The sequence below is a fragment of the Chamaea fasciata genome, unplaced genomic scaffold (assembly GCF_029207755.1).
Source record: "Chamaea fasciata isolate MVZ Bird 193981 ecotype frontalis unplaced genomic scaffold, bChaFas1.0.hap1 SCAF_5, whole genome shotgun sequence".
Lineage (NCBI taxonomy): Eukaryota > Metazoa > Chordata > Aves > Passeriformes > Sylviidae > Chamaea > Chamaea fasciata.
The window spans coordinates 15,139,421-15,427,778 of record NW_027094090.1 but is presented as its reverse complement, the minus strand read 5'-3'; the positions used below and the strand labels follow the sequence as shown (position 1 = coordinate 15,427,778).

Here is a 288,358-nt window from a genome sequence, read left to right as displayed (position 1 = left end):
TACAGATGAGCTTTACTTCCTTTCATTACACTCCAAAGGAACTTCAGTGCAAGACCCAAACAGTAATGACCATAGTTATTCAGTCCTCGGAGGCTGGGAGGTGAGAAAATTTAAAAAAACAACCACTCATCCATAAAAATTTGAAACCAAGGCTTAATTTTCAGTTTTCCTTTTTGTTGCTGTCATTTCAAGAAAGCTACACATTCAGCTTGCTTTAAAAAAATCCCAAACTAAGAATATTTGTCAAATAGCTGCAGATCACATTTTTCAAAGTACACTTAAGTTTTAGGTTTCTTTTCTAGTATCTATACAGTTAGTATGTTATCCACATCAAAGACTGCAGCTACTAGCAACTGTCTATCTAGAGCTACTTTGCAATCCTATGCAAGCCTTTCCAAGGCAAATCTCATCTGTTAAGTGTAGCCATACACCAGGTTCAGCTCTCCCTCTCCTATGATGCCTTCTTGAGGTTGCACAGCACCCTGAAATGGCACTTTTGTTTCAAAACACTATTAAAGGATCCTTTTTAGATTAAAATGCTTTAATGTCTTGAATTTCCTTCCTAAGAAATGTGTGGAGTGCAATGACTCACTTTTCTGTGACATAGAGAACTCCATTCCTGATGTAGTCTGTCGGCATCTTCCGATCTCTGTTAATCAAGCAACAGCGCCAGCCATTTTCACACACTGAAAAGGTCAAAACAAGAATTCTTACTTTAAGAAAAAGAGAGACTGGCACTAGCCCCAGCAGTCTCCTTATACAATCTAAATACTGAATATTAAACTTGAGATACCTAAAACGGAAAGTGCTTAGAAAGAAAAGCCTAAATCAGATGTTCCAGACAACATAACATCTGTTTTAACACTAATTTTGAAAAAAATAAAAAAATAAAAAATAAAAATAAAAATTACCCACACAATTATTTCCTGTAGCTTGACTATTGGATTTGAATAACCATGAAAGGCACACCTGGTTGTGCACTCTTTCAAAGAGCTGCAAGGATATGGAATGAAAGAGACCATCTCCATTCGACCTAATTAAAGGCAAAACTTAAATCAAGAGCTTACAACTGTACAATGCACAGAAAAGGAATTCTACTTTAAACTATCCTTGGCTTTTTACAAAATATTCTACTGATGTAGCCTTCCTGTGGCATCGTACCTGGCAAAGGACGTTCATTCTCTGACAGGTTAAAAATTTCATGGAAATTTCCTCTCTTGGTGGTATGAAAACGACTTGTGTCTTCATCTTTGCTTATTCCAGTTGGGGCACTCGAGCCCACGTAACTCCTGGAGGCTGCTGTTTGAAGCTGCACAAAAAGATACATGATTCCAAAATGTGAGCAGCAACGTTTAAGCTACACTCTCAAAAATAATTTAGCTAACTACTCCTTCTAAAAAAAAATAAAATCTATACTGCAACGATTTTCATTAACTACTTCCATAAATTAACTTTGGACTACTGCACTATGCTGCTGCTAGAGCACAAGCCTCTAATATGGTACCTGAACATATCCTTTCAATGTACTGCCCCTTGATGGACACACTTTGCTGGGGTGAAGCACATGGTGCTAAATGCACCTATCTTTAAAATACCATATTTCTACAGTAAAGGCTATGTCACATTAGATACAGCTAAGTCACTGCAAACAGCACCAATGACTATAACTAGTGGGACCACTAATAGACAATATATTATCAGTATTGGGCTTGTCTTCAAGAGATAAACAAAGTATTACTGCACAAAAGAAGTTTAGAAAGAAAAAAGAGGGAAAAAAAGCCACACCAGAACTGCATAAGCTCATTATGAATACAAATGCTGAAAATGAAAGGAAGTTTTCCACACTGATCCATACCTTTTCATGCCCTGACAGCTAGCAGGAAAAGAAACAAACAACACAAATGTGACAATGACAAAAGAAAAAAAGTGAAATCTATTTAATAGTATAATACACAGAATAAAACATGAACTGAGTGGCACTGCAAGATCTTGCTCACAAACCAAGAGACTACACACAATGAATGCAATTAAAAAAGAGTTATGTGTGGTTAGAGCACATCAGTTCAATTTATTCAGGTGGCATTAGAACCATTGATCTTTCCTGCGCTTTGAAGTTGCACTGGATTTTGAGAGTGTTGACACATAAAACAAAATCTGAATGGTTGTCAGAAACCTTGAGAGGGAAAAAAGGTAGTATGGAGTTGCTGAAACCAAAGTAATTGAGTAAAATCTACTTTTAAACAGAGTTCCTTAACCACTGGAGACTGCCCTGGCAACAAGCCTTGCTTCTGGAAGGACAGCAGACAGTTTCTTCTGGAAAGCTCACCTGCACTTTTATTTTCATCTTGGTGGGGCACCACATGATTCCAAAAGCTGGCACCAACAGCTCTGCTCTTAGCCCTGCCATGTACATGCAGTTAAACAACTGGCAAACTGACAACATGGAAGTTCCAGAATAAGCTCTTCTCCTGTAAGGCCCAACGCTGCTGAGGGCCAACCAGCCTTCAGCTGCTTTTTTTGTTACTTTGCACTAAATTGACAGCACTCAACACTTCACAGGATTTACACACTAAGAAAAGAAAAAGGAGACACGTGAACTGCACTGCTAACTAGAAACCAGACTGACAAAACAGGCACAGCAGAGGGCATTTGCCATCTGCCTTTTTAGGGTACCTGTAAGACAATGATGCCTTGGGAAAAAAATAAAGTTAACATGGAAAGCAAATGGCTGATGGTAACCAATACTGCCTCACTTCTGCCATGCTGAGTCCCTGGAACCAAGGATAAATAACAGCTTATTCTGTGTGCAATAGAGGATAAAAAGAATTTTCTGAAGGTCTTCTTAGACAAGCTATTTGGCTGGACATGAAGACAACCAGGTGAAGCCCCTTGGCCCAAAACAAAGAAATGATCAGAGCCAGAGGTCTAATGCTTTTCATGCTGGAATAAGGAGTATTCTTCCTACCTACTTGTTATATAAAGAGATTTTAAAAATGGAGTTTAAACTTCAGTACCATTACCCCTCTGTGGCTGAAAATGTGAGTAATTCTGCCCTTACTTCTAGTCCTACCTAACACATGTAAATGTTTCCCCTTACCACTCAGGCTTGAGACAACCAATGGTCAATTACTAAGAGACGAACATTTTGATAAGCCTTAAATTAAATCAAACTGGAAGTGACTGTATTTGTAATGCTGGAAGAGTCCTGATTGTCTAAAAACATCACCAACAACCTGGAGGTATTCCTTTCCACTCGATCTGTCATCAGCTTTTGACATACAACCTTTACCCCTCAGATACTGCTGTCAGGACTGTTCTCTAAGGACACAAGGTCAGAGTGGTGGTACAGGCAATTAATATTGCATTGTGTCTAAGTTTACTCTGTCTTGTATGCTGTTTAATGATAAGAAGCTGAAACAAACGCACACATGCTGGCACCTACATGCTTTTGGGTTCTGCCTTTCCTATGAAAAAATGAAAAACCCTCTTTGGTTTTTACCTTTTAGTACAAAAATCTATGTTTCATACTATGAGGTTTGCAGAAATCTCTCAAGGGGTAAGAAAGTTTCTCGAAAATTACTGAGATCAAGTTAATGTTTTCAAAGACATTTGGAAGCAGGTAATGCAGTCCTGCACATCCTTTCCAGCAAGACAAGCCAAGGCCACCGAGCCAGACCTGGTAGTACAAAAACCCTGTCTCTACTTGCAAAACTAAAGCCATGAAGAAAAGCCAAAAGGAATAATTACTCTCTAAGTTTATGGACGCAGGTTCAGCAATTCAGAATCTTTCCACCTCTAAGGCAGATTAGAGAGACCCGGTAAGATGATGTCACAACTACCACAGTGTGTGAATGTCTTGAGTTTTGTAACCAAAAAAATGTTTATTCTATTCGATCTGTTGAAACCTGGTTGGGGAGATTTTCTTTATCTGTTGTACTCCAGAAGGGAGGAGGTAACTGCCTTCTCTGATAACAAGCCCGCTGTTTAAACCGGGTGGGGCACGTTTCTTATCTCTGCTCAGTCTTCCACTACCTCCATGGGGATATCTTTTGTTAATGGGCCATTAAAGCTCACCAACGACATGACACATTACATCATCCCACTGTGAGATGCTCTACCCAGGGAGGAGCAGCCAAACCATTTCCATCTAGACAAAAAGGAGCCACAAGTGTCACCAGACAGCCAGTGTTCCCACGGGACTCCCAAAAGAAGACTGGACCCATCTCTGGACCCTTGGCTCCACAGGGACCATCTCTGATTCCAACAGGACCACATCTGCCACTCCAAGAGGGCTTACTTTTGGACTGTTTCCAACACCCTGACCAACAGGGTGTCAGGTTGTATTCTGACTCTGTCAGGGTTTTCTGGGATTTCTTGTTTGTTTGTTTGCTTATTCTTTTGTACTACAACGTTTGTATTTTTTTTAATATCCCTAGTAAAGAACTGCTATACCTATTCCCAAAATCTTTGCCTGACAGCCTTTTAATTGCAAATTTGTATTAATTTGGAAAGGGGGAGTGGGGGGCTTACATTCCAAGGGAGAGTCCAGTCTTTCCTGGCAGATATCTGTCTATCTAAACCAGGACAGTTAAAGATAACCTGTAAGTGTGAGAATCACAGAAGCTTTTATGATCATTTTCTGCAAACAGGAGAAATACAGGCCATGGATGGCTTCATCCAAATGCTGATTTACTCATCTCATTCCTTGGAAAACAGGAACAGAAGACTCACTTTCTGTAATAGACTCTCCTTGTCCACTTCCTTCTGAAATATTCAATTGTGCTGCAGTTATTTTACCACCCTCTGCTCCACCATTCCCCAAGCCTATGATTTCTTCTTAACAATGAGGGTTCATGTGCTTATCCCTTTTGCTCTCCAGTTGCATACCCAGGCTGAATTACTGCTCAGTACTGTGCATTTCTGACAGTACTCAGAAACTCCATGAATGCAATTAGATATTGTGCTAAGAGCCATTAAGCAAATGCTAAAATGGGATTAGACTCAAGATTTACTAGAACTATTTTAATTTTTAAACTAATAAATATTGACAAATCCAGGGACATGGAAAACCCTGACTCAGTTACCAAGCCAGGTCCCAAAACAACTTACCAAGGTGCACAAAACATAATACTTAGTGATTTAACTATGACATTTGAACAAGAAGAAAGTGTACTGTTAGAGTATGAACATGGTGCAGTCATTTATCACCACTATGCTAAAAGGTCACCCAATACAAATAACCATGAGAAATAATGTCTAAATATGTAAACTAACTTACCACCTTTGTTGATGATTATCCCATTAGTAAGCTGCATACTATACTCAAGTCTTTATCTATTTTTTAACTAACTGTACTTCAATTTACCTAAGTATGTGAATTTCCACTGAAAAAGAATGTCTAGAGAACAACAAAAAGAGAGAAAAGTGGATACAAAAAGACTGTATTTGACAACAGAATTACACATAATGTATATTAAAGAAATAGGTATGAATATGGATGGTGTTATATTTGTGTGTTTACCTTCATGATTCACAATATATCTATACATGCATACACATTTTTGATAACTGATTCCTTTCATACAATAAAAAGAATCAATAGAAGAACCGTGAATCTTGAAAATAATAAAAAATGGATATTACAATCAACTAACATTGATTGTAAGGATTTAATTAACCTTCTCTTTAATGTGCTCTAGTCACTGGAGAAAAGGAAAAGGGAGAAAGGGATCTGATTTTCAGAGGCTGAGAACACAGGGACAAAAAGATTCATTACCCTTACCCGTCTCGACACTGTAGCATTAGATCTTTCTTTGAGCTGAGGATCTGTCAGGAGATTTATCCAGATGATATAAGGAGTATCATACTTAGCTCTTAGTCTGGGGCATCGTTTGAAGATAAAATCAATGAGGAAAAACTTGACTCCAGCATAGAGTCCTGAAAAAAGGTCACTTCAGTTTGAATGCTGAAGAGGCATTAAGAACATCACTGTTTTCATCATATTTTCAAAAGTTCACAAATGAAACCAAATGTATATTTAGTCACAGTGTTAAAACCATTTTCCTGGGTTTACTATTTTGATTCTTCTTCTAACACCAGAAAATATTTTTTCTTTCCTTCCCATCCCCACTTCTTTTAAACATTTACATAGTCACTATTATGCAGAAGAACATTTGAATAATTCAAACATATGTTCCTTATTACCAGAAGCATTCTGAAAACATGATATGCTAGCAAAACAAAAAATGCACTAGAGCATTCAACTGTGCAGCTCCTGCAAGAATTTTAATGGCAACAGAGGGCTCTCACGTACTACATAAAACTCTATCTTCCAGTCCCAACTCTTATCTTATACAAGTTATTTCCTTGCACTCTGCCATTCAAAATGGGCTTAAAATACTCTCTTCAAAACTTTACTGAGTGCAATTCCAATCTCCTAAGAGTCAGAGTAAAACAATTATTCCTCACACATCTAAATTCAATTGCTGTATCAAGCAAATCTACATTTATTTACAAAATTTACAAAATTTGAAGTTCAGTGCCACTAAAAGTAATACCCATTTGATTATACCATTACTTTATTGGAAAAAAAAGAGTTCTCGATTCACAGTACAGGACTTCATACCTTAGCAAAAAGAGTCTCATGATGTAGTGAGACCCTTTTCTTAATTCCCAGTTGAGACTGAGTATCTGTAGCAGACCCACAGTAATCTGTTCTTTTTATCCAGCCCATCCTCCAAGTATTACCAGGAATCCCACTAATTCTTTTATTTTTTCCTACATTGTCATTTTCATGCCTCCTGTGTCATGCCACATATTTCATTTACACGGATGTATGAGCTAAAAACATGTAGGATTTTCTGGAAGCCTTGTGGCTGACAGTCTGAGAAGTTCTGCTAACAGCTCATCATAGACTTCTCCTCCTCAAGAAGCAAAAGCATTATCCAGTCTTTTTCTATTATACACTGAGACGGTTTTCAAAATGGTCATGACAAATGATGCCAAGCACAATGAAAATACTTTAAAACACTGCATGATTAATTAATGCAGGTTTTCTCTCTTAAACCCTAAAATTCTCTCTCTAAAGACCATGTAAGTTTTAACCATCAAGTCTAGACTGTAACAAGTGAATTATTTATTGTGTTTACCCAATGCAAGCCCAAGAATCCTGTAGGGCAAAAAGCAGGATGCAATAAAAGCTGCCCATAGAGCAATGTAGAGCTTCTGTGTTATTTCTGGCTGGACCCACATGAATAAGCTGAAAACAAAAAAGAAACAAAATTTGATTACCAGTGTTACAGATATTGGTCAAGTCTTGTTTTAAAAGAAAAAAAATCTCACATCAGATAACTTACTTTTTGAATTTTTCCAATATGTCTGCCATCTTGCCAAACAGGTTCTACAAAAGAAGCAAGAGAATTAAAACCAAGTCCTGCATTGCTCTGGGGATTTTTGCCCACATAATGAAAACAAATAGCTTTCTGACTTTGTTGGTAAGCAATTCCCGGAAGTATTTTTTTAAAACTAATTTTTGACCATTAATATACTTCACAACTGAATAAATACAGAACAGAATAGCAACACTTGATGACTTCCATCTCATTTAACCTTGCTCTGTAACTTGTGATTGATGAAGAAACTATTTAATCCCACTGCCATGACTGGAAAGCATTTACATTACTGCAAATATTTTAAATTAAGCTGTCAATCTAAGAGTAAAGAGTTTCTGTTAGAAGGTAACAAAATGGAAAGTTTCTTTACATATTTTTTGAGCGCTGAAATTTCAGGAAGTGGTAACTGAGTCAAAAGGACTATTAGCTTCTTGGAAACAGACCATTATCAAGTTTTATAACAAACCACTGGAGACAGCAGACTGCAAGTAATTCCAACAAATGGTGATGCAACTGACCCCTGCTCAGGACTCAGGCCATATTCTCTGACCAATCCTTACTGTTAGAGCACATGAAAATTTCACCTTCCCAACAGATTTCCAAACGTGTTCATATAAACATATGCACCACCCCCAGCAGAAGGAAGGAGCTGAGCATTCACAGCTAGCAAGGGAAGGTTAAAACCCCTTTGACAGCAGCACATCATCAGGCATGGCAAAAGGCTGCAGTTCAACTGGATGATGCAGTCACTCAGCTGCTACCTCATCCAACTCATAGAGCTGGGAGAAAACCTTCCTTCAGCCTCTCCAACACCATTAGATTTCAAGGCTTGGAGGGGGTGGAGTTTTTTAAAACATGCTATTTTAGAGATGCAGTGCAAACTGTTGAATTGACACAGCTAAACAGACCACAGCCTTCAGCTAAATCTTAAAGGAACAGAATCTCCTACATCAGTTTTATGACTAGCAGATTTGGGATATGGATCCATACTCCAGTACATTTTTAAGATTAATCACACAATATACATTATCAGAAGCTTATATGCATATATCAGGTAAAAAACTGAGAAACTGCTTCTGTTCCCCTCTAGAGCTTGCTCAGAGCTGCAGTCAGAGAATCTCAACCCGTTCTCTGAAGCATACCGCCATTTTCAGGAATATTACTGAGATCTCCACTGCTCACAGGTAAAGCTCCCTTTGCAAGAAAAGTATTTCCTCTTTAAGCACGTTTTCACATGCTGCATAACAGCCTCCTGTGACCACTTGGACCATGAACCTCCTTGTTCCTAAGAGGCAGGCGAGAGCAGCACAGTACCTGCGCCTTCTGAGCCACGTCTAGAACAAGCTGGAACTTCTCAGACACGGTCAGGTCCTCTTTTGGGTTCTCCTTAGGAAAGAAAGGGACAATCCATTGATGTGCAGCTCAGACAAAATGTATTTTACAAAACTTGTCAGAACACGGTGACCCCTCAACACTCTTGGCAACACTCATCTCACTTTTAATAGTCTCTACATTTACCATTTTCCTCCCTTGTTTCAGATCTACTTTTTATGTCTTTCATAGCTGGTTATTTTTAGTTTTCAATGCTTTGGGGGGCCCAGGGGAGACTTCACCATTCTCTACAACTGTCTGAAAGGAGGTTGTAATGAGGTGGGGATCAATCTTCTTCCCAGGTAACAAGTGACAGATCAAGAGGAAATGGCCTCAAACTTTGCCAGGGGAGATGTAGATTGGCTATTCAGAAAAATTTGTTCATTAAAAGGGTTGTCAAGCCTCGAAACAGGCTGTCCAAGGAAGTAGAATCAGTAACCCTGGAAGTATTTAAATGACACTTAAATCTGTCACTTAGGGACATGTATCTGGACCTAGTGATGGGGCTGGCAATGCTAAAGTAACAGATGGACTAAGATGATGCTCTTAAAGAAAATGAGGATGCAAGACTTCTTGAAGATCCCACAGGACCTAACTTGTCCCAAGCTGATACATTAAAATTCATTTCAGGAATGTGTTTTAAGTTTGGAATATTTTAGGGTGAAGCATCTCAACCTAAGAGTGGTGTTAGTAAAGACATTTAAATTACAAGATAAAGAAAAAAATGTAGCATCTTCACTTGCAGTTTGCTCTTCCTTCCTTTCCAACTACCCACACAAACACAGAGGAAGGTTTAAAGGTGCAATTTTTTTTGCAGGCATACAGGTGAAGCTGATTAAAGACATACCATCTGTTCAGAAACTTCAGGCACAATGCTCCACTGTATTCTCCAACCCCTAGAAATGACAGACATAGTTAGAGAGAGCAAGAACTCCATCCATCCATCAACATGAATTATTTGTAAAAGGTAAAAAAGCAGTCTTCTACAATAAGCACTTATGGTTTAAAAGTAAATAAAATAATCCCCAAATTAACAAGGACCCCACAACATACCAGAAGCACAAGTGGCCAAAAACAGCCAGCACTAAAAATATTAGTTAAGTAGATACTAAACAGAATCACCCACTTGTGGATTTTACAGAAAATGCTAATGGTGTGCATGTAGTAAAAGATTAGTAATATTTTTCTCTTATTTTTCTCATGTGAAGAAAGTTACATCAACTTATTCACAAAAGCCTATTTGCTACCAGCAATTTCCAGGGAATATAATGTCAAACAGAAAGTATCAATTAAGAAGTCAGAACATTATTTTTCAATATGCACGTTAAGGTCCTGTATACTACTTTAAGGTACATTAAAAAAACCCAAAACAACCCAGATTTAATTTTTAGAAGAGACTGAATTTACAAATGGAAGATACTTTGGATAAAGTATGTTAAGAGCCATGCAAAAAGGCAAAACTGCCATTTTAGGCCTAGGTGAACATTCTCTGCTGGGAAATCAGCAAGCTTCAATATTGAAGGTGATGTTCTTCAGGTACTCTAAATATTGCAGAATTAGAAATATTAGAATTTTAGTGTACTGAGGAACTTGTCTGAGAGCATGCAATGTTGTTTATGATAACCCAAGCCACAAAATGCAAAAATAATTCCCAATAATCATAAAAGATTATAGAAACTGAGCAATGACACTAAGAATATTTGAGTTTGAATTTCACTGTGCTAAATGTAACTCACAATATTAGAAAAGGCAGCAGTTTATTTACAACTCAGTGCAAGAATAACAAAACATCTTTCAAACAAAGCATTACTTAAGAGAGTAATCTAGTATTTATGCAAATACCTGGCTATGAGGTAATTTAGGGATAACCTCAAAATTGCTAAAAATAAGAACATAGGAATGGCCCAGCCATGCCATACAGCATTGATGTAAATCTGCAGATTAAGAAGACAAAACAAACAGAGATGTGGATTACAAACTGGGGTACAGTGAATTATATGAAGCACCACTTCCCACTCTGCTTTTGGGCTCAGAATCATGCAATTAATATTAAAAATAATTAATAAATTTTAGCCACTCCATGACTGACAATGGCCCTGCACTCAGGAATGCAAAAACTAAGAATTCAAAACTAAGAATGAACCAAATATCCAGAGATGACACATAACCAGTTCTCAGCTGCCTCAGAGAGAGTATTGAGTATTTCCAACACTACAATTACTTGAAGGGGTAGGAGGGAAAAAAAAAAGAGGCAAACCCCCAAGTCTGTGAATCTGCTACGTGACCACAATATGGTCAGCAAAGGCACAGAAGCCATGGCATGGAAGAGTTATAGCAATTAGCCCTATACTGGGCAACAGGATAAACTCTTACACTATTATTTCAGGTCAATTAAATCCCAAGTCTTTACCAAGACTAAAAAGATTGCAGGAAAACAGGTTTTATTTTATGTCAAAAGTACAAACACAAAGAGCTTCAAAAGGTATTCTGTTCCCAGCTCCTGAAAACAGAGACTACAGTCTCTGTGAGAGACACTAGGGTTTTCAGTGATAACCCCAAAGTGAAACATTGTTCTGGCTCCCAGGTCCCAGAGCTTTCAAAAAAAAAAACAGCTCAAGTTTCTTATTTCAGCTTTTATCTCAAAAATGGGCTTACCAGGTGAGGCAAGAGAAAAATCAGCAGATATGGAGAAGGGACAGACAGAGGGCACTGGAAGGGGAGTCTCCTCAATATTCCTTCAACTGTGCCATGCAAAATAGCGTAAGGTCTGTAACTTACAGGGAGGTATTATTTAACAAAAAGGTGTGTGACATTTTCACCACACAGCTATTGATAATCCCTTGGACAGAAATTCATTTCATATACACTACGACCAAAAGAATTTAAATAATTTCATTAACAAAAGCAGAAAGGAAAACAAATCAAAACACCACTAGATACTTAGGACTCTTTGCAGCATCCAAACCTCATTAAGATAGCATAGAAATGCTTGAACTTAGCTCACAGACCTGATGTTGGCACATTGAATCCTACTGAAATCAAGGCATTTTGCCTCTCATCAATATGATCCTAACAAATGGCAAAAAGCCCTGACGGGGAAAATAGCTTCTCATCAAATGTAACCACTATCAGCATTTCAGCCCCAGTCAAGAAAATTCCCAGAGGCTGAAGTAACCATTGAATTACTAGGACTGGGAAATGAAAAACAAGAAAGGAGTGAACAATATCCAGATAGTTCTAAGTTATTTTAACAACTACAAAACTACACTACAAGAGACCCAGGATTCACAATTAAACTGGTTTTATATGTAATGGAAGTGACCACTACTTGTATCCTGTGTCAAATGAAGTTACACTATTTGATTTCACTTAAACTGTAGCACAACCCCTACTCAGATATGGCAGTTGCAACGAATTTCAGCAAGCAGTCTATTTTTCCAAGTTCTTACTACCCCCGGAGGAGTAGGATAACTTACAATAAAGGCAATAGCAGAAGTGTAGATAGAATACCAGTCTAATAAGGCAGAAAGATTCTTCAGAAAATTTGTAACAGGTTTGGCACCTCTCTCTAAATGGAAGTTGAGAAAAAACACAATGTTAGAATTAGCTGGCAGTGGTTAAATCACTTGTAAATTGCAAAGTATCAAATTAGAAAACTATAGGAATATTCATAACATGTAATGATAAAAAAGTTTATCCAAAATTTAAAAAAAATTAAACCCACCAATGTACCTAAACAGTTAAAGAATAAATAAGAATGTGTTTCCAAAAACTAAAGTGTTACCCAAGACAAAGATTATGTCTAAACTCTTAAGTATAGACAAAGGAACAAAAATCAATATCCTTTATAAAGGTACCCTGGATGTTAAAAGCAGCTTGTTCTCAGCTATGTTCATTTCACCCCAAAGATCACTGTACAGGTCAGACTGTCTCATTGTAAAACAATGTACATTAACCTGACTGAATTACAAGCCACCAAGGAACAACTTAGAATCACAGAATTATTTAGGTTGGAAAAGACCTTTAGGATCATCACTGCATTCAACCAATTCAGCATTGCTGAATCCACCACCAAACCATGTCCCTAAAGTATTTTCTCTGCAGAGCCTTCCTACCCACAATCAGATCAACACTCCTATCCAAGTTGGTGTCATCTGCAAACTGACAGGGAGCACTCCATCCTGCTGTCCAGATCATTGTTAAAGATATTAAACAGGACAGACCCCAGCCCTGAGGAACACCACTTGTGACCAGGTGGATGTAGCTCCACCCCCAGCACTCTCTGGGCCTGGCCATCAGCCAGTTTTCTACCCAGCAAAGCATACACCTGTCTAAGCCACTTCCTTCAGAAGAATGCTGTGGGAACAGCATCAAAGGCTTTGCTACAGTCTAGGTGGACAACATCCAGAGCCTTTCACTCCCTTGCTGCAGCTTCACCAGCTAGATTAAAGCCAGGGTAGACCTCTTGGCTGTATCTCTGCAAGACTCTACCCACACTTTGCTGCTTACTCTTCCTAAGCCAAGCAACCCAGCAGATGACTCCCTGAAGAAGTCTGTCTCCCACCTCTGCAGACCTCTGGCCTGTGCTGGGAGAGGCCCACACACCCACACACCCCCCAGCCAGCAAGAGGAGCTCTTCCTCAGCTCCCCAGAACTCTCTTATCCTTTCCCCTCTTCTTCTACACTGTTTCACTATTTGGGCAAACTAGCTAGGAAACACAAGGAAACAGGAGAGGGCTGCTGCAAGGCCACCTTGGCTTTTGCTGTTGGACCACACTAGTTTTGCCTTTCCTGATGAGAAGAATGATGGTACCTCCTGCACAGAGAGTCTCAGAAGCTCTCACTCTCTTTTGCAGTAGAACTCACAGCTTTTCAAGTCTTTCTTCAAGGGAGCCTCTGACTTGCTGTCCTAGTTTATTTGGCTTAGGACTCAGCTGTCCTAAACACAATTCCTAAGTGAAGTAATTAAGCAACTAGCACTAGATTTCCTCAAGCATCAGCAGCACAACCAAAGCAGCAGATGAAGTAGAGGAAGGGCACACCCAAGGCACGGGAAGAGCTCATGGATTCAAGTGCTGCTTCCATCTGCTCTGCTCCAGCAGCCTATACCAAGCCCACAGATAAGATTAAGACTTGGAAACCACTGGTGACAGCAACGTTCTGGAGAGCTCCGAGTCAGGCTCCTCAGACAACAGGGATCTAGATTTTGTGGCTAACCTAGTGAAAGTTAAGAACCACCCAAAGCTTAAGTTTAATACTGTTCTTTAAAAGGTATTCTGAAGGCAATACATATACACCACTGACAAGAAGTCACAAGTATTCTCCCAAATGAAACCAGATCAAATACAATGAATAAAATACTGCTAAGTACTTACTTAATCTTCTCATATTTTCAGTCAACCTGAAAAAGAATAGATAAAAGCAACCTGTTAAATAGATTACTAAATGCACATTTGTGTACATTATTTGATCCCTGAAATACTCTTCACAGTTATAAACTATACATGCATAAAGCCTGTTACAAAATGTGTTTCTAGTCACTAATACAGTCTACCTAGCATCAGACTGAAAACGGAAGTTAAAAAGCTCTCCAGCCTAATTAAGACTTTGTTCAGTTTCTGGGAGGCATATGACAAAACCTGGTAAACAATACAAAAAATCTTGTTTTATTTCAGACAGCAGATAAACTTAAAATCTCACGTTTTGTCCAAAGCAGTCACAAAACTTTTGAGGTAGTTCTGTACTTTTGGTGTTCTTACTTGCAATTGAAACACTTGCTCAAACCATACAAAAGGTTAGTTAAAAAGAAGAAAAAAAAAAGTGAGAAAAAAAAGCAACTTGTAAAGGCATCAACAATTTCTCACAATGACATTAGGGATTTACCTTCTAGCACTAAGTGGCTCTTCTGCTTCCACCGTATTCTCTTCTGGCTGAAATCTGAAGTCCTCAACATACTCCCCAAATTTGTCAAAAAACCACTTCTGGAGTCTTGAAGAGACTGTGTGACTACTCTTATCTATAAAAGAAAAGCACTAAGTATCAGGATAACATCTTTATCCAATGCCAGCCCCTGTTCCCATACACCATGCTTCATTGGGAAGCACACTTTGTACAGCTTCCCCGTCCTTCAGCAACACTCTCTGTGGAAACTTGCAATTTACTTCTGCCATTGCACAGGACCTCCAACTGCATTTAATTGGTAAAACAAGACTAAATCTGGCTTCTGCACTGCTCTTAGGACAGTACATGAAAGCGTCTTATCACCCAAAGCACAAAGAGTAAAACATCCTAACAAACAGTAATTTTTAGCAGAGTAAAAACAGAGTAAAAACATTTTCTGGTTAAGAGACTTCTGTAAACAAAAGACTGACGTGATCTCAGTGCTCCCTGTTGTGCTGAAGGGTCACCTTGAGAAAAGCAAGTGCAAACCAAAACACTCCTGAGCAGAAAGCAGGAAAACCACCTTGCAGCCACAGGGACTTGACAGGAAAGGGTGGTGGAAACATAACTAAGATTCTGCATTTTTACTTCCACTTTCCAACCACTGAGAGTTTATAAAGACTCTGTGTGTGTGTGTCTTTATAGAGCTATACAAAAAAAAAATGCAGTTTCTTTTTTTCCTTAAGTCAGCCTTCAAAAATTATGCTGCATAAGCCACTTGCTATATATGGAATGTACAGTCATAATACTACCTGGGAAGTCTTATGCAGCAAAATATCGAAGTAATGCACACTTTCTGAGTGCCAGTTTCAGAGGAAAAATATAACATAATATAGGGGTATATGGAAATAATATCAGGGTAAAAGCCTTAAGGTATGGCAAGTGAGATCAAACCAATCATCTGTAACTCACAGAATTGTGGTCTAGAAGGAACAGACAGACTATTTGGAAACATAGCTCAATAAAGCAATGTCACAAAGAGGATACTGATCATAATTACTCCAGGACCCAATTTAGTACAGAACTCCATGAAATTAATGTATGATGAAACAGAGGCATGGAATATTAATCAGCCAATTACAGCAGCCAAAATTATGCATTTAAGCTCATGAGAAAAAGCCACTGGCGCTCAGAAAATAGAATCAAACTATTATTAATGATTTACAATGAAATCTAGAAAAACAAGGAATCTAGTAACTGTTTACAGCTGAGACAACACTTCCATTTCAAAATAAAAATATGAAGTAGCTTCCCACACACTAATACTCCAGAAAGTACTGAGAAAGAAATTTTGACAAGAGAAAAAAACGTCAGGCTGTAGTTCACGTAACAGAAAGCATTGACACTACGGAAGGACAGGAGGGGAAATTTCAGATTTAGTCCACAGATTTAAAAGCCTAAATCTCAATCACAAGCTGTAGGAAGGAAAGTAAAAGTGGACTGAAAGACTAAGAGTTTGATTGTTGCCTTAGTTCTTTCAGACATCAGTACATTATTGAATTCGTAATACTCATCAGCTTGAGAGATGACAGTGTAGGTGTCCAAAAAAATAACAACTCTTAAGCTTACTCCTTCTCCAGAATGTCTCTTCTTTTAGAGGAAGGAAGTAGTAATATGGTAAGTGGCATAACAGAACTTCTGCAACTGAGAACGAAACAGAACATTTTTTCTACGTATTACACCTATTTTCTGGTAAGTCAAGGATCAGCAAGGCATGCAAGAATGATGAAGTGAGCCAACAGGTTTCATTACATACCTAAAGGCCTTACAATACACAATAAATTCCTTGCTCAGGTATGCAAAGTCAACTACAAAAAGTAAATGCAGAATCATGTAGAGAGAGAAGTTGCTTGAATTGTCATTCATATTCAGCTTCTTCAGAAGCAAGATTTGATCTTCTAAGGGCCAAAAAAAAAAAAAAAAAAAAAAAAATCCAGCTGAACTGAAGTGCTGTTAGAGATCTGACCAAGCTCACCTGTTCCATTGGTTTGTGCCTGTGGCTTTGCAGGTTGCTGAGCTGCAGGCACCTCTTCTGCCCTACAAAGAAAACAGAAACAATGTGAAATGTTACACAGGAAGAATTTATTCCCTTTTAGGTAAAGGAAGCACCAGAACCTCCATGGTTTCCACAGCTGAGATTATGCAATCATGACCAGAGAAAACCCAGCTTATGCCCTTTCACAAGACTCAAAACATTCATTGCACTTAGGATCCTGGGAAATACCATCCACTGCGAGGAGAGGCGGGGTTTAGCCATCCCTGCCACCAGCAGCTCAATTTCATCTTACAACTGCTCAACAATGTAGTATCAAATTCCCTGCATTATTTATGCCTTTGTGTGGTATATTCATTGCAATGCCTGTCAGGAAAACTCTTCAGAGCCATGACTTTTCCCACAGCAATAAACTAAAAGGGATTCTATAGCACAAGTTGATAACCACCACAGTAGAGCAAAACCACAATTTAACGCACAAATCTTGAATTCTGCCATCACTACCAGGGTCAAACACCACTCAACTTCACAAGAGGAACAGGTGTTACAAATGATTTAAAATGTTATGTTGTATGCTCCCAAAATACACAGGTCACAACAATTTGAAAAATATCTCGAAAATTTGAAATAGTCTGAAAAACTGCAACAAAAATGTTCTAAAATATATGTCAAGTAGTAGGCATCATTGGTCTCACCTTTCAAAATGAGTCAAGAATATTGTCATCCATTCAAAGTGAACAGATTTTTTAAAACACCAATGCTTTTGGCATTCTGTACATGTGCAAGGCTTCAAATTACATTTGTACACAGCCTCCAACTGCCAACCTGTCTTGAGAATACTTCAGGCTTCAGTCCCAAAGTCTTCAGTCATCTATGCAGATATCATTCAGAAAGATTTTTCTAATGAAGCAGGAGCTTTGACAACATAAAACCAGCCACAGCAAGCTTTACTTGACAGGGAGTTGTATGATTGAAAAGATTACTTCTTGAAACAAAAAAGTGTCAGTTATGCAATTTCATGATCACTCATTTATCAGGCAATATAAGTAGTTTCAAGTTTTCCTTTCATTTTTTACTCCTTCAGGAAGGGAATGGTCAGCAAATGAAGAGCAAGAAGAGGAATCCCACTGCACTGGGCAGATTACAGCAATACAGACATACAGTCTTCTCTCCTGCTGTACCTCTAGAAAGGATGTTAGGAAAACATGTACTATCTGCACATAGAAAAGGTCATTACTAATGTGTGCTGTCTCAACATTACCATACATCACTGACCATGATGGAGAAACCATAGAACTTGTTACCTCCCTTCCTTCCTAAGCATTCCCCATTTTTAACGAGCTTTCCACATCCTTGTTCATTTCTAAAAAGAACACTTAGAAGTAATTTACTGATTCACAGATTAAAGTTCAACATTTATTGGTGTTGATGAGCTGAATTCAATGTTCTTTTGCTTTCAAAGTCACTTTCATGCTTTCATGACTCGTCAGAACTTTTTCCCATGGCTTTTGTATTTGCACCAACTCTTCCTTTCAAAAGCCACCTGAAATGTCTTCAGTTTATTTTCTTTAGCTAAACTTTAACTTTGGTTCCTATGCCATTTTCTCCCAGTTTCTACACAAGCCACGGGCTCCTCACTGAAAAACTCCTCCTATCTCTGCTTCTTCTCCCACACCCTTGCACCTCCTCCATTTCCAGCTCGCAAACGACAGACAGCAATAAACATGATCAAATTTGCACCAACTATTATACAGTGGTGTCTTGTTTTATCAGCCACACATCAGATGGTTACACCATACAGTTGAGCATTTTCATCTGAAATATGTCATTGGAACTGTGTTTCACTGAGGCTGAAGAAATATCTAGGTGGAAAGGAGGTGGTCATCCACAAACAGGCAGAAGCCAGTTACTGAACCCATTCCAGCTGCGTGGGGGCACTGACTGAGGTGATGCCAAGCCAGAACAACTCCTGTGACAAAGCCAAGACAAGATTCCACCACTGGGAGTCTGCAGGCTGGGTCTTCCTTTGACATGCTGGGATATATTTTCAGAAACAGCACAGCGTCATTACTCCCCATGTTTCTTAGGCAAAAAATCAAGAAATTCTCATCAAGAAATTCTGTACAGCAGCCGTACTGGGCTCCATAAGGTGCACATGACAGTTGGCTTTGGCCCTTCTTGGTGCTTTTGTTTCATTTTTTTGGCAAGGTCTTACTTGCCATCTGCCTGTTACTTCTTCCCCATGAAGAACCTGACCTTTACGAATCATCAGGTTAATGACAGCTCATTACTGCACCTGTGAATCAGGTTATAATTAGTCACCTCAGACAGATCCAGGACAGGAAGCTCAGAATTCATTGTTTGGGCTTGCACACCTACTGGGAACTTCAACTTCAAAACCAGGTCATGTTGAACCATTCAGTTCATCAAGACCACTGACAGAGGGAAGAAATTATCTTTCCAAGTTTCTGAACCACTCTTCATGCCAGAGATGATTTAAAAGGCTGAAAAACATAAACAGTCCCCAGAACAACACTGAGTTTCTATATGGACTTCCTAACTGCAGCCTGAACCTAAGAAAACAAGCTGCATTAATTCCTCTTGGACCACACTTTCCTCCCAGAAAAAGGGTATAACTGGTAACACCAACACATCTCCACACATGAAGCTAGGTCATCTTTATGCAACTAGAGATTGCAGCCATTTAAAGCACAGGCTGCTTGAAACAGGTAAGAGCAACCTCAGACAGTTGAGGAGGCAAACACAAACTGCCTTTTTTTGTTTCTCTCTTTTTTTTAATATACTGAGGTCAGAGAAGCATCAATATTAATGCATATTAGAGTTGTTCATGACCAGGACACATGTTCCACTCAAAAGCAACTAGCACAGTGATGCAGTGTCCATTCAGTGCTGCTCCATGGAATAGCACCCAAGTGTTATTTATTTAATTGCAAGTATAACACAAAAGTTAAGGGAACCTTGACACTTAAGGCCATTTCCTTTAAATAATTTTTTTAGTTTGTGTGCATTGGGCCCTGAATACAGCTTCAAGCTGAGATGTGTGTGAATCAACAGACTCCCCCAAAAAACTGGATGCAGACCAGAGTTGCTGGACACAACAGGTGCAGTCACTGCTGTGATGTTCTCAGACATATCCAAAGCAATTTTCCCACAGATCAACTCCAAGTTCACCACCACTTTTTCAGCCACTGTTGCAGAAGGTATTCAAGGCTGTTAACACCTTTCCTACGGCTCAAATATACTGCTGAATATGTGTGCACTTCCATCAAAAGCACATTCCAACCTCATACATGCAAAAATAAGCAGGTATTTTCCTAGCCTAATTTAAAAACATATCTTTCTGGTATGCATGGCTTCTTATCCTGAAGAGTTGTTCAAAAAAAAAAGGTTAAACAATTTTCACGTTTTCCATTTCCTTCCCATTAAAATACACCAAACATTTCAGAAGCCCTTGCTATTCTCATCCACAATGAAGGAACAGTGACTTATGCAGAAGCATTGTCTATTTGGTCCTTGTAAAAATAGTTCACAATGATACTAATAACAAGGCGTGCTGCATAAATCACAGGCTGCTGGTAAGTGTTGTTGCACAACTTTTTGTTATTTTTCTTTTCTGCATCATTGTAGCTCACAATTTGCAAAATATGGCACTAACAGCTCACACAAACTATTCCAGATTATTTATGCATCATTCTGCTCGCAAAATGTCATAAGCTTCAGCTGTCATTCCAAATGCTGGGATGTTCTGAACTGTATCTGTGGAAAACTTCAGCTGAGGCCACTATATTTCTGAATTATCAGATATACAAACAATAAACAGCATGACAAACAAAAGCACCAAAAATCCTCTTCTTCCACTCCACCCTCTTCCCTGTGCACAACTGTCACATCAATGAAGGAAGACCATGTTATTCACTAGAAAAAAAAAAATTTAGATTGTGATCTTGTTTTCTCCTTGCCAAATGTTTTTCAACATGTTTTACGTTGTTATATGTACTGATCTGTCTCACAAATACTTTTGAATACTGCAACTTTTAAAATAATTTCTTTTTAATACCGCAGCATAGTTTGGTTTTCATTAGCAGTTTACTTCTGCAAGCAAAAAGAACCCTTGCCTTCAACTAAGTACCACAAAGCTGCTCCTACTGCAACCAGGGGACATATGAATACCTGTTTTAAAACTGCAATTACCTTAGAAGCAGGGTGAATTTGACACAAGCAGACAGAACTTTCTGCAGTTACTCTGCTTAATAAAATTAAATTTACATCAGGCATATTACATATTTGACTGTGTAAGCCAACATTTCACCTATAACCCTAATGAAAGTATTTTTAGATGTCCACAATGAAGTGCAAAATATAGTAAGCAGTGAAGAATTTCACACAATGAAGCACAAGTTAAGGAAAAATCATTGACAAACGAATTTTTCTCCTCCTGAGTAGAAACTGAAAAATTTTCCAAGCCTTATTTTGTTGTCACCTTATGCATCCTGCCTGTCACAAAAAGGTTGAAATAGCAGTAAGACTAGTTAGTGAAACACTTGGGTAGAGAGGATAATTGGCTGAATGTAATCCCCAAGTGCAATACCCAAACTGACAGGACTAACATAATCCTTAGGGTATCTATATGGCACTCAGGGAGCCATGTCATCCTACTTTAATTTAGCAATGTCACTCCTGCTAGATATTTGCTGTTGCCCACAATCCGACAAGGCACAGATACTGACACAAATATTGATAAACAAAGACCTTCCATCTATTTTCTCTGTGAAACCTGTACTCATAAGCTGCAGTGGGCCAGATGAGACTCTGAGTCAGCCTTATTATTCTGAACCAGAGCAGGATGAGTACCTTCCTGCAGAAGACGACAGCTCCTCATCCTCCTCCAGGACTCACAGCAATGAGATCTCTTTCCCCTTCTCTGTGCATGGCCTGGAGCCCAGGCACAGCTGCCCTCAGGACAAAGCCGAAGGCCTGTGGCAGCACTGAAGACAAGCATGGGGAATTTGCATCTCAAGCAACTTCTTCAAGGCAGCAAGTCACAGGCGAGAAAGTATCCTTTCCTTAGGCATCAGTTTCATCTACCAACAGCAGGAAACAAGCTCACAACTTTGTACAGCTGATAGTGCTAACAGATACTTTCAGCACGCAACATGCCCAAGTTTCTCCTCTTCAACTGTCCTCTCTTAACACGTAATACCAGTCTAGATACACAGCCAGACCAACCAGCACAGGCAATAAAAAGGCATTCTCACATCCCAGCTCTAAGAGCAACTTTAAAATGTCACTCAAAAGAAGTCCAGATCAGAGCAGTCTGGGCCACCTTCCCACTGCACAGTTGTGCTGGCTTGGGAACCAGACTCTTCCACAAGGACCTTTGAGAGCTCCTTCTAAGCTGACTTGACAGCACAGGTCAAGACTCCATATAGACCAATCTTGCACAGAACCAGTGACTTTGGAAAACCATCACTGTGAAATATCACCTAAAAAAATCCCACTGCAGTGGGTACTGAGAATAAGAGGGAAGGCCTAATCTATCTTTTATCTAAAGCCTTGGTGCACCAACAGTCTGAATACTGTTCAAACTCTTAAAACAGTTGAATGGCAACTGAATTGATGAAAGGGATGGAGTACTCTTAAAGAGATAGTGGAAAAGCTGGAACTCTGGAGAGAATGTTAGAGAAGAAAGGACTCATTAAGGATGGCAAAAAAAAACAAATGCTGAACACTTGTTCACCAAATCCTACAATTCTGTAACTACGGGGCACTTCTTCAAACCACTATTAAATCTGTTTAAAAAGGAAAGCAAATAAAATGCTTCTTTTAGAGTTGAGGGGACTTCTGTAATGTACTGCCTCCATAGTTTCCAGTGGAAGACAGCTCCAGCACTTCATAGCGTTAAATAAATTCATGGATAACAGGTCTTCAAACAGACTGAAGTGACAGCAATGTACCTTCTGACACCAGCAAATAAAGTATCTGTGGATGCTTACAACAAGTGCTTGAGGGAACAGGGGTTGTTTAGGCTGGAGAAAAGGAGGCTCAGGGGAGATCACATTATTGTCTACAACTGCCTGGAAGGAGGTTGTAGACAGGTGGGGGTCAGCCTCTTCTCCCAAGTAACAAGCTATAGGACAAGAAGAAATTACCTCAACTTGCACTGGGGAGTTTTGTATTTGGTATTAGGAAAAATTCCTTCACCAAAAGGGTTCTCAAGCACTGGAACAGGCTACCAAGGGAAGTAGTTGAGTCACCAAGCCTGGAGATATTTAAGAGACATGCAGATGTGACTCTGGACTGCATGGTTTAGTGGTGGCCTTGGCAGTGCTGGGTTAATGACTGGACTTGATGATCTTGAAGGTCTTTTCCAAACTTTATTTCCATAAATAACTATATGAGTCCATATGAGCAGGGGGTAGACAGACCCACCCAAAGCAACTAGGCCCACATGTTTCCTATAAATAGCTCCTGCTTCCATTGCCACCAGTGGAGGTGGACTGGCCTGAGCAGGAAGGTATTTTTACAGAATGAGTACAGAACAAAGCAAGAGGCTGGGAAGAGCTCACATGGCATTGGGAAACCACATTTCCAAGCAAAATGTTTTCCCTGTTTGCTCTTGCTTGTCACCTCTAAGTGGCAGCGCTCAGCATGAGATCACCAACTCAGCCTGCACTATCTCCTGATGACAGCACTTGGTGGTGAGCCACAGAAGCTGCTGCTCAGCCTAGTAATCTCAGCTGCTGCTGGGGAAGATTAAACAGGCAGCCACGTACAAAAGTGGTCTAGAACAACCAGGCCCACAAGCAACTGCTATCGGCTTAGGATCTACATAGCTAAGCAGAGTAAGGAGAGACAACATCAAATGTGATGCTTTGCATCATCAAGATGGATGTCCTCAAGGCTGAAAGGACTTAGGGACACGGGAAGGTGTTTCCATCTGTCATTGCAGTGACAAGGAAGGTTCAAATTCCAGTTACTCCCACGCACTTAGGGCTTTTCTGTGGCACTGGGACATCCTTGCTGTTGCTGGAATACGAGTAACAAGGATTGAGCAGTCTAGAGAAGACACAAGTTTTGAGAAGGATAAGCATATCAATGGCATGGCAAAGGCTCTGGCATTCAGTAGCTCCAGGCAGGAAAGACCCCAGAGGGAGGGCATCAGAAGAGGTGAACCAAAGAACATCTCAACTAGAAAAGTGTCATGGCACTTCTGTAGCTACAGTAGTATGTATGGCCAAGTAACTTATATATCCGTGGATGTTAATTAGGTAGTTTTACAGGACAACATAGACAGCTGCTTGCTCTGTGAACTACTAATTTATTTTAAGAGCACCTAGGCTGGAAACATATGCTTTTAGCAGCACTTCTCAGAGACAGTCAGAGATCTCAAGTGGCTTTCAGCTTTACAGTGAAGATGTTTCTCTTACCTTGCTTTAAGTACTTCATTGACTCTTTGTTCTAGTTCTAACCTCCTCTGCCGTTCCTTTTCTAGCTCCTGCCTTAACGTTTCAGCGTTTGTTTCTTCTCTCAGCTTCCTGAGCTCCTCCTCTGTTAATTAAAGAAGAAGATAAGGATTTAGTTACCCTGAAATATTTCTGTAAGAAATTTAAAGTCTAATTATGACAGATTAGGTGTGGGGGATATTTTTAGCTGGACTATACCAAATACGTTCACCAGAAAAAAACCAAAAAAAACCAAAAAAACAAACAAGTATTCAAGGGCCAGACAGACTTCATAAAAAGCACACAGCTGTATCAAGTACAAAATGTTTCATTACAATTGTTAAGCAAGAAGGAAAACAACTCTAAAGCTTTCTTTTCAAGATGCAAAATAGTACAAGCTATCTTTACTTGAACACAACATACTCTTCATTCCTCAAAGAAATAATCAGCAGGAAAGGCTGTCTATTGCTAAATCCAGTGGTCATAACAACAAAAAAAAGAGTATGTTTTCTCTCCTCATGTCTGTGGGTAGGAAAACAGAAAACCGTGAACTCAAAAGAAGTTATATGATGCCATAAAAACCCATGTCCAACAATTTCTGGCACCAAGTCAGATGGTCTCTGTATGAGCCTCAGCACCTTACAATTTTAAGAAAGGGCTGTGAAACAAGAAACTAAGTTAAAATTTTTACCCTTTTCCAGGGTTTTTGTGCACCCTAACAACTTCCATGTAATAATTATATATAAAAATATACTCACATATTTACTTATACAAACACATACACACTCTCACAATGTCTTTCACAAGAAGTTACTATCAAGAATGCATAAGGCTTTTCTGTGGCTAATTAGCCTTGCTTTTTGTCACTGGCAGTGTCCTTGCTCATGACCTTATTTTACTCTAGAGCTAAAATGGGGTCACTAGTACTGACAACTTTTCCCAGACAGGCATACTTGAGACATGGGAAAAATAAGATTGGGAATCTCTCTCTTTTTTTTTTTTTTAAACCAAAATTTACATTTTGTTCTCTGGGATGGTTTTTAAGCTAAATCACAAAAACCAATAGTAGAACATCAGGTGTCTTTCAAGTACACAACAAACCCAAGCAAACTACTTGCTACTTCCACTATCAGGAGAAACACAGGGGGTTCAGGCTTTTTACACTGTTTTACAAGGCTGGTGTACTACGTTATACACTCCAGAGGGTTGTTACACAACCTCTTTTGTTTCTTTACACATCCTGTCTACTAAATCTTTGATAATGAGAGAATTTTGATATCTGAGCTTCTCTGACTCCAACCACTATGCTTCTTGAGAAGGTGTGAAGTTGTAGTGCAAATGTCCAGAGGAACTGATGCACTCTCCCTGCCCTGCAGGAAGCCCTGGTGCAGTGTCCCATCACTTCATCTGCTGGTGGGAGATGATTGTCCATACTCCTGCAGCAGTAAGAGCTTTAGAGCACAGAATCAGGAGAGCTGGGAAGGAGATACATGAATCAAGGGGACAACACGATGGCTTCCACTGTGAGGCTTCAGAATGAACTCCACCAAAGAGAACGGAGTGCTGTTATCCTTCTCCCCACTGAGAGATAGTGACCCTGGGAAGAAGAGCTGGAGCACAGAAACCACGTTATCCTCCAGCAACTAAAACTGAGAATCCCCTAGGGCAGGGCAGGGAAATGCCACTGTTGCAGCAGGTATTGATTGTCTCTCCTGTAAATAAATGGAAAGATATGGATATAAGGGCAGACTTCTACATGAAGCTGTTCCTAAATCCACAAGGAATTTTAAATCCAACAAGAAAACTACATTTATAATTAGTTTACCCTACTTTCAAGGGCTTGCCCTGTTCCAGAACAAGAGCCTGCACACAGCTGAGGGGAAACATCTGTTGCACTTCAAATGCACTGGAGCTTGTGCAATATCATGAAGATATCACAGAAAGTTCCAAAGCTTGATAAAGATGTTATCTTCTCAAGACCATTAAAGGGAAAAAATTCTTCACTACGCATTTTTTGTTTTATTAAAGAGGAAGTGACTATGCATTTTGTGTACATAAGAAAACCACACACATTGTAAATTAACCTCAATGTCCTTGAAAGTCAGATCTTCCAGCTTCCTTAATTCCAGTTGTTCTGACTGCACTACATCTTGGACTACTAAAACCAAAACAAAACCTCCAGAAATTTTATCTCTTGTCCTCCAAAGAGGACAAGCAGTGCCAAATATTCTTTATGGAAAGAGACAGAGTTAAAGGGTACAGAGTGAAAGAGACAGAACTCCTACAGACAAGCCAAAAAACAAAAGACAACGTCCAATCCTTAAGAACTGTCATAGCTTCACATTTCACTTTCCCATACATGACTGCAATTCAAATCCACCCCATCAAGTCCTTAAAGCAGTATTTGTTGCTACTTTGGCAGCAATGTGGTCTGGCACTGTAAAACCTTCGTGTTCAGTTAGTTAAATACTCTTAAGTCTGCTAAGCAACAGAAGCCACAGAGAGGGGAAGGGGGGGAAGTTCTTCCTTGCTCTGTCCCCTGAAATAATCTACCATTCGGCCAAGTTGAACTACACTTATAAAGCAAATTTCCTGCAGAATAAGTGAAGCTGGCTACAAAGAGTAGAGGTCACAGACCCCTGAGAAGAATCCATAAGAACATTTCACCACAGTATCTATCTACTGAGCTTTACAGATGAGTACCCTCGTTGATGATGAAAATGGAGGGCTCCTTGGATTTCACCTTCAGTCAGTCAAAATTCAAACATCCTCCCCACTGCACACACAAAAAAGAGTAAAACATAAAAGGTCAAGCTTCAAGCTTCTAGATTAATCAGTTTCCATAATCTCCTTCCCAGCCATATCCATCACGGCTCACCATCTTCTCTTCTAAGAAACACTACAATATTGCTGGAGGCTCAGCACATGTCTTAGCTGGACATTCAGGTGAAGTCAGCAGCCATAAAGGTGACCTGGTTAGAGGGGGAAAATTACTAAAAGAAGTGTCTGCTGAACTACTGACAGAGAAAATGCTGGCAAGCCTGGGAACTAGGCCTGGGAACCAGCATTGTGGAGAAGTGCAGCTGGCCTCACTGAAATGCATGGCCTGGTACGTAGAAACCTGAGACACTGAGACACCATTGATAAGCACAAAAACAAGGAACCACAACAGCTACTCATCATCTGAAAAGTGAAAAATAGTCTGAAAACAGGGAAAACATCCGAGAAAGTAAGACTTGGTAACTGCCATTGGCTGTTATGTCTGCAAGAAAAAGAAAACAGTGTAGAAAAATAATAATTGGCCTGAGAGAAAAGAAAACAACATCTGTTGGCTACTCTGGGTGAAATAGAGAAATTAGCAGCATCTGCTGGCCTCTGAAGCAGTAGTGTCCTACACTTCCTTATTTCTCTCTGATATTACTTAATTTTTATCCAAAACAAAACTTGTCACTCCAAGAACTTTGCATGCTGCACATACTTTTCCTTTCCTAAACAGGATGAACTCTTCACACAAACTTTCTAAGAGATCTTGGACCCTCACCCAGGACAGTTTGGTTTGTCCTCCACATCTGGCACGTTTTGGCCCATTCCAACATCTGTCCAATAAGCCTGATACTGGTATTAATGTAAACATTTGTATATGTGCATATAAATAATCCATCATAATTACATTTTCTGTGGTTTAACTGGAAAGTTTGCTTCATTAGTGAAAAATTTGTAGTAGCCTGTAACAGTATACACCTACTTGGTTGCTGCCATACTACTGACTGCTCCCATGAATTTGTAACAGCTCAATATATATTTTTATATATATACACACACATATATATATATTTGAATTATAAATCACAGGCATAGTTGCTAGCCATGATTTTTGTCACAATCTGTAATAAAGTAGAAAATTTAGAGTAAAAAATCTCCATGCCCTTCAGTCTTACAGAAGCCTATGAACTCAGTTACAACCTCTAAATACCTACACATTGGGTAACCCTTTAGGTTGTGACAGCAGGTGTGACCCTGAAAAAATGCTTTAGAAGCTCTCCAGCAAAGTCAACTTGTGTGAAAAAGCAGGACAAAATCTCAATGCTATTGCACTTTTAAAATGAGCTATAAAAATCTGTAACACAAGGCAACAGTGGTGTATCAATGACAGTAATTATTACACTTATTATTGTACTGTAAACCCTAGGAGAATTGGCCGTATAGAAAGGCCATCATTAGTGATGTACCTCTGATGTTACTAAAAAACTTACCCATTTCAGTTTTTCTACAGAGCATTTTATCCACTATGAAGTGGGTTAATGGAACTGTCACACCTGAACTCTTAAGGATTTGACAACTGAAACTGAAAAGACTTAACATTTCAAAAAGCTTATCTGATACCATATAACTGCTAAAAGACAGCAGCAGCCAGTGTTTTGTTGCATCATCTTACAGCAATCGGCCACTACAGCAAATAAAAAATTGCAGTTTACTCCTCAGAATATTCACCTGTAAGAAATGTTCTGATAAAAAGCAATTAAACACCCAAGTCTTTAGTTCCGGTGAGATTAAACAGAATGTGAGTAGTGTTTAGAAAAGAAGGATGATACACCAGGCTACAAAGGCGTGGCAGAATGTTGGATTTCTAATTCAAAACTGCTTGTGCAGTAAAGCGGATGTTTCCCTTAATCCCAGGATTGGAGGTAGATTAGGGAGCCTCCTCGTAGCTGTTTATATAATACCATTTCTCCCTAGACCAACAGGTATGTTGCAAAATCCCCCTCTGGGACAAAGTGACCAAAAATTTCTTTCAGAACAGTGCTAGAGACCACCAGCCACTGTTTCTAGCTACCTGAATTCAGTTTAGTTAAATCCAAGGAAACTGAGTTAAAAACCAGAAATGGCAAAAAGCATGTGTGCAACCCCATCATATTTACATGGGGAAACACCAGTACTTAACAGGACAAAAATAACCTCTCAACATCTATTTTAACCAAGATAAATCTCCTTACAACCGTTTGAACATTACTGGAGTTTAAGTATGTTAATTAATTGTTACTAAACACACTAAATGCCAACCACACACTTTCAATCTGGATCTCACCAGTCGTGCTGATGGAGCCAGACACTGGGAGTTGTCTCCAGGGCAGACAGTTTCCACCCTTACCAGACTTCCAATTCCTACAGAAAGCTAGTCTGTTAACTTTGTCCCAAGTAAACTAACTATATGGCACTGCTGACAAAATGTCAGGAGTGTGAAAACAGATCTATTTTTATCATCATAGACACTGAAGAACTTCTAGTCTTCACCCTAAAAACCAGCAGCAAATGGCAGTGCTGTGAAAGACATGGAACAGTTCCATCACTTATGATAAAGCAAAGACAAACAAAAAATATTGTCTGACTAAGAAGCAGTGATGGAGGAAGAACCTGCAATGAAATTCCCTAATCTGTTTTTTTCCTGCTTACAGTTACTCTGCAATTTACATACTCCTCTGAAGACATGTTCATAATTCATAGCTATAACTAGACACAGCTCAATTGTGCATTATTTGTTACCTGTTCTTCTTCTAATCCATGATTCTCCCTCTCCGGGGCATACGTTTTCTCCATCAGTGAAGTGAGAACCACAGAGATTGCCAAAGAACTTATCATAAATCTACCTAAAAGATTTCAGATAAAACATTAACTTTTGATCCCAGACATTGTGAGATATTCTACTTCTTCGCCTGCCAGATGCTTGGCAAAGTGCTTATTTAAGCCATCACTCTAGCAGCTCCGCTTTATTAACTGTACCTTCTTCTTTAAGTCACCTTTTAAGGTCATGTCATCTTTCATGCTTGGACTTCCACACTTCACTCAGGAATCCCAAAGCTCACTGCTTAGGAGGATTACTCTTAGGATTTTATGAAACAAGAACCTAAAAATGTCCTTTGTCAAAATGGATACCAGCATACTCGTTCTCCATAGCTCTTCCAGAGCTGGACAACAACTGCTCTGGAAGAACTTTTTTTTTTTTTCCCCCCACTTGTGAACAACTTGATTTGTCAATTTAATGGCTTTCCCTTGTGGTCAGGCCTCTTGCTTGTTTGCATGAATCTTTCATACAGAAAGCATAATAAAAAATATTTTCTAATAGGAATATTGGCGCCATAAAAAGCCATAAGGCAGATTGAATCATTAAAGTTTAAGTATCTTTACTGACTGCATATCCTTTCCTCTGCCCTGTTTTACACAGGCATTTTGGCAGAGTGGAGAAGTGAAACAGATAAATATAAACTCCACATTTTCAATATCACCTTTCTCCAGCTAAGTCTGCACACATCAAAACAAAGAAGTGACCTGTTATATTCAGAACCAGTCATGCCAATTTCCCTTTAAAAACTTTAGCACAGGTTTGGCAGTTAAACAATTGCTTTTTGCTTTGTTTCCATCATTCCTTTGTGCTTCTCTTTGCTCTTCCAAAGACAGAGCTCCTGCCTCAGCACTTACACTAAGCAGAGCTTTAGAGTACCAGGTTTTGAGCCTCTTTGCATACGCCTACAGGGCGGGGAGCAGCGTGGGCTCCAGCTCTGCTGATAGGAAATAAGCCAACTCTGATCCAGAGAGAGTGAAGGAAAGGCTGTGTCTGAGCCATCATCCTCTCTGTCAGTTAATTTTCACTGGTACTCTTCTCCTTACCTGAACAGCAAGAGTTTCGTATAAAGTGTTCCCTTTCATATGGTGAGGAAGACTGATTTACAAAACACATCATATTTGACAAAGTCTTCTTCCTCTGTGCAAACTGTTCCAGCCTCCTCTCTCACCATTCCTGTTATGTCCTACTTGGAGTGGGTGAGGTTAGAAAGAGCTAAGATGACATTGCTAAGGTTTGTACAAAATAGTTATGCAAACTATCAATTAGTAACTACATTTACATTTAGCGCTTTCAGTGGAGCTTTATCATGTTATAATAGACATAGACCTGGATAATTTCCCCTTCATTAGGGAAGGATTTTAGATTATACTTCCTGAAAATATAGCTTACTGAGACAGATCCTCTTCTCAAAACATTGAGTGGAATGTTTTGTATTGGTGGATACACTTAAAAGGTCAGCTAAAAGTAATGAAAAATACTGCTGCTCTATGAATTTTCAGAAATTTCAGAGAATAAAAATGCCAGAAGTGTTGCAAAAGCCACCTAAAATAAACAGAGCTGCAAAAATGTTGTCATTATAGCGGGAATGGTTTTCTCTCTCGTTTTGGCGAAGTGAAACAGTCTATAAATGTTGAAATAACGTCTGGCTTAGGAATAGCAGCAGGCTCTTCAAGGCTTTTGTGTTACTAAGCTGAGCAGGGAAATGCAGGTTCCACATGCAGCTCCCAAAACCTCTGCCCCAGTTACACAAAAGGGAGAGGCACAACAGTGCTGACCATTGCCCTGCCTGGGTTTTCACACCCTCTCTGCATTTCATGAAGCCAAGCTGGGCACACAAGAAAGGGGCAGAAACAAGCACAACCCACGTACATAACACAGTGTGTAGGTGGTATCTGTTCAAGGCTCTGGAGGAGCTCAAACAATACATCCCTCTGAGCACCGTGCTGCATTTTGGTTCATCAGTCTCACAAAAAGGCAGTGTGACAATACAAGATCCTCCAGCATTTGGGCATCTTCATGTACACCATCATCACCTACATCATCAAGTACATGCTTTGTCCAATGACAAGGGCAGATTGCACAAGCCAGGCTCAGATCAAGGATCAGCCCAGGACTGCACTGGGATGGAATCACATCCTTTTCCTCCCCCCTGGTCTCAGGAACCTCATGCTTTTGGAAGCCAAGTTGAGAGTGAGCAAAAGCCCAACCTATCTCCTCCACCAGTCAGAGCAGAGTCCTTGAAGATAAGAAATGGAGATCTGACTGCTCATGAGCCTGTATTGAGGCCTCTTGACCCCCAAACAAATGCTCTACACTGCTCACAACTGCTCCTTCCAACAATGTTTCCAGAAAAATGAAGCCAGAGTTTTGGAGGGTTTCTTTTTTGCCCAAAAAAGCTATATACTGTCTACGTAGAGTTAATTTATAAGTATAATAAATCTTTGGGTATAAGCAAAACCTTTCCTACACCTCTTAAGAAAATTCCTGTAGTATTTGAGAAGCTTCCCAGTCAGAAGTCAGACCTAAATAATTTTAATATTTGTTCCTATGCAAATGAGAGCAGCCCTGGTGAAGAGATAGCTCTATAGCAAAGCCTGGACTCACGTATTTTTACTGCTTCATCTCTGGGTGCCCAGGATAAACATGCAAAATTTCCCACCAGTCACCATAGGCAAACCAGTCTTCATCAGAGGAACTCTACAATCTCAAAACATGCAAACTTCCCAGGGACACATTTTTAGTGGTAGGGTGTCCAGGATTTTAAAGTGGAAGAAAGGAAGTTTAGAGGAAGGAGTAAAGGATGTGAGAAACCCAGGGTAAGCTCCAGTGCCACAGCACCCCCAGCACTCACCAGCATCTGCACACTTTATTTCAGAGCCCACAGTGCAGCACTGGGATCCCTCGGCCAAGGGTAGACCATGTAGCAAGGAATGGGTATTATGGCCCACAGCTGGTATTTGGATATCTCAGATAAACACAGCAGCTGCTTATGCTCTTGCCAGGGCCTTCACCTGTTATGTAAATCAGCTCAAATCACCTCTAGGTTCTGCTTCAAGATTTCTGAACCTACGGTTCAGACTACAGGCTGCTAGGTCAGTAAGGAACAGCAAAACCAATGCAGTGAATCTATTCTTCTGCTCTTCTCTAGCTCTGCTACTGCAGCTGGCGTGATCCTCACATCAGGAGAAATTAAACTAAAAGTATTCAGACACAGTTGGTAATCAGACTCTGGAGCAGCTTCACTGTCTATTTGTTGCGTACAATTACATGGATTGTTTGAGGAGGTATAAGCATTTCTATACAGAACCGGACTTCTCAGCATAGGTCTTTTGCTGGTCAGCACATGCTTGACTTCTGAGGTTTAACACTTTTTAACATGCCAGTTCTGCCAGAGAATCACGTATGGTTTTCTAGAGCTCTACTTTCATAAAGTCAGTATTCTGCTAGGCTGTTCCTAAAAAGAATCATCAGGTCATTTATATCAGAAAGTGGGAGCCAGAAAAAATACTATGGAGTTAGTCACATAAATGGTTCAAAAAGGCACAAGGACGAACAGTGTGCCAGAGCAGAAATTTCAATGGAAAAGCAGCATAATCCCAACTTCTTTTGTCATGTGCTATAAACATCATGACTGAAATCACTGATTTGGTAATACCTTAAAGACTCCTGCCACAGACTACTGCATGGAGGGGAATGCAAAAACCCTTGTGGGAGACGATTATACTTTCTTCTACTACTCCTCATCCTCATGTGAGGTTCCTTTGATTTACCAGTTCATGACTAACCCTCTTCTCTAACAGTCACCTGGTTTATTCACTCTCAGCTGGTGCAACCAACTCCTCTTTCCTGAGCTGCTTAATTCTGCATTGCAAAAGGCTCGAACGCCCTTGAATTAGAATTAGCTAATATTTCATGTAAACCACAGGATGCATATGTGCTTACAAAGCACCGTGTGGCACCAGGACAAGAGTGCTGATATTTCCAAAACTGCCCCCTGTTAGCAGGCATAGGAAGTAACAGGAAGCAAGGTGTTTACCTCAAACAAAAATAGTGCAAAAGCAGAAGGTTTGTTTTGTTGGTTGTTTTGTCTTTCAAATGCAAGAGCAGCAAGCACAATTTTATTTTTTGTTAAGGTATAACTACGTTTTGAAGTGGAAACACTAAAACCACTACTAATCTTAGTTTATCAATCTAACTGCCCTGGGCCAGTAGTCACCTTCCCAAACTGAGCCCTCAACTAGCCCAAGGCAGTGTTCACTTGTATTAAAAACTAGGTTATAATAACATAAAATCCTTTAGAAATAAATCTTTCTGATTGTCCCAGCTCCAAGACAAAGCTTTTTCCAACCACATGCACTGGAAACTCCAGCAGGCTAAGTAAGCCCTCTGCACTTTTCATTCAGTGGGTGTTCCAAAACTCTTTCTGAAAGAACCCACACCAATACCACAAACCCAACAGGCATATTTTCAGCATTCCTATAATAAGGCTAAGAATGAGCCATTAGATCAAAGAGATTAAGACCATTCCCACACAGACAGGAAAAGCAACTTTAGCCCCTTTGGCTGGGAGAATCAGATGATCCCTCCCCCTTGCTTAAGACATTATCCAAGATCCCTTTCCCCGAGTGCCACATCCTCCTGTCAGTCTGCAGCTTAAATCCCTAGCATTTCCAGCCAAGTTGTATTTGCATTTACAGCTCTGCACACGCTGCACAAAAAATTCCTCTCCATCTTCACATCTCTGGGTTAGATGATCTCTTGGCTAAAGAAGACAGGCATCTCAGATGAAGATATTTCCTCCTTAGAGACAACAGCTTGTCTCCATACCTATTTGCTCCAGATTTCCCCTGCAGTTTGTAGAGGCTGCAGTTAGGTTTGGGATCTGTTTCACTAAATGTACTACTCAGCCAAACTGCACCCACTGCTTGTGCCTACTAACAGCTGAATGAAGTTTAGAGAAAAACTTTAGCCAGGCACCTCAAATTACAGACCCACAGTGACCTGCAGCTGTATAATGTATGTGTACATTACACATGATGTACAGCTGAGAGGAAATCTCTCCCCCTTAAACGTCTTGGCTAATGACACCAATACAAACATAAGTATAGAAGAGGCCAAAAAAAAGTCAGAATCAAGCTGGTAAGAAGCAGAACCACAGCACATTAAAAAGCAAATGCATGAAACTTTAGATATTTCCCTCATTAACTAGCAACTGCTTTGATTTTTGCATGCCCAGCTGTAGGAAATGGAGTATGTGGACATGGCAAACAGATTATGCAAAACCACAATCATAGCAAGGTGTCCTTAAAGAATTACATAGTTAAAAATAGTATGGAAATACTGCAGAGCAACTAGCCTTCCTGAAAAACACCTATTGCAGTGATAGGGTTTTAAAAAAATACTGACCAGGCTTTCTTCCAAGGGCAAACTGAAGTGAACAAACTGCACATTTCAAGAATGTTTTTCTGCGCACCATTAGTTCACTTTTGGGAAAAAAACAATAATGAAGCATTTCTAGTATCAAAAAATTCCAAAATAACTCAAAAGAGAAGGAAAAAGGAAAGGTAAGAACTAAGGAGCCATATGCAAAAGCTGAACTCCTACTTCACTACGACTGACAAACATGGTGATCTATTTCATCCCAAAATTTTGAATGGAAAGTGGCCAAATAAGGGATAAGTTTTATCTCATTTATTTCTCAACCAGTTTATGATTCTTACTCTTCTTTTTAGGTACAGAGTTACAACCAATTTGTCAGGACAACTCTGTAATTTCAGCTACAGCGAACGTCTGGCATTCGTGAAGAGGTGAGGGCTGGAGACATCCCTGTCTGACTCAAGCCACCCAGCTGAACCACCCACCCAAACATCTGCTCAAAGTTCATAGAAAAGGGCAAACTTCTTTACCCTTCACCTTGGAGTTTACTACAAAGCTCTGCACAAAGGAAAAATTATTCAGCTCAGTAACAGTTGATCAGAAGGTTATCAAATTACAGCAGGAACCTGAAGACTACAAATTTTCAAAAACCTGTGTGCCCCATTGTGCTACTGTAAGAACATGCTAAGAAGGAGAATGAATTCACCAGCCATGGAAGTGCCTGGGAGCCCTATTATGTTTTTACATCAAAAAGCACATCCTACTTCAAATCAGAAATCAGTTCTGCTAAATCCTAGTGTTTCTGTTGCACATTAGATTGCATTGAGAAATCACATGTGTCCCATCTAGTTTAAAAAAAAAAAATATAACAGAGCTTAAGCAATGTATCTTTTGGGATGGAAAGAGTACGTGGTAACTGTACTGAATAGTTAAATAAAAATCAAGTAAATAACTGAAACTAACAAGGCAAGTCAAACAGATCTTTCAGTTTTTGCTTGACATTCCAACCATGATACCTCTTCCAGGTATTGGTGGAAGTTGACAGCAGCTTGTTATAAATTCCTGCCCAGTCTCCTTTATCAGACCTCCCTCTTATACACATCAAGGGGGGAAAACATATCAAAGAAATATTGCCAAGTAAAAAACAAGTCACAGAAAATTAATGACACATCCTTGAGAACATGCTGAAGATAAAAACCTAAGTCTTGTCATTGGATTATAGTCTAGAAATTGAACAGAATCTACAGTCTTGTTATTTCTACCCCTTAGAAAATATCTGACAAGCTTTGAACACACAAAAACAGCCCTCCTGCTCTGAAGTTCAAAATTAAAATATTAAAATGGCCATTTTGGGAAGCAACTGAGCAAAAATTCTCATTGGTTTATTACAGAGAGCTCTACTTCTATCAAGTTATTTTGTTTTCCACGTTTGTGTTTTTAACTATCCTGTCTTAAAAATCAACAGTTCAAACCTGCTGAGATAAAACCCCCAAAATCTTGCAGCTGCCTCTAGCCATGAATGACAACTTTTTCCTCGTTATACACACATACATGTATACATATAATAAGCATAAACCCAAACAACTAACGCTTGAAATCTACACTCTTCTCTGTATTTCTTACACTACTCACCAATAATACATATAATGTTAAGAGATATGTGCTTTAAGATGTATTATTTGTTGAAAGAGCTGCCACGAAAATGAACTGGTCTCCCCTTCATAGATCTCTTCTTAGCAATTACTACTAGAAAGAAAAATACCTATTGCAGGCACATTAAGGCTGACTTAGTTCTAGGACAACCTGCAGACGTCAACATCAAGACTTAACTACGCAGCTTTTGTCACATAGTGAGTTTGTTGTGAGGAATGCAATGAGGAAAAAAATACCCAAGTGACCCAGAAACCCTGGGAATGCTTTTAAGTTCTTCTTAGGGAAGCATAAACCCACATACTATCTGCATGTCAGCACACCTCAAAATTCTGATGCCAACTTCTACAGTTAGAGAAACATTATTTCAGAAGGCCTAAATCATTCCTCTCTACAGAGCATTTTATACTTACGTAAGAAGTGTTTTTCCAGTAAGGCTATTTCCAGGTGACCTTTGATCTCATTCAGTCTGTCAGACTCTGTTCTGCTAAAATCCTGGACTCCCGAAGCCATGATGATGGTCCCTGGACCAGCCTGCAAGAAAGCCAGAACATACTGAAAGTTCAGAAGGACTCTGTTTGTTTGTTTGTTTTGGAGTTGGTTTTTTTTGTGTGTCATTTAAATACATCAACTGATTTCTGGGGCAATAAAGAAACAAGCATGTGAGAAATAAGCAAGATGCATGTATCAACAATTCTGCATGCCTCTTTCAGCATCAGATTACCAAAAGAAGTGAATGAAAGCTAATCAAATGTGAGTTTACAGAACACACTTCCACAAACCTTGGGAAACAACAGAAAAAAATATTTCATACCACCACCCTTACCAGTTCTACTGCATCATCACTTAGGCCCTTCTTCTGCTGACTGAAAATCCATATTTATACTACCCTTCTCCTCTTCCCACAGCATGAATGGCCAATGCTACACACTTTAAACATAAATTTGGGAAGCCAGCAAAAGTAAAATTTCTGTAGATAATTATTCCCAGCAAGGAAGGGGTTCCCCACTCCCCCACAACCCAGTCACTGCAGCAGGATGTTGCTGGATGTCCAGAAGCTCATCCTGGCAGGCTAGGAGAGTGGGAAATCAGAAGACTGAATGCCTCAACAGATTTACCAGCACCCCTGAATTAACTCAGCAGAATACTGAAAATACTGCAGAAAGCAGGAACTAAAAAGCAATTTGATTAGTTAGGGAGACCATCCTCAACCACCACCTCCATGAAGTAAATGCAGAAAAAACCCAAGCCCACACAGTAGAAGGCAGGTGATGCCTTCTTTCTCTCACAAAGTGCGCATTTTCAGACAGCAGGGAAAAGGGTGGGAGAGGGCATCTCCGGGATAATGTTTGCTCAGCACTCATGTATAGTCCCCACCAGGTACAAAAAATCTGTCAATGAGAACTACAGGAGCTTCTCTAGCAGCTTATACTCAAAACCTAAGTGACAGAATACAGAAGCCTACATCTCAGAAATTATCTCAAGACAAAAAGGAATTTATTTACCTATTCTGACTATCCCCCACTTCTTGTTTGAACTCCAAAACCATACAGGAACTGTATTCCTTTCATACACCAGCTTGCACACATTTAATGACGACAGCTTAAATTACATACATATATAAATTCAAGGAATCTACAGGAGACATTAAACTAAGGCATTTTCTATGTTTTAGGGAAGATGTGCAGAAAGCTTACTGATAGCAAAGCACTTTCACAGTTGGTACTGATTTGCACTTTCAAGATAAAACAGTGTGGAAATACCTACTAAACATCTGTTTTCTTGTTTGAACTGAACAGATGCTGAGTTTAAACCTCAGAATTTGTCTATACAGGCATATTAGCACTCTGTAGGCAGTTACTGCCCAGCATTTACCTAGCACCAACTCCCCACCTGGGCTTGCTCAATACAGTGCCAAGCAGAGACGCTATTTCCAGTCCCCTAAGCAGCACCCACCCACACAGCACTCTGTCAACGCTGCTGGCCCTGATGAGGAGGAGAAGCTGTTAGCTCAGCAGCAGCCTTGGGCTACTTCCCATTTTGGAGCCGGCACAAATCACGCCACAGCAGTGAGGGACAGAGCCCAGGGCAGTCCTCACACAGGGAGCTGCAGCATAGCATCCTCCTCACCATGCCCCACATTTCCCCATCACTCCTGCCTTTAGCCAGGGAGGTGCAGGGAGAGATGCCACTGCAGAAGATTATCAGACACTGTTTTCAGATGAGCACAGGATGCGACCTAACCTCTGTGTTGATCTCTTATCTACAGAGCTGGGTTGTATTTATTTACACTGCCAGATTTAGTGCTATCACTTGCCAGACACTTGGAGAGCCCCAAGAACAATGGTGTGGCTGAAGCCAAAAAGCAGCACCCTTAGAACACACTCCATGGGCAGGCACAAGAGAAGCGTTATTAAAATACAGACTGCTGCCCAGGTGTTACTGCACGGCTTTCTGTATTGTATGCCCACATCTAGCACATAGAGACAACCTCTGCTCCCAGCATGCAGGAGTTCACAGGGAGCTGTCTGAAAAAACAGGGCCACTGCTTAAATATTTTATTGATAAATAAAACCACATACAGGAGAAAGAGCAAGGTGCTGTACTCAAAAGGAATGTGCCTGGACTCTGGGCATCAGCCCCATGCTTAGACAGCAGCTGCTTCCCACCCCAGGTGAGGGAGGACAGGAAAAATAAAGGGGCTAGCAAGTACCTAAGCATATTCAAGTTTTCATCTTCATTGAAGATACTCAAGATATTTTACCCAAAGATGTGCTACTGATGCCTTAAACTTCACTACATTTCAGAAATCCATCTAGAGATCAGCTCTGCTTTTGCTTCTCAGAGATGTTGAGTCAGTAATTAAAGCCCAGGGTTTAGCTGTGCCTCTAAGGAAGAAGGAAAGAGCAAGCGGTGCATAGCACTGGGGAGAATGATACCAGTTAACATGATTCATTATCGTAGAGTTTCCAAATACGTTTATCTGCTAAAGCACTGGATCCAAACAGCCTGACATCTACTGAGGGGTTAAAAATCAGAAGGTATACATCTTTAAATTAGCTACAAATGGTTACAATGAACTTCTAACTTAGAGAGAAGAAAAAAGAGGAAAAAAATCCCGTGAGTTAAAACACAAGGCTGTTCAGTAGAATACTAGGAGCAAGATCATGTAATTAACATGTAACAATAAAATGGTTTATTAAGATACACAGTGACACAAGTTTGATGGTGCATCCAATTTCCAAAATTAGCATCACCACAACATTTTATGACTACCATTTAGAAATATTCAGAAAAACTGAGGACACCCAGGACAGCGATAGGGGAAACATTTAAGCAAGTATCTCTGTCACAGAACTCTTTTCCCCACACCAAAACAAGTAAGAAAACAAGAAATAATGTCTCTACATTTGCTGAAGGTCAACTACCTGCTTCTGAATTCAAAAACGTCCCTCTGTCCAAAGCTAGCATATCTGGCTCAATTCACAAGTTAATAAAATCCTTGTATTAATTCCAGTTTTATCTGGGTAAAGGTTTCTCCTCTCTGCCACCTCTGTAGGACAGCACTGGGACTCAGGCTGGATTAACTACACTGCACTGTACAGATGTCCTTTCTGGTTTCTGACTCACAGTAAAAGCCTTGAAGGCTTCCACAGATTTCTGCTTTTCCTTCTGCCTCTCTAGTTTTGACAGTATTTGACACAGGAGCCCTCTTAAAATGTTGGCAATTGTTATTATTTAGCCAAGGCCATGAGCAAAGCCTGGCAGTGCCTAGGAAGACAGAGAAACGCCTGAGGTGAACGTAGGCACAGAGGGGTTAAAGGAACATTTCTGATGATGACAGACTGCCTGCAACCTATTAGCAGAGTCCAAGCCACATCCAGCTCCAGATCTAAAACCCACATCTCCCCACAAAAGCATTTTTCAAGCCATCTGCACTTCGGGCTTTTCACAAGAGCACATCCCAGCCCGAGACTCCTCTGCCCTCCCTCTCCAAAACCCCTTCATCCTGCGACCCCTGGGATTTTGTTCTGTGTGTTCCCACTGCCACTGTACAGCCACAGAAAGCATCCAAGTCACTTCCCAACTAACAGATGCGGATCTGTGCTCTCCATCTGCAGCGCAGCACAGCACATCTTCAGTATCACACAGAAACACAACTGCCCAACTCTATGCTTCTAATTTTCTTCCACAACATCATATGTATGTGGATGATTTTTCTCTAGGAATATCTAACAAAATGGTGGTTTGATTTCCAAGTTTATCATTAACTTGGAAAGGAGCAGTTCTCAAACATGAAGGATAGGGAGCAGTGAGGACACAACATTCCAACCCCAGGGGGGTTGCCAGAGGCAAAACCATCCACTCAAGTCACTCCTCAGAGCCCATGAAGTGGCTGGGACTCAACACATGGTAAAGGTAGTTTAAAAGAGAAAAATTTAACTTGCGTTCATTTGAGGGAAGAAGAGGAGGGGGGGAAGTCTTCAGCAATACAACAAACTACACAGCTCGTCTCACAAAGTTCTAGCCTCCTGAGTTTTTCATCTGACACTTCATGCACATTTTCTTACTTCAAATTATTAAAGGGCTCCCCATGAATGCTGCAATTACCCTCTGAAAGAAAAGGAAACACTCAACAACACTGCTTAAAAATGAAAGCATCTGCATGAATAGTTAATCCTTACTAGCTATTCTTGGAAGCATACCCATAACTGGCACACTCCTAAAACACATCTATATTCTACATAAATTTTAAAAAATCTAGTGCTAGCCAGGTTTAGAGACTTTAACTTCTTCACTGTAATCTTTGCATCATGCTTTATACCTTCCAGTCACTGTAAATGAGATGACCAATAGAACAGCATTTAAGGTTTTAATTGACATGTGTCAGGAAAAACCAAGCTGCAAAAGCAATTAAAGTAATGTTTTCTGTACCACAATAACTCAGATTTAATCCTAGCACACTGGCAGGGAACTTGCACAAGTAGATTAGGCTGCTTTCAGTACAATATGCCAGACACAAGAGAGTTTTACTAGTAATTCTCACTGCCAGGTTAGCGCCAGCCCCTACAGTTAAAACAGAGTTTGCTCTTTCTCCACTCTGAAGGGGATGTGATCTGTCTGCACCACGTTCATTCACCTACCTGCATGTAGAACTGGATCCTGTCTCCCCTTCTGTACAAATCAGAAGGGTAGCACTGAATAAAACGGACTTCAATTACTGAGCAAACAACATTATCTCAATTTCTAATGTCACAACAAATCAAATGCTAATTGATTTGGAATGGACCAGGTTACTCCCTCTACTGTTGTGCAACTGTGGTGTTTTTACAAAACAATGCAGAAATAGCAGTGCTGCATGCAGTGTCTAATGTCCTTGCCTTTAAAAAAAACCCGAAAAAGACCAACCAAACAAACAGCTATGGTAAAGGGAGAAAAAAGGAAGAAATGTTGGAAGCCATTCAGGAACTGAAAGAGATATTTAGCAGAGAGTTAAATTTGTTTAACTAGCACTGCTGTCTTGGCAATGATCTGATCACAGTGCCCGAACACCCACAGGGACCTAAGAAAGTATCTCCTATTCAAGGCATATCTGGTAGCTGGGGCACTTAAATGAGAGGGGGAAACCCACACAAGCAAGCAGCCAGCCTGTAAGTTAAATCAAAACTAGTTCAAATTAAGACACCTTTTGAACAAACAACTCTAAGAAACTACTGAGAATTCAAAAGAAAATATAAATCCTTCCATCTCCAGAGTCCTCTGACCAGGAGCTAGCTGTCTGCTTTACCTGAACACACGTCAGGAACGTTTATTATTGAACTATATAGGTAAAGCTCAGTTTAAAGATAAATACTAAATGACCTCATCTGGCCATCCTTTCTGTCTTTTTACATGTACGACTTCAGTAAGGGATGTGAAGCGTTGGGACTGAGTGCCACTGCACAATCTGTGGCCTGGGACTGAGCATTCCCTTCATTTGCTGGAGTGCAACTGAGGATGATGCTCTCCCTGGCAGATGGTCAAGGCTCTGCAATCACAAGCTTTTATGACAAGGCTTTTTACTCTGCAACCTCCATTTGTATCAGGTTATTGCACACGCCTGTCAAGTTCAGATACATACCTAAAGAAGAGGCACATTTTTAAGTGCACTGTAAACCCGTGAGGCACATAAGGGTCCTTCATTCATATGACTGCACTGTGCTGTTCCAATAGACAGAGATCTTTCCTTAATGCCTCCATAATGATTAATACACCAGGCAGGGGGAGGGAAGTAGAGAGGGGTAGAGATGAAGTCCTTTGTCGAGGGAATGGCTGACAGTGAAGATGCAGATAAGGGGACTAGGACTCTAATTTTGTGCGCTATGTTCAGTTCCAAGCCACCAATCTTGCTCTTTCAAGACCATGAGTCCTGTACCCAGATTTCAATAGAAACAATGAAGGAACAGAAGTGGAAGCACAGTACAGCTCACATCTATCTGAAAAGACATGGAGCTTAAGTTCCATTTACACAGAAGACTTGCATTGGTTTTTGTGTGCTTTCAACACCTTCCCAAAGGTTTTAAACAGGAAGAAACCAGTAAGATTTGGTCTTCCTATGATCAGTGTAATACAAGAGTAATGCTAAGTTGCTAACAGAGCCTATAAAAGAAAAACACCCTGTACATGCAATTTAAGTGAGGCGTTTTAGACACTGAATTAAAACCAATTCAGGCACAACTCGACTATATAATCTCAGTAAGAAAGACAATTCAGAATTGCACTGTTCACACAACCTCAGACACCACTACTTTAATATTGATTTAAATATTTAAGCATTACTTTCTTTACTCTTGGCACCTCTGCAGCACATGGGATTATTTCTTCTCCCTCCATTTTACAGATGGGCAGCAGCGCTTAGTATGCAGATGCCTGTGAGGGCCAACTGTTAATCCCTCAAAATACCCATCTGAAATTTATCCCTCACACATCAGACCTTTTTCCTCACACCAGCCTGCTTATTTTGCTCATATCTGTAACACAGCTGCTACTCTTAAGCTGTTCCAGCATCACACTGGGTTTGGAGCCCCCAAACATCAAGAGTGGGGCAAGAAAAGTTTGATGCCATTTCTCCTTTCCTCTCTCTCCTTCTCCCTGATTTTAAAGAACTGCCCTCAACTGTATCCCAAGGACTTAGACCACAACACCCTAGTGCAGTATGTAATCAGCCAGAAAGTAAAGTGTTTCTCCAAGTTCCCTTTTCAGCACACAGAACTCAACGTTTTGAGAAAACAGAGACCACTGCTGCAGACGTGTAGCTGTTAAGGCTTTATAACTATTCAAAACTACAAGTTTACCTTGCTGTGCCCTCAGCTACCCTCCATACCACCCAGGGGCTGCTTTTGCCCTGAAGACATACAGAAAATAGTACCTGGAGTTTAAAACAGATCTTTCTGCAGCCTCTAGCTCTGCCACAAAATACAAAAGGCATCTAATATGTACCCACACAAAACATAAAGCCTTAAGTTTAATGAAACTAAGCCAGTATTTACCTACACAAAAACCTCACAAAATACCACGCTGGAAGGGCAGCAGCACAGATCAGCCCCAGTATACACAATACTTACATCTTAACAAATGACAGATGTCTTCAGCAGAATGAGAGCAAAGGAATAGCTTTTGACAGACCTCCTTGTCTGAGAAGCTTGAGGATTTACATATAACAGACATTTTGTGACCAAAACATGCTCTGTCATTACCACCTGTTTGTTCCATGATCATAGGAAAAACATTCTGGCAAAGAAGCTCTCTATAAGCAGGACGGTAGTACCATGAAGGCTCACTTAAATTTAAAAAAGCTAATAGCTACAGAACTGGATACAAGCTGCCAACCACAAAGGAGATGCATAAGCACATACAGTTTAAGATCTTTTCATTTACACCTTGCTGTGAGCAAGCCCCACGCTTCTAGACATGAGCCTTCAGACAACAGTCTGATCACATTTTGGGGATAAAACTGCACAGAAAGTTTTCATCGGGTGATATAAATTCTGAATTCCAAGTCACTTCTACAATACAATTATACAGACAAATCTAAATTAATACTGTACCACTCCAAGCTCATGGATCCACAGCAACTTTTTAACAGTTCAAGAAGGATTTTATTTCATTTTTTTAACCAATATTTAACTTTTCCCGAAGCACTGTCTTGGAAAAAGGTAGGTCTGCTTCAGTGCTTCTGCTTACAAGCACCAAAATGTTTTAACACTGCCTTCACAGGTTTAAACCAGCTCTAATTGCATGGAAGCACCACTGAATACAACACTACAGTGCAGAAGGAGATGCTGTGACCCTCTGACACTAATGAAGCACCCAGAAGTCTTATCCTTAAAGTCCTGAACAGTGTCATTTGAGCAAATCTAACATCCTCAGACAGAAAAGTTATCTTTTCTTTTTCACATGTTCATTAGTAATTCAACAAAACAAACAAAAAGCGCATTCAGAAGCATATCCAAAGTTAACAAACCTGTCAACCCACAGTATCTAAAATTAGAGCTCTAATATTGAGAGATTAATTGATCTTTCCACAAAATATAGGCCTATTACTGGAAAGTTACTTCCTAGCCCACAAATCTTCAAGTGTTACAACCATGATATAAGGATAAAGAATCAGTAATTTCTGTTATTTTTCTGTCCAAAAACCATAAAACATAATATGATGAATGATACCTGAATTGAGTACTTACAGGGTCTCTCAACTCTTCATTGTCTCGAGCTGACGTTCGAGGTATCTTCACTGGGATTTCATCTCCACATTCAGTGTCTGAAGCATTTGGAGACTCTGCTAAATCAAGGAACTCATCTCTCTTGTGACCTCTGAACCTTATTTTGTCCAACTTCTTTAGCATGTTCAGCACTGCACTTTTCTGCTTTACCTTAACATGACGGTTGGAGTCTCTGCAAGATCAAGAAATCAAGAGTATTTTAGAAAGCCTGCAGTAAATCTAAATACACACGTTCTTATCACTAACTACTCCCAACCATCTTTCAAGTGCCTTCCTACCACTGGAGGAAAAGCACGCTTAGCTTTTTAACAGGCATTTTTTCCACACTGTAACAGATGCATGGTTTGGTTGGCAGTAGTTGATCATTTACCTTCATCCCAGACTACCATGGCCTCTCTCTCCTGGCAGTTTTTAAAGAAAGCCAGAATAGGCAGAAAGTAACAACCTGCTCTCCAAAGAAAGATTAGGAAGTCAGTTCCTAATAGGTTACTTGAAACAAAAAAAAGTTTAGCTGACAAGTCAACATTCTTCAATTTGTGTTGCTTCTAATCAAAGACAGGAAAATCCACCAAGCTTCACAACCAACTTTTAAACTCCCAGACAAACTAGAGCAAAAGAGTATGGATGCTATCGCATCTCACCATGACCTCAGGCTAACAAAACAGAAAGTACCAAGGGTTTACTGAAAAAAGTCAAAGACAGATCCATGCAGAAGGTTTCACGAAAAATCAAGACATCTGAAGCAGACCATAAATCATATTCAAACACACTGCCAAAATCCTTAAAATTACCACAACTGACAATTTTGCATACCCCTGAAATTATACTAGGAGGAGCATTTTGCTTTTTAAAAGACAACAGAAGAAAGCTTAATTTATGTGCATAAACTCATTGTAATGACAGCTTTTCAGGATACTGCACTGTATAATTTCTCATTTAAACCAGACTTGTCAAACTGGTCCCATTCAATGAATCACACTGCACCAAAGGTCCTAAGCTCCATCTTTAAAAAAAAAGCCAAACCCAACAGTTAGTTCCTCGATCACTACAACAACAGTTAGTTCCTTGTCATTCCAGCAAGCTCCTGCCCTGTCAGTTTATAACAAAGCAGACACAATTATATCAGCACACAGAAATTTATCTGGAGGATGATGCCATGCTCTAGCAAATGGATTTTTAAAAATTTATTTTGAAGTATTTGTTCCTGGTACTACCCTTGTCCTCAGTGTTCAGCACTACCATCCTCTTTGTTAGAAGTCATGCTTAGCTTCATGGCACATCATCCCAGACACTGGAGTGAGAGGAAAGAGCAAAGGGAAATTCAGACACATGTCACTTCAGGAGTAAAAAGAAAGCAAAATAGGAAAACTTTTTGCTACCACAGCCTTTGCACCTAAGGCAATTCCCCCTTCCCAGGTCAAACCTCTTTTCAACAGAGCTCTTCACCTTTCCTTATGGATTCTCCACTTACCCTAACACTTTGGCAGTGACTATTAACACCAAGTTCAAACCAAATCATTCCCTTCAAACAGGCCTTAATTTGCACCTCTTCCAAGGTTTTATTAGCACCTTTCAAATAAACACAGATGTTTTAAACTAATACAAACCCCTTGCAGTACAGCTGGCAAAAAAAAAACAAACACAAAATTCTTCCTTTATCAGAGATGCTTGAAGTTGCAACCCTGTATTTAATCTATCACTTAAAGAGAAACACTTGTGGTAACTCACACCAAGGTTATTTTCTAAGAACAGCTTTTCTTTGAAGTTCTTTAACTTGTCAGAGCTATGCTTAAAATAGAAACACTTCTTGCTCGTTCATTGACTATTTGATGAAGAAACTTGTCAGCTATCACATCCAGAAATATCTCTAGGCCCTACTATTAATAGCTACTAGGGAACAAATGGTATGAGGGAAGTTAAACCTCCGATAAGCACCAGCACAATTGTATCGCTCTCGATCCCATCACAATGATCTCCATCCATGTTCAACCAGATTTACATACCATGGAAGAGACCTTCAGCAAAGCAGCTGTAAACCAAATCCTGTCTGTTCACCATCCCCACTGCTAATGACACAGCAATACAGGGCAATAATAAAGCATATTAGTGTTATTCCTTTTCTGGAGTGGTTGGCAGCCATCAGCCCACAACGATGGAGGACAAGCATGCAGCCCGTGCCTTCTCTATCCCTCTTAGAGATGGAGCAGTTACTGCAGATGAGCATTGCTGTCCTGGACAGAAACAAGAGACCTTAACATTTTCCTGCTAAAACCACATTTATCCATTGCTGCTCAACGGCCAGGGCTAGATCTGCACGTCTTTTACAGCCTGGTATATCCAGCACTTCCACAGAAGGTTCAAGATCAGAACTCAGCTTTCTTTCCCCTTAGCATAAATTCACATTCACTTACCACACCTAAGAAATAAGAAGCATCAAAAACATCTCGAGACAAAGCAATCTCTAACCCTTACCATCAAGCTTTGAATGAAGACTGAAAAAGCCACAAGGACAGTGAAAAGGCCAACTGGCATGACTGCCAGGAATGGGCATCATTTTGGGAAATTGAGCTCCATTCTCATCCTAGGATGGTTCATGCATTTCAGCCTTAGGTCACAGAATAACCTGGCCAACAGATTACCTATGAACCCATTTACACTGTTTTTTACTGACAAAACTGATGACTGACCCCTATGTATGTTACCACCTAGCCTTTTAAAAATGCAACCATTTCTTTAAATCACTCCACTGAATGAAGTCAGCATACATTCTGATTTGACAGATATGTCACGAGGGTTAATATTTTTAAAGGATTATTCAGTAGGTTAACCATTAAAAGAGGACATAGTAAAGAACCACATTCCAAGGCATTTCTAAAATGCTTGAAGTACAAGAAGCTGGTTTATAAAAATATCTTCTCAGTTAAAATTAAAAAATAATAAGATCATTTTGTCTAAAAATTGTTTTGCATATACCAGGTTCCCAAATTACTTACAGTTACATTACATTAACCTAAGCAGAAATGTAAGCTTGCCAACAAGCTCCTATGAAAACTCATTATCTGGCCTCCAGCCAAATGCTGGATCTAAGACAGGCTTTTTATGTCAGCAGCCTGTTCCTGCAACCAGCAACTTTTTTTATGTACCTTTTTTTATGGTGACATTTCAGCAGGAAAAAAGATTCTTGGAGATTCTGTATTCCAACTGACTTGAGTCAAATTTAGATAAACTTGAGGAAGCTCTTGTAAAATGAAAGACCAGAATCTGATCTAGAATTAGATTTATTGTAAAATGCAATAACTAAATAACTAAATATCAAAACACTTGTTTCACCATCATAGCTATTCAACCCTCACCTTCTCCCTGGTGAGATATCTATCTATCCTGGACCCATCCTACCCAAACACTCATTCTGAGCTCAGCTGGTTCAGCTGTGATTTTCAGGCTGTTTCTAGTAACTCCCCATACCAACTACATCAAAACCACCATGCAGCTCTGCACATGAGGAGCTCAGAGTGCAAAGGCAGACCCACATCTCACTCTGCTTTCAAACTAACCATTAACAAATACTATAACACTCTAATAAAAATACAAGTATTTTAACTCCATGCATTTTAAACACTGCCATTTCCCAACACTGTCATACATGTGGCAATAATAAAGTGAAAAAGGTCTGTGTTGTCCAAGCTTAAAAAATCTTCTAGCTAAAATAATCTTTAAAAGATTTTCTTTTTAATTGCCATTAATATCTACCAGCCAACGCAAATCGTCCAAGCCTGAAGTTTTATTCCTTTTACAGAGGGCCAGGGAAGAGATGCCTTTATTTTGACCCAATACGTAAACCCTTCAAACAACTGAGAGATCTTTATTTTAAATGAATATATCAAGACCCAACAACCAAAACCAACACACATTCACATTCCAAATCTATACTATAAACAGGAAAATCAAGTTTTCCCAAACTTTCACATAAAGAAAAAGGAGATCTACAAGAAATTTTTCAGCCTACATTTATAGAGAGGTTTCAGTAAGCAGACAACCAGCTTCCAGGGAACATTGAAAGTCACCCCTGCCATCTGGAGGGATTTGTTTATGACACATGTTCCTATGGACAACCCTCCCACCCCTATGTGCACTGCTACCCCATTTCTACTCCTGCACAAACGTGGAAGAGCTTGGGATGCAGAGGGAACTCAGGGACACACAGTACCCAAACTACCACTGCTGTCTGAAACTTGCCTTTACTCACCACACAGTCTCCTACAAGTAGTTTACAGGTTTTGGTTTTCTGTTGTTGCATTTAGTTTTTACACGAGTACAGGCTGTGGCCTGGTAGACCTGGCAGGGATTCAACAGCTAAATCTTCATGTGCACTTTTCAGAGAAAGGGCTCTGCTTCGCAGCAGAGGGTTCAGTCAGTTTTCCTTAGCTGTTAACAAAACACAAACCTGCTACACAAAAGTCAAACAGCATTGCCTCAGCAAGTGTTAGTCTGGAGCCAGAGGGAAAACAAACAAAGAAACCACTTAAAATATCATGGATGGATTTCATCCCAGGTCAAAAAGGCCCTACACACTACAGTAACCTTCGAAGCACCCATGTTCATTTTGCTAGAAAAAATTCCTTTTGCTTTTCAGAAAGCTGAAGATGACCTGCAAATCTAGTATACCCCTAGTTCTCGTCTTTACATTCCATCTCCTTCTTATTCTCCTTTCATTCTCAAAATACATTTCTGCAGAAGTTCAATGTAAGAGCCCTGGTATTCAAGAAATGCCAGGCTGTGTGTGGATGAACAAATACAGACATTGTTGTCAATGCCAGTTTTCCTGGTGTTAGCATTTTGGTCTTATCCTGAGGAAGGGATGTGCAAACTGAGGGAGTGGAAAGTACCAGGATTGTGTTTGGTATTCATTACTTCTACACTGAAATGCTCCTGAAAAATATCCTGAGAGTTGACAGGAGAGCAGTAACACAAGACAAACTGAATCCATACACATACACTGAAAATTAAGCTTGGTCTTGTCTTTTCTAGACATGTCTAACTAAAACTGGAAGTTACAGTGGGTATATCCAAGCCTAATACAGATTCAGAGTCCTCTGTATAATGTTCTGTGCAAAAAGTTCACTCTTGCTACATGATTTTTTCCCCCCAGTTTCTCATTTTAATGAATGGAATCTCATTTCAAGTCACTTTCTGAACATTTTGTACTTATTAATATTTAAGAAACTAACCAGACAAAGATTAACTAGAGAGCATCTAGTCTGTTCAGTTTTTCACAGAATCACCAAATGGGTCAGGGTGGAAGGGGCCACAGTGGGTCATCTGGTCCAACCTCTCCACTCAAGCAGGGTCATCCTAGAGCACAGGATAAAAGAAAAGGATACTTTTCTTCCCCCTGTGCACAGACTTCTCCCAAACTACTCTCCAGAAGGCTCACATCTGTGAAGAAAGTCAAACTTTACTCACAGCACCTCTTTGTGATCAACAGGGAGTGGTTTTGCAAAGGTGAACTTGGCACCTTTCAAGAAGACTTTATATTAAGCTCGACCTAATAAAGACATTTAGCACACAAAAGGGGCACAACTCACAGTCAGTGCAGCCCTTTCATGAACAGCCCCAACATGAGATTGAGCTCATCCAGGACAATACAACAGTTCAGTTTCTCAGTATAGAATGATGTCATCGCTTGTCATTGGAAAACAAGACTGCAATACTTTGGGCCAAACATTCAGTTGGATTGGCCAAGAGCAGCTTACAAATGCTCTCTGAAAATTACAAGCATTGTGCAAGTGCCCTCAACTTCTGACATCAACAAACATGCCAACTCATCACAACAGGTTCATCCTGAAATAATATTCATGGCCTCAGTGTCATAGTCTGGTCAAGTCTTCTTGCAATTACATCACCCTTGGCTTCAGGGTCATGACATACCCAGAACAAACTCTTTTCTGGTTTTGAGTAACATCGACTAAAAGCTCCTTTCAGGGTCAGGAGTTCTTAAAACTCTAGGAATGGACTAGACTATACAGGGACAGACTAGGAGGATGAACTCTGGTGGGTTGTTTTTTTCATGATAGATTAAGTTATCAGGCTGCCTTTGAACAAACATCATGCTCAGTAACTCAGGATTATTTTGCATTTAAGTTTAAAGAGAGACGAACAAAAAAAATCCCATCAGAATCACTTCCACTGTGTTACAGACTCCCAGCAGAACACTCAGTTAACACAGTTTGGAAACCAACGGGAAGCTGTGCTTTGGTGTTGCAGACTTAACCAGATCCATCTATTAATTAAGCATCAAACAAATTGTCTACTGACTGGGAAGAGGAGGGGAGATAGAGAAAAGTGGAAAGCTGTGTAACATGTTCTGTGGTTCAATATGGGGACTGGAGACGGAAGTTCAACATACAGACCTCGACTGCCACTGGTGAGGTTGTCACAGCAACCATAATGCAGCTTCATGAATATGCATTACGCTAAAATCTATCTCTTTTTCCCCAAAAGAGAGTAACGTGTCATTCAGCTCACATTAAGCTCCCTGGGAGACAAATCAGGACTGCACAGCAAAAGTGACTTGCCTTCAAAACCTTCAGCTTGGCTGCTGCAAAACAAAAGGGTTGGGAGAAGAGAGAAAACACTGAACACGGTGGCTTGGGGCTGTAGGGCTCTCTTCTGTACCTTCCTCAGACCGTACTTCACACATATTTGGCAAAAATGTTAAGGCAGACATTCCCAAAATGAGCTGCTCAGCTCCTGCAGAGTTGCAGACCTTAATCCCTCAAGCACCTGGGGCCCAGCCCTTCAGACAGCCAGAGGCAGCAGCACCAGTGACCCTCCACAGAAGGATGGAGAAAGGGGAGCTGCGGTTCACTGTCCAAGACAGCTGAAACTGGGGGCCTTGACTTGACCACCACTGGAAAATTGTGGGTGGACTGGTTCACAAAAAAAAAAAGCCAAACCACACACATGCACCTATCCAGGTCGCACCCCATTGTGTCAAGAAACAAAAGGCAGTAATTGTTTCCACTGAGTATCTGTGGGAGTTTTACTTGGTCCTTAACTCCTCACTTACCTTAACACCCGTTCCGCTATCATAGAGCCATCATGTACAGTTCTGTCATCCTGAAACCTCTGTCTCTCATTGTGAAACCTAAAATTAGCAAGCTTTGTTACATTAATTTGTCTGTAAATTGAGAATTTTAACTCCTGAACAGGGAGATAAAACTCATTTTTTCTCAGGACACCTGTGTGGGAGAAAATAAAAGTGAGACACTGATTATGCCACCAGTAGAGCTGCACGAAAAACCTTGCATGAAGATTTTGCCTGCAGAGAGGATCCCCAGCAGCATGCATGGAGTGGAGGAGCCACCAGTTCAAGCCATGGCAGATATCCTGTGAAAGGGTTAGCATGACTTGATAAAGGCTATTGCTGACATAAACTTCTCCATTCCTGGTGACCCACTGAGTCCCCCTTTCTCGTCTGCTGCGTTCCCATCCCAAACCCAGAGGAGCCCAGCCAAGCCTGAAGGCCACTAGATCACAGGCTGACACCAAAGGGAGCAACCCCGTTCATTTCTGCCACAGCCTTTATGTCACTTCATCACTCATGCAGTTTATCAGTTCATTGCCGAGCAACTAATTTTTGTGTTTGTTTTCTGGCAAGGTCAGTCTAATCAGAGCAGACAGGGATGCAGGCTCAGTCGGGGAAGCACGGATTATTAGAGGTTTTGCTACTCCCAGACGGAAAATGTTTGTGGTGGGCAGAGGGAGAAAGCATCCTTTTACAGCAGCCACCTGCACTTAAATGGGGTTAAACTGCAAAGCTTCACCCTAAAGACAGTGTTTATGAAGCTGCCACAAGGCACATTTCAGAAATTGGACGCCAGAGCTTCAGTCCCTGCTCTGAAGGACAGGGAAGAGTGTGTCACAGCTTGGCATTGACAAAAGGCTTTTTTCTGCTTCCTTGCTCTGAATTCTGTCTATTAGTCAGGGTAGAGCTGAGGGTGAAGACAGGAAGATGAGCATCACCAGCTTAGCAAGAGCCTCTGAGTACAAGAAGGTTCAGGCAGCTCAGAACTGGATGGACTTCCAACAGGTAAGAAGCTGGGGCTTCGACAAGTGCTGCTCTAAGCAAGCACAACTTCTGCCCACAAAAACAGAGACATGGGGGGGTGACAAATGGGGGAGAAGGACAGGACCCAACTAACACAGGGTAAGATAAAGCTGTCACTGCATTTATCTCCTCTTCCACTGCTCAAATGGAAACTGTGAGAAGTCTAACTCCACACAACACTCAGAATAATGCTGGTCTTTCACAATCTACTTTAAAATAAATATTTAAAGTCAGAAGTACATATACTGGCAGGAGCATCTTATGCAGACTAATAAGTTTATTAAGAAGGTAATCACTGACTGCTTAGAAAAAGTGTGAGCCCTGCCAGTCCTGAAGAATTTTGGTTCTATCCCTTCAAGTTAAAAAAGGACAAATTATTGAGACCTCTTTGATGCCAAGTTTTTCATCATCTCAACTACATGCTCGTCATCTTCGAAGGAATAACTACAGATAAATCAGAGAATGAAGGTACCGCTAAGAAAAAAAGTCACTAGAAATGAGCTGCAATCCAAGCTTAAAAAAAGGTTCTTTGAGAACAGCCTTCCAAGATCTACACAGACTGGCTTGGTCCTAGCAGGTGTTTCTTTGAGAGAACTCTTAGAAGCAAGGACCTCATCAGCTCAGAGAGTCCGATCACAGTTCGCTCAGCAACCCATGAAAACAGAGCAAAGGTACATAGCATGGTCTAGTTTTGAAGAATGTCTATGCATTCCATTTTGTTTGTTGTGTCTATAAACAAAGATGTACCCACGTGAAGCAGGACACAGCTCACAGCTAAGGACTGCAGCCTGACTGATCTCCACTGCGCACACCCAACGAGCACAGCTGAGAGCGCAAGCCAGGGCTGCAGAGAAGCCTGCCCCAGCCCTCACCAACCTCTGCACCTCACACATGGAAGCAACACCTCCCCTGAGCCACAGTGCCACACCTCCCGTGCATTACAGTTTCACATACGGCAAGGCCATACAAAAGGAATTAATTACTCAAGCCAACAGGCAAAAGACTAGACCTACAACGGCTGTGTTAAACATGCAGTCACAAAATGAATCCCCCTATCCCTCTGACACTAAGAAACCACAGGGCCAGGCCCATACTTCCAAATTCACACACCTATCAGGGTACCTCACTGGGAACAAGACTATGGGCCAGAGTACAGCAAGGTGTTCTATTTTGAGGGTCTTCCCTCAATTTAGGGAGACAATCCAGCAGAAGCCAACACTAGAACTTTGTGAGTATCCAGTTAACATGAAACCATCTGGATGCAAGTGATCATTGAAAGATTTCCAAGATGCAGTAATTTTGTGTACAAGACTTTGTAACTTGTTCCTCCAAGTTTTAGGTATCCTACTGCTGATCTGGGAATTCATTAACCTTCTGAAATGTGAATGTTGAAAAAACATCAACTGTTTCAGTTATGCTGACTACAAAAATCAAAAGACAGACAAGGCTGAGGAAAAGAACTCAGCATTTTACCAAACACCAACAGCTCTACAACTGCCACGTAGTTATAAAAATAATGTTTAATGCATTAAAGATTTTTAATTTCTCCCCTTGTGGTTAAATGCAACATTGCTGTCCCATGAAGAACTACAAAGACATAGCTAGCATGTGCCGATTACAACCACCAAAATTCAGAATCTTTTATTTCCTTCCTATATACTGGCCCTGAGCTTACAAAGAATGTGTATAATCCCCAAAACACAGACATTTCCTTGCAAGAAGCAGAGCTGCTGCTCATTCTATTCCTTGTTCCTCTCTCCCAACAAAAACCTGAAAATGCTTTTGAAGTTGGTGCGACAAAAAGTTAAAACACGGCATGGATTACACAAGAATGCAGTGTTATAATTACTCATCATGTAAACCTCTAAATTCTAAACATATTGTATAAAAACTTGCACAAATAATGTGTAAAAGGACAGGCACAACACACAAAGATGGGATTTATCAGACTAAGTTAAATGAAGGAGTAACACTGAAAGATCAAGTCTTTTACAGTAAGTCTGGCTTCAGGCATCAGCTTAATTTCTGGCACTGTCTGTACTACACAGCCACTTGTAAAAGCCATGTAAACTACTCTTTGAATCTTACCACAGAGTAAAAAAGTCAAGGTCAAGTTCCCACCAGACAGACAGCAGCTCTGTTAGAAAGCAGCACTCTGGAAAAGAGCCTCCTTCATTCCACCTACACAGCTTGTCAAAAGATGAGAGATATTTTACTCCACGTAGAAGAGTTAGGAAATAGCAGAGGAAGTTGTGACACAGGAAAGTACCTAACTTGGTCTCTAGTTATCACAGACCCCTCCTGCATGGCTTCTGACTGTAACCCTTTATCTAAGTCCAACCGCACTGCTGTTATATCTGCTGTAAAAAGAAAGAAATCACCATACCTGAGACACAGTTTTGATATCTGAACTGCAATTACTTGTTTAAATAATTAACCTAGGAAAATGGCAGGCTCCAGATTGAAAGGCCCTGCTGCTCAAGGTAATCTTCCTTGCAGGAGCAAACCTCTATTCTCTCACATCATTCTGTATCATTCCCACAGTAGCCAGAGTATCTACTCTTTGTCCCCATGCTTACAATAGAAACCCTAAATTTTTAAAAAAACAGAACCCAAACCGAACTCCCAGCTAGAATAGCCACACCAGGGAGCAGAAAATACAGTCCTGGGAGAAACTAGATCCCTAAGGAACAGAACCACAATTCTGCAAGTTAACTCTTCTGTTCAGTAAACTGCTTGGGTCTTCTGCCACAACTGCACACCTTTCATTTCACGTGTTGATTTTAACATGCTTTGGACAGCAAAACTCAGTAGAAATCTTTGCTATCAAATCTGATTCTTCCAAGAAGCAATTGTTGTCTGGGTATCTCCTCCATGCTCTTTCCCAACAACCTCTGCCTGCAGTATCAACTGCTGCCTAAAAAGCCACTTTGGGTGATACCATTAACTGCTCTAAGAAGCAGATTGAAGATGGACACCAGCCCAGTCCAGGAAAAGGCTGCCACACATGCTTAGCAGTAGTGAGAGTTAAACACTCAACTGATGGAGAAGTTTGAAGGCGAGGCTGAGCAAAGTCCATTCCCTCACCCCACCAACAGTTACAGATGGGGACCACAGCCTATGAGGAAGTAGAATAACCTCGGAAAGAATGATGGAGAAGGGAGAGAGGGGGAAAAAAAAAGACATTACTCAAGTTTCCCATGTATTCTTGCATTTTCTCTCAAACCCAAAGTTGACAAAACCTCTTTCATTTTGCAAACAAAACCAAAATAACTCATCACTCAAGACACTTAATGCAGCTGGAAATGAGCTCCAGCCATCAACCATAACCCACTCACCTTCACACACACACACACACACACACACACACACACACACACACACACACACACACACAGAACTCAGCTCCCCACCTTCAGCAGCCTGGTGCACACACACAGCTGCACAGGAACAGGGACAAAAGATGGAGATGTGCGGTCACTTTCTATGAGCAATTTTGAGGCTTCCTTAAAGTAAGAATAGAGACAAGAAAAACTAAAGAAAAAAATCCATAATTTCAAGGAAATACAGAAATTATGCTTTACATAAGTCTGTAAGGAAGATACAAAGCCTCTTCCTAACAATAAACCAAAGAGCTGAGGTTATTGCCATAAGCTTACCCAGTTCATACTAATTTGGTCATATTTATAAAAAATTAACGTTTTAATGGTGCTTTTTATATTCTATGCCTCCTAACTGCAGATGACAAAAAGTTACGCACACAAGTTAACAACTACATTTCTGAAGCTGCTTGAAACAACTGGAACAAAATTATCTTAGAGCAAGTCTTTAAATAAAGCAGGGCATATCAACAAACCCAGCTGCACTTCTCTGCAAAGGGGGAACCTGCTTTTGGCATCACCACCAAAGTACACACATTTGCTAAGCGGCATTTCTCCCAAGAGAAGCCAGCTCCTCTCTTGAAACAGCCATACGAGCAAGTTTTCCACCAGGTTTGAATATGAGAGGTACTGAACACACGGAAAGGGGAAAAAAAATGTTTGCCAGACTGGTCCATTTGATCCCAAACATGGGGTAACACATGAATCCAATGGTGCCTGCACTTCACGGATCAGCTTTTTGGTTTATTAACCAAGCCGGTAAAAGCACTCTAAATTACCATACTTTTTCTATGCTCTAGGACAAAAAAACCCCCAGTACTTTCTTATCTCAAAATGTCACAGATACAACGCAAAGCCTGTCAGGCTGCTGAGATAATCCAAACTCAATGACAGCAAATAGCAACCTGGCACATGTTGAGCCTTCAGACTCAAAATAGATCTAAATTAAGGCAAAGATAGCAGGAGAGAGTTTGGTAACAAAGTGAAGAAACCAAGGGAGAAGAAATAAGATTACATCAGTCATCATTTCAATCAGACCAAACAAGTTAAAAGCCAGCCAGAGGATGGCATTTACGTCTGCCTCTAAGGCTGGGATGAGGGCCAGAATTACACTCCTTGATCTGACTTATTTATGCCATGCTGACACTTCAGCTGGCAATGATAAAGGTCCAAAGGTCAAAGCACTCTGAGGCAGAGAGCCATGTACACACAGGGTATCTTTCCAGGCAATCGTGTCTGGGGCGGGGAAGCAAGGAGCAGGGAGCCATAGTCCTTGCACCCATCCACCACCTGCCACCATAAAACCACTTCAGCTGTGCCCATTTCAAAGCTTCCTCAGTCCACAAAGGAGATTTCTGGAGAGATCCCCCCATTCTTCATCCAACCACTCCTACAAAATGGTGTGTTTTTCCAAGTCAAAGCCAGAGAGAAGCCAGTGGTGCCTCATGTTAAAACTGAGAGGCCACCTCACCAGCAAAAGCCCAGGGACCACACACAGACCTCCAAAGACCTCATGAAAACTCCCTAAAGAATGTGGAAATGGAGTATAAATGAACGCAGAGAGTGACATTTTTGGCACTTCTGACAGTTTCTTAACTGGGATTTCTTCCAGCTCTAACTAAATCCCAATTACTTAAATAATATTCACATATTTAAATCTTGGAATTTTAAAACCTAAACCATAGATTTCAGTTTTCAAGAAGGATCCCAGAAGTTGAATTACAAGTCAGACTCAAATTCCAGTGTAGGGATATCAAGCCTTTTGTTTATATGACACAAATGTTTTAACAGATACAGTCTCTCAAAGTCATGGAAACTTGGAATTCTGAGACTTTCTACATTAATGTTAAAAGTATACTCTAGACTGCAGAATATGACGGAACCACCAGCTAGCATTGAACTCCCACAAACCTGTGATCTGCTTACATGATTGGCATAAAAGTTTAAAAAAAAGAAAAAGAAAAAAGAAAAAGTTACACCACATTATTCTTGAATATTTTTGAATATTTTAGGGATCTCCACAGCAAAATATGCCCAGAAGCAAATTACAAAACATCAAATTTGGTGAAGGGAAAGAAAAAGGAAAAGAAAGATAGTATCTTTGGATTTTTCTGTTGCAGACATCTGGAGCCTCCATCCAGCTGCAGGATCTAGGCAGATGGACTAAACTTGAGCAGGGACTTGGATGGCTGGAAATTGGAGTCTGCTCTAAACAACACCTTGGCCTTGGAAGAAGAATTGACAAGTAACAGGGACCAGCTGTCCTCAGGGTGAAAAGAAAAGCTGTAAATACACAATGAAGGGATAATTCATCTCCTGTGGATACCCCTGCCAAACCACTCCATTTATTGGATAGTAATAAAGCTTCAAAAACTAAACAGCAGTTTTAATCAGGGACTGTTCTTAGCTTTTAAATGCTGCACTCAACTTTGATGCCCCACAGCATACCAAGGGCATCAGGATTTTCAAAAGATGTATTGCAATAAGCAAAATAAAAACCTCTCCTTACTAAAACCATTCCTTCAGAAGAGCCAGGCACACAATCCAGAGCCTTGAAAGCAAGTTTTTCCAAATTCAAAGACTGTTTTCTAGTAAGTGCAAAGGTTTCTGAATGCCCAAGAATCACAACTGACACTGGGATCGCAAAGCTGGGTCTGATTTGTATATAACGAGAACTAAGAACTTTGACCAAGAGCTCACATATGGATTTGGCATTTAGTTAACATGTCTACCGAAGAGGTCAGACCACTTCATACTGCCATTCTTACACAAGGGTGCACACTGGATTATAATCACATTGCTAGTCATGACTGCAGTTTTCAAAACAACTTTTACTTTAAAATATTAATCTTTAAGTCCTTATTTAAACATAAAAATAAGCTATTTCAATTACCAACTTGTAAGAAAGAAAACCTGCATGCTTGCAGCTAATCTACCTCAAGAGTTCGTGTCTGGTGCTTCTTCTGTGGTTCAGAAACATCAGCAATGCATCCGTTTCCTAAACACAGTTTCCCATGTCCCACTTCAGATAATGAGCAATCTGTAGTCGTTCAGTCATCTTCACGGTCAAAACCCTTCACAGTGTTTCCAGTAAGTATATGTGCCTTTAACCGAGTTTTCTTCTGACTTTTACAAGAATGCAGTATTAACACATCAACTTAAACATTGATTTAAAAAGTTCTAGAAAACATCACTCTGTGTAACCACCAACACTTAGTTCTGCAGGAGCTTTTGAAGTGAGAAGAGGAAGTAAAAAAACCAAGGAAACGGACACTGGGTTTTGTGTCAGTCTATGTAGTGTGTTCAAAACCCATCTAACACAATTGTTCAACAGTTAAATACACAGACAAAATAGTCTGTTCAATGAATGAGGTCTGCTGTACTTTCATATTAGCTCTCAGATGTTAATATGAACTTTAAGCCAGATGAGAAGAAAGCCTCCTTCAGGGTAAAACAAACAGCTGTAGTTTGCTTCAGACAATAAGGAATATAAACTGCATGGAAGGATTTTCCGTGAATTAACTGTCACCAACAACAGACTAATGAGTCACAGACAACAGCTTAATACTTAGAGCTTATTGCTAAAGAAAAAAATATTCATGCAATTTCGAAGTATTAACAACAAAATGCAAAATGAGTTTTGAATAGACCTTTGTAGTGTCTCAAACCAGGTTAGCTGTACGCATCCAAATGAAACTCAAAGCAGACACAGGACACAGCCAGGCTTGCACTACACCAGGAAAACCGGACTGAAAATGTCGGCCATTGTTTCATGCTCAAAAAGCATATACTGTCCCTGCTCACCTTTAACAGAGGACTTCAAGGGCCAGAGAGCTTCACCAAGCAAATTCAAACTGCTAAACAAAGTAGATTTCCACATTCCTCTTGCAAAATATTTCAAGAAATGGTATTTGTGCTTCATTTATTTTCAAGAGGGATAAGTGATCCAGCATTAGACAGAACCTTTGTTGGCAGAGCCCTCAAAGTGGGGAAAGATTACTACTGGAAGAAACAGGAAAGAAGCAGAAATAGCTTTACAAAAATCGTATTTACTGTAAAAATATTGCCTAATATAGTTTTCTGGGGAAGTCAAAACTATCCCACTTTGGCTGGTTATTCCCATGACTGAAAGTAAAAAGAGCTGTTGAATGCATGGACAATCATCAGCCCCATAAGCAACTCTGCCAGGGAGGGAAGACAAAGTTTTTCAAAATAAGCTGAAACCCTTCTTAAGTATCAAAAGCTTTTGTACTTAGAACATTTCTTCCAAATAGAAAAGGGCTTGCTCCAGATAATCTGGAAGAGAAGCAAGTTCGCATTCCTGCAGTGTTTTGAAAACTCTTGACATTAGTTTCACTTACTGCAAGTTTCCAGGAAGCTCTTACATCTGAAGAAAATCTTGCAAGCACAGCACCTTGCAGCAGCTGGCAGTTCTCTTCAAGGATAAAGTGCCCAGCCACACTGTTCACAGCTTGTTGGGAAGGGCATTCCCCACTGCACAACCACAGGTGATCCCACATGGCTGCTGAGACCATGCGGGGTTTTACACAAAACCAAGCCACACTACATTCACACTACATTTTTCTACAAGAAGTGATCTCGGACACTTGGAGCTATCTTCTGGGTTACTCTGTATATCAGCTTTTAAAGGAGCGTGAGATATAGGATAAAAGTATTGCAGAAGTGCAAAGAATTATAAACTTAATCTAACGGTAATAACACCTGCAAGTGGTTTAATGCTTTGAAAAGTCAGACTACGTAAAGAATATATTCAGACAGATTGCCCTTTTTTCCTACTCCTTCCAATGACATCATCCTTGCAGGGTGATGCAAGACTTAGTAGTCGACAGAGATGATTTTTACTATTATCTGATGATCCCATCAGTCCAAAGACACCCTAGTGTAAGTCCCATGAGGATGCTTTGGATGTTTTGATGTTCCCAAGCTCCACACTTGATAGCTATCTTTGCTCCACACAAAACAGGATGGCAGCTGCTGGGAATCAAACATCTCAGCTAAAGACAGCAAGGTACATGCAGTCAACTCCTTCAGCACTACTCCCTGTCTCACAAGGGAAAAGGTAAGAGAGAAGATAAAGAAAGCCCCTAACATAAAAATTAGTTCAGGGATAGGACTGTGGATTACAGATCATCTTGCACTTGATTTGAATCAGTAAAGGTTGTGTTCATCAGGGGCCATGTAACTGCAAGGAATATCACATTGAAGGTACACAGCATTTCACCTTTGGGTGCTTAAAATGCTATTTTTTTACCTGTTCCAACCTAGCATCTGGTTGCAATAGTTGTGCATTTCACAAAATGCTCAGGAGCCCAGGATATTGTTCCCTGCACTACCTGAATGGAGTTATAGGTATTTTCAGACTGGTCTCTGCTGCTAAGATCTGTAAGGCTCAAACTGGACATCCCATCTTCTCCAGACAATGCAGAAAGCATGAACTCACCCGCTTTCTGGGTTATCCCTGGAACAAAATCTGACACTGGTAGTGGTCCCACTACTGCAGAAGTGTCACAGGAAGCAGCTTTACCTAAAGCACACAACCATACAGTTCCCTGGATTCTGAAGTGGAGCAAATTACAGTAAATTACAGGGTTTAGACACCTTCACCAGTCCTAACATAACCAGGTGGGTCCCTGAAGCTGTACAGCTACGGATATCACTGGGCTCTAAAAACAACATGAAAAAAAAAAGATATCTTCATCAGGCTTGTAACACAGCAGCAAGAACTACTCAAGGTGAAGTCCAAAAAATGCCTACATTTTAAGAGATCCTTTTCCAGACACCTCATGTTTCCCCACCCCTATGGCTATGACACTCCTGAAAAACTGCTGACAGCCAGAAATCTGCACACCTCTCTGTAGCCCTGTGACACTTCCCCAGGAATTACAACACGCTTTTAACCTTGAGAAGTGCAGCAAGGTATTTTAAAGCAGTTATTGTGCACACCTGGGAATGCAGAGAAGAGATCCAGAGAGAAAGAAGAAAAACATGCAAACCATTTTCCGAATGTAGAAGGAATGTGGAGCCTCAGGTAGTAAAATACATAGTGCGAGGCTGGAGGACTTTTTTCTGAAGGTACCTCTAAAGCTAAAATTCTCTTAAGAAGTCAGCTTTTTCATATGCATTTTGAACTTAATGAGTCAGTTTTCAAAATTTAAACGAATGTTAAATTTTAGTTTATTAATCAAACCCTGCCTTGAGAGCATCTTAAGATGCTTGTGTATCCTTCACTAAAAAACCTGGTACTAATTTTCAACCTCTGAAAATTGGTCGGTTTCTAAACCAGTGAATTTGATGTGTTCTGTATGTCAGTAACCCTGACACCTGACATGAATATTGAAGGAACAAGTGGCTTTTAAACATGGTAAAATGCCAATCATTAGTAATGCTAGATACCAACACAAACTGTGGATATTCCTGTCAAGAAATCTGGTAAGACAGCTGGAAACTAATTGCACTCAGTAATTAACTGCATGCATCAGGCCTGCATGAAGAGTATGGTTTTGTTCTTTCCAATTAAGGTAAGTACAGACCTCCCATGTTTTGAAGTTACTTTTGGGGGAATACTAAGAAAATTTCAAAGGTGTCTATTAACCATTGCATTTGGACATGGAGAAGGCAAGCAACTACCAGCTGCTTTTTTTGACATGATTTTGCTATATTCTTTAAGAACCTTCAAAAAATCTCATCTTAACCAACCACACATATCTACATTAACAGGAGGGGACACTTAATGGTAAAGAAATGAGCATCCCCTCTCAAGGACTCTGATATAAAACCCAAGGATAGAGTGATATTTTGTGCTTTATGCCTTTTTCTTGTTCTCTCTCCCTCCTGTCCATGACCAGTGCTAGCAGCATTACACCAAAATCTTTATTCTCCACCTAGAAGTGTTCACCTAAAAATAAAAACCCTGTTGACCTAAAAATAAAGCCCCTGTTTAGAAATTCCATATTTAACATCAACTACAGAATTACCCATATACACACACAGCATCCAAACTTCCCTCGGTTCAGCCTACAGACAGCTGCTCACCTCCAGGCCCATCTCTGGGGAAATGCAGTTATGCAGAAGGTGCCCACAGACCAGGCAGGTCAGCCCCAACAGAGTACAAGGGTGGCTGCTGGAGAACCAAACCAGCCCCCAGCAGGAATGTGCCCTCACAAATGTAAGCACATATTCATTATAAGCTGCAATGAGCTCTGTTTCAGACAGGAGTCTGTATCAACACATCCCAAAAACACATCCCCATGTGACTCAGCATCCAATGTTAGGCATATTAGGCATGTGTAGCCAGTAAACCTAGTCATAAATCCCTTAATCACAGGTCAAAAGAGTTGTCAAAGCCTGCACTGATGGGATCAGGAAAATGCTGAAGTGTTTTAAACAAGGAACATTAGCTGCTATGGAAGAGCAAAAGTACTCAGAAGCTGCATCAGTGATTTACAGCACCAAAGTGATCTCTTGGACCTGCATCCAAAACAAACATACGCACAATTGACTTTAGAAGTTTCTTATTTTTAAAACATACTGGGAAACATGAGGCCATAACTGTAGTATTGTGCCCAGTTCTGAGGGCCCCAGCACAAGAGATACATGGACATACTGGAGATAGTCCAGCAAAGGGACTGGAGCATCTCTCCTGTGAGGAGAGGCTGGGAGAGCTGGGACTGTTCAGCCTGGAGAAGAGAAGGCTCAAGGGGAGGATTTTATAAATGTATATAAAAAGCTGAAGGCAGGGTGTAGAGAGGACAGAGCTGGGCTCTGCTCAGAGATGCCCAGTGACAAAAGCAGAGGTAATGGGCATAAACTGAAACACAGGAAGTTCTCTCTGAACATCAGGAAACACTTTTTTTACTGTGGAGGTGACTGAGAATTTGCACAGGCTGCCCAGGAAGGCTGTAGAGTCTCCATCCTTGGAGATACTCAAAAGCCATCTGGACTTGTCCCTGAGCAACCTGCTTTAGCTGTCTCTGCTTGAGCCAAGGGTTGGATCAGGTATCTCCAGAGGTCCCTTCTAACCTCAGTCACTCCATGATTCTGTGAAATAAAAAGACAAGTTCTCTTCATTACTGATGAGACACCTGGAACAAGTTTTAAAAGAATACATCAAACTTCATCTAACCTGTATCTACAGGTGAAGTGTTCCTTATGGGCCATCACAGAATACTTTCTGCATTAACCTGGGATTTATAGGAAGCTGCAACTAAGCAGAATTTCAGATTTTATTAAAAATGCAACTTAGTTTTTAACCTTAAAGAGAATTTTAAGTATTCTCAAGGCATATCTAGAGAATACTACTTGTGGGGTTCTTTTCCTCATCAACACAGGCAAATATTAAAAATACATAGCGACCCAAGATGCAAATAGAAAGGATTTTTCAATGCAAGTGAACAAGTTGTGAATCTTTACCTTCCAGTATTCTCAGAAGCAAAATACTCTTCATTTTCAATCATTTTCAATCATTAAAGATTGCTGAAGATCTGGTCTTGTAAACCATGGAATTAAATTTACTGCTCCCAGAGCACGCACCAGGAGAAAGGATTGGGTGTTCAAGACAGAAGGGAAAACACAGCAAGAGTGCTCCCACCCACAAATACAGTATTTCTGATTTCCATCTGATAACTGCTCTTTCAGTTTAGTCAAGACAAGATGATTTACTGTGCAAATGAAACCGTACTATTAAGGTGAAGAAAAACATCCAGAACCTACTCTCTCTGAAGACTGCAGAGCCTGTTAATATTTATGAAGTCTGAAGTAGCTTCAAAGACTCTTTACTTCATTTTCTTATGTCATAACAAAAAGCAGCACTAAGTCATTAAATTTTAAGGGGTGTTCACAACTGAACTATAAGTTTTTTAGTAAATTCTGACCTCTAGGAAAAGGCCTAATTTTTTTGGTCTGTGAGTGTGTGTCCTATAGCAACAGCAATGAACACAAGGAGCAAAGAGGAAACTTGCACGTTCAAAAACTTCAAAGACCCAAACACACAAAAACCTCAAAGCACCCAACATCATGACTACACTACATTTTTTGTCTGTATTATGAAGCACTGCATTTCTTGTCTGTATTTCTGTGGACAGATTACTTCATGGATCACCCTGCCAGGTTAAGGGCAGTGGGCAGAGAGAAAATCTGTTTTGAAAAACCCTGAATAAGCACTTGCTGTCCAAAGCTTTCCCTCTGATCAAACCCTTTGTCACAAAAACAACACATTAGAGACAGTGATCTCTCCTCCTAGCATGGATGCTGCCATGCAGATAATCTTTAGTGCAAAAATCTATGAAGGAAAGGAACAGAACCAGTGCTACAGGATAAAGCTAGAAAATTGCGTACTTCATTTGGGCCTGACACAGGTTTGGACAAGAGAGTCTCCAATTCAAGACGACAGAATTCTCTGAATATAATTCTGGAGTATTTTGGTTATAGCCAGGGCTTTCAGGACTTTGAAGTTAGAGAGTATCACTGCTAAGCCTGATAAATACTGGGGGTAACGAGAGGAAGGAAGAGACCACAACAAACCATTTAATACCTACACAACTTTAACCCAAAAAAATCAGTGAGGTATATGTTGCCCTTGACTCAAGACTTCCTGAACAGTATTTATTACCCAGACTTATTAAAAAAAAATCAGGAAATGTGATCTACTACTCCTTAAATAAAAAATTATTCACTGTAAAATTGTTAATGGGACCATATGTTATGCAAAACAAAGACTGGTGTTCAAGAGTCCCTATAGATTTGGTGATGATACAGTCAAAAAATAAAATGTGAATTTTCAGCAGACAGAATAAGGAGAAATGAGATCCTTGTTATTCTTCCAACAGATCTGTCACCATTTGGGGGGTTAAACATTTAATGCCTCTCCCTAGCTTTGAAGTCTCTGTATTAAGGATTGAATACTCAAGTACCAGAATGATGCTGAAGACACACCACATACACATAGTATCACACGTATGTACTTTGTATGGATCCACAGACAATGTTTCATAACCAGGACTTATACCTGACCTTTAACAGCAGCACTAACCACTTCTCAGACACTGCAAGGGTTCCCTTGCCAAAATAAAGCTGGTTTTTGGGGTTTTTTCCCAGGTCTCAAACAACACTGAATCTCTTTAGCATATAATACTGCTCCAGCCATTCGTTCTTATAATGAAATTCTATTCCTATAACCTTTCAGTATCACTCACGGGGAGAGAAGGGGTAGGGGCTGTTTTACAGTTTCTGCTGTAAAACGGGAGTTTCCAGCTGGAAAGACAGCAGGGCTGCCAGTCAGCCCCCTAATTTTGCCTCCTCATTTGGGATCTCCTTTCTCCCAGTCTCTTCGAAACCGAAAGAGCAGAGCCAGGACAGGTTTTTCCCAGCTGCCGCCTTTAATTCCTCACCCCCCACAGGTACTGATGCCAGGTTACCAGGACACAGCAATGCTGGCAAGGCATCAGGCAGGAGGTCAAGCCCTGGGTGATGCCTTCACCCAGAGCAGAAGCTGTACCATGCCAAGCAGTGGCACACATACATCCAAACAGCAGCAGCCAACCCCAGGCTGCTTGAGAGTCACCTCCTGACCAAGGATATGCTGAGCAGGTCACGTCACAGTAGCGTCACAGTTAAATGAGGAAAAGAAACCAAAACCAAAACCATCAGTCTGATACCTGAACTCAGGTTAGTCCCACCTACCACCATCCAAAACCAGCTCCAAGAGCTTACCTGCAGAGCAGGATGCACGACATGGCTCATTTCAGTTCAGTCTGACATCTCAGCCCAAAACCACCTTTATTAGGGCAGAGGGATGAGCCAGACATTCTTGTGGCCACCATATGAAAAATAGTGAAACATAACTCAGGCTTTCATAGAATTTTGCACAATTCAGTGCCAAAACAACTCCAATTTTGTATTTCATCAGTTTCAGTGCTAGTAGCTTAACTGTCAGCTTACTAAGAAGACAGACTGGGACTAAAAAAAACTCCTCCCTTTCTGAATAACTAGATGTGACATTTGATAACTAAATATGGCATTTGAAAAAGTAGTTAAGCTAACATTTCTAATTCTGTGGAATGAAACTATATCACATGTTAAAAGCAAAGGCAGGATACTGCCAGATAATGCAAAGCATAGGGACCTGAGAGCCCTACTTTATTAAATATTTCCTCTCCTCCCGCACATCTCAACTACCACTGGAAATGTGATCCCAAGAACTTGTCCATCATTCATTCCATAATCACACAAACTTAACAGTACCACATCTACTCATCGAAAACTCCCGAGCTGCATCAAGAAGGAAAGACACAAAAACATGACAAAAAGCTGTCATTTCCCATTTGCCCCACTGGCGCACATAAGCTCAGCAATGACCCACAGGAGCACGCGGAAAGCCACAAAATCCACGCATACCTATTGACCTGTCTGGAGGAGTCCAGGCTCACAGCCTGAATTGCAAAACAGCCATTTACCATGCCATCCTCTCTGTCTCCTTGCGAGTAAGCTCTCCAGCAGCATTCCTCTGCTTCCACTGCTCCAACACTCCCGTGCCTCACTGCTCCACACCAAGATGCATCCAGACACTGCATGCTCTGAGGAATCAGTACGTTGCTGGCTGCTATTTAACATGAACATGTGGCTAGCCCTGAACTCGGCTAGGCACAGCCACCGCTAAGGAATCAGACCTCACAGCAGAACCTGCATTCCCAGCTCTGATTGCTAAATCGGATGCCACCCAGCTGCCACCCCGGCCGGGGGCGGGAGGAGGTAGAGGAGGGTGTGACGCAGCTCTCGCTGCTCTCCCTCGCCAAGGGAGATCCCTGCACGCAGCCGGGGAACACCGCCGAGCAGAGCCAACGCCAGGAGCGCGGCTCTGCCAGCGACAGGCAACGGCAGCCACCACACCGTCCCCAAGACGACAGCTGCGCAGCCCAGATAGGTCCGGGCTGCGTGTGCAGACAAGGATGTGACCTTTACCGGGTTCCCCGCCGCCCCATGCGCTGTGTTTACTACAGCCGGTGCCTTCTGGCCGGCGGCGGCGATGCCACCGCCTGTCCCCGCAGCCCAGGGCGGCTCCTCCGTGCCGGAGGGGCGCGGGGAGGAGAAAAGGGTTACTGCTCCTCCCGGGAAGCAGGGAGGGGACAGCCGGACACCCCCTGCGCGCACGGGGACAGCGTCCCGCCTGCCGCAGCCGCCCGAACAGCTGGGCCACCGGCCGAGACCTCCGCTGGCTCCCCCGCAACCTCCCGGTCCGCCCCTTCCCCCCAGCCCCGGGAGAGCCGAACAAAAGGGAACGGAGGGACCAAAACACAGCCACCCCCTCCCGAGGGTGGCGAGAGACACCGCGCCCCGCACGCAACCCTGCCCCAGGGAGGTGGCGCCGGAGTAGTATGTAAAGGTACAGACACACACGCAAAAAAAAAAAAAAAAAAATTATTATTATTCCCCCGAGACGGCCGGCGCGGCACTCACCCTGCTCGGAAATCAGAGCAAACTCTCATTCACGCTCCCCGCCGTGCCCAGGCCGCCGGAGCCAGGCGACGCCCCGAGAGCCGCCGGCCGCTGTGCTGAGCCGGGCCGGGCGCCGCCGGGGCCGGGCGCGCCCGCTCAGCCCGGACAAAGCGCGGCGCCGCTGCGGGCGAGGCGGCAGCAGGTGCCCGTCCGCCGCCGCGGCCGTGCCCAGCGCCCCGCGCAGCCGCCGCCGCCGCAGCGCCCGAGCCGCTCGCCGGGGCCGCGCTGCGCGCCCGCCCCGCCCCCGGCGGCCCCGCGGCGGGAGCCCGCAGAGGCGGGGGCGGGCGGAGCCGGCGGGCGGGCTATGGGCGGTGCGGCACGGCCCGGGCCGCAGCGGCGGCGGCGCGCAGCGAGGCGCCCCGCCGGTCGCAGCCTGGTCGGGACCGGAGGTGGGTGCCGGTACCGCGGCCCACCCGGCGCGGCGCCCACCGGATCCGCGCGGAGCGGCAGCGAGCGGCCCCCCAGCCCCGCCGTGCGCACCTGCCCCGCGCCACGCCGGCGCTTGGAGCTCGCCTGCGGAGGAGTCCAGACGCCCAGCAGGCAAGACCCTCCCCTGCGCTGGCTGCCTGCGGTGCGGCAGCGGTGGGCACCGCACGCCGCAGTGTCCGCAGCGGGGCTGCGCTGCCCGAGCATGCGAGCTGCCGCACCGCTGTACCGCGATGCGGTGTGCGGGCGGCCCTGCCCTGCCTTGTGCTGGACCATGAGCCCCGCAGAGTCGGGGCTTCGTCGTTCTCCGGGCTTGGCGAATGCACCGAAACGGTGCCAGCCTTGCCAGTGCTTTGCTGCGATCGTAGGAATGGTATCGCCGGAGCTCAGTGAGCTCCGGTTAACCGGGGGCTGAAGGCGAAGCCTGGGCCGGGGCTCGGCCGCGGAAGGGCCAGCAGTGGGCCAGCGGTGCCCGCGGGCCGGGCTGGCCGTCTGCAGCCTGGCCGCACACATGCTGAGGGGCCCGGGCCCGCAGGGAAAGAAGGGATTATTATCCTCTATACAGACCCCCACTGTGTCAACACTCTGTGAGGTTGTTAATTATTTAGTACGTGTATAGGGCTGTAAACCATTGCTCATGCACTGTTTATTGTGATTTTTGTTGCTTGTGGTTAACCCTGATCTTTTTTTCCGTAGCTTAAAAAATACAGGGAGTATATACCATAAGAAACCCTTTTATTTCTCATTCCTCTCACCTCCAGTCTCACGGGTTTGGCGGTGCAGGGGCTGCCTAACCGAGCGGCTGCTGTGCAGCATAAGCAATATTATACAATTTTGTAATAGATTTGTCTACTTCAGCATGCGCCTCTACCGCAGTGGAGATGACCTGTGGTTTGCTGCTCGGCGTCCTCCAGCGAGCCCCTGGAGAGGGTGGCCCTGTCTCCACTGCTTATCTCCAGCAGATTTGTCCATTTTGTAGGGCGGTGATTGATGGCACGTCTTGTGCTCACCAGCTTCCTTGTATTTCACGTCATCTCATGCCCTTTGCATGCTGGCTTTGTAACTCTTTTATTTTTTGATATCAAGAATTTATGAATCAAAAGATGGGGGAGTGTGGAGGCTGAGTCAGATCGTGAAAAAGGAGAGCCAAGTGAGAGTGTGCAATTGCATATCACATTTACAAACATGGTTTCATTCATCTCCATATGTTGCTCCTGTTACTACTAATAAAGCTCTGGTTTCTCAGATTGGCACTACCCTGGGAACACTGATCTTCCTGGGGATTTTTCTCTATAGCCTCCATAGTATTTGTGTTACAATATGTTATTTTCCTGATTATGTTTTCATTATATTGAACACGTTAATATCAGAAAGAATTTGATAATATGAGTGTACTTCCCACACACTCCTTCTTGTTCCTGTTATTTGATGTGCAAAGGAGTGACAGTTTATTTACAGACAGCAATTTCTTTCCCTCTGTACTGGTTGAATTTCCTAATTATAATAACAAAAAAGGCTTTTTTTTCCTGAGTGCTTACCCCTCTTTCCTTCCTGTTTCTTTCCTCATTTTACTAATGATAGCCAAATCCATCATGGTGATTTTGGAGCTGCAGGAATTTTACCTTTGTCTACTGAAAGACTTCTACAGAAGCCTCCATAGGCAAAGGGAGCCAGAGACGAAGGTCTGCTTTGAGCAGAATGGTGTTTGGGGTTTTCTTCCCCAGCAGGGAGGTACAACTGTTGAGTGTACAGTAATTAATTTAGTCCAGCATTGAGAGAGAAGGAAAAATGACTGTATTGGGAAAGAGGTTTTTTTCAAGTATCAGATGTAAGATTTAAGCAGCAATTCCAATGACCTTTGTGATTTCTATTTCAGACAAAAGGCAGCAACCTAGTACAAAGGTATCATTGTCTTCTTCTAGCGTTGTCCTTTGTTCTCCTTGGGTTTAGCCTGTCACTTCCTAGGGTTTGCCTCTGTCCCTTGTTGGGACAGCAGCATCTCTCACCCGTGACTCTGAGAAGTGTTGTACTAGCAGGTGATTTTTTTTTCCACTGCTTATTTCACATCTTCTCTGCTGTGCAAGGTCTTTTTTTTCTTCTTGTGACGCTTCTTTTGAGTCTCTCTTTTCTGTGTCATATTTATACTTCAGTATTTCTGCCTTACCAAACATTGTCCTCGTTACTTTACCTTCCTCCTCTCTCTGTTTTTTGTCCACTCATGTATTTTCTCTCATTTTTTTCCCTTTCATATATCTTCTTCTTACATCTCTTTCTTTCCCTCTCTGTGTCATTCTTTTTATACCCTCTCCTGCTCTCTCCTTTCTGACATCTCACTTCTGTCCACTGCCTAATTCTACCTTCCTCTTGACATTTCTTCTCCAAGCTGTTCCTTTGGTCACTGTCCTTTTACTCACATTTGCATATATTTTACTTAAATATTAAATATATTTATGTATACATATATCTCCACATCTTTCACTCTCCAGCTGAATACAAGAAATTACTTATGCTGATAGTCTGATCGTATTTCATCCCTTTCTTAGCACCTGAAATACACTGCTTCTGCCCATCCTCAAACATATGTATTGGGTAGACTGAAGAATTAAGTATGTGGGAAATGTTCCTAAATTCAGATGTGTATTTAAGCAAGCATCTTGCTGCAGTGTGAACAGAGCAGATGTGTTCCCACTGACAGTACCAGAGGAGGACCTGAAGCCCCTTGAACTCAAGGACCTAATGACATTCTTTTTACATTTCTCAAGTTCAGTTTTTTATGTAAATGAAAAGACTTTAATTTTAAATTAGGGACACTGCCATATCTTTGAAATATCCCTTGGATGCTGGACTGGCCCAAAATAAGACCTCACAAAATATTTTTCTTTTTTCCTCCCCAGTTGTTTTGTTTTATACATTTGTTAAGCCACTTTTGTGCAGCTATTGGAAGAGAAATGCTTTCCCCTCAGCATAGCTAAGCTCTTCCTCTGAAAAAGGTTCTGTGTGGGGTGAGACTGGGATTTCAGCTCGTCAGCTTCCCTTTTTTCTGGAGCCAGAGGGAGAGGAGAGAGCTGTGACTGCAGGGTCATATGCATTGGGTGGGAGATGGAAGAATAGATGCATAATCCAAAAATGCTACATTAAGCTCAGAGGGTAGGGGGAAGAGTTGTTTAATGTTTTTTTCCCTTGGCTATCACTGACTACAAACACCATCATTGGGGATCAAGGGCAATTGTTAGATTTTGCTATTTAGATAAGAGTCTTAGTTTTTTAAAAATATATTTTATTATTTAAACTATTTTTTTGTTGTTGTTCAAAGAGCTTACTACTAACTGGCTGGAATGAAAACAGCTCCATCCCACGGATTCCACCTCCAGTTTCTGGCAGCTTACCTGACTCATAAAGAGAGTGGGGGGTTTTATATGCCACCTACATCAACTCAACATTTTCCTTTGTGGTGAGACTTAATCACCACCCTTGTCATATTATTTCATCGACCCTCTTGGAGTAGGAATTCTTTACCTTTCAAACCAGCCTTAAAACTTCTTATAAAATAGGGTGAGGATTTTTTTTCCTGAGTTTGGTGAAAGTACATAGGTGGTCCAATGCAGCAAGGTTTTCTGTGTTGTTTTTTTAAAAAATAGCCTTTACCTGAGGACTGTGGAAGAGAGAGTTTCCATTTGCAGAGAACACATCTCTGATACGATATGTGTCACCTGGAGAGTTGAAATCCGTCAGCTGAAGGTAGAGGACCATCCACCAGGTAATCACTGCAGGTGGTGTGTGCTGAGGAGGAAACTGTGGGCTTGTTAGCCACAATGATCAAGGATGTAAGTGGGCAAAGTTTGTCAGAGGCAGTGCCTATACTAGACAGAGTCAGGAAAGATGAACATGCTTTTGGGCACATCAGATCCCTCCTTATAATCTGTTTTTATAACCTGTGTGACAGTCTCTTGTGGGGAGAGAGATCATATGAATGGTATTTGTCAAGCAGAAAGTACTGCATGAAAGAAGACTGCGAGGAAGAAATGAAAACAAAACAGAGGTGGCAATGCAATAGGCAGTGTGTACAGGAGGCAATGGAAGAAAGGGTAAGAGAACAGAACCACCTTTGGTTTTTGGGGGTTACAGAGAGGACATGAGTTATGCTAGAAAGCTGGAGCAGAAAAGCATGTGACATTTTTTCTGAAGAAATTCTTGAAATGACACAGAAGAAGGGCAGAAAGGAAGGTATTCTGGAGCTCAGCACTTAAAGATAAAACCTAGTGTGAAAGGAGGCCAGGGAAAGCATTTGGTGAAAGTCTCTTCATTTCTCTGTCACAAAGGCAGGTAGAATCAAGCAACAGGAAGGAAAGGGGAAAATTGAAAGGACTGAAGTGAACCATTGGTAAATACCAGTGAAGGCAGCATAGGGAAGGGAGGCTGCTTCCAGTTGACAGAAAGGCAGAAGTCCTATTTGGGTCCTCTGGGGGACCTGGAAATTGACTGAGTAATAAGTGGGGTGCTACAAGATGGGAGACAGAGGACATCCTGTCAGGAAGGAGCTGTCTGACCATACCTAATAAAAATATAGGCTGTTTTCATTCTTCTTGCGTTTGTCTTAAAATGCACTGGAGCTGCAGCAGGTCTGTCCTGAAGATATGGTAGCTGCAGCTGTCATGACTGCCCTGTACCACCCTCCTCTTCCTCACATGCCAGAATTTACCCCATATTATCTCCTCTCCTGCACTGTGGGTCATCAGCCCAGCTCCAGTCATCCCCTTATCGACTGAAGCTGCCTGATAACTGGGACACAACTCAAGAAAAGGACTAAGCAGTCACCTGCAAAGATACGCTTCTGGAAGCAGAGGCACTAATGAGCTCTGTGGAGGGAGTGTGCTGGGAGAAGCACCAGCAGGGAGCGAGAAGAGCAAAGGGTGAGCACTTCATCTGGGGAGGAAACTGCTTGTGAGAGTATTGGACTAAAGCAGTGGGGAAACCAAGGGCATGGAAAGCTCAGGAGGAAAGTGAATGTGAGAGGATGGAGCCAAGGATGGTTAAAAATAACAGTATTGTACAGCTATTATGGCACTCCACTGGCATTTTAAACCTGCTGCCTTTGAAAACCCTTCTGAGTTTTGAAAAGCGAGCTTTACATTTAATTGTTCTAATTGCTGTTGACCATCCAGAACCACTGTCATTTTGTCCAGCAGCCCCCATTTTCTTCAATGCTGGTCTAGGGGTTGCAACCAAGTCTTCAGCATGTTGCTCTTTGCACCCTTGCCTGGTTTAAATATCGGTGTATCCCCAATTATGCCTTGATTTTTTTGGAAAGGAGATGGTGTTATATATGCATCATCATAGTGATGAGCACACTAAATCCATGCAAGAATGACGCTATCACAAATTAGAGGTAAATTAAAACACTATTCACAAGCTATTTGTACAATGTGGAATTTGGGCATGGACTAACTTGACAGCTATTTCTTCTAAAGTTTCTGGAGAGCTGCCAGTTTTTCAACACTGTGGCTGTTCAAAGTACTGTGTTAGTCTCTGTACGAATACTACATGTCAGACAGGACCAAGTGGCAGCAAACCTACTGGGGCTTTGAACCTTCTGGCACTTGTAATGGATGTGAGAAAAAGAAGGAAGGAACAATAAATAAAAGAATAAAGGAAGTACAAAGTGAAGGACATCTGTGCATTTTGATAACAATTCTTCAGTAGCACAGCAACATAGAAGAATGTTGCCTGGTTAGTATAGAGCAGTTACTTGCTATGCTGGAGCTATTTCCTAGAATTTTTATAACACCAAGTTTTGCCTTTGAAATATGGAAGGAATGGATCTCTTTGTCTTTCTCCCCTCCTCCCTTGCCTTTATCTTCCCACTTCCAAGTAAGGATGTAAGTGAGGTTCCCTCTCATCTCCAGTGTAAATTTAGTCATGAACATTTTTAAACAGTTTATTGTCAGTTCTTGTTTTAGAGTTTACTTTTACCTTCAATAACTCTTGTGTCTTTAGTGCTCACCCCTATCTGTTTCTGGAGAAAAGCCAGCTTGCCTCTTCAGGGGAGCTTTGCCAGAGCTGGCTGTCCTAGCCCTGCTTCTCTCTTCTTCTTCCATCTAACAGACTCTCCATTTTCCTGTTTCCTACAGAAGATGACCTCTAATGCTCAGAGGACTCTCTGCCTGTGGTAATGTGATCTGGTGGCAGCAGCAGAAAAAAGTGTCAGCAGTCTTGGATTGTGTTCGCAATCCGGTTATTGAATGATGCGAGATCTGGGGAAGGACATTTATCTTTGTTTCCCTGCAGGCTCCAGTAATAGTCACACATCCCTGTTTTACAGTAAAAATTGCTTTTACCATGCCAAATTAATTATTAATACACACATTACAGTATTTTTCAGTATCCTGTAGCAATGAAATCAGATGCTGTGCCACTTGCTGTCCTTTAACTTGTGGCATGGCATGCGGTCCGTTTGAATATACCTGTCTGGCACCCCCACCTCCCATGTTTACACTCTGTGTTCCCAGGCACCCAGGCTTTACCACCATGATAAAGCAGTTTTCACATATCCCTGACTTTTTTGATTGCATGCTTTCTACTATTTTTTCTGAAACCATTTTCAGGACTTGCTGAAATGTAAGTAATGTAACTGGGAAGTGATGATTGAAGTGAGAGACTCTCATTTAGAAGGAATGTCGGTCATAATTGATTATATTGTAGCTGCACACATCGTGCCCTGGCCTGACACTTTCTTCCCATGTAGGGAGAGAGTTGATGGTGGTAACATCCAGGTCTGTTGAGCATAAATGCCTTAGACCCATATACATACCTTGAAAGTTGTTAAAAATTTTTGCTGGGTTTATTTTATCCATGGCATTGAGAATATGTGGTAACACCTACATTGTGATGTACCTGTCACATCACTCATAAAAGCCTTAATGACCTTGGTCTGATCTTCAGCCTAGTATGGGCACATAGTTTTCCACTTCAGCATGGGTTTATGTCCAAATTATTATTCCCAGTCAGTGTGGTTTGGCCAAAGTACACATTTTGAGGTACAATCTCAGCTTTTGTTTCTTTTTGCTACATAAATTATCTGTGGTGCTGGAAAAGGGTTACAGGAACCTGCTAAAGCCTGGGTGTGGGGTCTGTAGGAGGAAGAGGTGCTGCATGTGTCTGCATTGATTCCAACATAACTCCTACCTTAACTCAGAGATGCTCTCATCTCTTGGGGAGGCTTTTCCTTCTCCCACCCACTCTCTCCCTACGGCCTGCAGGTGTTGGGCTGTAGCTTCTCCTATTTTTGGCTGAATGGCTGAATTAGCACATTTTTAATGGATGCCTTTTTCAGCACTTATGAAAATAGTCTAGAATTTTGATAATTCTCCATTGCTCCATAAAAGGCATAAAAATAGTTTGATCAAAAGTGATAGCAGTTCTTTAGGCTTATTGTCATTACTAGTTTAGAGACCATTGCTCCACTGTAGGAGTTATGTAGATACAGCAGCCTTAGTGAGTTTTTGCTTTTCTGCTTTTCCAGAGAAATTGAAATGATGTGGATAAAGAGCAAGTGATTTTCATGTTTGAGACAGCACAGAGCAATTTATTTCAAATCTGCACTTTTTATTTTCAATAGCATAGGGTATCATGGAATAAGTGAAACACCTTTCTTCCATTGGTATTGCAGACCCCAGTCATCTATGATTTTGGTTCTCACACCCATCTCCAATAGTCTGTACTTTGCAAACCACCAAAAAGATATGTAGAGCTTGTGATGCTTCTGAGCAGTGGAGCTGCTGTGATGTCTTGCTCTTTCTACCCAGCAGGATTGTCCCAGATCAGCTGGACATCAGCTTCCCTAAATGGTTAGCAGGCACTGACCTCTCCCTACCTCCAGACCAATTTTGCTGAGTTAGTCTAAGGGTGGGAGCTAAACCCTGCAATTGGACACAGGATTGCTGCTGACAGGTTGGCTCTCAGTGGGTCCGGCTGAGTTGATGCAGGACATGAAGGGAAAAGAAGGCTGTTGCTTGAGGAAAGGAATTGTGGCAAAAGCAGAAAATCATGATGATTTTAAAACTTGGAGAGCAAGCTCATGCTGCATTTTATGTATGAGGCTTTGAGTTATTGATAAAACCCCAGGAAGGAAGTGGGCCTGCTTGTGTTCTCTGTTGGGCTTCCTGAGGATGGTTGTGATAATACAGAATCGTGGAATATTCCAAGTTGGAAGGGACCCACGAGGGTCATCAAATCTAACTCCTTCAGGTTTCTTGGAAACCCTGACACTCTGTGGGAAAGATGACTGGAGTGTCATTATAGCAGATGCTGGTACTGGGTGTTCCCCACATACATTTAACAGGTATTGATCCATAGAAAACATCATTCTCCTCTTTGTATTTATTGGATAGTTGCTTAAGCATGTAGATCAAAGCTATCCCAGAGCAAGTATACAATAAGTACTCTTACAAAGTGCAGATAATAAAGCTTTTTCAAGTACTCGTTTATTAACAGTAACAAAACCTTGACAAAATATGAAGTCTGATCTTTGTAAAGGACTGAGCTTTTTGGATTCCAGTGGAAAGCAATGTCAGCTGTTGGTGCTAAGCATCTCTAAACACTGTACTTGTGCTTTCAGACCTGTGTTAATTCCCCATTGACTTCAGACACTCCTAATCAGCATAAGGACTGCAATATTTAGTCTCCTGACAGTCATTCTTGCAACGTTGTCTCTCTGTTGCTCTACTTGATTCATGGGTATGATTTTATTTTCTTCAAAACTTCAATGTATCTTCTCTGCAGAGAGCTCTGATGTAGGGTCCTACTCCTTGCATTGTAGTTAATAATACATAATGTCTGATTGATACCCCTACAGCCCTGAGAAGTACTTGCAACTTGGGCAGAAGTAGCACAAGAAATTACAGCTGTTACCAGTGATTAAAAATGTGCTTTCTAAAAATCAGAAACTGAAATCATAGAAAAGAACAGAAAAGATTACTGTAGTATTCTGTACAGAACTCCCAAGCAATGGGTTAACACAAGCAAGATAAGTATCAGTCAAGGAGCTCAGACACGGTGCTCTGTTCTGCTTGTATTTGTTCTAAAGAAATCTGAAGATCTATGTAAGCATCACCTGTCTGTGTCAGGGACTGAGTTTGTAGCATTTCTTTGTCAGTGAGTAGGGGTCATCTTCAGTCTTAACCTATAGTCACAGTCCTCTGTTCACTAGAAAACTGCATGTGTCTATCCAACTTTGAAAGGTAGCTATTTAAATGAAAACTTTACTGGAGCAGAGATATAAAGTGTGTCAGACCATGTGGAACTGAGGATGGGGTCTTAGTACTGGTACTGGATTACTTGGGAGGAAACCTAGGATCTCAAAACGGTTTTCTGCACCACTGTACCATTGGAAGAAATCAGGCATTTCAGATTAGTTTACCTTATTCTAGGAAATTCTCCTCCTCCTTACTTCAAAGCAAATATTATCTCATCATCACATGCTAGACAACATACCAAGGGAAAAATTCTTTCCAGACCAAAATATGACTATCAGTTTTTGCACGAGGCAACATCACCAATGTCTCACAATGACTCATCATGCTTCTGATCTGCTTTATACCTGAGGCAGAGCTTGCTACCAAATAATTGCAAATATTGTTTGTTTTCTAAACTATTAGTGTGTAATGACACCTGGCAGATGAACAGAATCTTGTATAATAGTGGATGGCCGTACATAATAAAAGGAAGGGGGTTTGCAGTTTGCAGAAATTCTCTTTTCCAGTAACAGTCATTTGTTGACACCTGGTAATTTGTAAACTATATTTACCAGATCTTACAATCACTTCAGAGAAGGTGAATCCATTAGAAAGCCTTTTCCTTTTGGTGGAAACATTCCCTAATTTGTTGCCCTTTGTGTTTCAAAGAAAATAAAATAAAAAGCAGCAGCAAATTTCATTTAGTATTTCTTGGCATGCAGGAATAAAGCCAAATATTCTTTCTTTTTTGTAGTATGAGAAAATGAGGAAAGGGGCAATAATTGGACAGAACAGACAGGACATGCCTATTTAAGGGGCAGAACTATCAGCAGGTGCCCATTGGTTCTCATTTGCTCTAGCAAGGATTAAAGTAGAACATCAGAAGATTAACAAATATCAGAATTTCAGATGTCCAAAAGATGAGAGCTTAAGTTTTTCCTAGAGATGTTTAATTTGTCACCAAAACCTCTTAAGAACAAAATGCTGATTCTAGAAATGTAACTTCTGTGGTTGACTAGGAAATTACAGAAAGGGCATGGGGATGCCCCAGAGCTCATTATAGCAAGGACAGCTTTCAAAAGAAAATAGAAAGTTAAAAAAAAATCCAAGTGCTGTTTCCAGCCCTACATGAGGAGAGGTCCAAAAGGCCAGCTCGTAGTCCACCCACGGTCACCCATGCACACTGAAGGCAGCAGCTTGGCACTGGTCCTACAGACTCAGCAACAAGGCCAAAAATGAACAGAAATCTTGCAGGAGCTTCCCTGCCTGCTTCTCTCCATTGATATATCAAGCCTGGGGAAGAGAGACAGCATCAGGTTTCACGTGGGATTTCTCAGCAGGGCTCCTCTCCCATTTCAGATCTGAGAGGCTGTGGTGATTTGTATCTTTGAATATGTTTTTCCGTTTACTTTCCTTTTAATGATGCTGAAGAAAGGAGTGTCAACACAAAGGAAGATGTATCTGTCACTCCACACTGCTCTGGTTTCTGGCAGCAGTCAGGCTGCTGCTTGGAACTGGCTGGAAAAATTACTGTGGTTGGTTTTGTTGTTGATTTTCTGAGGAAGGATAAAACTGCCAGCACTGATAACTGATTTAACTCAGAGCATACAAAGCCATAAAGAAAAAAAATGTTCCCAGAGATTTTCCTCAAAAATCTGAAACTTTCCAAACGTGTTGCTTGAAAGTGCCTTCTCTTTTTGCATGGCCATACCCTGTGTCCCAGAGACCTCAGTGGCTTGGACCTGGAGATGAACACCATCTCTTCTCAGGGGTCCATGTGGGAATCTTGGACTGCAGCATCCCATGGGAAATGTCAATCAAGGGAACCGCTCATGAAGTGTGTTCTATCCAGTTTCAGTCTCCAAAAGTCACAGAATGGATGAGGTTGGAGGTGCCTCTGGCAAACATCTAGTCCAGTTCATGCTCAGAGCAGGGTCAGCCACTGTGGGTTTCTCAGAGCCATGTGCAGTTAGATTTTGAGTATCTCCAAGGGTGGAGATCCTACAACCTCTCTGAGCAACCTGTACCCAATGGTCTACCTCAGAGTAGTGAAGTCAATCATGCTGGCAACACTTCCAAAATAAAAGCCAATAGTTGTTAACCTCTTCAGGTTCTCTCTCCGAGTATATTTTTTTTCTTAAGGAAACAAAGGTATGCAACTATTTTTATTAAAAAACTGTTCTTTTAAAGGTCATTTTCTTGTTTTCCTCACCAAGCTCTCCACATGGACACTTTGGGAATAATCCCTCTACTTCTGTCTTTATACCAGAGCAGCACCTGCTGTGGGTTGTGTGGCACTGTTGACAGAAGGATTTGTGATACTGTTGTACTGTTGACCATTATTAACATTATTTATTTAGCACCTGGCAAATGCACTCAAGCTCTGCGTGCTAGGCACTGCCAGAATAAACCACAAAGAACACAACCTGTTTTCAAAGAAGGTGTTATTTACCTGTTAAACAGTCAGCTGCAAAGAAATGGGTGGAGAGAAGCACAAGCTTTTGTGCTAATTTCTGAACTTCAGCATCACTGCTTCCCCCTTTGTACAGGGAGGAGGAGGGAGATCCAGGCTGTGCTACCCAAGTATATTAGCTGATCACATGGACAGAGATGTCCTGTAGATGTGACCTGTTCTGGAGCCCTGTGAAATCACTCCGGTGCCTCTTGGGCTCTCTTTATTCATTTTTTAAAACCTGCAGTAGAAGTGCACTTAAGAATTAATACATATTTTAGAGGGACATACTTTTCAAACAGCTTAAGAAATACTCATTTGCATTTTTCAGTTGTGGTGTTTTTCAGTCAGTACAGGGAGTAAGTGCACAGTTATTTCGTCATGTAGAAAAATAAATGTTCCATTAAAAAGACATGTTTTCATGTCTACAAACAGAGCAGTAGGGGTTTTCTTTTCCCAATACTGCTTCCCAAATAGAGAAAAAAAAAATGAAGAAAATTTGTGTTTTCATCAGAGGAAGGAAATGTGGTGTTTAAAGGGGCAGGTGTCAGTTTTGAAAGGCATCCAGAACTTTTGAGGCAGTCCAGCACTTGCCCTTCCAAATGCCTCAACTGGGAAGAATGCCAGAAGGAATTAAGAAAGGACATGAGGAGGCAGAGTCAAAAACTTAGCACATAAAATCATATCTTTGGAGGAGAAACTGCTTTTCTGAAGCAGAAACCCAGCTCTAAGGACACCAGTGCTGACTTCAGCTTCTAGACAGGAGGGTGTTTTGGAGGAGGGTGTTGTAGTGACCTTTCCTCCCCACTCCACAGCATCCCTAGCAATGCCAACCTGCCCTTGCAGCTGGTTGAAATGCCCAGTGTTGCCCCTTGCCCAGTGGCTGCCAGACCGTGTGGGTCCCAGAGCCCAGCCCTGGTGCCCGGTCGAGCAGAGCAGCCAGCAGTGGCCCCGTGCCCTCTCCAGGCGGGAGGCAGGAGGGGAGGCGGCATCACGTGGCCTGATACGGAGCCATGGAGGTTTCCCGCATGATTCGGAAGCGCGAACTGGTGTGGGTGGGCACATAAATCCAGCCTCAGGATCAAAGATGCCTCCTCCCACAGGGAGCTACCGGGAGCTTTGTATAGGCTTGGTTGCAGCAGTGTTGCTGCATCTGGCTCTGACTGCAGATGGAGAACTCAGACATCTCACTCACCCTTTCCCAAGGAGGGGAGGCAGGGCTGAGCATGCAGCCATTGCCTTGGCACAGGCACTGTTTAGGTCCTTCTCTGATACTCAGAGTGTGCAGACCATATGTTACATCCCAGCTTTCTCTCTTCTGTTTACTTCTATCCATTTTCCCATGTGCCATCAGCCCTGAAGCGCTTTTTTCTCTACTAGTCTCTCTTGGCCAGCAGACTGTAATTCCTAGGTCATCATCAAAGGAGATGCAGAGCAGCAAACCCCAAGCCCTGGGCTGATGCTGTAAACTTAACCTCCAGCAAAACCTGGAGGAGCCTTGTCTTTCAAGGGAGCATTCGAAGCGTCCTCTGAAACACAAAACCATGTAACAGGTTGCAACACAAGTTATTCCCCTTGGCCCATGAAGTAAAGCACACGTAAATTTGTAGTGTAGGGGAGGCACAGAGTTTTTTAATGGGTTTTCGTACTAGTTTTTTGTTACTGCACTTCTGGGTGAGAGCAGTGTCTTAATTTGAAAGACGGGCGTCTGCCAGGGAAAGCTGGAGCCTCCCTTGGAATGGAGAATGTAAACCCCCGCCCTTCGAATTATTATAATTTTGAAATTAAAGTGCCCTCGGGCAAAGGTATGGGGACAGGAATAACAGTTCTTTACTTGTATGTATAACAAGGTAAATAAAACAACAACTACAGCATGAACAACCAAACAGAACCAGGAACCTCGTGACAGCCTTCTCGGCCGAGACGGGAAGGGATGGAGGAGAGGTTCTGCTTCACAAAGCCCGGGACAGTCTGATCCCGGTGCCCCTGCAGGACTCTGAGGAGCGCCAATCTGGAACGGCAGGAATGAGCAGAAATCCCGGGGTGGTGGATGAGATGTACCAGAAGCTCTGCGGTGGTAGCTGGAACTAGCGGGATGTCCCAGCAGGGCAGGGGGTGCGGGGCTGCAGCGCAGCGAAGACCCAGGGCAGCGCCGGAGAAGCGGCGGGGCTGGACAGCGTTTCCCGCAGGGCAGGAAAAAGCAAGCTCAGAATTCCTGGACACACGAGCAGATGGTGGTCGATACCTAGGACTGGGCTCCAGTGATGATAGTGAATTCCCCCCGCAGTAAGCAGCAGCTCGACCATGCTCCTTCAATGACAAGAGCGATAGAGCGCAGCTGCCCCCAGCCCCGTCCTTTACCTGCCCCCAAAACTCGGGGTATCTTCCCCCTGGGAGAGAAACTCCCAGGGACAAAAGTGTAGCCGAGTGCTACACTCCCCTCCTCTGGTCACTTTTGTTTCTTGCTTAAGTACCTTTTGCTTTAGTACCAATGAGTACCCAGTAGTTCGTTTCCTGGCGACTTATGGGGAAAAAATTCTTTAAGTGAAAAAGAAATAAATCTAACCCCCAACAAGCAGTCAGCTGCGGGTCATGGCTTTGCACGTTGTGACCTAATGAAGAAAAACTCAGAGGGAGGATCAGGCATCTTTGGTGTAAACCGTCCAGCGAAGGCTTGCTCTTGAAAGCAAAAAGCATCAAATAGCAGGAAACAGTTTTTTCCATCAACATGGAAAAAAAGCATTTTGCTTTCTGACTCCCATCCACATCTCTGTTTCCCAGCCAGGTGATTCCTGCCACCTCCTCTAAGCTTTCCTACTTTCTGGTATTTTTTGATAGCAAATGTGAATACTGATATATTCCTGTAGCTCAGCTAGCTAGCTTAAAACCATACTATTTTTTATATTTCACTGGAAAACATGGTGTCAGACAGTAGCCACAGAAATGCAAACACCCTCAAAATAAACTTCTTTCTATATGCAAATAAAAAAGGGTTTATTGGAGATTGTAAACCACATAAAATAATTTTGACCAGTCTCATGTAGAGGTGGCTGCAGTGATACCTTGCAGCAGTCTTGGGCACATTCCAGCAAGATTTGATTTAATCCATGCTGCAGTTAGTGTTTTCTTTGAAACTGCAGTGTTCTTCTCAGAAAGATGTTCAGGCTCCATCTCATATTTACTAAATAGGCACCAATTTGGTTTGTGTTTAGAGATGTTGACAAGGCCAGTGTTGCAGGTATTTAAACAGAAAAAGCAATACACAAACCAGAGAAATTCAGACTCATCTTGCAATACAATTATTCTGTAGAAGGTCAAAAAAAAATTAGATTTTTTTTTTTTTATGTTCTCTCCAAGCAGCTCCAAGACACAGCAAAAGAGCTCTCAGGATGCCAGAGCCAGCAAAGTCAACCTCAGCCCCCAAGAAGGGCTCCAAGAAAGCCGTGACAAAGACCCAGAAGAAGGGTGATAAAAAGCGTCACAAAAGCAGGAAAGAGAGCTACTCCATCTATGTCTACAAGGTGCTGAAGCAGGTCCATCCTGACACCGGCATCTCCTCCAAGGCCATGGGCATCATGAACTCCTTCGTCAATGACATCTTTGAGCGCATTGCTGGCGAAGCCTCCCGCCTGGCCCATTACAACAAGCGTTCCACCATCACATCCCGGGAGATCCAGACAGCTGTGCGCCTGCTGCTCCCGGGAGAGCTGGCCAAGCACGCCGTCTCAGAGGGCACCAAGGCTGTCACCAAGTACACGAGCTCCAAATAGCCGGACATCATCCCCTCTGCAATGGGACCATCGAGCCCTGGGCCCTCCACACAAGCACAGGTAGGCAGCCATGGTCTGGGTGAATGGTTACAGCTATTATCCACAGCAATTTGCAACCTGGACATGGGCATGAGAAGTTGCCCAGAGGAAGAGGAGACAGCAATCTGGATGTCAGCTGATTTTCATAGTCTGTTCAAGATGTGGAAAGGATTTGTCGAGGCTGGTAGTGGAGGCCCCTGCTTTCACATCTCATTCAAAGAACTGACCAACCATAGTATATCCAGTCTCCTCTTTGCTTGGCAAACATTCATGTTTGGCACTGGGAGGGGGGACTGGCAGCGGCAACACAGAGACACCATCACTGAAGTCTTCCTGTTTGACTGCTTTCTCACAGTCATCTGATATGGGTACTGAAGAATCAGCGCTGCATCCTCTCTCTCAGAGCCTGAATCCCTCCTGTTGTGCAGTGGCTCAGCCCACCCTGTGCTGGCAGAAGTGGCATCAACAGCTACCAGGCACATATTGATTCAACAGCTATCTGTGCTTGACAGCCTGTTTTAAAGAGCAAGCCTGGTAGGCAGGCAGTTGCCCACGTTGATGCCAAGCACTAATCCTCCTCCTTGCTCCTGATGGATGAGCCATGGAGCAGGATGAGGGTGCTGGCGCTGGAGCTGCCCACTGCCGCCCACCTTGTGCTGAGGTGGAGGGATGGACAAGGTGGGATGTTTGGAATGGGTCTCTATCTTTCCTGGCTGCTGCTTTGCCTGCCTTAGGACTTGCTTTGGCATGCAAGACATTGCTGAATCTGCTGCTTTTCTAAGACTTTTCCTGCCTTGATGCTGCCTGGGTGCTCCCTTCCACTGTAAGTGTGGGCAAGCTGGGGTGGTGCCCCGGGGGTCCCCTCTCCTGTGAGCAATAGGGTGGTGCAGGACAAACAGCACAGATGTTTTGGGCAGGGACTGAGGATTTGGGAAGGCATCTGGTGTGGGAGCAGAGGTGGTTAGTGCATTTTGAGGGGTGGAAGGAAGCTGGCTCGCCACTGAGATCAGTGCAGGCAGCTCGCCTGGTCCTACTCTCCCTAATTCATTCAGCAGTTAGAAAGCAAAAGCAAAACTGAGGGCTGGGTGGATATATAAGGATACTTGCCTACATTCCAGATATTTAAAAGATTAAATAGTTTTAAACTACTTCAGATATTCCCCATATCTTTTCAAAGTCCACAGTAAGGCGAGCAATAATAAAATCATGATAAAGCCATAGAGGTTAAGGGAGGAGTGTCATGGTTACAGGTTTATCTTGTCCAGACTGGTGGATAGCAGAAGGGCCTGTGTAGAACTGGTGTGAAGTTGAAGCTTCCTACTCAAACCACAAAATTAGCCAACATTAAAAAAAATCAAAGTCTCTGGTAGGCAGTAACACTCAAAAAATATTCATGTCTAAAATAACAACAGCTTTCTGCAACTTACTCTGTAAATAAAAGGAGCAGCAAAGAAATAGGATCCAGAACTAAGTGCAGAATCTCCCTAAGCTTCAAGACCTTGTTTTTTAATTAAAAGGTAAACTCATATCCCAAAATAGCGGCCATGCAGTACATTTCTGTCTTTCCCCTGCATTTATCTCTATCCTGTTTCTTTACACTTTGAGAGTGATTGGGACCTTTGACAAATTTATGTTGCATTTGGAGTTGTAGGACTCTGCAGCTCCAGAAGATTCGCATTGCAGTCATTTTTCCAGTTGGTCTGAGGAAAGGACTGCATAGCCCTGCTCAGAAACCTGAGAGCAGCCTGGGGTCTCATGTGGTCTCTGTGCAAGAGTAAAGGTCAGTTGGTTTATGGGCTGCTCCCACACTCCTGCTTTGGGTGTGAGCATCCCACGCTTGAAAAGGGGCTTTCTTCACTCTGCTCAGCAATACCACACAGCTGTGTGTCATAGCCTAATGCCAGCAGGAATCCCTGCTGATAGCCCTCAGAAAGAGCAAAACCCAGCTCCCTGGATGCCAGCACCCAAAAGGAGCAGCTCCCAGAAGCAGCAGCACCTGTATTCAGTATCAGTAGCATTGGTAACCTGGGCCTCTTGGCCAGGACACTTTGCACATGACAGCGTATTACTTCCTTTTGTTTCCAATCAAATAGTCAAAATCAGATACCAAAGATTAACATGCACGTGCAGAGGGCCTAGAGCCATCATCCTTGATGCCTCCTCACAAGAAACCAAGGCAGTGGATGGTGCACCAGGGGACTCTTGGGAGTTAAAGGCTGGATGGCATTGCTGGACCTTTCTTCTTCTGTCCCTATGAGCTGCAGGTCAAAATTCATCCCCTTGGGGAGTCCTCTTGCAGGAATTCAGAGCGGAATGAACCCACTCCAGTCCAAGCAGCGTGTTTGAGCCAGGACACACATCTCCCAGGATTACCTGGCACAGCCTCTAAACTCTCGCTCTTTTGAGCAGAGCAGAGTCCCACTTTAGTCTCCACAGGCTGCAAGACATCAGGAAAATAAAATTAGGTATTGGCCCTCCAGGGTCTCCTGAGGAGCCAGGAATGAGGCTGGGCACTCAGATGAGAGCTGCTCACTCCATACTCAGAGTACTGATCTCATTTTCTTCTGCCACTGTTGTCATTCTCCATTTTTGGAGATTGTTTCAGAGAGAGGAGAACCAGTGATTTAAAGCTACAAATATACTTGAAGGCTTAAAGAAGATTTTTATATTGTCTAAACCAAGTGACTGACACTGATCACGTCCACGCATTTACAGTTTAGGTTGTCCTTTTATGCATCATTTGCTCTTCACTGTCCATTTGTACTTTTTTCACTCACTCCTGACAATATGAAGCACAGGATTGAGAAACTGATCCATATTAAAACAAACCTTTTTATTTTTTTTCCTTTCTTTCAAGCCTTGTTTTAATCCTGTTCTGGTGGCTGCTCTGTTCTGTCACTGTTGTACAGACATTTGTGCCAGCAAAGGGAAGGGATGATCCAGGAGAGGCAAGGCTGTTACAAGCTAGGATTGACACAGAAAGCATTTGGGAAGTTAATGTACAGGACACCATCTACAGCAGTTAAATGGGAATTAGTTTGAATGTGATGAGCTTGGCCTGAGCCTTAATATTGGAGGCAGTAGAAGGTGGTCTAAAAGTTCAAGGATTGATTGTCCACTAAGTAATCTGAGGTGTGACATACTTCACAGTTTCCAGGTAAGGAGGTTTGCTGCAGAAGATGGGTTCTGCACTACAGGATCTGTGCTTTTAAAGAATACGTATTTTCAGTTCTGGAACTGAGAAAATGTTTTGAAAGTGAAGATAATATACCAAGCCCCACTGTCCCTGATTCCTGCTGCAATCCCAGAAGCAGATCTGGTCCATGCCTGTGTTTTGCCAGGCAAATTTAAAAAAATTAAATCAACTACAGATTGAAAGGAAGAATTGGAAAAGAAGGTGAAAAAGGTAATACTGCCTTGATATTAACCTCTTATTAACCCCAAGTATATCACTGCACTGAGTTATTTGTTTTCATGTACAATTTAAAAGAGAAAACAAGCTGCTATAGATCTTCTGATTTTCCACCCTGCTTCCCTAGAAGGGCCTAAAGTCCATCTGCCTTTCCCAGCAGAGTTCAACCTATAGAGGAACTGAGTGGCCACCTGCATGGAGGCTTGCTCCTGCTCAGGACAGACGGGTTTTTAGTCAAGCATGGGGAAAACTAGACGAAACAGATGTGGAGGACAAGTGCCTGTCCTGGACACAACTGTGTGTCCCACAAAGGGACCCTGAAGAGTCCTGCCCAGTGGAGTTGTGTGGCCTGTGCACCCTTCACTCTGGTGACAGGCAGCCATATGGGTAGCCCCAAGTCCTGCCACCCCTGGAGTAGTTTGGCATGGCCTCTGCACAGCCCTGAGCACTTGTTCCATCGGAGCATTTCCTGACGGTTTACATCCAGATCAAATTGTTTACAGGGAAAGGAAGAATGGGAACTGAATAATAAAAATCACATACTGACAGAATTTGGAGAGTTTCCTGGGACCACCACCTAGGGAGCAATCTTTCATGCTTACTCCATGCATGGTATCTTGTGAGCTTGTGTACAAAGAGTTTTTTCTGACAATAAGTGTTACATCAAGTATGATCCATGTTGTATTACTGCTGGGTTATGACCTTAGTGCTAATTACCTGCCTTCTGTTAAATGTCTAAATAAACTGTAACTTCCAGCCTGTTGGAAGCCAATGGTACCCAGCTGTCAGAGTGTCTTTGCTTCTGCCTTATCACTAGTGTTCCCCCAAGCCCTGCATTCTCCTTCTCTGTGATATTTCCTCCAGACCTGGGGTCAAAGCAACCACCCTTCCAGCAGAGAGGGTGCACAGCGGGTCTTGACAGAGTGTCAGTCATAAACCAGAGGAGCCCCACACTCCCAGTCCCACACTGAAGGGATATTACAGGCTGCCTCTGTGAGTCTTCATAGGGAATCACTCACTCACCACAAACATGAGTGCAACATAAACATCTGTTTTTCTCAAGCCCTTCCAATGATCTTGTCCCAGGCAGAGCTGAGCCTGCAACCTGTCCTTGCCACACTCCAGCTTGGGGTGTGCTCTGTCTGGCACCCATCATTTACCCCCAAACAGGAACAGTTTGGACTGAACAATGTGAGATTCTGTGCCTGAAGAAGTGTTTTATGCACATTCAGAATTTCTGTTGATCTGAATTAACAATTGCTAATGCTATAAACATCTCTTCTTGGACTCTGAGAAGTTTATAGGTATTGCTATTTCTCACCGGGAAGATTGCACATAGCCAATATGGTTGATAAGCAAGCTTCACTTTATTGATCAAAAGGCACACATTTTATTGAGGCTACTTATTATTATGCATACTTGTTAATATTTGATTTGTTACAGTAAAAGAAAACTATATACTTGTTGATATTTGATTGGTTACAGTAAAAGAAAATTATATTTGGATCCGTTCCTGTTTTCACCCAGCTTCTCCCTCAGACTTCTCAACCCCAACGCCTTGTTATTGTAACACAGCTGCATTCAAGGTCATGCTGACCTCGTCTGGCTCCTGTGTGAATGCAAGCGATCTCAGCAAAGCTCTCTCACGTCTACGTGGCCTTGGTCACGTCGCCATTCCTCAACATAGAGGAATGAGATGTAGCATCTGAAAACCTTAGAAAGAGGAAGATATTCCCTTTAAAGAATGTTTGGTAAATACACTCCAGTAAAACAATTATCTGCTGGACATCAGCATCGTAATGCATTCAATGGAGTGGGAAATGCATGTGCCATGCTGGACAGTCTGCTGGAGAAACAAGTTAAGACTTCAAATATGGCATATAGCAGAAATCAGAGCTAAAAATGTTTCTAGTGTCTCTAAAGAAATACAAGCTTAATACAATTGGGAAAATCAGTATTTAGAGGAAAAAAAATCCCTGCTTATAACTAGCTGAAGTATTTATTTCTAAGGAAATAGGTTTTGCTTCTTACACTGATTTCCATTTTAATACCCCTTTCCAGAGACACACCCACAGTGCACTTTCAAAACAGAGCTGACAGCAAGGTATCAGGAAGATCCAAACCAGGTTATAAAAGGTAAAGCATAACCTTATGGTCATGATTCTCCAGGATGTTGGGAGATAACTTTTTAATTATCCAGTTATTATCTAATAATTACTGACTGGTTATTCAAAGACCATTAACTGGACTCAGGTGCCAGATGAGTATGGCTGTTGACAGAACCAAGTAAAAGAACTCAAGAACATCAAAAGAAATTATGAGAGGATGATGTTTGAATTAAGAGGAGCAACCCTTCATGCAATGAGTAGTTCACCTTTGCCCATGGCTGTTGAAGATGCTAGAATTGTCTCAAGGACAAACCACTGGGAGAAAAAAATCTTTAAGCCTTGATAAACACTTATAAACTACGCTGGAAAATATTATAGGCTGCAAAAATACAGAAAGGAAGCAACTGTATGTGTCTGTCCTATTCCTACAGTCTTTCTTGCCTATTCTGTCACAGCCACAGCTGGAAACAAGATTTTGGATTGGATGCACCAAAGGGCTGGTCCAGGTTGTCTCCATACACCCACGAACTGTAAGGAGTTTCAGGCAGTTTTCTTCAGCCTGTGGAACTTAGAACTAAGCATAAAAGAAAGGTTTTTTACCTCACTTTTCTATGTGGCTCCTGCTGTCAGGATTTTAAGAAAGATGGGACCACTGGAAGACATCTCAAAACATGATTTATTGCCTCAGCCTCAAAGAGTGAAAACATGTTCACCACATAAGCCAGGAGTTCGTGGTCAATGGTTGCCAGTGGTCAGTGGTCGCAAGACCACAAGTTACAGGGGTTTTTAAAGGTTTATTAGCCAGTAAACTACTGCCTAATACATATTGTTTCAACTTCTACACCAGTGGCTAATTAAAACTGTATCACACGTCCTGTCGCCATGCGGACTTCTTCTATCCAATCATATGGTGACACACAAACAACTTCCTACACCTTAAAACCTCTTATTACCTTTGTAACTACTTCTATGTCTTAAACTTTAAACTCTAAAACTTTCCACTACTTAGCTTAATCTGTCTGTGCTTAAACTACAAACTCACATTCTTACTTCTGGTCTCTAAATTTGGAAACCTTTTCCAAGGTCTCAGGTCAAAACCTGTATTCTCTGCTGTATTTGGGGTTGTATTCTCTGCATGCACGAGGTTCCAAAAATTTTCCGTGCCTTGATTTCCCACATCCTGGACTTGCTTTGATGGTTGTGTGGATTCTGTTACCCTGGCTTACATGAAAGATGTAAGAGGTTTTGTTTCTAAAATAGTTAGGGTTAATAAACACAGATGGTGTGAGAATGCGGAATGGAGCTTCTGCTTTCTCATATAATGGAAAGCTGTTCTCTAAAACATTTCTTATTTTCTCTCTTGAAGCAGTTGATTAAAAAAAAAATACACCATTTCCTGCCTTTTAATGTCCATAATGCTAATTGCATCCCCTGGCAAAAAAAAAAAAAAAAAAAAAAAAAAAAAATATATATATATATATATATATATATATATATATATCTTACAGAAATTCATTCAGAAAAAAAATTCCTACAGGTTTAACTGTTTACTAATAAAAGAAGAATATTCTAATAGTAATAGAATTAGGAAGATTGGTAGGAATGAGAAAGGAATGGCAATGGGTGGGTGTGAGGCACCAGAAGGGACCAAAGGCAGGAGACTGTAAGTGAATGCTGCAAGAGTGACAGGTGCGGGTGGGAACTCGCAGAGGGGCTCAGCAAGATGCCAGCACACACAGGGTGCTGCTGTTTGGGAGATGGGAAATGAAGGGCAGGGAGAGAATCCTGGTTACTCCCAGGGGTGGAGCTGGATGGACAGTGTAGTTGCTACCAGAAAAGGTACAAAAGGCACATCCAGAGCCAGCACATGTCACCTATTCAAGAGCAGCACAGGAGATGTGATGCAGACATGAGGGCATCATCCCTCATGCTCAAAGTAATTGCAAAGCTGGACACACTTATCCTGTGTGCTGGTCAGGCAGCTCGGATACAGCATCTCATGGGGGTGCTGCTTTAAAATAACTTCATCTGCCAATAAGGAGACAAAGTCACCCTCCGACGGGGATTTGTGTTCAGTTTGCTACACTGCAGCTGCACATCAATCATTTGGGTACATCCAGCCTCGGGGCAGGAAAGCTATCTCATCTTCTGGGCACTGCTCCCATTTACGGGCCATTAAACCTCCTCCTAATCAGATGGGGAGAGCGTTCTTTATACAAAGTACATCTGTATTTGCCAAGACTCAGAAAAATGTCCAGCACAACTTTTCAAATAAACCAGGAGATGTTTTTGACCTAGTCTTTCCCATGGACTCAACACACTCTGATGAATACCATGCCTGCCTCGGAAAAAGTCCCTTCGGACAGGAGAGCTACGAGTGCAGTTGACACAAGCACCCAGTGTCCCTTACACAAAGCTTTCTGAGGCATGACTAAATTATAGCAAAGTGGGAAGCCTATGACAGTAAGAGCTGCCTGAGCATGTTGAGAGGAGGTTGGTTGCTTTGTTGGGAGGTTACATTTTTGGGATGAACATGTATCTCCCAGCTAATTTCTCCTGCCATCAAGGTAATAAAAAGTCACGTCTGAGTATTAACTTCAGAGATGCAGGATCCTCCCATCTCTTCCACAAACACCCTGCAAATGCTACATCCACATGTACTCACACTAAGTCCACGCCGCTCCCATACTGGCACTCTGGCCCTGGATTAGAGCCAAACAACTGCAGCTTTAAGTGTAAAGCTCCACGGTAGAGCAAAAGAAGAAAATCGGAATTCATCCCTCAGTGCCTTTTGCAGCTTGTTTTGTAGTGAAAGGACCGAGACACCTCACGCTGCAGCTGATCTTGGCTAACAAAAGCTGTCTCAGTGGGGTCCGCCAGCAGTCACTGGCCACTTCGCAGGAGAGAGTCCGAGCTCTTTTTAGGCCGGATGATTCAGCACAAAGAAGCCTTTGTAGCTCAGCAGCAGGCATCTCGCGCCTCTTCGCATCACGCCTCTTCCCAGGTTTTAAATACAAGGGGACAAAAGTTGTAACAAACCCCTGATTCTGTCAATTCCCTAAGCAGATGCCTGAAAAGCTCTTTCTGGCATTTAAGTGTCCTTAAATGGAAAAGACAGAGCTCAGGATTGCATGCACCACCTCTCGTTCAGAGCCGGCGTCCTCCCCTGCTTGGCTGAGGGATTGCCTCTTGTGATACCTTGCGGCTGCAGGGCAGGACACGGAACAGCCCTGAACTGCAGCAGCAGAGCTCAGTGCAAGCAGCTGCGTGCCCTGAGGGGTGAGCAGGAGGTGCTCCTTGCCGAAGGGAGGTAATCGCAGCAACGGAAAGCTCAGCCATGTTTTAAAGGGATTAGAAGTGCATAGATGGGAAGAAGGATTTTCATAACAAAAGACTAAATAGATGCAAGTTTCCAAGCAAAAGTAGCTCTCTGCTTTATGGGGAAGTCACACTAGTTAGAAAGAAACCGCAGGAAGAAGCCTTGTCCCACCCTGCCAGCTGCTGTGGGGCTTGCAGCATTCTCAGAAACAACCCATGCCTGCTGGTCCAGGCAAGGACCCTTCCCTAGATAAAGGTAGAACAGAAAGTCATGCCCTAGCTGCCCTATTCATGTGAATGAATAGTCAGTTCAGACTGTTCAGAAAGAAGTATTCAGATTTTAGAAATTTTTCCTCTTTATTTTTTGTTTAGGTTTTTCTGTTTCTTTTGCTGTTGCTTTTACTTTTGTTTGCTTGTTTGTTTGTTTGTTTATAATTTACCATTTTGATATAATTATTCATGTTTTTTTCCTGCTGCTTTTTCCCAACTGCTTCCCAACACATGACCCCTAGCCCTGCCATTACTCCTATTCCTAACTTGGGGCATGCCTTTCTACCCCACTGCCGAGGGCTGGGCAGATATTTGGAAAAAAGAAATCAAATCAAATACATGTAGGAGGAAGCAAGAATTTCTGAAGCAAAGGGTAACAGATCAGTAGCCTAGAAACTGTTTCTTTAATGTGAATGATTAGCGAGGAAGTGTGTGTGACCTGGAGCAGAAATCCATTCCCTAGTGAGTGCCATCTCTTCCAGGCTCCCCATCAATTGCACTTTTGCTTTCTAATATTTTTGGACAAGAGATCAGTTTAGGAGGCAGCCAAGGGTGAGAACTCCTTAGAAATTAGACACAGCAGTACTATTATTTAAATCTCTCACACATCTCTTTACCACAGCGAAGTGCCTGCAATGGATGGAAATCCAACCTCTGCTTCTCATTCTAGTTTCAGAACAGGTACATTAGCTGGGTCTGATGATCCAAGTACTAGTGGTAGTACCAGCATCTGTTGTTGCTGTTATCAATCTTCATAAAAGGTCTTTAACCTGTCCTTGAAGTCAATTTGACAGTGAAACTGTTTCCAGCACTGAAAATGGTGTCCTCTTCATTTTGTGGTCATGTCACATTCCTGCACTTGTCAGATGATGACCTAGAAGAGGTAGCAGCAATATCAGACAGTCTCTTCTGTCCCCTGGAGTCAGCCCGGGATAAGCTTTGACTGGGTGCTATAAAAATTTTATTGGAAGACGTGGTTAAGCTGACATCTCTGGTCACTTGTGGGATTTCATGGCACAGCATGTCAGGTTGCATTTCCCTGTGCAGGGCTGCTCTTCTCCTGTGCTGATATCTCCCTGGTTTTGTCAGTGAGCCCTCACAATCGAGATTTCAGCTGTGGACATGGATAATCTAAACCATATGTCCTGTGTGTCTTGCTAGAGGCCCAGTTGCTGTGCCATGTGTAGTAAGCTCCAGTGAAAGGTCCTAGTTGGATTCTCAGGCTATAATTAAGTGAGATTTCATTAAGAATTTAAATTATTTTTAGCGAGGTGGAAAAGTCCTTTTTCATCATCTAAGATTTAGTTGTCTCCTTCAAGTCAGCCAGCCAAGACACTTCCACCAGGGTGCTGAGTCACACAGCTGAAGATGGTACCACCTTGTTCTTGCAGGAATGAGTGTGATATCATCTGGGGTTTGAGCCCTGAACTGAAACAGCACCTGTGACGTACTGACAAGCTGAGTCACTGAGACAGCCAGAGGGGAAGAGGCCTTGGCCACAGCAAACACACTGTCCAGCAATCTAGTCCAAAGCCTTGAGCCTGAAAGGCAACACACACACAGCCCCTTCCAGCAGCTCCTGTATAAGCTGGCTTAAACCTGCTGCTGACAGTTATTTTCATTCTCATAGATAAATGTAAGCTGTGGGTATGGCAGAGCAGTATTTGGTATAAATCAGTTAACTGAAACTCAGCCAACATGTGTCAGGGCTGAAATAAACCTGAAAGGTTTCTTTGCAAATATTTTATTTTTATTTTAGCAATGCTAAAATAATTAAAAGGAGAGCATGTCTCAACACCAAAGAAAACAGCTTCTGTTCCAGAGAGACTGCTCCCAGGCACAGGACAGGCTGGCAGGATGGCAAGGCACAGGAAGCAGGAGTGCCAAGGGATGCTGCCAGGTGCACTGCAGGCAGGGGCCTGTTCCTGTCTCTGGTCCCCTCCCCGCCCTACCCCAGCACTTTGCTCAAGCGTCCCCCTCTTTCTTCTGCTGCTCCTCACTGCACGTGGTTTTGGCTAGCTCTTCCCTAACAAGCAAGGAGGTACCAGCTCCTCTCCCTCTGAGCTCCTGTCTCCAGAAGTGGATTGAACTTGAAGAAATGAAGGGGTTATCCATTTCAAAGGCCCTGAACCACAATCTACAGCTGAAAAGGCCCCAAAGGATTGCTCATCATGCATGGAGGAGGTAAGTTTTTACAGTACTGTTGAGGGAGGAGTTGTAGTCTCCACACATGCTGTCAGCTGCAAAAACCAGCATGGATAAAGGAACATCATTTTGCTTTACTCCTCTCTGCCTGGATGATCTGATTGTGCTGATATCTCTCATCACTGGAGTTAAGAGCAATTTCCACTCCGTGAGGTGACTGACATGCACTAGGAGGAAGTGACCTATGCCCCAGGAGTGCACACTTCTCTCATTTTACAATGCAAGGAACCTAAAAACCTTCCTTGAAGAAAAAGATCTGAAATTAGGCAAGTCTATAGCAGGTAAGACATGGCTGAGAGGGAACACAGATCCATGGAGAGTCCATTCAGCAGTGTCTAGTGACATCCCCCAGGATGTGACATTTCTGACCTTCCCACCAGTAGCTGTGTGTAAGCTATTAACTGTTTGCCATGGTGAGCTGCTGGGCTGAGAGATGCTGAACAACATCTGATTCAGCTCAATATGAAGCTCATTCAGCTCAGACTGGCATAGACATGTCCTCTCCACAGACCTGACACTCACAGGGACAGCCAAAAGCCCTTCCAGAGCTACAGTCCTTTCAGGCTTCCTTTTACCATCTTTGTGTATTGTAGGGCAGACACTGCCTGAGTCACCTCTCAGCAGGGTTTATGTGAAAGCAGGATGTCAGGGACTGGGGTCATGCCCTCTTAGAAAAGTGGAGAGCCCCTTGAGAAGATTATCCTGTAGATCTGTTCTCACTCACTTGCTCAACTGGCACAGCTGTCTTGCCTTCCCCACAGGAAGCCTTTCCACTGAAAGAGAAAACTCAGTGCTGCTTTCTGAATCCCACAGAGTGCAAGATAAATCCATCTGCAGGGGGAAAAAAAGAAGAAATAGTGTGCGAGTTTTGCAGACAGCTTTTGCAGGCACCTGACATCGGTTGCATGTTTCTGTCCTGCCTGCAGCTGCTGCCAGAAGTTTTTTGCTATTCCCGTGCCTATCCTGGAAGAAGTTGTCTCTCTGCTGTTTGGAGACTGTGAGTGCAGGCAGCAACTTGGGAACAGTTTTGGACTTCAAGAGCTTCAGCTTCACCTGCTTACTGCACAGGGCTGTCACCATAAGGAAGTCACTGAGCCACCTGGCTGGGTTTCTCCTGCACTGAGCTGCACAAGCAGCACAAAGCTGGGCAAATTCAACCAACATCTTCTCAGGGACTCTGCTCAGATCTACTGCCAGTGGTCATTACATGGCCTACATACATCCTTTCATCTGCTAGTCAGAAACAAAAGAGGAAAATAATCCTTCCTCTTACCCTGCCTCCCATAAGAAAAGGAGAGCACAGATTCTTGAAGTTTAGGGAGAGTGATGAATTATTGTCCGAGACTGACCAAGCATTGTATTCAGCCATCCCTGCTCTCTCCTCAGTGTTCCTTCTGCCTAGCAGCACTGGTCAAATCCATGGGGCTCATATCTCCCACGGGCATATTCTGCAGTAGAATTTTGATTCCATGAAGTGGGTGTTAGCTTCATCCAGTGCCATAATTTTGAAGGTGGGACTGCATGTTCCCTCCTCTACCCTGATTTGGAGATGCCCTGAGGCAGACAAACCTATGCACCCACACAGAGGCAGCAGGGGGATTAGGGACAGATTTTTGAAGCCTGTGTCCATTCTCCTGATGCTGAAGGAGCCAGGATCTAGCTAGCAGTGCACAGTGCTTTCCTCATGCAGCAGAGCAAGCTGTGTTTAGATCCCAGAGATCTGGGTGCCTTCAATTCTTCTTGCAAGTCAAATCACATCAAATCAAATGCTTTGCAACTCACTTCATGAGGTACCTGTGAGAACAGAATCTGACATGCTGCATCTCTCCCTTAAAGTAACACGATCCTACTACAGTGGAAGTTTGGGGGATTAGTAGCACTTAATGACACAGTTCTTTGAGTGGTATAAATCTTCCTCATACTCAGGCTGGAAGAGTCACAAGTTAATGACAAATATTTGTTCTCTTTAATATGTGTACCAAGGGAGGAGAGCCCAACTCCTTCCAGTTTTCCTCCTCCATCCCTCTGACAGCTTCAACACCACCTGCTCTTAGAGCAAAGTGGGCACAGAAATAAAATCCTTGCTGATTTTTGGATGGGCAGGCAACACAGGCTTGTAATGTGAGAACATGCCCTTTATTTTTAAGTACAGTGAAGAACTTGGGCACACCTTGTTGCAGATGGAGTGATGCACTTCACTGGAAACAAAGAAGTATCAATATTCTTATTGATATAAAACATAAATTTAAAAATATTTGATAGTAAATGCAACAGGGATTTAACAAATTTGATGGCAAGGTACACTTGGTCATTCACTGCATAGAGGACAGAGTAAGACAAAACTGTCCGGGAGACTCTCCCATTGAGTCCTGAGATTCAGAAAGGATCCTCTTGCTTTCTAAACTCCTGTTTTGAGGGGAGTTTAGAGATGGCTGGCTCCAGACTTAGTCACAAAATTGGTCAATGATTTATATGTAAAGGATGTAAAGGATTTTACATATATTATCAATCCTTTTAATCACTTAGCTAAGAATTAATAGTTTCAGAAAATCTAAAAAAAAATAAATAAATAAAATAAAATCAAGTGTTTCCTCCAGGCTGCCTTTCCTGTACACTGCTATTATTCTACCATCTTTCCTTCAGGACCCCACACCTCACAAGTGTCATTGCTCAAATTCCCTGGGAGACAGGACCAGCCTCACAGGTTCCTGCTGCTTCACCTCACTCCTCAGCTGTCAAGGACCTTGAGCACTCTCCTCTGCCTCCCAAGCTGTCCCAAAAAAGGCTCCTACTCCCCAGCAGCTCTTCTCTTCCTTGTCCTCCTCCTCATCATCATGTGTTCACCCCTCTCCTTCATCTGTAGAGACAGATATAGCCTGTATCTTCTTTTGCTAAAGCCTGAAAGTGCTGGATCATCCTGCCCTTCTCTGATCTGTTCCCACTAAGGAATCAGACAAAAATGAATTTTCTGCTTTTGTTGTGTAGCTTTCGGATCACAGAAAACTTTCAACACAGGGCATCACTGGTGCAAACACTCCACAGAGGACAGACTGACTGGCTGGCTGGTCTCACCCTGCAAGGCACGGTCAGAGCAATCACCAGCTGATGGAACAAGGTGCATTTGAAGCCCTGGGGCTTGGGACTGAAAGACTGTGGTCCAGAGAGGTGACCAGATCCCAGGCTCTCAGGGATCTACAGTGGCAGCAAAAAAGCATGAAAAGAAACCCAGAGGCTGCTTTTCAACAGCAGTGTCACCCTGCTGAGTGGCTCCATTGTGCTGCTGAGTCATGTGCACCTCCCAGTGCTGCCCAGTGCACTGGGATGGCAGAGATGGTCTTGTGTGGGAGATGTGTCCATGCTGGGACCTCTGCAGCAGCAGGTGCCTGGTGTTGTCACATCCCACGCCCTCCTCTCAGGGTATCCACAGCAACCTTCAGATGTGGGACTAGGCCCATCATTTACAACTTTTGGGTTCCAGGGGGTGTGTGGTTTGAGTTTTTGGTTTGCTTTGCCTTTTTTTTTTTTACTGGTATAAAGTTCTTTATGCTGTAATTATGGGGGACAGTTGAATAATTACAACCTTTCTCTGCCAAGACAGACATGTATTATCAGTGCTCTCATTCAAGCTTATATGTGCATGGTCTGTGGTATAATGGGGTCCTGATCCACATGAGGGTCTTCAGTGACCGGCTGCAATATGAATGATAATAAGTACAGCTGATATATAAGGTTCAAAAAAGATTCATGCCTTTGAAAGTTCAGGATTGATGCTGCTCCTGTACAGAGAATAAATGATCTGTGTAAACTTTGTCCTCAGTTTTCTATTAACTTATACTTGCTAATGTTTCTGCTCCTTGTAATTAAAACTGGTAAAACCTCATGAAAAGATCGTGAATGTAACATATACACTGTTGTAGATATCTAAGGTTTAATACCTTTGAATATTGGTGCCAAGATTTGGCCCTTTTTTTATTGACTCTTTTTGTAAGGCCAGACTTAAAAGATCTGTGATTTAGAAAACACTTTATAGGTAAATTATTAAATTTTCCTACTAAAAAAACAACCAAACAAACAAAAAACCCACACCCCCCCAAAAAAAAACCCCACAAAACCCCCTTCTTCTAAAGAGCTTCATTGGATACTCTTTGAGAGACCAAACAGTTATTCAAATGTTGTTATCATTGTGTTAAAAGGTAGAGCAACTCTAGCATGATTAATTTTTCATGTATTGAGTAGAAAGGGATAATTAGAGTGTGCTTCATACCGATCAACTGCAATGGCTTTCTAATTAAGTAAGTGACTGCAGAGCTAATGAGATTAAAAATTAATTTTTATATATGAATTTGGCCAGACCTATTTTAAGTACCATGAAGACAGATTGGTCAGAATCTTTCTTTTGATGTCAATCAGACTGCTATTTTGGAAGTAGGCGTTTTTTCAACAGGGTGGCTGTTTTGCAACGGCTTTTGCCTCTACCTGGTGGCTGTAAGATGAATTGCATGATTCGTGGGTTTTCTTTTGGTTGCAGGTGGGCAATATTTTTGGATAAGAAACTATATAAACATGAAAAGCACTCTAAGCTTTTACTGTCTGAGGACTCATGTTTTTTCCTCACTCCAGCTGGGTCAAGTAAATATTGGCAAGGATTTGCCTTATGGATATGTAAATAAATGAGGTACATGCGTCACAGTTAGCATCAGCAGTCATGATTCACATATCTATAAGATTCCTTTGAAACCATCAACAAACTATTGTTAACAGACAAACAAAACCCAAAAGATAAAGTCAATTTGATTTTCCAAAGGCACTGGGGAAATCCTTCAAAAGCAGTTTGTGAAATAGCTGCCATGGATTAAGAGAGAGTGAGCAAGCAATTGGCAAAACCCAGGAATACACCAGCATTATTCACAGGGAAGAGGAGTCCCAGCTGGAGTCCTACACTGACATATGCTGCAGCTCCTCTGAGCAACCAGTTTCTACAAAATCTGCAAATGAAGGTGAATAATAGACCTTCTGGGATATTGAGTAAAGTTAGTCAAAATATGCAGATGTCCAAAATAATAAGGACAAAAGTTACTTCAGCTGTTGCAGAAGGGTATCAGAATACAGAGAAACTGGACAATAAAATGGCAGGTGAAATTGCAGATAAAAGACACAGTAGTTTATGTCAAACCTGTTAGCAAACCCAATTGTAGCTTCCAATACGCAGAGATAAGACCTGAACAAGCTATTGCAAATCAAAACAAGATGCACAGTTCTGGGCCCCCAGTTCAAGGCAAATATAAATGTGAAAATATGTTACAGAAAAAAACTGCAGCCATTAGCCCTGAAAATAAATAACTGGGGGTGGGGGGGGTGGGAACTGCGTGCATGAAGTCTTGAGCAGGATGAAGAAAGGGAGCAGAGAACATTGTCTGAGGGTGTTTGCAACCCCAAGCAGGTGACAGATGCTACAGGGAAGGAAGGGGAGGGTTTCTCACACAATGAATGCTGAAGTTTCACAGCAGTTTGTGGGAGGATGCCAAAGTTTGCACAGTTCAGAGAGGAATCAGCCAAATTCCTGGAAGAAAAATCCATTTGGTGCTATTAAAAATGAAGGTGTTATTTCTGGTCAGAAAGTCTTTGGACCACAAATAGTTGCAGTCTGCAAGCTCTTCTGTGAAACACCAGCACTTTTTACTCTGCCTGCAGGACCTCACTGCCAGAGACAGGGTAACAAGCCAGGAAGCTCTTTGGTCTGCTTATTCTTGATTTTTCTGGTATCATTTACATCCATTACATTCCACATTTGAAGAAAAACACCAAAGGCTACTAAGCATTTGCTGGAACCCATCTTGTCTCCCACTAGATGACATTTCAAACCTCAGCAGGAGTCATCTACTGTTTCTATAGCAGGAATGGAGACAGCTAGCCAGAAAAGCATCAACTAAATGTGAAAGGGGGCTAAAATCCTTTCTATTACTAAGTCCACAGTGTACAAGTGCTACACTGAGAAACTGCAACAAATTCCCATAGGACGTGTACTTAAGAAGTCTGTATAGCATGTATAGCTCACCTTAATTCTGGCATACTGTTTTGAGCTTGACTTTGCAAAGGCAGCAAAGTTCATTTAATTTGGTCTCTGTGTGTTTTTGTGTGAATAATTTTTATAAATCATCAAGACTTCATGTTTGTACTGTACATTTTTACGGTTTGGGATGACTTTCATTCATCAGACCCAGTATGGCTCAAGCTGCTCTCTTCCCATGAGTGCAGGCAAAGCCTGCCCCAGACATGGAAACGACCCCTTGGAGGGTCTTGTCTGCCTGCACCTTTCAGTCAGATTGTGTCTCAGGGTAGGCAGTGCTCCCACAGCACTGAAACCCTGATCATGGTCCATGGTGAGCACTGGTGCTTTGCAGGCTCAGCCCAAGACTGTCATTGTTAGGGCAGACATGACACACAGAGCGACACAATAAAATCTTCAGAAGGCTCTCATTGTTATGGCAGCATGCTGTCTTTTATACAGTTTTTACAAACCTCATGGGCAACTTTTTGGTTAAGAGCTTTTTTGTTAATTATTCTATTGGTTAGCAAAAGGTATTCTACTTGTCCATCAAATCTCTGTATTTTTGGATTTTTTACATATTTTCTTTACTGATTCTCATGGGACAAATCCTTTGTTATTACAGGTGCATTAGTTTTTCACCCTCAGAATATACTGTTGTGTTAAAGGAACTTCTCATTCTCAAAATAGCTTCATATGGGAACTTGAAAATTGCTAGTTAGCTGCACTAGAAAGAAATGGCAGGCCAGCTTTGGCTCTATCTACAAGAGGTGCTGAGTACCCACGGCCACCCCACCTGTGGGCATGGTCTTCACTGCACAGCCAGCCTCAAGCAACACCAAGAGGAAGAGAACAGGTCTGTATGGCTTTCAGATAAGCCAGTGGCACCAGATAAACCCTTGCAATAACACTGCTAGTTACAGTAATACAGAGGCAATCCAACCCAAGCAAAGAAACTGGGCTCAGACCTTCCAGCAGACATCATGCCAGCTGTGACTATCACATCCCAGCATATCTCAATTAGCAAAACTGTCAGTGGATAATAGGACAATGTAGATGAACACCACCAGTGAGGGCTGCCAGGAAGGTCCACCCAGCACTCCATGTGTTTGATGTGCCATCTGCTTCTGATTGACCACTGTACTACTGCAAGCTCATGCCCCAGGCAGTTGCAGTTTCTGGGACTCCAAGGGAGAAGGAAAACCACAAAAAAATACTTGATTAGGAGCAGCCAAGTCTCTTGGATCATCCTGCCATTGCCTCTGCACATCCAAAGGCAGCCTCTGTTCCTGGGTGATGAAGTGCAGCTACAGTGCTGATACTGGGCAGCTCTTCCAGCACTTCCAGGTTTCACTAGCTCGGTGTTACAGGATGGGATGGCTTGGCACAGGTTGACTGCAACCCATGACAACCATCTTGAGAAGTTCAGTACCAGGTAGAAAGCCTGCCAAATTGTGAGATTATTGTGATTTTCCACTTTGCAACCGATTTCTGCTGCAGCCTTATATCTCAGTAAGTCCTAAGACATTGGTTTCAGATGGGGTCAGAGGAAAGGGAACACTGACTGATACTCCCTCCTGGCAGTTTCATTCCTCTCTTCCATTCTGCCTCAGTAATTTTCTTCACTCTATCTTTCTTGCCCTGTTTCAACTTGCTTTTTTTCCACTGTTTGCTGTCCTGTTTTGAACCACAGAATGACTGAATTTGGAAAGGACCTTCAGAAGTAGCTGGTCCAAGCCTCTGGTCAAAAAAGGTCATCCACAACTGGTTGGCCAGGCCCATAGTCAGATGGCCTCTGAATATCTTCAAGGACAGAGACTCCACAAGATGGAGACTCCTGGGCAGCCTGTGCCTGTGCTCAGTCACCCTTGCAGTAAGAAGGTGTTTCCGTGATGTTCAGAGGGAACCTCCTGTGTTCCAGTTTGTGCCCATTGGCTCTGACTCTGTCAGTGGGCACTGAAGAGAAGAGGCTGGCTGTGTCCTCTCTGCACCCTCCAGGTATCTGTATACTCTGATGAGATCCCCCTGAGCCTTCTCTTCTCCAAGCTGCAGAGTCCCAGCTCACTCAGCCTTTCCTCACAGGGTTCAGCCCTTTCATCGTCTCCATGGCCCTGCTCTGGGCTGTCTCCAGTATGTCCATGTCTCTCCTGTACAGGGGAGTGTAGAACTGGACCTGGCACACTAGGTGTGGTCTCCCCAGTGCTGAGTAGAGGGGCAGGACCCTCCTGACATCCTCCTCCTGGGAATACTTAGCCTAGTGCAGCCTGGGAGGACACCAACAGCTCACTTTGCACTCCACTGCAGAAACCAGGGGAACCACACTGCAGAACTCACCTGAGAAGAGATGTTTCATTGAAAGAACTCTAATAGCCACTAAGTTCCTACCAACGGATTATTGAGGCTAAACACTTCTTTATTTTAGAAAAATGCAGCCTTGAGGCTGAACAAACCACCTGATCAAAAGTTACAGTACCTGAAAAAGGCAAGCCTTTCCAAGAGAGCCTTGCTTCAATCCATAAAATGGGTGGAGATAAAGAATTAGGACAGGAGGCAATCTTGGCTGTAGAACAGTAAAACACAGATACAGGGCAATATGCCTTCAGCAACCCCAATATTCACACATCTCTGGCATCTGCAGGTTTTATACAGCATGCAGTTGGGTGAGAAAGCAAGGAAAGGATATGAGGATATCCTCTTCCAAACAAGACCAAAGGCTTCCCTTCATCCACTTTCCCAAGAAGCAATCCATTAGCACCCAGTGATATCCACCCATGAGAAGTCCAACATCCCAGCACTCCAGCACTATGCCCCATGACTACCCCAGTACTCTTCTCTGTCCCAGTCTGTGCTGACAGCATGCTCTGTTCGTTAAAATTTTCAGAATAAGCCAGTTTTGACAACCCTTTTCATCAGTGACAGTGGCAGCTGTGGGAATACTTTTACTTCTAAGTCTCTCAGCCTCCTCATAGTTCAGAAAATATTTCATTTTCTCCACTGTGGGTGGAAATGGAGATCAGCACTTTCTAATGTTAGAGCAATGCTCTCTGCATGAGTAGCAAATAGTCCCAGTGTTTCACCCAGTCTGCAAAACCCAAGGGCACCCTGCATTTCTCTAACATGACATGGCAGAAGGTGCAACTAATTGTCGAGGCAGAAGCTAAGGGTGATGCTGCACACTCCAGTAGGAATGGTTAGAGATATTCACAGAGGATTTTTTCACCTGAAAATGTGTTTTGCTCCCCTAAGTACAATGAAATCATCAAAATGGCATTTATAGCTGAAGGTCAAGTCAGGAATTATACAATCATCAAGGTTGGAAGAGACCTTTTAAATCAAGTCCAACCATCAGCCCACTACTACCACTGTAACCCCTAAAGTACTAAATTGTTAAGGAGAAGCAGGCAGGGTGGAAGCGGTGCTGTTTTGGCTCTGCAGAGCCCTATTAAACCATTGCTGTGGCATGACTGATGGTGGGATTTGAACCCAAAGCTGCTCTGTGGAAACCATCTTGTGTGACTCTTGTTTCTTTGAGGGCTGTGAGACCCATGTCTGTCAGTACAGGGAAAATCAGCCTGGCAGCAGAGGTGGAGTTGGAGCACATGCCTGACAGCCTAATGAGCTTCCCATTCACCCAGCCTGTGTAACCAGGGATAATTTTTGTCCTTTTTCCTGACTACAGTGTTCAGGCTGGAATATCGGAAGATAAGGCTGTTTTGGGGCATGCCAGATAGAACAGGAAATGACTTCTGTCTGTTACTGAGCAGGAAAGAGGGTCTCTTGTGTCCACGTGGTACATCCTCCCACAGCCACTGTGGTGCTGCCAGTAAGGCTGCTGTGTGCTGAGGGGCTCCAGTCACTGCAAATAAGCTTCACCGATTTTACTTAAAAAGCAGAATTTGGACTGCTTCCCAGATTATAATTACCTATATATAAAAATAATGATAATTATGCTACCTAAGAGAGACCTCAGAGCACAAGGCTGACAAGTGATGACAACTAAATTCATTAAGAGTGCAAATGCTCTTCCTCTCCTTTATGAAACAACACTGAGTGATCTCCAAAGAAATCTAGCAACCAGAGACAGTCTGTTAATAAGTGGTGAGCCTGGTGAAAGCTGCTGGAGAGGCAGGACAATGAACTGTGGAGCTCAGTAGCTAGCAGAGCAGAAGAAAGTAGAACAGCCAAGATAATAGATTTTGAAAATACGAAGTGTTTCATACATTTGGAGTGAAATCTGTCTTTCAGTTTGTTTAAACTGGTAAATAAATCAGGGCAGGGGCCATTTTTCATCACGGAGGCCAACTGGTATGGCATGGCTTTCTCCCAGAGAACAGCTCTTTTACCTTTCCCAACACACATAGGGCAGCTCCATCCAAATTTCTCATAAGGCATAGTCCCAAGGGCTGTACAAAGGCCAGCCTGGCTTGGGCTGACCAAGGAAGTGAGCTGGCACAGGCTGAGCTTTATTGGGAGTCCAGCAGCAGTGCAATGCACACAACCTGAGCCTGATCCATCTGGATGCCTGCAGATGGACATGGTGTCTCTGTGCACCCATCCCAGAGCCAGAGAGAGCCTAAACTGAGACGCAGCACAGTATTAATGAGGCTTTTTAAAGTGGTTTTTCAAACACCTCCTGTTTTTCAACATTCAGAGTTGCCAAGCCTCAGGTATGCCAACAAACACTCAGAAAAATGTTACAAAATCCATCTATGAGAAAAAAAATTGCTATCTCTTGGGAAAAGATGAAAAGAGGTTGTGATGCAGAGCATGCTTCCAGTGCAGGACTAGAAACCAAGTCTCTGTCTTTCCATTGAATTCTAGGTATGGAATAAAACTAGGAAAGGGGGGACATAACAATAGTCATAATATCTCACGTGCAAATGCTGCAGTGGTTAGGGGAGGTGCTAAATGCCAGCTTCACCTTCTCTTGCTGAAACAGCCACAAAGCCACAACCCCCACCGTTATCTGAGCAACCTGTTATGCTGACTTCATATTCCCACAGTAAGCATTTCAGTTAATATTTTTATTTTTCCAACTAATTCCCTGCCTGCAAGTGTTTCATTAGAGCTATGTGTTTCCTCCCCTAAGAGGCTGAAATCCCTTGTCTTTGAATGTAACTGAACTTCTGGAAAATGAACAGGTTAGACCAAAGTCACAGTGTCCTTGCTTTCACTCCACCTTCCTGCCCATCCACCAGGAGCTCTTTGAATACTCATTGATAAGTAGCTGAAAGAATTTTCCTCCATGCTTTTCTTCTGAAAATGTTGCTGTGTCCAATGAGCCCATGGCAAGCTCATGAAAAACAGGCTACAAGGTCCTACTGCCAGGAAGGAGCCAAGCAGAAAGGTGGCTGGGTGTGTAGATGTTACCAAAATAACAGTACTGTTTAATCTAATGACATCAAACCAGCTTCTGGAGAAGAATCTTGGTGCTGAGCAAGTAGGCAATATAATGGCAGATGATGCTTGGTGCTGCTGAAGACAAAATAATAGAGGTTGGAAGAAAAAGCTGAATCCTGTCTCCATGTAAACCATAAAAAGTTCAGAAGATGTTAGTTCACTCCAGCAAAAAAAAATATTTTGGAGGCAATAAAATCCCTAGAAAACAGTATTTCAATATGAAATGGATGTCTAAATAGTAGAGAGAGCTGAAAGAAATACTAGGGGAGAAACTGGAGCAGTCTGGAGTCTAACATGGTATTACAAACATCCACATGTAGCTACTGAGGTGTAGCTACTGATGGTGGTACAGGACCAGTGTCCCCATATTCCCATGTAAACACAGAGCATGCCTACCCCATGAGCAGTGCAGTCCTGCAGACTTCTCCACAGGCAGAAACATCTCTACTAGTACTTGAACTCTACTTATTCTACTCATCTTCTGCGTCATCTCCTTGCTCCTCATGGTTCTCGTAGCACCACCAGTAACTGCACCCTGGTGACCACCTAAGGGTGTTTGTAAAGTGTTGTTAGACTTCAGTTCCAAATCCATCACTCAGTCAAGCTAGAATGACTACCAAGATAGTACTTCCCTTTTGTACTCTGTTCTTATTAATTAGTCCCCTAATCCCCCGATTAAACATCAGGAGCTGGCTAAGCAAGGACATCTGCCCTACTGCACTTTTATTTTGATGAGCTGGCAGCAAAGTTTCAGCAAACTCTCAGGCAAAGCCACAAGTGCTGACTTTTTAATCTGTTTGTACATTATAAGGTGAGACACTGTGAGAAAGAAAGGGCAAATCCTGCAAAACAAACAGTTAATTTCCAAGGGTTTGTTCTTCACTCAGTACCTCAGTTAATGTATAGGAGAGATATGCAAAGTACAGAAAAACACATCAATTTGCAGACTTGGGCTTTCTCCTCTTCTTACTTGAACTGGCTGATTAGTCTCACTTTTTTTTTTTTTTTTTTTTTTTTTTTTACTGGTTTGTTAGAGTATGTGTTATAGACTTGTTATTATGTAGAACTACATTTCTGATGTATTAATCTCTATATCACTTCCTTCATAAATAAAAGCCAAACCTTATTCAGCTTTTATTTGTTCTTGGCCACTGTGCAATTTTTGAACCTGAAATTTGCTTTTCTATTGGTTTATTTGTGGGTTTGCATGTTGTAACTAGTGAAGCCTTTAGCTAAAGTGAGGAGGGAAAAAAACCCCAAACCAATTTAGAGTGAGGAAACTCACAGGCAGTGTTTGAGTAGGGTGGAGCTGAGCTCCTTAGGGTAAATTATAAATGGATGGTATGAAGTCTAAAGAAATAAACAAGTTCCAACACCGAATCGCTGCTGTATCCACTGAGGATTTAAAAAGAGGCAACAGTATGATTTGCTACAACAAAGCCAGGAGAACCTGAAACTGTTTCTACTCTTTCTGAAAGGGAAAGCTACATACAGCCAAGAAGCCTTGAACATAATTCCTACAATAAGGATCTCAGCATTTTGAAATCCATTCTTGGCTTTAAGAAGAATGAATGTTAGCAATAAAAGTATTTTCTGGAACACTTCCAAACCTGTGTGGTTCCTGCAATAGGTGAAGGATCATATTTCACCATATGGAGCTTGAACTAGTTCTTCTATTTCTAAAATAAACTCAGATGCAATGTAGAGACATAAATTACTTTTGCTCACTTGACCATTCTTGGGCTGGACATGGAACAGATCTGCATGGGGACTGGAGGTCCACATGCCTGTTCACAGAGAAATTTCTCATGCTTTCTTTCTGTAGTGGTTGGAGAAATAGTCTAAAATCATGGGTTTATCCAACTTAAATTCACTACAATGATTCCTGTCAGCTCCTGTCCTCAGACTAATTTGCACACTGTAGCAGGAGAGGTCTCCTGGAGGAGCTTTGAGCAGACAGAGATCCTCTCTGTGGTGTGCTGTCCCAGGGGTGATTTGGCCAGTGACAGACCAGGGCTCCCACCTGCCTCCTGCCACGGGCAGGGGGAACCTTTAAAACTGAGGAATTCCTCTTAGTTTTCCCCTTTCACTTTTTATTGGGCTTTGCCTGGGATCACAGAAGATTGCTCTCTGCTGATGTGCAGCCCCAGACAGTGAAGACGCCCAACCATGAGGGTAGGATGTAACAGCAACCAGCCCAGGGAGTCTAAAAACTAGCAAGTTATTTGTTATTTGGTTTTGGTTTGTTTTGGTTTTTTTCATGTCTAATATGCTGTTAGTTTATATGAAATAATGGGTAATAAATAACATTCCCCTTCAAAATCTAATATTATTCAGTTCTAATATGCGGCACAAAACATCCAGTTTCTTTGCAGTTGCTGGAAAATTTAAGGTTGTGGAATAAATTGTGGTTAAAGGCTGTTTTATTACTACCTGTTGTGGTTTCTTAGATTATTTTCTCAACGTGCTACTTTAGCAGGAATAGATCATTGATGCGTTTGTGAAGTAAATAAATGCAGTTATGAAAATGTAATACATGTATCAATTTATGTTAACACTATGTATATAGAGATCTTGTACAAGATATAGGTTGTGTTGCATGGATACTTAAATTTGAGGAAAAATTTTCTTCTTCCCCCAAGCAAGAGTTTAGAAGATAAAAAACCCTGGTTTGGAGAGGTGGGGAACACACTGCATATCACTTCCTTGCAATATACTTCACAAATCCAATGACAAAAAACTTTTCACTACTCTTGTTCTTTTTAAAAAAGTGAACTATTTTAACATAGCATTACTGAATGTGAATTTTTAAGTCTTTCCTCAAAGTACTGGTGAGCTGTGATAAGAAAAGCTCCATCTCCTTCTATAAAACCACCTCTTCCACAGGAATGAATTTACACTGAATCATTTTATTCCCAACCTTAAAAATACTATTGGATCTAGATGCAGGAAATTCCAACCCTGCCTTCCTCTGGCCTAAAGTCCCAATTAAGGAATGACTCTTGATGTCTCCCCTGGTCTTGTAAACTTCATGTTTTAGGAAAATCCCTTACAGTTTAACTACTTTTTTTGTTGTTGTTGTTGTTCAAGCTAAACTCTGAATGAAGCTGGGTAACAATTCAATCTGGTTTGTTGGGTTTGGTGGTTTTTTTGGCTTTTTTTTGGGTTTTGTTTTTTTTTTTTTTAATCCTCAGTTTTCTTTTAAATTCACTTTGGAAAGAAACTTGAAATATTTCACTCGTAGACAAGTTGAAACAGAGATATTTTTTTTAGCTGTGAATTGAATATGTCATCAGTTGCTACTAAGGAAACAAAGGGTCAAGAAAACCCCACCCACTCGCATTTTTTATGGATGTCGCTCATCATAGTGATGTCAGGGTGATTTCTTCTATAGGAAAGGACAGGTTATATGAGAAAATCTGCAAAATCAGGCACAATGTGGTTTTCTTTGAAGGATCAGCCTTCATTAAAACTTGCCAGCTAAAACAAGGGGGACGTGATTCTGTTCCTCTTCCCACCTTGAGTCGCCTTTACCAAAAATTCTGCTTCACTGTTGCCCTCTCTGGCTCTTCTGTACCCACAAAGGCAGCAGCAGAAACAGATCCCATCAGCCCTGACCTCTGATCTAACAGCGACCCCTGTTTCCACACAGAGTGACCTGGGAACATGAGTCATTTCACCACTGAAAAGTCATTTGAGTTGCCCGAGTGTTAAATAAACCTATTCTTTTTGCTAGAGCAGTGAGTCAGTTGTAAAAACTGTGTTCACCATTTTGGATTTGAAATCTATTTTAATGGTAAAATAATATGGCAAATGGTGTAACGCATGCAAAGAGCAATAAGGATAATACATTTAATTAGAAAACAGTGAAACAAGATGAATTTAAGTGGAAATAGAAGGCAGGTCATACAAATAGGGAAACGACAGAAGATTATGTGTAATCATACAGAAAACTGATTTATACAGAAGATATTACAGTATCTTCCCAACTCACAGTTGCCTCATTGCAATAAAAAGAAAAAAGTTTAAACTGTCTCTTCTTACAAATCTATTTTATCTTGAAACATGTACTTGGTTGTCATTTTTGAAGAGTCAAAAAAAGAAATTATTTTATAACAAGAGGTTATTTTTCAAACTGTAGGTATTAAGAATAGCAGCAAGAAAATGTAGAGTGAAGCAAGAAAAGTATGGACTTAGACTAGTTCCCTTATGCAAATCCCAGGTAATATTGATTAACCCAGTTACCAAGTGAGTTGCTTTATTTCTGGAGTATAAAGCAGGTCACTACATCCACTCGAGCTCAATAAACAAATGGAAGATTATGTTTAATTTTTTTAAACTTTCTTTTCATGAGCAATCATTTTCATCAGAGAATATGCAAAGCCAAGTAAGCTTCTAAATTCCACTTTAAAAAATCTCTAATTGAGTAAAGCTGAATCAGCAAAACATCTTCCAAAACCCCAAGTTATGAAACTCTTTTTCCTCCTGACAGACATACTGGCAATTATCCTGTTGGTTGGTTTTTTTGTTTTTACTGGGATATTTTTTCTTTTTTTCTTTCTTTCCCTTGCAATAATCCATTTCGGGGGACAAAAGCCACTGAAATAATCTGTTTTGTTTGTAGTCGTCTTATAACTGCTGAAGAGCATGAACCGACAGCGACAAATCGCTCTGAAAGTTGCCTTCCAGCTCCTACAAGTACCAAAGTTTTGCAAAATCCCAATCGGCAACCTTGGGCTGCTCGTTGTTCACCACCGCACGTCTTCTCCCGGCGTACAGCTCTTGTACGCGGGATCTCTGTAGGTTAGCATCGGTCTTTGCCGCTGGCAGAGCGAGCACCGCGGCCCCGCGCCTCCCGCGCCTCCCCGCCGCACCCACCAGGGGCCACTGCAGCCGCGGGGATGCGGCCGCAGCTCGGGCGCGCCGCTCCGGCGTCTACATCGCCAAGGGAAAAGTAGCGCGACAGAAAGTATTTCGCATAAATTCGTAAAACTGACATTATAATCACCAGCGCAACATTTCCATGCGCGGCTGGGCTTTGCTGCTGCCCACAGAAGTTTGCGTCCTGTCAATCGTTATTTGACACTGCCCCAAAGAAATCTTTAACTCAAGGCTCCAGATCCTGCCGGCTGCTTTGCCTGCTTTAGAGCAAGGCGTGAGCAAGGCAGCAGATCTTGCGCCGGGATACCGGCAGCCGCCCCCCACCCCCCCCACCCCCCTTGGGCCCCGCATGATGCTCATTTTGCTCTGGAAAGTAGTTTCACTTTATTTTTTCCCCCCTCCATAGCAAGAAATTAGTAAAATGGATTTAAATGAATTTCTGTTTAACTTTGTTCTGGACGACGGCTTTGAGACGACAGGTGGCTGCTGCGTGGGGAAGCGGCCGAGAATCGCCGCCCGCGGAGCTCCGTCCGCGTGGGGCAGCGGAGCGGCCGCAGCGGGACCTGCCCCGGGCACGCACGGCCCCGCCGGCACCGGCAGCTCCCCGGCCGCCGAGGGGCGCCGGGCGGCGGAGCGGGAGCCCCGCGGGGCTGGAGTCGGCCCGGCCCCCGCCGCCGCCGCCCGGGAGGGGCCGGGCGGGGCCGGCAGGAAACCCCGCCCCGGGCAGCGCCCGCCGCGCTCCGCGCAGCCTGCGCTGCTCAGCGGAGCCGAGCCGAGCCGGGAGGCTACAGCGGGACGGGACGGGACAGGACGGGACGGACGAGGTGCGGCGGCTCTGCCGTGCCGCGCAGCCACGCGGGACCGCGCCGCCCGTGGGCCGGCCCCGCCGCGGGGGGGACCTCGATATTTGATTTTGTTTTCTTCTTTTTGGCGAAGGAGAGGAGCAGCAGGTTTATGCTAATCGTCCTCTGGGGAGCGGCGGCGGGAGGAGGAGGAGGAGAGGAGCCATTTTGAACTCACTTCAAAGTTTAAGGTGGAAAAGTTGGAGCTCTCCAGCCCGCTGCCCGCGGACCGGGACGGGGCGCGGGGCTCGGGGCCGGCGGTGCCCGGGAGGCGAGGGCGGTGGGGGGGGCGGGCCGCCGGCTGATGGATGCGGGCGGGCGGGCAGCCCGGCGGGTGGATGGATTGTGCAGCAGCCCGCTGCCCGGCCCCGCTGCCCGCTGAGCTCCGGAGATGCCGCGGCTGCTGTCCGCCGCCGCCTGCGTGTCCTGGGCCGCGCTGCTCTGCGCCCTGGCGTCGGCAGGCGGCAGGGACCCGCGGCCGCCCCGCGCCGCCCCGCTCCTCCACCTGCCCGCGGGGGCCGCGGGGCGCCCCGCCGCTGCCGCCGAGCCGCCGGCGCTGCCGCCCGCCGGGCGCCTGAGGGCTGCGGGGACCGCGCCGCGCCGCGCTCCGACCGCCGAGCCCCGCGGGCCCCGTGGCGGCGGCCCCTGCCCGCGGCGCCCCCGGCACCGGGCGGCCGCCGAGCCCCGCGGAGCCGCCGCCGGCTGCGCCCCGCCGCCGGGCAGGGAGGGCGGCGGGCGGCGAGGGGCGCGGCGGGCGCGGAGCCTCAACAACCCCCCGCAGTTCCAGCTGCCCAGCTACCAGGTCTCCATCCCCGAAAACGAACCGGCCGGCACGGCGGTCATCGTGCTGCGGGCCCAGGACCCTGACGAAGGTGAAGCCGGTCGGCTGGCGTACTCCATGGAGGCGCTCTTTGACGAGCGCTCCAACGACTACTTCACCATCGACGTCGAGACGGGCAGCGTGGTCACTGCCCGCAGCCTGGACCGGGAGACGAAGGACACCCACGTGCTGAAGGTTACCGCCTCCGACCATGGTTCCCCACGCCGCCGCTCGGCCACCACCTATTTGACAGTGACTGTGAGTGACACCAACGACCACGAGCCGGTGTTTGAGCAGCCCGAGTACCGAGAGAGCATCCGGGAGAACCTGGAGGTGGGCTACGAGGTGCTGACGATCCGAGCTACTGATGGTGATGCCCCAGCCAATGCCAACATGCTGTACCGCCTGCTGGAGCCAGGAGCTGGTGATGGAGTCTTTGAGATTGACCCGCGTTCCGGGGTTGTGAGGACCCGGGCCTCGGTGGACCGTGAGGAGGTCTCTGAGTACCACCTGGTGGTGGAAGCCAATGACCAGGGCAAGGATCCAGGACCACGCAGTGCCACGGCTATGGTGCACATCACTGTAGAGGATGAGAATGACAACTACCCTCAGTTCAGTGAGAAGCGCTATCTGGTCCAGGTGCCAGAGGATGCCCCAGTGAACAGCCAGATACTGCAGGTACAGGCCACAGATCGGGATCGGGGCAGCAATGCCCAGGTGCACTACAGCATTGTGAGTGGCAACCTGAAAGGCCAGTTCTACATTCACTCTTTCTCTGGCGCCATCGACCTCATCAACCCTCTGGATTATGAGACTATCCGGGAGTACACACTCCGGATCAAAGCCCAGGATGGGGGCAGACCTCCTTTGATCAACTCCAGTGGTATGGTGTCGGTGCAGGTTGTAGACGTGAATGACAATGCCCCCATCTTTGTGAGCACTCCCTTCCAGGCCTCAGTGCTGGAGAATGTTCCTCTGGGCTACTCGGTGCTGCACATCCAGGCAGTGGATGCTGACTCTGGAGACAATGCCCGCCTGGAGTACAAACTCATAGAAATGGCACCGTCCACTGGAGGTGCCCCTGTAACAGGTGACTCTGGGTTCCCTTTTCAAATCAACAACAGCACAGGGTGGATCACTGTAGCTGCAGAGCTGGACCGAGAGACTGTGGAAAATTATCACTTTGGGGTGGAGGCCAGGGACCACGGTGTGCCGGTCATGACCTCCTCAGCCAGCGTGTCCATCACTGTCCTGGATGTGAATGACAACAACCCCACCTTCACAGAGAAGGTGTATCACCTCAGACTGAATGAGGATGCAGCTGTGGGCAGCAGTGTCCTGACCCTGACAGCAGTGGACAGGGACGTTAACAGTGTTGTGACTTACCAGATTACCAGTGGCAACACCAGGAACCGTTTTGCCATCACCAGTCAGAGTGGAGGAGGGCTAATCACACTGGCCTTGCCTCTGGATTACAAGCAAGAAAGGCAGTATGTGCTCACAGTCACTGCCTCTGATGGCACTCGCTTTGACACCGTCCAGGTCTTCATCAATGTCACAGATGCCAACACACACCGCCCAGTCTTCCAGAGCTCCCACTACACAGTGAGCGTTAGTGAGGACAAGCCCATTGGCACCTCTATTGTCACCATCAGTGCCACTGATGAAGACACGGGGGAGAACGCAAGAATCACTTATATTTTGGATGATAATATCCCCCAGTTCCGCATTGACCCTGATACAGGCACCATCACCACCCTGATGGAGCTGGACTATGAGGACCAGGCCTCCTACACATTGGCCATTACAGCCCATGACAATGGTATCCCCCAGAAATCGGACACCACATATGTTGAGATCCTAATCCTGGACGCCAATGACAATGCACCCCGCTTCCTGCGCGACCGCTACCAGGGCTCGGTGTTTGAGGATGTGCCACTCTCCACCAGTGTCCTGCAGCTGTCTGCCACTGACCGTGACTCGGGCCTCAATGGCCGTCTCCTCTACACGTTCCAAGGTGGTGACGATGGAGATGGAGACTTCTACATTGAACCCACTTCTGGAGTGATTCGCACACTGCGCAAGCTGGACCGTGAGAACGTGGCTGTCTACAGCCTGCGGGCCTTTGCTGTGGACAGGGGCAGCCCACCACTGAAAGCCTCTGTGGACATCCAGGTGACTGTGCTGGACATTAATGACAACCCCCCTGTCTTTGAGAAGGATGAATTTGATGTCTTTGTGGAGGAGAACAGTCCCGTGGGCTCTATTGTGGCACGGATCAGTGCAGCTGATCCCGACGAGGGGACCAATGCACAGATCATGTACCAGATTGTAGAGGGGAACATCCCTGAGGTCTTCCAACTAGACTTGCTAAATGGAGACCTCACAGCCCTAATGGACCTGGATTACGAGAGCCGGACGGAGTATGTTATTGTGGTGCAGGCCACTTCAGCCCCTCTTGTGAGCCGAGCAACTGTGCACATCCGCCTCCTGGACCAGAACGACAACCCACCCGTGCTGCAGGACTTCCAGATCCTCTTCAATAACTACGTGACCAACAAGTCCAACAGCTTTCCCTCTGGCGTGATTGGCAAGATCCCAGCTCATGATCCCGATGTGTCTGATAGCCTGGCCTACACTTTTGTCCAAGGCAATGAGTTAAACTTGCTCCTTTTGGACTCTGCCACTGGGGAACTCAAACTGAGTCGTGATCTGGACAACAACAGACCCCTGGAAGCCCTTATGAAAGTGTCAGTCTCAGGTAAGCAAGCATTGGAGTGCATGATTTTGTTTGTCAGACCACTATGGGGGCATGGGAAGAAATAACACACTTGCAGTTTAGAGTGTAGCTCTTGGTTTCCTGAAGCAGCAAGTTATCTGTGAAATTTTTGGAGAGGAACCACAAAAATGTATCAAGCCTATGTGCTGTGGATTGAAGTGGTGCTTTGAAGTTATTTAGTAAACGTGAATCACAAGGATAAATAAATATGAGTGTACATGGAAGGGAGCATACTCCTTCAGCTGAGGTGGTACCTTGGCTGGAGCTTTTCTGATGTGGTTCCATAAAGGTAGTAAATGATGTAACTTGCAAAGATGTAGGGAATGCATGTGTATCTGTAATGCTGTAATAAAAATCCTTCTTTATTTTTCTCTAAAAAAAGTTGAGATTTGATATCTCTGCTTTTTCAGCAACAAAGCATGTTTACTTCCTTCTGTGTACCCAGAGGTTTGGCTGGTAGCTCCTTAGACCTCAGCCCAGAGCTGGTGTGGCCCAGGTGGATGTCCTGCTGCTGGTGTTTGCATTGCTGACCTGCACTCCTGTGGGAAATGGCAGCTCTGAAAGCAATCGGTTATGGCTGTGTGATGGCTGTGAAACGTGGCTAATGGCACTGGAGTTGCTTTAGTGGCACTAAATGGCCAAATGCAGCCCCTGAATCAGGGGTGTTGTGGGGAGGGAGAGAAAAGGAGAGGGAGGGATACTATGCCGTTAACTTCATTGGAGTACTTTTGTCTGTGTGTGTGTGTGAATACTGTTCCATGTTGTCCAATATGTACTTTTGTTTGAGCACAAACATGCTCTTAGGATATTATATTTTTTCTGCTCAGTTGCTTGTTTATCATGGAATTACTTTTTATGCCTCTAATTGTGACATCAATCATGCAATGAGTAATTTCCTCTGCAGGTGCCACTCTATAAAGTTTACTGTGGACCTGATCCCATATTTCTGTTGACTTTCAAAGGTTTAGCCAGATACTTTCCTTGCTGCCTCTCTCTGCAAAGTGAACTAAGATCTGTGTTATTTTTATAAAAAAAAGAAAAAAGCTTAAAGTACTAGGTATGTAAAATCATACTTGGGGAGATTATTAGGAAAATAATAATCAAACTGTGGCATAATCCTAGCAGCAATTGTTTTGCTGTAAAACTGGCCACAGTGTGCAGCAAGGCCTCAGGAAAGTGAGCCACACTCTCCCTTGTGTTTGCGGGCTTGAGGTTCTTTTTGCATCAGAAAAATGAAAGTGACAGTAACTGAGCTGACTGATTTTGTTGCAGTGTATCTCCTGAAAAGCTGCTCCTGGTTCTTCCAGAGTGCTGGGGTGCAGCTTATGTGGTAAGGCAAATGCAGTTTCTGTGTCCTGTGAGGACTAGCAGGAAAAACAGACAGCAGGCTAAAGAAAAACATTTGGATTAAGGTGCCGATGATTGCATGGTCACTGTCTCTTTGAACCAGTAGCTCTTTATCTGGTAGCAAAAGATAAGCACTCATCTTGGAGCACAAAGCTTGGAAAAGTTGTTAGACTAGGTGAAGAGTGTGTTCAGTGCAGAAAAAAATAGCTGACACGAACAATTCCTTTCTTGGTATAATGATTTACACGGTTTAAGTGGGTGAAGTCTCAGGTAGGAGTGAAGACCTGTTTTCTTATACAGGAGATTGATTATTCCAGCATCATTTTCGTGTTTTGTGAAGCTGTGAACTTTGAAACTCTGCTGTGATGTTCATCAAAATGGACTGTCTGCTGCATGTCTTGAGATACTTGAAATGTTAAAGTTTTTAATGGCTAGGATTTTAAGATAATTTTAACAAGCACTGAACTACATTTGACATTTATTTGGAGTAGTTCACTGTGTGGAAATTGGAAGGGCAATTTGTCGTTGTGTGATTAGTTCGTGCAAGTTTCACCTGCCTGGTTTCTCTGATTTATCTGATGTAGTTCAAAAAAGAAAAGAGACAGAGAAGAAGCTCAGACAGAAGTACTCCACGGGGTTATCTCTAAGTGTTGCGTAACACCTGCAAATCATCTGCTAAAATGACCTGCCAGTTAACTGAAAAAAACGTGTCTATGGAGTAGCCATTAACCTCTCAACCCAGGCAGACACAAAGTCCTCCGCTACTCACAGCTGCTCTTAGGTCAGGGGAGGGCTGGAACTCTTTATGAACTTGGGGAATTTGATCTCTAGATGAGTCGGAAATAACAGCGGTGCTGTAAAAAATCTTATTTCTATCTAGCGATGTGTTGTGCTGCAGAGGCACATATGTGCAGTGCTAGTGAGGAGCCCTGCTACTCCACTGAGTTACTTGGAGACACTGATACGTGGATAAACGCAGCACTCTTTCATTTGACTTGGGGATTATTCAAATAAGCATGATAATTTTTGCCTTCTGCTTATAAACAAAATTTAAGAATCATGAAGACCAAGCAAATGGAGCTAATAGGCTTCATAAGGCTGTCAGAAGTTTCACGTAAGCATTGTCAGAAGCTCTGTGGGGTGGTGAGCAGCTGGGGCAGGCTCGGGGCGTGCTCGGCTCTGCCCTTGCCTAGGCGCTGGAGTGCCCGTGGGGTACCTGAGGGCTGTGCCCCCACAGCCAGTCAGGAGCCAACACAGGCAGAGAGGGAGGAGTGTGGGTGGTGTGGATATTAGCATCTTGCTTTGGATTGGGAAGAAGCTTTTGAAGTCTGTCTCTTTTGAAGTGAATCTCTCTGGGTGTCCCTCTGCCTGTGCCTGTTGTACAGAGCCGTCCGAGTGAACAAACCAGACCCCTTTTGCATGCAACTGGTCCAGAAGTGCTCCAGGGGTCTCTTAAAAAGGCACATTCTCCTTTTTCTAGTGTACCTTCAAGGTTTTCTTACGGAAAGGCAGAGCTTTGGCTTTATATTCCCGTGTCTGCACATTGTGTTGTTGTTTTAACAACTGGAATGAAATCTGGACTTTGCTGAAATCCTGCCCGTACTTTCCAGGAGGGGCAGGAACTCTGACCTTCTAAAACAGGTGGTCAAGAGTCGATCAGTCTGTGATTTCTTAGTGTTACTAATAAACACACGGCTCAAATTGACAGGGTGGTTAAATATGATTACTTTTCGTCCACAGTGATGTTCATGATAATGTTAAATTGGGGTTTATTTGGTAAAAAATGGGTTAAACATTGCTGAAGTCACATTGCATTTCCTTGGTAAACATTATATTGCAGTTCTTGCTGGGGCGGAGGGGGGAAGGCTGGTATGAGCATCAGCTTTGCACAAATGTTACACAAGTTTGCCTGGGTATCAAGTTGCAAACAATGCTGGCACCTGCTTGGCTGTGTTACCACAAGTAGTCCCACTTATCATCAACGACAGCTCGGTGGGATACAATAGCTGTGTGTGCAAACTCCTCTGGGAACCCAGCCTAAACCAGCAGTGCAGACAAAACCCAAACTGGCTGGATGCTATAGCTTTTGAGTGGTCCGGATAAATGTGAAATATTGTGCAACATACAGTATACAATTCTGGGAAGGTTTTGCACCTCAGGCAGTGAGGGATAGACACCCAAGCGTTTTTGAGGACTGTGCAAGCTCAAGTATCGTGTTTTAAATTTCTTTAGCTTTAAATATCCAGTGGCATTCAGTGAGGTTATTTGGTATCAGCAAATGGAAGTTAACATAGAGCTTGTGGTGTTACAATCAACTTTGGGAATTTTTACTCAGAGCTTGGTAAGGAATCTTCATTATTATTGTAATTTAAAAGTCATTATTGCTAATGATCCCGAATCTCCAGGTCTGTGCCTTCTCCATACAAATGCAGATGATGCAATACTTTGGTGCAGCCCTTCTGAGAAAGGTGAGACCACAGCTGTGCCTGAGATACAAAGTATTGGGGCATTACTCCTGTGTGGCAAGATTTGAGATTAAAGGGAAAAAAGAAATTCTAGCTAGAAAGTATCCTTGTATGTAGAGACGCCTCTGGGCAGGAGGGTGAGCATGGTGTGACCTCTCGGGATGTGTCCTGGACACCTGGGCAGCACCAGGGCCCGGCCCAGCCTCGTGTCCCCACCTTTGGGCAGCAGGGCAGGTATGGCCTTGTGAACTTTGGGGGCAGGTTGGCTGCTTCTGGCTGCCACCAAGGACATGCTTGCAGGGACAGCAAGGGGCACTTAGCACCCAAACTGCCACTTAGCACCCAAGCTGCTCTCCATGATCTCCCTTCCAGGTAAACAATCCTACAGGCAGCTGGTATAGAGATCCTGTGAGTTTTACAATTAGGAGACGATGGAAATGGAGGGGTGGAGAGTTCTCCCCTTGGAGCAGGAGGGGTATTGGAGCCCGTTGTGTGGCTGCAGGTCTTTTGCACGCTGGTGTCCCAGGGACCTTGGGCTCTTGCACTTCCCTCATGCATCCCACTGTGGAGCGAGGGGAGGAGGTAGTGGTGCAGAGGCTGAGAGGCAATGATGAGGGACCCATTTAGAAAGATGGAATGATACCACAAGCTGCAGGATTGTATCCCCAGTCGTTGTGTGGTGTGTTTGGTGCGACTGAAGTGAAGGGTGATTGATAATAGCTAATAGTGGTGACTTTGAACATTTACATTAATTTTCCTAAAATAGCAAATCAAGAATGGTGACCATCAATTAAAATTAGGGCAGTTCCTGGATCTGCTGTCGCTACCTGTATTCTTTATTGCATCCATATATGTTCCATGTTCTAATTTCTGCTACAGCAAGGTGTATTGATGTGTGTCTTTCCAGCCTGCTGGAATGTGACTTTTTGTTTTCAGCTGTATGATGTGTTCCAGCTGATAAAAAGCTGTGGTTGCCTTATTGCTTCTCTATAGGCTTCCCTCCACTTCATGCCTGGATTTTATAGGAGTGATGTATTTTTGTTTCAAAAGACAGGAAAACATCTATGGCAATGAGGAGAAAGTATTTAGTGGAAATCTGACTGACAAAGGAACTGTTTACTGAGATAAAAGGTATCTTCTCTCCATCAATAAATAAAATGTTGATACTTTTCTCAGCAATTTCTGGGAAAGAGAGAAGCTAAGGTAACAAGGAGAAAGTATAAGAAGAATGAGAATGTAGATATGACTGAGAAAGATCTAATAGGCTTTACTTGATGATAAGTCTCATGGGAAAGAAATTAAATGTAGAGAAGTATGGTGGTGGGATAACCTTGATAACTTTTTTCCTCTCATTTTCACATTATTTACAAATGAAGAGATAGTTGTAATAAGCATTTTTAAAAATTGGATTAGTAATTGTTTCATATTTTTGATTAATTTTTAAGCCTCGGGGTATATTAAAGAATTGGTTTCCTTGGTGTATACTCTTGTGCTTTGCTTCCGTCTCAGACATCACTGAAATATTCTTCCTTCTGACCTGCACTCATGAGTTCAGAAGAATCCTCTCTTGTTCTGTTTTTCTGGTCAGGCATTTCAGAATTGTTTTAGGCTGGGATTGTGGAACCTGCTGCAAACTGCCAAATACAGAATAAACATTGAATTGTTGTCCGAGTAACGGCAAAAGAACCCTTTGTTTAGAATACCGGAACAGTTTTCTAAGTTTTGATGTTAGCATGATAGTAAACCTGCAGTAGAGGTAGTGATGGGGAAAGTAGGTGATGTGAAGCAGTGGGATTTTATACTTCATTATCTCCAGCATCCCAAGCGTTACCTGAGGAAGTGTCTGGCTGCTGATAAAGCCTATCATTTTACACCTGCTCATTGAATGGTCCATTTTCCTTCAGTGTATATACTTAATACCTTGGAACTAACTCCCATCCATTGCTGACTCCTGTCTTGGAACTAAATAAATGTTCTCAGACATCCCATGACTGAGGAACATAATGTGAGGTATTAAAGTATAACATTAGGTGTAGTAAGTAGCTGCTCACTGCTCTTCTGTAGGGTGATTGAGAGACCCTTAGCAGACACTTGGATAGAAACAAAGACATCCTCACATTTCAACCAGTCTGGTCAGAGCATCTTGGCATCCTGGTATCTCCCAGCATCTTCACGGAGAGTTTGGGGCGACTCCTTTGTCATCTGCATCCTCCTCAGTGTGCAGCAGGTCTGTCAGACACTCCTGTGGCTGACAAGTTGTCTCCAGTCTTTGGGCTGGCTGGGTCTTCAGAGTTCGTGGGTCCAGGGGCATGTGAGAGTATGCCACACTTGTGATGGTGGTTCTGGTTCAGCCAGATGTGCAGCTGCTGCATACTTTGGCATAGCTGAGCTCACTTCCATCTGGTTATATTGGGTACAGCAATTGTTGGGCACAGGTTAGACTTGCAGTTTCACTGAGCCCCTCAATTCCCTTGTGGGTCAGGTAAGACTGATATGAAGACCCTTGGAATGTGACTGCTCTGAAAGCTGGAGCAGGAAATAACTAAATGTGAAGCAGAAACCTCTTCAAACCTGTGTGCAAGTGCCTTTTCAATATTTAGCAGTGTAGGCAACTCTAGCAGTAATGCTCATGCATGGAGGATGAGTAAGGGGAGGATCAAATGTCAAGACACAAGATCTATGCTCTCCATTCCTTCACCCTCTCTTTTGTAAGCCCTCAGGGTTTTGAGAGTCAGTTGGTGAGGACAAGCTCTCTATGTTTGAGTACTTGAGATAACAACACAACTTACCTGCTTACCTCAGTATTGCCTAAGTTACAGGGTTTGGGCAACCATATATTTTGGCTTCCTTTGGCCTACTGACTTGCATTTCCAAAAATACCTATGGAAAGTATTTAGGAAATGTAGGAGGGTTAGAAGAGCTGAAGATGCTCAGATCAGCTCTAATGACAGTCTTTGGCAGTCTTCCATGTTACAGTTTTTCTGTCCTGGTTTCTGTGGGAATTATGATGTTTTTAGGTAATATAGCACTCCTGACTACTCTGACATCTACTTTGCCATTCAAGAAACAAGCATGGTGGTACTGTCTTTTCTGAATGATAGGCTTTTTTGTTGTCTGCTCCTTTTTTAAGACTAGTTGGACGAAAGATTGCATAAATCAAAGTACAGAACAAGTTGACAAGGAGTTCAGTTCTGCAAAGATTTGTTCACAGTGGTTGTCTCTTGAAACAAAGAACATCTGAGGCTTAATTAAATTCAGTTTTGCCACTTTGTATTTCTGTGACAAGTGACAGTATTATTACTTCCCCCCAATGGAGCTCTTTTTCCAGTGTTGAAAAACACTGAGCTATTTATAGAAGTAATACAATTTTCCAAAAGGAGCGGGTGTAATCTTTATCGAAAATTTTGAAATCTGTTGAGATTTGCCTAATGCTTTTTGGGGGTTTTTTTGTTTTTTGGTTTTTTTTGTAATTCTTAAGACTTTGCTTGAGAATGACTTGCAATGTGTTGTTTCAATCTTGTTGGATTGGAAACGGCATTATCAAAGGTACAGCTTGGCTGCTGTGGTCACATCTCTATCTGGTACTATGGTCCTCCTCTGTATCTTTTCAAATGCTTCAAATGTAAGTTGCAGCCATGACTGGTTGATAAGCAGGAGGGCTGTTGACTGGAAATGTCCATCTCGCCCCACTGACTAAAGAGGGAGAAAAATGACTGACTTGAGCTGATTGCCTTGTTATTAGGTGGCTGAAGTTCAGTGGGATGAACCCACCCTGAATGTGTGTTCCAAAACGGAAGGGTTTGTTTTCTTTTGGAGTAATGACTGTACTTATTTCTGTTACAGCAAACTACCTGTAGTAACAGGCTTAGCAGACTAGATAGAAAAGATGGGAGAGGCTGTAATTTGCAAAGAGGAAAATGTTTTGCCTTTAATAATGTTAGGATATGCTTTAAATATTGTCAAGGGTTTGAGTGAATGAAAGGGGAAAGTATGCTTTTACGGGGATTTGGCATTGAACAAAGAAAGAAAATTTTAAAATACTTCAGAAAGATGATCTTTGCACTTGAAAAAAAGCACTTGAACAGAAAAGTAGGATTTGCTAGAGAGAAAGAAAAACTGTTGGACTTTGCTTCAACAAGTCATTAATGCTGCTAAGCTGTAACCACCTTCATATTTATTCCAGTGTTTACCCTTGCCAAGCACAAAAAAAGCAAATAAATGGAAAAGCAAACCTGTAATAAATCCTCAGGGGACCACATGATAAACATAGACATGTTATGTTTACCACATACAAAGGAAAGTAATCTGTTTTCAACACCGTTGCCTGACACATGATAGATGCAACATTCCATCAGGTCTCCAGCACTTTTGAAAAAGACGCCTATGGTCAAAATATTTCAGTGCTTTTTGAAGGAGGGAAAAAAAAAATCCCTTGTTAATAACTGCTGTCAACATGGCATCTCCTGCCTGCCGTGGAGTCTGTGGGCTAGGCCCAGTTTCAGGAAGAAGCAAAAGGTTCTGGACCCCACCAAAAGGGGCAAAGCAAGGACCATGTTTTTAGATTTGAGTTTCCAGGATGTGATGGCCAGCACCAAGCAGTCTGTGTTTGCTGTTCAATCCCAAGGGGCTGTTAGGTTTGGAAGCTAATGTACTCAAGGTGGATCTCTGTAGCTGCCATGCCACCAGAGCACGCATCATGGGCACAAAGATCTGTTGTATTGGTTGAGTTTGCCCTTTCCTTTCACTAGCCACTGATCAGACTCCTTGATCCTATTCAAAACTGATGTTAGCAATCACTGAGCTTATTGCATTGAATTCCTGTCATAGCACTTTTGAACTTTGCAGGAACTGGCTCAGCCTCTCATTTATTTGTGTGCTTGCAATGGTGTTTGTGCTGGCTCTGTTTCTAAAGGAGACCCTTGAATATCCAAGCTGTGATTTTTAGTTTTAAAATTGATTTGGCTGTGTGCATGTAGTTTAAATCATGTAAAAGCTGTCCCACACCAGTGCATTTCTTGTTTTAGCAGCCTCCAGACACTGAGGGCACTGCTCAGCATGACTGCTGAGAGGCATTTGGGATCTGTCATGCCTTAGGTCTAGTAGGAGGACTTGGATCTAACCAGCAAGTGCGACAGCATTTCACTTGTAGGTGCCTGTTCCCTGCAGCCCTATTCTGTTTTAGGCAGTTAAGTGTCCTATAAAGTGGGAATACTTGAAATACCATCCCACTACAGCTTGGGCACTTCACTCAGCATGGCCATCAGGACACTCAGCAGGGCAGAGATGGGCTGGGCTCCCGCCCTAGATCTAAGAGCTCTCACTGTGCTATATGTTAAAGAGGAGTAGAAGAAGGTTCAGAAGTTGTGGTGGGACTCACATTTCCCATCTCTTTGGAAAGTGTCATAAGCCACAGGATCAAACTCAGTCTTGGAGGGCCAGGAGAGGAGGTTTTCTGGCTCATGTGCATGGACACCTCTGCTGCGGCAGCAGTGTGGGCAGTCTGGCTTTTGCCCTCAGCTGCTGGATACTGTTTAGGCTATTACAAAAGTGGGATCATGAGCCATTCAGGCCATGTCAGGACTAGGTCACTTGTTGTAACCAGGAACTGAATTCTTCTTACCTGGGAAATTAATGATAAAATAAACAAGAACCCTGGGAATTTTCATGGAATACTTTCTTGTTGATCAGAGATGATTTGGTTGCCTCCTGGCTTTAACTATTTGTAAATGTATTCTGATTTTATGTGGAGTAGCCCCTGCATTGGCTGAAGGGTCGATTATGGAAGAATTCATGGACTCAGACTTAAATTACGCTGCTAAATATTCCGAGTCCAACCCATCTTCACCTACTGTTTAATTCTCTTTCTCACTGCAGTTTGCCATGATGATAGATTTGCTAGTAATTATCAACATGTTGCTGCTCGTCGCTTGGATGTGGTGGCTTTTCCTGCAGTGTGCTCACTGGTGCTGTAGACAGCCAGTGCTGCCCCACACATGTGGTAAAGGTTTCTTGGCAGCAACCACTGGGCTGAACTGTCCCGTTGGCTGACTCAGTTTCCCTTCTCACAGGGTGTATTTCTCATGCTGGCCTCCTCTTACTGACACAGTGTAATTTAGTGATGTGTGCTCTGCATGATGAGCTCTCCATCTGGCAGGTAATTGCCTGCTAGTTTAAATCCCATCTTAACTTCAGTTTCTCAAGCTCATGAACCTGCTGGTGCCTTCTGGTTAGTTTTGCAGGGTGTTTGCAAAAGGATTTGGTACAAGTTAGAGTGATGTGGGTAAATTTCTCTGAGGTTTTTTGTTGGTTTTTTTTTTTTTTTTTTGATTGTAAAGACAGATTAAAAACGTAAGAGAGATTAACTTTTAAGTCCTACTTACCAAGATACCTGACATTATTTTGCATTGAGTTTGGCAGTCTGACACCTGGGTCTGTAGACCAAGCTGCTGACAGCAGGCGCTGGTTGTTTGCACTGGTTATGCAGAGTGGGAACCCTGGGTATATTCTGGGACCTGGTAGATGCTGAATGCTTGTTACACAATACATGCTGGTGTTCCTCTTTCCTTCTTCCATGTTTTTTTCTCCTTTCTCCCTTTGCACTCCCTGGATCTGTGTGCCCTATTCTGTTGTGCAGCAAGGTGCTGCATCTCTGGAGTTTGCTTGCTGCAAGTTTGTACAGGGCCATGCACAGCAGAGACCTTGTTGGGCTGCTTTTGTAACACCTGCTGTAAATAATGAGGATAACCAGCAGGCATCCACTGAGTGACTGTCCTGTGAGATAGTAGATGGCAATGCTGGGGATGTCCTGGGCCCAGCCCATGGTGTCTGTGGCAGGCACTGGGAGCTGGCTGGCAGCTGCCCACCAGGCACAGGGCTTGCTGATGGTGTGGCTGCCTCCTTTGTCACTGCCTTCCCTCTTGCATTTGGGGAGGCAGGGCAGATTTCTCATCCACTCTGCACCCTCTTCTGACCACTGTGCTGTCACTTAGGAGGGTATGTTGGTGCAGGGTGAGGGGCAGGGTCCATCCCTTCCTGGGATGCCCCTTGAGATGTGCCTGGTGAACCAGTGCATTGCCCATGCAGCCCTTGCACTTCCACTGGCAGTTCTGGGGTTGAGACTTCAGCAGTGATGGCTGCTGGTTGCAGCTTCCAGAGGTGTTGCAGACACAATCCTTTGCCCCCTTCCGTGTGCAGAGCCCAGGGAGCCACAGCATAAGGTGGTGACAGTCCCACAGAGGTCACCAGCACAAGCAGTCATGTGTCCAGCTCCAGATTGCAGGGCATACTGCACACTGAGTGTCAGTGCTGGTCATCTTTGCAGTCTGTAGGAGCAACACTTGTGTGGCCCAGTCTCGGTATTGATGCTGACTGTATTTTTTTCCTATCCATTGTGAAAAGCTGCAGTTGCCTTTATTGACTTGTGCCTTTGTGCCTCAGCTACTCTATGGCTAAGATAATAACAGTGCCTGGGACTTTATTCAACTTAAGGAGGCTTTAAACTAAGAAACTCCTATTTACTACTGAGAGCATTGATGGACATGACTAATTAATGGCAATAAACTCAGGTGAGAACTGAGAGACAAGGATATTTTTTCTGTTCTGTGCAGTGAACATGCTTGTTTTGTATGACTGAGTTTTACGAACTTTTGTACGATCTGCTTTTAAAATATGTCCTTTGCCAAGTGGTGGGGATTTCTTAAGCTGAGATGACTGATTCACTCCTTTATCTCAGCCAACCTGCATTGGACTGGGCTGAAGCTGAGATGCTGAGATGCTCAGATAAAATTCTTCACACCACTTCTGGCAGTTAAGTATCCATCTCTTTTTCTTCCCTGGGGCAAGTCCTCCAGGAAGGTTTCTCCTGCTCTGAGGCTGTGTCAGTGACTCCCTGGGTTTTTGCTCTGAGTCTCTTTGATAAGTCTGTAGCTGTTAAAAGATTCCATTGCTCTTTTCAAGGCCTAAAGGGAAAGTAAAGTGACAACTCTGATGGCGAGTTTGAAAGCTTTCTCAGACTGGAAAGCATCCCATGGGGCAAACAAATTTACTCAAGCTCTACACATGCCATGCTGGTCATATAGGATGGCTTCGTGCTGCATAAAATTTGGATATTGTGCATTTTCAGGTATTTCTACGAGCTTATATAAGTGACTAATGATAAGAAAACCCTAATTAAATTATGTTCCTGTGATGAAACTGAATTTTAGAGAAATCAGGCTGAGATTTCAGCAGTTGTGAAATTCCCAGTGTTGTTCTTTGCACTGTAGAGCCTTTGTGTTTACTGCTGTAGTCATATTACATGACATTGCCTAATACCCAGCAGGGCGTATTCTTGGCTCATTCAGCAGGTAAGATTCCCTGAGGGTCACTGAATCTGTCCATGCACTCAACAGAGAGCTCAGTCTGATGATTTCACAGCCATCTATTTGCATTTCCAGTGCTTTTTTCTTTTTGCCATATTTTTCCCTTTTATCCTGCCATGATTATCAAAACCAAGGCTCTGATTAGTTTTGTGACCTGCGTCATCCCTTCCTGCATCCCACTTGTGGGAGTCAGCAGGCAGTTAGCTGGTGATCTGCTCTGGGGATGGGTTTTCCCTGTTGAACCCCAGCCCCATCCTCATGATGCAGTGGAAGGGGGCCACGGGTGTAGGCACCTTGCAGAGATGGTCAGGTCATGGGGTGGGGTACTGAACATGCAGCTGAGAGCTGGTCCTCTAGCAAATGAGAAGCTGATCCATTAGAACTTCAAGGTAATATAATCCCTTTTGGAAAGCACAATAGTTAATAATCCAACATTTAGAAAACACCACTGTTTCTGTTCCTTATTAGACATCTTGATTAATTTATCTTCTGTTTATGTTCTTAGGTATTTTATAGCATTTAATTTTCTCTATGATAATCTATGAGTCACAAAATCTCTTGGAACAGCTTAGCTTCCATGTGATGACGTTTCAGCACCTCTTGTGTTTCCTTTGGTTGGATCATGTGTTGCTGCTTGTTTGGAGGAAATGCTGCTGCTTCTCTGAAGAAATCAGTATATTGTTGCCTGGGTGTGATATGCCAGGGTCACACTGCTCTCTCTTTGGAGATGGGTCCTTCATCAACTTAAAGTGCTTATTGAATGCTGGGATGGAAAATCACTCCATTTTCTGAAATTACACTATTTGGGTGACTTAATTTTCTTGCCTGCCCACTGTCTATGTATTTGAGTTGGTTTGGATACATGGAAACATCAGACCAGCGGAGAAAAGGCAGTGGTGCATGGGGCTTCCATCACAGGGGCTTAATAACTGGGATGGGTTTATTATATAAAGTGAAGTATTACATGCTGTTGTACAAGGCACTGCAAATATCTCATCTCTCTCCAATTCTGATTGTTCCTAGTCAAGAAAATGTATATTGTAAAGAGGACAAATTGGGGAACAGAGAATTTGTTTTACCAGAGGTGTCATTTATGGTGGAAGATTGCATCCTCCCTATTGCAAAATAAAAAACAGAGAAGGCTCTGACTGCTACCTACACCCCTGAAGTACAGGAGCAAGGCAGTTTAAAGAAAAAAGTGTGTAAGTGAACATAAATTTAGGTGGGATGTTAGAAGGCAGTTTGAAACCTTCAGGGAAGCAAATTTCTGGGATAACCTCTCTGTGAAGGGATCTGAAGAAGTGTAGCTGGGTTTAAGATAAAGCTTGATAAATTGATAAGCTTCTAGTTTAAAGTAATATTATGTATATACAACGTATTTCCTTGAGAACCTTCCTTAAATAGAAAATTGAACTTGCTGGTGGAAAAATTATTTCCTGTTCTCTTTTTACTGCAGAAATGAAACATACATATTAATAAATTATGAGAGCAATTAGCCCCTTGAACTGCCTGAGCTTGTGTAATTTGCTGTGTGTTGGTTGCAGCATTGCTATCTTCTCCTAAACTTGGTATCAAAAGAAGGTAAAGAATCCCCAAGGTAATGTGGTTCAACAGCTACATGAATGGGGCTGGAAGTTATTCACAAATGTCTCAGGATGCAAGTTGCAGCAAAGATGAACCAATCTTGCTTCTGGCTGTTACAGCCCTTTGCTTCCCATCACCTGTATGACCTTGTGCTGGGCTGTTTCCATGCACCAAGTTTCTAAAAAGCCAATCTGCCGATAAAAAAACCCAACAAAACAAGCTTCTGACTTAGCATGAAGAAACAGCTGAGTTCATTGAGTGAGTAGAAGATATTGCAGGGGAGGATGGGAGTTGACAAAAAGCCAAACTAGCAATAAAAAAAAAAGGGGGCAGAAAAAAAAAGGTCTTACTTGGTGTGAAGAAACGGTTCAGTGCAGCATGCGATCAATTCCAGTGCACAGGTGGAGAGGAGCTGTGGTAGTCAGCCCATCATTTAGCTTAGGGCTGCTTTGCATTTGCAATCAAAACAAAACTATTTTTTTGTTGTTGTTTTTATTTCTTTTAGTAGGATTTCTGTTGCCTTATGCTGGAGCAGTTCAGCACGTGGTCAGACAGACATAGGGATGGTGTTGTGGAGGCAGTATTTAGGTGGGTTTAGCCTCTGCCCTTGGCTTGGTGGTTTCTCTGCTGCTTTTTCTTAAAGGACATATTATATAATTTTGCCCATGCTTACATTATGTCCCTCTTGAAGGTTGAAAGTTTCTAGAAAGTCCTTTTAAGTTGTTAAAATGTACTGTCCCTCCCTCTGGCCTGTGTGACCACAGGGACTCATATCAAGTGAAGGATTTGTTCCAGTGCTCTGAGTGCAATGCTCGGCACCTAATCCATGTAGGCAAGTGTCAGCACTCACCACTTTCTTCTGTGGGTACAGAGCTCCCAGCTTTCATTTGTGTGAATTTCTGCCACCTAGAAATTCTACAGCTTGAATTTACTACACATTTGGTGATACAAAATGCAGCTGCGTTGTACTAACATCAAAACCTCAATAAACACGTTTAAAAACACCTGTCTTGAAAACACACAGAGCGCATGAAAAAATAATAATAAATGGATGCAAAAATAAACAACTGAATATATTTTTCCTGTAGATTGCTGCCTTTCTAAGTTTGTTAATTTAAAAGATTAACAAGTTTCAGTTAAAAAATTAAGAAATTGATAATAAGAGTTTTGTATTGAGAAAGTGTACATATTTATGAGCTCTGGCTCAGCCTTTGAATTATCTAGGCACTACTGTAACTGATAAGTGAATGCTGATAACCCTGTTAATATTTCAAGGACTCTTTGCAGCCATAGGGGAACACTCGGTAACTATCACATTCCTTTGCACTGCAGGACAGGTTTTTTTATTTGCTATCTTAATGGTATTATATACATACAGGTTTTTTTCTGACTCAGTTCACCTTGTCTCGCAGCAGCTCCTTGGCACACGGCCTCCTGAACTCTCTAAGATGCTTTTTACAGCAGCTAGGCTCATTGCCTGCTCTGGTGTGGCTGGGATTTGGATTGCAAATTCCTGATCCAAACAAAGAGGGGGAATAGAAAAGGGCTGGTCTCTGGCCTCTCTCACACTTAGGAAACTTTGCTGGCTTCAGAGGATTGTTCTGGTAACTCTGGTTACACTTCCCCCCCCAAAAAAAAAAAAAGCCTCTACCTTTGCAAAGATGGGTGCAGCCCCACCAGTTAGAGAGAGGTGGTTCTGGGGAGGCTGCTGGGATTTCAGGCTACCTCGAGTTTTGTCCACACTGGTTCTCTTTCTCCCCCCCTCTTTTGTTTCCTCCAAACCATGAGTCTGAAATCCATGAGTTTAGAAAACTCATGAGAGAGTGGGAAAAAAATGGATGGAGACAAGTGGTGTATGCAGGATGTATCTGCATGTGTTCCTTCACAGGCCTGTTGGCTGCACACAAGAGCCCTGCAATCTGAGAAGCAGCTTCCTGTAACTGATTTCATGAGCCAGTATCAACTGGGTAGGATTTGGCCTGTGCTGGCTTGTGTTCCTTGAGGAGCAGAGGAGAGGAGTCAAACTAAACAGGGTGACTCATGGGAGTCAGGTTCCTGCAATGGTTTGTGTAAAAAAGCTCAGAGTTGGGAAATGGGCTGTCATGGTGGTTAAATCATTATCTGCCTTTGGTTTGCAGCTCTTTGGAACCATTGGGGAAGGCCCATGAAGTCCCTGTCAGCCACAGTCAGAGGGAAAATTCTGTGTGTGACTGACACCTAACTGCCCAGGGGCTCTGGATGAGGACAGTCACATTACTGCAGGGCAACTGCTGAAACTAAACTCGTGTGCTTGCACCTGGGGTTCCCTTTTTGCTGTCCCTGACATTAAAATTGACCAAAATTGCTCAAATCACTCATTTGTGTGGAAACCTGTACGGAGGCCTTTGCACAATAGGCAGTGCTGGGCTAAGCAGCCTGCAGTTATTCAGTGTTTTGGTTTTAAGTGTGGTAACTACTTCTCTGAAGCCAGGTTTGTGCACTGCAATGAGGAAAGGCACTGCTTTGCTGTCTCCTGAACTGTGTTTTGATTTGACACCATTCTCCCTCTTACTCTTCTCTTGGGCATTTTTGTGTTAAAGATGTTTACCACATGCTGGAATCTCCACCTCTCTTGTGGCATAAAATCACAGGTCTTCATCTTAATGGGCTGGAGGAACCAAGTAGAGGCAGGAGAAGGTGGCCAGATGGACACCAGGATTACTGTGTCCCTCGCCCTGGGGTTGATCAGAAGAAATCCAGTCAGGGATGCTTTTCTCCTGCATGAGAAAAAACCTCCTGAAAAGGGGAACTGGAAGGTAGACCCAGCTGTGAAGCATTGGGAGGAGAACCTTGTTTGATCTGCAGATGAGAGCTCTTGTGGGTGCAGAGCCAGGGTGGTGGCCGGGAGCAGCCGTGGGAGCAGCCAGGATGGTGGCCGTGGGCGGGAAGGAGCCCCGGGGCTCCCTCACACTGATCTCTGCAGACAGGAGCAGTCTCATCAAAGCATGGTCTTGAAAATTAAATGCACAAAACAAGCCTCTGGGAAAAGCTACTGCTTGCTGGAGACATTTTTTTGGGTGTATCCCTGCTCTGTGAGTTAAAATTTCTGTGAGATGCAGCACACCCTCTTTGGGTGAGTTTGTTAGTCAAAAAGTACACTGACTTCCTTTTGTTTCAGGGGAAGCAAGGCTAGAGGAGAGGCAGGTAAACACTGTAAGGGGATCTCCTGGCATGGCTCATTTTAGAGCTAGGAGGCCACTGGAACAGGGACTTGGCTGGATTGCCTGGTCAGTTCCAGGCATATAGGTAATTAAGATACATTCTCCAATTAACCCGAGTAGCCCTTTTACTGTTTTGTGAGATCAGTGAGCCCAACTGCCATGCAGACAGCAGAAAAGAGTCTGGATGTTTCTAACCACTGCTTTGCATGTTTAAGTAATTTAGAGATCTGCCCCGTTAATGTTTACAGAGGCTCATTAAGCAAGACAGGTATGCTTCCCTGCCCTGCAGGTTAAGTGGCAGAGGCTGGCTGGGCTGGAATGGTTCCCTCTGCTTTGTCCATCCTGGTACGGGCAGATCTGTCCCTGCAAGTGAGCCAGCTCAGCAAAGTGTTGCTGCACCTGACAAAAATTGCACCAGGTCCAGGGCTAACACTGCTGTGTTGTGTGGCAGCACTACGTATGCATGTATGAGTGTATGTCTGTGGTGCCCTGTTTTATTTAGTGCCATAAACATCACCTCTCAGACCTGCTAAATGCTGTGAGGCCAAAGGGATGTCCAAGCTAATATCCCCACTCTTGCTCTGCCTTGCAACATATACTAAGGAAAGCGTATGAGAAACAGGACAGGTACAGACTGATCCTTACCTCCTTGCACTGTTCCAGCTCGCAGCAGGCAGATGTTCAAGGGCTTTTGGGGCTGCAGGTTTCCCCCGATTGTGGTGTTGACTCACTGTGGGACAAGTCAGTGCCACAATCCATGGCCCCCACATCTCTCAATTTCTTTAATCCCTCTGAAGTTTCTGCTTTCCCCAGTGCCTGATCACAGTCTCCACCATTCAGAGGCATACGCTTGCAGAAATTGTTTCCTGTTAAAACATGTTGCCTGATCATCTCATTGGGTGATCTTTATTTTTTATATTGTGAGGGACAGGGATTTTTTTTCCCCTTTCTTGTTCTGATTTTATATTGCCTTGTCATGCTTCATCTTACCCGTCTGTCTTTCCATCCTATGAGAAGTGCTTCTAGTCTTGTAATAGACTGTGAAGGTGATTTTTCCAGATGTGCCTGACTTGCCTAGGGGGGTGTAAATGAAAGCATCCCAATGTATATGGGTGCATTTCTGGCCGAACCATTTCCAGGGAAAAGGCAAATTGCAGAAGTGGTAGCTGTCTGCAATGTTCTCAGATGCTTTGAGCTTTGTATTTTTTCTGCAAAAATTTTACTGTGTTTACATAATTTTTAAAAACTACAAAACTTTGGATATAGAAACATTGTTGTCTCCGACAGCTGCTTCTGAAGGCTGCTGTTTGAAGAGCTGCAGGGTGCCCCATACAGCTTTTTGTTACTCTCTTTGCTCATCTCTCTAGCTGGACGGTTGTGCATACTGAGCTGTTTTAATGCCCATTTCAATGCACACAAATAGTGGCTATATTGCCTTCCCACTCATGTCAGAGCAAAGCTTAGTCATGTATTTCAGAGAACAATAAAGAACCAGGTGCAGCAAATGTATTTTTACATTTCTGTTTGTATTTGTTGGCAGCATTTTAGCCTGCAAATTGTCAACATAAGAGCAGGCAGGAGAGCTATGCCGAGCAGTGTTTGCTCTCTTCCCTGTGCTGCAGCTGACAGGGTAGTTGTGACCTGGGCTGGGCATCTTGTCAGAAATAAGATGTTCATCCCCATTTGGACTCTTGCTAACGTTTGGGCCCATCTCCAGGTAACTGCTGATTGTGGAAACAACCAGGAGAGGGTGGGAGATACCCGATGAAGTCGGGGTGTCTGCACACCTTCAGCCAGGGTGTGCACATCACCCCTGCCGAGCTGATCCCTGCTGGGCGCTGGCAGCTGTGCGGGGAGCAGGGACCATTGTGGCTCCCTCACCCCGGGGAAAGGCTTGACTGCAGCTAAACGTTTTACCCTGCTCACGGTTTGTTTATTTGTTTGTTCATGCATCTGGATACTTTCGCTTTTATAACCACATGAATTGTGAGCGCATCTGAACTTGATACTTTAATTGCTGTATGAATTGCCTTTGAATCGCTAAGGGAAAATCCCTCTTTTTTCCTTTAACGGTGTTGTCTACCTGGTCAGGATTTTGCTTTGAGGTGGGGCAGCTTGTTGGCTGCCTGCTTTCTTAGACCCCCTTGCTTAGTCTTTTGTGGTAGAAAGACCAAGGTGTGTGCATGTGGACAGATTATTATTTTTTTTTACAAGAACTCTTTCTGCTAAAATGAGAACACAGAGAGTTTTTTAATCAAAGTCAAAATCAGCTCAAGAAAGAAGATTTCTGTAGGCTTCTGTAGAAGACCAAAGCAGTGAGAATATTATCTGCTTGGCATATGGAGTACAGGGCTTTGGGAGCTTCATGGTGCTGTTGGAGAGTGTCTTCATGGGGCCCCTGTCAACAGTCTTTTGGAGAATAACCTCACCCAAAATGGGACCTCAGCACTTGGCAACAGCATTGGATGTTATTTTCAGTTGTTAGATTTAAATTTGACTCTGTTTACTGATTAAAAAAAGGGACAAAAATAAAAAGCAGAAAATCTAAGCATCATTGTTCAAAGGACATAAAAAGCAAAGTGTTTGCTGTTGGGTCATGGGGGCTTGATCTTGGTTCCACTTTGGATTATAAATCACTATGATAAAATGAAAAAAGCCAGCAACTCTGCTTTGCTCACAAGTATGATATAGCATTTGCTTTATTTAATTTTTTAAAATTTTCCATATACGCTTTTGATTCCACTTTTAGACTTAACCGGAATTGTATTGGTTGTGTCTTGGTCACAGATGATTGAGCAGGGAATTATTAACCCAGCATAAGAGCTAACATGAGGATTACTGGAAAGTTCCTGCCTGTGACAGCTTTAAGTGAACTGTGTTAGTGCAAAAGCTGCAGAAAGTTCAAATTGCTTGAGATCGTGCCAGAGGACTGTCAGAGGTCTTTTGTTAGAGGCTGACCACCTCAGGCAGGGCTCACAAAGGAAGCCTATTTTGTTTAAACCAAGCAGGGCTAGTTCTGTGCTCCAGAGTTACAGCCTAGTTACCTTCCCCTACATCAGCATTCTGGATATTAAAATTGTTACCCGTGTCTCCAAAAGCATCTAGGAGGGAACCTTATAGCAAGACTTGGGTCTTACCAGCTTTAATGGAAACTTACTGCAAAGCTCCTGTTGTCTTGTGGACTACCTCTGTTTTTACCTGAATCATAGAACTTCGTTTTGACCAAATACTGCTGGCTGACCACTCCATATGGCTGGCTGACACCTGGGTCATCAGTGCTGGACTGGACATCCATCTCGCTGAGGCTGAGCCCTGACATGTTGATGTCACTAAAATAGAGCAGTTCCCTAAAGCCTGAGCAGTCTGGATGAGGCTCTGAGTCTTTTCCTAAGCAGTGCAAAGTTGTGATGGAGACATCTGCAAGGACCCTTGTGTGGCTGAGGTCTAGGGAACAGGCCTCCACAGCCATCAGTTACCTCCTCCAGGTTGCTGAGAGAGAGTCCTCTCCATTGGACATTCCTCCTCTGTACAGCCCCCATTACTCTGAGGGATCTGAGATGTTGCACTCCTGCAATTCTTCTGGAGCAGAAAAGCCTGAAATGTTGTCAGTTGCATTGAGGAGCTGAGAGTCTTCTCTGGGCCAACCCTTTCATATCAAATTGAACAGGAGTCTGGAGTCTGGACAACTCCTCTTTCTCATGTTTTTATTTAAAGCATAGGGAGTAAATGAGTAAAGCACTGAGTAAATGATGTCCATGGTTCCAATATCTGCAATATCTGGATTTTAGATCATTTTGGGAGGTATTTGCCTAGGTTGCCAAACCCTTGCAGACAGAGGAAGCAGAGACAGCAGCAGAACCAGGAACTGTTCTTCACTGTCAGCTGCTTGAGAGGTTGAGATCACCCTCCAGGAAACTGGAAAATGTTGAAAACTATTGTACTGTTTGTACCTTGTGCTGGGAAATGTGTAAATGGTGCCTATAAGAGGCCAGTTGGAGAGCAGAGCAGTGGGGACTGGGGGGATTTCCAGCAGTTCCCCAGCTGTCCACACATACCAAAGCCACACATTACCAGCAGTTGCCCTGAGTGTGTGACCACAGCTTTCTCATGTGTTCCTGGGGATGCTGAGAGGACCAGCTAGAGAGCTGCGCACCTGGTTGCTGGTGAAGCTTGGTGCTCTGTGGCAAAGTATCCTGACAGAAGTTTTAACAGAAGAAATAACCTGGTTGGTGGTCAGCAAAAGTCACAGCTTCTCTTGCCTTTTCACCTCTTTTCTAGATTGACTGACCTATGTCTTCAGCTCTAGCCTGGGAGGTGTTGCCTTCTGGGGTGATTTTTTCCATCACTGTCAGCAGATTATGGAGGCTGAGCCTGACTTTTTGCACCTGTGCCTCTGCTGACTTTGATGGATGTATGAGTTTGTCACTGTTCAAGCTACTCCCAGGATGGCCAGCATCTGTCCTGGAGGACTAAACAAGGAGCAGCCTTTGTCTTAGCTGAGAGACAATGTAATCTGTCTACAGGAGCTGTAGATAGCCCAGGGCTAACTAACTGTATGCTCTCATAGCTCTGCTGACTGAAGAGCAAGAGGCTGCATTTTCAGAAAGGAATTTGTTGCTCTCATGGAGAAAAGCATTGCCAGTCCCATCCCGTTGGCATGCCCTGCCCACTACCAGTGGTCCTTTTTGCTTAGTCTGGGGGGCTGTGAACACACAGCATTAACTGGGTGTCGTGTCTTGATGGTGAGATCTGCTTTCTTGTCCCTTTACTGGTGTAATTTTTCTGACAAAGCTTGTTTTCACAAGCCAAATGTATAGGCATTCATAAATGCTTTCTAGAAAAAATCCTCAGATCCTGTGGCTTAACACTTCAGAGCCTAATTTTTTTATTTTTTTCTCTGATTATGGCATGACCAACACAAGTATTATGGGGTATTTGGTGGCTGGACCTCTAGGAGGCCTATAAATAGACTTATATTGCTACATTTTTCAAGTTTATTGTGTGCCTGTATGTGATCATATATCACTGCAACTATTCTTGAGGTAAAAATATTGAGAGATCCACTATTGTTCCAGCATTTTAAACCCTAAATAGTGGCAGTAGCATGAGACAATAGCTTGTGCTAGTTTGACCCTTTCAACAGCTTTCTGAAGCAGCAGATCCTGGTGACTCAGAGGAGCAGATACACAGGTTTATGTGGATTCTTTCAGAAACAGAGGTGTTTCCCCAACTCCTTTAGTTGTTGCAGGGTTTTTCGGTAACATCTTTTTCTCTTCTACTTGTGCTGCCTCTAGAAGAGAAGGCTCAGTACAGTAGTTGTACTCTTAGTATGTCAAAGGCTACCCTTGCAGCACTGTATTCTACTCAGGCATGTCTAACATAAAACTAGCTCCTTTCTTTTAACTATTGTGTATTGTATAACATAGTATTGTTGTTGGATAACACTGAAGACCTCTTTCTTGTGTGTGTACCTACACGTGTGGAGAGCACCACTGTGGTAAAAGGGAATCATTCCTGCCACACGTTGTTCGGGCTGTCAGCTGCTGATGCTGGCGCTTGTTGGGGCTGTGTGTAGCCTTTGCATCCCTCAGATGCGAAAGCAACAGCTGCTGAGGCTTTTGTGCTGGCTCTGATTGCAAAACCACTCTGCCTGTTTCTCCTCGTGCTGACCCCTGCAGCTGGCTGCGTGCAAACCCTGGGTGATGTGACCATTTCTACAGGATGAGTCTCCAAAATCCTCGTTTTGCACTCCTGCATCTGCCACTGATTCACTGCGATTTACTGTTCTAGCTGTGCCATGTAACCTGTGTTTATTCATTTCCCTGTGAAAGTAGTAACAGGTCAGATGTCAGAGCAGAATATGAGCTTGCTGTAACCTAGCTGGGTGCAGATCCTCACTGAAAGGGAAAACAGGGCAGCCGCATGGTACAAACCATCCCGCGGGAATGCAGAGCACTCAGGGGGGCTGAGTTAATGTGCCTCTGAATTGGCACCGGGTGAGAACTGCGCTGTGAATATTGAAGAGTCTCTTTTATCGAATTCCCGGTGAGGTAATTCTTATGGAATAACGTCGAATTCTTGGTGAAACGGAATTCTTATGGAATAACATCAAATCACTGATGAAAGGGAATCCCTTTATTTGCTTATTCTAGAGAGAGATGGCAATATAGTACAAGAAATGCTATGTAAATACAAGTGGCAAGAAATGGTTGTATTTGATTTTGTTGATGGAGATATGGCAGAGACTTGGCAGATGACTGACAAATGCTAAAAAATCCCTATTGTGGATTGAAATAAAATGCAAATGTGCAGAGGTATAGAATCTTCTCCTTATCTGTCCCTATGCATCTTTATAAATTTACAAACTCATGAGGTACCAAAACCTTTAGATCCCAGAACACTAATGTTTTACAAATTATGTTTATGGCAGGTTGTTCTGGCCTTTTTTTTTCTTCTTATTCCTTCTGTCATTTTCTTCCTTCACAGCAGCAATCTTTTGGCCAGCTATAATGTAAAATCCCCGATTCTTTTTGAAAACTCATGTTTGCCAAAATGGTAACCTCATAGATTATTCTCTTGTCAGCAAGGCTTTTAACCACAGTTTTGGCAGAGCCTTAAAACATGCCCTTTCTCAAGAAAGAGTTGTCTGGGCTAGAAAATCATTGGCATTAAAAAGAGGTTGTCATAGTGATTGAAACCTCCTCATAGACATTCCTTAGGAAAAGTAGGCTGCAAGATGCACCTTTGTAGTCCCTTTTTTTTAAGTAAGGGACCCTTTAAATTGAAGAGCCTATTTCATTGTCTAAATGCAGATTTCTGTCACTTGTAAAACAATAGGACTCTGGAGTGCTGTTTGTGTATCAATGCTTCTTTTAATTACTTTCTACAAGAAATGATTCAATGGGAATTAAGTTCCAATTCCTTGCTGTTGCAAGGCACCAGGTTTTTAGGTCTGAACCAGGATCACAGCTTGGTTCCCTAGATTAATAGGAAAAGATTCGAGGAAGACACTCCAATTGAGCTCTGAATGACCAGCTCTGAGCAGGCTTGAAAAGCACAGCCTGGGAAATCCTTCCTTGTAGGAGTTTGGTGTCTTGCCTGAAAAGACCTAAACAAGGTCAGGAATTAACTGTTATCTCTGGAGCAGGCAGATCCAAATGTGTCATCAGTGTGTTTGGCTCTGGACAGAGTTATGCAGATACAAAAGGGAGAGTTGAGAACATGAACTCATCATTTTTATCCTAAATCTAGAAATACCATATTGAATCAGTATGGTCGGGGGTTTTTATAGAGAGATGTAATTTTTTATTTGAATCACTGCTATATCTGTGCTGTATTTCTCAGTAAGACTAAAATAAAATGAGGAGGCACATGTTTCTTGGACGGGATCTTTACTATATAAAGTGAATCAAAATGTATGCTGGATAATCTGGGAAAAGACTGGAAGATAATTAAGCTATGAATAAAATATGTGCAGGGGCTGGGGTGAGGTTGTAGAAGTCTCTTGGCAATTATATCTTTCACTAGCTGGAGTCCCTGGATGTGCTTTATTCCATACACCTACTTTCAATTCTTTCATAACACATGCACATGCAAGGAATATTAATTAGATAAAAGCTAAACTCGTGGCTAGCCCAGAGCCATCTGTTAGGAACCTACTTTTTTACCTGGCTACCCAGCAAGAAAGGTTTAATCCTGAGCTCTTTGGAGACAGTGGCAGAATGAGAGGTGTTGATGTGAGCTGCACTGGATTTCAATGCCTGCTCCTGCAACAAAATTAACCCCAAATTCCAGTCCTGTTGGGATTAAAGAAAGGGACAAAGAAAGAGACCTTTAGGAAGATCTTGTTATTTCTGGAAGTACCCAAAGCCCCGCTGGGAATGAGGCCTAATGAGAACCTATTATTGTTCTTATTGTTGTCTCTGAAGTCAAAGGGACTTCTGCAATCGACTTGAAAGGAGCAGGACCTGGGAGCCATTTATTTTACTTTCATTCCCTGCATGAGAGTTCATCAGTTCCAGAATAGTGACTTCAGGGTTTGTGGGTACGGGAAAATCCATCTGAAGGAGAAACAGGGGCTATTTTTTTGTATTGCATCAGGGTGTCTGGGGAGTTGGGCAAAGCTGAAAGCTGCGGTGTAGTTTAAATCTGTCTCACCATAGGTGCATCTATGTCAGCATTTTAGTTCAGATCACAAGTGCGCTTTTGAAGCAGATCTGCTGATCATTTCCACTTTTCCACTGTGATGTGCACTTCGATGCGCTTCATGCAGTCACTTGTGAGTGCAGGAACTGGGCTTCTCCCAGATGAAACTTGTCCAGAGTGCTCACTTTAACCGCAGCCAGTTCCCAGGACAGAGCCAGGACAGGCGAGACCAGGAGCTCCTGAAATGCATGCAGAGAGGCTGTCAGCCCCTGCTTTCACCTCAGAGATCCTGTTGCACTGCCATGTCGACACCGTGTGCCTCTGCTGCCACAGCAGCCTGGAGGGGAATACTTGCACCACCCCGAGTTTCCCAGTTGTCCATCCTTGTCTGGATGCCAGGCAAGTAGCTTGGAGCAAGTCTGCAGGGTCTCATTAGCTGAGAAAAGTCCACGGAAGGATCACTAAGCTCACAAGATAACAGGAGACAGGTTTTCTCATTCTATCACATAGCCATGCTTGCCCCATGTCTGCCTTCTCTTGCACTTATGATGCTGCACCAGGTGCTGGGTTACTTCTTCTGTAGAAAAGATTTTTCTTTTCACACATGCAGCTAATTTAAAATATTTCAGAAATACTGGAATATTGAAACATGTTTAGTAATAGATTTTTCAAGCGGCTCAGCATGGTTACACTTGGCATTACACTTGGCAAAAGGATTGCTACAGGTGAACTGATGGTTGAAACAATGCTTTGAACAATTTTTTGTCTGCCCTCTCTTTTTGAAAGCTCCGAAGTTAAGGAGGACCAAAATCTGGATCCAGCTCATAATTCTTATGTGTTTTCTCCACATGAGAAAGTGCTGTAAATACTCATTCAAAAATCCTTTAGGAAGAATAATAAAGGCATTTGGCAAAATTTTCTTCAGTACTCCAGTTATGATTACTCCCACCAGCTACGGGTGCCTCTCCAGCTGCTGTTTCGGCTTGGAGCCTTCCCAGGTCCCCCTTCCCCGGGGTTTGTTTCACGCTGCAGCCTCTCACCCCCCCCGTTCCCGGCCGGGCGCGTTAGGGACCTGCGGGAGCGCTGGGCGCAGCCATTGTCCCCGAGTTACTCATCAACCGGAGGGGCCGCGGGCTCGGGGAGGGGGCCCCGTTGCTGTGGTTACCGGCAGCATCGCGCTCCGCTTGTAAATGCGATCTTTGACCGCAGCCACTGCACCGGAGGAATTTTCACAGCTCCCGGAGAAGACAAAACTCCGGGAGCCGGGATGTAAAAGGTTATCTGATACAAGGTGGATGAAGCGGAGGCTTGTTCTGTGTGAAAGCGAATCCCGCTGCCTCACAGTGAGGGAAATGTTGGGAAGATTTTGAAGTTTCAGGCGTATTCCCTTGCAGCTATGGTCTTGTTAAATTTGTTTTCTCTAGCTCCGGTACAAGGGTCGTACACAGTGGTAGGAGTTCGGCCGTTGGCCATTTCCAGAGCTATAAGGTCACTCAAAATTGTTCTTGCGCTTGTGTGTTCGCAGCAAGAAAATTTTAATGAGACTTTCATTGGTAGCAGCCAGATCGTATCTGCTCCAGGGTATCACTCATCTGGCCCCAGCAGAATTAACGCGTTGAATGCCCTGTGCTGCGGGCTGAACTGGCAGAAAAGGAGCTCAAGTCTTTGTCTGCGTAGCCACAGCAACTAAACCACAGATGAACTATAAGTTTCTCCAGGATCTGACAATAAACATGCTTTAGCCTGAAAGATTGTGATCGCCTGCCTGTAGAAGGGTGTTCTCAGTCAGGACTTCTTGCTTATTTGTTTCAAATTCATGGGTCCCTGAATAACAGAAACTGGGGCCAGAGTGCTGAAGTCAACATAATATAGTTTCATTTACCACTGTACTTTGTCTCACTTGTTCACTGTTACATTATGTTAATAACTTTATTTTTCAGGGGGTTTGTACCCATAGACTATATGTATCTATTCTGTATCACATTTTTATTTACTTGAATTGCTTAAATGTTTAGTTCAAGGCATGAGTTTAACAGGGGAATGGACTGGTGCGGCACTGGCTGAAGGGGAAGTGCAAGATGTGCAGATGCTGGTATTGTCCCCTCTTTCTGGGACTCGCCCCCTCCCATATGCTTCAGACGTTCCAAGCTCTTCTTAGGATTTTAGAAGTCCCTTCCTTCTTCCCATACATATGCATTCAGGATAGAATTAGAGTTAGATTACCCGCCTCTCTTCTTTCAGTTCTTAAATGGAAAATGCACTGGCATTTGTGCAGTTAATGAAAATACAAGAAATTACTGCCTGCCTGAGTTTAAAATCTGTGTGATGGCTCTGAGCAGATCCTCAGCCTTTACAGTGTGAAGATGGCAGCTGGAGCCAGCAGTGGAGGTCCTGCCCCTGGGTCAGAGGACAAGAAGGGGTGACAGTGGCATGCTGTGTTGGCTCCAGGTTTCAGGGACAGGGTGAACAGCTGGTCTCTTGGATGGTGTCAGGAATGAAACCAAGGGAATTAATGCAGTTAAACCTGCATCCAGTTTTTTCTTAGTTCCCTCTTCGCTACTGTGGGAAGCTTCCAGAGTGAGTATGACTCAGCAGGGCCAAACAATATGAGCTTGTGAAGATGCTCTCCTTGCACCCCTTCGGCAGCTGCATCCAGATCTTGAGAGGTGCTGCAAGGAGAGACATCCCAAGGCAAGTGTGCGGGTGAAGGCAGTCAGGGGGTGTAGCAGCTGGGGGCTCTGTGGTGCTGCGGGATCACAGCCCCAAACGGAGATGATAGGCCAGATACAGTTTCACTGGGGCTTGTACTGTGGCATAAAGGATTCTTTTTTAGTGCAGCCAAGGATTCCATTAGCCTTTTCTTCTCCCAAACAGCCCGTCTTCTATCCACTGGCAGTACGTTTTGGTTTCCTTGCATCATATGGCGTGTCTTATATGGTTTTGTTCTAAAATGCATCTCTTCACTTTTGCTCACATTACAGTGAATTCTGTCACTTCACTACAGCCAGCTCCTACAAGCCTAGAGTCACACAGTGTCCTGATGATTCCATGAGTCTCTTCCCAGTGGGCAGATGAGCAGAATTTGTTTGCTAGTGGGACAAACGCCTGTCCAGTCTGTGTGACGTGGGACATTAAATGTATTGAAGAGATTTGAGTGGTCTGGGGTGTGAGGCCTTACAGCCTGTGGAATTGCAGTGATGCAATGACATTGTGACGTGTTTGACTTTACAGGAAATCTTTTGCTCCTTTCTTGTAATTTTTGAACATCTATCCCATTTGTAAAGACAGAATTCTCCCATCTCTGCCACTTGAATACTCTGAGAAAGGAACTCTTCTGTTGTGTTGTTAATGTTACAATGTCTGTGTGCACCATCTAGTCCCTATAATGTCACATCACTTTGGACTAGAAACTTGAGAATAGTTATTCATTACTTTAGTGGAAAAAGCACCCAAGATCCAAGTTTTTATACCATCAAAATTAAAGTAGTAGGTATTAGGCACTATCACTTTTATTTTAGTAACTTTGGCTGCATTAGAAGAAATCTGTACTATGAAAAAGGTTTTATCTGCTAGTAAAAGTATCTTAAAACTGTTTATATTCTTCCTGAATTACTTGTGAATGGTCCTTCTGCTGTGAGGGGTAAATACTGGTTTAATTGCACTTTCTGGTGGAGCTCTTGTTGTTTCCCTGTAGATTACCAGCAGCTTATACCCTCTCCTGCCATTACCCGTCATTGCAGAAAGCAGACTCCCCAATGCTGACTCTCAGAATAAATTGGTCTGAGAAACTGTTGGCAAACAAACTGCTGCAGTTAGATGGTTTAGAACAGCGCTAATTAGGAGAAATTTGCAGGGATATTTGGCATGATTCAGCATGGCTGTCAACCACGTTTGGTGTTTCTTCCCAAAATACTAGAACGTGTGTAATTTCGTTACAAGTGGTAAAACAGTTTTCAGGTATAAACAGGTCAATTGTCTATAGAGCAGAGACACCAAAGCTTATTATAATAATTTTCAGGTCTGAAAACTCTATCACTGATAAATATCTCTTTAGGCACCAACACTACAAATTCTTGCCTGAGTGAGCTATCTTGTCTACCTTGAGCAATTTCCTTAACTTCCTACTGCCTGGGTAGGAAGAGGTTTGCAAGACCAGCTCAACAGTTTGACTTCCTTTCCCACCTGCTGCTAGACTTCATTGTAACCAACTCCTTGTTATCATTTTCAATTAATTTTTAGGAGGAAAGACTGATTTTGATAAGTGATCTAGACCCTGTTGTTTGTCCTCTTTTCATATGGATTTTTCTTCCCTGAGGATTTTGTAACATTTTACTCAGTGGAGATCTATTCTTTTAAGAATTGTTCTTTTGGTAAGAGTTGTTTGCTTGCAGAGATTTGCATACCTAAAGTGCTGAGGTTGATTGTACAGTGGATTTCCACGTCTCATGTATTTGTCTCCCTGTCGGATTAACTGTTCTCGCTGTGCCACTAGGAACATCTGTCAACCTTTTCTGCCCTGTCTGGCAGCTTCATTAAGGACCTCAAATGCATGTAAACACCTTGGGGCTGGGCCTGTCTGTGACTTCTCTTGGCCAATGCAGTGTGTCTAGGAAGTCCTGCACCAGTGACAGTTCTTAGTAACAGACATGGATAATATGTGAGCACTCAGAAACAGTAGAAAATTCATGGTCTTAATTTGAAGGGTTTGGGGACCGGCCACTCTCACAAAAGTCATTGGGATAGAGAGAACTTGGACTTTTCCGGGTCAAGCTTTTAGTCTCCAGAATTGTCCAGGTTCTCTTCTGTACTGCAGTTTACAGTTGGAAAGGTATTTGAGGTCTTCGTAGTTTTGTTTGTTTAATAGGGTTTTTGTGTGATCGCTTAAGGGAATCAGTCAGTTCTTTTGTGTTTCTTAATTTTATTTTATATTTGCATCATAGTTTGTTGGACAGATCAGAGACAGTTTGTTCTTGGTACATGCACTTCAAGTGACATTTCCAGTGGTGGCCGTAAGAAAAAGAAGGCAAACACATGTAGCAGACACAATCCTTTTTTAAGGTACAATTACTTTTTCAAAGGTGCGTGGATGGAATATGCCTTCTAATCAGGAGGTACCTCAAGGAGGATGAGACCTTCACTGCCTGGCTAGGAAGGGAGAGGGGTGGGGCTGCCAGTCACTGGACTTTGCCTACAGAGTGGATGTGGGGTGGAATGCCCCAGGCTGTGCCTTTGGCAGGTCTGCTGTGAAATACGTCTTTCTCCTTTCCCTTTTGAGTGTATTTTGTCCTTTTTTGGAATGCAGCTTCCTTGGGCTGAGCATAATTCAAATAATCTGTGATTGATAGCTGTTATCAGTGCTTCTCGGACACTGTTCAGGGACGGTGTGAAGAGATGGCAACCACAAGTCTGGTCTGCCCCATCTAGAATGCATCTTTTCCATTTTTGTATGGAACCTGTTCTTCAGAAATTATGTGAAAACTGTTTTAGTGGATGAGTTATGTCAGGTGACTTTTTGGTTGTTTTCACTATGGAAAGTATGTTGTGTTTTCTGACTTGGCTCAAAAAATTCACTTCAGTTACCCAAGTCATGGGACCAAGAAGGTGAGGAACTTCTGTAATCCTCTTGCAAATTTGCTGAGGTCAGTAGAGTTTTCCTACCTGAGCCCTTTGAGCTGACCTTAGAGAAAATATGAGTGCCTTACGCTGATTATGATTTCCCTCAGGGCAGGTGACATGTGCTAGTTAACTGCAGTCAGAATAAAGCAAGAGTCTCCCTCCCATGGATTCAGTACTCTCCTAAGCTTCCTTCCAGTGCTTCTACTGATATTGCCAGTGTGAACATAGCTCTTGTTAATTAGTGCACCCTCGTGGGGCTTCTCACTTTCCTGCGGGATGTGGATGGCAATCTAGGAACAGGATCCTTCTGTGTACCCAAATACAGAAGACAACAGACTGTAGCTATAGCCCACAGGGGAATTTGGTTTGTTGTTTTGCTCTAACTTTAGTTCAGTCTGTTTTCCAAGGAGTGCAGATGGCCCAGTTCTGAATACTGTACAGACTTGCATTTCCTCTGTGTTTTTCTTTGTAAATTGTCTTTCTGTATGTATTTGGGAATGTACCAATATCTATATATATTTCTCTTTTAAATAGTTTAAAAATCTTGCTTTTTAAGGCAATGACAAACTATGGTATTATTAAAAGATACAAACATTTTGCCTTCTTCTTATATTTAGCCCAAATACGGTGAGTGGAGAGTGATTTAGTAGGGCTGTGAGAATGTAATGAGTGCATTAGCAGGCTTATAAAGTCAGATTGTGAATCAAATCCTGACTCATGCACAAGAAGTTTTGACTTGCTGAGTTAGTCTGTTGGATTTCACACAGCCAACGAATTAATGAAGTATATGAATTACTGGCCTTTCAGCACCTCCCTTTTCCTTTTTTAGTTAAAACGTTGTCTTCATTTTAAGCAGGGACAGTTCATATTATAAAACTGTTTTGGTAACTGTAGACTCCTTGTTTGCATTTTCCTGCCCTTTCTTGGTAAAATTGATGCTGAGGTTTCCAGGAGATTTGCATTGGCAGAAGACAATGTCCAGCCTCAAAGGGCCATGGGTGCCTCCTGCACAAAGACTGCATCTCATCCTCCTTCCAAGCTGCTCTTTTCCCATTGAGCAGGCACGGCATGGTCAGGATCGCAAGACAGGTTCCTGAACCAGAGGAGTAACGGAGACAGCATTACCACTTTTTTATGGCGTGAAACTCTTGCAAGCAAGGACACTTACTGGTTTTCTGAATGCCCTCACACCTGGAACCCTGTGATTTCACAGCTATCAGTTTTTCATTTTTGGGGTTAAAAAAACCAAAAACACTTTAATGAGCAAACATTTAATTGCTTTAATGTAAGATTTCCCAACTTGCTGCAATTTCATTTTAAAATCACGTGTTGTTATGAGAAAGCCATACTCTGACAGTTGTGCCGCATTTTAATAGAGTCCTGGGGCCTAATTCTGCCATGTGTGCATTAAGCAATGCTTTGTTCCAGGAGCAGTTGTATGGCAATTACCAGGTGTACATTACTGCACACCATGAGTAAGCATGTGATTTAATTACCTCATGGGAGATTCTCATTGATGTAAAAGGAAATACTGAACCCAAAACCGAATACCTGAACTTTAGCGAAAGTAGATTAAGCTGTTTTCTATCTGGATACCAAGTATACTAATTAAACATCAGGAACTCACTGTGAAAATGTAATGGGAAAAGTTGGCCACAGTTCTGGAAGAATTGTGGTATGGGCTGGAGCCTGTGTCGTTCCCAGGAATGGGAATTTTTCCTTTGACTTGGTGAAGAGCAAGATAAAGATCAGTTTGCAGAGTTCTGAGGGACCAGTTAAACAACTCATGTTGGTCACATTCTCACGGTAAGCCTGTGGACTAAATGTGCAACTACTTCAACGAGTAAATGCCTCTAAATTAACACCAATAAATTAACTAACCTAATTCTTTGCTGTAAATAATGTCTGTTGTGCACCATATTTTAGCATGTTGGGATCTGAAGAGATTTGGAGCAGAAAAGCAGAGTATGCACTCTAGTGAGAGAGAGCAACAGTCTGTAAGCACACCTTACTTTTGAGGATCTCAACTGGACATTAATCATTAGAGACTTTATTAGCAAAATTCCCCTTTCAAGTCTGTTTACATATAATGCACTAAGCACTTTTATCAGATTTTCTTTCGGAGGGAGTGGCAAGAATCTCTGATGACAAGACTTCTGTCAGTGTGTTGTGTTTGCAGGTAGCTTTAAGGAGGAGATATATGCTGTACAGTTTATCCTCATCAGGCAGACGAGAATCCATTCTTTGCTCATGAGGTTTTCTTGATTTTGTTTGGTTGTTTTTCCTTGAGTGTTTTAGATTTTTATTTGAAAGATGTATTGCTGCCCCATAGATCTCTCTATTGTTTGTCTCTGTGAAGTTGTAGAACTGGGTTCTCAGCTTCCAACTCTGAAGGGGCATCTTCTCATCTGATGATTTTGAGGTTGGAAGCCAGGGGAGCAGGAGATCTTTGTGTGTGCTCAATTTATCTTCAAATAATTTAGGTATTAGTTTCATGGGACGTGGAGTCAGGATCTGCCTTCTTCCCTCACTAAGTCCTTTCTGGTTTGCAGACTAAACCGGGTTGCCTGTCTTGCCTTCTCCACGTGGCTGTTGCAGCCAGCCTTGTAGCATGTGCCATGGTGAGGAAAGGGTGCCTGGAAATGCTAGGGCAGGATGTGAGCCCAGGAAGGGCAGGGACAGCCATTAGGACTCCAGCATTAGAGTCCCTTTTGCTTCCCAAGTCACGCTTCCTGTGGGGTACACAGTGTATCGTTTTGTTCATTGTCTGAAAAACTTGTGTGACTAGGGAAGTCCATAATCTGTGGTCTCTTTATTCATAAATACCAACTCAGTAATTTTGTTTAATTCTTGAAAAATCTGCAGTACTGTAAATGCCTGTAGAGGCTATGCCCTTTTGGATAGCATTTTCATTGGGGTCTTACCTTGGTATTCCAAGAAATTCAGAGGAAAAGTGTACTACTTAACTATATAACATCTGCTCTGATGATTTACTGCCTGACTTGCAGATGTGATTGGATTCAAATGCCATGTTGGTATCTTTGCCTTGCAGTATATATTACCAAATTTGAATGTAAGGTTGCTGGAATACAGCAGACACCAAGTCTACTGTACCTTCTGCACAGCACAGCTGTCATGAAAAAGATTCATTCCTTGTGCCACAAAAATATCCTGGGTGGTTCTTGTTCCTAAATGAGGGAAACAGATTTATTATTTCATTACTTTTGCCCTCTCCAAAGCGTTGGGTGAGGACTCTGTGTCAGGCTGCATTGAAATGTTGAAAAGTAAAACCTATGGAAAGACAAAGATGTGTCCCCCTTCACAGCAGAAATCCCTCTCTGTTAAACAGAAAAAGTATTAATCTATAAATTCCCTTTTAAAACTTGCATCTATTGAAAGAGAATTATTTGAACAACATAATAAAGGAAGTTTTATAAAATTTTTCATGGTGTGCATTGTACCACTTTCAATTATTAATAGAGAACTTTCATCAGTGTATTTTTCTGTTTTGATGAGTAAGTGTTTTCACCTGAAGATGATGAGTGAAAACTACAAAAGTTCTTGCGGAACACGTTGCTCTGGTGGATGGATGGCCTGGGGCAGCTCATCAAGTAGGTGCCCGTTGCTCCTGCAGTGCCAGCGGGAGCTGCTTGGAGGAAAAACACTGCTTGAATTCTCATCCTAGTGACCACCTTGCTGCTTGGAAAAATATGGCTGTAAAAGGGCTTGGTTTATGCTGCTTCAAGTACAAGCTTGATCATACAAGCCTTACTTAATTCATCATATTTGTCCACGTAGACCAAGACCAGAGGCCATTGCAGAGTGCCTCTGAGAAGAAACTCGTACCAGGGTGGACCTGAGGTGATTCCTCTGGTGCAGGGGGAAATGGGCCACTGAATAACAGAATCAATATGATTCTAACAGAAGCCGTTCGTTGTTTATATTACGTGCCAGATATAGATTCTAAGTCTACTATCCACGTGGGCACGCATCTCTGGGTTGGCTAAGCTGCTTCTTCCTGAGGCAGGCACACGTCCTTCAGGACATCCAATTGGTCAAGTGTTCATCTTCAGGTTGTGCTTCCCCTGTCTAGGGTTTACATTTTTTGGAGAGAGTTTCTCAGGTTCTCTTCTTATTTTTGATCCTGTTGTTTTCTCAGTAACCTTGATGAATTCTTGAGAACTCTAATAACTGCAGGTGGTTTGATAATATTACTCACAACCAGTTTGGCTGGTGCTTCAGAATGGCCTGTTATACAGATACATTGCTACACTCTGGCATGGGTTCTGGCTTCTCACAGTTTAGGCCTTGCAGTGAGATTCCTAAGGGATGTGAAGGTTTTTAGGACCAGAGGAGTAGATTAACAGAAAAGTGTTTAATAAGGGGATTTACGAATTTTCTATGTCAGATATGTAGATAGATATTTAAGAACTGAAGTAGCCACACATGGGATGTTAGAGCCATGTAACAATTTCCCAGCTGTGCCACCTGGGGAAATGTAACTGTCTCCTTTGGTCACCACTCACTGTCTTCAGAATATTAGCCTCCTAGTTTTTTTCTTTTTGCGCTGCTTTTATAAACCTTTGGGCAGGAGCAATGCATTCTTGGCATTGTTGGGCGTTTTGGGGGAACGCAATTCCATGCATTCTTAGCTTTGGGAAGTGATCAGGCAGAAAGGTGTGAGCTAATGTCCGATGATTTATCATTGTTCCACCAGAAAAGGGACACAAGACTTTAAACAATTACTGGCTGTATAAGCTCAGAAAGTTATTTTACATGGGGTCGTTTAAGCCCAAAATAGGAAAAGTGAGAGCCTTGCATACTGGAAAGGTGCACTCCTGTTTAAATCCATAGGCATTATTGACTTGCATGATAATTTTGATAATGCAATAATGGGGAAAAGTGTATAAAGGAGAGATTTACTTTCAGGAAAAAATATTAAGACTGTGAAAGCTTAATACGTCAAAATGCTGGGTACTTTGTTCAGTCCGGGAGGTCTTTATCTTTGTATTTGTAACAATGGTCTTCTCCAAGCTAGGATTTAAGTTTATTGATGGGCTGTCCTGGTGAATGAAGAACTTCCTTTCTGTGCTGCTGAGAGAAAGAAAACAGCATACTTGACTGAGAATCCCCTTTTATTAAATCCAAAATCAGTTGCTTGACAACTGATCGTATGTTCTCGAGCTTTTCACGGCAGAAACCTTGCATTTAAAACCTTGTTTTTATTCTACTGCATACATCGTGTAGTAGAAATTCTCTAATTTAAATACAGTAGTTGTAAAAGGAATATGTCAAGTGCTCTCAATTTCACTCTCTTTCAGAAAGCATTGGCAAATCAGATAGGTAGTAAATTGTTTAAATTTACTTATGAATTCTGCAAGAATTATCTACAAAGTCATCACGCTTCTAGGTTTTCTTGGACATATCTCCTTCCCAACAGTTTTGTCCAGGCAGAAAGACAGGGCTTTGCCTATATAAAAGCATATTATGTCAGGCCCTTAGCATTTGAAAATTTTGCCTAAATTACCGCTGCAACTTTGGCTTTATATCTAACACTGCTGTGAAGAGTCATCTGTTTTTAGGTACACAGTTTTCTGGGTGACAGTCTTTTGAAGTTTGTGATGGACTACTTTGTTCAAACGTGTGAAGTGTTTCCAGCCCTGGGTAATGATAAAGCCACTTTAAAAGAAATCAAGTGATGTATTTTATTCTGGTTCACAAAAGTGGTACTGAATAGCACAGTGAAAACCTTTGCTGCTTAGTGAATCAGGAGAGAAACAGCAGTCTGGTCCTGAAGGGAGGAGAGTTGGATGTACAGAGCCTCGAGAAGGTGAAGTCGCAGAGCCTTTGGGTTTATATTCTGAAAGAAATAAAGTGCATTTTCTTTTAGACACAAGTCAAATTCTGACTTCCTTCAATTGGGAACCATGGGCAGAGTCAGGAACAGGGCTCTGCAGCAAAACAGGGTGAGGTGTTGTAGGTCTGGGATGCAAAAGAGAAGGCTGGCTGTTGTGGGAAGCTGCTGAAGTTAAACACTCTTACTTCAACTGAAAAGTTTTCCTTTCCTGACTGCCCCAGAGTTCCCTCCCAGCGCTCTTGGGTGAGAAATACCTGGATCTGGCAAATGGCTGTCTCTCAAGGCATAAAGATTCCTGTTTACAGCCCTACTAAGAGAGGGAATATGTGAAAGGGGACCGTGGGAGGGAAAGAATACGTGCTGTGTCTTGGGGAATTTCTTGTGTTTCCCAGCATGTGAAGGACACAGGAATTAAACTCCTTTCTTGAAAGACATGACTCTCATTCATTGTGTTTGTCCTCAGTCCATAGGTATGTATATATATTTACCTGTGTGTGTGTTATATATAGTCAAATATTGGGATTTTTTTGGTTCTGAAAAGAGAGTGTAGATTGAGAAATTGCTTGTATTGTCATATAATTACTTAGCAGCATTTGAAATAGATGGAATATAGATTTGAATAGATGGAAAATAGTGAACAAAGTTAAAAAAACTTTGTTTGAGTTAAAAACACTCAATACCGAAAACCCCCCTAGCAAGCAAAAAAATCCAATTCCAATACATGAAAAATTATTATATTCAGTCTCTCCAGATAGAAATGCTTCATCTTCAAGTCTGAAAGTGGAGCTTCCTTAAAATGAAGGAGTTAATGGAATCCCAAGTCCAGAAACACTTAATTTCAGAAGTTTGAGCTTTCATGCTCTAAGAAAGGGAAAGCATTTGTCTTTTTTCGGTATACGTACATGTGTCTAGTTACAGTCAGAGTAGTGTAAACCTCATCAGAACCACCAGGATTATTTCACCTTGGCATCTGTGGGAATAGTATTTGTCTTGTGATCTTAATGTTTTAGCTCCTCACCAGAACTCAAATCCACAGGTGAAACATGCTGATATTTTCCTGTGAAAGTGTGAATTCACAAGGGAAAAACTGAATGTGTGGAATGCTATCATTAAAGTTGAAAGCTAGGGGAAATTGTGCAAAGTCCCAAAACACAGACGCTTAGGCTCGGATCTGCTTCCATTATAGCGGATGCCAAAACTCCTATTGTTTTCCTTAGGAACTGGATTAAGACTTCTGTTGATACCATGCCAGTTTGAATTCCTTCTCTTATTTTTGATCTTGACAATCACTTTTTCCATTGCAGTTCCATTAAAGACTTATAACAAAGTATAATAAAAATCGGTGAAAAAAACCCAACTTAATGCACCTTAATTGTTATGCAAATGCATACAAATTAAAATGCATTCACATAATTGAAATTCTCTCTTTGCGGCAAACAACAGAATCTAAACTATTATTTTTGCTTGCTAATGAATTTACAGTTCATTGTCCCTTTTTTTCAGGGGTTTTTAGAGTATCAAAGTAATTGAAAATAATTGGTCTTTCAGTTGTTTTACAGTTAGTACTTGAATAATTAAAAATTAAGCAGATTATGCATGTTGTATTTTAATAGAACAGTTAATTCAGTGGCATTATTCAGTGGCCTCTGTGGAGCATGCCTGGCAGCGCTCTGCCCCAAACCAATGGAGACCAGTCCAGAACAGAGAACTGGCCTCTGTATTTTGGCAGCCACTGAAATTGCTATTATGGACTCTCCACAAGGAAATAAAAATAAAAGGACTGAAGTATCCTTTTTAAACCCAGGAGAAGCTGCTGCAGCAGAGATTTGGGAGCAGTGGTGGCAAGAGACTCCAGGTGTCAGAGGGTTCTGGATCAGCTACATCTCTTCCTCCTGCACTTTGGCATTTTTTCTAAGACTGTGACAGGAGGTGTCTGTGTGGGGATCATATGTAGATCTGAATAAACAGTCCTTAGTCAGTGTCAACATAGTAAATTCTGTCACAGTTGACCTCAGTATGGCCATCTTCCAAACTATGTATTTACATAATTCTGAAAAATTGTAAACTTGGTTTTAAGGTGCATTGGCTCAGAATTTGCTTGTAGAAATAAATGGAGATACTGAAGGCTGTCAGTGTGCAACTTTGCTGTCATTCAGGCTGATCATGGTTTATTTTGGTTTAGATGATTTTGACATGAATTTAAAGATGTGATAGCAAAGATACGGTTTGAAGAAAACTTATATATTGCATCTAAAATGTTTGCGGTGAAGAACCAAAGTGTCTTACGCCATTTTGGTTTTGGGTCTCCACTATGTGAATTCCTTTGCCTCCAGCCTTTGCATAGGACAGCTGTAGGAGCATTGCTGTACTGTTTTACCACTTCACACAGTAAATATTACAGGCAATTAAAGACAGTTTGAAAAATGCTTTTATTTTTCAGATCTGAAAAATCTTAAGTGAATAGACCAGCCTCCTGCCTACAGTATGTAATACAGTTTTTCGTATTACACCAAGTAATAGGACCTGACACAAACAAGGGGAGTTCTGCAATCTGCATCTGTTTTGGGACATTTCTATCACTTACCTGCGTGAGAAGGGTGTTCAGGGAGTGCACACAAATACTGAGGAAATAGTGGTATGATAAGAAGCATATCTCTTCAAATGTTTTTTCCTCTTCTGTACACATGGACACACAAGCATTGGATGCAGAGTCTGTCCCAGCAGCCCATTGCTCCCTGTGGAGCTCAGGCCAAAGCCTTTGCTGGTTAATGAAGCAGACATTTATGGCCTCCAAAAATTTTCACTGTCCTTGTGACAGGACAGGTTTTTAATAGGAATAATGGGGGGCTGTGGAATCTGTTGCGTTCACTCAGTGCTCTGTGGTGGTTCTTAGGGGACAGGAGCATGTTTATGTGTTTTCCCTTTGTGGCTGGATCAGGAAAAGAAGTGTATGTTAGATAAACTCAGTAAATGGAAATGTTACAGACATGTTGTCCCTAGGTTTTTCCCCTTCTTTTCATACATTTCATTCTACATACATTTCAAAAGGAACAGGTATTGCCAAAAGGAATGAGCAGCATGCAGGGACAATGAAACCTGAATTTGGCAGCCTGCAGCCTGCCAAGGGCTGGGAACCAGGGGGTGCAGCCTTCACAGGGCACCAGACTGAGTAGGCTAGACCACATGCAAATCTTGATTTGAACTGTAAAGGGAAAATTTGGGATGTGTCTTGCTAGGATGGGTGTTACAGATCATTCTCATATGCCAGGGCAGATGTATTAGTGTTTGAGCATTTGGTTGAGACTCAGCTGTTAGCTTTACTGCTGGAACCAGGGATGCCAACTTCTCTCTTCAGTAATAGCCCTGTAAGCCTCAGCGAAATCAATGGAGATATGTCAGGTTGGCATCTTTGGGAGTGAGAACAGTGTTTTACTTCTGGGCAGACTTCAAATACACAGATAAAAAGGGACAAGTTTCTTTCGTCTTGCAACAAAACAACCAGCTCTTCTTTGAACAGATTTGAGTGGGTTTTGGTTGCCTGAGTCTTTCATCCACAGTGCATGAAGCATGGTGTGAAGCTGCTCTGCTCGAGCTCTACTGCTCCCTGCTTTGCAACAGCTCTGTACACATGCTCACAGCTGGGTGGGCTTGCCTGGAAATGTGCACTGAACCTATGTGGTTTTATTCTTCAGCAGTCTTCTAACACCCCACCCAAAAGTTGCTAATAAAATTGTCCTTTCTATGGAGGTCTAATATAATATGAGCTCTGCTTTTGAGCAAATTTACATTAATTAATGGCATGTGGTGACAAGTCTGAAGTGTTGCAAAGCACCGTGGTGACTTCTGCACCCCGGGCTGGAGGGGCAGCTCCCGATAGATACCCCTTGTCATGGGTTGCACCCCATTACACATACACAAAGATCTGTGTCACTTCTAACTGCAGCAGGTCTATGGGCTGCGCAAAGGGATTTCAGTAGGTGTGATCCCTCATGGTGCAGCTGCAAGGACATCAGAAGTGGCTCTGATGATGACTTTCTGCTTTTTCCTTTCAAATTAGTTTGGAGTGTTACCTGCCTTAAAAAATCCCTTGGTCCCTATACACTCTGAGAGGCCTCTGAGGTGGGTGAACACAAGCTTAGTAGAACAGAAGAGCTCAAATAGTAATCCGGTGGTTGTTTGGATAGTAATACTTTTTTATCATTTTCTTCACAAAAGGCTTAGTGAAGGTGTGGATTACTTGCTAACAGCTGAAGTCAAGCAGTGATAGGCAAATCCTTTCTCTCTATTTACACAACATAAAGCCAGAAAGCAAGAAATGTTTTTGAAATACTCTCTCTAAGCACTGTAAAAACAAATGTCTCCACCCTTCACAAATAAAGGCTTTACTGGAGAGGCCATTTGCCATGCACCGAGCAGAGAAAAGGAAATAAAGCTGGTAAAAGTACCCTGTGCATGATGGAAGTGAAAATCCTGGCTGTTCTTCTGCCCATGTTTGCAAACACATCTCTGGTGACTCCATGAGCTCCACAGAGCTGAGCACGGAGGAGAAAGAGGAAGGCTTTGGGGGAACAGTCAGAACATCAACCACCTCCCAAACCGGTGCATTTTTAAAACAGGTTTGAGTAGAGGGTAATGCCATTTGACTCTTCTAAGAGCTCCTTAGCATGGATTGCTGATGGGGGACTCAGTTACTGAAGGCTGATGCTTGGCTATAGCTCACGCCTGCCCTGGAGATATCTGTTCTGTGCTAGTTAGTCACTTGTCTTATATTTTGTACACGTTAGCTACTGCTTCCCGAGCAACCGGAGGTGAACCACAAACAGGTTGCAACAAGACCCTTTAAAATGCTGAAAGGTTAGAATGCAGCAAGTGGGATTTTCAGTGTGTTAAAAAAAAAATCTTGTAAACCTTTCATCCCCAAATTTTTAATTAACTTTTTAGTGTGTGTTGTATATCTTTCTAAGAATAAAAAATTATTGAGGAGATCTAGAAGTATAAATTAACTGTAAGTTGAATTGGGAAGACACTTCCAATTCACGAGGGAGAACGAGACTCCTCTCCAGCATTTCTGAAGTTGTGCAGTAGGATACAAGACCTTGTAATGATTTTTCCAGTTGTTTGTTTTATTTTTTTCAATATGGCTGCTCCTCTGTCTGCCTTTTACTCTTCAGAGGTGGCTTGGCATGAACTAGGAAGTATCTCAGATCTCAGCAAATGGAGTTTCTGAGTCCTACATCAGCTGCATTTGCAGGTCTCCCCCACACCAAACAAAAATCCCAGAAAGGAGTATTTTTCTCTCCGTGTTCATGCAGAATAGAGGATTACTCAGTTGTCTTCCTTGCACTGAAAAGGATCTGTGGAGGCTTCAGTTGCAGAACATGCAGCTGTTTGAAGTCTCTCAAACTCCTGTTTCTGGATCAGTGGTCTCCAAAACAGCACAGAGAGATCCTTTGGTGCACTTTGGAAGCTGCATAGTGCTTTGAATTTAATGCTTGTTGTTCAGGTGGCATTTTGGTGCACAGTCTGGTGGCCCAAAAAGCACAGCCTTGCTTTTGCAAACCTTTCCCGGTGGGGGCTCCAGGAGGTGTTAGTGGAGGTGGTGCTCAGGAGCCCGTGGGTGGGCAGCACTGGGCACGGGGTGGGGCAGGGGATGGGTGGGCAGTAGAGTGGGAGCTGCTGCTGCAGTGACCCCATGCCCTGCCTGGAGACACTTGCACATGGGGCATGTTAGCAAAGTTTAATGCTGAGGTATAAAGGAGCTGAGCAGCCCAGGCAGGGAATGTTGGAGTGAGTGGCAGTGGAGGAACGCAGTGAAACTCCTAATAGTAATTAGCTGCGTACTGTGGACTAGATAAAAAAATCTATGTGTTTTCTCTTTTAAAATCCCTTTTTACATGCTGTAATGAATGGTAGAATTATGATGATCAGCCAAATAAGCTGGGGTGACAAATGAAATGACCTTTATACAGGAAAGGGTGTTACATTGCTTTTCCCATCTTCAGTTGAAATATGTCCAGTGCATTTTTTCTATTGTTTAAATTGCTTAATTGCTTTGTTCCGTGAAGGCATTATTTTGCTTCTCTTATTATTCTTTAATTTTTAAGGTAAACTTTAATTTGGGGCCAGAAGGTCAGCTCATTAATATTTTTCAGTTTTTAGTTAAATAATTTTGCTTTTAAGAGGTCTTTCAGTGCTTATTCTCTGTGTCCTGTAAAATAACTCTGCATTGAATAAAATGAGGAATTAAGAAACCCAGGCTAATAATAAAATTTATCAGGAGCAGGGTGCCACTGGCTTGCCTGGTGGTACTATCGATCACTGGGCGTGCAGCATGTCACCCTTTGCAGAAGCAGCTTCTCCAGGAACTTGCTTAATTTCTCTTGGCAAAGGTAGTCTCTAATGCAAGGAGGAAGAACTCCCCTGGGTGCCAAGCCTTGAAAGGCTGAAGACCCCTGAGCTAACCAGCATTAGTCTAGTGGAGGCAGATTGATGTGCTTCTCCCAGCATGTTTTAAAATATTGCTGAAACCTTCTAAATGCTAGTCTATACAAGTTAATCAGCTGAATTTTATCCCTCTTCAGTGCCCTCGGAAGGCGTGCTCTGTGTGTCTGAGCTTTACCTGAGCTCGGCTGTTTGCTCTGCTCTGGAGAAATACAGCAATAACAGATGATAGACATTCTTTTTCACAAACGTCTTCTTTTTTCCATACTCCTCCTTGAATGAGCTTGTGCCAGAAGTTGCTGAGCTGTTAGGAAAGTGCCGGAAGCTGGTAATTTGCTCTCCTGTAGCTTCACAAAAGCTACCAATTTTTGAGTAGTTTTTACCATCTAAAGGCGAATATAATTAAGAAATTTAGTTGGTTTACAAATAGGTCATGGACCATATAATAAACTGCAATTGTTGACATTTATGGAGGCTTTTTCTCCCAAACATTGTTTATGAAAGGCAACTGGCAAAAGCAATGAGACAAAAACTGCTGTGGGCTCCTATTCTGGGCAGCACTCAGCATCTCCAGCTCCTCCTCCTCTTTCTCTCCCCAGCCTATTTTTTGAAGCTCCCTTTGAGTATTTTCATGTATATACATGTGCTACACTTCAAATGGCACAGTAGTTGATTTTCTTGTACTGAGAGCTGTGGGTTGTTAATTGCTAGGCTGGTATTAATTGGTTTCACCCAAATTCTGGCTTTCCTCCGGTGAGGCTGCAGTGCACCTTGGTGATTACAGCTGCCATGCGGGCTGGGCGGGGTGTCCCAGCCAGGCACAAAGCCAGACCTCCTGCAGAGCTGTCGTCTTCACTGGGTCAGTGTGGAGGACTCTGGCTGTCTCCAGCAGCACAGACATTTGTGTGTCTCAGCCCCAAAGCAACCTCTGGAGCAGCTGTAGGTGCATGTATGGTCTTGCTCTTTGTGGGAGAGCAGCAGTACATCAAGCACCAGAGCTGCTGCAGGCAACAAAGGGTCAGGGTAGAGTTTGTCCTTGAAGCAGCCAGTAAATTTACCAGCAAGTTTTTCTTATTTCAGTTTGCTGTGCATTGCATCTCATTCTTGAACCAGTGTTATTTACTCCAGCCAGAGGCAGCTGATCTGAACTAAAAAAACTCTTGCTGGAGGCAAAATGCATATTCTGTCTTCATTACCCACACCAGACTGGTGAGAAAAAAACAAAGGCGGGGAGGCAAGGAGAACCAGATCAGGGAAAGAGTTGAAAGCAGAAGCCTGATCTGCATTCAGTTTTTTGTCCATCATCTTGTGCTCAGAGGTGTGGTTAGTTGGATTCAGGAGAAGGAAAGTAAGGGTCAGTCAAGGAATGACCTCGACCTGATCTTCTCAAAAACTGGTAGTATTGGGTTGCAAAGTTGTGGTTCGGCACTATTGGTAAGGAGGAAAAACCAGGATGAGAGTGGAAGCTGCAGCCTGTGAGAATCTTGAAGGAGCAATAGCATCTGTCATACTTCATGTCTATAAAACACATGAATCAACTCACCTGAGGCAAGAGAAGCCAGGAGCAGCTGACATCAACCACCAGGAGCCGAGCTGCTCATTCTTTTGGAGTTAGCGCATTTCCCGACCGACCCAATCTGTGCTCTGGAGGCCGATCCCTCCTTCCCTGCCAACATGAGCTGGGGCCAGATGTTTCATATACTTCTGCTGTTGTGTCACACAGCTCACCACTCCTACGGAGTCTACCAGGCAGGAGCATGGTGTGAGGCCCAGCTGGACACTCCCGTTGCCAGACGTAACACTGGGCAAGAGGTGTTGTGCCATGCCTTTGGTGGTATCCTCACGGTGCGTGGGAGAACGGTCCTACCCTGCATGGTAGGGGACAGCCCTGCCCTGCCTCACGATGGGAAGCTGGAGATCAGTGTGCAGGGCTTGGCTTTTTGGATGGTTCGTGTGCAGTTCCACAATTGTGTCTGAGAGGCCACTTTCTTTTCACCCAGAATTACTATAGTTGGAGTTTTAGTGCAAAAGGTCCCAGAGTGACCAACCTGGTATTTAATTTACCCATGACAAAACCCCTTGTTGCAAAATCCCACCCCTTCTTGCACGGCATGAGTCAGTGTTTTGGACACCAGGAAGAGCCAGAGAGAAGCTAGAATAAACTCATTTAGTTTTTTCTTTTGCCGGGGCGCTCAACCTGGTGTGAAAGACTTCTATTAGCATGATTATTCCCTTGTCAGATGGAAGCTGGAGATAGTTGTCCCAGATGCGCATGTCTGGTTTGAAGGCCTGATTATCTCGTTCATGTCACTTCTTGGCTGCTTATCAAAGGAACTCTCACGCACATCACCTTTCAGCTTCTCACTCTCAGCTCTGCAAGGAGGAGGAGTACACTTAAACCGTTTCCAGCTAGTAAGCTGATGTTTGTAATTTCTTTTCCTCTGGGGCAACAGTGTCAAGACGAACAGGCTCCTGAGCACATCAGGTGGAGGGAGGGTGGAAGAAGGTTTCTCATGGTTGAGGCCAACAGATGAGGACCGAGCTGCTGTGCTGCAGCAGGAGGATTGCAGCATAGTCTGTTTGCCCAGCATGAGGTAGCTGTCAGATGGAGTCTTCTGGATGGCTGACATCTGATTTAAAATATTTTTAAAGTACCCTTTATTGGTGAAATGGAGCTTAAAATGTGAAGGTGTTATCAGGTGGCTCAAGAGGAGACCTTAGGGAAGATTCAGAAGTACTGTAAATACCCACTTTTTAAAAGATCATCTATTATTACTTTTGTCAATACGTCAATAGATTAACTAGAAGTTTGGGTGTTTCTGGAGTTATTTCCATGAACCACTTAGTAACTTTTCGTAACAAAGTTATCAAGAAGAGAAACCAAGTATTTCCTGCTGGTAAAATTCCCAGACATCATTTGGTGCCTGTCAAGGTGTCACCAGGCTGAACAGAGGCATATGTCCTTCTGAAACCAGCCTGAACATAATGAATGCAGGAGCTTCCATCTCTCTCAGTCACTGGAAGGGAAAGCTTGTCTTTTCCCAAGGCACATTGACAAGGGACTGTTTAATTGAGCTGAACAAACTGGTACTTGGGGGCCAGGGTGGGGGAGCTGCCGGGGGATGAGCAGCCCTGGCTGCGGGGCAGGCATCTGGCTCGGCTGGAAAACCCGCGCTCGGCTCGGCTCGGCTCGGAGTCCCGGCTTGAAGTGGTGAATGTGCCTTCTCCGGATGACCTCATGGAGTGCCAGGAGCCAAGCCCACATGCTGCTCTGCAGCCGGCACGGGGGGGGGGGACAGAGAGAGGGATTAAAGGAGAGAAAGAAGGTAAGAGTTGAAGTAAGTCAGTGAGACGCTCCCAGTTAGATTGGCACAGCAGCAGTTGTGAACTCAACACTCCTTGTCCATCTCTCAAGTCCAGGTGGACTGAAAGTTACTTCTGTGATTCCAGAAAAAACACTCTGAAGATATTCCACTTTTATCATGTGTCATTTTTATCAGTAGCTAGTCTATATTAAGAAAAGTGCAACCAGAGAAGTTTATGTTGGGTTAAGTTGGCTTCTGTCATGTCTGAATCCTGCAGATGGAAGCATTACTAGAATTAACAATTTACTTGTATTTGGCAAATCAATTTTAACTATACTGACTGCTATATTTGTTCATTACTAGTACTAAACTGCCACATGTTGCATTACCAGCTAGTTGTTCCTTTAATTCTTAAGTCCTCTGAAGTCTCTTTTCTTGTAGTTAGATTCTACTGTTTCTGTATCACAGAGCTGTTCTATAGATCTGCTAGCGGAATCTAGCATGTGTGGAAATGCATAGTGTGTTAAAATTCCCTACTTCTTTACAAGGTGTGAAAAGCCAAGCAAGTTTATATTGTGCTGTGGTCCGTTCCTGATGTCCAACTTTGGTTTCCTCTTGTAGCTGCTTTGGGGTTTGTGTCATTTATTCACTCCCATAATGCTTTACCTCCTTATTTTCTTCATTGTCATATGGGTTTTTGTTAGCAACATCTAGCATTGCATCACCCACCCTTCTGCCTCCATTCTCTCTTCTCATTGCTAGTCCAAGAATCATTGTTCTCTGTTTGGGGATGTTGCCTAGGTCACAAATTGCATCATTTATTAACATTTTTGCATAGCTCACTTCTTTCCCATATCCTCTACGTCGTGTGTGTGTACATCAATGTAGGTGTCACCAAACACTTATATTTCACTTTTTAAATTAGTGTTTTGACTTTTCAGGGTTTCTTTAAGCCACAAAAAGGAGCAGAGAGTTGGCTTTGCAGAGTAACATATTCAGGCATTTCCCCAGGCTTGCAGAAAACCCAGATTACACAGACCTGAGAGGTATGTGTGTGTTAAGAAGATATTTACATACTGGGGGCCTGTCAGCAGTGGAGGCAAACACCAGCCATCAGTGTGCCATGTGTGGCTTGGCTTCTTGTAATGTATATTGTGGCGTACAATTGAAGAGTGAGAATGTATATTTAGGAAGTAAAAAAAAACAATTTTTTTTTTTACACTCTATGCTGGAGCCTGTACTGGGACCTCTGAGCCAAGTGCCTCCTCATGTTTTGCACTTATTTTGAAGCTTTTCTGAACTCTCAGTTGTGAACAAAGGGAGGTTAGCACACCCTCTTTGCTTAAGACCATTTAATCTTAGTACTAACCTTTCACTGAAGAGAGCACCCGTGAGCCCTACCACTGCAGGTTCATTTCTGTGGCACTCCTGCATCCCTTGGCTGCTGTGCAATCTGTGCTGACCTGCAGTGGGTACCAGAGCAGTTGCAGAGGGGCCTTCCTCTTGGCTTTTCTAGTCACACATTTCTAACATGATCCTATTAAGCACTGACTTCCCTGCTGCCCTTCTCATGAGTTTTCACTTGAAAATACTGACTCAGAAAATTCCCCAGTATTCTTAAGCTGATCTACCCTCCATATGTTTATTGTATTAATCCCAGCCTAAACTCCCAGAAGGTAACATCACATCCCATTCTCTTTGTTACAGACAAAGGTTTTGGCTCTTCACTGTGAAATACCAGCCACGGTCACTTAGGTCATCTCTCTGTCTCCAGGCTTTGGCTCATGTTTGTTTCTTGACTGTGAGTTAGCCGAGTTTTGGGTTACGTGTGTCCCTTTCAGGCACTGGTCTCTGCAGGAGCTGCGGCTCAGTCAGTCTGAGCAGTCTCTAAGCCCACACAGCAAATTCTCCACAAACATATGCCCCGGGACCATAAATCCTTTTCTGTAAGAGATACCTTTGCTTTGTTACCGTTATCTTGTTGCATTTTAGCAGCCTGCTGAGACCCAGAGCCAAGTGTACCAACACGGAACAGGCAGCCCTTGGGGCTGAAAAAAGAGATGGTAAAAGTTTGCCAGGCTCACTGAGGGTGAGGGATGGTGGAAGAGCAAGGCCATTTTTCTCTGTACGTTTGCACCTACGTTTGCAGTTGAGACCTTCCCTTAGCCACATTAACACGTGAAGAAGGCATCAGTGGCTTCAGCCACCTGCACCTGCTGTCACCTGCCATCACAGCAGGACAGTTTCCCATTGGTGCTTCAGAAGAGAGAACTTCATCGTGAGAAACAGAGGGAGGACTTTGTGGTCACTCTGGAAGGTGGAAAAAGGGACAGACACTGAGAGAATGTGAATTGTAGGGTAAGTCTGATGCTGGGAGATGGAACCCTGCTGTGCTGACAGAGCAGAGGGTAAGTGGCAATGTGTCACAAGTAAAGGCTGCAGAGTGACCTTAATGATGTGAAAATCTTGATATGCCTACAGCAGAATAGTAGCTCTCTGTTGTTATTCCTTAGCTCATGAGGATCCTGTGAGCCGCCACACTACTGCTTTGAGGACTGTGTTTGCTTTTGTTGGTGTGACAGCTCTCCTTTCTTTCCCATCTCCTTTGACCTCTTAGGGAGGATTTCCTACAGTTTTCTTTGCAAGCTCTCTGCATCTGCTCCAACAGGAGCATCAGCTTTAGGCAAGGGCTGACAGGACCCGAGCCCACAATGGTAGTACCAAACAAAAACTAATATGCAGTTTCCCTTGAATGACTAGTTTTCATATCTGCATTCATGGTTTTCCCCTGCATGTGCTTCTATACCCGCTTCTTTACTGACTGTTGGCAATTTGCATTTGAAGTAGCTGGCTTGAGTATCAGTAGATGTTTTGTGACATTTTGGGGTGCCAAACCTGGTGCCTGTTCACCTCCTCAAACATGTGTCTGCCTCTTTGCCCTGCTGTGCAAGTTTAGCAGCCGAGTAGAGAGGGATTAGTCTCTCTAGACAGGGCTTTCAGAAACAGACTTTAATTAAAGGTGCAGGATGGAGCTCAGTGATCACCTCTGATTACTGGTGCAAATGCTTTAAGAAGAGAAATTAGAGCAATGGCGTATTAAGAGGTGGCTTCCCAGGTCTTTATCTCAAGCAGTTCAGTCTTTTTAAGTGATTTGGCCAGTTTCTGCCTCCTGGTGCCCAAAATAACTCCAGTACACCAAAGGTGTTCCAGAGCACAGCAGTTACTTTGCTGCTTTGGGTAGAGACTGTTTTGAGCTCAGTACTGCTAAATGTGTTACTTTGTGCTTGGAAAGGGGAGAGGGAAGCACCCAATTTATTTTACAGTGGTAAGTGGCAATGGAGAAATAGTCTGTTTCATGCACATATGACCTTGTTGTTGCCACATTATTTCTTTTGACATTTCTCAGCTTCTGCTGGTGTCTTGGGATTTTGGTTTGGTATTTTCTAGGACAGTATAATTATTCAAATCCCATGCCTTGCACGGCAGTGAACAGCATGCACCAAGTGAGCTCAGTACTTTAAAGTAATTACAGAAATATCATTACTTGATTGGCAAATAAAAACAGTTGTGAAAGAGAGGTACAAGATGCACTCAAAGACCTAAGGAGCCCCTCTGTACTTCCATGATCTCCAGAGTATCCTGTGCTTTCCAGATGACTCAGTAAAATGTAGCAGATGTTAAATGATGCTATATTTTAAGAAATTGTAATATCATATCTATTGGCCTCTTTAGGTCAATAGTAATATCTGGGTATGAGTCATGGACCTCTACAAAACCCCCCCTAAATTCTGATTATGGGTGTACACATCTAAAGACAAAAAGGTGCATTAGGTAACATATTAAAATGTTTCCTTTTTCTGGGCACTGACTTAACTTTGACCACCTGTTACATCATTTTCTGAAGCCTCAGGTTACTGCTGGGGAATCATGTAGGAGATGTCTTGAGCCAGCTGAGTAAGCGAGCAGGGAGAGGTCATTTACAGAGCTTGAGCTGTTTTAAAGAGCACAGGAGCCTGGTGTCACAGCACAGCTTCCTGTTCACAAGAGCCTCTTTCAAAGACAAATGTGAAAGGGTTTATCCACTAAACACGGAGCCGACAGCAGTTCTGGAGCAGGAGCGTGGCGTTGGATTTCTGTAAAAGGAGACTGTGAAATGTCCTCTTTTCCAAACAGGTCTCTAAAAAGGACACAAAGACAAATTGGTAATTTTTTCAGGGCTGGAATATCTTATTCCGAGCTTGAACATTCTTTGAAATTTTCATGGGGCTTTTTGTTGGTTTTTTTTTTTTTTTCTTTTAATTATACATCTATCCATCCTAAAATTTTAATGTTTTTATTGCTTTTTATTTTACATTCATCCTTAATTAGAAGATTGTTCTCTTTTTTTAATGGAACTGAAAAAGAAGATATGTTTTTCAACTGGAGAAGCACTTTTAAATTTTAGTGTAATGAAGTTAGAGTTCATGAAAGCTTGAGTCTGGCCAAGCCCACCTCCCCCCATGGGCTTCATGCCCATGAACAGTTTTCCACCATGAAATTCACTGTTGGGGTTTGCTTCTGCATCACTGCTCAGAGTAGAACACCCATGTGAGCTGTCCTTTTCTACCTCTATGTCCTTGTAGTTACAAATGCAACAGTTTGTTTTTCCTGGGAGCACAGAAAGAAAAAAAAAACAGGAGTAAAAACCAGCTTCTCTGGGACAATTCTCTGTTCTTCTTGGGATGTTGCTGCATCCACTTCTTCTTAGCAGTCAGGGGAATCAGCCTGATCTGGAGATCAAGAAGTTCTACTGTTTTGAAGATTTCTGATAGAAATGTTTATCCACTTGATGCTTTCTCCAGACATTGCAGCGACCTGTCGTGACACTTCCATGTGCATCTTGCTCTGAGTTTTCTGGCAGGAAGAATGATATCTGTATGACGAATTGTGGAGCCGGGTTGGGTGACAGCTGGGCATTGCCACTGGTCACCAGGTTACTCCCACCCAGCCTCCTGCCTGTGCTCCCTCTGACCTGGAGTGTGCCGAAGCTGTCCCTTGCCTGCCACATATTTATGTGAATTTTCTCTGTTCTTTCCACTAATACTGGCCTGTGTTGAGCTGCTGTTTCCTGTGCTGCATGGGCACACTGGCAGCCCTATAAACCTCCTGATCTGGGTTACAGCTGCTTTGCCTTTCTCCCCATTACCAGCTGTCACTTCCAGAGAGAAATAGTTTTTTGCATGCAAATACAGAAGCTCTGGTTCTGGTTTTCAAGGAAATTAGTGTTTCAAGCAGCCAGTGCTGTGAGGTCCTGCAGCTGTGGACCACTAAGGGTATGATTTGGCTGTCTTAGGACCCCACCTCAGGGATCAGCAGGTTTCCTACAGACTGGGAAGCAGAAGGGGTTTTCTGGTAGACCCTGTGGAGAGAAGGAGGGAGTCTTCCCACATAGGATGTTTTTGGGGTTATTGATGCAGTACAATGACTGCAGGTGTTAAACTGAGTGGTTTTTTGGCATTTAGGAAGCTCTTTCATAAAGATGCTCAGCACTGGCAGAATAGAGAAATGTCAGACTAAATATAAACAGCACTAAAGAGGTTTTTGAAAACGGAGGAAATTTAAAAATAGCTAAAATACATTTTTCTTCTGAGAACTTTTTCATTGAGTTGAGCCATAGCATAAGCCTAATTTTATAAGTGGAGAGAGAGAATGAATGTCTGGACTCAAAGACATGGTCCAAAGAGCTGATTTACTGTCTGTCCAGTTGACCTCAGAGCTCAGGTGGTGAAAAGATGTGCTCTGGACACTGAAACACAAATACTTTCTACTAGTTAAACTTCAGCAATTGTCTGAGCTCTTGGGAAGTGACTCCACAGTATGAAGCATCCTGCAGTAATTCAGATAAGGTCTTTGCATGGAAAAATCCTGCTTTTCAGAATGTGTACTACTAAATTTTAAAAAGTGTATTTTAAAAATAGAATTAGTATTTCTATTCTCTCATGGATAACATCTCATATTGCATGCATACAAATGGAGGACACGGGTTTGGTGTGTTTTATAGAAAGGTGATATGATAAGCCTCTACTAATGCTTGGTGAAATTTCATCCTTGTGACTTAGTGGTTTCTCAGGAAGCTGCACATTCTTGATGTTGAACCAAAGTAGTCTCAGAGCTCAGGCTGAAGGCTTCATGTCCTATAACGCTCAGGCTGTGCTGAGCTCAGTGGAATTATAGGGGTAGGGGTTCCTAGGATGAAGATTTTCTTGTTTTACCAGTTATCTACATTTTAAGGCTCAACATTAATGGTGACAGTTCTTGAGTATATTTTACATATGCTCAGTATTTTATATTTTTCCACAAAACATAACTAAAACGATGAAAAATATTGCCTTTAAAGATAGTAAAAGGAATCTATTGGTACTATAATGAAGGAGATACATAAATTCTTTATGTATCTTGTATTCTTGTAGAACATATTAACAGCCTTGGGAAAACTCAATGTACAATAAAATGTGGGTAGTTTATTTCCATGGGTAGTTTATTCCATGCTAGTTGAAAAATGCTGCTTCCATGGCACCATTAAGATCATCATATATCCAGCTTTCACTGGATATTTCTACACCTGGAAATTCTGCTTGGGTTCAAAGGAAAGGCTTTTCTACAGATGTTAAGGTGTCCGGTGATCTGGTGGGAACATAAGTTTCAATGGGATGCCGGGAAATGGTGAATTAATTCTCACTGAACTGGCAAAACATTGTGCTGTCCGTGATGCAGGTGTCACAGGGAGTCATCCTGCCCTGCTTTGTGGTGGGCACATGCCTACTGGGTCTTGCCATGCTCTTGAAGTAAGGCTCTGTTTGCTGCTGAATTTGGTGCTGATCTCACCAAATACAACACGCCTGGATTGTCTGCAAATTTGGCAGAATGGGAAGGAAAGAGGCATCACCCAGAAGAGAAAGACACAGTCACCCTGCCCTTAGCCAGAAACATGTGACTGTTTGGCAGAGCCCAGCCTGGCACACTCCTGGTGATGCCCTGCTGATGCTCTGCTAAGATCAAGCCTGTATCCAGAGCACAATTTTTTTTCTCTGTTTATCCATTATAGTAAATTCCTTTAAAGAAAATCTTTTCCTTGTGGAATTTGTTGGATAGTCTTACATTAGTCCTAGAATGTAAAATTTTGCCCCAGATCTGTGTCTTACAACGTGTCTGGCAGAAAATCTTATCTGATTCTTGAAGAAGTGAATCATGTAGTTATGACTTCATTTCTACAGTTCAGCTGAATAGGAATCCTTAGATAGGCATTTGAGATTACAGTATCATTTCTGGAGATCAGTGTAGTTTCTGTGTTTCACCAGTGGCTCTCAGTCACTGTGTTACCCACTCTCATCTGTCATAACTCGACCTGCCCTTTCTCTGCCTCGGCTTCCCGAGATGACGTGCAGCGATAGCAGTCAAGCCTTTGCATTCTCCACATTTTGTATGGGTGGCTGCTTTTCTCTTTGGAAAAGTTTTGGAGAGTAAAATACCCACTGCAGGTTCAGTACTATAGAAACAGGAAACAAGTGCCTTGTCTCTTTTGATTCTTGTCCAGCATTCTAGTTTAATGGCAGGGATCCAAGAATAATCTCAGTTGACCATGCAGCCAAACCCACCATGATCTCATTGCCAGTGGCCAGTGATGAGTAGGTGGTTACTTAATCAAAAGGGGGTTGTTTTTGCGTTACGCTTTTAGAAGATTGTGTAGGTCGCCTATCAACAGAGAGTCCAGACAAAGAACACAGCATTTTCCCTATCAATATTCCCAGTGCCTGGTGAGTCTTTCCCAAAACGGTGAAGGTTTGGTAAGAGCGGTTTTGCCTGTTTATTTTGTCTTTGTGTTCTTACTTCTTTAATCACATGATGAAAGCAATTTTTTTTAAATTTAAATTTCTTATTTGCTTAAATTTATTTCCTCAAGTTTCTGATTTGCTTATTTGCTTCTTACTCTGCTTAAGTCAGCAGACCTCAGTCAACAGAAAAGACCAGCTAGACTGGTCACCTGAAAATCTAGTCAGAGAAAGGAAAATCTGTTCCCTTTGAAACCAAAAATTAAGGAAAGTGTGATATTATTTTGAATATTTTCTTTCTGGGGATTTTTAATGGAATTAAGCTAGTTGAAAGTCTAAATTTTTCAGACTGTAGGAGATGGGTGTATTTTTTTGTCAGATCCCAGCAGATGGACCATGATGGACCCCATCTCTTCTCTTCAGTTTGATCTACTTCTTATTAAAAATTCTTAAACGTGAATTGAGCTTGAGAGAGGAAAGGAGAAAAGGTAGAGTTATAAAGGCTCTGAAACCTTTTCTTTTGGACATGTGTGCTACAGGTGGGACATCCATGCCCCATCATTTCTCCCATCAAAAAATCTGAGAACTGAAGCAGCCTGAGAGTGTTACCTTGTTTATGTGGGTCCCTCATGTTTGAGTCTGGGTCTCCTGGCACAGAAGGAGTAGCTGAACCAACTTCTCGTGTGCCCAGTGCATGTGGAAGCTGATGTGTAGCCATTATTGCTTGCCCTGTCCCAGAGAGATAGCCTTCTGTTTTTACCTTGTATTAATTTGCAAATGCCTTAGGATGACAGAAACCACAGGAAGACCAAAACCAAGAAGTGCCCATATGCCTAAGAACGCTCTTATTTCCTCAAGCTGGGCCTCCGCAGCACATGAGCACAGTCATCAACCTGTTGAGCTACTACAGCTGAATTTTTCTGGTGGCTTTCCTGTTTCAGAGAGCTGGGCAAGTCTGCATCACTCCATATATCAATAACTTTCAGTTGATACATAACTGTTTTGAAAGCTTGTCTGCAAACAGAAATGACATCAGAAAAACATAACTGTTGTCTTTCTTTCATTGTTCCCGTCTTTTCTTTCCACTCAAGATAGCAAACCTGAGCCCCATCCAGCAGGAAGTGTCCCCATGATTTCACTGAGGGTCACAGCAAGGAGCAGAGCATATCTCCAGGCAAAAGCAACATGGGAATATGGAGACATATAGAAAAATAAACCTGATGGATTTCATTTTGCTGATGCTGTTTTGAAAGGGTACATTTGAGGTTACTAATATGTAGTACAGGTGCAAACAGTGGGGCAGAGAAGCAATTTCCTTATCATTGCTCCCAGTTTTGAAACTCCCAGGTCCCCACCTCAATTCTTCCCACCTCACCCTTGCCATCCTCAGAACAGTTTTCATCGTTTCCTTCTTTGAAACTGCAAAGAGAGAGATTTGGTTAGAGCTCTGGCTTGCTTGGGGAAGTTCTTGCTTTAGTCAGACACAGTGAGTAAAAGTGTTTGCAGGGGATGTGTGGCTGTGAGGAGAATGGAGGTTTTTATGGTGAGCCCTGTGTTGTCCCCACAGCAGCACAGCCAGGCACCCCACACAGGGGATGTCCCTTTTGAAGTGGGGTAAGTGACGTAAAAGCATCACGGGGTGAGCACGCTGCTCTTATGTCCTCTGTATAAAATGCGTCATTTACTTGAAGACCATGGCCTGAATGGAGATTTAACGCTGGAGTATCCCATGACTGCAGCTGTTTGTCCAGTGCTTTCATGGATTTTTGACTCCTGCATATCACTGCTTACAGCTGAGGAGCTGGAGGCCCAGGAAAAGCCCTTTGGCTGTGGGGTGAGTGGACAACAGTGCTCCCTGTGCCTGGGCTTCATTCACCCCAATGCTGGCTGGCATCTCTGCCTGCCCAGCCGTGCCCCACCCAAGCCACTGCAGCCACCACTGCAGCACACTGCGAGATGAGGCTGCAAGCCATGAGAATCTGCTGGGAAACTATCCTTTGGCTAAGAACATTTAGCTCTGCGTTTAATTAGAATGAAAATGTGAATGGTATTAAACCCCTCTCCCTTTAAAGTTCAGAGAAAATTATTGCAGTAATTAGGCAATAGTTTTGATTATATATGAAACAAGATCAAGCTTTATGGGAGGTGCTGGAGCTCCCAGCAAGTCAGTCTATGAATTTATCTGGTTTAGCGATCTGGAGTGGAGTTTTTCAGCTGAACAGGTCAGATGAGTGCTGATAGATGCACAGTTTCCATGGACATTAGCATTAAATAGAAATCCTGGTCTTCAGCAGGAGTCTGGAATCTGCATTGTGACTGGCAGCTGGCTGTGGAGAAGCAGCGAGGCAGGGCTCCTGGGCTGTGCACCCCACAGGGGCTGGCATAACCCGGAGCAGGGCAGGATGTGCAGGTGGGGTGCCGGCCCTACTGCTGTGTGCAGCTGGGCAGGGGAGTCTGGCCAGTCTTTGCTCACAAGGAAAACCAGCTGAGGTACAGGGAGGTGTGCAGAGCCCAGAAGGAAAATTGCTTTGCATTTTAGCTAGAAGGAAAATCTCCTCTTTAGTTCAATAGTCTGTAAGGAGCTATCTTCCTACATATCATACTTCCCTCTAAGTGTCCCAAATCTCTTCTACTTGTGCTTTCTGCTCAGGACAGGGACTTGTTTCCTTGTTCAACCTGTTGCTCCTGCATCCCTGTCAGCATCCCCTGCTTGCATCTCATCCCCTTGAGAAGCTATAGCCCATGAGCACCAGGTACCTGAAGAGCAAGAAGTGATTCTGTGGGAGGGTGTTCAAGGAAATTATCTTCAGCCTTGCTGCAGTTAGAATTCAAGAGTGCTTATTCCTGCCAGCAGATCCAACTTGCTTTACCTCCTACCCTCCGGAAATGTTCCCCCAGACTAGTGTTATCAACCCAATTAACATTTCAAAATTCTCAGCTTGCAGGTGCTGGTTTCAGAACAGCAATCTTGTACAATGTTGAGCAATCCAGTTGGCATCAATTTGTTCTTAATTCCCTGTTCAAGCTGCAGACTGAAATATGCTCTTTTTCTTTTCAGTATTATGTACAAAGTAAATAATCCTGAACAGCACAGTCTACATTAAAGATAATGATGCCAAAATTGGTTTGTTTTTTTTCTCTTATGCACGTCGGGAATTCACAGTTGCTTTATGCACAGTTTATCCTCCCACAATTCGGGTATTTTTAGCTGTTTGATTTCGCTTGGTACAGCTATGGCTGCTGCTGAGGGAACTGTGGGGTGAGAGCCCCAGGTGCCACTGCCCACTTTCCTCAGGTGTCCCAGATACTCATTTTCTTTGCAAAAAGAAGTACATTAAGGTTTGAATAGAAATTAAGAGTGCCTGCAGCTTGTGAGCAGAAGAAGTGGCTTTGCCTGGAAGTGTCTGAACACATTTCTTGGGATCCACTGCTTGCAATGACCCTGACATCATTTCACAAGTGGGGATGTGGCTGATGCTGCCGTGGGACAGTGCAGTGGCAAGGCACAGCCTGGCATAGCCATGACCCAGGTGCATACCCTATGGCCTGGGTGGCCTGTGACTGATCCCTTGGGTGCTCTGAGTTGCCACAGTGGCAGCAGGAAGATGCTGGAGGTAATGTGGTTAATGCTGGTTTAAGGAGAGCTGGTCACTGGCACAGTCACACGCTGGCACTCACTCTACCAGTGTGGACTATTGCTTGTCTTCCATCAGTCTGCCAGTCTTGCTGTAGTTAATCCCAGATACCTTCTTTTCCCCTAAAGACATGTCTTACCCAGGACTTTCCCCTTCCTTGCAGCTCAGTCAGGACTGGCTATGCCAAGGTATTTGCATACACCCTGTACCTCAGCTGCCTGCTGTTCTACCTCACCCTTTAATCTAAAATACCCCCGTAACACCAAGTAACACATCTTTGTCTTCCCTTTTCCTGTGAGTGCTCCAAACCTTCTTTCCTCCAAATGATGCTGGGCAACATTGGCCAATGTTTTCAAAACAGCATCTGCTGAGGGGTGGCTGCAGCTGCTCATCCTTCCTGGAAATTGAGAGATGTTAAGGTACACTTTCAGACAACTGATTTTAGGAAAACCCTTACCACCTTTACAAGTCAGGAGGTGCAGTCCATGTGGTGGCATGTTTCTAGTGTTCACATGCTTGTCCTGCTCATCCCTCATGTTTTGCTTTCTGCTCTTGCCTTTCTGATTTTTCAGAGCCATTTCCTGGGCATTGTTCTTGTTTGGGGCTACAGGGTTGGGAGCGAAGCTCTGTGTGAGTGCACTGGCAATGACTCTGGGAATTAGGCTCTAGGCCAAATTTTTGGCAGGGAGTGAAGTCAATGAGAATCTTCCTGTTGGTGTAATGGGCTTGGGAGCAGACCTGGACTTTGACATTCTTCAGAGCAGTGGTTCCAACGTGAACCTTTGGCATTGTGTGGATAATAGATAGTTATTTTTATATATTCTTTCCAAAGTCCACAGCTTGTGTTGGCAGTCAGTGCTCCTAAATGCAGGAAGCTGACTGGCAGCCTGAAACAAAGGGACAAAATCAATAACTTAAGCTTGATGTGGCCAAGGACAGTCATCTCCATGTAGTTGCATTCAACATGAGAATTAATTAGTGCCTGTCTAAGAAATAACAGGATATTGTAGACAATATTTTTATGTTTTTACAAAGAAAGTGATGGAATTTTTTTCAACAATGTTACTTTTCTGTTACTGTACCATTTAAGATGACTTTTCTCTAGCAAAAGAGGCCTTTACAGTTTGAGCTGTTCCTGCTACAAAACAGGGACACAGAGAGGATATTTGCCATTGGACATTGCTCTTGTCATTTGGAAAGCTAAGACCAAAACCATCCCCTGCTTCCTTTTCCAGGGTGCCCTGAGGGGACGCTAAAACTGGGGTCATACACACATTCTATCCTGAAACACTTCCTCAGTGTTTAGCAGTGGCCCAGTGTTAGCAGAGGCTGCTTGCTAACTGGGAAAACCCTGAGATAGGGTATCTGTAAATTCACAGTTGTGCCCATTTTCCTTTTCCTTTCTGGTCATGTTTTCCTGGTGTCTCAGCAAGGAATCTTACTTAGGTTTCCACCTGCCATTTTCTGTGCAGTTTATTTTCTTTCAGGATATTTTCTTTGAAATAGAAGCTCCTGAACTTTTCCATAACACAGAGTATATTTTAAGGAGTTTATCTTAAAGGTGTTTACAGACTTCTTATTTCTACTCACAGAAGTGAAGCTTTGTAGTGCCTACAGCAATGGTTTGGAAGGGACAATATTAGCACACTGATATTTTATGCATTTTAAATCTGCTTCCATGGTGGTGGAAGCACAATGCCAGGAAAGGAGTCAGCCCTGCAATGCTGGCAGATTCTCTGAGGCAAACTAAAGCTCAGTGCAGGACTGTGCACTCAGTCTCACTTTTATTGACATCTGCTGTTTTTTTACTGCTGTTTGCTCAGTGGGAAGTGTGGCTTGGGTGCCAGCCCTGCTCAGCCAGCCAAGCATTGCCTGCAGTATTCATTTCTGCTACTGATGTGCCACTGCCACCCAAGCAGTGGAGAGGATGCTAAAAGCATGGCATGCTCATCAGTAATTCCAGGTTTAGTGCTGGACTGGGTATGGATTAACTCCCATATGGACAGACATGGCTGGAAGCAATGGGGATGCACCTTTGATCATTCCAAGGCCTGTTACCAAGCAGTGGCTGCTACCCATGGCCACGGCCGCTTCTTATGATTTAGGAAGAACAAGAGGTTATTTGAACCTGTAGATCACTAGCCAAGGATTTTGCATGGCTGTCCTAAAGACCGACATCTGTTATTTCCAGGTGTGTTATAAAGCAAAATTAGAATGGATTTGGGGTTGTATATCTGTGAAAGAAAGCTCTGATGCTAAAGTATTTGTATAAGGTATGCAGCTTTCAAAATTGGTACTAAAACCTTTGCATATAATAAGCTAAAAAAAGTGTTGATTATTTTATTTCTGCAAACTTAAAAAAGAAACAAAAGAACCTTTCTGGCCAGGTGCTGCCATTGCCAAATATGCATTTCAGTTAAACTTTGCTGTGTTTACATTTCTAGATAATAAAATTCTTTGGTTTATGAACTGCCAGAAGATAGAAAGCTGAGATTAAAGTATCAGATTTGATAAGGTTTGTTGTAAAAGTAATAATGAAACAATGCCTATTTAGTCAATTTTCTAGTTATTAATGTATTTTAGAGAGCATCAAGCTTTCATCAGCCTTTCTTGTCTTCTCTTTACTTTGTAATGCATTAGGGTATGTGTTTCCTATTAGATCTTTTCATTAATTTGATGAAGGATGAAGATGGGTAATTCTAGTTTTAAGTCTCCTCTTCAGCAGTGACAAGGACTTAAAAGACAACAGTCTGCTTTGATATCCACCTTCTAGAGACCGCTTTTGTGGAAATTAGCCATAGAATAATATTGCCAGAATAAAAATTCAATGTGCAGGGACCACATTTGTAATGAGCACATTTTTGGTGTAGCCACCAGGCTGTTCAGAATTCTCTTTGTTCTTTCACGGGTCTGTGAGACATTAAGACTCATATTTTAATCTTTCCACTTCGTTTTTGATAAGCTTGGCTGCGACAGCTCTTAAAAGAACCTTTTATGATTTCTTAGGGACATTTGTGTTGCTTTTGTTACCCCAGTGTCTCACCGTTTCATCATCTGTACCCTCTGTACATCATTTGTACTTCACAGTGTACATATTAAATGCTATTTATCCCTATTTTATGGAAGAGAAACTTGAGGACAAAGTGACAAAAGCCATTGGTACAAGAAATTAGGAGTCAAGCCAACAAAAGGATTGGTTGAATCTTTTTCTTTTTCTTTGGTCTGTCCTGTGTTTATTTCCCTTTCCTCAGGCTATCCGGGTGGCTTGTGCTGCTAAGATCCAGGCTGTCTGCTCAAATCACTCTTTGCAGGATGCCTGCACATCCCATCTGCCAGCATGATCTGAGTGTTTAGGGCTCCTTCAGGAAGACTCCTGCATCCAGCTGGTTTGCTGAAGCCCCCACATGATGGCTGTGACAACTGGTGACAGCTAAGCCTGGGGAATGTGTGTGCACTCATCCATTCTAAGATCTGCTCCAAAGAGTAAAGTGTAGCCAGAATTTTCTAGTGTGGAAACTTGAAGGTTGTTTCACACCCCTGACTGAAACCATCTTGCACCTGCCACAACATGATCGGGACTTCTTATAGCTGTATTGTAAGACCTTTGCAAACTCAGATGGTTTGAGCCTTTTTAGCCGATTGGTAGCTGCATATGGTGGGCATCTCAAACATTGAAGGCCACACAGTATTGCCACTCCACAAAATAGTACTTCCTAATGATAATTCTCTGGCATTTCTGGCAGGAAACATTTTAAACACTCATAGAGTATTTCAGTTGTACATCTCAAAACACATACATTACTGGGTACTTAGGGCTTAAGTCATTTCCAAAAAAAGACAAAAAAAATTCCACTTTTTTAATTGTACTTGTTCCCAACCTCAAAGCGAATGTTGTCTGTTGAAAGTAGAATGGATACTAATTTGGTCTCATAAAACCACAGATTGTTTCAACTTTCCTTGAGTTTCTGAATGAATAGATGATCAGATCCTGTGATGCTGCTCTCAGCCTAACTGGTGATATGAAAGAGGCATTTGTCCAGCCAGCTCTATAGCTGTGCCATTCTTTTGTTGCCTATAGTACACATACTCTGCTCCTTTTTTACTCTCTTTTTATTTTAACGCTCTGCAACAGGGTTGCACAAAGCTGAGTTGGCTTTAAAACACCACTTTATTTCGCAGCTATATGTCTGTGCCCAGTTTTCTTTTGTGCTGCCCATGGAACAAGAAGGCTGTGTGGTATCTGACACCAGGCTTTTTCCAGTGATTTATTAACTGTGTCAGAATAGCTGTTGTGAATGCTGGGAAGCTCTTGGGTATTGTGACAGTTGATATTGATTATGACAGTTTGTAGACTCTACTGCATTGTCAGACAGTGGATCGTATTTTGTCTTCTTACTATACATACCATGGGCTACAGATCATAGTGTTTTCCTAAAAAAAGGACCCATTGTCCAGCATTCTGGCTGGTATGAGAGAACTTCTGTAGCATATTGTGCAACAAATAGCAAAATAGTTCAGGCACCCTATGGGACAAACAGGCAAATGTCAATTGCTTTAGGAAAAAAAACATGAATAGTTTTCATGGGGAATGAGCTATGCAAATGATAGACATGGGTAAACTAGTCTGAGGATGTCATTTATGAAAATACTGGTATCCTGTATTGTCTGTTGGCCAGAAATCCACAGACCGTGTAGGAGGAGTTTGCAATGAGGATTTTGGCTACTAATCGTTTTTAAGGTTGCTTTGGGTCTTTAAGGAAAGCTGAGGCTACACATTTCTAGAATGAGTCTGAGGGAGAGAAGATAAAAATTTTTGCAAACTTGGGAAAAAATGAAAGCTGGGATGCGAGCTTCTGTGATGGGCACATAGACTCATAGAATTGTTTATTTTGGAAAGGACCTCTAAGATCATTGAGTCCAACCATAAATCCAGCCTTGCCATGCCCACCATTTAACCATGTCCCTGAGGGCCACATCTACACATCTTTTAAACACCTCCAGGAATGGTGACTTCACCACTTCCCTGGGCTGCCTGTTCCAATGCCTGAACACCCTTTTGGTGGAGAAATTCTTCCTCATACTTAATCTAAACCTCTCCTGGAGCAACCTGGGGCCATTTCCTCTTGTCACTTGTTACCTGGGAGAAGTCAAACAGAACACTCCAGACAACGACCCCTCCTGGCTGATTGGTTTTAGCCAGGCAGCAGTTAAAGTAGGACACAGAAGAAGAGATTTTTCTATTTGCATAAAAGCTGCTTCAGTGGGGAAAAGTCAACAACTGAGCTTCTACAGACAACCTGATAGGAGAAGGGAGTCAAAACCCATTTTGTTAATTAAGCTGCTGTGATTTACTATATTGCTGCTATAAAACTGGAGGAAAAATCTTCCAACAATACATTTCTTTTTAAAACAAAACTGCACTTGAGATGAAGTGGTGACAGTGAGTAGGAAAGAAATCATTCTGATTTTATCTGTTCTATTTCTGCATGACCATAATAGGTCATAAAGTTACACTTTGAGATAACAAACCTCAGCAAAATGACATTCTAACAGCAGTCTATGCTGTTAGAATTTTGATCTCACACTGTTTGATTTAAATGCCGTTCCTGATGCAATTTTACACTGATGTGATTCAAAGTCCATTTCTGCACGTACCTTGTGGTTTAATTGAAATCAGGCTTAATAGCAGGTTACTTGTGTAATTACTATCACTGGGCTACTTCAGATCAAGGCTGTGAAGCTGAGCTGTGGCCTAAGGAAACTGGGCTCAGTTCTTAACCCCACTCTGAGCCTCATATTGGCCACTCAAACCAATTGATCTCTCTCATGAGATGAACTCGTGCCCATTTAAGGTTGTTTGTTTACACTATGACATCTTTCAGAGGGAACATTTCCTATCGGAAGCCACTCTTGATCTCATCTGGGATTTCTAGATGCTGCTCTAATGCTAATCATATTTTCTGTAATGCGGTCTGTATTTTAATGAGTCCCTAATGATAGCAAAAAGACAGATTTAAAATAAGTGATTTGATTTCAGTGATGATGCAACTTCCCATTCTGCACTTGCACTGAAGTTGGATTAAATTTAGCAGTCACTGTGTCATAATTATTTTCCATAATGACAGAATAATCTAGACTTTGTACATTCACAGTACTACTGTAAGCCTCAGGGTGTACTGAAATTTTATAGTGGCATCTTTCAGTCCAGTGTCAGGTATTAGTGCTATATTTTTATAATTATGGGTTTTATTGCAGGACAGCTGCAGCAGTATCAGAAATGCCTTAAAGGAAGGATAAAATGGAAGAGTTTTTAAATGTCTGCTCTTCACTACTTCTCATATTTTATTTAATTTTTTTTCTCATATTCATAAAATATTTTTAAGAAGTTACGTGTGAGAAATGAAGAAGTTCCAGCACTCAAATGTGAAGATTTGTTTCCTTAGATGACTTATATCGGAAGCTCTGGTCTCGGTTCTCTGTCTGTGCAGAGTTCTGGCTCCTTAAGCCTGAGACCACACCTGAAGAAGATAATTTTGGTATTGGGCTGTGAAAAGCAACAGCTTCCCAGCACCAGTTGTAGACTAGCAGACACTGTCATGAGAGTCCCCTTCCTCTTGGTTTCCCTCGGCCATCATAGGGCCCTCAGACTGTTACCACACTAACCCTTGCTAGTTATTTGCCTGGGATCTTCTCCAGGTGTTCTGGCCTCTGAGATGTCTCAGGTCCTTTGAGTTACAATTCTTAAGAAATTTTATTTTGTTTTCCTGGGAAAAGGCAATGGTAATAAGTGCAGAAGGTGGATACATTTCCCTCTCTCATCCCGGTGCCCTGAACTGGCTGCCTTGCAAGTCTGTTTCGTTTTCAGGAGACTGTGGGAGCCTCCTTGTCCATAGGTTGAAGCCTGCTCTCTGACATCACTGTTATTTTTCTCTCTTCCCTTCAGATGGTGTTCACAGTGTCACTGCAGTCTGCACCTTGCGTGTCACCATCATCACAGATGACATGCTCACCAACAGCATCACAGTGCGGCTGGAGAACATGTCCCAGGAGAGGTTCCTTTCTCCCCTCCTGTCCCTGTTTGTGGAGGGGGTGGCAACTGTGCTCTCCACCGCCAAGGACGGCATCTTTGTTTTCAACATCCAAAATGACACGGATGTCAGCTCCAATATCTTGAACGTGACCTTCTCAGCCTTGCTCCCTGGTGGCATCCGAAACAAGTTCTTCCCCTCTGAGGACCTGCAGGAGCAGATCTACCTCAACAGGACGCTGCTGACCATGATTTCGACGCAGAGGGTGCTGCCCTTCGACGACAACATCTGCTTGCGCGAGCCCTGCGAGAACTACATGAAGTGTGTCTCCGTCCTAAAGTTTGACAGCTCGGCCCCGTTCATCAGCTCCAACACGGTGCTGTTCCGCCCCATCCACCCCATCAACGGGCTGCGGTGCCGCTGCCCCCCGGGCTTCACCGGGGACTACTGTGAGACAGAGATTGACCTGTGCTACTCCAACCCCTGTGGGAGCAATGGGCTCTGTCGAAGCCGAGAGGGGGGATACACTTGTGACTGCTACGAGGACTACACCGGTATGTGTTTATCTTATCTTTGGCCCATGATTTATATGTTAGACCATCAGCCAGGCCAGCTCTGTGTCGAGCTGAAATTGCTGGCATTCTTAGTCAAAGGGGGAAAAACTCCTGGTGCTGCCTTCCAGTCAGGAGAAGGTCTGTGAGTGTCACTTAGGGTGAGTCCCCTATCTCTGTGCATGCGTAGTGGTAGGAACCATGTCCAGGTCATGCAGGGAGTCTGTCAGCTGCTGAAGAGATTTGCACGGTGTGAATTTCTGCTCAAAATGCTTTATGCAAACATACTTCTTCTGTCTGAAAGGAAAAGGTGGGACGCATCTCCTAGTTCATGGGTTTTCATGTAAATCCATTCCAGGCCCCTTCGCATACCAGGGCATAGTGTGGGTGCACAGCCCTGGTAGGAGCTCCTCAGCCCTTGGCCATCAGCCAGCACAGAGCAATAGCATTGTTCTTGTTCCCAAAAAGCTGCAATAATAAACACTTAAGAGAAATACTCCAAGTCAGCTCTGGTTTGTAAACGTTCAGATAAAACTCCAGAAGGATATAGCTGCTTCCCGGCCTGTCTCCACAGCCTGCTGAGGAACGTACTTTGCCTCATCACGGACTTGACAGCTAATAAAGATCAAAGTGGTGCTGCTTCTCAAATACTCCTGAGAAGTTACGAAAGAATATTAGGTGAATGTTTTCTGGTGATTCAGTAAAGTCAGTGGGATTATTTATATATTTGAAATTGCACACACATTTAAGCATTCTGCACTGACGTGCTGCCAGCTGTAATTTACACTGACAGCTCAGAAATGTCTGCTATGACCCCTGCAAACAAGGGGTGAAGCAGAGGGGGCTGGTTGCCAACACTGCCTCTCACTGCTGAAGTGATAAAAAATTGAAAACATAAATTATTTAAATTCTGATGTAAAAAAAATCAAGTTGATGTGGACCCAGCCCTCCAGGTGGAAGGGTTTTCCTTCACAGTCTCTGGCTTTTGCCTCAGGGCTGTCATCAAAAATGTGACTGTGGAAGGAGCCAGGAGTTGGTGAGCAGGGACATGGCAGCAAAGGAACTGGGCTTTTCCCAGCATGGGGGACAGGAGATGCTCCCTCCAATTTATGCAGGGCTTGGGGCAGCCAGACCTTTCTAAGAGGATGGGGACAAATTTTTTGTCTGATGGGAGAAACCCTGAACAGAACTGTGAGATGGCTGGGATATTTGGTGTTTGTTGAGTTACTTTCCTACTTTCCAAGCTTCTCATGAATGACTTCCACAGTAAAATACATTTTAAAGTCCATTATCCATAAATACACAATACACACAGAATTGGGCATCACAAAATAGATTTTATGATCAGTAGATTTCATAAAAAACTTTTGTATGCTATTTTACTGTAAATAGGAATGCTTAGAAGTAGCAAGATTCATTAACCCAAGATATGCATAAAAATGAAGTTGATACATCCATGTCATAGTTTTGGAATGACACGCATTCCATCACATTTTTAGAATCTCTTGCTAGAAATCTTCAGAAAAAAAGGCTAAATATACTTTTAAAATGAAAGATAATAAGCTTATATTAATAATTGATGAACGTGTTTAATACTTAATGCTGTAGTCAGAACAATCACAGTACATATTTAGAAGAGAAGCACCATATTATTCATACACAAAGAAAGGTTTGATCTGTAAGTCTATTTTCAGTGCATAGTTGTTGAGTTAAAAATTAACTGTCCTGCTGCCAGGATATTAAAGGGATCAAAAGTTAAGGAGTGAGGACTGCTTAGAGCTTTGCTGTCTTTAGGTTTAAGAGTTAACTACACTTGAGTGAAACACTTTCTTCTTTGGAAGGACACACTCAGATTGGCCAGGGAAAAACACTTCCAACCATGATGAAGAGGGCTCTGGAGTACCTGATTCCAAAAATTGATACAAATATTATTTGTATCAATTGTTTGTATCAAGAATATTTCTGTTTTATTACTGGATGAATGCAGTAGAAATTTAGTATCTGTTCTGTGGTTGATTGAAGTTACTTTGATGACCTTAGGTTCCATGTTGCATAACAATGTTTTATTCATCAAATCCAAACATCTACCCATATATGGTGGCCATTAGTTCCTTGAATTTCATCCCCTTTACAGAGCAAGGTTGAAATTGTTATCAACAAGTAATCTATTACCAGAAATATTTCATAAAGATGCATTATTGAATTTTTTTCCAATCTCCTTTAAATACTGTTATTTTACCTATTATTTTAATATTTTCTTTAAATATATTCATATCCAATTGCAAGTTTAGTTTATATCTGTTAATCATAATACTGTGTCTTCAGCTTGGATGTGAATTTATTGTTTATGGCAATCCAGATTTTCTATATATTCGATATGTAAATAGCATAGATTGGTTTCAATAGCAGCAGTGTGTGTTGGCTCAAGGAATGCAGTGGTCATTAATTGGAATGAGCAGAGACTTGCTAAGTCTAAAGGTTGGAAGATTCAGGTATTACTGAAATTTTATCATGGTACTAACTTGGTGTAGTAACACACCAGTATGAGGTACTTACAAATCTTTGAATTAACTATAAAGATGAAATATGAATTGTAATAGTCTATGAAGTGCAGCCTGCTTTGGGAGCTCTCATGTTTCCATTTCCCAATTAAGAGCCTACATAGAAATATAATTATAAGAAAATACTACAATCTGTCATCTCTCTGGGGAGATAGGCTGCAATTTGATGAGAAATCACTGCACAATCATAACCCTGTACTGATTCTATCTGACTGGTCACCTGCTAAAAATATAGTGTTTATTTCCTGTGCGAGACAATTATGTCCTATCTTAATAGGATGGAATTTCCCTCCATTTTTTCACCCTGCTTTGAAGCCCTCCATTTAGTTTGATGTAATTGTTAGTCATTTATACATGATGAAAGTTTCTCTGTCTTCAGGAGTCTTCTGTTACGGGTGCAAAGGTAAATTGAGCTTCTACAAGGTATTTCTGAAATCTGATTACTGGGTACGCTGGAGTGATTTGAAATTAACTTCACTTCCTGTGATGTAAGGAGGTGAGTGAGGAAGTACATACATTTTTAATCCTTTTTTTTTGCAGACTTACGACCTCTTGAACTTCTTTATATACAAATTAATCTAGAGAAGTGAACAAAGTGAACAACTAATAGTTGTGCCATTGATGGCAGAGAGCCGTGTGCATGACTAAAGGCTAAAGGATGTAATTTTAGTTAAGCAAACAAATTTATTGAACACTGTATGAAGCCTGTATAATTTTCCCAGCTTCATACGAGTGCTGCAGAAGCAGCTGAGATGAGTTGTAGGTGAAGTCCTAGATACAGGTGGAATTGTCTGTACTCCCCAGGGGACAACCCCCTGAAGTTCAAATGCATCATGTCATCCACACCAGTTTTGGGGGCACGGATGCCACAACAGTTCCTGCATGAGCTGTACTTCCAGCCCCATCTCGGTGCCTCCTACAGAGCACAGCACTGTGGCCATAAGTCAGCACCTTTTTGGGTGTGAATTCCCATTGTTCCTGCCCTGCCATGGGCGGGTGCCTCCTCCGGTGCTGTTCTCGCCGTCCTCCTGCTCAACAGCCACCAAGACTGCTCTCCTCTATGGTCACGTTCTCAAAAAGCAAAATTTTATTTACACAGAACAAAAGTGCTTTAATGGAAAAAAAACCACCCCACCAACTCCTGAAATAAAGGAGAGATTTAATGTTCCCACAGTTCTCCTTAGCATTATCACATTCTCTCTGCCTCCTTTGCTGTGCAACCCCTAGCAAAGAGCAGTTTGTAGGGGAAAAAGATCATCAGGGAATTCCCCATATCCTTTGCATCTCTCCTTGGATTTCACTTCAGAGAGAGGAGAAGTCTTGCGTGGTTGTAAATCATTCTAGTAATCAAATACAGCAATTAGAGATCTTTTGCCTGTTACACTTTTTTTCCTCCTAATTTGTATTTGTGATACCATATTGACATGAGGAATCGTGACATCTAATGTGCCTGCTATGAATTCAAACTTTGTGTCATGAGAAGGTAATTATAGCTGTTTTCTCAGCATCCTGCCAGAAGTTCCTAATCATATTGCTTAGAAGGTTCTCAGTGTTTGGCTCTTGGAAACACAGAACATGAAAGTAAATGTGAGGATATCTTGTGCTTTATCTTTACTTATATCCATTCTTCAGATAGTAATTTCTCAACTCACTCTGATACCAGATTCTCCTTTTTCAGGCCAGAGAGGTTTATTTCAGGGAATTTCAGCTTTCAGGCAGCCACAGTAGTCATAATTAGTGTTTTATCTTGTGCAAGAAGGTCTGAAATTCCATGCTCAGTTGCACTTCTGCAGCTTGGTGGGATCGCAGGTGTATAACAGCCAAATCCGGTACCACAAATCTAAATTTGATTCTTTCCTCACTGCATCTTTAACTCCTTGTTTAGCTTATGAAAGGCTGTGTGTTTGTGACAGCAAGTGTGAACAAAGGTTATCCTTACAGGCCTGTGGGACTTTGACAACACTTTCAAGCAGCTGTGACCAAGTTTTTCTTTAATAAAAAATACCAAACAAGAAATGAATGTAGGGACATTATCCTTTGCCATGTGACAGCTTCATGGGTCATCTCTCTGATACTTAATTCAAATATTAAGGGAACACAATGAAGATACTGAAATGTATTGAATCATTTGTGCCTTAACAGTATCTTTTAGTCTAGGTCTTCAGAGTTATGCTACTGGATTCCAGGTGGTTTTACATACTAAAGAGATAAAAACCTAGGCAAGGTCTAATACTCTAAAAAGAGTTTAAATACAATTACAGTTACTAGAGTGCTGGATGATTTGCAGTATTTCCATCATTTGAACTCTTAATGGGTTTTTATGAAATTTTTCTGCTGATTTTGGCTTCAGGAAAAATTGAAGAAGCGTGCTGACTAACTTCCATTGTTTCTCAGTGCCTCAAGTAGTATACCTGGTTGCCTTACCTTGCAGTTTCTATATGGCAATACTGTGAAAAAGCTTGTGGAGGGTGATTGCATCCCAGTGAAGGTCTGGACAGTGTTGAAGGTTTAGACTTTTTTCTAATTTTTTTTTCTTTTTCAGCAGTGCTATGCCTTGCCATTATTCTGATGCTTATAGTGAAACTAGGTCTTCATAACAGCATCACCACTTCCCTTTGACTGCTGTGGACCTGACTGTCCGCAGCTTTTTCACATCTGATGGAAAGATAAATAATTGTTTGTTTGTAAGATCCATCCTTACAGTTAGTACTCCTTGGCTGGTGTCCCAGCATAGTCTTTTCCGTCCATCTTCAACCTTCTGTGTTTCATCAGCCCTTTTCTGCCGTTACTGAATAAGCAGGCATCTCTGTTGGTGTAGACATGGCAAGCTGTGCCCCCACGTTGGCAGCAGCTGTATACAGCCAGGTACCTCTGTTTCCTCCCAGCCCCTTCCAAGCCCCCAGGTGCATACAGCAGAGCTTAAATCCTCCAAACACTTATCAGAGCATGACTGGTGTAAAAGTGGGAAAAGGCTATCATTATTGTTATTTATTATCTTCACTGATGACATAGACAAAGGGATTGAGCACACACACTGCAGAATTTCTCAGATGACACCAAGCTGAGTGGTGTAATTCACAAACCTGAAGGATGGGATGCCATGCAGAGGGACCTGGACAAGCTTGAAAAATGGGCCCAGGGGAATCTCATGAGGTTTAAGAAGACCAGGAGCAAGGTCCTGCACCTGGGTTGGAGCACTCCTGGTATCAACACAGTCTGAGGGATAGGCATATCAAGAGCAGCCCTGCCGGGAAGGACTCAGAGGAAGAACTCATCCACCTCGCTGGTGGATGCAAGGCTGGACATGAGCTGACAATGTGCTCTTACAGCCTAGAAAGGCAATTGTGTCCTGGGCTGCATCAAAAGCAAGTCAAGAGCAGCTGAGGAAGGGCTATTCCTGGGCTGCCCATGGCTGGAAACCTGGGGGGATCCCTGTGAAAGGCATTTCTTTCCTGACACAGATTCTCAGCCGAAGTCTGCGCGCCCACTCACCTGGTGTGTTTAACTGAGATTTGCAGTGCGTGTTAAAACAGGTCCTTGCTTCTTTTTGTGGCAAGGTTTGCTGTTCACACATGCAAGGATGGGGCCAGCACACCACAGCCTTATGGCTGGATTCAAGTGATCCTGCACTGAGGCTGTGGCCCAGGTATAACAACTGCATGACTGTTTCCTCCAGAAGATAAGTGAAACAATAAAAACAGAGCAAACAATTTCAGTCAAATTCTGAAGTCTATTATTGTCATATTTCTGTTGATTATATCACTGTCCATGTCTGTCACAAGTCACAGGAGATGAATGTTGCAGATCTGGAGTTTATATCAGATTCTCAGGACTCACTGGCCTACCATTTCTCTAAGTGGGTTTTTATCTGGAGGATATGTCCTTCAGCTAATCTTCAACCTACGCTCACTTGTCAGGATGCAAAAAGCCTTTGCTAATTGGATTACTGTGGTGTATTTGTTGACAGTTTAGTTCTCAAATGCCGTACATGGCCTGCAGCCTTCACAGCAATCTGCTATGCTTTTTCTTAAACCCAGCCAAAGTGTTTTATTGCATTGCACTCATCCTGATGTGCATAAACTAGCTACTGTTTAAAGTTCCAGTTTTCTCAGTCATGTCCAAACCCACTTTGTCCTCACCCCAAGGTGCTGCATGTGGAATGGTCTTTGATTCAGCTGACCTGCTGCAAGTGCTGGGGGTTCAGATGCCTCATCTGGAGGCTTGTGTCTTATCTTCTTGCCCATGGAAATACGTGCACTGGTCAAAGTCCTTTGCTGTCATGTGGAAACCTAGCTACAGACTTAATGTTGTGTTTGGGTTTTTTTAATTAGTTTTAGAATTATTTGACAGGACTCATGTTCTTCCTGGGTGCTCCTGCAGTGGAGGCACGATGCGTGCTTTGTAGAAGCAAGTAGCAGATCACACACCAAGGTAATCACTTAGCTCTGGCTTCAGGAGCTACCTCAGTAATTAATCTCCAATATACTTATGAATTCAGTTCTTCCAAACAGTTCAGTGTCTAGGAAATCCTCCTTACTGATTACTGCTTATCTTCTTTTGCTTCTCCATTAGACAGCTGTGGGGCTGGCTTCTTCTTCCCTTCATTTAGCCACTCCCCTCATTTGTCAGCTGAAGGGTCTATGATTTATCATTTTACACTTTCTCCCCAGATTTTGATAACAAAAAATTAAAAAAAAAAAAAAAAAGTTACAGTAGCATGTAGCTAAAATTCAGTAACCAGATAATTTGGGCAGTAACCTGTCTCAGGATGGTTCCATTCTGACACTTACATTTTTACACTTGCTGGCTCTTAATGCTCTTGGTGTCTGTGAGATCATGGTGGAATATAGAGAGAAGGCAGGTTTTTGGCTGTACAGTATGAAGTAAAGGCCTGCAGACATGGAAAGCCTGGCAGCACGGACTGTTGTGGGACAGGGTTGCAGCTGTGGGACAAGTGCTGCCCCAGCTCTCCTACAATGCAGGTGTTTAGTATCTAGCCCTGATGGCCTGGTATAACCTCAGGATGTTTGGGGTTGGAAGGGTCCCCTGAAGGTCAGCTAGTCCAACCCCTCTACCATGGCTAACATTGGCTCAGTCTCTTTTTTTCAAGTCGAATTTCATTAAATACCTGTTGTGAAAATAACACATGTGACCCTGACCCCCTGCCCAGCTAAGCTCCTGTTTGCTGTCAGGCAGCTGGCTTTTGTGAGCAAGGCAAGCAGCTAACCTGGTGTGGGTACCTGCCTGCCTCTGGCACCTGACCTCTCTTCCCACCCCTTGGCAAGGAAATGTGCTACAAGTATGAGCTTATCAGTGGTGTCCAGTGACAGAGAGATACACAGTGAGCACCTCAGGTTTCCTATTGGCATCTTGGTTAACAACAGACTGGTCCAAATTCAGGATTCCATTTATTCTAGCACATGTGAAATCTCTTGTATTGTATTTCATTGTGTATGATACTGCTGTGTCAATTTTGAGCAGCTTCTTGAATTATTTTTCAGGTTTTATATTGATGGTATTTCTATTACCACACCTAAATGGGAGTGACAGTTCTCCTAGGCTTCTTGAAAACCTTTGTTATGATGCATTTTCTTATCATCATTGGTAAAATAAAATAAAAAAAAGTTGGAAGTGAATGCATAATTAATCAAAGTGGAGGTATTTGATATTATAATTTTATAGGTATATGTAAAACCCCTCCTCACTGATGTAGTTAAATTCCCACACACTGTCATAATTGTGAACATATATATGCATTGCAGATCATTGGTCTGATAGAAATTACACACATGGAGGTTTGTTTTCATTAAAATATTTTAAATAGCAGTTTATTAATCAACAGCAAATTTATCTGTGACCGTAGTTTACAATTGTGTTTTTATTAATTTAGCCAAGTTGAGCCTTGTGTAATGTAAGATTTGGGGGGGGTTTTCCCCATTGTTTAATTTCAGAAAGGTTAGCTGGATAAAATTTTAAGCCGCACAAGTGCATTCTCATTACCCAAACATACACTTGCTGAATGTCAAAACAACCCATATGTTAGACTACTCCTTAAGTGACTCCCCAAACTAACCTATATATAAGACTACCCTTATGTGGTGGTGGTTTTTTCGCACTGAAAACAAATCAGAAAACAAAAAAGGAGAGAAAGGAGGAGAAAATCTCCAAAATTTGCCTATAAGTTATTTGTGCAGAGGATAAAGTCATAACAACATAGTACTTTTTTCCAGTATACCTTATGTTCTGAAAATCTCCTCAGTGTTCACAGCAGATCAGAGGTGAATACAAAAAAAAATTCCAGGACATCTGAAGTGAAATATTCTAGATCTTCCAAAACAAAAAAGAGATTTAGCTTCCAAGGATTAAGGTAATGGTGCTCCTTTTCTCCCATCTGCAAATAAAAACTGAGAAACAAAACTGTGAAGCAGTAAGACTGAATTATGAAAAACATGTTGGACTTCTATATATATTTATAATTCCCAGATTAGACATTTTTGTTCTCATCAGTGGATAAACAATGGGAAAGTGGCAGGAAGGATGATTGGGTGCAGAGATGAGGGTATCAGGATGATACCCTGTTAGGAAGCAAAAAAAGCATAAAATAGTTTCTTGTGTCTCTGTTCTTTGTGTTATGACGATTGAAAGTTTCGACAGTTGAGCACCAGACTGAGGCACTTGGCCTTGAACATCAAGATAATTACAGTTGTGCAGAGCGTGGTGGGAACCACAACTTCATTGTTGTTGCAAATGCTCTTTTGTTTAGAGCATCATGGTTCAGTGCCTGCATCCCAGCCCTGCTCCTCCCGGGGTGGGTTTTGTTCTGCGACCCGCACTGTACGGTGCCCCTGAAACGCAGCTCCCAGAGCAGACACCAGCCTGAGTTCTCAGTTTCTAAAAATCAACATGAAGATAGTTTACTTCAGGCTGTCTCTCAAATTCTCCACAGAGAAGCCATATGAGACCTTTAACATTTTCATATAGTATAATTAAAAAGCATGTTTTAATTAGATAGGCCATCTTCAAAGGGTCAGCACAACTGATGTGCATATTGTAAGAAAGATGAAGATATGAAGATTAATACCTTATATTAATAATTGAACACATTCTAATTGACACAATGAAGTGTATTAACTCTAATAAGATGGTAATCATTTAAGCTTACTTTAAAATTGAATGGTATTTAACAAAAAAGGCTGAATTTTAATTCACTGGACTGCTGTAAGCAGAGTTAAGTACAAGCTGTGAAAGCTGTTTGGATTAATTTTTTATGAGTCCATTTAAAAATACTTTTTAAGAAAGTAACTTTTGAATTTCCATCTATTCTGTAGGTTTAAAAATACATGGATTTTGAGATTTTCTGTGCAAGATGTGTGTTACATTGCAATCCCTTTTTCATGACTCATTAAGAAAAAGTCAGTTATCCTGATTAAATTGCTTTTTGTTTTCAGTTTGTGCTCCTACGCCGTGTACCAAATATTTTTGAGGCTACCAAAACATAAGATTACAGGATTATTTTTTTAACCCTAATCCTTTTTATTTGACAAGCAAAAGGGCATTTTTGATTGGGGTTTTTTTTTTCAGAATTTTCTTTCCATGTATTACAATGAGAATTTGATGAGCACCAGATTGTTTTGTCAGTGCTACCTATCACATGATGCTAAACCACTGAACTACAGTTTACAGTAAAGACAGTTAGTGCTTTTAAGTATACCATTCTTTTAAGCTGATACTTCTCATATAAAATAAAGAGCTCTGAACTCCTAGCTTCCTAACACGTACTTACATTAGTAGATTGACTTTAAGCACAGTTTTCTGTTGCATTATTAATATTTTATGGCTTATCTTCCGTTATTCTCACTAATTGGCCATTACGCTTTTTCCACCAGAGCTTCTGGGACCACCTGGGATGTTAAGGGGCATGATTTGATTTGAGGTCTGCCTGGTTCTAAATTGCCATGATATTTACCATAGCATTGGATTACACAGAAAATGGGAGAGTGAGATTTTCCTGTGAAAATTTCTAATTTATGGAAAACACAAAATACGAGTTCTCACCAGCCTTCCTTTGGACGAGCGGAGTTAGCTGCTTCTGCAGTCAGTCCCAGTGGGCAGCTGGAGACAAGGGGAGATGGCTTCTTCTGTGTTTTGTCTCCTGTGAGCTGAATTATCATGTCTGTAACAGTTACATGGAGAAAATTAAGTGGGATCTTAGTGAAATAAGGGCTGAACTCTCCTAAAGAAAAGAGCAATGTTTGTCCTTGAAAGGGAGACATTGATCTTCTTTTCTGCGTATCCTTTAGCCTTCATTTTTCTTCTTCTTTCTGAGGGCAGTTATTTGCAGATGTGTTGCTTTGTTGAACTGCTTTGAGATGCTAACTTGATCAAAAACAAGTGCTAGAGTTTTGCTCTTGCCCACCAATTTAGGAACTGGGAGTTGCAACCCTTTGGTGATCTCTGTGGAAAGCAGGTTAGGGAAACCAGGCTGAAAGTGAGCAGGAAGCCTGATGGTGCCTGAAAGCGTGTCTGGTTTTCCAGCTCCTGAGTTCCTGTTGATAAAAGATGTTATTGCACACACACCCCTGCCACTGCCACCACGCCTTGCTTGCTTTCCTCATTCACGTAAATAGTTTAATGTATTTTGAAAAGCCCAGCATGAGGCCAAAACAGCCTGTGGAACAGCAGCCTTGTGGAGTTAATGGTCCTGGTGGTGGCATTCAGTGGCCAGGAAAAATTGCAACTCTGTGGGATGAAATAATCTTTCTTGTCATCTGAGCAGAAGCACAATGAGTCTGTCCCCTTCTTCTGTCTCACTGCTGTGTATGGAAGGAGGTAAGATCTGGGCCTGGCAGGTGGTTCCCATGCTGAAGTGCCTGCAGGCACGCAGAGATGCAAATATGGATCAGCCTGCAAAGGTTGTCCCAAAGGGAATCTGTCCAGCCAGACATGGTGGCTACTCCAGCCTTTGGTTTCCTCCATGTGCCCCTCCTCGAGTAAAACTCCTGGAGAGGAATCAAGGGCCTCTGAGAGAGCCAAGAAAACAAAATATAATACTAGATGAATATATAGTAAAGGTAGAGGGTGATTGTGCCTCTTCAAAATAAATGGAGGGAGGGATATTCCTCTGTAAATGAATGTGTGAACAAAGGGATGCTTTGTTCTTACCCCTCCAGCTTCTTCACCAGTTTTAAGGTGGGATTTTTAGGAAGAGATTTGTTCCGAGTAATAATGCAAATTGCAGACACAATGGCATAATCTAGTTTGAGTTTTATCTTTGACATCTATAATAATGTTATCCCCCTGATAATACATCCAGAGATAAAGCTTAGGCTTTTATTGAAAGGCACTGCTTCATCACCATATCTTACACCAAATCACTGCAATTTGCATTATCATGAATTGTCTTACATGTAAACCTGCCACAGAATTCAACATACCTGGAAATTTTTGTGCACTTCTTTTTTCTCGTGTGAAAAATTTTTGATTTTTGATTAGATTTGTACTGTGTTTAGCTCTGTGAGAGAGACAGAACCCAAAAGGTCTCTAAAGCTTTACCTTACAGGTCAAATGCAGAAGGAGATGACACCTTGCAAGGCCCTGTACATTACAATAAATGGTTCAATAATTTAGAGAGTGCAGCGACCATTGTAAGATGTGAAGATATTACCCAATGGACCCCATAGGGCAAAATTTGTTGTTAAGTAAGTGTGGCAGGCTGAAGACTTGGATGCTAAAGGCCTTTTCCAACCAAAATGATCCTGTGATTCTATGGGTTTTTCTCCTCCACCACATCTAAAGCATTCCAAAAAAGTGCTTTTCCTCAGCTTTTCCTCAAAAGCCTGGGGGTGATTATGTCTGGTGCTGTGGGAGCAGGCAGCAGGGGGAAATCAGACACATTATGTGCACCCCTGCCCACTGGCCCACTGCAGGATACCAGTGCCCAGGTTTGACACAGAGATGTCTCTTCACGAGTTTGCCATTGAGCATGTGCTCCACCTCTGCAAAACAACCATCTGGGGCTATTCATGGGCTGTAAAATCATAAGTTACCTCTTTTCTTTGCCGGACCATAAAGTGGTCTTCAGAATTGGGTGTTTTCTTAAACGGAGAATATTTTGCTGGCATCTGGCTCCTTGCTCACCATGGTGCTGTCAGGAAAAAGAAATCACAGTACTTGTGATAAATCTCAGTTGCACTTCTCGTGCTCATACCTTTCTGGCCTCATGGCTGGAAGGTGAAAGGTGAGTTGCCTGGTGTAGATAGAGTGGAAACTTAATGCCTGAGAAATTTAAATCCTCAACAAATACACAAGGACGAGAGCACAGGTATTCAGTTGTGACTTTTGTCCATGCTCTGTTCTTGCTGGCACTGGTGGAAATTGCATAGGAGAATGAGGTTCTATGATCGTGCAACACTGAGCATATATCATCTTGAGAACATGCTCATAATTTCTGGAATCCACAGACTAATTCATTTCTCCAACAGATGTGCCCCAAATATCACTAATCCTCCTCAGTATTGTTTCATCTCCCTCCCACCTCTTCCAATTATTCCTTCTCATTTAAATGCAAAAACACAAAACAACCGAAATTATCCATCCATCCATCCATCCATCCATCCATCCATCCATCCATCCATAGATCCATCCATCCTTCTCTGCAGGGTGTCTTTTGTTTTGCTTTGTTTTGTGGCCAGGAAAGGGGAGGAGTCGAAGGAAAATTTGCTCAGGCTGATGCTGCTGTAGGATCCTGGGCCTGGCTTGGGGCTGTCAAAGGGCCAGGCACTGTTGCAGTGGCTGCTCTGCATGTGCATTGCATCAGTGGGCACAGCCTGAAGCAGCTTGAGAGATGGAGACCTGCTTTTGCTGCTTTTGCTTTTGTAAAACACAGTTTAGCTTCATTTCCAGTGGGGAAGGATCAGCCAGTAGAATGGGGTCCTGGCCTCTCCCCTGCCTGTTTGGCCCATGGGATATTTTCATGGTGGCCCTCCATACTCCTCCCAGAATCTTGCAGGACTTCAGAGCAGCCAGGGTGCAGATGCTTCTCATGAAGACCCTGGTGGGAAGAGGAACTGGGAGGGCTCAAGTAGCATCATCCTGTTGAGGTGTGAGTAGGAATGGGAGCTCCCTCAGAACAGACAGTGTGGGTTGGATTTTGACCACCAAGAGCTCTCACGTACCTTAGGGCCAGCAGATGACACCTACAGCCTCAGAGGCAAATAAAAGAAAATAAAAAGCCTCTCACCTTCATTCTTTTAAAGCATCTCATTATTGAAAATATTAGGACCCTTATTTAGCTGAGTCTTATGATTTTTGAAAATCTGAATTGTGAATTATCAGGGATGCCTTGGGGGAGCTTTATGGAAGAAGCACAGGGAGGGGAGAAGGGTGATGGTAAAGGAGAAGTATAAGAGATACATATTTGTATCCAAAAGAGCAGTGGTAGATCTACACACTTCCTTCCCACCAGCTCAGAGCTTAGTGCTTATGCCCACGGAAAAACTAAAGCAGATCCAGAGATAAGATGGTGATTTCCAGAATATCTTATTATGGAATCATTTCTACATATCACCTCAGAGAACTACTTGGCAAGCTACATACATAGTGTGACAGGAATGTTTTTGCTGTTACTTTGCTTAGTGTTACAAGGTCAGGTTACTCTCTTATAAATACATAATATTAAATCTGGAATGGTTAGCAACTGAAATTCTGCAGGATAGCTGTCACTGCAAGTCAGCAGTTTGAGTATGTATGTGTGGAGTATGCCTATGTAGGTATTTATGTATTATTTTACTTTAACCTGTTTCTCAAAATGACTTTATAAGTCAGAAAGCAGCAAAGGAAGCAGAAAGCAAAAGAAAGGAGGGAAACTCTAAAATAGACCTTAAGCTGATGTTTTTCCCTGTAAGAGGATTTGGGATAATTTTAATTAACCTAGATCAATCCCAGTTCTAAAAACATAAACAAATGAGTGAAAGAAAAGACAAAAAAGTGTTTTCAAGTTCAAAAGTTTAGTAGCAGTGCCATTTGGAAACCTCACAAAGTCATGACCATCAGTGTCAATGGTATGGCGTCTTCATGGCCTCGCTGAAGTGGCAGTAGGGGTTTGGCGCTTGATTTGTAAGGAACCCAGATTTTACATCTGTTACTCAAATAACACTTCTGAGTCACTCATGTAAAATGGTACATGAATTTAGTTGTCTCCTAATTAATCTCTGTCACTAGTACACCAGTGGCTTCTATTTGATCCAGCTTCTCCATCATTCAGAATGAGTTGGCTAATGTTTCTGGGAAGCTGCTTTCTAACTTCTCTCATAAACCCAGTAGATGTTTGGTTGTCTGTTTGTTTGTTTGTGTCACATTTCATTAGTAATTGGTATTTGCTGCCAATTTGCTAGGAGGTAAGGCTGATCTTCCTGTAGGTTCTGAGGGTAGACTCATGCACCACGCAGCCACTGAAGTAATGAATTTCATTTATGGACAAAATCCAGTATTATTTGAATTGCACCTATGTTTTAGGCAAATTTTCCTGCAGTACATCCATGTGCAATCAGTGGAGAGAGGTGGAGATGTTGATCCAGTTCACCTAAGGCAAGCATTGAGCCACTAGACTCACACATGTGCCATCTAAAATGGCTTAAATCTGTATTTCCACAACAGCTAAACCTTTCTAAGACCATTCCTTCATTCTTATTCCTGGGTGCATGGTCCTGCCTCCTTCCCATGTGCTCGCTGTGCTATTCATCCCATCAGTCCTAGAGAGGACTTAATCTGAATATCAGTAACTCTTCAATAAAGAAATGAATGGTGTTTTGCCATCTTAGCTCTACAAATCAGTCAACTGCAGGATTACATGAATGCCAGCAGAAGGGAGGGGGAGGAAACTGCAGCATGCTTGGAGAAAGGAGGGGAGTGTGGTAACTCCCACTCAGTCTGAACTATGGTGAAACTACCCCTAAAGCACAGGATCCCAACCTCTTTATCTCTTGTCCCAGTAGAGATTTCCAAGCTGATTCTGCAGCTAATTTGTTTTTAACAACCTTCTTATTACTTAGTGCACTGATTGCTTTGGTGCAAATTGTCATGTAAGGTTAGTAGTGCTTTAACTAGACGAAAAGGAGGATTGATTTCCCATAATGTGCAAGACAGCAAATACATTTTTAATGTAGTTGGTTCTTTATTAGAGCCATATATGGGAATTGTTTGAAGACTTTACTTGTTCTATTTCTTGTTTTTTCTCCTTTTGCCTTAATTCTTGTGGATTCTCCTTTCCACTTTAAAGTATATAATTTTAGGTGGGCTGCTTAAATCAGCTTCTCAAAATGCATTTTATTCTGGCAAAGCAGCTATAAACATAGAGAAAATTAATATGTGTCTAGAGCAAGTGGTTGGATGAGGAAAGGAGAAAAAAATCAGTCATAATAATTACAACAGTGAGTAAAAAATTAATGTGTCGAGGGAAACTGAAGGAAAAAGAACATCAGTGCAAATCTGCTGCTTCATATAAATATATATTTAATGTACTGTTTCAGTTGAATACAATCAGAAAATAGTGAAAGATTTTGAGGACTAGTCCCTACTGGTGTATTGGTGAAATGCACTGCAATAAACTGATGTGAAGAGGAATACTGTATGTATTTGAATGCAATAATCTTGTTTCCAGCAAGCTTTCAAACATTATATACATCGTTGTTGTAAGGTCAAACAACTCATCAGCAACACCACAGTCAGGTTTCTGCAAAGACCAGTTCATTGATGCACACGAGTGTGTTGCTTGAAACCCACAATGTTCAGCTCACAAGGCATTTGCAATTGTGATATTATTGTCTCAGATTTAAGACTCTTTATTTTTATTTCTTTTCACTTTTTTCATCACCATTTATTGTTAATTAGTTCAGCTTCCATTATTTTATTTGGAATAGGTCAGAGGAAGACCAAATCTAGCCATCCTTTGTATTTGCCTGTTGTTATTTTGCATCTGCTATCATGGTGTCCTCATTTACATAAACTTAATAACAGAAACTTTATGATTAACACCTTTGTAACATTAGTCCTAAAATTGAAGAGGATATGTATGTATTAAAGATGGGATGTTTGTGAGTACGATGCAGTGTCAAAAGCATCCATGACATTTTGATCTCAAGGGCTTTAGAAACAGGAAGCACTACATAAAGGGCTGCAGAAAAGCCACAGGACTCATAGCTTTAGGAGTGGTCAATATTCATTGGAAGCTTATAAGATCAGCTATTGTCTTGTCAGAGTAAATCATATTATGGCAAGGGCAGAATTTTTTCAAAGCCCAGGAATCTGCTGGCAGATAACAGGCAGCCCACGTTATCTGAGAGTGCATGCTTTAGCTTTAGCAGCTGGAGGGGCTGAGCTTCACATCCCCTGCTTGGATTTCACAGAGCTCTGATATGTAACTAGTTTGTTCAGTGGTTCCTAAAATGCAAGCCAGTGTGAAAAATGAAATTATATTAGTCAAGGAAATGCTGTGAGGAGCAAAGGAGAGTTTCACAGGCTGGGTGAGTGGCTGAACCATGCCACCATCGCCAGCATCACAGACTGACCCCAGGCTGCGTGTGACAGCTATTTGGGCTGTGCTTTTATCACTCCAGACCCTCTCTGTACAGCAGCTCTCCCTCTTCTGTACTATTTTTTCCTACCAGACTGTAAGGCCACCCTTTCAATGGCACGTCCCAGCCCTCCGACCTTCAGCTGCAAGCAGGCACACAGGCGCTTTTCATTCCCAAGGCAGCTCCCTTCCTTTCCTGCTCCTCAAGGAGCTCTTTCCTTAGGGCCTTCTGACTCCAGCTCCAGCCAGCAACCAACTCTTCCTCCAAGTCCACGCAATCTTTGGTTCAAATTCTGAGGATGGTTTTTAGGCTGTGCCTCAAACCTCCTGCAGGGCAGAGCTGTGGGACAGTGGTGTGTCCAATCCAAGGGTAGGTGGCTGCCCTTGGAAGTGACAAACCCAAGGGTGATACAAAGGTGCTTTCTGTTGCCAGTCCTGATCAAAGCAGTGCTTTGAATTCTCGCTCAGATAGCTACTCCAAAATGCAAAAATGCTCTGTTTCTAAATAATTCCAGGCACTTTTGGAGAAAAGGGTAATTAAGGTTTTAATGTGTAAAAATAAAAGGCTTTTTGGTAACCTTTTTGCCTCAAAGCACAGTGGCACCTTGGATTTACTGTTGAGATTTCAAAACCACTATTTTAATATATTTTGGTAAATACATATAAAATATGAAAATTTAACATCAAAGAATATGCATCAAATACAGTTCTCATTTACATTACAGACTTAAGAGAATTCAGAATAATTTTAGTAACTGGGACATCAATGATCTACAGCTGAATGAATATAGGACAAAGAATCTTGAAGTGTATTCTTTTAATTTACTTCTTTACACATCATAATGAAAAGCAGTAATAAACACAATACAATAGAACTTTTCTATAAGCTTTTCTCTTAAATAGTTTTTTGCCTGTATAGGTATCTAAACAAATGGTCTATACATTCTTGTTATATCACAGAATTAATACAGAACCATCAATGACTTCCAGCTTAGGCTTTTATATTTTACCTCTGTATTGCCATGGCATTTCCACAGCATGCTGCAATGCCAGGAATCTCTCCTTTTAGCTCCCCCTTTTCTCTCTGTGTATTCAAGGCTTCGTGTTATTTGCTTTTACAACATACATCGTTCTGTTTCCAGAAAGCCTTGAAGATTACATTCTTCTCAGAGTCAGAGAGTTATTTCACAAAATATCCTACTACTTTTTTTAAAGCAACAAATCTCTGTTTTGTCTTTCTATAGGAATTTTGGTTTTCCCTTTTTTTGAGAGTTTTGGTACACAAGTTACGTGTATTAAGGCTGTGCTTATGCAGTGGATCATCAACAAGTGCTTGCTGTAGCATCCTCTTAAAACATCTGATATGTGTGTGCACCATATGCAGTATACCAAGGGATGTCTTGGATGATATGTACAATTTTTTCCAAAAGAAACACATTATAGACCATTTAAAAACATTAAGGAAAATATATTCACATAATCTTGCCTGATATGTAGAGCTGATAAATGGAAATAGGAAGGTCTTTATCAAGTGATTTTCATAGCATTTCACTTAATATGTTAAAATGAGAATATAGGAGCATCAGTGCTGAAGGGGAAAAGCTCTAAGCACAGGCTGGACTCAAGGCTGGATGGGTTGGTAGTTCAGAGCAATGCACAGAGCAGGTCCATCCTTCAGAGCTGGCCCCACCTGCATGGGGTGTGCATCCAGGCCTGGCTCCTGATCATAGCAGCTAGTCTTGTGTTTGCTCCTGCACTTTGCCACCTTAAGCCATACCTGTCTGAAAGGCAAGTGATGTTGATGCAAGAAGAAAAAGGCAGCAAAGCTGGAGAGACTAAACCACAAAGCTGCCCACCTCACCTTATCTCAGAGATCACTGCCCTTGGGGCAGTGGCTAAACCAGCTGCAAACCATGGTAGTTTACAGCCTGGCACAGAAAGGGGTGCAGATCCAGGTCTGGGTGCAGCAGTACTGCTGGCTTCAGCCTGCCTCCCAGTGTGGGCAGCTTTGGCGTGGGAACCTGTGGGAGCAGGGCTGTGGGGCAGCAAATGGAACAAAACTTTCCATTTAAATTTGCCTTTGTTAATGAGTCACTGCCCACAGGTCCTGCTGCTTTTACTTTTCTGCAGGAATGTGTTTTCAGGGTTTTAACTGTGCTTGAATGAATCACAGGACTGCAGCATGGTCAGGGTTGGAAGGGATCTCTGCTCCTCCAAACCCCTGTTAAAGCAGGTTCACCTACAGTAATTTGCACAGGATGCCATCTGGATAGGTTTCGGATATCTCCAGAGAAAGAGACTCCACAGCCTCTCTGGGCAGCCCATTCCAGTGCTCTGTCATCCTCAAAGGACAGAAGTTTTTCCTCATTCTCAGATGGAACTTCCTGCTTTTCAGTCTGTGCCTGTGTGCCCCTTGTCCTGTTGCTAAGCACCACTGTAAAGAGCCTGTCCCAGTGTAATTGTATCATCTGGTGGCAAGTGATCGTGCAAACTTTGAAGTGTTAGAAATTTATTCCTTCAGCTGGCTCTGTAGAGGAGTATTGCTCTACATTTATTTGTCAGACACTGTTACTGGGTTAAATTCAACTGTAAATGCCACCTCCAGTTTCTCTGAACAGTTTTACATGTGGGATGTGAACATGCTTTATACCACAGGAAGACACATGTCAAAATACTAATGTTAACTCATTAATGCATACAGAGGGTTTGGCTTTCTGTACAATGAATAATTCAGAAGCTGCTTTTGTCCCAACTGCAGCAGATTTTTTTTTTTTTAAATTAATATCCTCTGTACATTACTTTTTTAAAATTGGGATTAATTCTCAGATTTTGGGCATGCACAAGACAAAAACCCACGGCATATATACAAAGCAAGATACCACATTCTTTAGTATTGTCTTTAACAAATCTTACTACATGCTTTGGGGATGAATAAAGACAAAGTAGTTAGAGGTGAAACAACTTTAGCAAGTGGCACGCAGAATCCATAACCTCTGTGGAGAGTTAACATGCCCTGCTCTGAAGGGTTCAGAAAATGGTCATCACCTGCGGGATGCACGTGTGGGAAAAGGTGGAAGCAATCCCTGTGTCATCTGTATCCTGCTTATTCTTGCTGTAGACATTTTGAGAGCTTTGTCATGAGCTCAGCCATGTCCTGCTGCCACCATGGGCAGCAAAGCCAAATTCCATTCAAGACAAAGTGCAGCCATTTATCTGTTTTACACGATTTCCAACTATAGTGAAACACCAAAACAATCTGCACATATTTTGGTTGACAGGAAACATGCAGAGTTTTTACCTCCTCCCTTCTAGATCTGTCTGTCACCAGCTCTGTATTTATCACCCAGTTTGGAAGCAGCCAAGGAATCTGAAAACCATAGGCCATTGTGGTTGGATATTTGCAAGAGGATTGCTCAGCAGATCATATTCCTCACTTCCCTGAAAATTCAGACTTGAAGAAGATGCAGCATCCTTACCTCCAGCAATCACAGTACCTCAGTTGCTTAGGGGATCAGGTGTAGAGGTTTGGAAGCAGCTTAACCTGTAGCAGGGGAACCACTTGGGTAGCTGAGTGTCACAGCCTGGTGCTGGGGTGAGGTGTCACCTTCCCTGATGTCTGCTTCTCCCGTTGCAGGAGAGTACTGTGAGGTGAACGCGCGCTCCGGCCGCTGTGCTCCAGGGGTGTGCAAGAACGGAGGGACCTGCATCAACCTGCTCATCGGGGGCTTCAAGTGCGAGTGCCCCCCAGGCGAGTATGAGCGGCCCTACTGCGAGATGACCACCAGGAGCTTCCCCCCTCAGTCCTTCATCACCTTCAAGGGGCTGCGGCAGCGCTTCCACTTCACTGTGTCCCTCATGTAAGTCCCGGCGGGAAAGGGTTCTGTGGCTGACGGCTTCTTGCTTGAACCTGGGACAGTTTGTCACGTTCTGATACCACCACAGACCCACCCCTGAAGGTCACTGCAGGCATTTCTGACAGTGACTCCATAGGCATGTTATTTGAAAGCATTTGATTTTCTGCCCTACTGTGGATATTTCTGAGTTGCTGACTCACAACCTTCCCCGTTCTAACACAGGGGGATGGAGCAGGGAGAAGGGACACCAGGACCACTCTGGCCACCCATCAGCAGCCTTCAGCCGCAGAAGTGCCTGGGTGGATGTTGGGTTTGGCACTTGTACTAGATGGGCCTTTGGCTTCCTGACCTTTAGCCCAGCTTCAGAACCAATCCATTCATGTTCCTTGTTTGGGAGCACTCTTCCCATCTCCTGTTTCCCCACCTGTGAGAGGACATGGGCATGTCAGGCCATGGCTGAGCACAGTCTGGTCCTTCTCAGGTTCCTTCCAATGTTCCCCATCCTTGGGCTTGAGACAACCCCAACTGATCCAGCTCCTCACTTAGCTCCTTCTGGCCTTCACACCTAGGTCCTGCTTCTGGTCCCACCCCAGCTCCCAGGCACAAGTAGTCTTATCCCCATCCCATCTTCCCCCACATCCCCATGTTGGACAGTCTTCTTCTGGGCTCTCACTTTTCCCCTGGGGGTGCTCAGGTAGGCAGGGAGGAGCAGTGACAGCAGCCACAGTCATGGGCAAGAGCTCTCCCCTCACCTGGGAAACACCCCTCTTCTGGAGAAGACTTCTTGGGTCAGGCATAGCACTTGCTTGGTGTGGAGCCAGAGCTCCAGGTGCATAGATGCCTCTTCTCTGGAGAGGGGGTGGGTTTGCAGCTTTCCCATGTTTTAGCTGGTCAGGATTGACTCTTGGCTTTCCCTCACAGCTGACTACAAGTAAACAGCACAAAATATGTTAGTCCTGACCCCAAAGAGCAGAGCTGTGGATTTTTTGATAGGTACAACAGCAGCTGCAAGGGCAGACCTGTTTGTGTATCTGCCCAGAGAAAGTGTTCAGGGAGGTCAGACAGGCGTCAGGCTTATGTCCCCTCCAGCACCCAGCCATTACCTGGTGTTTCACATCTGTCAGGAGCCAGGTCACTTTTGTACAGCATGTTTTTCAGTACTGTCCTTTAGCATAGTTTACTTTCCTGAACAAAGATCCCAGAGAGACTCCCCATGTAATGCTTTTGTTTCTAGTAAGTAAGTAATGCCCCATCCTTGTAAATGTTCAAGGCCAGGCTGGATGGGACTTGGAGCAACCTGGTATAGTGGAAGGTGTCCCTACCCATGGCAGGGGGTTGGAACTGGATAGTCTTTATGGTCCCTTCCAAACCATTCTATCATTTTGTGATTTCTACCATTTTATCTTTCATCTGCCTTAATCCTAAAGTCAAAATTTTGTGGAATCTCGAAAGTTTGGATAAATCAGAAAGCACAGATGTGGTTTGCACAGAAGCCAAGGCAGGGGAGAGTTGTGCCTGTGAAGATTGTTTTAGAGCACCAGGTCTAAGTACACATTAAAATTGAGGAGCAAAAGGCTCTGTTGGATTTGTCAGACCCACAGTGAGAGCAAACAAAGGCGCAGTCTGGGCTGGCTGCCAGCATGAATTGCCTGTGCTACCCTTGACTTGTCCCCTCAGCCATGAGGTGTCATTTTTCAGGCTTTTGGAAAGAGAGCTTTGACGTTTAGGGTTCTTCAAGTTAAAATGACTCAAATGCTCTGTGTAGAGGTTATTGAGAAATAGCAAAGTACTGTACAAAGGTAGTCCTTACACCAGGGTTTCTTCACCATCTTTAGAACCACGATGGCTTATTTAGTCATGAGCTAAATACTACTTGGTCCACTCAAGTGTGACTATAAGAATTCCAGGCCATTATGAGGTTCATGCCACACTGTCTGGAATGGTGACACATTTAGCTTTTCATACCTGAAGTTCACGGTTATTTACACTAGCTATTTCTTTGGCTTTTATTATCCTTCAGTGGAGGAGAAAAACATTATGTGAGGATCAGGAAGAATTAGCAGTTTGACTGCTTATGATGATGATTTGCTATTATGTATTTTTGTGACTTGGGAGCATTCATAAAATCCCAGGGTGTCCAGCTTCTCTCAGTCTCAAATGACTCATGGCCCTTTCCTAGAAAAGAGCAGAATATATGCATTGTCCAGTCTCATAACTGAAATATTTTTTAAAGTATTTAGGTTACTGACCATGCATGTCTTTCTGCTCCCAATATTATGTATCTTCCTTGCTTAATTCCAACACTTACTACTCCTTCACTCCAAGAGACACTGTCAGTGGAGAGGTTTTCTCATTATTTATGCAAAATTCTTTAAGAAAGAGAGTCTTTTTTTCCTGTGTCATGAAATGAAACATATCCCTTCTATTAAAAAACAGTATATTTTTCCCCCAACTGGTGGGTGATAACCAAGAAAGTTCAAAAGCAATAGTGCTTTTAACGAGCACAATACAAAAGTTGCTTTTGACTAGTGGCAAAGAATGGAACTGAGCACAGATAGGACAAAGAAATATACAAAATGGCTTAATAAGGTAATAGTTTAATAAATAATGATTTAATGCTTAAAATTATAGTAGAAAATTGTAAGAATATGAGAAAATATATTCAAACAGAACAAAGCTTCCTTTTGCTGCTAAATCGTCCTGCCCACTGAAGAATCACCACCAGTATTATTCCCTTTTCCTTTGCTCGTATGTATTCTGGATAGATGTGATCAAAATATTTGGATGAAGCAGTTATCCATGAAAAACTAGTCTTGGGAAGTTTTAAAGTTCTACAGGAACTGTATTACTTTGGATGAAATGTTTGATGGTGAAAAGTGAAAACTAAATCCATGTTTTGATACAATTGATATATTTCAATGGTATTGTTGTAATTAATTTAGTTTTCCTTTTACTTGTATAATACTATATTATGATAAACAAAACTAGAAATAAATATGTATATAAAATTATTTAAAGTAATCAAAACATTAATTAATATCTTGATGGACTATAATGCATATGCTTTGAAATTTGAATTTTACAGGAAATATCAAAATTTTGACCTTTGTTTTTTGAACCAGAACAATTCCTTATCCCTCAAAACCATTAAAAACTATATGAATAAAATTTCCTATTTCCATGTAGATCAAATTCTGAAAGGTCTCTACTCAGTGTGATCCACAACATACATGTGTCTGACAAACAACTTCTGGTAGAAAATACTTTTTGTCTTTGAAACTTTTTTCTTCAAATACCAACCCTGGTATTCTAAAATACTGCTTCATTCCCATTCTCCAAAATGCAGGTTTTGTTGCATCACGTGAGAGTCTTGCTATTAGACATGATATGACAGGCACAAGAGTCACTTCTTGTGTCCTTGGAAGACAGTTTTCATTAGCTGTGTTCAGTATTTCATTCATTTGTAGGAAAAGTGGGTTAATTTAAATCAGGCATATTTCCTGAAGTTCAAGATACAAAATCAGACTAAATTGTCATTGGGAAACGCAAGAAATTCCCATGGTTTCTCTCTTTTTCTCTCTTTATCTAATATTAATCTTTGTAAAAATGTTTATGTGAAGTGTAATAATTCTTTTTGCATTTCTGAGTAGATGAAAGCTGTGTGCAACTCTCCAGAGATAAGAGAATTCAATTAAAAATTACAAAATGCTCATAACAAGCAGAAATTTGAAAAAAATGCTCTGTGCTGACAAAAAAAAAAAACACAACCAAACAAGGCTTTTTTAAAAGTGGGGTTGCCCCCTTTTCTGCAAGAAAGATGCATCCCATATTAATAGCACAAGAAAAATAGAACCCAAATGCACCCATTGGTGCTGATCTAGTGAGATCATTAAAGTGTTTATTTTCCTTCCTCCAACTGACTGACCTGTTGATTGACTAACTCTGATTTTCTACATGGCGTTATTAAAGTAACTCTTATCTTTCTTTCCCCTTACCTCCCCATCAGGTTTTTTTAATCAGTTGATGACTTTCCTAGGACCCTGTAGCACTTGGACAGCAAGCAGGCAGCAAGGATCCCCCTTTGATGTGAAAATGCTCTCTAGCTGTCAGACTGTTTGCAGAGTGTAGTGAGTGCTACTGTTTGGCAAGTGTCAGATACTGCTGTTGCATCTTATGTCTGCCTAATTTTAGCCCTCGTGAGGGTCAGCAGATCTCTGCAGAGTAGATTTCTGTAATTTCCATCTGCTTGCCTTGTTTGTGAAAGAGTAGATTTATCCTGAGGCTGACTCTTCAGTTTTACAATTTTCTTTCTGAAGATTGATTTAAAGGCTTATTTATATGCTAAACACAATGCTGTCTTTCTTCTGGGTGACTTGACCATCAGTCCTTAATCCATAAACTGTTAAGCACAAACAAACTCCATGTCTCTGTGTTCCAGGTTTGCAACCAGGGAGAGGAATGCTCTCCTCCTCTACAATGGGCGTTTCAATGAGAAGCACGACTTCATTGCCTTGGAGATCATTGAGGAGCAGATCCAGCTCACCTTCTCTGCAGGTGAGGCTTCACTTGAGTCAAACATTTCTGCTTGAAGTCAGGAGATCCTCTTAAGCCATTTGGAAATGCACTTCAGTGATTTTATATGGCTATTTGCTGCCTCATTAATTTACTGGCTGACATTGCACAGTAAACAACTGATGCCGGGTGTACTCCAGATTGTAGCGGTTTGTGGTGATTACACTCACTGTCGTAGGCAGGAGCTTGTCAACATATCAGTTATAAAGCCAGAGTTTATGACTACTATAAAAGATTGGCACTAGCCTGAGTATTGGCCTCCAAGCCAATGTTTGTTTAAATGAGACTTCATTTTATCATACTGTGATAAATATTGTGTGTTTATGCGTTTTTACACTACACCATCAGAGGAACGTAGGTTCATAAATACTATCTAAAAAATCTATGCTAGGCAAAGGTAAAGCTAGCAGAAGTGAAAACTGCCTGCCATTCATTAGGGATTGGGTAGGAGCAGTGCTGTCTCTAGAATGCATTTCTGCACTGAGCAAGCACCTCCTCTTAGAAGAAGCCATTAACAACAATGAATTTAGGAGAACTGCATGCTCATTGCTACAGGAAACAGCAAGTTGCAGCTTTGGCATTTGCTTGCTTTCTGCACTAGGACTACGCCAGTGCCTTCTGGTGCTTGTAGGAGAAGAGAGAGGGGAGGGCTGACAAGCAAAGTTCAGGCAGGACATATGCCCAGAAGCAGATCTGTGTTTTCCGTCGCAAGGCTTTGGTGACTTTATGAAATCTCAGTAGTGTAGACAAACTCTGGTTGCCACAGGTTTGAGGTATTTTTCTATTGAGACTAAAACAAATGCCTGGAAAGGGGTGTTGTCCTGTAAGTCAAGTGGAGTTATGTGTAGGTCAAGTGAGATGTTTGTGCCTCTGTATTGGGCACATAATTCAGGAAATAATCCTGCTATTTCTCATTATCCATATTCATGATAGACACGTGGGATCAAGTCAACTCTTGTTTTATTTTTGTGGAGAGTGAGACATTGTAAGCAATAAAGCCATAGAAGCAGAAACACAGCCCACACTGGTGTTGCACACACATCACCAGTGACGGCTGCTGCCCTCAGACCCCATGGTAAGTCCTGTGTGACCCCACTGATTTACCAGCAATGCTTAAGTGCATATGTGGGCCGTTTGGGTTGAAGATATCCGATTATATTTCCCCTTTATTACCTCAAAGTTCTCCAGATTAGAATTTAAGGCAGGTTTCTGAATGGATTAGTGTAAGGAAATAGTATGCTGCAGAGAGATGTGCTTTCTTCTGTAGCTCTGCTTCACCTGTCTAAACTTGAATCAAATTGCTTGGAAGGTACCCTGAGGATGAATGGGAAAAAAATAAATTCTGCTTGCACTTATATGCATTTAAATGTGAAGGAACTCCTTTAAGATACATGAAACTAAATTTAGATTTGCACTGCTGCTGAGAGCAGGTCTGGTCCTGCATATTACAAATGGTATTTTCTTTGGAAGGGGAATGGTTTATATTTTATAGTTTTAAGTGGCTTTTAACGAACAGTACAAGTTTTGGACACCTGATCTCACTGTGTTACGTGTCGCAACAACTTTTTCACAGAAAGCAGAGCAAAAGGACTGCAGAACAGTGATCTTCCTTTTGCAGACACTTGATAGCTGAATAAAAAGCTCAATTATTTGTATAGATTTTATCACTAAATGATAAAAACATCACAGCAGGATGTCATACATGCTAAGCTGAAATATGTGTTGTTTAAATAACAGAAATATATGGGATGGGAATTAAAGCAGAATAGGACACACAAGAATAATACTTGACTTAGGTATTTGTTGCAAATAGAGAATTGAAAGTACATTTTAAGCTCAACAGTACTGTGAGCTTTCTTAGCTTACAGGAGGAGTTACTTTTCCTGTGGTTTATTTTGTAGAATTTTCGAACTTTAAAAAAAAAAAAAGAAAAGAAAAAAAAAAGTGAGCAATCCCTTCTGTGTGCCAGGCCTATTATGTACTTTCAATGTGAATGTTTATTTTGCTGCTACCTCGAAACAGATATGCCTGGTTACTGAGCTGGGTCTGCTGACTCAGTCCTGGCTTAAAAGCTTCAGCTTTCCAATTACAATGGCAAAGTCTTGCTTTCAAATTTAAACACTGAAAGGCTGCCAGTAATTTCATTAATTACTGGTAAAATTTTGCTGAGCCAAAGGTTTCCATGGGTTTTATGCTAGAGTACTTTTGGATTTCTCTTTCTCAGCTCTAACAGGGAGTCATTTCCCTTCCCTGACAACATATCCCATCACAATACTCATCATACTAAAAAACCTCTAAGGGTGCTTTTGGCAAAAATGCAGAAAAATTCATGTACATTTCTCCCTCAGTTGATCACTTCAGCCACAGCTGTATCCACCCAATGCGTCTGCTACCATGCTCTGCAGAAGCATGATAAAAAACAACATAATTCACCCAAATGTACCAGAATCTGGTTTTTGTGTACCCAAGTAACTCTATGAAATTGGGGATTGTCTTGCAGGACAAACCCAAATTCCTCCCTGATGAAACAAGGTGGCTCCATCCTGTGCCCAGCAAGAGTCTCTCTGTGTTTCTTGCAGTGATGGTGACTTGTTTTTCCCTTCTGCCTGTTTTTGTAGGGGAGACGACCACTACAGTGGCACCGTTCATTGTGGGAGGGGTCAGCGATGGGCAGTGGCACTCCGTTCAGGTGCAGTACTACAATAAGGTAAGACTAACAGTGTTGGTGATAACCCTACTATTTATACAGCAATAGAGGCGTGGGTCATCTAGCTCTGACCTGACATATGCAGGTGACCTGAATTTCATTTGTTTAACCAGACATGTTGGTACAGCTCTGCACAAATGGTACTGGTCTTGCTTACCTTGCCTAGGACAAAAAATTCTCTCATAAGATTTGTGAGTTTTGACCCAGGAAGGCAAAACTAGATGTAATACATTTTTTTCAGAAGGTTTCGGGGAAACCTTCAGGTACTTGGAACTATGTTCATTTTCAGTTTTTTAAGCTGTTGCAAGTGTCACTGTATCTAAACCAACTGATTCATTTGTATCTTGTTAAAAAAGAATGTGTTATGCAAGAGCCTTCAGTGTAATAATCACTTACCATTATTGTTGAATTTTCTGAAACAAAGAAAATTCTTTCCTATAGCTCTCTTTTCTTGTCAAATGACAAGCTTAGCAAGCACTAGCTTCTCTGGTTTGGAAAATATGATTATTAAATGGTTCACATATTTCAGTAATAAAAGCACTGTCTTACTAAGTAATTTTCTGTCAGCTATACAAAAAGATACACAAGAGAAATGCAAAAGTTGTCACTGCATGCAGTCCATGGCACTCAGAGGTGGACTGTAGGGTCCCTGTCCCTCAGCTGCCCCCTCGGTCACTGCCACTTGGTCACAGGATCAGTCTGACTGAACTTAAAGGATTGCAGGCTCTTTGTGCAGAGCAGCCATTTCATGATGAACCAGAAAGCAGGCTTTTAGAGTGTACAGTGTCACTATGTACAGGTAGATGTCAGAGATCTTCTATAAACCATAACAAAAATTAAAGGGTTCATTTAGTGACTAAGAAACGTTGCTTTTAAGTCTGACATGATAGCTTTTTTGGAGATCACATAAGGAAATAGAGAAGCATTGTTGGCTGTTAAAAAGGAAACAGGATACTGGTGTAGGAAGCTGAATGGAAGATGAAGGATTAATATGATCAGCAAGTTCTTTATTTCCCAGTGCTGCATCCTTTCATCACAAGTTGTGTGGCAGTTTGAATGGGAGGATTAAAATTTTATTTTGACTCCTAGATAGGATCTCCTAGCCTAAGGATATTTTATCAAGGTAATGAAAAGCTTCCTATTAGTATTTTATATTTTTTTAAAAAAAATTAAAACTTAATTAAGTTTTGTGCTTAATATACATAATATACTCTCTGCTATCTGGAACCCGGAGAAATAGAAGTGAAACTTGGTGTGTTGCCATGCACACATCTGTGGACACTGTGAAGCTCTTCCTCTGTTTCCATGTGTGCATATTTCTTAGAGCATTACTCTGGCAGAGTGAGCAGCACTTGCTGAGGCAGTGGAGGGACACTCCAGCTTTCAGGCTCTTGGGCGCAGCTGCCGGGAGAGCCGCTGGTCCAGCTCACTGAAGTGCCAGTGAGCAGATAAGGGGCCCGAGCAGCAGAGGAACGCTCTTTAAAAGGCAAGGAGATCTGACACAGATGTTAAAAATAAACCCCTGGCTCATTTTCAGGGCTTGCTGTGGTTCAGGCAGACTGGTAGGTGAGCCATGTTAGCAGCTGGTGTTTTCTCATTGTTAACACGTGTGCCCTGTCATCATTTTCTACTTCTGCCCCAGTTTTTTGAAGTGAAATGAGCCAGTCTCCACTGAACAGAACAAAATTCAGGGCAGAGAGGGAGAGCAGAGTGAAACACCAGGAAACACTGCTGACTTCACTGCCTTTGCCACTTGTGTGACATGAAAGTGATGAAAAGCAGGGTCACTGTGTGGAGAGCAGCACTGCGCCCTTTGCTGTCCGTGTGAGAGACTGAGGTCATCACCTTCCCCTTAGCAGCATTTATTGCAGGATGGTAAAATTGGGCTAGAGGGGGGAGCTCACAATATTGAGTAAATGGCACAAGTAGGAAATGCTCACCAGTTCTTATTCAGCGTGCTCTCAGGACTTCCCAGCATATTGCATATGTTGCACCAGCTCTCCAGCAGTGAAACAGGGAGTGGATGCTGCAGGGCAGTGACAGATGGAGGCAGCTCTGCAGCCCTGCCCACCAGGCTGCCCCTGCACCCTGCCCCAGGGTTAAGCCTTCACCTCAGCTGGTGTTTGTTTGTACAAAAGTTTCTTGGCTACTTCATGTTTTAACAAAGCTGAAAGTAAAGTTCCTGTGAGGAGGCTGAAAAGACAGGGATAATTTAGGGATTTGAGTTGTGCCAAGATAAATGGGATGCTGTGTCTAAACTTGACACAGTTGAGATATTTGAATGATGGACTACCAAAACTTAAGAGTTTCCTTAAATTATGATCACATTTGAGGTTGCAGGTACTGTATCCTTCCACTCTTTCCAAAATCCTACTGCAGTGTCAGTTCGTCATCCCAAGGCTACACAGCCCCTTTGTTCTGCTCAGACACTGCACAACCTTTCTGAGCACACAGAGTTCCCCTGAGCTGTCTCCCTCCTCCCTGTCTCTGGCTCATGTTTGATCCTCAGGCCCTTCTGGACTCTCCTTCCTCCTGTCTGCCTCTGTCTTTTCCTGGCCACGGGGCCACAGGGGCTACCTCCACCAGCATCCCTTTGGTGCTCCAAGCCCCTTTTTCCATTCTGCTGTATGCCTGGTGAGCTTCTGGTCTTTGCTGCTTTTTAGACATCTCTTACCAATGTTGTCCGTGGGAAATGCATAATCATCATTGCAGATATCCATAGAGATCCAATTTATTGATTTGTCTTTCTTGCATTAAAAAATTTCAGCAGCAGCTATTTTCTGATAGACACATCTTGGTGATGTGCAAAGTCACCCTGCACAAAGTCAGTTTGCTAACAACCATAATGAAACATGAAGCAAGTGTAGGAGTGACTCCTGTAAGGTATTTTCTGTACTTAGCTCAAAAGTGATGTGCTTGGTAGTGTTTAGCTTTAGTGTCTTTGAAAAATGATAGTTTAGAATTAACTGCATATCATGAAGGTCCCCTGCCACTAGGGGCAAACACTGGAGCCTCATCAGTAAAAGAGAAGTGCAGAGCTGGCTTTGCCCCACTGTGTTTGCAGAAAGGCATCAAAACAGTTCTCTGTCAGTTCAAGTATTTGATGCTTTCTTACCAATCCTGCTATGTGTCAGCACTGTGAAACATTGCAGTAAGGAAACAGATTCCATCAGAAGAAGGGAAGCAATGTCATTTCATTTACTGTGTAGTGATGGAAATGGATGCTCCCTGCATTGGAGGAAACCAGCTGACACACTTGTTTTCAGTAGAAGTGCCTGAGGGAAGCACATGGAACTTGTACTAAGTGCTGGCTCTGTATTGAATTTCTGAAAGGGAAGACACCAAGGCGGAGGAATTAGAAGTTATAAGACAGCAGAAGTGAACTGGGAGTGTTTTATAACCATTATCTAGTTTCTGTTATATATTAGAAGTTTTTCAGCTTCCCAGTAGCAAAGTATCAGTTTACCTGTTACTTGCCATTATAGATGTTTGCTGACAGTGGGGATGACAGGGAGGAAGGCCACATGCTGACTCTGATAGCTCAAACACATTATTTAGTGAGGTCCTGATCCTGCAGCGATTAAAATCAATGGGAGGTACTGAATTAAAGGTAACGCATGGGTGACCTGCTTTCTCAAGAGGTATATATAAGAAATTTAGAAGAAATGGAATTTTAAAAATTATTTTGGAAGGCAGGGTGGAAGGAGGGGGGAAGATTTCAGCCTGATAATAAAACTGATTAAAAAATAGTGGAAACAGCCTAAAAAATAGTAGAAACAGCCTGCTGCTTGTCCACAGGATAGCTAGTGTAAGGAGTAGCAGCAATGTCAGCTGCCCTATTTGCCTCAGTGTTATACTTCCTTTCCAGGTGATGAGAATATAATGAGCCTCTAATGGAATTTGGTCCTTAGTCTTTGGCTTTCCTGAGCCTGCCAGCATGAGTGACAGTGACCAGGTTTAGTCATGCTGATACTTGCTTGGAATAGGAGTAAACCCATGTTTGATGGTAATGATGCTCCATAGCAATGACATCACATGAACTGTCCGGCATTCATTGCACATACAGGATCATGTCTGATTGTAGGTAGTACTTGGAACAGCAGATTTTACTGAACCCAGTAGTGAGTGGTGTTTTTAATTAAGTGCAAAGTTCAAGCCACTCTCAAAAACTTCTGATAGAAACATAGTTTTGTTCAGAATTTGAGATAAACCATCAAACTTCTGTTAATGTTTTACCTGACTCATTACCTCAGGGTAGAATTCATCATTTGGCACAACATAAAAATATTTTGAGTATGGACATGTTCCTTTAATTATAGAGGGCACGTACCTGTATATTTATATTTATATGCTCTGTATATTATGTGTTACCTATACATATATGGCATCCAAGTTGCTTAAGGATGTTACTGTTCTGTAGGCAGAAGGTCCTTCTGTGTCTCTTTAAGGGAACACACGATAATTTTACCTCAATGACAGAAAACCTGAGAAAAGCATATAGAAACAAGCTATCAGTGAGTGTCTGATGTGCAGTGCAATAGTTCTGGGGGATAGGATGAATGAAGCCCTGAATGACTCCCTGAATGACTCACAAAAGTAACCTCTTCTGTGTGCTGTTAGGCAGTGTCTGTGGTGGGATCCACTTCCATGGTCAGGAGGTGTAAAATGATGGGTGCCTAGGAGAGTGTTTCCACTGTACTGGTCTCTTGAGCCTTCAGTCTCCTAGGATGAGCTATTCAGAACAAATATTCCTCTCTTTCCATAACTGGGATGAGGTTTCTTCTCATATCTGATAATCATTAGTAAGCTGCTGTTCTTTCTCTCCCTCCTTGAATGTCTTCGACTGAGACGTGCCATGGTTTTTGTTTCAGATACTTGGCTATCTTGGGAGTAGCCCACCCCTTCAGCGTGATTACAGTTAGTAGGGACCTGCTGATTCTCATCCCTCTGTGCTTCCCACCCGGCAGAACCCAGACCTGCACTTAGCCTGAAGACAACTGCTGGGGAAATTCTTCAGTTAGAGATAAACTTGAAAGAAGTGAGGGCTGCTTAGGCTTGATCTTTGGTGTGTTGTGAATTCAAAGAACAGGAGGTGCATTGCTCTCAATTAGACTCATGTATGAATTCAAAAATTTTCTGCCGGTGGTAAGTAATGAGTTAACTGGCCTTCATCTGGGGCAGGAGTTAACTCTTGAGTTAACTGGCCTTCATCTGGGGCAAGCTGCAGCTTGAATATCACTAAAGACTGAGTTGATACTGTAGAGATTTAGCGCTCAGCCCACTCAGGCACTAGAATTTGCCAGCACTTTCCCATCTTGTGGAGGTTTTATCCCTCATCCACTGGCTGAGAGCTGTTTACAGGTGCCGGACCACCCTGTGTTTCAGTGCCAAGTCCTGCACTGTGTTTTATTTTCCATACCTGGGGTGGGTAATGCAGCTCTCCCCTTGTGCTTGCTCAGCAGGCAAGCAGAGGGCGGGAAGGCAGCTCCCTCCTTCACCTGAGGGCTCCTCGGCCAAAGCTGAGCCTGAAGGGTTATTTTACCATGGCCATACAGCTGTGCTGTAGCACCAGCAGAGCTTATGTTTTGAAGTCTGCATCCACAAATCCTCCATGCTGTGGATCACTAGTAGTGCCCACAGACTGGCTGTTGATGCCAGGGGTAGCCTCTGGGCGAAACCCACCACCTCCAAATCTGGGACACCTCAGTGAGCGCCATTTGTTCATCCCATCTGAGTGGTGGCTCTCTAGCACTGTTGGACAGAGCTTGTGTGCCTTGCTGTGATCCAGATGGAGCTGTGGGCAGCTGAGGGTCTTGAGGATGGTGTGGATGTGGAACTGCTGCCAGCTCAGGTAGACTTGGAATGAAGCTGTCCACAACAGAGAAACAGATCCTATCTGCACTTGCTAGGGACTTTGAATAAAGTGGAAGGAAGGGAAGGATCATGGAGGAAAAGTCAGGAAGAAAAAAAGTAATCCCAGGCCAGGTCTGGGACACCTCAGTGAGCGCCATTTGTTCATCCCATCTGAGTGGTGGCTCTCTAGCACTGTTGGACAGAGCTTGTGTGCCTTGCTGTGATCCAGATGGAGCTGTGGGCAGCTGAGGGTCTTGAGGATGGTGTGGATGTGGAACTGCTGCCAGCTCAGGTAGACTTGGAATGAAGCTGTCCACAACAGAGAAACAGATCCTATCTGCACTTGCTAGGGACTTTGAATAAAGTGGAAGGAAGGGAAGGATCATGGAGGAAAAGTCAGGAAGAAAAAAAGTAATCCCAGGCCAGGTCAGGGTTTCATATGATGCTGTTCCTGAAGCTAGTCAGGCACTATGATGGTCAGAAAGAGGAATGTTGTATGGAAGTTCAGTGAATATAGGTGTCCAAAGAGGCATAAATTAATAGCATACCTAAAGATAAAATCTGTCAATGCTCTTAATGTTAAAATAAAAAGCATCTGCCGGTCTGTTTTGAACCACCCACCTTCACTCCATGTACACTCGTCATCTTCATGTGAAATTTTTGTCATGCCCAAGTGTACTGGGTTTGGCAGGAATAAAGCTAACTTTCTTCACAGCAGCTAACATGGGCTGTGTTTTGTATTTGTGCTGAAAGCAGTGTTGGTAATGCAGGAACATTTGAGTTGCTGCTGAGCAGGGCTTACGCAGAGTCAAGGACTTTTCTACTTCTCAGACTGCCCCACCAGTGAGGAGCCTGGTGGTGCACAAGGAATTGGTAGAGGACAGCCAGGACAGCCAGCATGCCATATGATTGAAGGGAAGAAGAAGGAATGGGGGGGGATGTTCACAGTAATGACATTTGTCTTCCCAAGTCACTGTTACGTGTGAAAGAGCCCTGCTTTCCTAAGGATGACTGAACACCTTCCTGCCCATGGGAAGTGGCGAACGAATTCCTTGTTTTGCTTTGTATGTATGCACAGCCTTTGCTTTACCTATTAAACTGTGTTTATCTCAACCCACAAATTTTCTCACTTTTATCCTGCTGATTCTCTACCCCCATCTTTTTGTGGGGAAAGAGAGCGAGCAGCTGTGTGAGGCTTAGCAGATAAAGACTTTCTATAATTCCTCTATAAGGAGGAAAGACCTTGAGATAAAAAATGCAATGTTTACCTAGCAAGCTTGGATATGTAAAGGGAAGGTTATTGGGTTTGGGGTTTGCTGACTTTTTGCATTTCTCAGGAGTTGAGCATGCATCCCCCATTTTCTAAATTAAGCAGAAAAATCAACCAGTTGCAAAGTACAGTCCTGTACAACCCCTGAATTTCTTATACTCTTGCACGTGTTCTGTCTGCCACTCGTTGGCAGAATTATCTTCAGGATTATCTTTACAGCAAATCTCTGACATTCATCACTGCCTTTGTTTTACTAGAGCCTCTGTTTTGATTCTGAAAGCTTGTGACACACAACTGCCTAACAGTGGCCAGAGGCAGAGCACTCCTGAACAACTTGAGAATGCGTACAGAAAGCTTTTCTTTTAAAAAACTTGTGTCCACTCCTGTTCTCCTGTTCTCCCACCCAGGAGCCAGCTGAGACCAAGTTTCATGCAGCCACCCTTCACCAAGATGGGGGTGACACAGTCCTACCCCAAAAATCAAGATCTACAGGGCTGTGTGTTGTAGCTGTGGGCAATTGAAGCTTGGTGGCCACTTGCAATCCCCTGCCATGGGCAGGCAGGATGTGCCTTTTAATCCGAGGGGCATAAGCACAAGCAGCAGGGGCAGTCGCAGGCAGTGGGAGTGGTGCAGGTCTGTGTTGGAGAGGTTAGTGCAGCCGTTTGTTTTGAATAGGGTGGGATGAGTGCAGCAACCTCTGACGGCCTGCTGCCGAGACAAGCACAAACCGTGCTGCCTCTGGCACACGAGGTGCCTTTGGAGCTGACAGATAGGTTATCTCGTTTCCTTCTGAAAACACAGACCTTCTCTGATGATGGCAAGTTTGCCTGTTATGGAAATATATTCCATATCCAGGACTGACGATTGTGCCACTTTGCTTTGGGAAAAAAAAAGGCAGAGTGCCTTTCACTATAACAATGTGGTGAAACTCAGACTGTGACAATTGTGCCAAAAGACAAGGATGGCACTAGTTACTGCTTTCTTTCCTGTGAAGGGAACCAATCCTTGTTAGAAGTTCTGCGTTCTCAGGACTCTGTTGCCCGAGGACCAACAGGCAGTATCATGCTCAGCACAGGCTTCCCTGTGCCACCCCACTCCCACCTCGTGTGAGCATTCCAGCACAAACACCTTGTTTGCGCAGCTCTCGGTCTCCCTGCTGAGCCTGCCAAGGAGGCTGCCAGCGCTGCGGGTGATTTATGGGGCAGGCACATGCCTGCAGCAGAATAGGGATTGCCAGCTCCTTGGAGAAAAGCCACATAGCTGCCACCAGCTAGGCATAACTTTAGTCATTGGACCCTGGGTGAAAGACACTGCCCTCACAGTATCCAGGACACCACCCGGTATCGTTTGCTCCTTAATCTGAACAGTCAGGAACAGTGTTTGGCAATTAAATTCTTAGATAGGTATTTGGTATTCCCCCTTGTGCTGGGGAGCACCTCTTGCACCAGAGCGGGATTGCCCTGCTGAGTGCTGAGCAGACCCCAACAGAAGTCAAATAACTGGAAAAACAATTAGCAATAATGATTGGGAATGACTTGTGCAAATGTCTATCACTGATGACATCTGAGCAGATGTAACTGTGATCTGAGGGAGAATTTTTGAAGTTAATCCTCGTGGTGGCTTCCAGACTAATTTGTTAAGGGATCGAGGGAGATTTTCTAAATAAACAATGCAGTTGTTGAAGATTATGGTAATGCCACTGTTGATCAGATGTGGGCACTGCCAGAGTTTGGATTCTGCTGGCTCAGATTGACTTGCTGTGTTTACAGCATTTGTGATTGACACAGACCTGCTCCAGCATTGCTTGGCATTGTCTGATAAAGAAAAATGCAGAACAGTAATTGCCATGTCAAGGAAACTGTGGAGGTAGGAGCAACCTACTTCTCTGGGCATGTTTTTCCAGAAAGAAATAGAATTTCGTGGCATTTCAAAAACCTAAATTCACAGTATCTCTAAGAAATGCCAATATATTTTTTAAAGGCTCTCTTAAAGTGTGCAAAGCAGAAAGCACATGACAATGTAATGCTTCCTCTTAAAAGAAAGCATGTGTTCTTACTTCAGATTTAACCATATTTCTTCCAATTTTATCATTTCCTTATCACCCATCTTATTGTCAATTGTTTAACAGCAGAAGGTACAGCAGAGTCTAGAGGTCAGTGGTGTTAGAGCAGGAAGGAGGTGGTGGATGGTGCTAACTTCCAGCAGAGTGCGGATGGTGCACCTCACCAGATCATCAATTTGTGCTGGATGCCTTTCCTTCTACGGCATTTTCATGGGATCAAAAGTTCTGCCATGGCTTATGCACAGGACACAAAACCACAGGGAGCATAACCACAGTCAATTCTTTAGCTCAAGTTTTTGAGGACTTAGCTGTACTTACCCATGTAACTGGGGGGGACTGTTCTTCACAGAGAAAGTTACCAGGGTTTCTTCAGCTTTACAGGTGTAAAAGTCACTTTCTTTTCTAGCCACAACCAAAATTTTTAAGCAGCATCCTGAGAGACATTCAAGTTTAATTTACTTCTCAGCTCAGGAGGATAAGGAAATTTGACTGGAACACCAAGGTGGTTAGCCAGAAGCAGGTTATGACAGTTTTTTCACAACTTTCTCACAAGAACAGAAGTTACTGTATCAGCAGATTATTGTACTTTTTAGTGGGTAGGCTTGTATACTAGTGGTAGGTAGTGCTGGAGGCTCGTACAATATGAGAGTATGAGGAATTTGTAGCTATGCATTTGTATTACTTATCTGTACTATGTATTTTTGGTGCTACTGAGTATGGCCATTTTAAAAACCCCTATCAGTTAAAATTACAAGCAGCTAGAGGAAGGATGGAAACTAGATTTTTCATTGCTGAATGCATTCTGCATTTTACATTTAAAGTTCAGAATGTTGTTCTAGTCAAACACATAAAATATGTTCTTCATGTCTGAATGCAAAAGATGTCATTTCCCACATGCTCAGAACTCAATTTTTAAAATGCCATGAGAAAAGGTAATCTCAGAAAAAATAGTTCTGTTTATGAGTCATTTCCTGGCTTTCTGGCTCATGATTCAGACATTCACATCCTTTCTGAGGTCAAATTCATCCTCTTCCACCTGAATCCAGAGGATCATCAGTAAAAGTCCTCTTCTAGGTATGACCATAGATTTGCTATATAGAAACTGAACCTTGATAAATTCTGATTAGAGTTAATATACCTGCCCACAGTTCTGATGTTCTTGCTGTCCCTTGAAATCTTTAAATGAAGTCAATATTTCCCTTTCTAAAGGAACATTTTTGCTTGGGTGCAAGTGATGCTATTGAGCAGGACTCACTGGGTTATGTTCTGTGGTTGTATAAAGCAAAAGACTGATTAGATGAGAACATGAGTCCCATTGATTCAAAAAATACCACAGAATCCTGTAAAAAGCTTGTCTTGAGCTCCAGCCTGCAGTATTGCAGGTGGAAAGCTTAGAGTGAACAGAAATGTTGCTCCCCATTGCCCTGTTCTTGAACACTTCCACAGCATCTACCACTCCCGCAGTGGGACTTTGGTCTGGCCTATGGCAACCATTTACATTCCTAACATCTCCTGAAAAGCACTGGAGGGCTGCCTGGCTAATATTTACTTTTTTGCTCTGGCTGGTTGTAGAGCCCTTGCAGGTGTTAGTGGGTGTAAAGGGGTGGGGGGTGGGCAGCTGACTGCCCTTGTGGAACAAAGATATGTGAGCCTTTAAAAGCCCCTCCCTGCAATTCCACCGATATTTATTCATGTGGATTTCAATTAGTAATTGTTTTTGTTGGTGTTTTGTTTGCCTTTTTTTTTTTTTCTGGTAGAGGGTAAGTGTGAAGTGATTGATATCTGGGAAAGGAAATCAGGATTCGGCTGTGGAGCGACATTCCATTGTCTTGACACAAAATAACAAATAACTCACTTCTAAATCTGTGTCTCGGGAAATTAAAGTGTAAAGCAGTGAAAGTCATTTGGAGGTCATTGAGATGTAAAGTGTGACCTGCTCCCCAGCACTGAGTAGCTCGGCTCTCAATGACAGCTTTGAGAAATCTCTCTGTCAACTGGGGCAGGCAGGGAAAGCCTGTACCCTGTGCCTGGCTTGTTCTCTCCCCTGCCTGCTTTTGGACCTGTTGCTCTCACAGAGTTTGCAAACACCACCTGAAAACACTGGTTGTTGTGGTGGTGATCTTACATGCAAACACAAACGGTAACTTTTCAGCAAACATCTCACAAATCAGTGAGGTACTGTAATTTACTACAGGAGGGACACAGTAAGGGACCGTGTCTTGGCAAAACCAGCCTGAGTCCCTCCTCTCTTGGAAGCCTCTTTTGGCAAGGCTGTTCAGTTCTTACTCTTCTCACACCACTCAGGTTTTAAAGGCTTGTGTGCCCATCTAAGGTGTGCGCCCCACACCTGAAGTGGGTGTCAGCTGTGTGGCTTTTCCTCCAGGTGTGGGGCTCAGGTCATCCTGGGGAACCTGGCACCCAGCAATGCTCTTCGAGCCCAGTTTGCTCAAGCCATCTGACACCTCTGCGCTGCAAAAATCTGAAGACATTTAGTGGCACTTCCCAAAATGGTGGGGTTTGGCTCCTCCTGAAGGCTAAAGAAATGTAAGGGACCTCCATGAGACTCTGAGGCAGAATCTGACTGGTCCTTGGCTCGCCCTGAGGCCCTGAGGACAGTGCTTGAAGGTTGTGCTGTGCAGCCCAGCCTGGCAAGGCCTTGCTCAAAGCCAGCACTCTGCTGGCTTTCATTGGAATGGCACCTCAGGAATTTGGTGCGAGTTCTTTGAAGTGCACTGTTAATCTCCATTAAATCATGTAGTAAATTACAGTAGCTCACAGATTTGCAGTAACTTTTCAGGTATTTTGTGTCTGTCTGTGTAGTGAGAGGAAGCAGCACTTTGCAGTTACCTGGCCTTGCAGAAATCTCTCAGTGCCAGGAGACCCTCACAAAGATCCAGCCTTGGGGGGGGAGCCCATAGAAGTGTGGGATTCCTGGATTTTATAGGCTGAAATGTGACTCCATTACCCACACTAAGCAGCAGTTGCTTGATTTGACAGGGATTTGTCCAGGAAGGAGTTAGTTGCTGTGCATACGAGTCACAGATATTTCTTGGACTTTGAGAGAAGCAACATTGGCATCCTGGATGCAAAAATATGTCGTAGAACTTACAAGATTCATATAAAGCCAAAAATATTTGAGAATGGTTCTTTGGCAGGTAGATAGGGACAAATGGCAAAGAGAGAAGGATTTGCTGAACTGGGAGAGGACAGCAGGGGAAAGAGAACAAGGGGGCTCTTCCAATAGCAAAGGATGTGTTCTTCTTTCCCAGTTCTGCAAGGGGACTGGAGAACATCCTTGTTGGTGCAAAGAGAAGGAGACAGCAAAATAGGCAGAAAAAGGGTTCAGAGGGCAGGAGAGATCAGCGAGGAGGGACATCAACCACAGGGGGAGATCAGAGCGAGGAGAGGGCTGCAGAGGAAGAACAAGGGCACCCTCAGCAGCAGAGCACTGTGGTGAGTGCTGTCTCCCCCATGGAAAACTGAATGTTGTCTTGAGAAGAGGATGGTCTCTTGACTGCCAAAACACGTCTGTCTTGCTGTGTCATTGATTCAGCATGAAAGAGCTGAGAAGCATCTGGGAAGACACATTTGAGGATAAAATTTCCATTTGCAGACAGGAAAAACTCATCAGCACTACAGCAGCCCTTGCCAAAATTAGTCAAAACTAAGAATATACCCTTTGCAGTAGCTGGATGATATTGATGAAGATACAGGTCATGCTGTAGAGGCAAGGAGCATATCTGGATGCCGTACCTGTGTAACCATGGCTTTTCACAGCCCTGCTGTGAATGTGATGAGGCTGCTCCTCATCTCTGCCCCAGCACTGGAAGAGCAGCAGCAGTTCTGGCAGTGCCATTCACTAGGGCCAGGTCGTGTAGCTGTGCTGAAAGCCTCCTGCTTTGAATATCAAAGTTTAGCCTCTGGATGCAGCCCTAAAGGAGATAACAAATCAGGCCAGTAAAACTCGCTTGACTTTGTGGGCCAGCCCAGATCCTGATGATTGGTGTTGCAGGGCGTTTCTCTAGGAAAAGGAACTGGTCTGGTGGCTTTTCAGGATTTGCATTTTTTACTCACTGATGGGAAGCTCTTTGGTTTTCCTTTTCACTGTCACAGACTCTCGTGTTTCTGTACAGACTTGAGCCAAATTTGTATAAAGAAATGCCATTAAAATATTCAGTGAATAAAGGGGATTCATACATCAAAGGCGTAAGGGGGTTATGTGAAATGACTTGTCCTGCCTTTCCCTGGTGACTAATCAGGATCTGTTCTTCACACCGCCTGTTTTAAAGGTGCTCTGGAAATCTGTAACGGGAAACTCTAGAAAACAGATTAACGTTAGTGGTTTCTGTAATCTGGCCTAATTTGGAGTTTCTTGATTGATCAGAGTGGTCTGCAAGTCTATGCTAAGCTCCTCTGGCATTTCCTAGTCTCTCCCCCCAGGGCTGTAAGCAGTGTGCTTTCCCTGTTTATTTTTCCTGTTTATTTATTTATTTTCCTTGCCGGCAGGGGGGCTGGGCCCCGGCAGCTTGTCCAGAGGGACCGGCGCTGCCGTGGGCCCTTAATGAGCTTTTTGACCACTGAAGCAGCACAGCACGGCCTGGGAATGGCAGGGGTTCCTCCCTTCCCCAGCCCAGCCCGCGGGGCAGGGGCCGGCGGGTTAACGAAGCGCCGGGGCGGCTGGCGGGCGGCCTAATGAGCGCCAGGGAGCCGGGCAGGGGGGACAGCGGCAGCCTCCAGCAGGACCCAACCCCAGCTGCTCCGGTTTTTCCCTTTATTACTGTAGCTGGAAGCGTTAAAAAGCCCCAGAAGGTATGAGTGTAAGGCATTTTCCACCTAGCACTTTTGGGGGTGATGGGGTCTGAACCAGCACATTAGCAATGAAGAGGAGAGTATTAAAAAAATAAGTAGGAAACAGATTCTTTTTAACTTTTAACCACTCCAAACAGCCAATAAATCATTAGCTACTAATTAACAAAAACAGAAGGGTAGCTTACTGTCTGGTAAGCAAACTCTTGGAATCACTGAAAGGCTGGCACTGACTTCAGGATGGCTTTTTTTCTTACATATTTGCACTTATTAAAAAGACAGACAAGCCAAGCTCTGAATATTAAGCTATGCCACGCAAAACATTTTGCTAAAAGCCCGACTTTCTAAAATAAATATATTTTTAATGTGTACAGTGAGCTGAGCAAATGCAGAATTTACAACATGCAACATCTGACCCCCAAGAAAATAGGTCTCCTCCTGGTGCCAAGTGTAACAACGTGGGTTGTGTCTCATCTGCAAGCAATACTGGTTTGCATTTTCTAACTCTTGGCCATACATAAAGTCTGCTGCTGAATCATCTCCTCAGCTCCTTCAAAAGATTCAATGAGGTGGCTAAAGCAGGTGGAAGACATCCTGGCCAAGGTTTGGGCTGGAGAGCACAGCTTTCAGACTGAGCTCAGAGAATATCCCTGTTATGTTGAAACACTCTCTGATGGCTGACCAAAACCACTCTCCCTCTTCCTATCTGTGAGAAAAGTCAAGTGACAAGTTTTTATCTAAGCATGGAAGTTGGAAAAAAGTTTTCTGGTGGAGGAAATGTTTGTGAGACCTCTGGAACAGGCTATTATCTTGCAGATTAACTAATAAAAGGGTGAGATCCAGGAATCTGAGTGTCACCACTGCTACTGATTTACTAAACAAACTTTTGAAATTCGCAGTATTACGATTACATGTATAGACACTTTCTAGTCTGGTTTAATTTAAAATAAGTCTGCCAAAGATTGGACTACTTGCTTAAACCTCTCCAACAATTTTGCATCCTGATGTGGAAACAGTAGGACATATGATCTAAAATCCAAGGGTTAAGTGTTTAGGACAAGGGCTCCCATTGTCTGTTGATCTGTATGTCTTTTCCGTTCACTGTGCATTGTTACACCAGCTGTGTCTTTAATAAGTAACTGTGTGGGCTCTCACAGTTTAAATATTTACTTAAACATAATAGAGAATCCAAATGAAACTGAGATACATGAGAATATCCACGTCTGATGTTCTAAGTGGAATCAGAGTAGATTTGTGCAGTAGATTTGCAAACTATAAACAGATGTGTTTTGATGACTTTCTCTCCTCTTTCTGGTCTCCACTTACAAAATGCAAGTTCACAGATTAAGCTTCTCAGTGTTTTTCACCTGGGAGAAGCTACATCTTTCTTGCTGTTGAATTTATGGGGAGAAGTCCAAACATTGCTCCCTAACTGAGTTTCATGAAAATCAGATTTGGCGTCATTAGTCAAATACCTACACAGTGGTGTTCTCTTACTGCAGGCTGAGAAAGTCACTACAGGTGGCCAAAGGAAGTTCCATACCCCACTGCAGCTCAAGAAGGTCGCTCCTCCAGGTTACTGCTGAGGACAGTAGATGAATTTCACTGTTATCTTTGCTATGGAGGAGAAAGGGAGCTGCAATTTTCAAAAGACTAGGAGGCTGTCATTCCTGTAGTCACATTCTGCCTGTGACTCTCTCTGGGCAATGGTGAATGTAAATGGGGTAGAAATGAGATGGGAGACTGTCACTCATAGGTCAGAACCAGTGGTCTTCATGAAAGCTTAGTGAGGCAAAGTTTCATTACATTGTTTACAGTTTCAGGTAATTACTAATTGCCATCATTTGAGGAACATAAATATGGTTCGTCTTCGTTTACAGATAGAGAAAAAGGTAGGGGACTTAGGCTGTCATGTGTGGATCCTGAGACAAGACAAGACAAGACAAGACAAGAGGTTTCTTTCTCTTCTCCAAGCAGCCCTATATGTGACTATAACATAAAAACATGAGAGTCAGTATAAGAAACAAAATGAAGTTCACTATGGGATACACAGAACGTTTGAAGAATCATCATGTGATGGTGATAAAACACTGCAACACTCAGGGCTGCTTTTTCTTCCTTTCATTTTAGTCCGGAAATAATCCACTTCTTTCATAGTTTGTTTAAGGGAGACCAGGTTTTCTCTCTGGCACTTTTTGGTACCTCTTGCTACTCACTGTTACAGCATGTGGTCTTTGAAATTTGAATCCCAGCTCCTTTCTGGAGAAGCACTAACTGAAAAGGCAGCCTTTAGGGTTAGGCAGCGAAAGGTAAATTTTCGGCTTCATGAGCAGGAACTCAGTTACATGACTTGCATTACTATTAATGGGGGTCATGCTGGTAAATTCCTGTACACCACATTGCACATTTACTCATGAGTGCAGAATTGGCACAGCTAATGAAACTTGCCTTTCGGGTAGCATGTGTTTCAGGAGATGGGTCTGACAGGCAGAAAGGACTGCTAAGTACCCAGATGAAAGTCTGGCTTTTAACTCCTTAAACATATTTCGAGAAAATAATACTGTGAATTAATGCTGGTTAGTGTTAGCTGTTCCTACTGTTAGAGATCAGTCTTGCTCCAGTAGGATTTCACTGAGGTGAAAATCATGCCTGAAATGTGAGTGTGCATGCTGTCATTTGGTGTTGGCAATTCACTTTCTGGTGCATTTTCCAGGTACTACTTACTGTTACTTACTTTCTTTCAAACATAGGCCAGTCTTCTGCTAACACCAGCTTCTATAATCATAAACAAATAAAATGTTTTTTTATCATTTTCACCCCTACTACTTTCCTAAAGATGGGTGAGATCACCTGGTGATTACCAGCCTACATTACTCATGGGGTTCTTATACCCATTTATTCTTGTACAGTGTCCATTGCAGTGACAGCATCTTGTTTCCAAAACTCTTCTCCAGCCTTTACTTCCTAGGCTAAACATGCCAAGTCCATTTTGCCTGTTTGATAGGGTAAACTTGACACTGCTCTGGCTGCTGTTCTGTGCACCTGCTGTAACTGGAAAGTATTTTTAGTAAATGAAAACAAAACTGCCCAAGCATTCTATCCTGTTCAGTGTCATGAAACTTTCCTCATATGCATCTGTGCAGCAGCCCAGTGTTGTATTGCCTTTTTAACCTTTTAATCTCACCATGGTTCCTAATTGTTTTGTAGTTAATTAGTAGGGTTGTTTTATTATTTTTCATAATTTAGTGCTGAGAGTCTCAAAGTCTGCAATAGGAATTCTTGTCATCAGATCCCATGTTTCATGTGGGATTAATTCCCTTTCTTGCATTCAGCCATTCAAAGTGATTTTTTTAAATGCATGATACTTTAAGTATCCTTTGCATCACTAGTAACCTATATTTAACAATAATCTAAATATTTAATGAATAAAATCTGTTCCATGATTCATTGCTGAAGGAACTCCTAAATTGGGTTTTCACTGATAAAGTATTTTATTTATTTCCCATTATTCCAATTATAGAGTATTCCCTATGTTAGCTGTTGAGAAGATGAGTATTGTGGGGTACTTGCCACATATTTTGAGTTCTTGTCCCATTAAATCAGTCAGAAAATCTCACTTTCCTTTCCCTGTAACATATTCTTGCATTTTGGGAAAGGCCTGTCAAGTTCTGTCAAATGAGCCTTTTAACATGGTCAGAAAATCACCTTGTGTTTGAACTAAGTATGGTTTGAACTGCCAATTGATTTTGTTCACTGGAATATTCCCTTTGTTCATGGTTATGTGTGGCCATCAGAGCTAAAGAGATGCCAGAGATCTGTACTGCTGTGAACAGTCAACATCTAGAGAAATACTTTTCAGTTTCTATGTTAAATAAAAGTAGAAAAAAATCAATTTGCTACTACAGCTAGTGACTGTGAAGGAGCAGCTGCAAAGTGCTGAGTCTCATCAGGTTGCAATCATGATTAACATTGGGCAGATCCCCCCTGCTGAGGGAATAAATACCCGGCCTTTGTCAAGGCTCCCATGTAAGAAACAATAGATTATTTCAGTGAAGCACAAGAACATAAATGTTAATCGAATCATTCCTCCAAATGAATAGAAGTAGCACCCAGAATGTAAACATTTTAATTTTGGAAGGGAAGGTCTGCCTGTCAGTTGGTTAGTTTTCCATGTTTTTTTTCATTGACTTTGAAAAGCTGCTCACTAACATTGCCATCAGTGCATACAATAACATTTTCAGCACATCAAATACGTATGTTTCCTGTCTTTCCAAGCTAGGCAGTGGCAAAGTCCAGGGAGTATCGGAAAAAATAAAACCTGCCTTAATAAAATCACTAAAGAGAGGTCAAAACCTTATACTGAATAACTGCCAAACTATGTGATCACATTAGTTCTTGGTAGAGGAAATGGAAAATACTTTCCAACTGGAATTGACACCAGGAAACATATTTTAAAAATGTTTTTTATACATTGGGATAATTACCCTTAAAAATAAATCTCTCTCCATACAGATGATGAAAGTGGCTGGAAGTATTTTAACAAATTTATGTGTGTGTAAATGAAACAGAAAGAAGTCATTTATCTCCTTACTGCTTCCTTGTTTGCTGTTCAGATAAGGAATTTCAGAACACAGTCAAGCAATACATGTTTTAAAGCAAGCGTCCGACAAGCTACAGATGCCCAGCCATCTTCACTTTCATATGGATACAGCTATTGTTGATAAACACATCCAATAAATATGTTTTGACTTTCAGTGCATCTGGTCAGTTCCTGGTGACTTCATTCCTGTGGGGTGTCCCTTTGCAAAGCCAGTAGGGTTCATCTCAGTGCTTCTCTTGTACCCACAGTGTCCTTCCTCAGAGATCTTGCACCAGTGGTAGATGAAGACCCCTCAGCTCTGTATGAACACTAAACATGGAAACAGTTTTCTTACAGGATTTGCTAGTTCTTCACTGAGGCTGCTATGCTGCTGTTTATACATCCACCCTTTCTAACAGTCATAATGTACTTCTCCAGTGGACAAATCTGTCTCTTGAGTTTCTGCACAGCAAACATCATCTTCTGTCAGTCACTCTGGGATACATCTCATCAGTGACAAAATTGGTGAAGACGATAAAGGATCTCTTTGTGGCAGAGGCACAGAAGTTTGATGGCTGGCTATCAGAAGTTTCCTGGTGGCCCCATAGGAAAGCCTGCCTGTTGGGATCACTGAATTTCCCCACTCAGTAGGTGCTGAAGTGGGGAGAAAAACAGCTGACAACAGGTGTTTGGCAGAGTGAGCCAGTAACAGTGGAGGTGTGAAGCTGAGTGTGATAATTCTAGTTTTGTGGCTCATGTTCACCAGAGCATGATTGACTAGGCAGGAGTTTCCTACTGCCTGGGAAAAGAAGAGGTGAGGAGAAGCCAGAGCCTTTAGTGCTGCTCTAAAACACACTTTCTTTCCATCTTCCATGCTGCGCCTGCAGTGTCAGTCTGTGTGCCTGCACCAGAGCAAGCACAGAAACATCCCTGATTTTTGATTGTCGAGCTCCACAGGTCATTGGTCTCTATTCTCCTGTAACTAGTAACTGGGGGCTTCTCAGCTGACCCAGCAATGGGCAGTGGTTTTTTGTGCACTCCATCTTGTAGCTGGAACAAGCAGTAAGTTCCTTCCCAGTCATCAGACAACCCCTCACTACAGCTTGGAGTAGTGGAAGGCCTGGAGTCAGTTTCTGGTAGCCTTGACAGAGTATGCCCATCAGAGAAAATGTGATTTAAGCCTTTAATTTAAGCCTCAGTTGTAATAATACATCATTTTGGGGTTTTCATTCCCTTGAAGTGAAGAGGTGCAAAATTAGCATAATTTATTAGAATTTACTTGCAGAAGTGAGAAAACACCTGTTTGATGTGATTTGGGCCAAAGTGGCTCAGCTGTGGAAAAGACCAAAGCCACTTCTGACCACCCTGTGTATCATACTGGGCATGTGTGGACTCTGACTGAAGTCATCCTTCAGGGTTTTTCCTTGCCTAAATGTCATGGGACAACCTAACTTCTGCTGTTTTATTTACGTCTTCTATTATTTGTCCTCTTTGGGGGGTAGTAAGAAGTATGTTGTTGAGCTGACTGAACCAGCATTTAAATCCCATGTGTATGCACATATATAATGGGTATATGACATGTGCCGTTTACTTTTTGAAGCCAAACATTGGCCGATTGGGAATTCCCCATGGGCCCTCTGGAGAGAAGGTGGCTGTGGTGACTGTGGATGACTGTGACACCGCCGTGGCCGTGCGCTTTGGGAGCCTCATTGGAAACTACACCTGTGCTGCCCAGGGGACTCAGACTGGCTCAAAAAAGTAAGGATTCACTCTATTTGTGTCTTCCACTCATGCTCATTTTCCAGTGGAGAGTCAACAGTATGAAATTAAACACTAAGCACTAAGTGATTGACCAGTAAGCTGGAAAAACAGGTATGACCTAACAAGAAAAAGTAACAAAGTTTAATTTGGGACATGGAATTACTTCCATCATTTACGTTAAGAGTCCTATCTTAAAAAACGGTAGAAATAAAGGATATAAACAAACAACCACTGAAAATAATTGGGTGTGAGAAAACATTTCCTATGAAGAAAGAAAAAAAGAATTAGTACTTTGGAGTTTAAAGAGGAGGCAAACAGCAAGCAACATAGGGGGAAATAAAGTACTGAGTGATAGCAGAGTGGCCACTGAGATACGCATGGTGCTCTTCTATCCCAAGGGAGGGGCACGCTATAAAAACTGGGGCTAATCCAAATGACCAGATGATAACACCTCACACAGTGTAGAGTCATTTAGTAGAACCTACATCCACTAAATGTCATTAAGACTAAGATCTTCAGAGGATTTTAAAGGGGTTGGCACTATATAATAATTAAGTCATTATATAAAAATGTACTGCTTCTCAACCTTGGGCTGAGCAGCATCAGCCAGTCCCTGCATGACTGGAGTCAGAAAGAAGTGTCCTGTGGCTACACATTTTTCTCTAATTTTCATTGTATTCTGCATACTAGCAACTGTTAGAGACAGGTCACTGGATTCTATATGCACTTGGCAGCTCCTAAGTTAAAAGTGAGTGTTACTGGTCATTCCTTTGATTACAAGCTCTGGAAGTGCTCATGTAGCAGAGGGAAGTGCAGCTTAAATGTGCTTATGGAAGCAGTAAGATAAAGAAAAAAAAAAAACAAAAAACCAAAAAAAACCCACAAACTCTTTGCAAGAAATTATGAGCATTTCTTTGTTTCTTCAGATCTTTGGACCTAACTGGCCCTCTCCTCCTTGGTGGTGTCCCAAACTTGCCTGAGGATTTCCCGGTGCACAACAGGCAGTTCATTGGCTGCATGAGGAACCTCTCCATCGACAGCAAGCCCATCGACATGGCTGGTTTCATTGCCAATAATGGCACTCTGCCAGGTATGGGCAACTAGTGCCCCAAAGGTCACCGCCAGAAAAGTCTCTGCCACAGCTGTGCATGTGGCACAGCTTAGGGTGTCAAGGAGGCTGGCACTGCAAGGAACCTCAGGAAGGGGACACAGGGTTCTGAAATGACCCCTGTCTCCCTGTTAGCACTGTTGAGGGCAAAGCAGCTATGGCACAGGGCCTTTGGGTGCTGTTTGGCATTGTGCTGCCACTGTGTCTCTGGCCAAACCTCATTTGTTTGAGCAGGGTACAGTCCACACCTGTGCCAGGGAGGCATACAATAGCCCATGGCACAGGGCACACTTCCAGGATTCAGCAGCACATCAGAAAGGACTGGGCTTGTTTAGACTTTCTGCATTGCTGAAAGTTTCAGCCAGGAATTTACTCCTAAATTAACTTTTCATTTTCTGTTTTTTAACTACCTATTAAATGGCATTTTGCTCTGAAAGCCAGTGGAATAAGTTCATGAAAAAGACAACACTTACAATGACTTTTTAATAAATTGTGTTTGTTCTGTAAATACAATTCTGCAATGCCCCAAATGCGAAACCTGCTTCATGGAGCAGCCTATTGGAGGTTCTGATTTGATTTCCAGTCCTTGGATCCCTGACCAGGATTAGTTCTGGTGATTAGGTATACAGAATGTTCTCATCATCCTAAAACTGGCTCTTACACACAAAAATGGAAAGTCCCTTCTGTCCATGCTGCTGAAAGTCTGTGTAAGAGCTAAATTGCAATTCTAAAGTCTGTTGCATTGATTGTGGATTAAGCAGGGAGTCATAGCATATGCCATTGATAGACAGACTTGTCTTTATGCATTTGACACATGATCAGCTTACATAAACTTTTGCCATCCACATTTTGCTTCACTGACTTCAAAAGTACTTTTAAAAAAAAGAAAAAAAACCCAAACCTATAATAGTCATGTCTTCTTTTTTTACATAAAAACTCAAATACAGTCATTCAGGGCCTTTTCTTTATCAAAACCATACAAAGTAATGGTTTTCCTGAATTCCAGGCTGTGCAGCGCAGAGGAACTATTGTGAAACCAACTGGTGCCAAAACGGAGGCACGTGCATTAACAAGTGGAACACGTACATCTGTGAGTGCCCCGTGCGCTACGGAGGGAAAAACTGTGAGCAAGGTAGGCTCCAGAGAGCTCTCTGTGCATTGCCATGTGTGCACATTTCATTGCCTGTGTTTGCCATCTCACAGCATGTCTGTATCCAGCTGTGTTGCTTGAGGGTAACAGAAGATTGCAGTTGAGACTGTCACCCATTATCTACTTGAAATCGTTTTAGAGATCCTCTATATAGTAGATGACATATTGTCATGAATAAGGGCGGCTTTCATTGATTTACTTACATAAGCAAAGCAGTTCCAAAGAACTTGGCTGTATTTAGTAATTTGTTTATAGTAAAAAATGCCCGATCCTAAGCCCCTTTAAATCAGTGGAAAGAATCCTGCTGACTTTACTGGGCTTTGACTCAAACTGGGGATGAATGTGCTGTTTTAATCACCACTTTTTTGGCAAGAAGGCATTCTGTGCTAAGTAAGAGCACTTTCAGTTTTACTGGATTTCTCTTTGATTGAACACAATGTGCATATATGTATAAAACCTCATTACTAAAGGATAAGGAAGGAGCAGCAGGTGAGTTTTATAGGGCATGGAGAACTTGCAGTCAGTTTTTTCCCTAGAAGTGAGGAGTTGCCTGTGTGAGGAGTTCCCATGGGGTTGGTGCAGGAAGGTGGCTGCTCCTTTGGAGTCTTCCTGGATGCTCCCAGCGAAGAAGACGTGCTCCTACTGGGCCATGGCCAAGGCAGTGGCAATTTCTCTTTCCTTTCCTGAGAAGCAGCAATATTAGCTTAAGAGGAAAGGACATATGTTTGAGTGTCTGTCTTGGAGATAAAGGTTTGCAGAGTGAAGAACAGGGAAAAGGAACGATGGAGACCTCTTCCTATGCTCCACCTGACACAGAGCCCAGAGCTGTTATTATTGCCCCTAGCCTGGTACCTGCTTTCTGTAGCAGCTCCTCAAATATTTTGAGTGTCCCAGGTTTGTATGAAGATCTAATTTTTCCGTGTGTCTCATGTCAAGTATGTTGGTGAAGTTCTAGTGTTTTCTTCATGATTGGCTGTTCTCTGTCCTACAAACCCACTCTGATGTATCCTGAGAGGGGTGCCAGGGCCCAACTATGGTGTGTCCAGTGCAGGTGTAAATGGGGAATACTGCTATCATGTGCAAAGACTATCCTTCCCTCTGTTTTTCAGAAGGAAATTCAAAATTGATCAAAAGTTTGTTTTATTTACTATTTTCTTATCCCAAACTCAAGATCAAGCCACAAAGTTTGGGATTTAGAAAATCATCTAAGAGCTACCCTGTAGCCATCCCTGGAAATTAATTTTAAATTCAGGTGATAGAGATGATGTCACTCACAGCAGCACTGCCTCCCCCCCATCCCAGCTGTCACCTCTCCCTCCAGCACTGTGCATTCCTGCTTGTCCCCTCTGTCACTGAAAACCCCATGTTCTTGCTGATACCTCAGTCTGTGGGGATTTTCTCATATTTTGAAGGCAGAGATTGCTTGGTTCTTTGATGGCAGATGTGGACCAGTTTTCCCTGGAAAAATTGCAAGCCAAGAAAGAAATGGAATGTGACCAAGGATTTCAGGAGTGCAAAGTTAAAGTCAGGAGGAATCACAGATATGCTATACTCCTGTCTTTTAAATTGCTTATTTGAATGCTCACCTATGATCCTAAGAGCATGAGCTATTATTAGGCAGCTATTTTTTAAAAAGTCTTAGATAGAATATTTGCATTTTTGAGTAGGAATGCTGCATTTCTTCAATCCCTTTGGCGGTGCTGGTTCTGCATCAGGCTAACAGAGGATAAAGACTTTGGCAAGTTACCAATTAAACTTTTTTTTCCATTTCCTGCTCTTCAAAAACTCTGGGATCTGGTCTGCACTAGTGAGGATGGGGCGTTTCACCTTCACCCCCCTCCTAGAATCTGTTAACTCACCTTCTGGCAGCTCCCATCTCCCTCTGCTGATACATAGAAGGGAGATAAAATTAAGGAAAAATTAGTCTCACCTTTATTGTAATTTAATTCTTCGAAACTATTAGGTGTTGCAGTTCTGGGAAGAAGATCTAGCAGCTGTGTCTGAGTCACTCTTGGATGACCACTGTCATTGCACTAGCCTTGGGCTAAACACTGTAGATCTGCACCTAAAAATAAGCTTCCACATGTCCAGCACCCACCCTGCAGGTGACATCCAGTGGGATGTTGGCAGCATGTTTCCCCAGGCCCTCTGCCTCCACAGGGTATGGCTCTCACATCTTCCTGCTGGCCCATTAAATGTAGGACTCTCTTTAAAGTGAACAGATGCAGGCAGTGCTTCCAAGTGACAAACCCTGAGCACACAATTAATTAGTTTGCATCACTGTGCCGCCCATGGCAGGGAGGTGCTGGGGAGCACGTCAGCCTCTGTGGTGACAGAGGAGGTCAGGTCCCAGCTGGGGACAGTGCATGTGGCCAGCCCCTCCATGGACACTCCTGGTCCCAGGCATGAGGAAGGGCTGGTGGAAAGAGGGAGGTCAGAAGGGGCTGACAAATGGGGATTTCTATTTAACCAGCAGGGCAAGGTGCACCCTGGCCCCAGGGAAGGGAGGGAAGTTGGGAGAAGGTGTGGGAAGGGAATGGTATTTGCAAGTACAGAAAGTCACCACCAGTGAGAAAAGGAAGAAGGTACTAATTGCCATGCCAGTCCAGTTCTCCCAGGAGCAAAGGCGAAATGCTTGCAAACAGCGTTCCCAGCCTCCAGCAGGTGGGAAGCCCACAAGTTTGCATCCTGTCTCTGCACTCCAGAGGCAGGTGGGCTCAAAGATCGCAGCAACAGTCCAGAAAACCAGCAGCAAAGTTGGAAGCTGAGGTCATTATGAAGGTCAGCAGGGTAGAGGAGGAAGGCAAAGGCTGGCTTTTGCACAGGTGGAGCAAGAGAAAATAATCCTGCTCAACACTGATGTCCTGGTTACTTTTATATTGATGTGGTTCAGTGTGGGCAGGTGAATTGTGCCCTGGCCCAGAATCGTGCCCTGACCCAGCCAGCCAGAACTCAAGCACTGCATTCATGTTCTAAGCAACCTCAGGACATCTGTATCTGTTGACAATCTTTTTTTAAGTTGCCATCTGGTTTTCAAGAGCAGGCTATGCTGCAGTTGTTTCACCATATGCCCTCTCTGGCATTTGTGGTATGACTGCAAAGGGGAGATCACAGACTGGAGCAGAGGGAGAAGGGCTGCCCCTTGGGACTGCCTGCCCTCAGCCTGATGTGGTCTGGTTGGATAACCACATCTTAAGGAAGAGCAAGTCACGTTACACCTCTGGCTTGACTAGTGGTAGCCCACTAGTCCCTGTCCTTTTGTTTCTCACCAATAAGGAGCTAAAAGGCTTGCACTTTACTCCAACCCTTGCACTTCACTCCCCAGCCTTTTCCTTTATAGACACCAGAAAGACAGACATACAAGAATTTGGGGGTTGGCTTTATTCCTCAAAAAAATGCAACTTCACATCAACTTTACTCCATTTTCTGCTATGGTGTCATCCCTCAACCTTTTTTTAAGGACTTAGCATTTCATAGTAACACATAAGTATTTGCATATACCTGATCTTTCCTACTACAAAAAATCTAGAAAGTGTCAGCAGATATGGTAGTGTGGAGCAGAAGGGGAAAGACTGTTAAGCCCTGTCATTTCACTGACCAACGTGGACTCAGCACATGATGAAATAAAAGGCTGGGTGCTAATCTGTGGTGGTTGCACCCAGTCTCTAAGGCCTGCTTCCACTGGCAAAAAGCTGCCATAAACTTCACCAACATGCCCACGAGCAAGGATGCCAGGCAGGGGCTGACTGCAGATCCCGCTGCAAGGTTCCACATGTGGTTGAGGTGTCATATGAAGTGTTACAAATAGCACAGCTCTCCCATGGCTTAATTTGTGCTTCTGGTCAGTGGGATCAACTAATCCATGGGACTCTAGCTCCTTTTACGCAGGGTAACAACTCTAAAAGTCCAAGGGGATGTGTGTTCCTCTATTTTCCATCAGCAAAGTGCTTGCTATTGGAGTCTGTCATTGGTGTCACCCTGCAGGAGCTGTGCTTGTGCAAGGTTAGAGAGGGGGGCAATTTTGCAGCTGTCACCTCAGGATATTTAAGGCCGATGACTAGGCAATTCCACACAAACTTTCTCCCTGTGAAAAGGCTGCATAGCTGGGACAGCTGAATAATCTGACCCTGGAGTATTCATAATTAATTCATATTTCCTGTTTCCCAGCCTTTTCCTCTGTTCAGTCTGTTAATTAGAAGCAGGTAATCAAGGTTATGTTGAAAACATCTGCAGCAAATGTTGCCCTCATACTTCCTGCTCTGTCCACCCACTCACCAGCAGAACTGTATCAGCAGAGATCCTGAGCTTACCTTTCTAGGAACAGCTCTCACGTGGATAATGCCATAGCAGTGTGGAGGTGCTGCTTTTGAGTACAGGCCCCAAGACAAGATGCCTACCCCACAACCAGGGTAGGTTGTGAATTTGCAGTATTATCAACTGCTTCACAGTAACTCCCCTAGCCCAGCTCTTCATCCATGGTAGATTGAATATAGCTCAGTGGAAGAGGGATTAGCTCCCTTGTGTCATCACTGTGACATAGCATCATTTTTCCTCTTAACATTTGTCCTGAAGGATAAAAACTGTTTCTCTTCTGTATTTTGATTCACAGCAATGCCTTCTCCTCAGCGTTTCAGTGGTGAGAGCATTATCATTTGGAGTGACCTTGACATTACCATCTCTGTGCCATGGTACATTGGGCTGATGTTCAGAACTCGGAAAGTCAATGGCATGCTAATGCAAGCCAATGCTGGGGCTGCATCCAAGATCAACATTCAGGTAAAAATGTGGCTGCCTTTGGTTAGAAAAGAATTAATACTCCCCCGGCAGTGGATATGGCCAGATGAACTACATAGCTTCATCCACCTAATTAAATGCATGTCAATAAAAACAAATCATTACTTCAGCCTTTTACAAAGATCAAAAAGTTAATGATCAAAATATCATTATAAAAATCATATTAATTTAAGATTATTTTTCTAGTCAGAGGTAGTAGTGGGCATTAATATAGATGTAAAAAATGGGTCTATTGCTTTGGGGGCTTTTTGCCCATAAGGGAAGTTGGAGTCTGAATGTCCAAAGTTGTACAAGGAATTCTTGCAAGCATTCCCATCTTTACTCTTTGGGCTTTTTTTTCCTTTTGGGTTGTCTTAGGAAATGCTATTATCTTGCCCTCTACCTCTTTCTGCATCAAGTACAAATATGTAGCAAAAAAAGGCTTTTTTTTTTTTTTTTTTTTTCAACAGATACTGAACAATTATGTGCAGTTTGAAGTGTACAGTGGCCTCAGCCAGGTTGCTAGTTTGAAGATGAGCCAGTCACGGGTCAGTGATGGGGAATGGCATCATTTATTAATAGAGCTGAAGAGTGCAAAAGATGGTAAAGACCTCAAGTACCTTGCTGTCATGTCCTTGGACTATGGGATGTACCAGGTAAGGCAGCATCATACCTTGCCACTGAGGACTGCACAAATGCTTTTAGGAGAAAGTAGGATAAAAGACTGTGGGCAAGTACTTATGCTGTGAGATATGTACTGCAATGTTTTGTGCCTAATCACTGATATTAATTTATTAAGCTTTATGATAAAATATCTTACAAAGAAGTCTGTAAAAAGACACATTCTGATGTCTGGCTCCTGACTGCTTTCATATTTTTTTATGTAATCTACTGTCAGCTACTGCTGGACTCCATCACTACAACAAGCAGGCTGTCTGTGTCACAGAGGATGATAGTGCTTCTTATCAGCTGTCCTCTTCCTTGCAGAGCACTGTGCAGATTGGAAATCAACTACCTGGATTGAAAATGAAAAGCATCATAGTGGGAGGTGTCTCTGGAGACCAAGTCTCTGTTCAGCAGGGATTTTATGGATGTATGCAGGTATGAAATGAAAAGTGTAGCAATAAATTTTGAACTCGTGAAAAAATACCCGGGTGAAAATGTGGGAGGTTTCTTTTTCATCCACTCTCAAACATTTCTGTTTCTTCCAAAAAATTTTCTAAGAATCAAAATATTAAAGTCTATCCACTTTGTCAGGTACAAATCTGATCACATAGGGAAAAAACATTTGAAAAAAATAATCTGGGTTTGGCTCATCAGGTGATTTCTTTAAAATGTAGCCTCATTGATTGATGAAAATAGTGAAACACATAATACTGTACTCTGAAAGGAGACTCTAATTTTAAAATAATTGTCTTTTGTCACCAGGGAGTAAGAATGGGAGAGACATCTACAAACACAGCGACACTCAACATGAAACAGGCTATTAAGATTAACGTAAGGGAAGGCTGTGAAGTGGATAACCCTTGTGATTCCAACCCGTGTCCCCAGCACAGCTACTGCAGTGACGACTGGGACAGCTACTCCTGTGTCTGTGACCCAGGTAAGCTGGTGGCCACTCATATAGAAGCTGGATCACACCTTCAGAAGCAGCACAACAGCAGCAGCAGCATGCTGGCAAAAGTGTTCATCTTCTGATTCTTCCTATTCCAATCAGTATTACCCTTCTCACTCTTACTGTAGCACCCTGGAAGCTGCAGTCCTGGGCTAAGAATTCAGGCAATGTATCCACCAAACAGAAAGACAGGCTCTGGTCCAAAGGACTCCTGTGCACCTCCCCTTTTCTTTTTATGGTTTTTTTTTTCTTTTTCTTTCTCAGCCTTTTCTGCTGTTGAATTTCAGTCTCTCACTCTGCATCCTAATCAAGGTACTTTGAATGTTTTCTCTGTTTTGGAGCATGTAGCCAGCACATGCTGTCAGCACCCAGCCTAGTCACCTCCCATACAAGCAGCAAGAGAATACAAAACTATTTGTAGCACATGCCCCGAATATAAAACTGGGAACCAAAGGCGCAAGGGTGACTCAAGCATGGTAACAGACTGTCAGAAAGAATGGCTTACTATCATTTTGTCTGAGAGGGAAAAGAGTGCTTCATTTCTGACAGTTTCTCAGGGGGAATCTACTGATTATCAAAAATGTGTTATTAGTGTATAAGCTTATGACAGACAGTCTTTTGGAGACATGCAAATCATAAATTACAATGGTTGCTGTAATTTTCTTCCCTTGTCTCCCCAGGGTACTTTGGGAGAGATTGTGTTGATGTATGTAACTTGAACCCATGTGAGCACGTCTCCACATGTGTGCACAAACCTAGCTCATCCCACGGCTACACCTGCGAATGTGGACAGAGCTACTATGGACAGTACTGTGAAAGCAAGTAAGAGAATTATTTTGTTCTTGGTTTCTTCATCCTACCAGGTAGCTCTTCATCTAAGGCAGCAGTCCTCCCACTTCCTGTTCTGCTCCGATAAACTTTCCTGTTACAATTTGGGTGGTATTTCAGGCTCCATTGCCTTTTGGCATTCCTGAGCTCTTCCCAGAAACTAGGCAATCTTCCATGTTATTCTGGAGCTGCTTTTCTTCATCAGCTGCTCAGGGGCTCAACCAGTTCTGCTGTGTTACACAGCACTGCATCTCACCTGTACTTTGTGGTGGGCTTCAGCATCCCTAGTGCACAGAGCGGTGCACCAGTTTGGTGGCCTGTAGCAAGATAAAGACTCTTTGCCGTTTAGGTCCAGTCCCTGGGCTGGCAAACAGCCATCACTTCTGGACAGTCTGGGAGCCTATGTCTGTTGCTTTGTGGGAGAAACGTGCTGATTCCCTCGTCAGCAGCTTCCTGGTCTCAGATAGGCATTCAGCAACCAGCCTTATCCCAGAGGCGGCACTTTGATTTACTGTAATATGGGCCATTCATGATGTGCAAATGAAGTGCATTTGACTGCCCATTTAGGAATGGCTCATGTGTTGTTTCCTTCCCTTTGAAAACTGCAAGCTTCTTCCTCTGCCTTCTGTTGTGTGGGCTTGCAAATGTTGGCCGTGCTGTTGCCAGATTTGTCTTTCATTTCTCTGGATTATGACACAGAGACATTGTCCCTTGTCATTATCTACTGACACCATGTAAAGTGCAACATTGTGGATTTCATATTCGAAAGCACAGAAGTACAAACCTAGCATTTAACGTTAATAATATTGATAGTGGTCTTCGAACAGACTCATATAGCTTTTCTTTCCTAAAATGAGCAGAGGGGAGGGGATACCTTGTGCATTACCATGATCCTGGTCCCAGTGCCCTTGTCCTTCAGGCTATTGCTTGACAAAGACTCCCAGCTATCAGAGAATCAGAGGTCTCCTTGCCAGAACTAGTGTTGGGGCACCTGAAGGATAACCTGCTCAGAGGCTCACACAGGAGAAATAGTATCAGTGAGAATGGGGTTTTTCCTTCAGCAGGGGTGGCCTTTGGCTTGCTGCTTAGCTTCCAGTGCTGCTGCACTCAGTCTCAATCACAGCCGTTGAACCATAGTCCAGATCAAAGCTGCCACCCTCCCCTCTTCCATGTACCCAACCATGGGTCCTCTGTCTCTCCTGTGGCAGACCAGGGTTTTTCAGACCTGATAGTGAACCCTCTGAGAAAGTCAGGCTGGCTGAAAGTAGTGGCTTTTCTTCATATGATGAGCTTGCAGACAGCTTTGCACCTGAGCTGGTGTCCCTGTGGGCTGAACAAGAAGTCCTGCTGCCCACAGCAGGGCTGGGGCAGGATGGGGATGGGGGAGTGGGATATAAAGTGTTGGGGAGCTGTACCCCAAGGCAGTTTGTGGTGATAGATAAACCAGGGCACAGGCTCAGAGCCACCTGCACTTGAAAATACTTAGAGAAACACTCCCTCTAGAGTTTCATAGCACTGATATTCAAAATTTTCCCATATTATAGTGTATTTATATTTGTATTGATTGTTGTTTAAGATCCATTACTGTCTGTAAGCTCATGCAGCTGAGTGCAGATTTGGCCCAAAACTTTTTTGCACACTTTTTAAGAGGGAACTTAAAATAATTTTCTTTCAATTGATTTTCTTTAATAGGATCGACCTGCCTTGTCCCAGAGGTTGGTGGGGAAATCCCATCTGTGGCCCATGTAATTGTGAGACTAGTAAAGGGTTTGATTCTGATTGCAATAAGACCAATGGAGAATGCCACTGCAAGGTAAGCAAAAGAAACCAGTCTTAAGTCAAAATTTCTTTAGTTTAAAAAGTAACTGTACCACTAATAATTACAAGTGAGTATCTGAGACAAAGTACACACAGTTGTGCTTTGTATCACATATATATGTATGTGCACAGTGGAGTTAATCATTACCTAAAACATTTTGCTGGCACCACCCTTCTCCAAATCATACTGTACTGCTCTTATCTTATTTGTGTTTGGAAAACTGAACCAAGAGGATGAAAGCCTGACTCTGATCTCTGAAGTGCAGCCTGGTTTATCGGGGGAGATCAGACTGGGGTGCAGAGGAGTGTCAGTGGGGTTTTGTGTATCTCAAGTGAGTAATAGCTATGAAACAGCTCGGGCCAGCTGGGTGAAGCTCTCCCCTGTGCTATGGCCAGCAAAAGGCCTGGCAGCTGGACAGAGCTGGAGGGCTAAATGCCTTCCTCACTGCCATCTCTTGAGGTTTCCGTGGACAGGCAGGGACAGATGGGGGACATGGGAGGGGAGGCACCTCATCATGAAGGTTTTACAAAGGACTTCTCACAATAGGTTTTACAACTGGCTTGAATGACATGAGAGGAGCTGGGCTTGTGCAGACTGGCGGCTGCAAATCTGGCCCCCTGCTCCTTTCCAAAATGCCAGCAGGACACACAGCAACTGTTGCATTAAATGGAGTCAGTGGGGTGCCAGCTCTGTGCTCTTGTGCAATCCTAATGCCTCAGATCAAAAGCATGTACAGAGGCGATTTGAATATGGGATCATTGCATGCTCTCCTCTACGTGAAACACAAATGCACAGTGCAGGAAGTTTCTGTAGTGGCTCATTTGTGCCATACAAGAGCAGAATTGCAAAGCTGAGAAAACCATAAATCCTCCAAGAATATGTTTGGTGGGCACTTGTAACAAGTGCCCGAAGAGTAATGTGAGCCCTGTGACTCCACTGCAAATGGCAACGCAAACCCTGGGTCTCTGATAATAGTAATGTAATTTTTATCTGTGCTCTGCAAAATGAGCCCTTTTATGCTGCTAGAGCAGGTTTCAGAAATGTAAGCAGTTTAGAAGTCAAATACCTCATGTCTATCATTTTGGTTTTTCTAGGCCAACTACTACAGGCCCCAAAGCAGTGACACCTGCTACCCCTGCGACTGCTTCCCATCTGGCTCCCACACACGCGCCTGCGACATGGAGACGGGGCAGTGTCCTTGCAAACCTGGCGTCATAGGGCGGCAGTGCAACCGCTGCGACAACCCGTTTGCGGAGGTCACTGTGCGGGGCTGTGAAGGTACCTCCAGCCCAGCCCTGCTGCCGGCCGGCTGCACTGCAGCGCGGGTCAGAGCCGCCGGCAGAGGGGGGACACCATGGTGGGGGACACGGAGGTGGGGGACACGGCGGTGGGGGACACAGCAGTGGGGGACACCGCAGTGGGGGACACGGCAGTGGCCGCGCAGCTGCGTCCTGGGGCGCTGTGAGCCCAGCTGGGTGGCTCCAGCAGTGGGGGCAATGGGGGCTGCAGCAGCCTAAGCACACATCCCCCCTCCTAGATATGTGGCAGTAGGACTCACAGAGGCTGAGGATATGGAAAGAAAGCTCTTATCTCTTTAATTTTTCTCAAATGGAGATATAGCAAGCTGAGGTGGAGTAGGGGGAGCAAAAGGCTAACACCAACTTTTCCTTGAACCTGAATTCATCTGCCAGTGCAGTGTTGTATTGCTGAGCTGCAGCTGAAGAGGCAGGTGAGAGCCCTCACGCCTTTTGCCCACAGAGGCTGTGCCGTGCACCTCGTGCACTCTACACTCTTCCCCATCTTGCCCATCCTGCCTTTCCTCTCACCCGCCCACCCACCCACCCACTGTCCTCCTGTGATCAGCGCAAAGCTGCTGCAACAGCCATCTCACCACAGTGTGTGGGTGAAATGAAGGAGAAATGTTTTCCCACAATAAAGGAGCAAGCAGAGATAGGCAGAGCCAAAATCCAGAGCCCCATAATCATCCTGTGCTCTCCTCTGCCTGTGCCTGTCTGTCCAATCTGCTGGATAAGGAGCAACTGGTTGGTTACAGCTTGGAAGGCACTGCAGAGGACAGGTATCCTGACAGAGCTTTGGAATTACAAGAAGGTCCTTCAGGCAGGTTGAAATGTCTCACTGTTGTGATATTTATCTTGTCAGAAAAATTGCGTCATTTCTTTTTCTGCTTTCAGTAATTTATAATGGCTGTCCAAAAGCTTTCGAGGCTGGTATTTGGTGGCCACAGACCAAGTTTGGCCAGCCAGCTGCTGTGCCTTGTCCTAAGGGCTCAGTGGGTAAGTTCCCTGGGTAAATAATTACCTACTTTATCTGCATGCATATCTTAAAAAAAAAAAAAAAAAAAAAAAAAAGAAAAAATATGTACAATGTGTACATAGGGAATAGCATTAATTTATTTGGTCTAGAGACTGCAGCATAGCCTATGCATATCATGAGCAGAAAAGTATAGCTAGCTGAAATCAAAGAGCTGTTAAAATACATTTGGAATGTTAGCAATAAATAAATACAACAGTACAGCAGATAAACATGTACAAAGCACAGAAATTCTCTATTTTCAAAAAAGCAGAGTCCAGTTTTCTATTTTTCATTTCTATTTATCAAGGAATTCTTACACATGTCACTTTTAGTTTCTAGTGGCATATTATAAGTGTTCTTTAGCCATACAGTTCCTCTGGGCAAAGATAAAATTAGGAAAATCATATTTCTGATGACAGCTTTACTGGGGTTGCAGCTTACTAAAGCTAAGAGTTGTAACAAAACTCACGTTTTTCCATACAATATCTTTTCCGTAAGTGAAACAGATGAGAAACACCTTTTATACAGCAGATGAGCTGTGTTGTTTTGTACAACAGGCAAATGACAATCTGCTTTTTCATGTATGTCTTGAAAACATGTATCAGATTTTGGAAACAGAGTTCCCAATCTTTTCCAAAGGCTGTTCTGTGGGAAATGAAAATTCTGTTTTGCTTCTGAACCTGCTAACTGCTCCTTAGGCTCAGGGAATTATAGTTACGTGACTGCCCCAAATATTTCTAGGGGGAGGCCACTGCTTATTGGTGTACAGAAGATTTGTGGTCATCCTAGCTCCTGTTCTAAAGATTTTAGGAGATAGATTTTTTTTTTTAGGTGAATAATATTTTCGTGATTAAACAGTATAAAGTTGAATTAAAATTAGTTTTCTGCACTGTTCTTGTGTTTGACCCAAGTGTCTCTTCTAGGAAATAGACTAGCAGGCAATGTTGCTTATAGTAATTGCATATTCTAAGTAAATTTTACAGATCATTCAAAAAAGTAAGCCTTATAATAATGAATATTCAGACTAAGAACCTGAAGCTTAATTGTATTCACCTAATCATGGAAGAGAAACAATATAATTAGATACAGTAAAATTAATTATAGTTCTTATTTAGATATTGGTAATTAAATGGCTTAGACACATGCAGTATGTTACATGCAAATTAACTATCACAAAAGTAAAATTTGAATTTGATTACTTGCAATTCATGGTGAAAGATCCTCAGCCAAGAATTACATTTTAAAATTATTTGACAAATAGTACAATATATAATAGGCTAAATTAAACAGTAAGCTGCTCACAGTCCATTTACAAGTGGCAAAAAGGCAATTATGCGTGTTGGCTGAAGTGTTTAGCACATGCAGCATGCAGATGTGTGGGCACGTGTTGATGTGAATACAGGATTTGTCCCGGAGGTCTTCCTATATAGGCTATCGCACAGAAATCTCAGCAGGGGTTGGTTTCCAGGAATACTTAGGAAGTGCAGAGTCTTTCTCTTTTTTGGTACAAAGAAATGAATGAATGAATTTGAGAAAAATCAGGCAGCGAGGCTGAGAGCAGTAGGGCAGAGCTTGGAGTTGGCCTGACTTTTCTCCAAAACCTGGGGAAAGCAATTCCTGAAGATTAGTAGTCTTTAGCTTTTCTCTCGCAGGAATCCCCTCTTTGGAAATTGAAATACATGTGTAGCTTTGAGCAACCTGAAAATGTAGGAAATCTGAAAGTCTAGGATAGTTGAAATCTATGAGTATTTACCCTGCATAATTCAGAACATTGTTTGCCATTGATGCTTTGTTTCCCTCAGGAAATGCCGTTCGCCATTGTAATATTGAGAAGGGCTGGCTGCCTCCTGAGCTTTTCAACTGCACCACCAACACTTTTGTGGATCTAAAAAACATGGTAAGCTGGGTTTTCTCAGTTTTCCCTTTATTTTGTAAATAATGATCAGTTTGGACTCCAGTTTGATAGCCCTGCACTCAACCTTTTGACTGCATCCTTGAACACCCTCATTTTCCATCCTGGTGTTTTCTTGCCTCTCAGTTACATTTGCCATTGAGTTTTGTTGCCAACTCTTTCTCAAGAGAAACAAAATTTTGACCAAACAATTCCTTTTTGCCAAAAATCCCTAAATTGTGATTGTCTTTGTAAATAGAACGAAAAAACCACACACACACACACACACACATATATATATATAAAATTGGACTTTTTCTTCCTTTTCATCTGATTCAGAATGAGAAGTTGCACCACAATGAGACCAAGCTGGATGGAGACAAAACCATAAGGATCGTGAGAGCGCTGCAGAATGCCACCAGACATACACCCAGCTTGTATGGCAATGACGTGAGGACAGCCTACCAGATAATGATCCGGGTCCTCCAGTATGAGAGCCAGCAGCAAGGGTTTGACTTGGCAGCCACAAGGGATGTGGAATTCAATGAGGTAAGAGAAATACTGTGTTCTGTGCTGAGCCCTTACAGTTTCCCTTAAAAATTAGGTGGCATTGGGTAATTAAATTTGTCTTTGACCAAGGTGAAGCGAATATTGTGTAATTGCCTAATCTGTTCCACAAATAAGCTTTTCTTCTCAGATTAGAATGGAAAGTTGGTTATGCATGTGTCTATGCACACAGATGTATGTGTAATACAAATATAATAGAATGTGCTTTCCTAAAAAATACCGTCATAGTAACAGCCAAAAGCAATATTCCCCATATGAAAAAAATCATCAAATTAATGTGTTTTTCCTGGCTAAAATAGTTTTGTGTACTGTATTTATTTTTGTTGTAAAACATGCCTAATGTGATCATGCTCATTTAAATGTGCAGTGAACTAAGTCTGAAAACTAAGGAAACTCTGAAGGTTTCCTCTAATTCAGTTTGAGAACACTTGAGTCATGAGTTGGTATACTGAGAGACATTCCATATCATATTGGTATTTTAAGGCACATACTAAAACGTGTGCCAGAGAGCATCTGCTACTCAGAGCATTCATGAAAGACCTAGTTATTACCAAAGACCTGACCAGGACTAGAGAAAAAGCTGCAGCATCCTCCCAGTCTGGGAAAATATGTAGTTGTGATGGAAAAATGTGAAATTTGAAGGCAGTTGGGAGTTTTCTGTGATCTGATAATGTGAAGGCTGGATGACCCATGTCAGGCTTGTAGAGATTTCCTCAATCCCATGTGTACAATGGGGTACTGTTCTCCCCTCTTGTCCATACTATTTCCAAGATCCTGACCATGGCACAACGGAGTCCAAGCTAAAACATCTGTTTGAGTCTGTGCTGGCAGAGCCCAGAGCTTAGGCACCAGCATGTGGAATGACCCTCCACGGGTCAAGACTGGCATCTGTGCTGGCCGAAGATTGTTTGGCTCCCTTAGAAGGTGTGCTACCCCCAAGTCACTGCTCACAGTACTCCAGGAGGACCAGATAGGTCAGGCAGACTTTGGGGTGAAATTGGAGATCCTGTGCAAAGCCAAGCTGCACAGTCAGCAGAGAGTGGAGAACTTCTGAAACATTGTACATTATAGATGCACCAGATTTTAAGATGTTCAGTTTTTTTCTTTCCTGTGGACTGTGTAGCAGGCCATTCAGATCTTGAAAAGGAACTTAATTTCTGGCATGTTTTGTTAAGTAGAAATATAAACAATAAGCAAAAAAAAAAATTGGTTTGGAAACATATGCTTTAATTTATTGTTCTCTGCACTTGGCACTGAAATTCATACAGATGATGTTTTCAAGAACTCCCTAAATATTTTAGGATAGGTTAGGAATTTGAAAACTAATGAGTACAGCTCATGAATAAAAGGAGGTAATACCATAGCCTGAGAAAGCACAAGGGGAGAAAGAATTTATTTTTTATAGTCCCACATAGAAACCTGAAAAATAGATAATAAAAAGCCATAAATAATGTTCACAAACACGGAGGAGGCCTGGTACCAAGTACAGTGTGTGTCTCCTGCATTCCTAGGAACCATGTTGTGCTTCTCACCCTAAGTAAAGGTGATCATATTGGGAGTCTCTTTTAGCTCAGATGCTTGCAGCCTCAAACAGTATAGACAGGATACAGATAACTCCTTCTGAATGAAGCCTAAATATTAGTCTTGGCTATTTTAGAGCTTGTGGGGAATAATTCCTACCGTCATTTACACCAATTTTACCTGAGTTAGGAATTAGGTTTTGTTACAACAACACAGTTCATATGTACACCAGGATTAGAAACTTCCTAGCATTTAGCCATTTAGCACTCTCCTTTGGAGTCGGTCTCTTTCCATTCAGCCTGAGGGTCCCTTTGCATATTTTTCTAAGAAAGGGCAGAAGAGTCAGGTCCTCAGAAAGAAATGCCTTTTTAATATCATTTGTAAGCAACATAAAAATGGGGAGACAATAACATGACTTAAGTTTTCTGATGTATTTCCAAGATTGTCTATACAAGCTAATACTCACTCTTACCATTCTTCACCCTGGAAGTTGTCTTCATTATCTAGGAAAAAAGTAGAAGAAAAAATTGAAGTAAAATAGGAAGTAATATTTCTATCCATGGCTTTATTTCGTTTTCCAACAAAAAAATATTATTTTGATTTCTCTGGAGAAGTTCAGTGCACCTGCTAAGAGCTGTGCTTTTCATGTGTCTGATGTCTCAGAAACAAAGAAAACATGTGTAGGTTTTCCTCCTGCATTTTCTTGCTCGATTTCTTGTCATTAGGGGCAGGAGAGTAGGTAGTTCTCTTGCAGCCTCCAATTTTGGCTTACTTTGCTCACTTGAAACCCAGCTCTGTGTTTGCTTCATAATTTAGGCTTGTACTTTATTTCTCAGAATATTATCAAAGTAGGTAGTGCTTTACTGGACCCTGGCAACAAGGAGCACTGGGAGCAAATTCAGCGGACAGAGGGTGGCACCGCTCACCTGCTCAGGAACTATGAGGAGTATTTCAACAATGTGGCCCAGAACATGAAAAAAACCTACCTGAGACCTTTTGTCATTGTTGCCACTAACATGAGTGAGTATCTGTGTTGAAAACTGCCATTTTTTTAAGTCTTAAAAATGTGCTGGGTAGAGGTGCTAGTTACTCTTTTTATTAGTACCCATTGAGAAAAATCATTGCATTAATTTCAAATCCTTCGAGCCTTGATCCATATCTTTCAGTTGCCTCCTGGGAGATGTCTGATCTGTTTTGTCTCTGGACCATGCCACTGCTCCACATGGCTTTTTGTTGCAGTCATAGCAGTGTAGAGATAGTAGGAAGGGCTAAGTTTGTAGATCAAGATAATGTCTTTTGAGACCAGCTAATATAGTTGAATGTAGTAGATCTCATTTTCAGAGGAATCACACCAACACCACCTGAAGAATTACTGCAGTACAAAAAACAACCAAAACAACCTACTATTGACTTTATTGCATATTATTAAATTTACTTGCATGTGTGTGGACTGCCCAGGGAGGTGGTGGAATTCCCAGCCCTGGAGATGTTCAAGAAACAACTGGATGTGGCATTTAGTGCTGTGGTCTAGTTGATGGGGTAATGATCCATCAAAGGTTGGACTCAATGGTCTTATAGGTCTTTTCCAACCTAGATGATTCTGTGATTCTGCCTCTGATTTTCACATGCTTTCCTAACTTGAAACCTATCCAGAAAATCATCATCTGTAGAGATTCTTGTGCTGAAAAGTGTTTTCATAGAATCACCAATCCTTCAAACACCAGCCCAGTCTTGCAAAACCCATAATCAGAACAAAACCTATGGGATCCAAAATATCCAGAATGAGTCTAAACTGAGAAGGAGACATCAGGCATACCAAGACACCTTCCCTACCTATCACAGGAAATTTCTTCTCTGACAAACAAATAGCAGCTCCTGCACTTTGGACTGTGATGTATTTCACAGACATCCCTGCAGTCCATATACAGGTGAAGCACAGCAACCACAACCTGGTCAGCTGATTTCCCCATTTTCTCCCCTGCCCTCTCTATTTCATTTTCTTCCCAGCTACAAACAGTCTGAGCTGGGGGTGTTGGTGATAGTCCTGCTCTGAGTGGGAGGTGAGATGGAGCCAGCTGACCTTCAAGAAGTCCCTCACAAGCAGCATTGCTATTTGGTTTTTCTTTCAGAGGTGCTCTATACTGTATCAGCCTGAATTCGTGTTTAGCTTTTCAAGCTGTTATGTTTATTTCAGATATGAAGAAGGCTTATGTGCCAAAAGTTTTCTTTATTTTACCAACTACACCTGCTGTTATAATAAGAATTTGAATTGAAACCTTGTCCGAAGAATGCTTTATGGCCACGATCACAGGGGCAGAAAATCAAAGGCATTAGGCAGTCAAGTTACAAAGGCTGTAGCATCCTGCGTCAACAGGGCATAGATTATTGTTGAACTAAGCCAAACTGAAACACTTTGATTTTTCTTTAATAAACAAAAACTGAAATCCTTTCTTATGACTCAGGACTATGAGAATCAAAATATTTTCATCTTCATACTCAGAAAAGAAGTGTGCTCAGGATTTTAACCCAACTGAATTGAGATGAAAACAAACCCCAGAATTTCTTGCAGGTGGTAAACCATGATTTTTTTTTCAACTAGTTCTTCCTGTGTAAAAGAGGTGTGAACTTGAGAGGATGAGGCAGCTCTGGCCTGGAAGGGGTCTGTTTTCTTATGAACAGTTTTTCTAGGTGAACATGGTGTTAATAGAGTTTCCTAATGGCTCATCTGGGAGTGAGTTAGAAACTAGGAAAGGAATAGGGATTTGTAGGTCTTAACATGGACATTTCTTCATACAGAAATTTGCAGAGGATCACATCTTTTGGTGTAGGGTCACCCCCAGCACATGTAAATTGGCACTCAGTGACTTGTCTTAAATGAGAAAGTTAAAGCCAACTCAACTGCTTTTAAGTATTTTGGCAGTTATACAGGCAGAGATGATGAGGTAAGCTAGGGAGGAACTGCCAGTGGAGGACTAAGGAGTAGTCCCAGATAAAGTGCATGTTATTTTCGTTGGTCAGCTGGCTTCACAATCCAACAGATGTAGAACTATATTTCTGAAGCAGTAGATTTAGTCTTCCCATTAAAAAGCGAGTCTAAAATTGGAACGTGCAGCACACACTGGAGCAAGCCAGCAGCACATGGAGAAGCTCTGTGAAGCAGGAACACTCACTGAACAGCAGCCAGGAAAAAGCCTCTGTGAAACCCCAGTCAGCTGCTGCTGGAGAAGTACCAGCAAAGTGATCTACCTCAAGATGGTATTAGGAAAAATTTCTTCACTGAAACAATTCTCAGGCATTGAAACAGACTGCCCAGGGAAAGTCACCATCCCTGGAGGTATTTAAGACATGTAGATGTGGCCCTTGGGGCCATGCTTTGGTGCTGGACTTGGCCGTGCTGAGTTAACAGTTCGACTTGATCTTGGAGATCTTTTCCAACCTAAACAATTTTACAATTCTTTATTTCCAATGTTTGCTGTAGTGTTTTCATAGTACAAGATACTGTCTTATGAATTCCTTTCCACTGAACAATAAATGTATAATTTGATAAATGTAACAACATAATCTGACACATAAACTTTTAGTTATCATATAAGGTGTTAACAGAAGAAAATTAAACTTTGCTTTCTATTTTGGGGTTTAAATTTTTCATCTGCATTGTGCAGTCATTTTAACCTTTCTGTAATGTTTCACTGTGGTGATGGGAAACTTTTATGCCCCCCAGTTATTGCTGTTGACATCTTTGACAAGTCTAATTTCACGGGAGCTAGAATACCACGATTTCATGAGATTAAAGAAGATTACCCCAAAGATCTGGAGTCATCTGTTGTCTTCCCTGATACTTTATTCAGACCTTCAGAAAGGAAAGGTAAAATCCTTCTGCTGCTGTCTGGTGAGCAATTATGGCTGGCTTCCAGGGAGTGTGATTGATCCTCAGGGAGCAGAGTGGTACTAGGGTTAGAGCAGGGCGACCGCCTGCACAAGTGAGCATTATTTAGGGATGGAGCAGCTGTGCATACTTCTGAGGCATTTTGCCTGCCGGCAGTGATGGAGGCATGGTGGGCTGTGGGACTGGCTGTACCTGTCTGTCAGGTCTCGCTTGCAGCCCCTCAAAGCCCTGTCAAAGTGGGAGAAATGCTCTAACTCTGTTCCCACCAGGATAGGATGGGATGGCTGCCCAGTGCCTGCAGTCCCACAGCCACCTTCCTCCAGTCTCTGCAGAGAAGGAGGGAGGTGGTGTGAGAGACAGAGAATCCAAATCGGGGAGCAGAGAGAGATGTTGTCAGAGCTAGGTAGCAATGGAAAAGTCTTGAGCTGATTGGTAAGGGAGAACTCATGGGGAGTAGCTGCTTCCCAGTGTCTCTGAAGTACTCCAAGATTGCTGCAAAGCCCCACAAGGTTTTTTAGGCAGAGAAGGTAATTCAAAGTTCAGTACATGTACGATGGCTGAATGTCTTCTGAATGGGGAAATAGTAACTCTTCTGAAAATAATACATGAAGCTAATACAGCTTTATGACTTTTTGCTTAGAAACAGAGCATCTGCTTCTGTGATTTGTATCTTTTCTGTAAGAAAAGGGAATGGGAATTTTAAGAGAATCTTCCAAAACTGAAAGCTCATTAAATGTCAGAATTAGCAGGGAGAGATCTTATGTGAGTAGTTGGTGTATTCATTAATACTAGTTTTGCCATACATAAAGGTGCATGCATTTTAACAGCATGCATAATGTTTTAATGCTCTCCTTAAGTTATGCATGGGGTACTTATATACTTACAAACCTTTTAGCTTAGAAATTGCTTATTTTATAGCTAGACTAAATGGCTTTTCACTGTTCAATGGTTATTTGATTATCAGCTATATAACTATGAACTGTTCTGAAATTTTACAAAAAAATATCAAATGTAACATTAGGAGCATGCTGAGTGCTCTAAGCCTGGAGTTGTAACAACTCTAATATTATTGTGTCTTGGCAAAGCAAAATTACCAGTTTAAATGGTAGCTCTGAAGCTGTGTGCAAAGAATTTAATATTTGTGTCCATAGCAGTGCCTACAATGAAACCTTCAAATCAGAAAATACCCTCTAAGTTGAACAGCGATGTGTTCAGCCCTGAGAGTGCTTTTGCAAAGAGAAAGAAGCGACACCCCAACATTGAGACACATCATACTGTCGCCATGGTCATTATATACCGATCCCTGGGACACCTCCTGCCTGAAAACTATGATCCTGACAGAAGGAGCTTGAGGTAAGCTTCAGACCTGTTTGTGAATTGTTCAGATCCCTTCTTCTACTCTGGATGCATGGGGGAGACAGAGCTGCTTTTATGCCAGCCAAATGTCATCAGTGCTGCTGTTCTCACCACAGTGCTGTCTCATGTCTGCCTCTGGCACACTGTGGGAGAAAAACTATGCCAGAAGTGCCAGCAGTTTTTGGAAACACATCTGTATGGAAGGCTGATGGTACTTTTAGAGCAGAAGCAACTGGAAATCTTTCATTTGCAGAACGTAGCTTTGCATTTGGATGTGTAGATCTCTGTGCAGTTTTTCTCCTTTTGCAGATTGCCAAATCGCCCTATCATCAACACACCTGTAGTGAGCACAGCCATTCACAGTGATGGAGGATTTCCTCCCAACCTGGTGGAAAAGCCCATCATAGTGGAGTATGCCATGCTGGAAACAGAAGAGAGAACGAAGCCTGTCTGTGTCTTCTGGAATCACTCCATCACGTATGTCTCCTGCTTGCTTTAGGGCTCTGAGTAACAACTGAGTAGCAGAAAAGTCCTGCCCAGGAAGATAATTCTGTAGGAATCCCTGTCTTGGTCTGTCAATTCAACTGGCAACTGATTTTTGGTGGAATAGAGCCATGTAGTCATTTCCCACCAACCTGAGAAAAATGAAAATAATTATCATAACTCCTCAAACAAGGGATTAGCCATGCAGTTTCTAAGAAACACAGTGCTGTCCTGTCTTTGTGCAGGGTTCCTTTTTACCCAGAAATAACAACTCTCACAAGTTCCTTGTATTTGCCCATGCTTTTTGCCCACAGATATGTGTCTGGACAGGCATGTTCCAACTCCAGTGTCTGAATTCATGGCATGTCTGAGGTCTTCGAGTCAGGATTTTTAGGAGATGATTCAGCTTTTCCGTGGCCTGAATCTTCTCCTGTTACACTCCAGTGACTATAGACAGAGTAGATAGCGAACAGGCACCTACCTTTGGTGCCTCAGCCAGGGCCAGTGCAAAAAATAACAAAACCAAGTCTTCATTTTGGTAGAAATGTGGACTGAGGTTTTGCAGATAAAATTAGGAGTAAAGATTACAAATTTCTGAATCACAATTTTTGAATCAAAAGTCAATGCAAAGGCAGTTGCACTGGTAAGAAACTTAGCTTTCATTTCAACAGCTATTGTGGATTTGTTTTCATTTGTTTTAGTGAAAAATTGGAGAGAGAGGAAATATCTTCTTTGGGACATCAGACCTTTTCAGTTTATGGAAAGCAATTGTAATATAGAAGCAGAATATAAGGAGAGAATATTAGACTCTCTAAGAGGGAAGTGTTAGGAAAAAGATGAAATATTCTGAAAATGGTTCATTTAGGTCTTTTTTATTCAGTAAAGTTCAAGATAAAGACATCTTTTTCTTGAAAATTAGAAAAATTATATGGTCTGGAACTGTATATGCTGATGCGTTTATGGCATTGTGGAAACAGCACAGTTCTGTTGGAGATATTTTAAGAGTGTGAGTAAAACAAAGGAAAATGTTTTGAGAGGTAACCACATTCATATTATACTTTCACAATATTGTAACTATTACATATATATTGCAATTTCCAGCTACAAACCCAGGTACACAGTGAGAGGATGATATGGTCTGCCCAGGGGAAAGGGAATAGCTGTTTCCTTGTTTCCTAACAGCCCAAAAACTCTAGTAAACCAATGGAAAAAAATCCATCAAAAGGCAATATCCTGTGCTAGAAATAAAACAGCAAACTAACCTAGGGAATGTGTGCCTCCTAGTTAAGTGCTTTAGGAGATTATGTCATTTAAAGGATTGAAGATGCAACAGAAATCTCTTGTGTTCACAGTAATAAACTCTTCCATTTGCCCACATGTGAAGTAGTGTTTTTGCTTGCATGCACTCTGTCAATCTGCTGATTATGAGGGAATAGCAAGTCCTTTGCCATAAATTTTTGAACATTGTATGAGCTTGAATAACTCATTAGCTCTAAAGTGATTCATCTCTTAGCTATTCGCTGGCAACTTCAGTGGCATTGTTATCTATGTTACATCTTCCTACAATTGAAGCCACAATTGAAAAGTAGCTCTTAAGTGGCATGTAATGAAAGAGCTTTTCGAAAGAAAGTGACTACTTTTTTGGTGAAAGTGATATTAAAATTTAACAAATATTTTATTGCTGAATGAAAAAGAGGTCTTGTCATATCTAATTGAAAAATCTTGCAATTGCAGGACTATTTTTATTATTCATTAACTTCAGAATAGAATAATTAATATTGATACAAAATAATTTCTGAAGTCACTGGAGTTAACCATAACTGCACAGGGAAGAATTTTACGGCAGTAGTTCCTCCCCATTGTTAATATAAGGCTTCTCCTGATATGAAATATTATTTATTAGAGAAGGTTTTAACCCTTTCTTGTGTACTTTTCAGAGGAACTCTATAGTGATATCATATTATTGCTGAAACGTATTTCACATGACTCAAAAACGTGTCCCTCTGTGGTTCTGGTATTATTTACCTTGGTTACAGACATTTTGTTCAGTGCAATCTCTTTCCCATATTGACTGTGTGGTCACTGACCCAAAAGCAAATTTTTAAATTTTTTTTAACTCATAAGAGACTGTTATAAACCCATAAAATCTGGGCATCAAAGCCAGCTGTCTTGTCTTCAACTACTTGAAACTACTTCAACTGAAGGCCTTTTTAATTTGATGATACTCTTTCAGGCAGGTGACAGCTATAAATAATTCTGTCCTGGTGCTTGCAGCAGAAGCTGCCACAGAGTGCAATGGAAGGTAAGGGGAGATCAGAGGATGGTGCTCAGAAATGCCTTTTTTCCCCACAGGATTGGTGGGACAGGTGCCTGGTCCTCCAGAGGGTGTGAGCTGTTTTCCAGGAACCAGAGCCATATCGCTTGCCAGTGCAACCATATAACGAGCTTTGCTGTCCTGATGGACATTTCTAAACGAGAGGTGGGTGATGTCAGGCTCACAGTTTTTGGAGACTTTGTTTTTCAAGGGCTTTGACTCAGAGCTTGAGCTTTTGTGTGATTCGGGGCATTGTCAGCAGAACAGTCCCGGTGTCAGGAGTGTGTTGCCCGTGTCTGACAGCACCTGCCATTGGGTTTGCTGAAAGGAGCTTCTTGTCTGGTTAGTGCATGCTCTGGGTGCTGCCCATACTCAACATGTTTAGCAACTAAAGAAGTGGCATCACCCACTCCTGTTGGTCCCTAAGTAAATCTGTATCTTGGCTCAGTAGTCATGAAAACACTGTCATTCTGAGTAGTAGATTTGATTGGAGGAAAAGGAATAGAAAACCCCAAGAGATCCTGTCAAGCTGTCTTTCTACAGAACGGGGAGGTGCTTCCTCTGAAGATCGTCACTTACACAACCGTGTCCATCTCGCTGGCGGCTTTGCTGATCACCTTCATTTTGCTGGTCCTCATCCGCACACTACGTTCCAACTTGCACAGTATCCACAAAAACCTGGTGGCTGCCCTGTTCTTTTCTGAGCTTGTGTTTCTTATTGGAATCAACCAGACTGAAAACCCGGTAAGACTTACTCTGTGTTCATTGCTAGAGTTGTTCTAAGCTTTAAATCGGGGATCATATTGCAGCTTTTACCTTCTCCCATCTGTTTCACTTTCTCCTCTTTCTGGCTTCTTTTTGGCTTCAACACTTACTTGAAAAACATCAGATTTTTAGTATAGCCATGTGTGGTTGATACCATTAACAGCAATGGCAGGCAATAGGACTATATCTTATTTTCAGAGAATGTATGACAGCAGCCCTGTTGAAGGTTTATCCCAGGAACTAACCCCTGATTACTAATTTCTTCCTTTCTTTCCATTAGTGTGTTTTCTGTCTTGCTTTGTCTGTTCATTAGGAAACTCCAGTTTCTCCTGCAGCAGGTACCTCCCAACCCCAAATGGCTCCAGGTGGTGACTCACAGGTTGTCAGCGATGTGGTGCTGGTCAGGTGCTAATATGCACATTGTACACCCACTGGCCATTCTGGGGAAGCCACTTGCCAGGCATGGGACAGCTCGCTATGTCCAGGATTCAGTAGGAGACCTGTCAGTTTGCTTTGTTCCTTCCAGACACAGTGTTTGTTGACTTCAGCCCATCATACCTGTTGAAAAAGCTTAGTGCAAGGATATCCAGCATTGTGCACGTCAAGTAATGCAAGTTATGAACAGACTGAGTACAAGATAGATATAAACCACACATGAAATGTGTGTACTCTTTACTTAAGACCTCATTGCTCTCTTAACCATGTGGCATTTTATGTAGTCTTGCTACTGTTTCTTAGTAGCACCCATCCCAAAAGCCGTGGCTGCCATTCAGACAGGTAAGAGGCAAGGGCTTCAGCACTGCCAGGCTGCACAGGCACTTGTGCCAAACAGGCTGGACACAGATGGGGGATGATGTGCAATAAAAAGTATGTCTTTAATAGATAGGAAAAATATTCAAAATGTTACTTTAGTGATTATCTGAACACTGTGAAGAAAATTTGTCTTCTAGAAATCCATTACTGTACATGTTTCAAATTAATTTTTGAGAGAGATGTCCAGGGTTGAGATCAAAACAAAACAACAACAACAAAAAAATCATGCTGATTTCACATGGTCCAAGCAGCAGAAATAGGAGAATATGCCTACATTCAATGAATATCATCACCATTGTGGTAGTGACACCGTGGTGCCTAACGTGCAGCCTCATTTGCTGTATAACTTAATCCTACACTGTCAGTCTAGCTTCTAATATCCACTTGAGCTATAGCATGCATTTTAAAGTGTCTGACTTTGACTAATTTCAGCTTCCAGTAACTGAGTGCTGACAAGAACTTTTCCTAGTAAATTTGAGAGACCTCTCTTATAAAAATTGTTTTGCCAGGAAACCTCTGTTTAATAGTATTTCTTTTGGAAAACTGTATAAAGCTAAGCTGCTGAAATTAGTCTACTTCTAAGATTCAGGTTAGTCTGTTGGGCTTTTTTCCAGGCTTCTTCTCCCACTTTTCCTTTTGAAAGATTGTGAATACCAAATGGATAAAGCTTTCCAGCTGGTTGCATCACTTCCAATCCCATGTACCAATATTCCACTTTACCAGGAACTCAGGTCCTTTATTTGCTGCTGTGGTGAGATCTTCTGCAGTGACCTGCCCTCTGGGATATGATCTCATGTCATGTGTGAACTTGTGTTGTCTTTGTTTCATTATATAAATGTTTGCATACTAAAATAACTTCACTGAAAGGAGCTCACCTTGCCAATTGATACACAGCACTCTGTGTAACTTGACCTTTCCCACGCCTTGCTGAGCACATCACTCATTTTTCACTGCATTTCACTACTAAGGAGTTTATACTGTTTCAGTTCTCCAACATATCTACTGAGGAGTTGGGGGCCAAGTCCATATCCCTACAGAATTTTACCAAAACTTATGCAGTAAATGATGGGTCCTCATTTCCAGATTCCTTTCATATCTTGAAGCACCAAGCAGAGGTTTATAAGAGCAGTAAAACAGTTCATTACATCAATACCACAAATCCTTATGGTTATACTTGGTGAGATTGTTCTCTTTTGCTCCTTCTCATTTTCATGCTTTGGGGCTCCTGGTGTGCTCATGTCCTGTAGTGTTACCAGGACTCAGTGAAACACCCCAAACCTTTAAACCATTTACACAGATCTTTAATTTACAGAATGTATTTCATATGGCAGAAAGCTGCTCCTTACAGCCTACCCAGTCAATTTGAGAAGGTAGGAAAGCTGTAAGCCATGTCTGCTTGAGACAATTATTCATCTGTCTGTATGGAATGAGAGTTGTCTAACGAGTCATGCACTGATGAACATAAAGAGGTTAAGAATGCTGGAGCACAAATAATGCAGTGCTGCTTGGCACCCAGCCTGCCTTTTATGGGTTTCTGTAAATTAACAGTCACATTTCTGGGTGGGATTTTAATCTTTCCATGGACTATTGATAGAAAGTGATTTATTTTCTTTCTCTTTTCTTACCTGAAAAAGGTAATGTTTAGGGCAGCACTCTACTCATAAGCATGTGAGAATAGGAACAAGAGAAGCACTACTTACATAGAGGGAAGATAGTTTATTTAGTGAGCCACATTTTCAGTAACACTTGATGTTATACTAACACTGATGTGGTAAGTGAATCAAGAAAGTTGGCAGTCTTTGTATGATTCTTTTGCTCAGCAAAGAGGTTAAATGTACATTAAAGAGGGAAATGTACATTTCTGAGCATTACACCATGAAAAACCACTAAAAAGTCTGAAAGCAGGGTCAGTGTTGCACAGGAACAAAAGGTTACAAAACACAGTGTAGAACATTTTTGAACAAAAACTGAATGGTTGCACAAGGTTCTCTTCATTCGGGCCTACCAACAGATCCTTGGCAAAAACCTTTGTTTGGCTTCTGAAAGGAGAAGGTTAATTGCAAGATTACAATTCAGGTGTTGGATGCTTGTGGTCATTCTTGTTTTCACTCATCAAACTGTTAAGCTGGGAGAGAAAAATGGTTAGCAGATACTACAGAAATGCAAGTATCTGAAGGTCATCGATTTCAAGGTGGTTATTTGATCACAAAGATGACTTCAGCTACCAGTTTGCCCATTGTAGCTGTTAGTTTTAGTTACACTGTGGACCTGGTCTCTGGTTTCAACAGGTCCTTATTAATTTTTGCTGCTCTCAGCCTGACAGATCTTAGTGATCTGCATTAGTTTAAAAAGGCAAAATCTTTCATGGCATGAGCAGCATTTCTTGTATTCTGAAAAACTTAATGAAAGGCTGTATATTTGTTCTGCCAAAATCTTTTTATTACATATGCCATTAGCTACATGGGGAGAACTGGTGACTTACCAGGTTGTGATTCAGAAGAGCAATTCTAATTTCCCTGCCCTTTCCCTTCTGCAGTTTGTGTGTACTGTGATTGCCATCCTCCTGCATTATTTCTACATGAGCACCTTTGCATGGATGTTTGTGGAGCAGCTCCACATCTACCGGATGCTGACTGAAGTGAGGAACATCAACTTCGGGCACATGCGGTTCTACTACGTTGTTGGCTGGGGCATTCCTGCCATCATAACAGGTACCCTCAACCACCCCAAAAAAGCTTCATTTCCCTGCCACCTTTACTGGCCAGGTTCAGGGAAGTTACCCCATCCCAGGTAGCTATGGGTGTTTCCCTGAACAGGGCAGCACCAAGCCACATCTAACAGAAGTCAGCCTGAATTTGGCAGGTCTGTGTACCAAATGCCTGTTGCCACAGCTGAAGGGATCCTGATGGTTATCCAATAACAGAAACATAATTACACAGATTAAATCAGGACTTGATAACATTGCTTGGGAATAATTTTTAATAAGTATTTTTATTTTAACAACTTTGGCCATAGTTTTCAGAAATTTTCCTTCCCTGTGCTGGTACCTCCAGATACAGACTGACAGTCTCTTAGAGGTAACTGCAGCGGCTTCAGAAGCAATGCTGCCTGCCCACAGGACATTACTGCCCTTCACTGGACATTCCCACTGCCTACAGTCAACCAGCAGTAAATACTTCTTGAAGGGAATTTCAATGGCTGTTTCATTTGGCATAAAACCAAGCTGGGAATACTCAAGCTGCCTTTTTCTTAATTTCAGATACAAAGCCGGTAACTTCCAGTTGAGGAAAAGTAATGAAAAACTGGAGGCAGTAATCTGATCCAGAGTGATCCGTAGGAGCACATCCATCTCCGCCCTCGCCATGCCTATTTTTGCCATAGACATTTCCAGTGTTACCTTAAGCACACGGCGCTGTGTTAATTCAGGCAGACAGCTCCTCAGGAACTGTGCTGCATGGAACAGTTGGAGTGTGGTTTTTTGGTTCAACTGTTTCAGCATGTATTTGTTGCCATATGGGAAATCAGATCATAGGCAGGCAGTTAACTTTTTTTCCAATTAGTTTATTTTAAGCAATAATATCCTACTGTCAGCGATGGCAGAGGTTTAGATGTCTCTGAGATCAAACAAATAGCTATCACTCATGTACACTTGCAAAAATATTATGCAACAAGTTAGATTTAAAAATATGTAGTCTACGTTCTTTTTTTCTGTGTGTTTTAAGAAAGTGTAATACCAAATCACAGCGTAGGTTGGTACAGGTTAATTCTCTCTTCAGGGAGCTGGTAAGTTTTTCCATATAATTTTGTGCCTAAATAATTTCTACTTCTATCAGTTTATAGTAGAAAGCACAGCCCAGAATGCTCTGCCAATTTAGACATACCCCAGAAATTTAAAATAGAAATTGTCCTTGAACTTCTGAAGCATTTCAAACCTATTTGACTTTTATCAGTACATACAGGACTACTACAGTATTTTCAGGAACCCTGAAGTGCAATCAGATATTTGACAGCATCATTTCTAGCAGAAAAAAAATACTATTAATAACAAAAACTAATTACATTTCAGAACTCATAATCTTCAGAAGAACTTTTTTGGAAGAAGTTTCTGCTTCAGGTTTACTTTCTCTCGTGAAATCTAAATAAATTCAGACCTCAACAGCAGTATTATGCAATTTAAATATCACAAGCATACCATTTTTACATTTTTCTACTTAGATATGCTCTCTGTGATATGGATCTATTTTGCACTTCTAAAACTTTCCAGGTTGTGTCCTGCAATTTAATCTCTGAATCTACTGAACTTGCAGTTCTGTTTAAATGAAAAGTCAGATCCCTATTACTGAGAAAGTCAGGGTTTTTTGTGAAATGAAGGATAAAGAAAACTAAGCCTTTAGTTTGCCCTTCCAGGCTTGTAGATCATCTGAAGAGAAAATTGTTTCATCATAAATATCACAATGTAGGATTTCTTGCTTCTAGATAACTTGTTACTGTACATATTTTAAATAAGCTTCTTTATAAATTTTAATTTCTAAGCAGTAAAAAGGTTTCAACTTCATAACATGAATCCTAAACATTATTTAAATTGCTTTATGAGAGAAGGATTGTTTATTTTTCTTAGTAGTGATACAGTCTAGATATGGGAAGAAATTTTAGTCTTAGCACCTGCAGAGAACTTCTTTATTTTAAAGATAAATACTATTTCATCTTCATCATAGCTATCCTGAGAGGGAAAAAACCCCAAACCTAAAACTACAGTAGCAGTGGCTTTTTTGTATTTTTTCTACTTTCTATGCTCAAACTGATACTCGTTTCAAGCTGGGACATAGTGGTCCTAAGGCATCTGTAAGGGGACCAAGCTAGTTGAAGAAGGGAACCTTGGCCTTTAGAGGGGGATAAAACTTAGTAAAATGCTTACAGAGGAGCACTCCAATGGGGAAGAACCACATTTAATCACAGCATAGAAATGCAAATTTCCATGAATAAGAATAGAATAGAAGTTGGAAGGAGGCTTACAGCCATCAAAAGAGTGTGGATCTGGAAGAGTCCTCCATTGGGGGTGATAGTGGAACATTTTATATTTGCTTTAAGCTTGCTCATTTTAAAGTGCAGTTTGATCCATCTTGGAGAGGGATTTTATGACTTCCTTGCCACAGGAGCAAAGGGCTGGATTTGGCACTCAGCAAGACCCCCCCAGTTCTGCCTGTCTCCGTGGCAGCATACTAGCTGCTTGACATATGTATGCAGTAACTGCTTTGCCATGGAGACTGCAGTGCTTGTGTTAAAACAGGTTCTTATGTAGCCCTAAAACAAATATCCCCCAGAAAATGGCACTTTGCAAATCCTAAGGAAAGCAATGAATCAGGAGAGAGTTGAGGCTGCCCCACAGCTGCCTAAGTCATACGTGGCTGCTGAGCCCTCAGGAGCTGAGAAGGGTCAAAATATGCCCCTCCTGCAGCCCTTGGCACACTCCTGTGTGTGTGCTGGGGATGGGTGCTGGTCCCCACAGGACTCTTGGCCAGAGGACCAGCCCCTGTTCCTGCAAACGTTAGCAAGGTATCGTTCAGCCTGCACACTCAGTCTGTTAAGGGCAGCCAGGCTGCAGCATTTAATTGATGTGCCAAAATATTTCTCAGTATTACATTGCATTGGCTTAATTCTGCCTTTGAGTAAAGTGTTATTTCACGTATTGTTGACTGCAGTAATATTTGAACCATGTACCTGAAGACTGCAATTTGCCCCATTTGTGTAATGGAGAACTTCAGGGTAGGATTTTGGGAGTGAAAAAATGCAGCTGTCTGCCAATTACTCATAGAGCCAGAGTCCCAATAATGGGAAAATTCAGTCCTGGGAAACAGACTGTATCCATAGAATTACATCTGTATAAAATACTTTATGGTCCCTTAATCATTTATGGCTAATTCTTTCTGGATGGCAACTGCTGAAGGGGGTGGTGGAAGGGCCAATGGGAGCAGGAAGGGAGACTAGTCCTATCTCATTCCACATTTCAGTGAAAACAGATCCAATATCCTCTGCTTTGCCAAATAGCCAGTTTAGTTTTCATAGACCATAGGCCTGTACCAGATGTGAATATTGGCTGTGGGCCAGTTCTAAGTTCTAAGAGTGAAATGCAGCTACCTTTCCCTTTCTCAGTGTCCTTTCAACAAAGCATGCAGGCTTCAATTCAAAAAAAGGATGACTCTTAATGCACACGAGCCCTCCCTGCAGAGAACAGCCCTGCCATCAGCCTTGGCCTCCTCTTGAGACAGGCCATACGCTCATCACAGGAGGTGTCCTCCATGCCCAGACAGCATGCTGCAGCCACCTGCCATATGTCACTGGCCACAGGCCTCACAGGGATCAGTTTCTGTGTCCTGAGGAAGGAAGATCTCTGCAGACAGGGTACACCTGTCTCAAAGTGGGAAAAGGATCTTTGCACAGGAATTAGCAGGGCTCATTAAAAGAGCTTTAAACTATGTTTGAAGGGGGAAAGGGATAGAACCAAGCTCACTAGAGGCAACTGAAGGCAGAATGCCAGTGTTGGTGGGATAGTGTGCTAGTGAGTCCTCCCCTCTCCCATCTCAGTGGAGGCAGGGGTTGGAGATCCATGTGGCAGCAAAGACGCAGCTGTGTCTGTGTTAGAAACCACAGGAACGGTTACCTGTGTTAGGGGTGTTTTGACTGTCTAGAGCTTGATGCTAGTGATAAAAGAATGGAGTGTTTATGGGTAAGAATCATCAGGAAGGACAGGACGACAGATACCATGGTGAGAGTCTATTATAGACCCTCCAACCAGGATGAGGAGGCAGAGGAAATATTTTACAAGCAACTGGGAGACGTCTCACCATCACTAGTCCTTGTTCTTGTGGGGGACTTCAACTTAATAGGTGTCTGGTGGGAATACAACACAGCAGAAGAGAGTCCAGGAGATCCCTGAGTGTGTGGAAGAGAACTTCCTGATGCAGCTGATGAGTGAGCTAGCAAAGGGAGACACCCCACTGGACCTGTTTGTTGTGAACAGAGAAGGACTGGTGGGTGATGTGATGGCTGGAGACTGTCTTGCACACAGTGATAGAAAATTATAGTTTTCAATTCTCTTAGAAGTAAGGTGGGGATTCAACAGAACTTCCACCTTGGACTTCCATAGGGCTAGCTTTGGCCTGTTTAGAGGCATAACTCACAAAGTCTCTTGGGAGGTAGTCGGGAAGGCTGAACATTCCTCAGACAGAAAGTCCCGAAGGCCCAGGAGCAGGCCATCCCCATGTGGTGTAAGACAAACCAATGGGGAAGACCAGCCTGAATGAAGAGAGAGCTTTTGCTGGAACCCAGGGAAAAATGAAGGAAAAAGCAGGCAACTCAGGAGGACTAAAAGGATGTTGTGATCATGCCCCTGTACTCAGCACTGGTGAAGCCACACTGCGAATCAGTTCAGTTTTGGGGCCCTCACTACAGGGAAGACATGGGGGTGCTGGAACGAGTCCAGAAGGAACTGGTGAAGGGGTGAAGGGTCTGGAACGCAAGTCTGATGTGGAGCAGCTAAAGGAGCTGGGGAGAAAAGAAATCTCAGGGGACACCTTATCTGAAAGGTCTTTTCCAACCTAAAAAATGCTGTGGTTGTATGATTTTGTAGGTCAAAGGCAAATCCCAGTCCATCACCATATGGGTGAGGTGTAGGTCACCAAGTCAGACAGCATTGTAAATCAGCAGGTGAATGTTGGGCTCAGATACTCCACCTTGGAATTGGCCAGGTTTGGAAAAATAAAATAATAAAAGGTGTATTTTTAACTCAATTGCCTTGGGGCATTAACTGCGTTTCAGACAGTGCAGAAAGCAAGGTGAGGTACCTGGGATGGCAGTTCAAATTGAATCCCACCTGAGATCAAGCAGTTAACTCCCACAAGTTCCTAGGTTGCTTTGTCTCTGATGTCATTTTAGTGACAGCAAGTTAAGAATGCACTTTTTTTTTCATAGCATAGACTTCTCCTCAGTTATGATTCATGTCATTCTGCTGCACAGGCTTATTGAAATTCCTCAACATGTCACTCACCTTCAAGGCTCACGCTGTGTGAGAATGACTGTAAAACTGGGCTGAAACAAATTAATTTGGGGCTTGCATTTGTTGTCATTTTTATGTAGCTGAACTTTGTTCTAGTTGGCAAAACTCAGAGTATTGTTTGATATGAAGTGGCCAGGACAAAGATTTTGATTTACAAAAGTTTGATTTCAATTTTTGCCTTCACAGAATTTCCTGTTGAATAACTTTTGCCGTGATAATTTTGTTTATTTGAAACTACATTCAGTTATAGGCAGCACCTTTCTGATTTACTTTTTCTCCATTTTGTGACACAGGGCTTGCTGTTGGTCTGGACCCACAAGGCTATGGGAATCCTGATTTCTGCTGGCTGTCCGTTCACGACACCCTGATCTGGAGTTTCGCTGGGCCCATCGTAATGGTTGTCGTTGTAAGTAGGGGGTGTTGTCATCCAGAACTGTCTCTTCTTTACTGCTACATTTTTCTCGTAAGTTTGGTCAGATAATAGTCATGCAAAGCAACCTTGTTCTTTACATTTGAAGCAAATGCACTCAAGCTTGCATCTTTTTCTTAAATAGATAAGACATGAGCTAAGCTCCTGGAAATCAGAGGGCTGCTTGCCCATACAGAGATTGCTTGTGGAGCAATAGCTGTATGGCCAGAAATGTACTTCTCATTTGCTTTGTTCCATTTTTGAAGGCTTGGTCTGTGAGATTACTAGGCAAATCAACAAAATGAGTCATAACAAGTCACTTCATCCAGAAGTCCTAAAGGAATATTAAATATTTCCACTTTCAGGAATTTAAAAGAATAGGCTGCTGCTTAACTTTTCCCTTATAGCTTCTTCCTCAAAGTAACACCAGAAGATAAATATTCATGGTTTGATTCTTATCTTGAATGCCAAATGCAAATTCTGGTCTCCTTGCCTCAAAAAGTAGACCTGGAAGCAGTGTAGGTTATGGTCACAAGTCATCAGAGACATGGGACAGCCCCCACTGGAGAAACAACAAGTGGACTAGGAGTCTTAAGCCTAGAGAAATGAAAGGTGCAGAGAAGGGGGGAAGGAGGAGCCTGTAATAGTGTGTTAATCTGGATAAAATGGCTATGGACCCAGCCATTCAAGGTCTTTTCCAGCACAAGCAGTAGCAGGAGGTGGGAGATCTAGCAGAAACAGGACAAGCTGCATCTTTTCTCCATGCCATTTTAAGTTAGAAATTCCTAGAAACAGGACAATGGCAGTGGTAAATCTCTACACTGTTTTGGAAAGTGAATGATGAGACAAATTCTCAGAATTAATATTCACTATGAGTGATTAAGTACAAATGCACCACCGACCTAGTACATCCCAGCTGACATGGAAATCAGTGGAGGCTGGAGGTTTATTCAGAGTAATTATCACTGTATGGTCTGCTAGAAAATATTCCTAAATTCTAGTTGGATCCAACTGAAGCAAGGTGCTGGGCTGAGGTGGATACTGGCTTGGACAAGGAAAGCCATTCTTGAGATTTTATCTTTTCCTCAAACATCTTTGTCTTACTGAGTTTCATCCAGATCAAGTGCCACCATGTCCTTGACTATGTTGCCTTGAAACAAGGTGAATCTTGGAATTTAGAGACCTGTAGGTTGAACAAAAAATATTCTCAGTGCCGCAAACCATTTTAGGATAAAAAATGGCATTGTTATTGAAAATAGAGCTGTAACAAATGTACAGAAAGAATCCATGCTGTTATTTCAATTTCCCTTTCAGATAAACACTGTCATCTTTATACTAGCAATGAAAGCATCATGCAGAAGAAGGCAACGTTCATTTGAAAAAACAGGAGTCATGTAAGTTTGAGTTCAAAAACCTGTAGAAGTTCTGACCAGAAATAATAAAAGACAGAATTGCCCAAAATCAAGTTTTGGAGCAGGAAATAAAAATGCTTTTTTTGGAAGAAAGTGTTGGAAGAGGCAATAGAAGCTGCTTCACTCCACCCACTCATGGGGATCTCCCTTGGCGATCCTGTAAAACTTCCACCATGATGCTTTGCACCACCAAGTGTAAGCAGAAAAAGGGAGAAGGAAAAGACCTATCCTCCGGGTGGTATCACTGCAATCCTTCCAGACCTTTCATTACAGTCTACTACACTGTCACTTCACCACTGCCTATGGCATGCCCAGGCAGACATAATTCTGGGTCTCCCTGTGCTTGTCCATGGCTCAGAAAGGTTTCCCCTCTCAAGCGTCTGGGGTACCAGCTGTGCCATGGCAGACACCCACCGATATTCTCATGCTGAGGGCCAGCCTCCTTGCATCCTGTGCTTATCACAAGTTGCAACCTGCCACCTTCCTGAGCTGTCGTGGCAGCCTGTTCTCATTAACATCTGTTTTGCCCAAAGCACAGAATTTACCTGTGAACTCAAATGTGATTAGCTAGTGGCAGTACAGCCCCTTGTTTTTTGTTTTGTTTTTTTTTTCCAGCGAGGTAGCTGTATGAGATTTCAAATGGCTGCTTTTCATTATTTTTTCAGCTCTGGCTGTGGGGTGCTGTGTACACATTGGCATGGCTTTTCCACCCTTGGTGTCCCTGGAGCTAGACTTTGTGGTTCTCTGAACCCTAACACTAACACTAAGCTTAATGAAAACTAGAATCTGAGGGTGAGCCCCCTGGCAACATGGGTGGCCCAGTTAATAAAAGTGTGGAAGGAGCAATGTTGGTGCAGTGCCATGCTCCCCTTGGCATGCCCTTTCCAGCCCCAGTTTCCATGCAGCTGTCAGCTTTGTGCATTCTGAACCCTGACCCCAATAGTGTCTGGGTGTTGAGGATGAGATGTAAGTCTCCCTAAACCGAGGAGTATAATTGCTACATAATGGCAGCAATTTTACTCATAATATAAAAGTTCTGCCACTAGATTTGTTTGTTTCTTGAAAGCATTTGTGGGAATTGTATTTTTAAGCAAACAAATATTCCCTGAATGCCCTCAATCCAAAACCTTGGGTAGTAACGTTGGGAAGGAATGTGAGAGTGAAGTTGACAAGCTGAAATAAGATGGACATGGCCATTTACATTTACATGCCCAGATGTGTTCCTCAGAGCCATCAAAGCTGAACAGCATGGGCTTGTAAAACAGTCAGATTTGTTTGAAGAAAGTCTTGGAAATGAACTTGGAAAGAAATCACTTTTTTAACATGAACACGCTAAGCTGTGGAGTATTGCTGTGAGAGAGTTGGAAACTGGCAGTTGGTGAACACTGCCCAGATTTTCCCGAAGGGCTTTTCTAGTTGCCAAGTTGTTGAGCACATAACACCATCCACGGGGAGAAGCTGGGCTGTTCTCTTGCATCCCATCACACTGCAGATGTCCATCTGTGTTTGCCTTTCAGCTCTGTGCTGCGGACAGCATTCCTGCTCCTGCTGCTCATCAGTGCCACGTGGCTGCTGGGGCTCATGGCAGTCAACAGTGATGTCATGACATTTCACTATCTCTTTGCCATTTTCAGCTGCCTGCAGGTAAGCTGGGTAGCATCTTGTCTGTGGTAGACTTGGTGAGGACACTGCCACACCCAGACCTCCAAAAACCTGCTCAGCATGAGCTAACTTAAAAAAACAGAGATCTCAAGGGCAATTTTTGCTTTCTCTTCTCAAGGAGAGGGTTCTGTTCACCAAAACTATAATTTTGAGTAATTATACCTCTCACTTTTAGTCATTCTAAAGGTAAATGCAGTGCCACAGTAACCTGTGACAGTAGGCAGTTATTCCCGTCTTTCTAGAGACAAAGTCTTTGTGTTCTGTGTGCTCATTGTTAAGTCATTCTGTTGCTATCACAAATGAGAGACTGCAATATTTCACCCAGAGTCAGTGGGTCCAAGTTCAAGGCTTTCACAAATTAAGTCATTGTTTAAAGAAATGACACAAATAAGGATTTTCAAATATAATGTGAGTTTTATTAGGGTTTTCCTGGGTTCCCTGGGTTGCACAATTGTTCATTAAAGATACATAAAATAGTTAATTGTAGGAGACCTGGCATGGAAGTAGTACAGATCTTCATGTGATCATAATTTGAATGTGACCAAGGATGACAGTAATTGCCCTAGCAGGTGCCTGCAGTACTAAAACAGCTTCTGCAGGACACTCAGCTGCAGCACAACAACCACAACTTGCAGCCACAGAGAAAACGAAGTCTGATGGGTCTCCTTTGGAGATGGCTGTCAGTGCCCTGGAAGCACAGCAGATAGGTCAGCCTGGAGGAAGATTATTTTGCCACTGCAATTAGTGTGCTCTGAAATAAATGCACCTACTCAGGCTGTAAAACCAGGCTTCCACAAATCTAAAATAAAATGAAACTAAACATAAACCTGATGAGAGAGACAAAGGTCAGCAGCCAGAATTCTCCAAACCTGCCCAGGGAGGCACAGTGGTATGTGGCATTTCACATCACTGCCTTCTTTGAACTTGTATTTTTAAAGAGACATTTATGTGAATTTTATTAATGAATAATCCCAAAGTGCTAGTGCCAGCTAACATCACATTTGATTGAATGTTAAGAAAGTGAGCTTGAAGTTTGAAGTTACTCTAAGTCAATTGCTTTGGCTGAAATCCTGAAATTCAGGCTTCTTATTATGTTGGTACAGCTGCAACTTTGTGAGTATTGGCTTTTCTATACTGTGTGTCCAACCAAAGCTGATAACATTTTGGCAGCTGCATTAATTCCCTCAGAGCAAATACATCCGAAGACACACACGCACACACGTGTGTGTGCCCTGCCCCCAGCAAAAGCTGTTAATGTGTGTTCCTGGCAGCCAACAACTGCTCAGCCCTGGGGACTTCACTGATTTTCCCACCAGAGCTATTGCTTAACCAAGGAACTTCGGTGACAAAAGTTGGGACCTCTCTGCTCCCAGTACCTCTTCACATCTCACAAGGCTTTCCAAAATTCTCTTAGACTCAGTATTAAGGGCTCCTTTCACAGAAGCTGCCTATTTCCAGAGGGTTTCACTGAAGGCTGTGATATTTCTCCTATGCTGCTATTCATTTTTTCTAATCATCCGTGTAAAAGCTCCAGTATCCCAAATTCTAAAATCTCTGCAATATTTTCTAGTGGGACATTGATGTTCCCTTTGGATTTTTTCCCAAATCAAGCTGTGCTCTGTAAATTCTGGAGAAATGCATAGTTTTGTATATTTTCCCAGGCCTTTAATGCACATTTGAAATTGGAATCAAATTAAGAGGAAGTGCTAGGAGATCAGTCAACGCCATTTCAGTCAAGAAAGAAAATAGTTACTGTTTTTCAAATACACCATAATGGACTACAAACTAGAATTCAGGGGTTGTTTCAAAACGGGTATTCTCTAATATCCGTATTTGCCATGTGGTAGTAGTGAAGCATTTACATTTTCCTCTCTCTAAAATTATCCAGGGGCTGTTCATTTTCTTCTTCCACTGCGTATTTAACAAAGAAGTGAGAAAGCACTTGAAGAACACTTTAACTGGAAAGAAACCTCTTCCAGATGATTCCACTGCAACAAGAGCTACATTGTTAACTGTAAGGAAAAAAGCATTGGGAGAAAAAACATCCTCTTGCTGGTAGAAGTTACCTAAAATAAACTTACAGGTGGCTTGTCTGTAATTAAGTGAAGTGAATGGTTGCTTTCAGCGACTTGTACGAAGATTACTGATGTCTTCTCTTGAAAGTTTGTATTATTATTTTAATTTAAACATTTGAGAGAAAACAATTATTTTCCCTGGCATCAGAACCTATTTGGTTCCTTGAAACTTAATACATTTGTAGGTAACGTGAGCTTCTGGAAGGATCATTCACTATTGCTTGATGTCTTTTGTTTTCCCTTTCAGCGATCTCTGAACTGTAACAACACATATATAGAAGAGCCAAACATGTATCGCACAACTATGGGGGAATCCACTGTCTCCCTAGAGAGCACCGTCAGGTCAGCCAAGAGCCACAATAGCTACCTTGCTTATATTCTCAGGTAATCTGGTGGCAGGTGCATGGCTTTCAGGTGCTTGCCTTTCTCTTTTTTATTGCTCTTGTGGAATCCAGAACTCTGGTTCAAATGCTACTTGGTTTATGTCTTAACAGTTCTGTTTTGTGTGACTGTCAATCTCTTTGGTGCATTTTCTGTTGCATGTGTCTTCAGGGCAGGGTTCCAACCGCGCAGTGGTTAACCTAAGAGTGATGTTACCTGTATGGGCCATGCTGCTTGCCTCTTAGAATTCAGATGTGTCTCAAGGAGCACAGTTCATCTCATTAGCTTTAGGCTTTTTGAGAGTGGATTCATGTGGTGAAAGGCAGATAGCTACATCAGGATAACCTCTGTCTCACCGTGAAGTGGCTGTGCAGTCAAGCACAGGCTGGCTGGCATCCCCGCAGATGTCTGCATGTCTGCTTTGTTGTTAAGAACAGTATAGTGACCAAGAAGGTTGTCCTCTGTTTTTCTTCTCAAAGGGATGAGGCTGCTCATAAACTCAGTGGATCCTCAAGTCAAGCAAGGGCTGGTCAGACTGAAGCAGATTCCTCCATTTTTCATAGGAATCCATCCAAATCAAATGGTAAGAATAATGTCTAAATGCTTTGGCCCATTTGTGCACCTTCTTCTCATTGCTTTCTTTGAAGTCTTCTGTAACAGGAAGAATAATTAGAATAATTAGATGTTCTCATTCTCATTATACTATTGGCATAACAAGCTATGCAATGGCTGCCTTACAAGGAAATCCTGGAATGGAAGTATCATATATCTGCTGTTTGTGATAGTTTAATTTTTATCTGGTGCTGTCACAGCTGTTGACAGTTGATGGAGTCCCCATTCTTTCTCACAAATTACATACTGTTGCTCTTGATTTTTAGTTGGAGAAATTCTAATGTTTGAGACCTTGAGGCAATATTCTCCTATTCTCTGGTTTGTATAAAAAATGAGAAGTGCCTCTTGCCTGATTTCCTTTCATTTTAGTCTTGATGTTCCATTTTGTTTCCTTGTAGCAGTTTTTAAGTGCATCTCAAGTTCTTGGTATTTCTAGATACCTTGTTTTGCCTGTGTGTTGCATTCATTGAGATCCAATAGAGTTACTCTACTGCATGTAAAATAGGCAAATATATGTTCCCTCTCTGTTCTGCACGTCCTGTACGTGTAAAAGATCCTGCCCACTAGCTGAACTGAGTGGTTGTGCTGCAGACCTTCTGAATATATATACACTTAAAGATGCAGGAGCTCATTCCTGTCATGGCCTGAACTAGATGCCTGCCTTTCCTTTCTCCTTGTGCATTTGTCAGGTAGATTTGTTCAACTCCTATTTACACTTTCACCACTGTGTTTCCCCATCCACATGTTCAGAGCACGACTCAGACTCTGACAGTGAGCTGTCCCTTGATGAACACAGCAGTTCTTACGCCTCCTCCCATTCATCGGACAGCGAGGAAGATGGCCTTGAGACAGAGAAGAAGTGGAACACATCTACTTCCAAAAACAATGAACATGGCCCACTCCACAGCACACCCAAAGGTACCCCCAGTGCGAGGGGAGGGCAGTGGTGCTCTAAAGCAGCTTTAGATTAGATGGGATAAATTTGCCACGCTACCATGTGACTGAGGGAGCATCTATCTCTACGTCTGTCCTTGGTTCTGTAGAGATCCTTGTTGCTTCCAGCTTCAAGACCTTTCTTCTTCCAAAGGCTGGTTTGCAGGGGCACTGAGTACTGAATCACACAGAATCACACAGAATGCTGAATGCCATAAGGCAGAGCGAGCTTTTCAGGCAGGTCCCCAAAGCACTTGGACATGGCATTACCAAGCCAGCAAAATCTCATATGAAAAAGAGGATAAAGAAGCCACTTGTTTTGACGGCAGGGGCAGGAAATGCCTGTCTCTCCTCATGCAATAAAGGCATTGGTGTTGGGGAGGTCCTGGACCTAAAGACTTGGCAATCATTGGCCATTAATATAATTTCTGTGTGGCAAGATGCAGGCATTTCTAAACATAGTTGATCCTGTCCTAATGAAAGGCAACTTAGAATGAGCACCCCTCATTCTAAGGCACTTAGAAAGGCACCCCTCAGCCTTCAGAAACCAACCTCCCCAAGGAGGGATCTCTGACTCTGGACAACTGAGATGATGGGTTTGCCTCACACTTCTCCATAATGGAGCTAGCAACCTCACTCTGGGAAGGGTTTGGACACCCTACCATCCTACCAGGTGATTTTGGGGGGATTTAATGCGCCCCAAAGGCAGTGCAGTCCAGCGAGGACTGACTGAAGGACTGCTCTGCTTTGATACACAGCTCCTCTCCAGCCACAGAGGCCAGGCATTAGTTGAGAGAACATATCAAAAGTGTATTTTGAGCTAGTGTTTTTTTGCATTGCAGTTGATACCCTTCCCAATCATGTGAAACCCTATTGGCCCACAGAGTGCGTAACAGCCAGCGATGGCGAGGACCCCGGTAGGAAACAAAAACTCAAAGTAGAGACCAAGGTCAACGTAGAGCTTCACAGGGAAAACCAGGTGAACCACAGCAATGAAGCACCACAGGACAAGGAGAACGAAGGGCAGCAGAAGGAGAACAGACCTCTGGGCCACCAGAATAACCAGCAGCCGGAACAGAGGAAAGGTAGCACAGCCAACCCAGCCTCATAGTTGGATTGGGAGACTGGGGGCTTAATGAGAATTAATCAGTTTGAAAGGTAGGTCTGTCAGGGAAAAATACTTTCCAAATGGCTCCAACCTGCGTAGCCAGATACACCATGGGAAGCTAGTAGGTAGCTGCTGAAGTCTAATCTTTCAGTTATGAAATGAAGTGCCAAACTAGAGTCTTAGTAAGAAATAGACAATGTAACATCTTGCATGTGGTTAGCTTGATAAATGAAATTACTGATACACTTAAAAATTTTTATTATTCCCTCTTTTCCTTAACAGGCATCTTAAAAAATAAAGTTACCTACCCTCCCCCACTGGTGGATAAGAATATGAAGAATCGTTTGCGGGAGAAGCTGTCAGATTACAATCAGAGCACAGTCTCATCCAGGACTACTTCCCTAGGGACAAATGAGGGGGTCCGCTCTCCTTCAGACTCAGGGGTAACAGTAAAAAATGTTCGGAGGGAGCAGTCTCGAGACCAGCTCAATGGCATGGCCATGAGCCTCCACGTGGGAACAGGACATGCTGACACCTCAGACTCAGAGTAAGTGCCACATCGGGATGCCCTGGCTGGCCTCCAGTGGTCTCACCCTTCAGCTTCCAACCCCAGACTCACATGAGCAAAATTTTCCTCTGGTGAATGGCCAGAGTCCTTTACCAGTGACCGTCGTGATGGTTTGCTCATACTATGTCCCCAGGCCATGGTGTTTCAGTCATGAGAAGGCCCAAACAGGTATCACTGGCGAGGTGCTGTGGCAGACACCTGCTCCTGGGCCACCCTGGCATGCTTGGAACAGGCAGGCCAGTGTGGTACTGGCACACTTGGACAGGAGCAGTCTCGCTTTGCCCTGCCACCCTGTGCCAGGACTTGGGTGGGGAAAGGCACAAGGCTGTGGGGACATGGAGTGAGTGTCCATCAGGGCAGAGGGAAACCATGGCTGAGGCAGGAGACCCCAAGGCTGGAGACAAAACCAAGCTACTGATCCTAAATTACCAGGCATGTGATTCCCACCTGCTGCATGACAGTCAGTGTGTGAATTTACCATTGTAAACTAAATCGAATATGAGCAAAAGGCTGAGCAAGCTCTCAGCCAAAGGCAATTCTCAGAAACCTCATTACTCATCATAATTCTTGCATTTCAAATTAAGACAACAGCCATATGTAAAGTCTTTCCAGGCATTTTATGCCTATAGTCTCATTTTTTATTAACATGAATAATAGTCTTATTCTTTCACCAAACCGAGAGAAAATTTCTCACCCAGCTTTAATTCTGGCACTGTCCCACCAGGCTTCAAATACTCCTGTTGTCTGGGTGCACAGAGCATTCCCATCTCACTATAAAAACACATCTTTGCATTGCTGGGAGTTGGCTGATGAAATAGATCCTGGTTAGCCAGGAAGCATGGATGTTTTGAATAAGCCATTACTGAATAATCTGCTACCAGGTAACACAGTCATTACTGGAGAATAACTCGCCAGCTTGTACTAAGAAGCTGTGTTGTCTCCAGAGCTTTGCCATAATGGAAAGCTCTGCTGTTGGCAGCAGATTGCATGAATCCATCTGATACACTAGGCTTCTAACAGCTTTTAAGATCTGTGTGTGAACCTTGCATCCTCAGCAAAGCATTAGACAAATACAAGCCCTCTCTAGAACTTCCTCTAAAGCATTTCTGTTGTGTACTACTTGAAACTGTTTCTCCCAGCTGGTCTTCCCCTCCAGGACAGCACCCCCCCCTTGCAGGCACTGGATTGGCAAGGCATAGTAACTTCAGAGAGCATGAGCCCTTGCTAAAAACGATTAGGTGGGTTTGGGTGGAGTGGTTTGCCTGTGCCTGTTTAACCCTAAGCCTGCATGATCACTTCTTCTCACTAACAGCGGCAGTAATGAAACTTCAATTTGAACCATCAGGAAATTGTGATCACCTCTGCACGGCTCCAACTCCTCACCGCGAGGTCACCGCCTGCCTGCCTCGGACTTCATCAGAGTGGCCACATAGTGAGGAGGAGGAGGTGGGCATTCATTCCCACCTGGTTTCACCTTCTGGCAGACTCCTGACTGCTCCTGGTCAGACACAGTGCCCAGCTGCACTTGCTGTAAGGGCTCTGTGTGGTACGCTCCTCCCACAGGAACCCATGCTGAAAACATGAAAATGGCCACAGGGTTGCACTGTGATGGATACACACTTGTGCACGGTGCAGACTCTGCTGCAGGGGTTGCTTGTTACAGGGGAGAGCCAAGGAAAAACATATTGTTTCCTGGTGGACCTACAATAAGCCTGAAGACAAGCACTAGGAGGTGTCTCTTGTGGAGTTTTGATGGCTACAGCATGAACCCTTGAGGCTGCTGAGCTCTAGGGAGGAATATTGCAGCAAGTGTCCTTTGGTTTCTACACCAGCATCTCTGTCCACCCCCCATGGACACATCGTCTTAAGAAAAAAAGTCCTTTATATATATATATATATATATAAAAAGTGTAGATACTTTTATATATTTTGTATGGTGTTGCTAAAGAAAAAGTTCCTTTGTATATTTTACATTTATACTGATCTTAATTTGATAATAGGAAACCAATTAAAAAGATGTTTTGATATTTTTTATATGAACATTGCACAATTTTACTTGAATTTGGCGTTTGATAAGTAACTGAGGTTTGCATGGAAGCCACCTTCAGACACAATGGAATTTTCAAAGTAATACAGTAAAGATTCCATAAAAATCCATGACTATAATTTATAAGTTTTGTTAACAGATTTTGGAACACTTTAAGGGCACAGTACATTTTTCTCATAACCTCTTCTAAAACCCACAAAACTTTGGGTTTTTTTCATTTTTTGGTATTTTGATTTCTTCTCACAAGTGCATTGAAGTGTTCAGGAACTGAACTTCAGGACTACACGTATCTTTGTGTAAGGTTTCAACACAAACCTTGTCTGGAAGAAGTCAAACCAGTATTTCCCTTGCCAAGAACAAGAAAATAATTGGTGTGATTGTATGGTAGGTTTTGACCTTGGTCTGGCTCTGCAGCAAACCAGCACTCTGCATGTCCCAAGGAGAGGGCCCTCCTTCCGTGGCTCAAGTTCTGCCTCAGGTGCAGTATTTTTTTTTCCTCTTTTTTGTTCACTGGATTCAGCACATTACTTATCAAAACAGAAATACAAAACTTAAAAGATGTCCAGATTCGACTGCCCAGCTCTTTGACAAAGCCCTGGCCTTCCTGATATTTCAAAAAGCTCATGGAAGGCTTAAGTTTTCATGTTTCTCACAAAATGTGCTGGTTTCAAAAGTAGAGGAAAGTTAAACGTGACCTGTTTGCTCTCTTCACCTTCCTGCAATGTTTACAAGAGGAGGAAAAGTGAGATGTGAAAGTTTGCATCCAACAGTGTGAGGCAGAGCTCATGGTGGCTGCCATGGTGGGAGCGTGTTACTCCAAGGATGACAATGGTGTGCCTGCTCTCTGCCAACAAGGCTTTCAGGAGCTCCTTGCTCACCAGAGCAGCCCTTTTGGGAAAATATTTCCTATTGTTTGTGGAAATGTGTGTGGAAGGGAAGAAACAGAAAACTGGGCTAAATAAAATTGGGCAGGAATTGAGGAAACGATGAGAAGCTGTATACTGTAATCTCAGTTTCATGATATTCCTGTGCATTTTCAAAGTATCAAGGAGGCCTTTGGAAGGGGAGAGGGAGGAAAGATGCTGTTCCTTTAAAAATTATGCAACATATTGTGTGACATTTTTTGACAGAAAAATTATTTGAATGTTTTAAGGGTCTGGCACTTGGCTGTGTGCTCAGGCATTGTGTATAACCCATGATAGTTGTTCTTACATCTGTGTATGTATATTTTGTCCCAGTGAGATGTAGGTAGTTTTTATTTTCATCAGAATTGTTGCAGTAAATGAGGGTCAGTTGTATTAATGACAAAAAAATTAAAACCTATTTTTATGACTTTTTAAAAGCTTTATGGCAGATTAGACACTGGAAGTTTGTTTGGTTTTTTTTAACAAATGTATATTTATTAATGTGCAGAACACTGGAATTGCAGCACAGATGAAAGGAGAATTTACAATAAATTAAGAAATTTTTTGAACTTGTATTCTTCCTCCAGTGGTTTATTTTTAAGTGCAGCACAGATGATGAGGGTCCAAATGGCATTTCCTGGGGATTAGCAGGAGCAGGAACATACAGGTACCCATCTCTCACTGAGGCAGCAGGGGCTGTAAAGCACCAACCAGCCAATGTACTCCCGCTTTGCAGCCCAGGGCCCTGTGCTGGCACAGGATGCCACAGAGTGCATTGCATTTCAGTCCAAACCTGCAGAATTTTTCAGACGCGGGAAATGGTCCATGGAAGAGAAATGCCCTCTGCTAAGCCAGAGCAAAGCAGATCTCCAGGAAAGCACCAGATTTAGAAAAGGCCATGTGAGAGCAGCTCGAGGGGAGTGGCAGCCAGCCCAGCCCAGCCCAGCCCAGGGCAGCCTGCAGTGAGTGACAAGGGCCTTCTCCGACGGTCTGGGCTCTCCCAGGCCGGCTGAGGCCAAGCCATGGTCCTGCTCACTCAGTCTTTTCCAGGCTGTTGTGCAAGTCCTCATTCATGCATCTTACAAGGCACAGCAGTGACCTGCACATGTCTTGTCAGCTTTCTGGAAATAAAAATATTTCTCACTGTCAACTGGCCAGTGTGAAGCCAGGTGGAGAGAGCCTGGCTACTGACTTAGGAGAAAAATCAAATCTTCAGGATCTTCAGTTTGGAAACAGCTCTGCCAAAACTTGCCACTAAACAAACTCAAATAATTATCCCAAAGGGAAACTAGTTTTAATTTTATCCTACAAGTGCATTATTTGGTGGAACACTGAGGTTTTTTCTCAAGTATTAGTTCACCATTCTGTGGAGAAGCAGAAATAAGCCTCAGGCTTTCACATAAGCAGGTTAGTTAAGGGAGAGACCAGCCTGTGATCCTGTCTCCAGCAGCAGCCTACAGCATATGTTTAGGAAAAGAGGATTATCAGCCCCATGTTACACCCTGCAAGGTGGCCCCAGCAGGGCCCACAGCCCCCAGCTCTCTGCAGCTCAGGGCTGCCCAGAGGGAGGGATTGTGCTTGTCTCCAGCAACCCAGATATTTCCCTCATACATCTCTCATGTTGTTTTGGATCCATTTAAACTTCTAGTACACAGTGGGCTGCCTGATTCAATCACAAGCACCAAGAAAAATTTCTTCCTTCAGCTTCATTCCTGTCCCCTAGGATGGACACCTTTGTTGCTTGCAGCAGGAGAGGCAGTAAGAATCATCTCAGTCACCTTCTCCAGGTCAAAGAAAGAGACAGGCTCTGTCCTAGAGCACTTGAGTAATCTCTTTCCAGCTGGGCAGCTTGGATCTCTGTAACTGTTCCATGTGCAGAAACACTGCTGTACCTTTTAGCCTTTCTCCTTGCCCATTACCAGGTCAACTATAGCCTTTTTGGTGGTGGCAGGGAGAGGAGAGACCAGAGCAGTCCACAAAATGCAAGCAGTAGGCCTGCCAACACCCCCAAAGAAAGGAAATACAATTTTTTAAATCTCCATTTTATTCACTTTTTCTGTCCTAATCTTTACAATGATATTTGGCCTAAGCAAATTGTAGAATAAAATTCCATCAGAGATACACCACTGGCAGCAGCATGGCATGGTAAGGCTGCAGTAACATAAGCAGTCATGTAGTCCAGCCCCTTCAACAACTCAACATACTCAAATATATTCAAATATATGCAGGGCTCTGTCTGAAGTCCTTAACAATAACTGCAGTAGAATTGCCAATAGCCTGCAATAGTATTTCTGAGGATGGTAAGTTCATTTGAATTCATTTGAATCCTGAAGCCATGCTTAGGCACACAGCCCGCTCTGCTGCAGAGGATGCTCCTGCCAAGATCTGGGGGATCACACAAAGGAGATCCCCAGCAGCCCTGGTGAGATATCACCGCTGTCCTCACCAACACCAGCTGCAGTGCCAGGACCAGTCTGGGATGCATTTGGGCCTCACAGTCTCTTCTGCAGAGGTTCTGCCCTGCCTTTATGCTCCTGTTCACACATGTGCAATTCACTTTTCTTCCCTAAAAGTAGCAATTTGTACTGGACTCATTTTCCATTTTAGTCTATTGATTTTTGGATCCACCATCCAGTTTCTCAGACTCATTTTGGATTTTCGTCCTGCCCACAAGGATACCTGGAGGCAGCATCTGCAACCTTTACAAGCTACCTTTTATTTCATCATTCAAACCATGAATGAAAATACCAAATAAAACTAAGCCCAAGAGGGCTTTTGTAACACTTCTCGCCAAGCAAGTTTTGCGCCTGCCTCATATTGATTAAAGTCAGCTGCACCGACAGTGTTTCGTGTGTGAGAATAGAGTGTGGGGTGGTATCAAACCTTTTACTGAAGACATGTTCCATCTGCTGCTGCTGCTTCTTTATCCACTGTGCCAGGCACTGTATTAAAGAAAATTAGATTAATCTGAAGTGTGTGTGGCAAAGAGACTGTGTTAATTCATGATTGTTCTCTAAATACTTCAAAGCATTTATAAGTGCCCCCAGGAGCCCCCTGGAGCTCTGTACTGTGCTGGGGTGTCCCCTTCTGCCTTGGTCAGACACCTGCTGCTGCCAATCCCTCTGCTCAAAGATACTTCTGAATAGAGTATCCACTCCTTCAAACTCTAATTTTGCACAGTCTGAACACAGTCTTTATTTGAAGGGAGGCCCAGACTGATTTCCCTGTGCACTGATGCTTCATGGAGATGCTGTGAGAGCCCAGCCTCTGCACTGGGTCAGGGGACACCGCAGAGGTGGAGCAGAGCTGAGACACCTCTTAAGGAGAGAACTGTGCTTAAGGTGCCCTGTCTCTCACAGCTGCCGTGTGTCCCAGGGCCATCCTCAGCCAAAACATGAGGCTGTCTTGCCCAGCATGCCCTGACTTCTGGAGCTCCTCCTGACCTCCACAAAGCCTCCATTTTACATGAGATGCACCGAGGAAATAGAAATGAGCTCACAGCTCTGGCTTTCCAGGTGCTGCCACTCTTCCATTAAAATAGTTGTAGTGCAAGCAGCTGGTTTGCTGTATTAGTTTCTTACAGGTTAGGGCTTTTCCCCTCTAGAGATATAACAGTTTGCAAAACCACCAATCCCTTGGGTTAGTGTGTAGGAAAACCTCTTGCTTTTGGTTATTTGATGGAAGCTTTTTGGAAGTTCAGTTTGAATGATCTTGTTTGCATATTCAGCATGTATTGCGCTTTCCAAGTGGAGAACATAGAGCTGGGTCTGTGTTTTTGTTAGATATTAATGCACTCAAGAAAACAGCGAGCATGGGAAATCCTGTGTATGTATAAACAGGGCAGCTGAAGCAGAGGGTCCCTGTGAATGACCCTCCAGGTTAGGAATATCCCACTGAATCCCACACAAAGCAGCAGCTGCTGTGGTTGGAAGCCAGCAAAGTGAACAAGTTTCCAGGGGAAACAGTGAATTGGGCATCAATTTTGAGAAAAATCAATACCTTTAATTACATGTTTATTTCCTGAATAAAACAAACAGAAACACCTAGAATGGTAAACTCCTTCACTTACAGATGCACAGGTTTCAGGGATGGAAAAGATCAGGGAAAAGCCTAGTTGGCTTAGGGGTTTTAGGGGTTAGGGTTCATGCTGCTGGCACAAAATGGCCAAAAGAATGGGAGTGAGCAGGTGGTCAGGAGGGACCAAGCTGCCATCAAAGCACACGTGACACACAGCTTTCTCCACCAGGTTGTCCAAGGAAAAACATTCCTGGCCGATCTTATCTAGGTTATGCCAACCACAATCCAAAAGCAGCTTGTATATTTTCTTTCTTTCCCACTCAGTGACAGGGCAGGCCCTCAATCATCTACAGGGAACTCTGCATCACTTCCCTCTGGGCAGATCCGTGACAGAGCCAGTGCCATTGCAACTGAGGTAAACCCAAAGGGGCTTCTGCCAAGGCTTTTCCTCTGCTGGAGCAGACCAGCAACAAAGCACTCCTGTGTCTTGCAGAGTGTTTAGTTTGCCTCTGTGGTGACACAGACACACTGTGCATCCCTTGGGATTTTCTGCAAGCTCCATCTGTGTTGTACATGCCTCAACACAGGAGGTTCAAGCTTGGCCTCCACTGGGCTGGCTTTTCATGGCAGGTGCTCAGCACAGCAGCATTAGCTACAGAAGTCCATTGTAATTAAAGGGTTGGACAGGTGTGACAAGAAGCACCAGAGCAGAGTTGCCTGCTCTAATTCCCAGGATCAATCTATTGTGCTTAGACAGTATTTACATGTTTCTCCTGATCCATCAGTGATGCTCTCCTCTCGCCTCAGAAAGAAGGCAGCTTGCAGCGAGCCACCTTAAAAGTTATCAGTCTCAACTCTCAAAGTCATCAGTTTCAGCTCTCCTCTCAGTATTGAATTCCCCTGCTTGCTGTGGAGTTCAAGCACCACCGTTGAATTGCAGTGCAGAGGAGACACACCACATGAGGACAGTCTCTGCTCCATGAAATGGTTGTGTCTTAAATAAGGCTCACACCTGGCTACTAATCAGTTCCAAGATTCTTCTTGTGCTGTCTCCTTCACCCTAAAAAGTAGGCGTAAAACTAACTTAGTGTAGCAATCTTGTACCAATAAAACACCTTTAATATTTAAACCCAGTGTAGATTATTCTGACTGATTTCTAAAGGTGTTACTATATGAATAAGTACTAATAGTACGTAAAGTGATTGTAATAGATTGATCACATTTTTACTATATATAGGAAATTTGCTAACAGCCATGGAGCTGTTGGTGTGACATGGCCTACAGAGTCCTTAGTGTACTCTCAGAGAGGAGAGATAAAAATGTGTGAAGAGTAATTAAGTGACTAGATTAAAATAAAAGCTACCTTTAATCCAGCACCAATCTGAAATCCACCAGATGCTACATGGCTAGTTATCCTATTTTTGCATACCAGTCCATTTTATGTTTACAATCCATCCTTCTTTGATATTTATAGTTTCATACAAACCTCATCCAGTGTAATGAGACCATAGCAGACCACCTGAATTTGCTTTGCCACCAGGCAGGAGCTGCAGCAAGGCTAGGGACAGAGCCTTTGAGATGGACAGATTTCCAAAGACATCTGTATTGCCTTTTTTTAGATGCAGATTTCACTGAAGTCCTTCAAATGAGAGAAGAAATGTTCCATCACTGGTTTATACTCAGGCTCTCCTTCTGTTTTGCACTGAGAAGTGGGCACAGCCCAGGATTTTCCTGCTGTGCTGGTGTTCATCAGCCCTGGAGAACACAGCAGACTGGGAGGCAGACAGAGGAACTCTCCACAGTACCTGCCACAGGGAAGAGAAGCACATGGGGCATCTTCCCTGCTCCCAAGGACATGGCTGAACTTCCTGTCTCTGCTCTGATCAAATTTCATTGAAATAGAGATCTGGATGCACAGAGGGATGAAACAGCTGGCTCCCACAAACTCAGTGCTACATATATCTTGAGTCTCTTTCCTCCCTAGGGCATTCCTGAAGAAAAGGAAGAATTCATCATTTGTCTAGGAGTCCAACCTGAAGTTTTTTGATATAACCCAGATGTCCCATCTGCCAGCCAGAACTGCCACCAAAGCTGTTTGCAGACTACAGCCAGCCCATACAGCCCCAGAGACACAAACGCAGGAGCTCTGCAGGAATGCAAGGCACCAGAGGAATTTCTGTCATAAGCACCCACAGAACTTCTAGAGAAATCCGGGACAGAGTAGTCAGGTCACTTTTCTCTTGATGAATCTTCTTCCTGGAAGTAGGCCTTCTGCTACTTTTCACCACAGGGACTGATACGATGTAATTACAAGACTGCTATTTTCCTGGGAGCCTCCTCAAAAGATGGTGCTATTGAATGGGAAAGGTGCCACTGAATTATCAAAGTCCAGAGCGGGGCAGCCAGCCAAAAACACCTTCATTTCTCCTGGTACGGTCTTGTTTAAGGGGTATCTGTCCATGTGTTTAATTGGTTCCAGCACCTTAAACTTGCAGAATGAGTTGGGAACTCTTTTGCATTGAAAAAATTACTCTGTATGCTGCAGGCCTGCATAGAATGAGGAGTCCATTCACTTGACTTCATTCTCAAGCTTCTGAAGTAAAAAACAAGACATTTTAGGAAAGGAAAAACCCAAAAGTCAGTGTTCATCAGAACCCTCACATATTCAAAGAAGCGTAAGAATCTGGTACTAGTTCTCAAGAGAAAAAAAAAATACTTCTCCTGTTTACCTCCGCCCATTGAAGAACCAGAGGAAATTTGAGTGTGACCAGGAAACAAATGACTGCACAGCGTGGCACAGGGGAAAGAGGGCAGGTAGGACCTGAACTCTGACGAAAATGCGTGTGATTACCCTGCTGCTGGGGCCATCACTGGGCTGACCTGCACCATGGTCTCTGCCCAACCCCAATGAGAGTTCGGCTCTTAAGAGCTGCTGCTTCTCAGCTAGCTCATGGCTGAGCTGACATGCCTGGACAGCTTCATCCCTGCCGTAAGCAAACCCACCGAGGAGCAATTCTTCCAATGGACCGGCTCAGCAAAAATCTAGAACAAAAGGCAAGAACTCACAATTACAGATGTGCTAATTGCCACGATCACGCACCAATGTTGCCCAGGGTTGGGAGGGATGACCGTGATGCCCTGGTGCCTCCTGGTGCTGAAGCTGGAAATGGCACATCACTTCCCTGCACCACTGGTGCGTACCATGTTGGTGCGATTTTCGCATTTATCATCGATAAGTTCCTTTTGTTCAATGCTTTAAAGCATGTAAATACATGTAAATGCAGAGAAAGCGTTTTTAAAATCAAACCCGAGGCTGTTTGGTGGCACTGAGATGCCCCTGCGGATCTTTGTGCTGACCCTGGCTGCAGAACCCAAACTGGTCCTGCGCAAGCAGGGACAGCAGAGACTCTCCCCTGGCCCTCCCTGTGCTAAAGCCTCCAAGATGAAAGGGTTCTCATGGACAAAGAGAGGCTAAAAAATTCTGGATGGGGAATAAAGGTGGAAGGAGAAATTGTATTTACTCTGAAACAGCATGATCCTGAAATCCCGGCAGCAGAGGCTGTGCTGTGAACCTGCACTCCAGTCCCACCTCATTGCCTTCGGGGGAGAGCCTGCACAGGAGGCTGCACACACTCATCTCCCAGCTTCCAGGGAGAGCTCAGCCTTGTCCATAGGGGCTGGATTCAATATCCACACATATAAGGGTATACAAATTTAAATGCTGCATCCCAAAATTTGGATTTTTTTTTTGCCTGTAAGTATTCTAACAATATAGACATACTCTAAAAAAGAAGAAAGGGGATAAAGCTTTATAAAAACAACAGCAGCTTTGTTCCCTGTGGTTTGCAACTAAAGAGAGAAAGCAGCTAAAAAGAGTGAATGCTCAGTCTTGAAATGGGAGGATGACAGCTTCTCTCCGCACTAAAAGCCAAGGCAAACACTTAGAGCCAATGCTCTTACTGCTGGATTGTAAATACTGTCCTGCCAAAGTGCAAATGAAATCCTTCACCACACCTGTGCAACATCTCAATGCTCCAAAGATCTAACCAGGTGAAGACAGAATCACAGGATAGCCCTGCTCTCCTTGCATGGGGACACTTCTGTCCTCCAGCACCAGCAGGAGCAGGAACACCGCCAAGATGGAGCAAAACCAGGAGAGCAATTAAGACAGGTTTTACACAAGCACTTCTGGAATAAAACTGCACTTGGAGTGCAATTTTTTAGCCATTTTACACTCAGAAACACAGGTTTCAAATACATTCAAAGGGCACAACAGAGACTTCAATTCAAACCCAGCCTTAGCTGACATGAGTCATGGTTTTTCAGTTACATGATCCTAATCTTGTTATCACATTCTCTACTTTGGAAGGAAAAAGGCCTTTTCCAAATAGTTATGCAAGTCTTTGAAACCAAGTATTTCAAGACCTGAAGAGTTTAATGACAACTTGAAAGTGAAATCATCTGCTTGCAATTTGTTGGCCAAAGTGGCAGAAGAAATGACCAATAAAAAGTGAAAAGCCAATGAATTTTTAAAAGCACATTGATGCTAATCTTCTGCAATAGATATAAAGAAGAAAATTGACCTGCCAGACTGCTCTTACCCCATTCAAGCTTAATCTTGGCAAATTCCAGCCTTGTCAAAGGCTGGGTGAGCAATGGTGTCAGTGATGGTACCTTGTAGGGCACATGGCTGCCTGACCCCAGCACCAACCTCTGCTCTCACCTCACTCCTTCACCTCCCTGTTTCCAAGCTGTTTTGAAATGCTGGTTTCAATATGGAAGTGTGGTGTTGCTGGACACGTGCAGCCTCTTGTGAAGGATCCCATGCAAGAAGCCATTTGCAATTTGAAATTCACAAACGCCCACTAACTCCTAGCTTACAGCAGTGTGGTGAGATTCACTGGGAGCCAGAGCAGCAATAACCTCATCATGTCAAAGGGCTTTGTTGTCATCATGGCAAGAGGCTGGGCTGCAGCCTCCACCCTTCTCAATGAGTCTGTACTAACCAAACATTGTCCATATTCACCTCTACCTCAGATGAGCATTCCTCAGCAGAACCATGAGGTTCACTTCTGATAACAAAAATCAAAGTCCTCTCAGCCTACAAAGTGAATGGAGACCATAATTGGAGAGGTTTCCAAAGAGCAGCACGTTAGCTTCTGAATTTTCTGCATTAGCCATCCTGGATTACTGCTGTGTCCAATGTTACAGATGCTTAAACAAGAAGAGGGAAGCAGAGAATATATTAAAAAGCCTCTGTTCTGCAAGTGCTGTAGCAAACATTCATTGCATCCAATGCCAGCTGTGCTACAAGCAGAACATGGTTAACCTTTCCTGCTGAGGCACTGGCTCAGCAGCTCTCAGCTAACCTGGGATCTCACTGCCAGCTAAAATCTCAAAATTCTACACCACCAGGAAGTCCTTCTTCGGCACAACTGTACTTCAAGAACAGTTACTTTCTACCACCATGCTAA

At 42.8% G+C, this 288,358-nt stretch overlaps 3 protein-coding genes and 1 long non-coding RNA gene across 4 annotated transcripts in view; 2 read left to right on the top strand and 2 right to left on the bottom strand.

The window, feature by feature from the left end:
* GRAMD4 (GRAM domain containing 4) overlaps positions 1-69,603 on the bottom strand; it is a 75,894-nt gene extending 6,291 nt beyond the window's left edge. The window contains exons 1-16 of the mRNA XM_066182934.1: positions 69,528-69,603; positions 45,528-45,738; positions 37,218-37,338; positions 24,144-24,264; positions 16,678-16,739; positions 14,646-14,778; positions 14,138-14,163; positions 12,239-12,330; positions 10,605-10,696; positions 9,610-9,658; positions 8,706-8,777; positions 7,356-7,399; positions 7,149-7,258; positions 5,783-5,937; positions 1,162-1,309; positions 593-686 (exon numbers count right to left, since the gene is read on the bottom strand). Of these exons, the coding sequence (XP_066039031.1) occupies positions 593-686; positions 1,162-1,309; positions 5,783-5,937; positions 7,149-7,258; positions 7,356-7,399; positions 8,706-8,777; positions 9,610-9,658; positions 10,605-10,696; positions 12,239-12,330; positions 14,138-14,163; positions 14,646-14,778; positions 16,678-16,739; positions 24,144-24,264; positions 37,218-37,338; positions 45,528-45,738; positions 69,528-69,556 (1,559 nt within the window). The 5' untranslated portion in view covers positions 69,557-69,603. The remainder of the gene's footprint in view (positions 1-592; positions 687-1,161; positions 1,310-5,782; positions 5,938-7,148; positions 7,259-7,355; positions 7,400-8,705; positions 8,778-9,609; positions 9,659-10,604; positions 10,697-12,238; positions 12,331-14,137; positions 14,164-14,645; positions 14,779-16,677; positions 16,740-24,143; positions 24,265-37,217; positions 37,339-45,527; positions 45,739-69,527) is intronic.
* A 423-nt stretch (positions 69,604-70,026) lies between these two features.
* Positions 70,027-89,661, top strand: LOC136289290 (histone H2B 5-like). The gene is made up of 2 exons (XM_066182933.1): positions 70,027-70,106; positions 85,035-89,661. Exon 2 carries the CDS (start codon positions 85,064-85,066, stop codon positions 85,442-85,444), a length of 381 nt encoding a protein of 126 aa, XP_066039030.1. The 5' UTR covers positions 70,027-70,106; positions 85,035-85,063; the 3' UTR covers positions 85,445-89,661.
* A 24,695-nt stretch (positions 89,662-114,356) lies between these two features.
* On the top strand, positions 114,357-279,442 carry CELSR1 (cadherin EGF LAG seven-pass G-type receptor 1). Its single transcript, XM_066182932.1, has 35 exons — positions 114,357-117,546; positions 182,271-182,909; positions 203,671-203,893; positions 208,329-208,444; positions 211,081-211,169; positions 231,340-231,497; positions 232,427-232,590; positions 233,615-233,740; positions 238,368-238,534; positions 239,002-239,187; positions 239,519-239,632; positions 239,960-240,134; positions 240,827-240,968; positions 242,667-242,787; positions 243,888-244,071; positions 244,986-245,087; positions 246,909-247,003; positions 247,337-247,546; positions 249,922-250,105; positions 252,807-252,950; positions 254,126-254,324; positions 254,637-254,804; positions 257,163-257,289; positions 257,668-257,868; positions 261,239-261,413; positions 267,049-267,161; positions 268,479-268,558; positions 270,094-270,220; positions 272,127-272,252; positions 272,561-272,697; positions 273,174-273,277; positions 274,057-274,224; positions 275,082-275,324; positions 275,630-275,894; positions 277,228-279,442. The coding sequence occupies exons 1-35, from the start codon at positions 114,357-114,359 to the stop codon at positions 277,250-277,252; spliced, it is 8,787 nt and encodes a 2,928-aa protein (XP_066039029.1). The 3' UTR covers positions 277,253-279,442.
* Positions 223,833-224,959, bottom strand: LOC136290122 (uncharacterized). Its single transcript, XR_010720978.1, has 3 exons — positions 224,429-224,959; positions 224,108-224,286; positions 223,833-223,928 (listed from the first exon to the last, which is right to left on the bottom strand). It is a non-coding gene; the product is annotated as an uncharacterized lncRNA (long non-coding RNA).
* Positions 279,443-288,358: the final 8,916 nt, after the last annotated feature.

Excerpts from the sequence above, each read along its gene's own strand:
- LOC136289290 (XM_066182933.1), top strand. The coding sequence starts at position 85,064 with ATGCCAGAGCCAGCAAAGTCAACCTCAGCCCCCAAGAAGGGCTCCAAG.
- CELSR1 (XM_066182932.1), top strand. The coding sequence starts at position 114,357 with ATGCCGCGGCTGCTGTCCGCCGCCGCCTGCGTGTCCTGGGCCGCGCTG. Across the intron at positions 117,547-182,270 it reads TATGAAAGTGTCAGTCTCAG|ATGGTGTTCACAGTGTCACT; the intron begins GTAAGCAAGCAT and ends TCTTCCCTTCAG. Across the intron at positions 261,414-267,048 it reads CATTCCTGCCATCATAACAG|GGCTTGCTGTTGGTCTGGAC; the intron begins GTACCCTCAACC and ends TTTGTGACACAG.